We start from the raw sequence: 262038 nt of genomic DNA on the forward strand, positions 1-262038 counted from the left end.
TTCAAAAATAAAAATCCAGCACACTAATTTTTTTGAAGCTGCCTTACCTTTACCCTGCCAAGCTCAGAGCAGGCTGCAGCACTACAGGTGGTCAGCTGCCTTCACCCACGTCCTGTACCAGGAACCAGACCCAGGCAACAGCCCCACCGGGGACACGTACCCCACGCAACCGTGGGGTGGCAGGTGTAGGCAGTTGATCCGCTGATGTTCATTTAACAAACCCTCCCCTGAGCTGGGGAAATCAGCTGCGCTCTGTTGTGCTAGCAACAGAAGGCACATAGGAGAAGTTATTTAAGCATTGCTTTTGGCACCAAAACCTCAAGTCAATTCAATGAGCTGACCTGATGAGGAAGGAGGGGCATTAGAATGATTTTATGTGAGCCTCTTTGACCAAAGTCACCATTCAAATCAAGTAAAGTGGCCTCCCCTCTGGATAGAGTCCTATCTCTGTGTACGTTGCTGTGCCCAGTGGATTTTTGTGGGCTATAGGTTCTTACTGTTATGGTCAAAAATTAAAGCAAGATTTATGATATAATGTCCTGTGTAAACAGATACTCTAGTAGAACCATGAATGTTAGTGTGTACTCAGTATGGGAGAGTTAACTGGAGTAAAAAAAAAAAAACCCATGAAACATACTCTTGTGCCTATTAATTTAACTGACTAAATGGATTTCTGTTAGGATAATATCTGGATGTAGGAAAGTATTTATACAACCTGAAACAACCACAAATTGCAATATATTGGAAGTTCTGATTTTAATTAATCTTCCTTTTGCCCTTCACCTCTCCTTTGCTATTTACTAATCTCCCTTGTAACCCTTATTCCAAGCTGGCTGCGCAGATGGGAAAATGTTGTCTTCTGCAAGTAGAATCATCTTTAGGCTGAGAATAGGATGAGGGGATGTATCTGAAAAGTTAAACCAGCAATCCCTCAGAGACTTTAGTAAAGAAAACGCAAAGCTTTCATCAAGGATACAGCCAACTTCTTGTTTCTCTTTCACCCCCCCCTGCACCCAAGCAACGAGTAAGTCACCTCCATAATGCACCCAGCATACACTAATCAGATCACACAAAATAAATGTCTCAAAAAGCAATCTGTGTTTCCAAGAAATCTCCAAAACCGTTTGAGCTGGCCCTTGCCACTTCTTCTAATTTCTCACCCTAATTTCAGAGAGGTCATCGTGGATAAAGCACACACCCCCAGTAAAAGCTGATGGCTTTTTCACTAGTAAATATTCTTGTTCATTTGAATGTGTTTGCTCTCTAGTCTGAGTGGAGTGCATAGTAGGAAGAATTCAAAGTGGAGAAGAGAGTCTACAGAAGGAGGCCTTTCTGTGGGTTGGATATGCCTGGCCAGAGATGAAGACATCCCAGAGCAGGAGCAAGACGGTTGCCACAGGATATTCCAGCCTGTTACAACAGCAGGGGATGGTGGGCAGGAGTCCAACGAATCCCAGAGGGTCAGGGTACGCCCCGTTCTTAGCAAGACAGGAGCACCACAGTGCAAAGCCCGACAAAGGGAAAGGCAGATTGTGCTGCCAAATGCTCCAACTTCCTGTAGACAAAGGTTGGGCAAAGAAAACAGCAGTACAAAACAGGAAAACTGTTTATCCAAATTACAGAGCAGAGGTTAGGATCAGACCGAGGTATCCCAGCTCCCAACCTGGTGGTCAGCCTTGGCCTGGGAGCTGGGAAGGGCGGTTCTGACCCTCAGCCGCACCAGAGGCACCGGCTGTGGTCACGCAGGTCTCTAAATAGGAGGGTACTTTGTACTTTGTAAAGTGTCTCACTGGGCGGTGTGATTCACCTGGCTGTGATACAACATTCGCCTTTCGGCATGAAGAATTTTAAAATAAACTAGTCGCAGTGGAAGTGCAGGATTCAGTGTATTTCAACATCCTTTAGTCATCTATGATAACTATTGGACTAATTCTCATGACCTATAAATCGACTTTATTAAGCTGGAATATTTTTTACATCCATCATCTACAGAACATTCTTCTACACAAGAGTGAAAAGCTTATTAAATAATGTAGTGCATGGCATTCATCACTCAGAGCTAAAGTAATCTCAGAACATGCAATTAGTTTCGAAATACAGAGTCAACAAAACATGGCTGTTTCAAGTTTACCCTGGACAACGATGTTTCCTCACCACATGAATCCCTTCATGATGCCTCCCGTTCCTGGGAGTGTTTGGTTTACAGACTGACTTTTAATACTCGTGCAGATTCACTCTTCCACAAATTCTGCATGTTGTGACAGATACACCGTGCTGTAAGCACACCGGATAATAACTGGGAGCAGGAAAGAGGAAGAACAGCCTCTTACATCCTACATACTGTCCTTTAATGTAGCTTATATATTTACAAATGAACAGTATTTTAAAAAGTCAGCTTTGTCAATAAAGGTATTGTGCCTATAAAATAACAGCTCTTGAGTTCCAATTCTTCATGGATACACCTGTTGTTAGTGATAAAATTGCCTCATTTATTTCTAATTCATGGTGTTATTTGCCGTAGGAAACAGTACGGAGTATTTCACTGTTCTACCTTTGCAGGTAGCATGGGGAAAACAACAATAGGAACAAGAAATCCATACTTTAAAATTTTAGGGAATTTTTCTTGATGTAATGCTTTAAAAACATAGTGAAGGACTAAATTTTTTTTGCACCTGGCAAAATGTGCCTTTCAGCAGGAAAAGTTAAAAAGCACTTACAGCAAATTGTTTTAACCTTTCACATTTTACTGGAGATTGCCAAAGAAGTAGTTAAAGTAGACCAAAGACCTCCCCCCTAGAATGTCAGTTCTCAGACGTGCATCATCTTTAATGTGCTAAAGTAGATGTGAAAGCTTCATGTGAAAGAAAAGTGAGGCAGAGAGAAGTTAAATGCCTTGGCAGGGTTACTGGCAGAGCTGGGCTCTCCACTGTTGCTGTGCCCCACAGCGTGGTTTACGTGGCTCCATAGGAAGTACAAGGTTATCTTTCTTGAATGGCATTTTGGCCAGGGAACGTCATTCTTCAGAACCGATGCCTAAGTGAAACAGAGCAGATGCGAGCTGCCCCCAAAGGGCTTAAAGTAAATTGTATAAATCTCAATCAATATAATAACACATCTCCAATCCCCTGGATTTAGACCTATCAAGATCTGTTCTGAATTTCCTGTGTCTGGGTACCAGAACCTGACTCACTCAGGTAATAATCAGGAGTTGTGTCACAGATATCAGCACTAATTCTGTGCTATAAATCCACATCAAACCTCCAGATGTCTCAGACATGCAGGGTGGCCTAAATAGGTATTTTCTGTGTCTAATTTACAATGTGTGACCTTTTTATTCTAAAGGTGATTCTACTGTATTGCAGTACCTGCAGTATGGAGAAATAACAAAATCTAACAAGAAATGGGCTGCTAAGACCTGTTTGTTACTATCAGGATTTAAAAATAAAGGAAATAAGCACAAGCTGCTTTTATTGCAGAATGAACTCAGACTGTGAGAGGAGGAAGATACATAAACTGAGATCAACAGTAAAGAGCCAATTGTTCAACTGATCTGCAGGAGAGATATTTACATGGGAAATTCCCACTAGGACTCCACAACTCATACACAAACCTCCATGTGCCTTGATTGGAAAACAGACCTGCAGTATTAGATACTACTGACATACTAGTAGGCAATACGGTTTCAGCTCGCTGGCATTTGCCTGTTTGCATTGGCCTGATAGGAACATCAAAGAAAAAACACTACCACGGAGAAATGTTTTTCTTAATTAGCATCACCAGTGAAAGGTTCTTACTACTGTGTTATGGGGAGTAAAAACTGATGTTTTTGCAAGATTTATATGCTAGCTTTGATCAACCAATCTTCTGCAAGAAAAAAGAAATGGGCAACCCTTCCATGAGCATGTTTTTACTATCCCAATGACATCCACATGAAGTTATCAAGTACTTTAGAAGAATAAAACAAAGGTGTGAAATTTCCTCAGCTGGCTGCTAGTACGTGTCTGAGTTCACAGCCAGAGGCGTACCGTTGTGTGACGTAATTCAGTTTAAAATAGGCTTAATGTTAGCACTAGAAGTCTTCAGGAAAATAAAGCAAAGTTTCAGGGAAATGCAAAATTTCTCTTGACTTGGCCAAGTCTCAGTTTGAATCACACGTTGCATAAGCCTTTTGTCAGGGGTCACATAGTGTGTACTTCTGTGGCGGTCAGTCCTAGGAAAGGTGAGAAGTTCACAGAACATCCCTGCAATATCTTAGTCCTGGATGATGAATTACAGAGTATGTTGAAAGCACAGCCCGTGACACTTGAAGAGTGGTTTCCTTAAATTTGATGACTAATAAAAGAGCTACTCTAATTCCTTAAAAAATTATTTTAGGACTGTGCAACAGCTTCAGGTGTCAGTATTTACAAAACTGGACTGTAATTTCTTTCCACAAATTTAAAATCTTCCCCAAAGTGTTCAACACAACTGACATAGTTAGCCCATATAGCTTCCCCCCCCGCCCCCCCCTTGTCTAAGAGCAGTGTGTGATTTTACTATTTTGGTTGCTATTCCAAGGCACTTGATGAGCCCCAAATGCAAGTTGCAGGCTATATATTATTTGTAGACTGTTTTCTGGAAATATTTCTTTAATACTGAAGAGCTCAAACGCCGCTTGCTACTTCTTTGTCTCCAGTGAGGTCACCTAATTTACAAACTCATTTCCAGAAGACAAAGGCAAAAGTGCCAAGCTAGAGATGTGCTTGCTTTGTCCAAAAAGTATGCTCAGAAGTGAGAATGGACAGCACTCGATGCAGGAATGGCCATGAGCTCAAGGGAGAAAGAGAAAGAAACCCTCCTGAAAACTTGGATCAACGAAACAGTTTTGAAGCCTCACTGGCAAGTGGGCTTCATCATATGAAGTGCTAACTAGCCCAGTCCCAGCCACAGCATGAACATGCTTTGAAATAGTTGCCAGTTAAAAACATCTGGAAACAGGCAATGTGAATAGGACTTATAATGGGTGGGATAGTTACAGCTGATTCACATTGTGACTAATGCTGGTGTTTTCCTTGGAAGCCTGACCAAGCATTGCTTAGAAAAGAGACACAAGAGCAGCAGTGGCCCACTGATAGCTGTCGCCCTTGCCAGGAGCGAGCCCATCGGCAGCCTGGAAGCCGTTTGGCTTCACAAGTTTAGAAGTTACAGCACCTGGAAACCCAGCCCAGTGCTCTGCACGTCAGCAGCACTTCTCTCCATTCGTAAATGATGTTGCCCCAGAAAGCCAACGTGTCAAATATATCATGGTGTACTTGTCTGGGCAAGCCCACAGCCACTGTGGGTGAAGAGATCTCACGTGTTATCCTCTGTGTGCTGTGATCAGGTACAGAACCGCCAAGGGATGTGTGGTGTCAGATAAAGCCTGTAGAGTATTTCTGTGACTAATTAACACATTATTCATATGTTTGCATGCGTGCTGCCCAGAACACCTGCTTCAACCTTCTTTGAGGGGTTTTATAGTAAAGCCTACACAATTCATGGAAGCCAGAATAGCTCTAGTGCATTGCTACCTTGCACGCTCTGCTCAGAACACATACATTTTATAAAAATGAGTATGGCATTTTGCACTGGCTGATCTGAAATGTGAGCCTTCCTGACTTAAATGCAATCAGAAGGACCAGCACCACAGTTGTCAGAACTTTAGTTGGAAATAAGAGCTTTTAATGCTGATTAGAGTTGAGGAAAAAGGCTTTACAGCTGTGGAGCGAAATTCAGATGTTTGGAGAAAGTGGGTAGTGTGCTGAACTAAAGTTGCAAGAAGTACAACTTGAGAGACTAGGGAATAGGTCCTGTTTTCAATAAAAGTCTAAAGAAGGAGGGAAGAGCTGGGGTTCAAGGAATCATCTTTGGATCTGAAGTACACTGGCAGCTGTTCAAACTGGCTGCTTGCCAGATTATATTTCTGTTATTCAGTGGTAAAGAACAGCTTATACACTTGAGAGATGCTTTGCTGGTGTAAACAGGCAGAATTTGACTGAAGTCAAAGGAGCAGGTTTATACCAGCTGAGAATCTGGCCCTTAATTTGCTCTAAAAATGAAATATGGGCTCTGAATAACAACAAACTTTTTTTTTTTTTTTTTTCAAACGTGGCACTGAGCCTGGATGCTGGCAAGGGCTTCCAGTTTTACACACATTGGTTTCTTTCAATGCTGTGAAAAATCTTCTTAGTTTGCAAGCAGGAGGCAACACTTGAGTTATCCCACCTAGAGACAGAAGCTGCATACCTGCGCGGCAGCAACCGTGATCTCCTCTAGCCTCCTTCCACGTAACCTTCATTGATTGTGTCAAAATAAACTTACATTATCATATTTCTACACTGGCACCACCAGCACACATAAGCTCTGAGAATTTAGGCGTTCATTCCCATTCAACTACAAGATTTTTGTAACAACTGCTCCCCAGCCTGAGCAACACTGTCAGGAGAAGATGGGTGCGCAGATTAATCCCGGCCAACTGCAGGTGCTCAGTTAGGAACAGAGTTGTTCTAGAATCTCCCCAGTGCCCATACAGGAGACAGGCAAGGCGTGCTGAGCTAGCCTCCAGCAACCATATAGGAAGCACAGGCCAATGGCTCCCCTAACTGCCTGAACTAAGCAGAGAGAATCCAGACCTTTAAGATTTTGAAAAATGGCACAATTGAGTCATATCTTCCAGATGTAAAACGCTTGTTCGCAGGAGCACTGGCTTGCATACTCTAGATGCTTTCTGCACTATTCATGTCCACGTGCATTTGTCCTCTAACATACACATTGGCACATTCCTTTCTTGAGTTCTCCCACTACTAGATGGAATGATGTGTGTTTGTATATACATGTGCATTTATATTTAAAAACATAAATGCATGGCTACCTAGCTTTTTGGTATAACAATTTTTGTCTTTCCCCAATAAAAGCCAAGGAAAGCTATAAAAATGTAACTGGGGTCCACGTAACCATACTATTTGTCATTACTCATAAATTTGTCATTACAAATAAATACAGAGATTAAGATTTCTTACAGTTTCTAAAAAAGGGAATAGCAAAATTGTTCTTGGTTCACAGTTGTTTAACCAGATATTGACTAAGAAGTATGCACTCTAGAAGTATGAAGTCTGACTTTCAACATCTTGTATTCTTAGCTTATGATGTAATTTTTTATTTAAGCTTTTTGGTTTTTACCTTTGAATGAGAGAGCAATGCCATAAATGAAAGTTTACAAAAGCAAGAAACAGACAATTCTTCTGGAATTAGCTGAGCATAACCCTACTCCTACCATTAAACCAGAAAACAAAACTAACCATACACAACGCCTTGCCAGAGCCAGATTTCTGAAGTTCCCCATATAACTATGGCCTGCTCGGTAGGGTATCCCATGATGCAGGTGACGGGCACAGCCCAAGCAGGAGAAATTGCTCCTTGTCCGCAGAGCAGATCATCCCATGGGTTCCATGGCCTACGGGGACAGAAGGGCCAGGCAGCCAGCCTGGCAAAAGCCTCTGGTTTATGACAAAACCTTGTCAAACATCTAGTAAAATATGACTCACTTCAGGGACACACATTTGAGGGAAGTCACAGAAAAATTGACTAAACACTGCCAGTAAAAATATGGGTGTACTTTGGCTTTGTAATGGTATAAAGTGTGTCAGCATGGTACACAGTGTAATCATCCCTCAACCCTCCCCAGACAAAACCAGCACGCTCTGCTTCTCATGCTACAACACTCGTAATCACAGCATTGATCCAACTTTCTCTGTCAACAACTTGACAATAACCTCATCGTGGATTCCTTCCTTTTTCCATCCTTAATTACCAACATTGCCTCCCCACATCATCAGATTGAGAGCACTGCCAGCTTAGTCTATGTAAAATAAAAATACAGCCTCACCTTCTTCTTTATATAAGTGTTTGTCATCCTGTACCTGCTCCTGTCTCTCTCTGCTGACCATCTACTCCATCTTTGGCACCCTTCATCATCTTGCACTTGCAGTAGTCTGCTTTTTCCGTGCTGCCCTGTGCACCGGAGCGGCCTGACAAGCATGTTTTGTGGCTCTAAGAGAGGGTTTGAAATGCTGTGTCTGAGGACTGGGATCCAAATCCCACCTTTGGGTCTCTTTCACCTTAAAAGAGTGAGGGCAGGTCTGTTTTGTGACCAGAGCCCCAACCGCGCAGGTGCCCCCCGCACGCAGAGATGCTGCACGGAGCTGTTTGTCATCCCAGGGGCCCTCATTGCTCCCCACATGGCGGTTCAGTTAGATGGCAACCTGACTACTGGGCTAAAAATGTGAGCCACTCTCCCTCCCCTTCAAAACCCATGTGCATCTTCTAGCAACAGCAATATTTTGTCAGAAAAGGTTCACAACAGCTCTTTTACCTTACATTCTCCCACTAGGCATACACAGACTGTCCTGGCTGTTCTCTTTCAAATCTACTCCTGAACACCCGCTTCCTCCAAGAAACCATTGCCGAATGCTGCTGTGCACCCCCCTGCTGTCCCCCGGCACCCCCCATGCTGGCAAAACCCTCTTGGGATGGTGCCGAGCCTCGCGCTGCCATTTTGAGCCTGCCTGAGAAGCCGCAGGCCTCACCCGGACCCACAGTGGGGCTGCCCCTCTGCCCACCTGCCCCCCTGCTCCTGCGTGACCTGGGCGGGAAAAGGCAGGAGTTTGCTCCGTTCGTGACAGAGATTTTTGAACTCCTGAGCATGGTTTTTAGCAGTGAAGGAGTTCCTCAGATGGCAGGACTAGCACTTTACCTGTTCTCCTCCTCACAAAGCATCAGCACGGCGGTTTGTCATCTGGTTTAGTGGCCCCTCACCAGAACCTTTTGGATTTCACAGCCCTTCTTCCTGAAGCAAAATCCAGGCAGATTAGCTGCTTAGCTTACACAAAAAGCTTATTTGTCTGAAAAACTCTGTGGATAAAGGGTGTATCACAAGGATAGTCGTACCACAAAGTTAACATCACAAGTCTTGTCAATAATAAGCCTGCTCAGTTTGCTGACGGCTGACACTTGGTAAGCGTGAGCTCCTGGTGACAGGTAACGTCCCACCCCGAACGCTGTGTGCTGGTGCAGGTCACGGCCGCAGCCCTGGAAGCCTGCCAGCCCCGGCTCCTCTCAGGCCGAAGCGTGGCATGAGTTTGCAGCCTCCCATTTCCAGACACTTTCTAACTGCTTCCTTCACGCTATTTTATAGTTTCCTTTCAGTGATTTAAATTTTCTATGACATGTTTTGGCACTCAAAATTTTTGTGAAAACCTAAATACTCCTGCTGCAAATGCCCTGCGTGTATGATCTTCTTAAATCTTCCTGTTTATTCTCCATTCTTAACAGCTAATGTTACTAATCACTTTTAGGATCATGGACTAATAAAAATAGTACATAGAGCAAAGGCTTTCCCTGCATCCCAAGCTCTTAGGCCCCATGGGATATGCCTGCTTGCACTAAAGGACAGACTGAGAACTTTTTGATCCTTTCACCCCATTTACAAAGCAAATGCTTTGAGAACTGGGACCACCACAGTCACTCGGAGAGATTGCACTTTGATTTTAGCAGGCATACCATAAAAAAGTTACATGGCTGACAAAACAGAGTGAGTTTGCTGAGCCACTTAAAGTGCCTTTAAATACCACCAGCTTTCTCTGCTTAACACTAATATTCTGATTTTTAACATACTGATTTAGTTTTTTGTCAGTACAGTATGTTCTTTACTAGAGCTGGCAGTTTACAAGCAGCAGTAACAGCAGAATGAGACTCCACCCAAATATTTTTTAACCAGTTCTTCAGATATACATGCCAAAATAATTGGATGGAAAAAGATTTGTCATTTTAAAAAAGTGCAAGAGTAACAGCTTTTGTGCTGTTTTTCTTGCTCGACTGTCTGCAGACCAGCTCTTCTTTGTACTTTCCCTGAAGACGGCAGAGCAGAGCACGGCGCAGGACGAATGCCAGGCAGGCAAGGCTGGCTGCACAGCAGGCTGGAGCCACCTCGCTGCACATCATCTGCACGTGCTGCCAGGAGTCCCTGAAGGCTTCTAGCAAATGAGACACTATAAAAATGTTATTTAAGCCGTAACCTTCTTTGGGTAGGTGAAGTGATGTAATTTGATCTTTCTTATGCAAAGAATTCAAACAGTGTAAACGCACACAGGTTCACAAGGCCAGCTCAAGGGCCGGAGATCTGGGAATACAGTACAGAAACCAAGCTGCAGACTTCCAGCCTCATAAATATCTGCTTTACAATTACAAAGTGACAGCTGTGAAAACGTATCAAATATTGGCTCCTTTTCCTTTTATATTGTCTAGAAAGGAACATTGTGATAAATTTAATTCTGTTTAAAATAGAAGAGCTCTGGACTCTGTTTTGCCTGAAACTGGCACTTGGTACTTCTTGATTCTCCAAAATGTTTGCTTCACTCATGAATGCCTGGCAGAAACAAACATGCATAGCATTGATGCTTATTCTGTAATATAGTCAGACTATTACTTCTTAATGTCTAAAAATACTCATACAAATATATCACAACTTGTTGGCTAATAATTGCATTTTAAAATTAATTCCTCATGAGAGACTGATCATGCTTTCACAACACGTTTCAGTCAAAATACAAATCTTAAAGGTGACAGTGAAGAACTGCTCTGGTATCTTTATGCTGAGAGTCAGCTCACAGAGCTCATTTCCAAAGGGAAAAAAATTGTCTTAATGGAGAAACTGAAATATGGTTGTTGTGAAGCAGTAAATCTATATTGCACCTCTGTGAGCTGTAAGTCACAGGCAACATGTAAGCTTACGACTGCTTCTAATTAATAGCCTTTTCTGTACTGAAGGAATCTTGATATTTAAAAGTGATCATTAAACATTCTGGATCCCTTTCTTAGGGAACTCTCTTTTGTGAGTTAACCACAACCTTTGAATAACCCAGGGAAATACCGCTGAGGCTGGCTCCCACAGAGTGCCCATAAAGAATATTTTGCACATGAAATACAGGAAACAAAGCAATAAGCAGGATAGTAAACACCCAAATCCTTGCCCTGCTGATACCTGCTTGATGGCCAAGCTATCTGCTCTAGCACAGGAAGAGCCTTCAGTAATGTAAACACATCTCAGCCTTGCTCACGTGCCTCCAGTGTACTTGCAGTCAAGGGTACAACAGCCCAAGGGAGCTTTGCTGCTCCAGCCACAGGACTAGCAGGAGACCGTTAGGCTTGACTGTGCTCAAGCCAGGCTTTGTGCAGGATGGGGCTGAAGCTGCGTCTGGACATGCAACTACTACATGCTCGCAGGATCAGAAATTTGGACTTCAGATTAGAGTGAAGAACAGCAGCAGTTAACTAAATACATCTACTGGTTTCTGCAAGAAGCCATGGTACTGAGAAGCCAACCAAAGCCAATGGCTAAAAGAACACAGAAAGCAGAAAATGGAGGTGGTCACACAAAATTAAATCCTGCCTTAACACACATAATTCCCACTTAAGTTTACCGGACACGAGGACACGGCAGTAAAACAGAACTGGATCTACTGCTGTTAGCTCTGTACAGCTTCAAATAAATGAATCACACATTGATTATTAATAAATTGATATATACTTTATTATGCACAAGAGACTAAGATGACATGACACTGTGGTTATCAAAACTGTACAACTATGCATTTCCACAAGTCTCTGAAATACTGAACGTAATATGAAATACAAATGGGGTGTTCAGACTGGCCACAGGTATTAGCAAGTAAATTTCTCCCATTCTTTGATTCAAAAAAAAGCATCTGGCATTTGGATCTTAAAGAAATGTACTTATTTATTCAAAGGTGAGAATCTTGTGTTTGGAACTGGTAGGTACTTGGCAGCGAAGATCCGATAACGCTGTGAACGTCCCCATGAATGACAAACAACAACAGGGCAGAACAGTCACCCCACATGAAGGGCTGTCAGCACAACCAACAGTACAGTCTTCTTGTGAAGCATGAGGTAGATATATGTAACAGAAAGAACAGTACATACAGGAGATAAATGGTTAGAAAAGGGCAGGGGGGAAAGTTACAATCATGAACATCTACAGACATTTTGCAAAATCCATTTCTATGTGGAAAATGCTACAACAAAAGCCTAACACAGAAAGATCTGACTTCTTGAAACACAAATATAGCAATGTCCAAAACCAAATGTAAAAGGTTAGAGTTAGTGATTAGATGACGCATAACACAAAGAGCAGTCTACTTTGGAGTTTAAGTACGTTACTAATAGCTTTTACAGACAGAAGGTGCCCCTTTTAAGCCCAATCCTCCCATTCTTATATAAGAAGTTCCTTTGCAGTCAATTCCATCACGCCGAAATGCACCCCGAGTTTGTCCCTCCAAAGCCCTGCTTTAAAGCCTTCTGCGGGGACAGGAGGACCCGCTGCCTTCCACATCCCATGGGTATCTTCCACGGGAAGTCCAGCGTGGCGAAACCAGGTCTGGCAGAGGCAGGAACCGCGACTCTGTGGTTACGCGGCCAGGAGCTTGCCACACCACGCACAGAAACTTGCAGTAGAGACAAACAGCTGCTATAAAAGTAGAGCTGATAGGTGTATCAGCACTCTGAACTGCAGGCAGCCTAATGCCTGCCAGAAAGTACTATCGTTTTAGTAATAAAGCTATTAACTGGAAATGCCCAGGTTTGGTTCCCTCTCTCTTTCTCTCTCTCTGTATTAGAACAAAAATGGCTGTTCCATCTGCTAAGTAATTATATGTAGTTTTGGTAACCTCCAATAGACAATTAGTTCAGATTGATTAAAATGTCTTAATTAAATAGCTGAGTACACCAGGTTCAGTTAATTAATTAAAACTGTATTTCAAATACAAGTCAACAAATCGAATATTTGGTCTTTATATATTTTTGGTTTATCCAACGGTAAATATAAATCTGTAAATTATTTTAAAATTAGAGTAGATTTTTGATAAAAAACATTGGTAATGCAGCATGTTTCTCTCAAAAATATACAATTATCTATTTTACATAAAAGTTTTCAACCTGTCCATCCCAATGACCAAATCTAATACTTCTTATAAGAAACGACTTAATAAAATATCTGAGGAAGGAAAGGGTTAAAACAGGGAAAAGAATTTACAAAATACGTAAATTTCACAGTAATTGAAATTAAACATTTCATATAGAGTAACTTACATTTATCTAAAACATTTAAATATATCTTTATACAGAAATTTAATGTAGTAAAATATAGCTATGATTGAACTTAAAGACTCTAGTCTTCTTTGAAGACATCTTTAAAGACTTTACACATAGAATATGCTTATACAATACATTCTGCTGAAGGTTAGGCAAAGCGCTTTCTTTTCAACCACACAGGTAGCACATTCATCCTCCCCACACCTCGTAACAGAGCCAATCCTGCACACCCTTACGCATGGGGATAACTACACTTATGTGATGATCCTGTCAATGTTATCAGGACTACCCATTGGCCTGATAACAGTAAACACTTTTCATATGTGTAACTCTAGACATCCACAGTCTCCATGGACTCTGAGAAGAGCCATAACGTGTACAGTTGAGCATGCGCTTGTACTAGCAAGGACGAGGCGTGTAGTTACTCATATGCATAAATGTTTGCGGGATTAGTAACAGATTTGATTTAAAGTGAGTAATATTCCACCTGATCCTGGGCACTTAAATCTATTGCTTATCTTGCACTTTGACCATCCTGGCATCAGTAAGGCACAAGTGTAAAATCAGCAAAAGAAATCTGCAGCTCAGACTTCAGAGCAGACTATCACTCTAGTGTAATGAATTCCCTTCTCCACTTGCAGAACACAGGTAACCTTCACTAAAATTAATGAAGGTTACTGATCTCATTTTTAGAGGAAAACAATGCTCATTCTTCCTCAAAGGAGAAGGATCAGTAGAACACATTACAATTACAAAGTGGCAACATAACAGTCAAACAATTACACATTAAAAGTGTCTTTTTTCTTTTCATTTGGCATTGATTTGAAGGTCAAGATATGGCAAAGACACTAAAAACATACTGTGACAGTTAGTACCTTTCTGCCATTTCCATATTCTGACACTACTGTGGGACTATCCAATTGCAGTGTTCATACAACAGCCTGACAAACAACTGCATGACTATCTTAAGACCTTCATTTTGATAGGCAGTATTCTGCACAAACAATAGGCTCTACTGTACATTCTTTGTGCCCTCAAAACCGTCTCTTATTTCAAAGGGAATTTGGGCTAGCTAAAGGATTAGAACCAAATCACCTCTTATCTCCTTTACCTATTTTAAACTGAAGAGACAGTTGTTTTTTATTTTGTAATATATATATGCATTATATACTTTACATATGGAAGGAACACTGTTCCCAATTGTTAAAGTGGTAAGTTAGGCTCTGTATACTTAGGTATACAGCTATTTGCATAAAGACATTGCCATTAAAGGTACACACACATCTATGTTAGTGCATAAGAACATTTTTTTGTCTTAATGATTGTGTGTGCCTGTATTTGGTATAGTAGATTAAAAATAATCTCTTCTTAAAGAGCTTTGGCCCAGAGAACAAGAAAGGGAATGTTAGAGTGCACTCTTCTCCAATTAGCAAATCAATGCATATTAAAACAAAAATACCTAGAACAAACCTGAAGCTGCAAACACAACAGGAAAGCAGATGAGATGCTGTAGCTGTAAGCTTAACGAAACAAAGGTTACTCAAAAGTGGCTAAACATAGCTGAAGTAATAAAAAGTTATTAACCAAAGAGATCTGACCTTGAGGGTCTCTTGCTCAGACAAATAGAAATTCTTTGACCTAGGATCATCCTTGTTCTGCTTATCTTGTTGAATTCCCTTAATGAATACCTTGTGTCAATGAGAAGGTTTAGGGAAAGAAAAAGTCATATAGACAAAGCAGCATTTTTCCAAACTGGCATAGACTTCACATTGAGGACCTGTGGACCCCTAGAACAGGTTGCAGTACTGTAAAATTAGTAGCTTTGTCACATGTAGCATAACATGCTGTAGAAGATCCAACAGGCTGTGTTTACCCATGCATTGTGTGCACATATACACACTCACACACACAGTGGCTTCCCCAAAAGAAAATCAGTCTTTTTTTTTTTTTTTAAACCCCCCCCCCCCCCCCCCCGGTAGAAAAATCCCTCCTAATTTTTTTTTCAAAAGCAACCAAACCAATCCTTTTAACTTACAAAAGCTGATGCCCACACACAGTCCTTTGAACCTCCGCGCTCTTGTGTTACTTCTCTGGGGTGTTCCCCCACGGTTAGGTGGCACTGCTGCTGGAGCAGGGGGTGCTCTGCGTGCTGCCAATGCTGTGCGCCGCACTGCTGTTCTCGGAGGCTGGTGGGGATGTGGGGACCTGCTGCCTTCCCGCTGTTTCCCCTGAGGGAAAGGGGAGAGAAGAAGTGGGGTTGGGAGAAGGGAAATCGAAAATGTTAGTTGTCACAGAAAACAATAATCCGTTCCTTCCCAGTCTTCCTCTTCTGATAGTTTGTATTTCCATGTGATGAGTATCTTGGATGACAGACCTCAAACAGTCCTGTTGAAAATGTTACTAGACTTCGGCACCTTGGCATTGCTATGCACATGGGGAAAATAATGCTGCTGGTTTTGTAAACATTTTAAAAGCAGCTGATGGAAACTGCCAAGATGGACACCGTCCATCTTCTGTTGTCAGCTGTCACTCACATGGGTCCCGTTACATGACTCAGATCACTTTATAGCTTTGCTGTTTCATGGAAAAAGGCCAATGAAATGTAGGCTTTAGTTTTAGTGTCAGTTTACAGAGCAGCATATTTACTAAAATTGGAGCTGGAGACAATGTTCTTCAGGCAGCTGGATACCACATATCCTGAGACATGGCCAGTTTTCTTCACGTAGAAAAACAACAGGCTACCCTGCAAGCTTGACTTGATTTACTCTGAATATAACATGCAGGAAGTTCCCCCGTAGCTACCACAGTATGTGTGGCACTTAGAACCTGTAGTAAGAACAAGTCTCACCATTTCTTGTTAATTGTTTACTGATGATAAATTAAAAGCCCTTTGTTATTTGGATTGCCAAATCAAGCACTAGGAGTTAAAGCCAGATTTATGGCTCCTGATAAAACCTAGATTTTTGTCTGCTCTCCTTACACCCCTTCTGCACCTGTGGCTTTGATCCTATGGAATAGATCCAGCTCTCAACTAGCACGGAAATAAAAATTGCACCATTGTGAGAATGCACAAAAGATAACAAGGTCACATAGGAAACTAACTATGGCATTTCTTAAGTTACAGTGCTCAAATCTACAACCTTAGTAATATTACAAAACAGTCTCTTCAAAACAGATGGCAAGACTAAGTTTATATAACATGTGCTGTAGCTGCCCCCCTCCCTTGAGCACATCTCTCAGGATGTGAAGGTGTGATCTCAACACAGTAACCCAGACAGACTGCTGCTGCTTGAGCTGCAGACCAGTTGTGGCAGCCAGCACCAGCACGGCTGCTTTCCCAGCAAAGGAGCAAGATGGAAATGTTTTGCCAGATCATGGGCAGGAACAACTGGGAAAAAACAAAGGCTGGTAGATCTCCTGTCTCATGAGTTTATAGTGATGCAGATCTCCTGCTTCACGTTGCCCTAGGTTATCCGAAACCTGACACCATGGGCCAGGTCTGCAGAGTCCAATTTTTCTTCCCTGCTCAGGATTTGGTAGTGCTCCCATTCCTCTGCAATTGCTTCAGTGACAGGTTGAAGGCAGGAAAGGCACGGCCTGCATCCAGAGGGTTACAGAGCCAGGACGAGCCAGCTTCCTCCCGCAGGAGCTGCTCTGGCACATCCCCATGCCCTGTGTGCTGCTGCCCAGCTGCCAGAGTCCCGAGCTCCTCGGGAATGTGGCCGCAGAGGAAGCGTGCCTTTAACGCTTTGTGTCTCGGGCCAGAAAATGTCCTTCTGCAGGCTGCTCAGTATTCAGAGGTCTGCTACAAACAAGGGAGGTCTGAGGACTTCTCACAGCAGAGGTTGCAAGTGCTCTTTCTAATGGAAACCAGTGGGTTTGCTGCTAGCTCATGCCACAGCTGTAAGTGCACGCAAGGCCCCACAACACACAGCCTTTGCCTTACACCCCACTGGTTTAGGAATGGGGAGAAAAGAAAAGACGGGACAGGACAGAAAAACAACAAACTAAACCAGTAAAACACATTCCCCAGGAGGCCAATGAAATGTTTAAAATGAGGGTCAGGATCTCACTCGAATTCGACGCTAAGTCCAGCATTTACTTTTGTGAGCAGATTTTGACTGTTTTTCCCAGTGTAAGAAATCACTGTGTAACTCATCCATGAGTGGCACATTTCTGCTCACATGCAGCAGGTCAGAATCTACCCCCAGTCATCTGCAAACAAAATGTTTCAGGTCTAACTTGCACTGGAAACAGCTTTGCAACCCATCAGAATAAACTGTATAAAATCTGTGTTTCTGTCAGGGTGCTATAAAAGCTTTCGTAGGTCTTGTTTGGATGTCTTCCCCTCCCGACTTGCTCCCTTCTCCTCTAGTTGTTTGTGTACAAGTCTTCCTTCCTTTTGTACTACAGGATATATTTATAAAGGCGGCGATAAGCAATCTCCCTTTCATTAAAACAAAACAAGCGAAGGCAAACATCAGGAGAGAGCAACCCCTGGCAGCACGGGGAGAAGCAGCCGCGCAGAGGAACGGCGGCCGCTCCGCTCCCCCAGCGGGGCCCCCGGCCCCCACGCCCTCCCGCCCTCCTCGCAGCTCCACTGTCACCCATTTTACAAACCACATGATTGCACACAGCTTTGCGTCAGCCTCGGCATGTCAATACAATCTGCATGCATTTAACCATAAATTCATTTATAAGCTAAACACATCTGTTTTTTATTTTATGGCAAAGTGACAGGCGCAGTGCCGGAGTCCCCGTGCGAGCCCAACAGCTCGCTCTACTCCTCCCGGCTCCTCTGGAAAGCATCTTTCCCTTTGGTTTGGGATGGGAGCCTCCTTCCCTCCCCTGTGATTCAATTGCCTCTGCAGTACCTTGTTTCTAGAGCAGCAGCTCTGATATACCACAACCTCTTGTGGAACAGAGACAAAGTTTCAACGTCCTGAATGAGAGAAATCCAAATCACAGTGACATTATGAACACAGTCTAGCAGACACGTTTGGACTGGCTGATTTTTCCTCCATTCTACTTCCTCAACACCTAGCTAATCTGTAGTAAAGTAATTTTAAAAAATATTAATGAAAAAAAATGTAAGGAAATGTAAATCATCGCTGAAGAGGCATTCCCCATCTGTCTTTTTCATGTAAACAGCTTCATGGATCTCATGTTACTGAACCAGAACTGCTCAAAATGGACACGTCTCATCTATAGACAGTAAACAAGCTTTTACCCATCTGAATGCGACAACATGCACTTTATTATTCACACTTAGGAAAGCTGCCAGTTGTACTCCCTGTCCAGGAAGTCTGAATGTTTGCTTTTCTATCTCCATTTGCCAAATATAATTGGTTGCTATGTCAGTTTATTTTAAATCAGGTCCCATAAAAAAGAGAGAAGTGAGGGAGGAGGGATGCTTTTAACTTCTCGGATTTTGGAACATTTTATCATTAACTTGCAACAGTGCCTGGAAAAGTAGGAAAGGATGCTTTCTAAGAGAATGAAGCAACTGATAGTGTCTGTAACACAACATTCATGTTAGTTCACGAGACTGCTAAACCAAGTAATCAGATTTATACATGTCCCTTCCTAAACACAATTATCCTTATTAAGGCAGATATTACATTGGCAGGTATTTACATGGTTAAATTTTGAAGAGTTTCTGCACCCATGCACACCACTGACACTTAAGTCAGTACGGACTCCTTTTGCAGTAAAGTCGGTTAAAATTCCTCCACCATTGCTATAATCCTAGCTCCCCCCTTCTCTTCCTCTACCACCTGTGTATCTTATGACATTTGTACTCCATTTTGAATTGTTTTGGAGAATCTAGAGTATTTTAAAGCACAATTTTGATGCTTTGGCAGAAATCCCTGATTTTTTATTACTGGAATCAGCAAAGGCTCTACATGAAAAATCCCAACACAACAATCCTTGTTCAATATTTGGAGATGAAATTCTACTTATTTTGTAGTTCTTTTCTGCTATCAATTGTTTGAGGTTTGTAACGTTAACGGCCTATCAAGATGAAGAAAAAAGCCCATTCACATAAAGCTTTCTCCATGCTAGAGTAAGTCTGCCAGTAGAGACATACTGATAAAATTGTATCAGCCAACCTTCTTACTACTGGCAAAAAGGTGGTCTTCTGCTGTACTGCATATGGCACTCCAGCAACAAAAATACCTTACTTCACACATCCCAAGTTATCATTCTTCACCAGCGGTAGCTTTCTTCCATGGTCTGAGTATCACCAAAACACAATTTTAGAACAAACTCGTATTTTCCAACCTTTGGTCTAAATGTGTTAGAAACTCCGTGCTACTTGCAACAAAAGATAAGATTTCAGAGATTCAAGCAATGCATGAATTCTCTAATGGCAAAAGACAGTCACTCTATAGATAAAATTCAGATTATCTTTTTTCCCCTCTCCTTATTCTAGTAAAAGCCTACAGCGAGCTCTAAAATGTTTCCACTGCAGCTGGATTATCTTGTCTGCCACAGCAGTCATCCTCTAAGAGACTGCGCCTGCCAGAGCCCTCACTGCACTCTGCTGCAAGTTCTGCTTTATAGAAACAAGTTACCATGCACAGAAAATTCATGTGCACAGGAACGTAGGTTCACTTTCACAATTCTTTGAAAATCTGAACCAGATAACTTCCTAGATATTTTTTATTATTTCTGTGATTCTCTGATCTGAGGAGTTACAACATCCCCTTCCTTTCTTTTCTTCTCCATTATTACTTTTTGTCTGGCCTTTTTCTCCACTTATTTTCACCTCTCATACATAGAGCCAGAGCAGATGCTCTCTCCACTGCTTGTACATGGTCACTATGACTGATCTTCTCTGTTAATGTAATTCTCTTGATGGGATTGGTCCAAGTTCTATTGTTGCTAAAGGATTCATCATGTTGGCTTCCCGGTGTTCCTTGTCTACTGACACACAACATGTGTCTATAGATAGTTCTGTATATAAACAGAGATTCAACTGCCACAGGGCCAACAATGTTAATTTAACAATTGTTTTAATTTTTTGTTAATAAATGCTACCTTTTTAAAAACTAACAACTTACCTTATACATTTAGTCATTGAAATTGCACTTACTTTTCTTCCACAATGTTTCAGTACTATATAAGGTGGAATTATACTATTTACACATATTATCACAACCTTTACATTTTCCACATCTGCCTCAATTCCAAACAAGCTTCATACACAGCTGATGCATTGAGAAGTATTAAACTGCTTATACAAAGTTGCTGTACTGCCAACTGGAAAAAACCCCACAGGTTTTTTTTCCAAATTAACATAAGCTCCTGGGTCATAATATTTACAGAAGCTCTGACCCGACAGGGCCAGATTCTCACTCCCAAGTAGCTTCCATGAGGTTTTAGATGCTGAAAAAACCCTGCAGTGGGCTGTGGGAGAATTCCAGTGCTCCAGAGCTGGTTTGGAGTAATTGACCTCACATTCTCCCCACCTCCCAGAGATCTTGGCAGGGTCTTGCAAGGTCAAAAGTGGAAGTAGCTGGGAGTCCAGCATGCTGCAGGGATCCTGAGATACCCTTAATCCACAAGCAGCCAAGGTCAGATGCTGCAAATCAAGGCCCCACTGGTGTCCAGTCTTTGTCTGTACCACCTTGCAGATTACATGCAACACAAAGCTGCCCAAACTCCCTTTTTCCAATACAGTACTGTATTTCTGCTAACTCAGTTTAGTATGGAAAAAATTCTGAGGAGGTACTGAAAAATTTTCTATGCATAAAGGCTGCACCAATTCTGGCACATTCCTGGTTATGTGGTTGGACACAATGAAGTGAGATTACACATGAATTCTAACAATTTAATGTAACAGTTGAAGAATGGAGGAATAAATAATTGGGATAAAAATTCGATGTAATCGAGGCCTGAGAAACATTTTCAAGTCTAGTTATATTCAGAATATGTCTATGTAAATAAAGCATTCTCTTATCCATTTGGCCTGCTCCTTGTACTGATCACATCACATTCTCAGTCACATCAGCCTAATTTAGTAACTGCAAAAATTTTTTTAAAAAGGAGTATGGGAACCAAAAGGGATCCGTTAACTGAAATGTTAACTAAATTTGAAATACAGAGGTGCTACTAATGATAATGTACAAGCCAGGAATACTCAGTTTTACTCATGTCCCAGGTGAGTTTTCAAGATTCATGTTTAAAATTATTTTAGCAAATTTTAAATCATGTTCATAACACCTCCCTTTAGGGAAGAGTGGGTATCAATCTGATACACACCAACAGGCTCATGGGAGGAGTGGCTGGAAAACACCCTAGTAAGAACAGAGAGCAAGACAAAAAGTCCAGGATAACCACTGCTGGCCCCCCTCCCCCTTTCCTCCCACCTTGCAAGAGTTCAGACCACGCCACATTTCCTGTGGCATGATCTGCACTGAGGTCTGTAAGAGCCCTCATACTTACCTGTGTGAGAGTAGATAAACCAGAGTGCTCCTGTTAGCAGGGCTCCAATTACAAATGCCGCAAAGGCAATGCCCACGACAGTCAGCGTGTCCAGCCCATAGAACACAGCTACAAAGGTAAACACACATTGTAAGGACTTTTTATTTTCAGTGGCAAATACTGTTTTACAAAAATTCACCCTTACATTTCAATGGACATGTTTTTTAAAAATTCATAGTTAATTAAGCGCCATTTTAAGGAACAGACTAGCAGATTTGCATCAAGGAAATAAAAGTGATGCTTTCAGAGACTGGCTTCATTCCAACCAACTGTTCCACATCACAAAGCAAAACCCCAGCTCAGCACACCCAAATCTGGAAAATGTTGCAAAAATTAGGCATTTTCAGTTGGCTGTTAATAACTTGCTTCCAATTAAATATCCATTTATCTTAAAAATGTGTCTTTAAAAGGTTGAGATTTTTGGCAGAAGATGCTTTTCATTTAAATGCCCTAACATTCAAGCAAACTTTCCCCTACATCTCCTGCAAGTTCAGTCCGAAATCTAGGTGGAGAACGGAACTGCTGTTAAGATGGAAGAGATGCCAGCAAAAAGTCAGCAAAAACATAAATAGAAACAATTGTTTTTCACATTTGGCAATGTTTTCAATAACTGAAATTAATTCCAGAAGACAAAAATAGAACCACACACACACACGCAAATCACTTTCTAGGGGAGAGGCACTTTTGCAGTACCACTTCAAGGGTAACAGCATCTGGTTCCTGGATGTATTGCCCCCCAATGTTAACCATCCAAACAGAGAAACTTTTGGCTTTTGTGTTTTCTTTCTGGTGACTAGAAATACTTAAAAGAATAATCACTCTTTTAGCAATCATTTTGGGAAATTTCTTCATATAAAATTGATTTCTAGTTTCATTACTTTTAATGTCTCCCAGTGCACACAATGGCTTAGGCCAGTGAATAACATTTTACTGACTAAGCTGGCCAGGAAATGAGCTGACTGGATCTTCTCAGTAGTATCCTTCAGTGGAATTTCAGTTCTCAAAACACAACCAACACCCTCACTTTACACATTCCTCCATCCAGCAGACATCCCTACGGACATCCCCCGGCCCAACAGCTCCCGAGATCCTCAGTGCCATTCCCCTTTTGACAAATGTCTTCTCCAGTAGTTCCTGTTGGCAAGGCCCATTTCTGGGTGCGTGCAACCAAGTTTGCATATGCAATACCTGACAGATAGAGGCTTAGAAGTTTTTTCTCTCATTTCTTCTGTGAGACTATTTCTGATTCCTTTGGCCACATCTGGTCATTTTAAATGCAAGGAGAAAAGACTATCCTAAACTCAATTTTTTTTCTTTTCCTTCAAGGCACCAGCCAGTGTTCTCTCCTCTTAGGAGAAAATTTAGTACACAGGAGAAAGTAACATGGAGGCTGAAGTGGCAGAAGGATTTTTTCTGATTCCCCTTGCTATTTTGAGCAAACAGTCCCAAAGACATAGGGACAAGAACAGAGGAAAAAGTCTTCTCTGCACTTCCTCTTCTAATCTTCCCTTTTCTCCATTCGTTCTTGGTTTTTGCTAGAAATCATCTTCACCTTCCTGTTTATTATTGTCTTCTAGTGCTGCTTCTCTCCTTTTCTTCCCTTCCTGGGTCAGTAATTGACCCTCATTAACTCACTACTCCAAGACAACAGAAAAAACAAAGAAATTAATCCGTACAAGTCAGTGATCTCATCTACAGCATGACCTGTGAGTGCTGAGGCCAGAGTAACTAGGGATGTGGCCAGCTGCAGTGCAGGGTAGGAGTGAGGCTTGGAGAAGGACACAGGAGCTCCGTAAGATGGCATTGATGCTGAAACCCTGCTACTGGGAAGCGGTGGCGTCAGCAGAGAAGGGGGAAATAACACACACATCAGCAAATGAACTTGCTAAGGCTGAGACTCACAACGGAGTTTTCCCAAATTTGATTTTCACATACACAAAAGGTCACAGCCCTTCTCTCTAAATGCTGATGGGGATCTCTCAATCAGCAATACAGTCACAATTCTGTTCTGTCCCAGAATTTAAACACACGCACACTCAGAAAACTTGAAGATAATTTTTTTCATTGATCTAATACTTTCTAGACAAAAGTTTAAGGCTTGCAAGAGATTGGTTTACGAGTTACTTACGTGGTTGTCTCACATTTGGCTTTGGAAGGGAAGGATCTAATTTAAACAAAAACAAAACCCACAAAACATTAATCACACAGAGTTCCACATACAGTCTATAAACTATGCAAGCAACCTTCAGGATCTGATCTGACAGAAAGACATTAATTGTATTGAATTGAATTCAATAATCTTGCTCAGCTCAGAAAAATTCTATTCGTATATTGATCATTCCTTGGGTGAACATATCTACAGTATAGTTCATGCATCATATATTTTGCTGGCAAGTACACTGCAACCTTTCTCACCCAGATGTCATCAGGCTGGACCTGCAGTAACTCTGGTTATCCCTACGTGGAGCCCTTAAAGAGCACAGATTGCAAAGGCAGTTCCAAGGTGATTACATTCACCTGACTACTCACTAATCACAAACATGAGATACCAGCATGCTAAATCACACACACAAAATTAAAATCAAACACTGGCTATCACCTCTAAACAAAAGTCTGTATTATGGCATGATACAGACTCCTTTGTCCAAACTGCATGAATATGTGTTGATTCACACATTTTCCTGAGTCGTACTTGGTATTCTGTCTTGGAACTTGGGTTGGTTTTTTGTTTTGTTTTGTTTTTTAATTATATATAGGAAATAAAAGCTCATAGCTATTATATCAAAGCTATTGTTCTTGGCAAGAATATCAAATATCATCATCATTATCAGCATGTAACAGAAAGAGACAAGTAAACATATGTTAAAAAATGAAGAATTTTCCCTTCTTTTGCTTAACTGGCTTCTCTTATCTTTCTCCAAGAATGCCACCTCAAACAGAAGAGCCAGAGATTCTGGCTTCAGACCCGAGGACCTGTTTGGTTAGCTGCAGTTTGCTTCTGCATTGTCCAGTAACCTAGGGATCTCATTTAAATTCTGGCATATCTGAGTGTGTTCACTGCAACAGCTGTAAAAGGATTTGATAAGATGGTGTCCCAATACTTGTTTTTGTATCTTTAGCAAATGAATAAAAAATTTAATTGCTATGTAAACATAGAGGCTCAAAAATACTTAAAATAAATATTTTTCTTTAAAGTTTTCTTAAACCAAGACTATGCTTCTAACTTCTAAAACCCAAATGGCAGCACTAAACTGCCAGCAATATCCTATAAGATGATTAGGCTCTGAGACACATATGCCTACAATATCCAAAAAAGCATTTTATTCTTAAACTGCATTATTGTCGCTTGTTGTAACACACAAGTATCTCTTCCAGATCACTCTTGGCAAGATGGTAGGGAAGAGGTGGAACAGCAGTAGGAAACAGGTGAGAACAGAGGGGTGGTGGGTGTGTGCATGCACAAATAAGCTGGAAAGTCGTCAAGCACACATAACAGCGACAGCATAACCGAATGTAAGATTTGTGAGGAGGGCTGGACTGAAACCAAGGAGCATTGAACAGTACAAACATGGGTAAAGACACTATCAGATTGTCCAAACACTCCACTAGCATGTCCCAAGTGCCAAGAAAATGCCTTCTGAGCTGAAGGGAAAATGAATTTTTCATGCTCATTCTGTCATTGGCCTCTCTACAGAGAATACAGAGTCTGCTAATTAATGATAGGTGTGTGGCCCATTATCAATTCTCCCCAGTCATCCAGTCCTTACATGTATTTTAAAGTGGTTTGCTCAGAGCAACATGGAAGCAGTGGAAATCCTTGAGGACCAGGAAAAGCATCTAATTTAAAAACATCAGCAGCCAGCCTTTAGAAATTATCATGATTTTCTATACCTTTGTAGGATAGAGGCACTTGTTAGCTGCTCACTTGACCTCCTTGCTATGACCTGTCTTCTTTTGCTGTAGAAATAATAATCTAAACTTTCCACACTTAGCAATAATCTGAACACTGGTAGATTATTTCAACAGAACATGTATTTCCTAGCATTTAAATGGACATCCATACGGCTTTCACTGAAGTGGGGGAGAGCGTGTGAAATGCAGGAATGCAAAGGGAAAGAACGTGGCATGGAGTTAGGTTTTAGACACTTCCACTGGGATGTACTGCAATAGTGTAAGCAACTGAGCTTGTAAATAACTAACAAAATTAGGAGGGGAGGAAGAGTTATTCTCCTTTAGATATACAGTTGTGATTTCTATTACAGTCAATGACAGTCATAAGCTTATGTCTGAAGAAAAAAAAAAGACAACACCTTTGCAATGACCAGTTTGTTCTGATTTTTGAAATGTCACGGACGTGACTTCTCCATCTGGCTTGGAGAGCAGATCCAATGGCAGTAACTCACATGATACGGTTTACAACAATGAAAGCTGGCCTGTTCACATGAATGAAAATGAAGAACCACACCTCTGAGATGTAAGTTCTCCTGTTCAGTAATGCAATATAATTTTTTCTCCAAATCTTCGGTTCACATATTGGCCAACAACGGCATTTGGCTTTTGGAAAGGGGTTGTTTGATTCACTGCAGAACAACTGCATACCAACAAAGCTGCGTTGTTAATGTGCCACTTTGTATTATGTCTGAAAGCTGTGATATGCTGAGATTTCCACCAAACATCCCACAATTAGACTAAATCACCCACAATGCCACAAAATACTCTATCGCACTGTTGTCTTGTAACTAATCTTTATAAATTTAGCTCATCTTTGCACACTAAGACCTTGTGCCTCTGACAAAGACAACATTCTGAGCGAATCCTGAGACGGGAGCTGCGCACAATGCTCCACACATCAGAAGGGCAAGAGAGCTCAAAGTACGAGTCTGTTTATTGAAAGCTGAACTTCAGTTGCAGGATTTACTCATTCCCAATAGAATAACCACTAACCAAAAAGAAAAAAAAAGCTTTGCAAAAGAAAGAGTGCAGAATCAGGCCCAAAGCACAATTTTAATTGTGCCACACTGACAGATCAAATACTTGCCTTTAATTCATAGTGGATTTGATCTGTATTAACAAATTTGTAAAAAACCCCCACGAGCTGACTTGCAGAGTTAAACAGAAACAGTTGTTGCTTACATTCCCTAGCAAATTGTTTGAAGACTAAAAAGCATGCACTATACAACGGAGGTTAAAGGACTTCTGATCCCCATCCTTTTGACACTCCCCAAAGAGCATTCCAAAGGTCAGCCAGCCTTTGGACACAATTGGAAGATTTTGATGTGCATGTGAAGCCACTGAATCTTCTGATTAAACTCCCGTGATAATACAAAAAGACAAGATAATGCACATATATTTTCTTCTACGAATGCATCAAAACATGACTGATGCTGTTGTCAGAGGGATTCACTAAGAAAAACTTTCAAATTAAACGAAACTGTGAAAACAGTTCTTATTTCCCAACACTCACAGGGCATATTTTTATGTTATTGTTATTATTCCTAAATATATATTTACAAGCACAATAAAGAAATGATACAGCAGGAAGCAGAGCACTGCCTTTGATCTCTGGGCAACAAGAAGTTGCTGGAAGCGCTACTGCTATATTCATGCTTCTGAACCCCATATTGTGTAGTATGGTATTCCTTTCTCAATGCCTGGCAAAACCACATGTCCAGAGATCAATAAAGACAGTTAAAAACCAGCAATGAACTGCCCTGATGATTGCTGCCAGGCAAATGTCTAAACAAGTAACATCTTACAAACACAGTATCACCACAAGATTATACCATGTCACATACTTGGAGTACTCCCTCATTTCAAGCAGTTATATTGTTACACAATATAACATATATAGCTTTATTAAACAGTTCGAGCTCATATTCATACCTTCTGGTTTTCCTTCATGTGTTATTACAACAAGGGGCTTGGTGAAGGTTTTCTTGTTGTGCATCATGGCCAAGATCATGTCCACATTGAGAGAGGTGCAAGCTTCATCAGGAGGAATGCACTGTAAGTGGAAAAAACAGTGTATGAGGTCAGAATGTCATCTCTCTGCCAGGACAGCTGTGCCAGCTGCACAGTTGCCTCATTATCAGTTTTATCCTATATTATTTACCAAAAAAAAAGAAAGGAACCTCCAAACAACTCCTGGGTAATGTACTATCAAAGGTAATTCTTAGCTGTGCTTCAGGAGGCAACCTTTGCCTTCATTAAGGACCCTCTAACCTTATGAGAGTGTTACTATTGAACTTAAATGGTAGTAATTATTTTATTTTAGGATAAATGTTTTTTTAAAAATCTGGTAGCCAAAACTGTAGCCACCAACATGTGTTCATCAACAATGACAAATCATCTTTAAAATAATACATTGTAAGGAGGATGTGCATATACCCCCAAAGTAAAAATAAATCCCAAATTCATAGAACTCATTAACAACATTTGCAGCCATTTCCATTAGTTACAAAGCAAAATTTGGCAATTCTCTTTTGTAACAATCAGATTGCAATATTATTTGAAATTATGCATGTCTTTGGAAATTAAAGCTAACGTTGTTTGTGCTTTGGGTATAGATGTGATATGGATAGCAAAGATAAATCTGAACCACTTACATAATAAAAAACAATTTCTATTTATCCCATGTAACCACCTAATGAAATTTAGAATCATAGAATAGAATCATAGAATCATTTAGGTTGGAAAAGACCTTTAAGATCGAATCCAACTGTTAACCTAATGCTGCCAAGTCCACCACTAAACCATGTCCCTAAGAGTCACATCAGCTTTTAAACATCTCCAGGGGTGGTGACTCCACCACTTCCCTGGAAAGCCTGTTCCAATGCTTGACAACCCTTTGGTGAAGAAATTTTTCCTAATATCTAATCTAAACTTCCCCTGGCACAACTTGAAGCCATTTCCTCTTGTTCTATCGCTTGTTACTTTGGTGAAGAGACTGAACCCCACCTCACTACAACCTCCTTTCAGGTAGTTGTAGAGAGCGATAAGGTCTCCCCTCAGCCTCCTTTTCTCTAGACTTAAAGGACCCCAGTTCCCTCAGCTGCCCCTCATAAGACTTGTGCTCTAGACCCTTCACCAGCTTCACTGCTCCTCTTTGGACACACTCCAGCACCTCGGGTCTGTCTTGTAGTGAGGGGCCCAAATTTAAATGGAAAATGTAAATTATACAGTCAAAATGCATAGTATCATAACTCTTATCAATTAAAATCATGAGCGTAGAGGTATCATGTTCATTACATCAATTCCATAGAAAACTGTTCATTGACTTCAAAGTTCAGATGAAAAAAATATTAGAAGTTTAGATTTCAGTAAATTACTGACCTTTGGAAGTCCTTGAGTATCTTTGTCTTTATTTGTACACAAAGTCAACTCGCAGTGAAGAAAGAGCAGTGAGATGTTGAACATTGTTTTAAACACAAAGCTGAACCTTTTTTTGTCCTTCTGTGCATGTGGTATCAGAAAGTTCACCTTCTCAATGCTGTAGAATTTAACAGATTCATCTTTAGGACAAATGTTTTCTATAATAGTGTAGTCAGACATTCTATCTGGATTTGAAAACGGGGAAACAAAGCATGTTTGAATGGCAAAGCCCAAGGATCTGTCAGCTTTAGTCACAGACACCTGCATGAAAAAGAAAGAGACGGTAAGATCTCAGAAATGACTTTTTTAGTTCACATTTCATTAACATTTTCAACAACTTTTTAAGCAGTTTTCCAGTGCCACTTCCAATCTGAACTATTTTGAAGGCTAAATGTTAAGGGTAGACTGTCAAACTGAGGGACAGAAAATCTGTGGTTTCAGAATCAGCAGCTGTTTAATAGCATAACCATGCACAAATACAGCAATCCTTTATCTTTCGGAAAGCAAACGAAAAACCCAGCCCGGATCAGACACGCAGATTTTAATGACCAAGACTGCCACCTGAGATGGCGCTGCTTCCCTTAGGCACACAGATTGTAATAGAGCTGCATGGAAGTCAATCACTAATTCCATGTCTTTCTATCTATTTGAAACTTTGGTATCTGTTTGAAACTTTAATGAAAAAGGAAAAAAAATAATAAAAGCAACAGTCACAACAGAGAACCCACCCCCAGCCAAGAGAGGAATGCAGAGGCAGAGAGGAGGTCATGGTCTGATGTGTGGGTGGCATTCCTGGGCTGAGGGGGTAGGGGAGCCTCCTAAAAAGCCATAATTTATTGTGAAACGATCCTTTTAGTTTATTGTAAGTCTGAAATTCATATTCTTTTAGGAAAAATAATTAAGACTGCAAACTTCCAGGGCATTGATGTTGTTCAGCTGGACTGGAATGCAGATAACAAATGCTACAGAATAATTAGGAAAAAAATTTAAATGGAATTTGTAACAAATGAAGCATGCTGCTCTTAATAAACAACAGAAGTGTTGTGCCTAACCATTAACACTGCCCGATGAAAACAGTTCCACAAGAAATAATTTTCTTCTTAGCAGAAATATGCCTTAAATGTGTACTTAATCCATACGTGCTGCATGTATATTTAAGGAAGAGCCTGCCAATTTTCCTGTGGTCTATACAGAAATTTTTGGATGCTATGAGTTGTGCAGTGAATAATGGCATTTCTCATTTTTTTTCTCTCCCCTATCTACACAGCAATCAAATTAGAGATGAAAGAATGTGCTAAATCATCTAAGCAAGAAAGACCATCTTTTAAAAAGAAGAGAAATAAAGAGTGATGAAAGTCAAGCCACAGATACTGACAGGTAAACAAACTGAGGGTGTAAACTAGTTACAAAAGAGATTGTGTCAAGAAGGACAAGCATACTACAGTATTATGAAACACCATCAGGTAAATGAAAGGATGAATGCTATCTCAAAGAAAGATCAGAACTACAGGAGGAAGGTGAGACCAAAATATGATAAGGAAATGACAATACAGAAACAAAGAAAAAAAATGCCAAAAGATTAAAATACAAAAACATTTTTAGCAGAGAAGGAAAAGGCAGATACAGAGTTCTTACAGATTATAACCTAAGTAATTTATTGACCAAAAAACCAAAATATATTTGTTAGTAACAAAAGCAACACAGAAACAAAAATAATAAAAAAAAATTAATCTGTGTCAGCTAAAAATGGAGTCGCAGAAGTTCAAAACTGATACAGATTTTCCACTGTGCAAAGAGAAACAGAAAAAAAAGGCTTCTGCCAGGACAGGTGATAAAGAAATCAGAACATCTGTCTGAATAAACAGCTCCAGAACCAGACAAATCCAGAGAGCCTGAAGCCAGAGGGATTCATCCCAGGTCACTGAAGAAAGCAGCCCGTTTTATCCAAATGAAAGAAAAAAAGTCTGTCTTTCATAAACATATTCTTAACTGAGCGTGACATACTTTCTTTTTGCTTCAACTGTCTTAAGTACTTTTCACTGGATAGTAAGTATTAAGTACTTAAGTACTTTTCACTGGAAGAGCTACAACACAGTGAAACAATGAAGAAAATTGTACCAACGTCAAATGGGCCACTATGCTTATCACATGCAACGTGGGCTCACAAAGAGGAACTAACTTGGGCAAGAGAACCATGGCACAGCACTGCTTCAGTCAATATACTCGCTTCCCTGGTCTTATAAGCCCATAGCTCACCACTCCTTGATTTACTCATCTACGAACTGGTGACACTACTTCATTGTCAATGTTGTATTTATTAATGTGTACTGTTATTTGAAAAATCCAAATTCTGTTCACATGACTATCTTTAGAAATGCTGACTATCGGTTTGAAATTCCCCAGATTTCATAAGCAACTTAGCAACACGTGGTAAAATTACCAGGTCCAAAACACACTTGAAGTCAAGGCTACCTGGCTGGTGACTTTGCTGATCTTATTTATCTAAAGCTGTTAGATCTCTTGTGTGATAGTATTCGGAAGGACAGTGTTTGTAAGCGTAACTGGTGTTTACAAGTGGATTGGAGAGAGATGAGAATCTGTATTAACTTTATAACCGAAGAACACTAGCATAAGGCAGACAGTTGTAACCATTTTTTGCACGTCTACATCTTTCAGATGAGGTTCAGCTATATTACCCAATAAAATGAACCCTGAAGTCTTCATCACAAAATGCCAGTTCAGAGCAAGAGCTCAGAGACCACCTTTAAGTTCTTCACAGAAAAAGCAGATTTGGCAAGAATCACCAATTTACCTTGTAGTTAAATTCATCCATTTTGCAGGAATCATTTGGTTTTGACTCAAAATGTTGTCCTGCTTCTTACCCCATAGTTTCTGTTCTCTGCAACCACCAAAGGACCTACCTGTCTGCCTAAAGCAACTGCACAATGAGACCTTTCAACTCACGAGCACAGATTTGGCTCAGTCGCATGACCTTTCAAAATGTTTCTGTTAGTTTGAAAGCTTTTTTCAGTTTGTTACCTCTACATATATTGGCCCATTCTCAGCAACAGAGAACAGTCCTTGGGAGGGAGCAAGGAACAGATCTGTTTTGTACAGCTCCATGTTGAAGGTCACATTGGCAATGTGTGGTTCAGGAGGCCAGAACATGCCTCTGTCATCCTCTGGCTGGTGCAGCGTGCAGTTAAACTGAAATGAAAAACACAATACAAATACATCCTGAGTCAGGAGCCGTAGCTGGATACGGACAAATTTGGAGTGTACAATACAGGCCCTCCCACAGTCCGTCTACTTAGTACAAATCTTCAACAGGGTCACAAGAAAAAGAAGTGAGAAGAAATGTGTTAAAAGACAAATTAATTCGTATGCAATTAACGTAATTTATGTGAAGTGCCCATTGCAATAGGCATTTCTCTGTTGTCAGGTGCAAACCAGAGAGTAACATACCGCTATTTCAGGCCAGCTTGAGAAAGCAATGTCTCCCTCATCAGCATCCCCTGGAAATCCATTATCACCTGATTCCATGTCATCATCATCCAAGCCACTGCTTTCAGCTGGTGATGACAACTGAATGACAATCTGCACAAAAGATATTGCAAACACATAAAATTAGGTGATAACTGAGCACTCTCTCTTCATTACTATTATTTTCTTTTCTCTTCAGAACAATGGAAAGGCCAAAAGAAGTGCACCAGCTAAGCAGATGATAAAAGCACATCTTAAACAGCCTCGTGCTGAGCATCTAAGATATGCAGGTTATATTTCGGGAATACTCCTTAGTTTTTTTTCCAGAATTCAGAGCCAGAAAAGACAGTCTGGGTGCTGGTGTCTGAATGAGCACCCTAGCATTTACATTCTGTTTCTGGTATTTCTATAACCAACCTTAAAAAAAGAAATGGCTTTCTAAAGTGACTTTTTGCAACTTGCAGTTTTCTTTAATGCACTCACAGAAAAAAATCACTGAAAGTGTTAGGGTCATTAAAGGATTTTCTCTTCCGTCATTTGCATATTTTTTTCAGAGATGTTTGCCCAAATCCATGATGTCCCTTTCTTCATTTTTCCCTGTTTTTTCTCTGAATTTCTACCAAGGCTCCCCTCCCCCTTGCCACACACCCCCCCCCTTTGCACACTTCTCCATTTCTTCATCTGTAAAGTCCCGAGTTTATTTTCCAATGTTCTGCACTTTGCTTCTGTATGCCCTGCAGCTCCTCAGCTAGTCCCCTCCTTTCCAGGACTTCATCTTTGTTTTCTTGGACACAGAGCAACTGCTAAGAAGTGACATACACACTCTTTGAGACTCCACTGCATGCCATTTATTTTTTAGGAGAAAAGCTCCCAAATTCTGAAAGAATACATGATTCAGAGTTTAAGGGAGTAGCCAAGACTATTAAAAGACATGATGGAGAAAGAAGAGGAGGCAAATACCCATTATAGTTTAGGCCATAATAGAATATAGGAACAATGACAGTATTTAGCTCCAGACACGTGCTATTCTGTAGTTTGGAGATGTTTTTATCCACAGTCTTGGTTTAGGACTGTTTCTAAAGTTAGGTGCTACAGACTTGCCAGTGCAGAACAGTTTTAACTAGGCAAGGTCAGATCAGATTGCCTTAGCTATGTTTGGGTTGGACGGCAGGCTTTCCATCATTTGCCAAGGTTGCTTCTATGTACTGGAAAGCTCAGCAAGAGAAACGTGTCATTACTTTCCAACCCAGATTAGCTGCACTGTACTCAAGCTCATAAGCTGAGCCAGTCTGGAAGCAGTCACTTAGAACCTAAGCGGGCTCCTTTGCATCATCATTCATATACAAGAACTAAAAGTCCCTTCATCACGTATATCAACTGATAGCAAACATGAATCCAAATTATAAGAGAGAAGCATGCACAGGTAACATCTTTTCCTCACACTTTGAAAGCCTTTTTCACACACAATTTTGGAAGAAAAAATTTCACTTAAAATAATTCAGCATATGAATTAAATGCTATTGCTTCATGCAATCACAAGACTTCACTCCTATTCCCCCTTACAGTAGTACTGCTTATGTATGGGTACATCAAAGCTGCATAGGGAAAGCCGTTGCAACTTCTGAGACTGGTACAGATGGCCCCCAATGTACAGCCATGCAGTTTGTAAAAGTATTCAACTCCTCCTTTTTCCTTTGGAATACTATCTGACCACAGGAGCACACTGAATGTGCAGCCTTCATACCTCCTTGAATACAGGGACTGTAGCTGCAACTAGGTTTGAGCTAGACAGGAAAAGATCAGGATGCCTCCTTTTTGCTAAGACTAAAGCTAACTACAATGGCTTCCTTGTACCACTATGATGTGCAGTGCAGAAGGCAGCTCCTCTTTGTAAAATACTCACAGAGTTAAAATAAACAATCTTGTTCAAGATATATGCTGTCCGAGTCCCGCACTTGTTCAGCAAAGACTCCAAAATGAAATGGGTGCCATTCATCCTGGCTTTGCAAGAGTGATCCAGCAGCGAGAGTTCTGTCCTCGTGTAGCCGCTAGCCTGAAACAAAGGTGCTTTGTAAGTGGCTGAAACACAATTGTGTTAGGCTCTTGCTTAAAGCGCAGCTCAGAATGCTGTTCATGACTGCTGATAGTAGAAAGTGAAGTTCATTGTACTGCCATCCAGGGAAGGTCACTCTCAAAACACTGTTATACATGACAGACAGGGAATAAATGTAACATGGAACAAAGAAAACAACAGGTTCATTATTAATCTGCTGATTAATAATGCTGACTCTGTTTGGTCTGAAGTGACCTAAAAATGCTGTCTGTATTAGGCTCTTTTCCACAATGCAAATGGACACAAGCAACCTGTCAGCTGGTAGATGGTAAAGACAGATCTATTCAGGCCTCACACAGCTATCAACAGCAGCTTGATTGTACTTCGGAGATTAAAAACTCAGACTGATCGTTGAGTACAGTAATTTTTTGACAGAATCAATCCTGCAAAACTTTAATCGGAAATCCCTCTACACACTACCAGATTGTTCGAAAGAGGAAACATGACCCTGAGTTATGGCAAAGAATATCTACAGTATAGTTTCTTCACCAAACTATTTTTTGGGGGGGTTGGGTGCTGATGGTTGTAGATCTTAGAATTTTTTTACTTTTTCAATCAAAATACAAATAGGAAAAATTTCTTCATCAAAAGGGTCATCAAGCATTGGAACAGGCTGCCCAGGGAAGTGGTGGAGTCACCACCCCTAGAGGTATTTAAAAGACATGTAGATGTGGTGCTTAGGGACATGGTTGTGTGGTGGACTTGGCAGTGCTAGGTTAACAGTTGGACTCGATGACCTTAAAGGTCTATTCCGACCTAAATGATTCTACGAAATAAAATGGTCTGCCCAAAAAAGTCTGCCCAAATTTGAGAATAAGAGATCACACCAACCTGCAGAGAGTCTTTTTCTACAGCTACTGTCATGACTTTGTCATCACACTTTATTGACAAGGCTACATCAGCACTGCCCTGAACCTCTTCCGGTTCTGTATGTTTTGAGAGGGAATGCTCAAAGTCATGATTTATTAATGTATCCACTGAATCCCTGGATGGGAATATTCCTTCTCCCACTGTGTCATGTCTTCCTCTGTTAATGTGAAAAGGAAAAGTCAGGCCATCACTTAATGCAGGATTCTTTGGGGCAGGCAGTGGGTTAGCACCCAGCAATTCTGTCAGCTCCGGAGGAAGGGAATGGTCGTCTTCATCATTCATCTCTTCTAAAAAAAACCAAACCAACAAAAGAACATTAGGTTATTCAGTATTTTTCCTAAAAGTATTCAGAACTAATTATTTTCATACAAAAAAAAGAAATATCCAGAAAGGAAGCTCTTGAAGCACATCCAAAGCAGCATCTTTGTACTTTTCAGGTAACTAGCCACAATTCCTCCACCTAGTTTTTACTGAGGCATCTAATCTTGGTATATTTATTCCCTGCTAGAAATCTGCCTCACTTAGAGCTGAAAATAAGCTTTGAGGAGCGGGCCTATTATATGCAAAAAGCAACCACAGAGGTAAAATAAACATCACATTCAGCAATACACTATTTTAGTGCTGCTGAAATAGCCTAAGTGCAAATCATCGGGTGAAATTCTTCCATTACCTGCCCCATCACAAATTCAGTCACTCCACTTTTGTGGAACTACTTACATAACCAGATTGAAATCAAATGAGAGTTAATTTGATCCTGAGTAAATGAGAACACTATCCCCTGGCTTACGCATGCAACTGCTCAGGACAGATAGTTTGGCCCAACTGCCCAACTGCAACTGCTCTGGCCCAAACAGATAGTTATCTGTAACCCATGAGAGAGCAACTGATAAAATTCATGTGAACATAAGCTTTATCAAAACAGCTAAACAACATTTTTAGTGGTTGAAATTCAGTATTAGTGAAAAAGCAGATGCAACTCCACTAACTTCGATGGACTCTGATATCTTTACATCAGCAATGACTTCAGCCAAATAACTAAATTTTTTTAAACTGCTGTATTTATTCTGTTCACTCAGACTTTTCTGGTAAGGCAGTTTTGTCTTTAAACAATTTAAATGTTCATTTAATTGTCTCAAGAAAACACTATACTCCTACTTTTGGAAAAAAAATAAGATCAAAGCTGGATTAACTAAGAAGATATCCAGTTGCTGAAGTCCCTTCCAGTGAACACTGAGCACGGTCAGCTATAACAGCTTCTGAGTTGGATTAACTATAACCATTTAATTCCGCCAACATATCAGGAAAGAACACAATTTGCCTGGACTTTTCTAATCAAAAAGCCACAGATTATTTTTTTAACTAGCATTCATAGATATTACCAATATTCTTGATGATGAGCAGTCAAAATAGTGCAATGTCCAACAACAAAGCTTCAAAACTGAGAAAGCACCTTTCAAATCATCACATTCCTGGAAATACAAGATTTTTTTTTTTTTTTTAATATGCTAAAAGTCCATCTTCACGTTTACCTGCATCTTCAAGTTGCAGATGAAATCTGTTAGCAACAGGGGCTTTTGTGTAGGAAGTAACTGGACTATAGTTATGCTCATAAGCCCACTTGATCAAACTCTCATGTGATGAGGGAATATTGGGTATTACCGACTTTCTCATAGTCATGGATCGTTCTGTTTCCTTTCCAAAACCAATACTATTTGATGTCTGCAAAGAAAAACAAGGTTCATGATTCACCATTTAAAACGTGGTTCAGGATTTACCATTTAAGGATACTTAAAATGGAACAGTGACTCTGATTGAACATGTTCTTCACTCTTTTACTCTATTAAATAACAGAAAACCAAGGACACCTGGGAAATAAACCAAACTCTGCCACCTTCGACACAGAACTGCTGCACACATGGAGAAAAGCCCCCCCCTTCCTCCCAACCTCTGCCTGCAGAACAATAAATCAAGGTAGTCAGAAACTGTTAATCCCTAAACGAGACAAAGACGTATTTACTGTCATTTGTACAATGCTGTATTTTCTTCACAACTGAGTTGAAATGACTTCTAAGGTGAGGTGAACCCAAGATGACAACTGATTTTTTCAAATGCCCCCTTCATTTCTTTGATTAGAGCATCACTTAAGCTACGTACGGGAAAACCTTTGTTCAAATGAGCATTACTGAAAAAGGCAAACCATAGCATGCTCATGAAGCAGAGCTGATACGAGCTTATGTTTTAAAGTCAGCTGGCACTGAGGACAGTCTGTGCCTCTCAATGAGCTTCGTACTAGAAATGTTGTGTGCCTCCTCTGCAAAATGTTGAGTATGTTAAACAGGACTGAATTAAATGCTTAATAGAGCGATAAGTGAGAGCATGTATGTTTATGTAAGGCCAAACTACTTAAAAGACAACGTATACTTTCTGCACATAAATAGAATTTAATTAACAATGTAAGTTTTATACAAATACATCGATACAGCAAACTCAAATACACTTGCCAATCTCTTAGTTTTATTATTAAATAATTACAAATAATGGCTCAAAGTTGGCCATGGAATACAGATGAGTCACAGTGTCAGTTAGCTTTCGCTTTACCGTAAGCATTTTGCAAAATTTCAACTTTTCTTGTCCAAATGGGCAAGTCAAAGAAATATCACAAGAATCTCTAGCTGTTAGAGGGGCAGTTAGAAAATATTCGGTGGTATTACACTTTAACTTGCTTTTAAGTGCTTGGCATCTTAAACATGTATTCACACAAAGCTAAATACATATATATTTATTTTTACAGTCACAACATTACTATTATCACTATAACAATCACATCGACTACAGAACAAGCTGTACATGCTCATAGCAGGGAAGGCACAATGACCCAATTTTCAACAATTCCTGCAATGTGACTGAATTGCACTTTCTATATGCAGATGATACCATGGAATGTTCTATAACACTTTCATTTCCATGCCTGATTACCTTCTCCATCACATCGGTTGCATTTTTTACCCAGCGTCACAGAGCTCAGCTGCACTTCCGTACCTGACCTCAGAAACAGAGCTTTTGAACCAAGCAGTGAATAAAGCACCAAGAGTCTGGAGGGAATGGCATAGTTTACCTTTAGCTCCCTCCCTCATTTCTTCCTAATAATCCAATTCTGCATTAAACACTCAGAGCTTCACAATTGAAGTCAAAGGGAATTTTCGTTGCAGTGTCTGGTTTGAGGATACTGTTACCAGTACAGTTATCAATAACTAGCAAAGGCCATTGAAGATAAGAAACAAAAAGGAAGCAATAGGAATCCTAATTTTGGTACCTTATTACTGTTTTGGATTAAAGAATCTTTTATTCTTCAACAGATACAAATCTGGCCATGATTTATCACACATTTTTATATAACCACACAGCAGCTTTGGTTGAATTATTACGCTACCCCAACTTTGCTGGATCTCCCTCTCTGCTTTCCTTCTCTTTTTTGCAATGAGGAGACAGCTGAACAAATATTATCTCAGAATTTTACCGTCCTAGCTGGCACCTGACCATTTCCAGGGCTTGTTTATATCTCTTCACTCCACACTGAGCCTGTAAATGTTCAGTCCTGCATTGCCTCAGTGAGACAAACCCGAGCACAATGGCTTGCAAGAACAGACATGCCTTCCTTCACTTGCCTGCCCTGCCAATGCCTTCAGACGCGGTGTATGAAACCAGGCAGAGTCACCTACTCAGAATAGGGAGAGACCATTTCAGAAACCAGTGGGCAGTTGTTCTCATGTAAAGAACAGTTCATCCAAGCTTCTGAAAACTTCATAGGTTTGTTCTACGCATTTCACCTCTCACTCTTCGCCCCTCAATGCACTTATTTTCTTTGAGATAAATGGTAGCTAATAGAATTTATCAAATCTTTCTGCAATTTCACTTCTTTGTCCACTGTGCAACCTACAGCTTTGAAAAAGGACACCAAATCCAAAGGAAGCAATGTGAACACCCAATAACCCACAAGCACAGAAACATGAGTACTGCATGATGTAAGGACAGATTTCAAACAGGAGCTAAACACAACCTGACAGGAAAGCCTGGCATGTATGGGGCTGGAGCACCTCTCCTATGAGGACAGGCTGAGAGAGTTGGGGTTGTTAAGCCTGGAGAAGAAAAGGCTCCAAGGAGACCTTAGAGCAGCATTCCAGTACCTGAAGGGACCTACAGGAAAGCTGGAGAGGGACTGTTTACAAGGGCATGGAGTGATAGGACAAGGGGGAATGGCCTTAAACTGAGGGTAGATTGAGATTAGACATTTGGAAGAAATTCTTTACTGCAAATGTGGCGAGACACTGGAACAGGTTGCCCAGAGAAGCTGTGAATGCCCCCTCCCTGGAAGTGTTCAAGGCCAGGTTGGATGGGGCTTTGGGCAACATGGTCTAGTGGAGGGTGTCCCTGCCCATGGCAGGGGGCTTGGAATTAGGGACCTTCAAGATCACCTTCCAACCCAAAACGTTCTATGATTCTATGATATTAGGTACAACTTCTTTCCTGAAACTATTCTCATTTTACTTGGTTTTGTGTCCATCCTCTTTCAGAGTTTCAGGAAACACAGCAAGCTGGGAGATGAGCTAGATGACCTAAAAAGTCTTTTTCATTTTTTGTCTATGAACTTAGATCTTAATAACTCACAGTCCTGAGTTTGAGGCAGCTTAGCACTAACCTTTCCCTCTCAGTTTGCCAATCCCCTCAAGACAATTCTAATTCGTACTGAGGGCAAGAAGTTAGGAAAATTGAAGTGCATGGAATTCATTCAACTAATAAAAAGAACATTGTGAAACATTACCTAATTGTTTAGTAATGTTTTTATGCATTGTCTAAATTTGGGCTTGAAAAGGCCTTCAGCTTAATAGAGATATGAACAGATCCTAAATACTGAATGTACAGGCTTTTTAATGACATGGGGTGTTTAGTTCCCTCCCCTACTCCCCTCTAAATAGAGGAGGGCAAACAGACATTCAGAAAATGAAGCATCTATATAAATGAAGCAGTATAGCAAACAGTTACTCACAAATCTTAACATAAATATACAAAGTCTTTTATATACTGACATTTCCATATATAGTATTACTTTCTCTTTTTGTTAATCTAAATAAAATGTTACCTTCTGCCACTTGTTACAGAAAAACTTTTCACTTACACTCTTTACTTATACTTTCAGTAATTGTAAAGAAGAACTTTAAAAAGAATAGCAGCCTTCCTTTCTATACTCAAGTGCAGCACTTTAGACATTTTAAAATCCTCTAGAAGTCCTCTCCCTGAAAATTCATCATCCATGAAGAGATAGCTTCATGGATATGAAATATAGTACTTTGGCTATCTCCAAGCATGAAGTGAACTAATGCACAATTCTCTATCCTGTGAAAGTAGACCCATATAGGTCTAAATATACTTTTATGTAATAGCATGTAATATGTAATAGCCCAGAATACTTTATGTAATAGCCCAGAATGAAACTTAAGTCAAACATTGTTTTTTGCCCTTATGCTTACAACTGTGGTAACCCTGGGCAACTAACCTTGACCTCTCTCTTTGAGGGCCTACAGAATGACCAGAACATCCTTTCCTGTCCATAAGGTAAAGATGTGTCAGGGATCAAAAGGGAATTTCATCCTCCACCCTAGATATTTTTTCCATTCAGTTTTCTGAGCAACACCATAATATACTTCCTTTTAAATCCCTCACTCAAAATCTAGCGTGAAATCCTGCCTACCAATCTGTCTCCTTAGAAGATTTAATCAAGCAGCCTTTGGATCCTGTCAGAATTGCCCTTGCACACATTAAAACGAGAAAGATATTAAACAAAGTGAAATTCTTATAAATACAGACAGCTGGAGTTTGAAAATGTATCTGAGTTACTGCAAAACTGTTAATCAGGAGGCCACTGGGTGGTCCTGAGCAAACATTAAACTCAACTGTACAATGTGCTCCTAATGATCACTGAAGACAGAAATAGGCCATGCATTTATAGGCTGCAAGATCAGTACAATTTTATTATTTATTTCAGACCAAGGGAAAACACATTTTCTTAGTAGAAAAGGTGTCGAGCCACAAAGCCTGTACCAAAAGGTCCTGAATCAGAACCTCCAGTTACACATAAGTACAGTTGCAGGAGTTTAGCTTTAGGGATCCTGGTTTTAATTTTTTAAAAACTTATTATTGCAATCCGAGGAGAGGTGAGGTCAATTTGACCAAACCCTTGCTGGGGACAGAAGTACTGGCGGAAAAGAGGGCTAGAGACTACTACGACCACAACTGGAAGGAGTAAAGAAGTTGCCACTTCTAAAGGGATGTGGTGTGTGCCATGTATCTAGGATTATCTGTTCTGCACTCACAGGCATCCTTCCAACTCACGAGATGAACCTGTAGATCCACTCACCAAAGTACCAGCAAAAAGGGAGATGAACATCCAACTCGGTGTTTAGGGTACTTCAACAGAAGTCAAAAAGACACAGACTGTAAATCCTTGCACTAACCACCTGGCTTCTGTGATGTGCTGGTCAGTTTAACAGCCCATATATTAAGAGTAAAGGAGAAAAAAACCATATATAGTTCCTTGAAATGCAGTAATAATTAAAAAAAGAGCAGCTAAGAGAAAACGTTCAGAAATTAATATGGTCTAGCACTATATCACATCTAAATGGATTCTGTACCATTGCAGTATGGTATCTCTCTCTAAAAAAAAAAAGTGTCTTAACTTACAATCACTTCCAGCTTTCCCTGGACATCGTGCGACTTGATAACCCAATTGACAGACTTTTTACACTTGAGGATAAGTACGACATCTCTGACAAGCTTGGCGCCAGGTTGAGATGGTTTAATGTCAACGATTATATCCACCTGGAAAGTACTGTATGTGGAAAATAGAGAGAAAGTTAGACCAGAATGCCAGAAATTTTCAGCTATCAACCTTCTTCCAATCCATCATGTTTCCACTGTCTGGCCAGCTGATTAAAATGCTGGAGATTATCCCAGGCAACACAACATGTGCAAAACAGATTGTTATTCCACATACGCTTAAATGATTTTGCATAACAATAGAAAAAAAAACTTTTTAGACAAATAATATTTTTGTCTCTTATTTACAAGAAGCATGCTACTCATTTCAGCTATTTAGAGCCGGTTAGTTATATGACTAGCAGTTTGCTTTATGAAGTAAATATTGTTTTCTTATTTCACTGCAACAGTGCCTAAATATAGCTGTTTTAGTTTCCTCTGGCTATAACTGTATTAAAGCCAAAAATAATACCTTAAAAAAGCAAAAAGACAAATTAAGCAGGTTAATAAAAAAAATGCACAATACTATATTGGGGAGTGTCTCTGCCTAGGCAGTTAAATTGTGGAAATTACTTTGCTTAGGATCTTGCGTGTGTTGAGGAATTAAGTCGTCGTATTCAGTTTCCAATACTTCTGGATATATACTTACTTTAAAAAGAAAAGAGAAGAAAACAGATGTCCAGCCTACTGCTTGCTGGAAAATAGATGAACACTATCCAGATTTTCAAGACCTCAGTAAAATAAGTAGACCAAATGGGTTTGTACCCATCAATAATATCTCATTGTGTAAAATATTAATTCAGCAGAAAAATCTTTACTTCCAGATCATCTTATGGGCCAATACGTCATAAGAACATGCTGTTACATCCCCAAGTAACAGGTTTCAACTAATATTCTACATTAAGACTTAGCGTATCTTGGCACCTTCATTTCAACTCCTGCAGTTTTACACATGCCCAGCTCAGCTTCTTTATGTTCCTTTATGTATATAAACTTCGTAAAGATAGCTGTGGATAATACTTAAAATTAAGAATGAAGCAAAAGGAATTTAACTTAGTACTTTTTTTACTTTTAATAACAAAACATTTAAACATTTTGCAGTGTTATCATCTGAAAAACAAATTCCTATTGTACTATCAGCCAAAGCCAAAAGCCCAGAGGGCTTGGAGAGAGGGCTGTCATTGCGTAACACGGCAAGGGACTTAGAATGATGTCGATGCTAAAGAACAGCTCTGCTCAGGATGGGGCTGCAGCTCATGCCACACAGAGGTAGATCATTTGGCCTTACCTACTCCACTTCCACTACATCTCAGCACTTTCTTACTCTCCCAAGGTTGCTAGGCAAGAATATTCTCAGGCTCTACATTCACCATCTTGACACGAGATAATCACCCTTCCTGCAAAGACCCCTCCTCCCACCTCTGTCTCTCTCTGTGATTTCCTCATTAGGGATGGGATGTGCTCAAATGTAACTGCATGAGGAGCACAGTTGCACAATACTGGATAACCAGTGTCTGCAGTACACAGACAGGATTTTATTTCTACCTTCTCTCTCATGAAATTGTACTTTTCTTCTTGTAAAAGGGAAAACCATTTAAGCGTCCTAGCAAATTTCTGTTCTAGCAACCACAATCAGCACTTATGAAGAGCTTTTCCAGCTATGACTATCTGAAGCAAACCCCATTCATGTACTCCCACTAAGACCTAGGAGAGACCAGCAAAGGGTGAATGTTTTATATGTCTTACCTCCCAAGTTTACAGTACTTTTCACAATTTAGATAATACTCATAACATGCACAGAGAGTTATTTTCCCTAACCACTAGTTATAAACTTTTTTGGTCAGTGGACCACTGTCAGCCCTTAACATTTCTTGCAATTATCAAACTATGCCTTAAACTCCACTGGAAACTTGACAGAAAATATTGTTATGATTCTGCAGACCAACTGTGGAACAATTACCATGGACTGCAGATGACTTGTGACCTCTGGACCTCTGTTTGGGAGCCACTGCCCTAGGCCTTGTTGTCAGTCATCCCTACCTGTGACAGGTCAAGATTACTTCTACCTTCTCTCTCATATCCTCATACAGCGGCCCCATCTTAAACCCTGCCTGTCAGATATTGCCCTTATTCATATTCCCTTATTCACCCTACTCTTGGAAAAATTTGACTGATTGAGCAAGAAGGGGCACAGGATACAGTCCACAAAAAATTGTGCTTTACAGTCTTGTCCAGAAAAATCCTGGGATAGTGAAGCAGAATCCAAAATCTTTACATACTGAAGAACTAATTTCTATCTAAGGCAAAGTACTAAGGTCCAACCTCTTCGTACAAGGGTGAAATGGCTACTTTTATTTGATTTTTCAATAGACAAGTAAAATCTCTAGCTGTGATTTCAAACAGATTTAGTCTATTTAGATGATACTTTACCTGTGTGGATTGGAATTAGGAGTGATTAGTTCAATGATATGAACTTCTCTTTCTCGGACTAAGTTAGACATAAGGCACCCCTCTGCTGTTTTTGGTTGTAGGTATCCCGCGAGGTAATTTAAAGAGAGAAAATTCTTTTCTATGTTGCATGAGGGAGGAAAAACTTGATCTGGAGGAGAAAAAGAAAAGAAAATACATGCACCTTTATACATAGACGTCAGCTTACATGAATGTATGTACTTCATCTACTTCAGTACGGCACTATATTTTATGACATAGGTCTTTAGGCTAAAAGGTATTATCTATTGTCTATCACAAGCACCTATGACAAATCAACATAATATTGAAAAGGAGATCACTGTTGCAGTAACACAGCACATCTGTGATGTAAAATACGTACTTCTAAACTGAACAGTTTCTATTTACAGACTTAAATATTTAATGAAAGAAAATCCCTACAAAGAGAAATCTGAAAACAATACTAAAGCAAAATATCTGAGCATTTTTCAAATGAATAAAATACATTTAATTTGTTCCCTGCACCTTAAAAAAAAATTTCTTTCTTTTGAAATTAACTCATAGAAAACTTCTGTTATCATTTCCTTCTCCTTTTAGAAAATGTTTTATTCTTGTTATTATAAACTTACCACATTGAAAAGATCACAGCAAGTATTTTCCATTTTCTTACTAAATATATTTTCCTATATATTGTGTAGTCAGAGTCAGTGTTGTCTAGAAATAATGCAGTTCTCTTGTGCACAGAAAATTGAACATAGCAAGAAATGGATGAAATCAGTTGTTGATATTAAGGAAGTCTGACCATAATATCCATAACTGAAATTATGAAATTCTAGAGTAGATATTCAATCTCTCCTTTTGTTTTAACTGCCTAGCTGATCACAAGCATTAACTAGTGTAAAATGCAAAACAAAACCCAGTCATTTCGTATGAAGTTCTCCTGCACAGCCTACATTGCTGTGCCCCAAGAAGCAGTATTTCCACTGAAAAACAGGAATACTTTATTTCTGAGATAGCTTTACATATGAATTGTCATAACACACAGAAGGACTAAGTATCATGATCAAAGACACAAAGTCCTGTAAGAATGTAATTCCAAATGTCTGGCTCTTTGACCTTGGCTTTACAAAGAAGGCTTTCCTGTTAAGATCAGTAGCAAGATAGAAAAAAGAGAAGAAAAAAAAGAAACATAATGCATTATGTGTGCAAAACTGTGGACGAACTCTTAACAGCTGAGACCACAGTTAGCATTTGCTCCCTACGTAAGAGCTGAAATGTCACCCTTGAAGCGCATTTGTGTGTGGTACACAACTTTGCAGGGAGACCAGAGACTCCTGTGACCCTGGCCGCTGCGGAAACAATTAGGGAGTTTCTTCTCCTGATCTTATACAAAGTAGTCTTTGAGTATTAACCTTGCTGCTTTCCCTATAGAATCTATGAAAGCTGTATGAGGCTGTAACTATTCATACTGCCCAGCAAAGCACTCCTCTAACATCTGGTACGTGCCCTGCCAGATTAGCCTTGAATGCAGCTGCAGTTCTGCCAGCTCCTCCCACAACAGCAGAGAATGGAAAACGATCCCAAATAGTCTACACTGAGCTTGATTTTATATATATATATATATACACACACACACAGATGGAGATACTAGTTATTTGCTTCTCAGCTTCCACACAACAGAATTCAAGCCATAAAAGAACAGCCTATGAGTAGCTTGTGGATAATTACCACACATGCGATCATTTGCCATTGCAAAGAACTCAGTTCCTGCTCCTGGCACTTCCATTAAACGTCTCTGGAGCTCTCAAGAACTGTGCTGGTGGCAGTGAGAGCAGCGGAGGTTCCCCAGCCTGGGCCTCCGCTCGATAGCACGCTTTTCCTCTGCAGCAAATTTTAACTCTGTCACTGGCAGCTTGACGTACACATTTACTTCCCCCCTTCACCAAAACCTGTTTACTCTCATCCACACCAGTTACCAAGATCTGGGCTGGAACAGAAAAGAAGAGGGGATCCATTTCATCTTTCCTCACTCACTACACTTCTTTTGTAGTTTCAGGACTGTCTGCTTTGGAAAGGGACTGCAGGTGCCTGCAATCAATTAAAAACCTTACTAAACCAGCCAGCAAACACTCACTTTATGGACCCTGTGCCTCTCTAATCTCCACAGACTTCCAATATGGGATCAGACGTTGAGGTTCACCTGTAATACCCTCAGCACAGGGTCTCCAGCCAGCGCTCCCAGTGTCAGGGGCCCGGCTTGCCAGACAGCACGCAGTGGAGCTTGCACAGCAGCTGGCAGCCGCCTTCCCCTCCGGCATGTGCCAGGCTGCTCGGGTGAAGACGGAGGATTGCACACTGGGATCTGTAGTTTCTGTAGGCAGCATCTCCATTTTACAGATGAGGACAGACATCGTCTGCTCTATTCTGCACAAATTAGGCGTCATCCACAGGTTCCTGGCTAAATTGGTTAAAATCTGAGTATTCCAGCTTAAAGTCATGAGGAGGTTTTTTGGAAAATGAGCACCATTAATTAGGTGTCACTCTCCAAGACAGGCACCCTGGGCAGCAGCAGTTTGATTCAGCAATAAAAATCCCACCCAAGCAGAGCTTGCTTTTCAAAGTCTGAGCTGGGGATAAGTGAGGCCTTTGGGATTTTTTCTCAGCCGCTCTGATGGCAGGGCTTTTTCATGTGTAATTTGCAGTTTTACTAGCCCTGAGCACAATGGAGATCAGAACCTCGACTGACATTTAATGGCAGGGTATAAAGGGCTGCAGGGGTCTCTGGAGGGAGGGGGAAACCCCTGGCAGTGCCCACCCCCCCAGCAGGACACACAGCTAAAGCCTGACACAACACAATCATCTACCAGTATTAAACCAGGCAAGTCTGATGTGCAGGATATGTGCACTAGTGTGTACAGGCTACAAATTCAGAGTCAGGACTGAAGCTTCAGCTTCTGCCAGGACGGGAGCACAGTGTTACCATCTGTAAACAGACTGTACATTTTCCAGCCTAGTTATTGTTATGGTTGACTTTTTTTTTTTCTTCTTACTTAGCTAAGAAATGTGTTGAAATTAGGCTCCCTCCAGGCTAGCACATCTGCCCTGGATTTACACTGGTGGTACTGGAGGCATTAGGTAACATTTAGCTAACTGGTAAGTCTTCCTGACTTGTACAATTGTATCTTATTGAAGCATGAGGAATTCAACTGACTTCCGCTGAAAAACGCATGCTAGGATCACTTTCACCATGAGCAGTCCTGCTTTCTAGAATCTGACAGTGATTATCACGGCAATCACTCTGCCATCTTCACTACACAAATCAAAGCAAGAGCAAGAACCCCACTTCTTGTGCTCCCTTCCTCCCAACCCTCACTCTGGCCCCTTTAAGTTCTCACCGTGCTCACCATCCCTGCACTCTTTGACCAGCCACACTTTGGAATCGACAGGATTCAGATGCACTTGGCCCTGACCCAGTTTGCTAGCTCACTCAGCTGCCTTTCACTTGCAGTTTCAAAAGTGATTTCAGAGACCCATGGCATCAGAACCAGTTTTACTCTATGAAAGATCATCCTTCAGACCTTTTTGTCCCCTGGCTTGCATTTTCTGTTGCTGTATTCAGCTACAGCCTCAACTTCTAAAATATTCTATCTTCCAGTTTCAGGTTTTTCTAACTTGAGTGAAGCTGAAATGTAGACAGTTACACAAATACTGCCATTAAATTCTATATGGGTCATGTAGCAAGAACTACTTCATATGACCAACCTATAGATGATGAGTAATACTGGCTGTGATTCACAGACTGACAGCTGAGTGTACCTGACTAAATCCCTTGAGAAATGTGAGTTTTGTATGAAAAGCCTGAAACGTCCATCAGCACATGCTGTGGTTTGTGGAATCCAGCTATTCCATTGGTCACTCTCCAGAGAAGCAGACCAGGTTCGCGTCCCACGTGGTTTCCATAGAACTCCTCGCATGACTGCTGCAGTTCAAGAACTGACCCTCTCCCCACCCCTGAACACATGCACAACCCCCTCACATACACCCATACTCATTCTTCTGCCAAGAATTTAACTCAAAATCAAATATGGTTACAGCTGAGCTAGTTTGTAGGAGCCTTCTCAGAAACTGTCTGTTTTGGTTGCCTGCCAAGTTCCATTTTGTGTACTTAGTCCTAATTAAATTGTGTTTTAACACATTCTAAAGATGATGCAAAGCTCTCCCATTTAGCTGCTTAGTTTGACTGGAGATATGCAAATCAACAAAATTTTATCTGGGTTTTTTTGACATATCTAATGAAATGTTCATCTTTGCAACGCAGAGACCACTACTCCCATGTATAAGTTCCAAGAGCACTTTAATAAGCTAATAAATATATTTCTGAATGACTTTCTGGCATTAAAATCCAAGACTGGTGCCAAGTAGAACAAAAAATCACGCAGGGGAATCCTGTACAGATTTGGCAGGATTTGGATAAAACCAACACAGGCATGTTCCGATTTTGGGGGGCAAGCCTCATGCTTTAGGAAATCAAATGATCAGATACAGGTGGTTAGCAAAGAATGTTTTCTCCACAGAAGGTTTTGGGGTTTGTTTTTTTTTTTTTTTTTGTGGCCAAGTAGTTCAGCTATGCAGGAGTTTCTCTAGAAATATTGCTGAAGTACTACTAAATTAGGCTGCTAGTGCTAGTAAATGCTGAGCCCACCAGTACTCGTTGGATGTGGTAAAACGTTCTATTGATTTCTACTTTTCCCTATCACTGAACTTCCTGAGACACAACAATTAGTTTCAAAATATCTGGACCACTAGCTGTAATGCAAATCGGTCCAGTTCACTTTTACCAGCCTTTATTCTTGCTGCTTTTGGTTTAGCCTAAACCTTGATGTTTGCTTTAGCCTGAAATTGGATGACACCTTCCAAGAACAAAAAAACAAAAGAGTGAATCGCAAGTCATTAGGTAAAGAACACTACAGCTTAAAACATCCCATACCTGAGAAAAAGGAAGTTTCACTTCCAATCATCCTGCACAATAGAGGAAAATCTGCTCTCCCTGCAAAGTTCCTTTTACTAACTATCTATTTTCCAGAAAATGAACTTGAAGAGATACAAGCAGGGGATAAATCCTACTGAACCGACTGCCATACAGAACATAGTGAAGAGCTGTGGCTCTTGTGTTATCCATGGTTTATGACCAGCTCCAGTGGAACTTCCCTGCAGAAGACATCCAGCCAGCTGAGGGAAAGAATGAGCCAGAAGGTGCTGCAGAGGTTCGTATCGTTAAGTTGTTCCAGCAGTGCTCAGGTACAGAGCTACAGCCCAAATCTGACCCCAATATGGGCCTGTGAAATCCCTGACAAGCTGGAGTCCTCTCCTAACTGCCCCAGGCCACCTGATGAATTTGGTACGTGGCTCACTGGGACAGGAAATCTTGTTCCTTGGGATGAAAATACACAAGGACATCAGACTGAGGCAACTTATCTTGGTGAGGAAAGCAGTAATTCTTTGCCCAAAGTAGTCTGGATCCTTATACAAGCAAATACTGAACAAAAAAATGTAACTCAGGTCTTTCTAGAAGTTACCCCCTACCTCAGGTTCTCTACTTCAGTCCTTAAGATGAAGACACCCAAACAATTGACATGAGTAGTTTATTCCTTTTAAAAGGTGAAGCTTTGACTCTTGTAAGATTCTGACCAATTGCATCCACATTTATAAGCATAAAATTACGGCACCAGAATCCATTAAAAGTTGCTGAAATTCAAGGTCTGGTCATTAAACTGGCTCTTATTTCTCTGTCTTCCCCTTTCATATCACATTGCTTGGAAAATGAGAGGTATGTTTAAAGATTAAAATAAAAAATGTGCAAGAATACTACAGCAAGACTTATTCTCACCATCTAGAAGTGCCTATCAATTATGTTGGTTTTACCTTCTCCTACTTTAATATAGATGTTTCTTGATATTTTGAGTTCAGTGAAAGATGTTACTGCTCCATATTCCTTCTGGGCCCACTGTAGCAGATGTTCATTTTTCTCAGGAAAAAGCTTTTCTTCTGTTTCTGCTGACAAGGAGAAATTTCCCTTCTCAAACTGAACAACGGAACCTAAAGACACCTGATGGGAATAAAAACATGGTTTTAATGTGGTGCATTTATCTGCACAGACAGGTAGCATGTTTAAGCAATGTAATTTGTCACACCCAAATGCATTCACTGAAGGTCATTACGGCTTATTTCCAACAATGCCCAAGCTTCACGTGTTTTAACATCTGCATGATAATTCCTTTTTCAGAGATGTTTTCAAAAAACAAAGCACCCATCAGCCCAGCTGGGGTGCATGTGGCAGCTGACTTAATGGCAGGCTCTGAGTCACTCTCCAAAGTCGTACTGCTGCAGAAGTGCTACAGCAGTGCTGCAAGGGGAGGGCTGGAAGACAAGAAGAAAACTAAGACAGGGGAGAGTAAGAACATGGTCTGAGGAACTGAAGGGAGAGAAGGATGTGAAGCTCAATAAAACTGGGAACTACTGAAGTAACTCCCAAATCACAAAGAACACGAGTCCAAGCTCAGTGACAGATAGACGCCAACAGAGAAAGACAGAGTAAGGAAAGAGAAAGGGAAGATACTTACTGTTGCTTTATTTACAAGAAGCAAGGATATGCTTTAACACATAAAACAGATGAGAAAAAAACCTTATAAATAGGTTACATTAACCCAGGTCTTCACTGGAAAAACAAAAATGTTGTTTAAAATAGTCCAAACAGAAAAACACTAAGTGAAAGTGTAATGGGTTCTGTGGGAAAGCCTAAGATTTTCAAATACAACCTCATTGGGGTGGCAATAGTATCATTCAAGAAAAGGCAGCAGCACAGGGTCAGACTCTCCTTCAGTTTGGGACCTGCTTCAACCTGTGTTGGTCCTGAGAGATAAACAAGTCATGCCAGATCTACTGCAAAGCAAGATCTTCCTGACAGCAACCTTTTGGCTCTCCTGTCCCTGCAGAGGGATGTGGCCAGCACTTCCAGAACCTTTGTCAGCTCTCAAGAGATCCCTATAGCAAGTGAGGAAAGAGGAGGATTCCTTCATCTGCCCAACCTCAGGAGCCACCATCCATCTATTTCTCTGTCTCTTCCTTCAAGGTGCTTGAGGACTGGGACCTGCATGCCCTACCCAGGCTGGTCCTTCCATGCACACTTTCACCAAGATCTAAAGCATGAAGTCAAGAATAACATGTGCTTGAGTGAAAAAGCACAGCAAGATGAATAAGCTTTCAGGTTTGAACTCATCACTGAAGCTTTGTTGAACATGTTCCCTGCAGTAGCGTGTAAGCAGTGCTTGCCCAGATAGAACACACAGTCCCTACCTCCAGACTGCTGTGGTAGAGAAGACTTCAGGAAAGTACCGCCGTTTTCTTGTGCTCTCCCCAGAGCAGCCTCAGAAGAAGTCTGAGTCACTCTGCTGCTCTCCTCCCCCTTCCCTTTCCCTGTCTTTCTGCTAACCCAGATTTCTTTGCTAGAACAAAAGAAGTTGTGTGGAGGGCTTTTTTTGGTTTGTGGTTTGGTTTTTTTTTTACTCCAACTGAAAAATCTAAAACTACTAATGATGATGACCGGGACGGTGAAAAATACATCATAACAATTTCTAACCTATCCTATTATTTGCACACTATAGCAGGTTAATGGTCCTAAGTATCTCTCTAACCTTTTAAACAACAAAATACATCAATAGTAATTATTTAACAGAGATTATCTCAAGTCAGGTTCCGATTACAGAAATTAACTAAGAGCAACTAACCATTACCTTCCCTGAAGCTATTGTTCCCAGCACTATTTCAGGATGTTATATATCGGTTTGTTTAGCACCTACAACTATTTGTCAAAGTAGACACATAAATTATACCCTCTGGCACACAAAGAATTTCCAAGTTCTTCCCCATGCCTCCAGCTATTACGTTAGCATTTATTATGCACATATCACATACTCTCCTCTAAGAGAAGGCCCATGTACTTCAGAGTTCAATTTGACCATACCTGTCACAAAAAACCAGCTTAGAAATCTTTTTGCCAGAATAGTTTTTGAAGTTTAAACTAATAGTTTCAATTCTGAATGATTTTATCTGTTTTCATATGACTACCACAACACATTTCCTTTAAATTAAAAAAGTCTTTATTTAGCGTAACACAGAATACACCATATTCTCCCAATACTCTCATACTTCTCAAATAAGAAAGCAAACTCTAGCATTTGAGAAAATCCACTGCTCCCAAATCCACAATAGTAGGAAGAGAGAGCATCACAGTTATCTTTAAAACATATTTAGCCAGTAGCATTCATTTCGTACTTCTGCCACTTAGATGCAGCTACACCATGGACTGGTTTTATGGGGCATCTCTACAATGCTCCTAACACATTAGATTTTATAGCGTGCACAGTATCGTAGGATGACACTGACATCCTGCAGAGATGTCAGCACAAGACAGGTCATGCAGGTACCGCATACAGAGCGCCTCTTAGCAAAGCTGTCATATCTGAGACATGTGGGACATCTTTGCAGAGCCCTGGCCCAACTAGAAAAATCTCCCATGTCTAAAAATTGCAGGATTTAGGGACTTGGTTAAACAGTTATTATTTTGCAGAGATATTGAATAGATGTTGACATTCCACTTTCAGGAACTCAACTACCACCAAAATACTATAGTTTATCCAGTAAGTACAGCAATTGCTTTTCATTTACACTATTTCACAATGTTTCCAGTATTTTTTATGGTCAGTATGAGAGTAAAGAAGTATCAGTGTAACCTTTTAAGACATTTGAGGAAAGCGTGAGAGAAAGTATTATTCCTTATACTGACCAAAGAAATGCATTAGCTTGCAATAATGCATTTTCACTGTATTTTTCATTTGATATTTGAGATATTTAAATGTCTGCTATCACAACAGCTTTCTTCCTCAGAATACACTTGGTTTTCCATTTATTACTAATTAAAACTTGAAAACCTTCTGCATCATCCTGCGACATAACAAATGTCTTCCTGCACAACAGATCCTATCAATGAACCCCAGAGTTACTGAGTCCTGCTAGGGAGGAACTGACAGACAGAAAGCAGAGCAACTAAAAAGTCTGGCACAAGCATCCTCACTAAATGATCATACAGTAAACATCTTTAAATAAACATGAAGCTTATAAGAATTTATTTTTTTAAATCAGATAAAGTCTATTTCAAATGCTGGTTCCACTACCAGTTTTTAGAAAGGAGTGCAGAGTTTTGTGCCTGCCAATGTTGGGATTTTTACTACACGGACCTAAGGCAAGGTTAAGTGAGCCAAGCACGTTATTTTTTCTGGAAGGAATTCAACAGACTCTTCCAAAAAAGGCAACCATCACTGTTTCAACACCTGCCTTAAACTTTAACTACTTACTCTTCAGAACAAACCAAAAGCAGCTCTAACGTACTTGGGATAAGCCAGAGCATTAAAACCAAAGAATGTTTTAAGTATTTGGGAATATATCAACAATTTTTATCTGAACACTCATTACCCAGCCGACTGCGTGATTAAGAAACTGCTGCCACATACACTTTTATCTCCTCACTTCATCTCCTTCAGTGGTTACTTTCAGAGGTTGCAGAGTGGAAAAAGTGCCCGCACTCTATTTCTTCCTGTTGTTCTGAGGACATTAAAAGTGACTGCACCAGATACATCCTCTGCTGCTGAGTTCACCTACATGCCAAGTCACATTTCTGAGGCTAAATGAGGAAACTTCCAAGCCTGATGTGGAAAATCAGTTTGCAAGACCAAAAGATACTGGCCGCGGCCACTAACCACAGCAAGGACCACAGTTCAAAGGGTCTTCTGCAGGCAGAGGAAACAAGGCTCAAGTACAGCACTTTGAATATTTGCTACCAAAACCCGAGTATTCTATCAAAGATCAAAACATGTTTAGGAACATATTTTGATTACACACACTACTACCCCACTGACCATTGGGGAAATAGGGACTGTAATTTTCCTTGCACTGTACAGAGGCAAGGAAACATATACCCCTCATGCTGGAAAGGAAAAAAAAAAAAAACCCCAAAAACTCTTATATGTCCCTTAAGAAAACCTTCCAGTCTTACAAGAACTGCCCTTGCAAGGCTGCCATGGTAGTTCAGGACATCAGCTACCTGGCAGAAGTGCCAAATGGTGTAAGTTACTATTCCCCAGAAGGAACAACTCTCAGAATCAACCCTGGGTCATCTCAAATATATACGCTGGTGAGCGTGAACACTGCACACACTCAAAACAGTGTCTTCTGTTTCTTATTTTACCTATTTCCTTCTCTCCTTTTAAATGCTTATTGCCTTTTTTTTTTTCTTTGAACCTGATCCAGGGGGGATATTTACTTTGCTTTATGACATTTTAAGTATTTAGCGTAGTTACAATTCAGAACTCCCAAGAAGGAAGCAAGTTCAAAATTTAGCCTTCAGGGAGAGGAAAGCACCTTTGGGAGATGACTCACAATACAAAGTTAAGTGTCCACAGCTACACAGCATGAACTAATTCCTCCCCCAACAGCTACACCACTACCCACCAAGGCCCCTCCACCACAAGTAACCAAAATCACCCATAAAGCCAAGACTGAGACAAATATACTAGCCGAAGAAAAGCAGCATCTTTCATGTTTTCATCTGAGCTATACAGTGTCAGACCTGCGGCAGACTGCGTGGGAGAGGAGTAAACCTGCTCAGAATAAAATCAAAAAACTTCATCCAACTTTCAGAAGAGCGCACATGGGGTTCAGACTCCGCTGGTGTTTTTTGATAATGTACTTTGATGTGCTTTGGTCCCCTTACAGAGGAAAAATAAAACCATGGATGGAGAAATATCAGGTATTTGGAAACTCAAAAAATTATATCCTTTGGTGTTCATAAATCCACATACAACATACCATAATCACCAAGAGAACAATTCTCTTTGGTAAGTGACTAAGAAACACGCTGCTTTTGAAATGACATGCAAAATTTGTGAATCATCTATCAGCTTTGCATAGTCCCTACCAGCCACAGAGGTGAGATGTTTTCAGGCAGTAGTAAAATTTTTCAGTTTAGTGCTCTCAAGACCACTTACAGTCATCACAAAATTCCACTTCCAGTTTTCACATTTTGTGAAAACAAACACATAAAAGAAGCAGCATTATCTTAATTACATTTTAGATTTTAATTCTCCTTCCTAGGAGGTGCTCAGTTCACCAACTACCAGAGATCTTCATAGGAATATTAAGGCTGCTCAACACTTTCTCGGGATGAAAGCAGAACCTCGTGGGATCAGACTCTTGCACATCTTTCTGTATCTAGAAAGAAGATCCTGGGATTTTCCATTAAAGCTGAAACCATGTCAAAGCAAATGTAACTTTCAAAACCCCCACGGAGTAGTTACTAGAATGATAAAAAGGAAACAACAACAAAAAAAATCAGTTTAAAGGGGAAATCTGTTCCCAAAGTTTAGGGCTCAGCAGGGATTTGCTAATTGCAGACAGGTAATTGTCCACTCAATCTACTGGCATCTTAGACTCAACGTAACACTCATTTGATCTGAACAAAATAAGGTAGCAGAGGCTTTTCCAGGGATTCTGTTTCAAGTTGGATTCAATTTAGTGGAAGAAGAGAAGGGGAGAATTAAAGCGTATCTGTGCAACTGCAGCTATAGTTTCCACTGGAATCGATGACTCAGTAACACAACCTGTTGTGATTTATTATCTCTGCGTCACCAACACCAATAGTCTGCCAAAATCCACTGCCTGCTTCTGTAAACTTCCACTAGCTAAACCCCCTGTTTACTGAAGCAAGGAAAGAAGGGAAGGAGTCGTGATCATACAGAAGGGACCATCAAGGTCACCTGTTCCAGGCCCTTCAGCCTCCTGCAAGATGGGTCTGGGAACACACCACAACCACTAACTGCCAGAATGTTACTTCTTTCCTTACTCTTGCAGCCTGGTTTAACTTAAAGCCCAAGTCTTCCTATCAGCCTCCTTTGCTCTGAAAGTGATGGGTCTGGACTCCTAGAGGGACCGTGAGAAGAACGAGTACTTGGGATCAGTCAGTGGCAGCAACAAGAAAGACCAGCATCAGATCCAAGAAGCAGCAGCATCCAGACCTGGCCCATCTGCACTTTCAATGTCAAGTTTTGGTTGGAGCAGTAACCCCTGAAGATAGGATGAAGCTCAAAGAAACAGCAAGCAATAAAGCCTGAGTTTTGAAAGATGGCTTAAATCACTTGGGACAGGAGAAGATCTAGTATGAACTATGCAATACTCTTAGCAAACCAGGCTCCAAAAAAGCGCGGGACTTCAACATCCTAGGAGATGAGAAACTAAGGCACATTGATCCACCTTGCTTCCTCTGAAATTTACTGGCAAGTTAGTATTTTTGAAATATTTCTGCCCAAACCAAAGTGGTTACAGTAAAAGCAGAGGACACCTACGTATCATAAAACTTCCCTATTTTGGGACATCACACTACTGCATATAGACTTTTTTTACTATACACTGCATATTTGCTTCATGCACTACATCTTGCTTCCTAAGCCAAAAATATCGCTTCTCTTCTGTAATGCCTTCATGAAGCAAGCTTTGAATTAAAAAAACCCCAAATCCTAGATATTTAAAGATGTCTTACTAGGGTTACTGTACTCTTAAATTCTCTTTACTAGAGGTGGACAATACATGTTTGAAAGCGATGCACTTACCACCCTGTCATTTTCTGCCATCCATACTTCTGACAAAATCCTTCCACTCTATTGCCAAGAATGCAAGAGCCACCACCATATGTAGCCTGAGGTCTCCCTGATATTTCTGGGAGTAAATCAGTTATGTAGACTTTATAAAAGCAGGATTTTGTAGGGGATGGAATCAGGCCACAGACAACGTCACTAGGGAAATTTACTATTGTGAAAAGTATAATAGGAGTTACTGTTTACTAAACACTGCTTTTAATTAGACACTTAATGTTATTTTCACATTCTTTCAAAAGGCAAGGAAATGGTGTGGGGAGAGGAAGGGGGAATATGAAGTCTGCCAAGTGGAAAAGGGCAACTACAGGATTATTTCCAGCTCCTCAGAAGAAGAATGATGAAGATTTAAAAAAAAAAAAAAAACCAACAAATCTGGGATTCTATAGAAATGTAAACGTCCTTTTAAATTCCTCTTCACACTGTTACACAACACTGAAAATCTACCGCTTTTACTTTGAATAGTGAAAGGTCACTGTTTATACCAAATTTATCACTAGTCATGCATTTCCTATCCTCTCTCACTCTTCTCCTAGCAGAGTACTCTGTTCACATCTGGGTCTGTTTAACCAGTGATTGGAAATTTAGCCTCCTGATTTCCCGTTAAATACTAGGCACAGGAAAACAAATAGCACTTGTTTTTCAGTGAGTTTTGTCAGTCATCCAAAATCTAGTGCAAACCATAGAACAGCCTGTGGTTTGGTGGCAGAGACCCAAAATATGTAAACCATATTTTCATGAAGTGAAAGGCATAAACCAGCTATTGGCTGAAGTAAGAAGAACATGGGTTTTTTTTCTTCTTAGAAATACAGAAATGACTAATAATTAAACTCTTCATTCTATCACTTATTCTTCTTTAGAGCTTTTCTATTTTCTTTTCAAATCTCAAGCCAAGAGCATGTGATCTGGTTTTTTATTTATCATTACTGCTGTTGCTTCCTCCATTTTACTAACTTAACACACACATTCAGTCCTGTTAAAGGGGTTCTTGTGACTAAGGTTATTTGGTTGCATAAGTGCTTTCTCATCAATAACTCCCACTCATTCAACTGCCTGAATAACAACCTCAGAAAGAGCTGAAGCATCACATTTTAAATCAAATATTATATGAAATCACATACGCAGATATTTAAGGGGTTTTTGGATCTATTCTAACAGTGATTTCTGCCAGGAAATCACAAAGGATTGGGTCCATTCTTTCATTGATTTAATTCTCACTACTTTCACTTGCCCAGTAAACAGATTCCTAGGCTATAAAAGCAATTAAGAAAGCTACCAATTCTAAAGAAAAAAAATCACTTCTGAGTAGCACCTATAAAACCCTGTTTCTGGGCAGTTCCATAAAATTTCTGGTTTTCTGCCAAACCACATTCACAATAAACTGCTTTTAGGGAAGGAGAGAAATGACGACTTGATAGAAAGGGAGGAAATTATTTTGTTATAAGAAAACTTAAAAGTAGAATGGTAGGAGAGGTCTGGTAAGGTTTCTTCTGCGAGACTGACCTGTAACAGGATCACAGATAAAAGCATTTTCTACAGGTGTTGCCAAGCTTACGTAAATTGTGATCTGTCATAATCTAACCAGCCTAATCACCAGTGAAGATGTCCTTCACCTTCCTCTCCCACTCTACCTTTCTGATATAATTTTGGCATTTATATCCTGCTGAGGAAAAATAAATACTTAGCGCAGATGCTAAGTATTCTCCTTGCTGAACTGAGCAGAGCTTCCCACCCATGCACTGCTCCTCTGAGTGATGAAGGGGCTGATGGTCCAGCCCAGGAACATTCAGATCAAAAATGCCCATTCCCAAACTGTCGTATTTTTGTGACATGTAACAATATCTAATCAGACTAATATGACTAGCTACATCAGTAATCAAAATGGTGATTTTCATTTACTTAGGCAGAGTTCATGCATTTCAGGTATTTTTGGATTGAAAGGCCATGATACTTAGGTATATTAATTTTTAAGACGATGAGAGTAAACTCAAGACTGACTTTACTAAAATCACAATAATTTTCCCAGCACCACCTACTTAACCCATCAAGATATATATAACCCATGTAGAGTCTGAAAATAATCCTGTCTGTGCCAAATGTGTTGTTAACACCACACTATGTAGTCACCATATATTCACTTTTCTCTAACACGCACAGAAATTTATGTCAGGTTTTTATCAAGATGCTAAAATTTTTTCTTAAGACTATTCACTAGTGTTCTCTCTGGTTTATAGATGGGGGAAGATGTCCCGAGAAGCAAAATGACAATACAATAAGGCAAGACTAGTAAAGAACAACTCCCTCTAGCACCCATGCCCCATCTCAGATGGCTTCCTCCAAAGTACTGGCACTCCATATGCATCACCGTGCTTCCATTCACTGCTATGGGTTTGGAAAAAAAGTCTTCGAAACACGACATTAGAAAAACCCCTTATGTTAACAGAACACCACCTTTGGTTTGGTTGGGGCATGCTATTTAATTTTAATGATAATTTATTCCACTGTGAGGTTTAGCCACCAGTAGACATTTTGCAAAAGTGAAACTATAAGCTGCCTCCATGAAGATAAAGCCACGTGCTGAGTGAAGCTATGTGCATCATGTGATAAAAATAAGTGCAAAATGACATGTATACACCCAATTTGCATTTTTATACTAAAAAAATGTTTATCAAGAAGGTTCCCTCTATAATATAACTATACACCCAAAGGCTAGATTTTCTCCCCCATTCATTTTAAACTTCAGCCCAATGGAGGACCAGGCCCAAGGCAAAAATCCACGCTTGAACTACATGATAGGAACTTAAACTCCAGCCCAACTCAGTAGTACTGTATTTTCCTGGTCTTTTGGGTATGTGCCGACATGAGCTTTCAATCTTTTAATCCTTTCCTTTATTTAAAGGAATCTGGGGCAGCTTAGCTTTAGTGGAAACTTAAACAATGAATTCACAGAGTGAAGGTGGCAAGCCATCTTCCTAATGAAGACACTGAAAACACACAGCCCTGACTCTACCCTCTGCTCCAACACAAACATCATTTAAGCTCAGTTTACATTAGTTTATCCACCTGTAGAGTGGTACTAACAGCACCTTACAGAGTGCTCTGATTCATTATCTGCTCTTATCCTGGATTTACCTTCTTTGTTAGAAATTACCTTGGGTCTTCCAATACAATTAATTTGTATTCATTTACTCAAACACACTTCCCTGTAACAGTTTAAGAACTTTATTATGATGCTTTACATGGAAAAATAATAGCTAGTAAGAAAAAGAAATAAACAGCTAGGACTTCACTAATGGTTACATGATCCTTTAACTACAAACTTTGATCTGGCTCTAGGGATATTGTCTTTATCAGCAGTAAGTCCCAGAAGTTGCCATTTAAACTTCTTTACTTACCTTTCTAGCCAGGGATCAATTAATGAAACAGTGCAATTCATACTTTACATACAGTATAGTAATAAAAGTGTGAATGAATGTGTTGTCTGAAAAATTTGAAGGAGAGGCTGGAAAGCCAATGATTATCCTGCCCAAGGCTTCCATAGAGACAGACACAATAGTTATGACATTCCTATGGTATGTGTGACACAGATTTCTGTTTTGAGCATAGAATTCATGGGCATTAAAAAAGTTTTTTTAAAAGGTGTTTTTTTTTTTAAATTTGAAGTCTTTTATGATTCAAAATACTCCGTTTTCTGGCTTGGCTATACATTTAAGGAAAATTAACAAGACAGAGCAGCAGAAGTACATGGCTAAGTCAAGTATTTTCAAACAAGGGCAAGGAAGCAAGCTCTGCACTTTGCAACTCTAGGAGCTGCTATTTGCACTCCTAGGCTCCAATTCTCTCTGGGCCAGAGGCAGTCCCAGGGATTCCAACCTGGCATGGCCCAACGCAGATAAACAGCTCTGCTGCAAAACTAGAGCCCCTCGACTTCTTTGCAGCGTTTGCACAGGTGCTGCTAGGACTTCTTCAGCATTTCCCATGTTTTCTGTGCTGTGGGATTCTGTGCTCTTTTTTTTCAGAAAGCCTTTGGGGAAATAATGCATTTGTCTTTGTGAGCAGAGTGGAACTGTGGAAACTCAACAGATGATCACCACAGTTTAAGTTGTTCAGCCTGTAACCTCATGGCCTATGATCCCAAGTCACACTAGCTGCTGAGAAACTGGTACATGAAAAGTGGGAAGGCTGATGAGCCCCTGATAAGGGACTGAAGTTAGCTTATGCTTGCTGCAAAAATATTGCCTTAGAGAACAGAGAATGAAGTTCTGGAGCAAGAGAGACTGCAAGGACTAAACTCAGAGAGGTAACGGTGGATCAGTACCCTGGCATTTTTTGTTGTTCTGCAATCTCATTCTTCAAGCTCGTTACAGAAAAGAAAAATATAAACTTTAACACAGTAGAAGGGAGAATATTTAAGTTATATGGCACTTGAAGAGATCCAAAATTGTTAGAGAGCTATTCAGATGTTTAAACATGATTAGGGATGGGTCAACATTGAGAGCCAGTTCACTCCTTGCAATGGAAAGGCAAGCTCTCATATCTGCATGGCTTATTGCCAGCAGTGTTATCCCAGCCCCACAGGTGCACGCTAGGAGGATGGTGTGAGGCACCACAACTTTCAGCCCATACCATGACCAGCAGAGCCTAAGAGGCTGGAGTACAGAGAGGAGGTGTTTGAGTCCCACCAACAGAGAACCAAACCTGTAGCGCCTACCAGGAGCTCCTGCCTCACCTGAGAGACAGCCCACCCCTTCCTGCAGCACTGGTGCCCAAGTTTACTGCGGCAGTGTCTGAGGTCAGACAACTTCTTGTTTGGCACAAATCGTGACTGCTGCTGCTCACATTTTCAGGCCTGTTTTTTGTAACCAGGAGAGCCTGAAACACTTTTCTGAAGCAAACACTTAGCTAATCGTACAGTTTTCGCAGCCAACGCCTTCAGCACATTCCTATTGTTCCTATGCCTTAATGCAGCCTGCTGAAGCCCTGCTGAGCCAAGCCAAGCAAGCCCAGCACGATCACAGTCTGAACACAAGCGCAGTCTGCAGAGCGAAAACGGATGGCTCTCAGCAGAGCACCTCTTTGCTCCCAGAGGCAAGGCGAGGGGAGAGGAAGAGCCTTGAGGAGGAGGAAAAGAAGGGAACAGATAGCTGAACACAAACTAGCTGATATAGAATGAGAGTGATGATGTAACAATTGTAAGAGGAGTTCAAAACTAAAACTCAAAGTAGGTCCAAGACTTGATTAACTGATGAAAGGTGCTGTTTCTTTTGGCCAGGAGAGGAATGAGGAATCTTATCACAGCGTTGTTCATCTTGTTCCTCAGCCGTTTTCTAAGCAGACCTGAACTGTAGTGGTTGCAGTAAGGACATATACCAGGAATGGTCAACAAGAAGATAACAGTTAAGAGTCTCTAACACAGTTATGAGAAAACTTGAGATTGTGAATACCTTAGAATACAAACAAGCCCATGTTCTTTGCACCATTCAGTAACACATTGCACTGGAAACAGGATGGAGTCCTTCAAAGTTCAAAATATAAAGGGTACTCCTACTCTTATACCCTCATGACAGGAAAAAGAAAGACAATCCTAGAAAACTTTTAGTGTCCAGCAAGTGATAGGACTCTCAATGCACTTAATGGTGTCTCCACCATATCAGGTCAACTGAGAGAGCAGTGCCCCTTCCCAGAGCACTAATGCTGCAGCACTGCCCATCTTCTGCTCCTGCTGATGCAGACATAGTGACACCATTAAGTTCCCATCCGGTACTGCAGAAGAGTCTTGCCTACCGATGTCAGCTGTGCTGGAGGAGCAAAATTAAACCCTATAAGGATACAACTAAGAAGAATCAAGTTTAGTTCTGCAATTAGAGTTGAATATAGTAAAAGCTGCAACTTTAATAAAGACGACTCATGATTAGACATGATGTCACGCATTAAAAATTTAATCCAAACAACTTGTCTGTTTCACTACAAATAGCAAACTTGAACGTCCTGGCAAACTGTAAGGACATGATTTACAAATACTAGGTAATATTTGGATCCTACATTATAAGCAGTGCTCCAGTCTTTCTGAGAAATAAAAATGACTTCATTCTGGGCTTAGCTCAGTCATTTCGATAGACCAAGCTTCATTAGAGACATAAACTGTAACTGTACATATTGAGGTTAATACATACAGATTTTTGTTTTGGTCACAGACCACACAACTAGCGTCCACTCCCGTTGCTTTGAGGTTTTTTGCATTGTGGTACTATTAAACGTCTAATCAGGACTGGCAATCTGTTACGCCCTCCCAACTTTTTGAACTGGAATGACTGCTAGTGTTAATAACTACACGTTATGCAGATTCTGAAAAAGCAGTTTTGGTTTCTTTTCCTTGAATTCATATAACAAGTAATTGGGTACTTTTTCCAAACTGCTTTGCCTTGCCACCTAACTGTTCCCCAGAGCCCTACACTGAAACTTGACCTCCTGTTAACTTGGATTTTTTTAATGTATGTTTAAAAACTTACAAATGAATGCCATTAACTCTATGTCTTGTGTGACAAGTAGCTATGATATAGAGCAGGCCAGAGGACTGTGTATACTTACAAAGAAAACTCTTCGGATTCCAGGTGCCAGTCTTTCTGTTTTCAGCTTCCAGACCAGAGGCAAAGGAGAGTTGAGAAGAAACACCAGAGGCTTCTGGTGAATATGCACTGATGAAATTGGATTCAAATGTAACGTGACCTACAGAGAAACACAGAAATACATGAATACTCCCTTATAAGTTGTAAAACAAAAGTGGAATTTGAAACAATGAATCAAAGGTCATTTTTATATATATTATGGCTTCCAGCATTCAGACCTCTTGACCGAAGATTATAGACTAATCCACTTCCAAAAAAATCAGTCAACAGAGCACACACAATATAAAGAATGAAATAGTTAACATTTGTGCTCTATGCTTGCAAAGCACTGCTAAAGTGTTTAAAAAAACCTTGGCAAATGCTGATGAAAAATAGCTTATGCAAAAGGTCAAACCACTAAGCTGAGAGTTGGAGAACAAGCAGATAAAAAGAATTGCAAAGCAAATCCCGATTTCTGGTTTCTAGATGGTAACCTACAAAGCTGGCTTAGAGTACAAACCTCATGTGCTGATGCTATGAGGGCATAAATCTATCCTGCAAAACATAAAACTAAACAAACAAAAACCAGGAGAAACAAATCCAGAAACACAAGCGAGCACTACACTAATTTATGGAAGGAATTCCAACAGAAATTTTAACACACACTGGAGAAAGTCCCTGAAGACGGGCATTTTCTAAAAGGATCCATGGGGGAAATGATCCCAGGAAAGTGAACATCACAGAAGCGAGGCAACCTGTTAGAGGCAATTTTTAAGCAACCAGTTTGTGGTCACTGGAAGCCTGTCCTGCCCAGCTCCTTGTGGCCCAGTGCTGCCCTTCCCAAAAGGGGCCAATGAGGGGCAAAACTCTAACTAAACGCATGACAGAGAACAGCCTGACAGATTTTAGTGTATAACAACTTGCAGTTGAAATCGTAGTGGCTTTGCAGTATCTAAGAAGCTTTTTAAGCAGTCAGCATTTGGCTTGATAGTTCATCCTGCTTTATAGGAAATAAGCTTTAGTATGCAATCGAGGGATGATATATCACACAGACTAAGCAGGCAAGCTGATATCTCATAACAGTGGGTGGCAAGTGGATTCCCTGACGGAGAACCACAACTCTTTCTAGAAAAGGTAGAGAGGGAACAAACATGAACACAACCACCAATTTGAGTGGTGGCAGACAGAAACTAGCATACAGGTAATTCAGAATGAATTTTGTCTCCTGATAGAGAATTTGAAAGGAAATCTGAGACATGGAAGCCACTACATATAGTTTATTGCATTATTCTTATATAGTGGTAAGCATCAGTTAGTTTACCATTAAAGTAAATGCAGATTAATCTGGCAAACTAACTAGATGAAAGCTAGAGACCAAACTGAATATTAAGTACCATTACTGTTGAAAATCTTTCCAAAGAAAAAGTTAGCTTTCTTTTTTTATTATTATTATTTTTTTATTTTCTCTATTCCACACACCCCCTCTCCCAAGTGAAAAGTTCACCACCACTGCAAAGTGAAAGTCAAACCTAGGCCTCAAGTCTGACAGACACCTGAAGGACAGCAGAAAGACCTTTTTCTGCTACTTAAGAACTTGCAAAAAAGTTAGCCAACAACTGGCTGTGTTACCATGCCAATCAGTAAGCAGATGCTTACATGCAGAATTTACTAGATTCTTAAAACCCACTGAATGAACATGTCTCAAGTCCCCACAGGGAAACAGACGTCAAATCCCATAAGCACACTTCTGGGGGCACTGAGGACATCCCTATCTTCATCTTTGTTATGCTTGATTAAAACTTGTTGGAAAACTGATATTAAGAGAATAATTCCATATTTGTGCTAAACCCAAACTGCTTTAAAGAACGAGCATCTCTTCTCTTCAGCAGCCGGGGCAGTGCTGGCTCTGCCTGCAGGGAGGCTGAGGTACCGCCACCATCCTCCACCCAAGGGCAGCCACCGTCCTCACCGCTTGGCCTCTCCTGGCAGGAAGCCTCGTTGTATTTATAGATTTCCAAAAGACGACTTCCAGGGACCACGTTTCTCCCCATTTTCTGCCTCAAAAGAATAAAGTACCATTTTCGGAAACTGCAAGGTGTTAGTGCTCTGAATGCTAACAGAGCATTATGACAGAGATTTCAAATGCCAAACAGTCATAATCTTAGCTATAAAAACTGCTTTACAGTATCAGGCTATAGAGCCAAAATAATTCTGTTAGCCAAAAATAAGGAAGAAGATGAAATTATTTGTTTCACAAGGCTCCTACCTTGTTGTTCTGTCTAGAAATGGAGAGACAAAAGTGGAAGGAAAAGGTGTTTAGAACTGTTATTAAATTCACGGCTATTAAAAAGCTTTCATTAATTCTTATGTTTTTTCAGCTGTAATCACAGCTAATTAGTATAGCTGTTGAAACTATTAAATATAATTACCTTGTTCTGGGGTTATGTTTTCTTACAAAACAATAAAAATACTGTAATCTAAGTTTACCAAAGTAGCCCGGTTATATCTTTTGCGGTCCTGATCTGGCAAATATGAGTTCAAATTTTATTCTGATATCTTTTCAGCTCCAAATGGCATAAAGTGCATTCAATTTTAAACTCCCTGAACTTCAAAGTGTCAAAGAGAAAATCTACTACACTAAATGGAGTAAATATTAAACACGTCCACTCTTATCATATGTATCCATAGCCACATTTTTACCCAGTGATAACTGGTTTCTTCTGATCCTAAAGGAAGTAAAGACTAACGTAGGTATTGATGAAATGAGCTATAATACAGGTTTATGTACTTAAATAACCAAGAACAGAAAACCAGTAACAATCCTCTCACACTGGCCAATGGGGGCACTGAGCTGGGCTTTGCACCCGTTAGAACGTCAAGTCAATGTAAAGAAGAGGTTCCCATTAGAAGTGTTAAAATTTTTTGCTATTTAAAGCCTCTGGTATTTATTAAAACCAGAAATGATAAAAGAAATATAACACAGTCTGAAAACTTAATCTCAGAAACAGCTAGACCTAGTCCTTTGGGTAACAAGGAAACAGAGGAGTATCTCCGTTTCAACTGATCTCAGACAAGTTTGTTCAAAGCCAACTTCTATCACACAAGACAGATGTTTTAGACTTCATGAAGATTTCTGCCTGTTGGTTTGGTCACATGAGAGAGCATATAGAGCAATCACTACCTTAGTGAGAAAATCAGAGACTGCAACTGGATCAACCATCAGATTTCATAGTTGCTATTCCTTTCGGCTTTGGAAATTAAATATGTATATAATATACACATATATGATTATTTCCATACATGCATGGAAATAATCAACAAAGTTTGAGCTGTATTCAGAAGTGGCGATACATCCATCCATGCCTTTGGCAGGAACTGCAGAGTAAGTTATATCATATAATGGAATTTTCCTACTGCAGACTGGTCCTTAAGAAAAGCTGCAGGACTTTAACACAAAATCAATTATTTTTTCCTAAGTAAATTAAATGTTCCTGTGAAAATTTTCAGAATAAATGTATTTTTGCATTACTGCACTCCTCAGTTTGCTCACGAGTAAGACGGTAACAAAACACAGTGTGGAATCCATGTTCCTACTCCTAAATCTGAGAGAGAATACAGTTAACGTGAGCAGGCTTCTGCAGCAGCCTCTGTCACTATATTCCTTGGCATACATATTCCCTGTCACTATACTTCTTGGCATAAGAGAGTCCTCAGCACGAACTTGGTTTTTCCAGACTAAAAAAACAACCCAGAGCTGCTCAAAAACTGCTCAGGACCATCTTGCTCATCGTATTTTTCATAATCCATTTTTGCCTCAGAGCTAGCACTGATAAGGAGCAGCTGGGTAGCCTGGCCTGAATGTGACCATTCCCACTGAGAAGTCCTACAGAATTAACAAGCTCCTTGGAGTGTAACTATTTCCCCCTTTAATGGTTATGATTGCCCCCATCACTGTCTGTACTTGATACACAACAGTGGTATCTATTATGCAAGGCTTTTTCTTGGTCCTTTTTTTCAAGCAAAGATTTTCAAGTGAACTGCTGGGGAGTTACTAGCATTCAAGACCTTTTTGCCAACAACCTAGCTGCCAAGCACATGGGTTTGTGCCTTGCACCACAGCAGTCAGCAGGCTATCACACAGAAATTTCAGCCCAGGTAAGGTAGGCATGGTCAAAACAGCTCACCAGAGAGGAGAGAGGTGTTTCTGTGTGGAATGTAGCAGTTTGAACTGCAGAGTCCAAGTAAGAGCCTGGACTTCGACTATGTACCAGAGGTACCCAAATGCCTCTTCTACTCCGGCTTCAAAGACTGAAAGGCTTAACAGGACTCTAAGGTGTTATGAGCTCATCACATTGACACAAACACAATTTCATTGCTTCAGCTGTACCAGCACCTCCAGTGTGATGCCGTCCCCCTCTCTAGCTCTGCCTTGGTAAGCTTTCTGCTGTCACATCCATGCTCCCACCTTCTAAGCCCCTTTGCTAACTCCTGGCATGGCTGCCTCTATCCACAGCACTGCAGTAGAAGATCCTCCTCCCTACTGTCTACAGCAATACCTCTCATCAAAAAGTACTTTCTGCCTGAGTGCCCCCACTGTGGCTCTAGTTAAACCATGTATTGGCTGAATCCTAAGTGGTGCTCCTCTTCTCCCGGCTACCCTTCTGTCTCATTGTAGCTCATGAGCTCTTCAAGGCACATCCTTTCTCAAATGTCTATAGACAGTTCATAGCACCTTCTAAACACTCCAGAAATTCATAGGAAGGTACTGAATCACTTTAAACCACCAAATAGAATGTTTTTAATTAATAGCAGAAGAGCTAACTAGAGAAGTTCCCTTTTTTGTATTTTCACTGGCAGAATCCGTATTATTAAATATTTATGTGAAAAATTGCCCAGAAATCCCATCAGAAACCAGTCCTACATGTATTTAGCACTGTACAACTAGATATGAAGACATGGTGTGCAATTCTGAACACGTTGAACTCTGTGGTAAAATTCTTTTTTTTTTTTCCAAAACACCCATATAAGTTTGTTTTGGTTTTTTCAAATGAGATATCTAAAAAGAGATACTCTCCATCCACTCTTACAGGTTCAAACAAGCTTATAAAATACACACGTTGTACTTCTCAGCAACATACTAGCCTAAAGTCTTCTGCATCTCAAATGGCTCTATTAGCAGTTTGGTCAAACAATACCAAAATAAAATTAAATGAGAATTATTAAATGGACTAAAGCACTTTTAGGTCATTTAGTCCATTTAACAAGCAGCTGCTACTGCTTCGCCCATGTTATTTTTAAAATATATCGAAGGATAGCACATTAACCAAGCAGACAACAGCATACCAACAGTATAGGAAAAGGAGTTAATGTGGTCCAACACACCCCTCGCTCCCAGTGAAGAGCTCACTTGATCACTGAGCTGCTGCGTAGCCAGCATTTTCGTTGTGCAATCAATAGTTAGGCCAGACCTTCTGGACACACGTGTCAGCAATGGTCCTCTCAGTAAGGCTCAGCTTCAGCAGCTGTTTGTCAGAGCAAGCTGCTTTTCCAGACTCACGTCTGCCCTTTGTGGCCTCCTTTGGCACACACTCCTCCAAATAATACATGACTAACTTGTGAGGAATACGACAACTTGGTCATAGGTGAAAATTAAGGATTAAAGCTATTCCAAAAGTCTTACAATAAAACCTACAAATTCGTTTTTAAAAAACATACAACTGTGACTAGGACATGAACCACAGAGATGTTCTGTCATTTTTGCTAGAATGAATCTTACAATGTATGTTATAAAAACCATAAAGAAATAAAACAAAGACTTTAAAAAGACATCCTGTTTCAAAGGTGCCATGTCTATCAAACTTAGGCTGGCATTACGTGGCTAGCTGTACTTGCATGTGTTCACCCTTGCCACTACTGCCTGCAGACTCTGCAGAGTTCCTTTAAGGTCTCTTGCAGCAGCAAGGTTAAGGCGGCTGCAGAGGCTTCTCTGTCCCCAGAGATCACAGTTTCATGGAAGGCTGAGTATCACCACAGAAACCAACTACAAAAACAGTCTACGGGCTCCTGCCCCATTACTCTGGTAAAGCAATTTGTACTACGTGAAAGGCAAGGGCACAAATGCTGAAAACTGATCAAAGTAAACACTGCTGTTAAAGTACTATTTTGTTTTGCTGACTTCAAGGCATCAAATCACAGACTCTGTGTTTTGTTCTAAAAAGATGAAAGTCAAGTGCCAAGGATTTGTAAGGTTGAATTAACTATTCCAGTGTGAAGGCCTCGAGATAAAGTCATAGCACATTTTCTAAAACAGCCCTTACGAATTTCTGCTAATAAACCAGGACAAAATAGGTTATGTTGTATTGAATTACACTGCCTGGACTAGGACAGCTGTTCTCCAAGAGAGAAGAAAAAAAAAATTTAACTCTCAGATCATATAAACACATTTTCTGACTTACAAATGATGTACTAAAGATGGATTTGTGACATCTTAACTCATTACTCAGCTGCAAAGATTAAGTTAATTAGTACAAAGCAGGAAAAATTTAGAACATAAATTTAAAAATTTATACCTATCACTGCCCTCTAAGTGTTTTCACTCTTTTTGTTAATACATAGGACTTACCTTATTCTGGTATTGCAACAGTCAAAGAAACTAACATGAAGAAACTTGTCTTTACAGTTCATTAGTGTCTATTATCCAACATAAGAAGTTTAGAATTTCTACTGAAATTCACTTGAACAATATAACGCCAATACATTGTCTGTAAAAGAATCCACTCAAGAATTAATCCATGAATTCATCTCAAGTGGTAGGATTTAGTATTGCATCACTTTTCAAAAGTGTTTATGAATTGCCTCGGGAAGGATCTCCAGACCAGTTGTTTTTTTTTTTTTAAATGAAATTAAAGGTGTATTCTTTAGGCAGGGACTGTGAATTCAAAATGGAACACTTCTTTTCCTTTGCATTTTTGCTACGCTCTTTGAATATTGTGTTACAGATTTGATATCAAGCCAGCTATAGTGGATTGCAACGTCCAGCTTTCAGGAGCCAACAGTTTCCAAGAGAGAGTTTGCTAATTTTTCCAAGAAATGCAAAATACGTTCACATCGTATTACCGCTTGAAGGTAATTTTGCTCAAAGGGTTATGTATTTGCACTCTTAAAAGCAAGCGCCTATAAACATGTTGAGACCCCACCCCTTCCCTTCCGGGAAGGTTCTCCAATGCAATGCAGACTCTTATTTGTATACGGCAAGCACCTATTTTGTTGAAAACTCACCCCAGCAATGAGACAGAGGATCTTCAGGACAGCATCAGAGAAATAAATATCCCCAGGAAAATTGCAATGCCATTAAAAACAAGCACTCATACACACACACAGTTACTTTTTCTCCTGCAGAACTCAAAGCTATGCCATCCTGGCAGCCCTTGCCAGAGGCGCACCACACTTTCTTCTCTCTGCCAGCCCAGCGCTGAAGGATGTTGCTGAGGCAGGGCACTGCCTTGTGGAAGAGACCGGGGGGGGCTGCAATGGATGAGGCACATGTGGGGAGGGAAAGCCCTTGTCTTTCTTTCACTCAGTCCTCGGGAAAAGGTCTGAGTGCCTGGTAGCTGTGGTAGCATTTACCAGGTGTACAGAGGACCGATGGTTATTTCCAAGGTTCAGGTAACATGCTAAACTAATTCGAAAATCAACCTTTTGATTATTTCTTCCTAAATACATGGTTGCAAATGGATTGGTATTGCCTGGACCTTCTCACCCACACTCTCCAGAGAGTCAGATTGACTAAACAGCAGTAATAGCTCAACTGTGAAAATCATGGGAAAGATTCACCTCTGGCATAACTCCACTGAAGCTACTGGTATTACGCCAGAGACTGATGTGCTCCCATACATTACTTTATAAAAAAAGAATACTATTGCACAATCTGCTGACCGTTATGATCTACTACTCAGACTGGAAAACTGGGCTCCATTGAAAAGAAGGCAAGAGAACAGAAAGGTTGATAAGGACTACCCAACTATGATCTACAGCCCATTGCACACTCTTCATCAAGAAGCACTGTCAGAAACCTTTGACCAAAAGGTGTTTGAAATCTCCCTTATTTTTTTTTTCTCCTACTTGTCCTGCAACAGGGGCTAAAAGTCAGGGTGTGCTGTGCTAAACACACACAGTTCAGTCCCCAAAGAGCTTACAAATCAAGATGTTCAAGTACTGCAGCACATGTGCTTCCCAACATCCACTAACAAACTATTTTGAAGTATACATGATGTTCCCAGAAGGCCACTTTAACATGAGGATGCATTATTAATGATTCAGGGGAGAAATGGCAGCCGTGATGCATGTGTTCAAGGGGAGAACAAAGCAAGACAGCAAAGCTCCCTTCACCCTCAGCGAGGATGGACCATCGCCCCTGCACTTGGTATCTGTTAGGCTCAGAGCAAAGCAACACACTCAAATAGACATACCATCTTTAACAAAGATCTAAGGTTTACTCTCAGAACCAGCTTGAAAACTGATCTGCCCATCCACTGACGCAGTACTTGCATCTGACAGCCTGATGAAAGAGAGTCCGTTAGAACAAAAGCCTAGGAGCTTGCAGTATATTCAAATATTATCTGTAGTTCTCCCTTCAGTCTCATTTCTGGTACCTTTCTAGCTGTAAATATTAAATGACCAAGCTGAGGATCTGTGTAATAGGATGGAATTACAGCATGTTTAGATCTCCTCATATGGATTCGTAATTCAGCTGCTCCAGACAACAGACTAAAAAAACAAATTATAAGTAAAATTTAAGCACTAAACTATTATCAAATACATCAGTGTGAGATGAGTACAGTATAGTACAGTGGCATGCTGTATGGCACTAAACATACTGCTCAGTACCCAACAGCACTGTCATTTGATTCTGGTTCATAATGTGTTTTACTGCACCGGTGATACTTTCTCCTCAAAAGTGTAAGAGTAGGCAACTGAGTTGTTAAGTTTTTACTGGAAACGCAGTGATTGAAGTGGCTGTTCAGAAGGCACCACAGCATGTTGGAAAGTTGTGACACAAGGAGATGTTACAAAATCGTGCTTCTAACTTCGTGAAAATGTTGGACCATTTCTGCCCACAGCTCAGTCACATAATTCATCTTCAGACAAAAATGTAGCCAGTTAATTTCTAATGTTCTGAAGTTGTTATTTTAAGCTGGAGCTGCCAAATGTGATCACGTAATGTTAGACACTAATCATTTATGCAAATACATAGGTAATAAAAAATTTTGGACCAAAGCTATTCCTGACACAAAATAACTTGGCAAACAGGCAGGCCAGTTATTGAAGTCCTTTTTGCATTAGAAAGCGGTATTACTTTCACAATGCAAGAACAATAAATGCAAAAAAAACTTGAGGCTTTATACAAGGACAGCTATTTCAGAACTCAAAGGGTAATAACTATATTAGTGTAAGTCATACTTACACTGATAGAGCTACTTCTGTGACAATTATCTTAAGAGTATAACCCAGTTTAATGATAAATTTTATGCAGAGATCATCCACACATGTAAACTGCCTACTTCAGCTTCATTTACCTGAACAACACAAGATCCAGCTTTCCCTGTGCATATATATTTAATTTCATTTTTTGTCTTCAGTGTTATCTCATGCATTATATAGTTTGGAGAACCAGAGTTCTCCTGAAAAATAAGACTTTTCAAAAAGTTCACCTCAACTGCAAAACACCATGCAGATGTAACATAGGTGTCATAAGAACATCATGGCAAAACTGGAAGCTGAATACAGAATTTCCACATCTCAGGGTAAATCCTGAACAGATGAACACCCTACTTTCCACTCTTTCAAAAGCTGCATGTGGGGAAGGGGAAGAGGCTGAGACAACGAGGCTTTACAAAGCAAGAAAAATTACAAACAAACATGAAATAAATGATGGAAAGACAAAGGGTTATGCCATTTGAAATCCTCCACATATAAAACAATTTGCTCCTCAAAGGTTTTGCAGCCAGACCACACATAGATCCAGATGACTGGAAAAAAGAGACATCATTCTACAGGTGTCTTTCAGAGCGGCACAGTCATAGGGAAGTGTAAAACGTGGAGTTCACATTTTTATTGGACATGTTGTACTAAATTCTTGCTTTCCAAGCCACGGTAAAGAACAGCGTGTGTGCATGAGTCATAAAAAACTGAAAACCTAAGCAGCAGCACCCGATTTCAGAAACAGCTTTGTTTACGTTATTGTCAGTAATCCACTAGCCTGAGTACGAGCTGGTGCAAGTGTGTGTCACACGCTCACAAACAGTATTAAAAATTAAATACAAAGGAAACTGCTTTCAGAAGATTAAAAGTAACTGTAACCACTACATTGTCTCTCTACTGTCCTGGGTCAGGTCTTAATTCTTCCCAATTTTATTTTTTGATGTTTCAAAATAGGAAAATCAGAACTTTTACTCTCTGTACAAGTAAAACAGTATTTTGGGAATATTTCAAAGAATGAATTTACGATACTGACTACATGGAAAAAACCCAAAACCACCAAACCCCTAAGGAACCAGATTTTCTATTTAATCAGGCCTACCCATATAAGTAAGACTAGTCACATGTGTATACATTTGCAGAATCAAAGCCCTGAAAACTGACAAAACCCTCCAGAAGACATTACTACAGCTGTCATACAAGTATTTTCTCACACAACAATGCCATTCCATGTACTTATCTGCACTGTCTTGCTGATTCTTGCTTGACAACAGATCTACTGAAGAAAACATTGGCTTGCTTTCAAGTTAACAGTGTAAGAACGGACTCCTTGTGTGCAGTATTTTTCCATGTATCTTCAAGTATATTTCAGTGTCCAATTTACCTTATTGCAAGTACTACTTGAAACCCAGTTAGTGGAGGAAAGAAGGCATGTTCCAATGGTCTATTCTGAAATGACACCTACAAAGCAAGTGCCACTGTGCTTCTCTGCAAAACTAATGTCATACAGAGTCACATTTCCCAACAGGCCTCAAAACTTCACTTATGTATTCACATACACTAGTGGATTGCGTCCGTGCAGAAGAAATGAAGACTCTGCTTCCTTGGGTGATGACAGAAGAGCGAGTCAGACTTCAACCAGTCATCAGGGTTAAAGAATGCCTGTTATCTTGGAAAGGTGACAGATTTTAATACTTTTCCCTCACCAATGAGATGTGGGTCATCACCAAATATACTACCTTTCATCTAGAGACACTGACTACTGCCACCATCATGTTTATCACATATGGCATGAGCTCCAATCATAACAACATATTTCTGTATTATAAATTGACAGAGCAATTGCTGAAGAGACACTATCAGCTATAAATTACCTATAATTCCTTCAAATTTTTTCAAGTAGTTTAAGTGTCAGATATTTGTACCTCACGGTGGTGCTATTTTCGCATCTTCTCCTTTAAATAACAAGTTTCACTACTGTAGAAGTATTCTGTTTATGTTTCACAGGGAAAATAAGAGACTCTTTGACATGGTTTAGCTGTCACAAACACACACACGAGTATATGGTAAATGTTATCAAAAGCACGATCTACATAAAAAAGCCCCAAAACAATTAAAATCTTTGTTGCTCTTCTCATATCTTGCCATTGCATTTTTCAGCTGAAACAGGAGCATGGCTGTCAGGCACAGCAAGCTCCACACAATTTATGTTGGAAATTTTCCCTGATGCTGGGAGGTTGGAGGAGAACGATTTCATTAATGCCAGCTTTTGGTTCAAACAGACACTCCAGAGAACAACATAAACATGACCGCTCATGACAAGTGTTGCTCCAACATCTCACATACACACACGAGCCCAAAGCTAGACTGGAACCTGCCCATCAAGTTTGTGATATAAATGGACTCCTGGAAATGTCATCACTTCCTTAATTATCTTTTCTTGGGGAAAGTAACTATAGACAAAGCAGTACTTTATAAATACTCCAAGGCATGTCAGATAGAAGCTCTGAGGAGGGAACTGGAGACCAAGAACATGAATCACAGTATATGATCAAAATCAAAACACAGGCGTCTGCCTGAAAGAACGTGTGAACACATGTGCACAGTGTGCTTACACACACACGAGCAACAGAGGGGGAGGAAGAAGAGTCCGTCTAGTAAAGACCGCAGCAGCCCCATTCTGTCTGCAATCCTGCAACAGCACATCAGTATACCTGCGGGCACTCACAGAAGAAGAAAACAAGAGTCCAATTTTCAACTTCCAACAGGTCATTTTAAATAGCAGTCAGCAAAACTGAAAACTTTGAGCGATCAGAAGAGTCATTCTGACATTTTTCCTTTTGAACCCTTTAGCCTTCTGTGGTGGGCCTTGGCATGGCTTCAGACACTGTTCCACACAGCTCTCTGAAACGGAGAGCAGGTCTCACTTTCTGCATACGGCAAACAGTCCCGTTTCTAAAAACGGAAAATACCAAGGGTTTGCACAGCACTTTCCAAGTCATGAGAAGCCACTGCTGCCTCTTTAAGGTTAGACACACATCAAGCCATGCTATTGCAGGACAGTAGGCTCTGCACAAACAGGCTCTTCTGGCCGACACACGACTTCCTCTGGCAGCTCTGGTGGGCAGAACTTGAAACGATTGCCAAATCCAATGACCAGCAAATCCTGAGCTGGCTGAAAACAACCCACAAAGACTGCAGTCCAGAGCAAACAAGATGAAAAAGCCACATTAAAAAAGGCAGGATTTTATGCAAGCGCAGATGCTTCAAAGTGCTAACAAACAGAAGAGAGGAAAGAGGGTTGTGAGAGCTCTTTAAGGAATGGAGGCTAGGGTGGCTGTTGGTTTGTTTATTTTTTAAAGATATGGCAATGCAGTGTCCATCAATCAAGGCAATTAAGTCATCAGTGTCATTTTAGTGTATTAGCTGCATGGGAGTTGCAGCTTTCAGTAGACACAGCATCATCTGAGAAAGACATTGAATGATTACATTTTCTGTGTAACGCTGTCAGTATCTTTAAGGCTTTATAAGGTCTATTGTATGCTTCACTTCTGATTCAGCCCAGTGCTTCAGCAGCCCAGAGAGGGCTCTTGGGCAGGGCTGTGGGGAAGGGAATAACAGCAGCCTGTGAAACCACCCTGGTGAGCCAGTGAAGCTACCGCAGGCTGCAGGCAAGCTTTGGAAGATACCCAGAATCAAGAGATGCATGTGATGAGGGACTACTGTTTTCTAAGCAATGAACACAGGGAGTTCCTAGAGTACATCTGCCACAGCGTCGCTCACGACTTGACTCTGAGACCTCACTGGTGGAAGCAGTAATTCATCTGGGCTTCTCATTCTAGATCTTCTGATGTGGGCCCCTTCCCTCACTCTTACAAGTGGTACGTAAAACACCGCGAAAGAAGATTGTGATAAAAAGCAAGAGTCAACCTTAAGCCTGACAAGAGGTTTGCAGGTGGCCAAACTCATTTTCCACTGCCACTCTGCAGATTCTAGTTGGACTGATAACTTTGTCTCTGCATGACTTTGTGAGCCACAAATCATCAAGGAACAAGCAGTAACAGGGTAACAGTGATCCTGTTGATCTTGATGGGCTCAGCACAACATGAGAGCTGCCCTGCACATATGAGGTTGAAGCCAAACAAGAGTTGTGGAAAACTTGAGTATTACACAACCACCCAGATCTAGAGACGGTATCTTAAAATGTCCACAGTGGCCCACAAAAACATGCAGTACAAAAGTAAATACCACTACTTGGTAACATAGGACCAGGAAAGATCTACAGCCCCACTGAAACCCAGACAGCCAGGAAGCCTGTGTGAGCAAAGTGTAGTCTGTGTGTCACACCAAAACTGCAAAGTCCAACACCTTCCCAATGGCAAAAGTCCCTTTCCAAACTGCTCTCGTCTGTCAACTCCAATACCAAACGGCTGGCTATGGGACTTAGGGTGTGAGATCCCAAGTGACAAAGAATCTTTACTGAAAGATAAAGATCAACATCGGTTGACTCCTGAAGCTGGATGAGCTCAGCCCAGACTTTCACCAAACCTCTCCCACATTGTAATCTTTAGGGTTTACCTTCTCACATTTGGAACAAGATCCTTTGCCACTAAGTTACCACTCGTGTCATCTGAAATCTTAACTCAGACTTCTTCATCTCCAGAAAGATTAAGCATCTCCAGCAACATAGCCATCTGCACCACTCCTCTCAAGCCATCTCACTACAGTTAGCTCCTTGTTCAAAACCTGTGCGTATATTTGCATTGCCACTTGCAAGTCCGCTGCCATAGTTTAATATCCATTACTGCTGCCAAGCAAAGGTTCAGAAAGTGGAGAGGCAAAACCAGGAAAATACCCTAGCTATGTTTCAAAGGACTTTTTCTAGAGCAGCAACTATTTTTCTTCAAAACAAAGGCCTCTGGCCCACCACAAGTACCAAACATACCCATGTGCAGCAGTGTAGGCTTCCCACTGTACCACAGTAAATGAGCAGAGGGCAGATGCAATGCAGCCTGGCAAACCAAGAACATGTCCTTTATTTCCCAGACTAAATTCTGCACTGCATCTTCTGTTCAGCTCACCAGAAATATCAAATTTGTATGGCCAAGTGATCTGGCAGTGCACAGATCCAATATTAACAGTAGCGAAGACTGCAGTCTTACTCAAAAGTTTAGTCTCACAGAAGTAACAAACCCTTTATTCTTGAGCCTTTTATTTTAGTATGAGTTTAGGACTGCATAGGATAATACTCCAATTACTTTAATTTGGATTATTAAGCTCATGCTGCAGGGTGCTTCAAAAATTCAAACTTATAGAATCACAGAATGGTTTGGGTTTGGGTCATCACAGAATGACCTCAAAGATCATCTAGTTCCAACCCCTCTGCCATGGGCAGTAGACACCCTCCGCTAGACAACATTGCCCAAAGCCTCATCCAACCTGGCCTTGAACACTTCCAGGGATGAGGCCTCCACAACCTCTCTGGGCAACCTGTTCCAGTACCTCACCACCCTCACAGTAAAGGATTTCTTTCCAACACCTAATCTAAATCGACCCTCCTTCAGCTTAAACCCATTACCCCTTGTCCTGTCACCACACTCCCTGATAAACAGTCCCTCACCATCTTTCCTGTAGGCCCCTTCAGATACTGGAAAGCCGCAATTAGATCTCCCTGCAGCCTTCTTTTCTCCAGGCTGAACAACCCCAACTCACTCAGCCTGTCCTCATAGGAGAGGTGCTTCCAGCTTCGTGGACTCCTCTGGAAGGCCTCTCCACTGACTTGCCTGCCTTGTCAGTGTTAGAGCAGCTGGTCAAGCTGACCCTGAGAGCTCAACACTAAAACCCACGGTGGAAAAAGAAGCTGCCCTTATTTTCCACTGCATCTGAGATTCTGAAGTCTCAGAAAACAATCTAAGTCGACATTTGATTTGTACTAAATGGAGACTTATTTTAACAAATGCACTTTTAGAGAAAGAAATAAACAAAATGGAATCAAACAAATGACTAGGTAACAAAAACCTCACTAACTCCAGCCGTCAAATAACAAACCTTGAATTCCCTTCCTGCCAGCTGTCAGCACAAGCTCCCCAGGCCCCTCCGACCATGGCTCTGGCACAGGAGGTCAGCATGTTTAAACCCCGCCCAGAAAATGGCCCCTTTATCACAGCTGAATCTCAAGGCTGTCCCCAAATCTCTGGATGCCAGAGCATGAAACAAAGCATTCTTCCCCGACATAGCCTTGGGTAAGGCTGTTGTGATGTTAAACTTCTGAAAATAGTTAAAATGAACACATGGGGAAACACAGTAAATATAGAAAAATAGGCAAAATTAACCAGGTTTTCATCACCCTCATTGTCTGGATCCTCACAGTCCTAAAATACAAAAACATTGTGACATAGAAAAATTATCCTGAATTCAGGATGCACTGCAAAGACCAGTATATAGAAATACATTATCAGGTGACTGTTTCAGAGTCTTTTCCTGTCCCATTTTTTTTACAACTTAGAGATCTCTTCAGAAAGCCCTTAAATAGTGGACTTCAATAATTTCGCTCATCATTTTATGACTTTTAAGCGGGTTGCTCAGGAACCTGAGATACATCACTAGTAAGTACCTGGCTAGGATACTTACAGGAACTAACAGGCATTTCAGTACCAGGTTTGCTCTCAAAGGAAATTTTTATTATGAAATCGTTGCCAAGTAACATGGATTAAACAGTGGGGGGAAAAGCCTGTCAAATTATTACAGCCTTAGTAGTGTTACTCAAAATTATAAAAATAGAGTCCTTGATTTTCCTGCCTTCATTTTGCATAACACATGTTAAACATCTGTATCAGGCACAACATCTTAAAGCTATTGAGGATGAGGATGTCAACAAAAACAATAGTGAATCCATTGCCAGGAACCCTGATTCCATGTATTCATATGTATTCAATCCTAAGTATTCACATGAGATTAATTTTATATTCCCCTGCTCCCCCCTTTAGCTATTTCAATTGTCGTTGCGTGCCTGAAGCAGCTCAGGGAAATTCAACTCGCAGGTATAATAAAAGAATCCTCCATTAATTTAGGACTTGATAATGTACCTATCTAAAGGAGTGACTTTCATGTTAAAATAATTTTTAAGGTGTTCTATACACATTTTTCTGGTGCAAATCTCTAGAGTTTCCAAGTGCCTCTTCAAACAACAATTCTTTCTCAGAACAAGCAGCTCCATGAGAAAACAACTATCTCCTTTCTAAAAACTGGGAAACTGAAGCAGTGAAGATACCCAAAGCCAAAGAGAAAGTTATTGTAAGAGTTCAGTAGTTCCTGGCTTTCAGCTGAGACCCAGATCACTACAGAAATGCACACATGCACTCACTTCCCCAGGAATATTTGACCAAATAAAACAAACAAAAAGGCCTTGCATTTTTCATGCCAAGTTCAATATAAACACTTGTGGCTATTACATGCACCCGTATTCTATTTCCTATGATAAAGCATGGCCAATACGAATTGTGATAAAAGACATTTCGAAGAAACACTTGAAAAAGATTGGAGCTTTTGGGGTTTTTACTTGAAGAAAGTGTCTTCACAATCTCAACAAAAGAGATGTCACCCCGACAGGGATTAACAAAGTATAACATGAACAACTTAGTTGAAGATCACAGATATGATTACAGCATTTCATGATATGACCTTATATTTACCACATTTCAGTCTTAACTGGAAAGTACTAAATTACTGATTTAGTTTTGCAAAGTTTGTTCAGAATACATAATCCTATACATTTCCAGTCCACCTATATATTTTTTTTTCAGTTTACAGGGAAGAAAAATCACCCAAACCTTACTAAGCTTTACAGAAAAGCCTGCATGTGTTACAGGAGGAACACATGCCCCTGCCATGCCCTCCCCTCCTATGTTTAAATTTGCAAAAGCTTGTTGTCTGTATATTCTACACAAGTGTCAAAGTGAGTTAAATTAGTGCATGCTTGTATGTTTGCATATTTATGAGAACCAGGATAACTGCACAAGTATGTGTAATACATGAGCCCTCCAAGGAATTTGCTGGGGGAAGTTTACACTCCTCCCAGCAAGTAAGGAATGTGTAATTTAGCAGCATCTAGCACAGGGCAGGTTAAAAACAAAACAAAACCCGACCTCCTCCCCCAAAGCAAGCCCTCACTTAAAGATTTTCAGATCTTGCATTCCACATTATCAGAACTTCAGCCAACCTCTGAATGAATGCCCGATTTATTTTAAACATGCTCTTGATGCTGCTGAATCTAATTAGTGTACTGTCAAACAAAAATACTGGTTTTATTCTGGAGCATACTGGAAATGCTGTATGACAAACAGATCTCTACCTTTGCTATCAGCATTTGCAGGCAACAGGAAACACCTCAGCTGGTAAATCAAACTAATGTAACTTGAGGTGATGGGTACATTCTACTTTAAGACAAAAGGCCACTTGGAGTTGGTTTCTACAATAATGGAAAAGATAACATTCGCTCTGCTTTGTTTTCCGAGTCTGATCCTATAAGTAAAATCTGATCTTTCCAAGTTGTTTACACTCTTTTGCTCGGCGCTGTCGCCAGCAAGCCTTGCTCCAGCTTCCTGTGCATTTTTAGAGCAGCCATCTCTGAGGGCTGTGACTGGAAACTGGTTGGGATATGGCAGAAGGAGGCTAGGGGCTACAAATTGTGAATATATTCTGTGCCCTACACTTGGTATACCGCAGAAATACATAGAAAAGACAGCTTGGGGGAAACTGCTTTCTTGCCATAACCATGTTAGGAGGCACAAGCAGCCTCTTTCTGCTAGGCAGCAACTATTTTTATTCAAAACCAAATATTTAAATCTTTTATCATTCTGTCGAGATGATTAGACAGTAGCGGCACAGCACTTCATGCACACCTGACTCCAGCTCTGACTCCGCTGCGTGCGCACACAACTGTACAAACCACAGTTACACAAGTAGTATCAGGAGCATTGAACCAGAGGGAAATTCGGTTTTATGCAAATGTCTGCTTTGCAGCTGATTCATTCTGGTCTCTGGGGAGGTACAAGCTCCAGCTGTAGCCTGCTTCATCCCATCCCCGGGCACCCTTTAGTAACTAAGAAGTAACAAGTTCCCACTATACCACATCCCCACAGCAAGGGCACTCTTCTGCCTGTCTCCAGCAAAATTTGTTATTACCTTGAGATCTACCTGTCACACCAAATTTGTCTGTGACTTGCCAATGGATTTAAAGTTCCTGGGTGATGAGAAAGGCACTGACAAATACATAGCAGAATCACATAAGGCTGTTTAGTTTTCCTAAGAAGCTATGTTACCCCCCCCCAAAAAAAAAAGCTTCTAAATACAATTTGATTTTCATGCCCAGAGAACTGATTGTACCTACATTTTTTTGCAGGCATTTCACAGTGCACTCATCAGACTGAAAACCCAGTGCCTTGCAACCTAAGAAGGGCTTTAAAAAACCAAAAAAACAAACCAAACAAAAATCTCTGTTCATCACTCCTAGCTCCCCCCCCCCAAAAATGTAATTTTTTTTATTAATTTCATGACAGTTGAACTGAAGAAGGCTTGACAATTTTGATTAGCCAATGAGATGGCTACTGAAAAAATAGTAAATAACTTTTTCATCATACACTATACATTTCAGACAGTGTATATACTGAAAATGAACACAACAGCTGAAGTTTCATGGATGCATACAATACACATTGAGCTGAACACACCACAAACCCAATAAGGCTGCTGTTGAAGCCAGTGGAAAGACTTTCACTATGGCCAAGAGTATCTGCCTTTATTTAAATCACTATAAAAGACTCCACTTAAAAGTTCTTTTAGCACAGATTTAGACCCTCTTTTTCTAAACTTCCGCCTGGTGGATCATCATCTTTGTTCTTTCATTACAAATTCTGCTAATTGTGTACATGCACATTGCTCTCCCAGGATGCAGCACTAAGGATTTGTGTGTATAATGCTGTAAGAACACAAACCAAGAAGCTCAGCTGTCACGGCACGCAGTGTTTGTTTTTCACATCGGCACTCTGTTTTGATGTGTTTTGAGAGTAAACAACAGTACTGCACAACAACATCAAAAATTTTCTTCTTGTGCTGTTGCTTTCAGAGCAGCTGAAGTTCTTGTCAGTCCCTCCGAGTGAAATGTACATAAGTAATTGGACTGTACTTAAGTACTACCATAGTCAGCAACACTTGCTTTCTGTACAGCAGTCCCCCCCCAGTGAAGCATTAAGGATGTATTACAGGGGTAAAAGAATCTGAACTTAAATATTTGTTTATAGTGGTCATGGCAGGGCTCCAAAGGTATTCATGTTAATTTACAACACATTTAGGTAAACGATCTGCCTCTGAAGACAGCCAATTTTGTAAAGGCCTCTTGTAGATCTAAATCTGTTTCTTATTTCCTTTGCCCACCCCGCCATCTTTTTTAAGTATACTTTGTGGTTGTGAAAGGTGATGGAGTGGCTGGGTACGGAAGCAGTTTACTTGCGTGACATGCAAAGCATAGGTGGACAGTATCCACGCAAATTGCACGTGCTTCTTTGTAGTCTTTCTGGTCACAATTCAGAAATTACTTTATTTAGCAAATTAATGTAGAACAATCCTATTTGCAAGCACACTTGTAACCAGGGATCTGGATGAAAAGTAATTTCTCCTTTACCTCTCTCTCATGGTGGCCAAGACCCTCCTCGGGATTTCTGAGATTGAGGACGTGCACCTCTTGTGGCAGGCCTGTCGTGCCTCGGCTTGCGCAGCCTGATAAGACTGTAAAACTCTCCAGTAAGGCATGGACTGGGTGTGAATTGTTAACGGGTGATAAGACACATTCACTCTTAGGCACAGGACCTGCAGAGGAAGACACAGATGCACATCATTTGGAGAAAAAAAGCCATACATAATTACACCTGCCAAATAATGATCATCCTCTTCATCACAAAACCCATGGGAACACAAGCAGAGGCTGCATGTTCATTATCCACAAAATGAAGACATTTATTGCTACTGCCCTTTTAAGTTCTCCTGAATATGCTAACTCATTGGTTCAAGTTCTCTCTGAAAGTTTAAATTTAAAGTATGGATTCCAAAATTGAAGGTAGTCTTGTCTTTACCAGGGAGGAAACCAACAATAAAAGAGAAAAAAGCCAAAAAAAAAAGCCAAAAGAGACAAAACAAAGCAGTGATAGTGGTAGGAGGAATTGGTTCATCTTAGATGTGAATTATTTGTTTATGTCAAACATTGTTATCTCCAAACATTGAAAAATGCAATCATGTATATATAACAATGAAAAGTTAATCTCTAGTATAAAGCAATTACATCAGGAAGGATTTGGGCGAGTTGGATTTGTTGCTTTTGAAGCAGCACTGATTTATAGTGAACGTTATTCAAATACATTGTACAAAACAGCAGGCATCTGTCACATGATAAAATGAAATGTTTGTTTACTGAGTCTATTTTGTGTCTGACAGCAATTATCTACACTGATAACAGATATCTAGTCCAAAACAGAGTGTACGCCCTTTCAAATAATCACCACAGCATGATGTAGTGCCATAGTCTTATATAGTACGTGAGACAGTGTGATGGGATATAGCAAGATAGCACAAAAGCTGAAACATACGGAGTAGTTTACATTTAAACTATATCTCAGGAAACTAAAGCAAGACAAATATTTATGAAAAGCAGCTCTGCTTTTCCAAAATGGCTCAAACCCACCCCTGACAGTAACAGATACAGTATGTTTTTGATTCAGAAGGTCACAGGAGAACGTCAATTCACTTAACCCCTAATTTGCACCAAAGTCACTCAGATAAGAATTAGACTCACATGAACCAGTCAGTTCAGAGGCTGTAAGACATAAGAGAGAAATATAAGCTAGAAGCATGATTTTTTTTTTCCAGATAGTGTACATCTGCAATGGAAGTAAAATGCTTCTTTCAAAAAAAGTTCAAAATTAAAGAAAATCCCCAACTGATCAAATGGCAGAGCTCTGGTTTTGTGAAGTCTACATCCAGCTATTGTAGCACTAGAGATCATTTGACTTGGGTGTACACATATGTTTAATTACATTAGCACTGACTGACACTTTGCTAGTTAAAAAGACAGTTCACTCAAGATACAGTTAGTAGCTGGCCATTTAGAAGTCAGAGAGTCCATCTTAAAACAGACTTTATCTGGAAAAAGCAAAGCCCCTGAGCCCAGGGAGATTTCCGCAGTGCCTTGGGCTGTGCGTGCCTTGTCCTGCCAAAGAGGCCGTTCCTGAAACCCACCAGTGCATAGTACATATCCTGCCAGCTCCCACAGAACAGGAATATTTGTTAAAGTCAATGCTCAAGGCATAAATTACGCATGCCTGTGCTCAGGGTACAGAGGATAAACAAACTTTCTGCTTTCTATATGAGGAACTTGGTGGTAGCACTGACCACCAGCTTGGGGGATTTGAGGTTTATTTGTTTTTTTAATTCCTTTTTAAGAATATCAATACAAAATAGGACCAGTCCAAGCAATGATACCCAGTTTAAAAAATAAATTAATAAAAATTTTAAAAGTTCCCCTTTGTAATGGTTGAAGATATGTATTTAGAATTTGTAACAATAATATACACTAGCAGAGAGGTCTCATTTTCCTGATGTACAAGTACAGACCAGAGAACCTACTAATCAATTAGCCCAGCCACCGATGTGTAAGTCCAGCAGCATACCATGTTACACAACCTGCACAAAAGACATTTCTAAACTCCACATGCATTTCTTAGGCTGAGAACAGAGAGCCAAAGAGTGCTTGTTCATTGAATTTTCTCTTGCAGATGAGAATGGAGTTGACATTTGTTAAGATGCCTCTATCATAACACATACACATGAAGGAAAAGGTGCAAGGCTCGGCACAAAATGGAAATGGAGTTGGAGACAAAAATGTGTATTTTTCCTTAGCAAAGGTTCAGGAGAAAGAGCCAGTACCTCTCTCTCGGCAACAGATTCCCTCGTGACTGTCTATTTCCATGCAGTACATCTACCAGTCCTCCCCTCCAGTCTTCAGCTGGTCCTTATTCTGTACAAACTTGTCATATTAGAGGAGAAGACATCTGGATTTTCCCCTCACTTCCTACATGGATTCAATCCACACGAAGACGGCAACTGACACATTCGGGCTGCCTGTAACTGCCTCCCTGGCCGGCACCCCAATTGGGCATTAAGGAAGCCCGTCTTTCTGCAAGGCCGCCTGTTCTGCTCAACGTGCGAGATTGCAATACTCCTGGAGGGAGCAGAAGTTCACATCCTGTATAACCGTGCACAGCTGAGCTTATCTGCACAGCGAAGGGCAGACGGAGGCATGCCCACTCCGCCTGCGCTCTGTCCCGGCTGGATGTGGGCCAGATCTCCTGCAGAAACCCCGTCACCCCGCTGGCAGTGAGCCCACACAGCTGTACCAGTCTTAAGCAGGGCTTACTGGTGTAGGCCTGCTCTTAGACCAGTACAGCCGCGTGGCGCCTGGATGCACGCTGGCTCGTGCCCCACCAGCCTGGGGCACGCTGCTTCTGTCAGCTCTGTTTTGAAGGAAGGGGTGCACAGAGTTGCTCTGAGTCACTCAGTATAAAAAAAACCAAACCCCACAAACCATGTTTTTGGGGAATTACTGCATCTGGTAGAATTGCTTTCACACCAGCCTCAGGAGTGAGATACCCTTGAAATTTGAACTGAAGATCAGAGTATCTACTGGGGGCTGGCTCCACTGCATTCAGACTATGTATGCTGTAAGACTGCCCACATGCAAGGAATAACGGTGGGTAAGTAACAGAGGGGTTACTCCAGAAGTTGCATCTTGTTGTTGCCGAGTTTTGCACAGGTGCCTGTGTAGCTACGGTCCAGGCCCATACCACCCTTCTAGGAACTCAAGGCTCTTATGAGCATTATTTCTCTTAAATGTGCTGGCAGTACCAAGCAGCAATTTTCATGCACTGAAATTTGCCTATTTGACCAACCACTAAACTGGGTGTAATGCCATGTCCAGCATACACTTGCATGCCTGGAGCTAGTGCCAAGCAAAAGGAAAACTTCTTTCTAGATCACAAAGTCCACTGATGCCCAGCCTGTATGTGGCACAGGACAGTTCTTTCTGCCACCTTCTCTCCATTTATGCTGTACTTTAGACTATTCTTATGCCACACAAACCCCAGCACTGCCTGAGCTATTCGCTAAACATTCATTAACAACATTTCTTTCCAGCGCTTCCTACTGGACCTGCAATCTGTTCCAGTGAAGACATGTAGGTGTCACTCCGAGGCACTGGCACTCCAGTGGGAGCAGCAGAAGCTCCCCTTTTCCCAAATAAGCTGCTCTCACTCTTCCCGGCTCCCTCACAGACCCCTCCTGCCACCTTCCTCTGACTAGAAAGCTAGTTACTTCCCCTAGGTAGTTTAAAGCCTACAAAGTGCATATTTAGCACTCTGAAAAAACAAACAGAAAGGCCTTTCTGTGACACTACTAATCTGATTGTTTATCACCTCTGCACCACCTGCCTGTATTTGAAACCCAACACGAAACCACAGGCTCATCTTGCCTGGGCTTTACTGTTCTGCTGCTCTGCCCTGCACAGACACCAGGATTGGGCTCTGCCAGCTTCCCACTCCAGCCTCACACCCCGTTCCTGCCCCTCACCTGCATCGGTGACACCAACAGCCTAGCAAAATTTACTATCGTCACTGCTTAAGGGCCAGTTCATCCCATTAATGCATCAAGATTGCCTCATCGGCTCCAAACATAGACATACTCTCTTGCATCACATTCCCATCAAACTGGCACTTAAAGAGTCAGAAGTATCTTCCCGTTTATACACCCTAGTGCAGCTACAAGCCTTTAGTCCCTTCTCTGCTGAGAAGGTAAGTGTGCACGCACAGCCATCTTCAGGCTTTTGTTTAACTTTGGACCATGTATCCATTCAACCTTGTTAGCAAATCCTGGCTCTTACGACAGTCAAATTTTAGTTGCTTAATGCCTGCAAAGCCTTTGAAAATGGAAAGCTGGTTAGGCAGTTTTATAAGAACTGCTTATTACGTATGTGTTTTACGATGGCAAATGTTTAGTGAATTTAGAATTCTAGAGAATTGTTTAGTACTGAATTATTTTCCACTTCCAATTAATAAGAATATTTTAAAGGAAATCGTAACACAGACCCAACCTTTTTTGATACTAACATGTGGAACATATTCAATACAATTTCAACATTCTTGTTTCCCATATCATCCATGCTACTAATGAGTAACACGTGTTCTTGCTGTAAGAAAGTAGCAGAAATAGGAGTACAACGCTAAGGGGGATAATACAACAACCCAAGACCAAGTCGTAACTGTGATGGATTTTATTCAAATAGTAAAGACTAATATACTTTCTGTTGCATTTCCATGGAGATTTCTACAGTGTTGTCAGCTGAAAAGTGTGACCAGCTCCTGCAAATTGCGTGAATCTGTGCTGGGGGCTCCACGGCACATTATCATGGCTCCCATATGCCACGCCAGAGGATACAAGCCACACCAATGGGATATAACAGTCCTTAGAAGGAAGACAGATTTATTCTAATTGATTTTTGAATGAGGGAATGGCACAAATCTATGCATTATACATAAAGACAAAAATTCAAAATCCAGACTTGAGGAACACCAGGGATCTCTGTGCTGTCAGGTACAAAGTAATATAAATTACTGCAGATCCTGCTAGAATTCATCACTTTATATACTGAAAAGCAAGTCTTAGAGGATGCTAACTATCCAAGCAGAGATTTCAGTATGCCCAAATGACAGACTTTCACAAAAGTTCTTTTGGAAAAGGTTAATTTAAAGGCTTTTTTTTTTTTTACATCAGCTAGTGGCAATGACAACTGGAACAAGACGTAAGAAAAGAGAGAGGATCCTGAAACCTACTTTTGAATGACAACAGGGTTCTGTAAAAACAAGAGGGGGGAAAGCCATTTTCTCTTGAACTGAAAAGCTTAAGATTCACTGCGGACTATTTGACCAGACTTCATAACAGCTTCTTCCTATAACCTGCACCACTCATTTCTAAAGATACAAGTGCATGGGCGAAGGGCCACTGTTCCACCTGGAGCAATTGTTGCCACCCAACCTTCTTCCTATAAAGGGTTTCTCACTGAGGGAAGCATTTATACCAAAAAAATATACTCAAGGATTGAGGCAAATAAGAATGTACAGAGGGAAGTGATGCCTGTCACTCAAAAGGGAAAATATAAGTCATTACTACTTATTTAGCATGAGTGGCTCTGTAACAACAACTACTAAATTTCTTCCTGCGCACTCCTTCACAGAAGTCCCCCTGGGAAGCCAAATTCCTGGTGATTCAAATGGTGTAGAGGATAATGGGCAGCCTCCACCATTAATACAAAGAACAGCTTTTCTACAGATGGCGGATATCAATGAATTTTAGAGCAGCTTCTACTTTAGCAGAAGGAACAGCAAACCCCTTGTGAACTGCAACCGAAGCAGGGCTGAAATTGAGTAAATGTTCATGAAAGCCCTTGAATACATTTTAAACCTTCGGCAGAAATAGACAGAAAGAGCAAAAAAGTTCATGAGAGTGTGCACAGAAAATCAAGTGGGGGCAGATGAAAAACAGGAGACAGAAGCATTGTACTGAAAACACAAACACAGCATAGCTGTTGTACACAGGGCTGGGTAAGCTTCTCTTCATATCCTTAATTTTCAGGGAGTTCTTTTACCACTACATCCAGCACAGGCTGGATGATGTCAGCAAGAAAAGAATATTTTTCATGGTGGAACTACTTTTGACTAAATTACCATAGGAGGAAGGGGGAGCAGTTTAAAATTACAGGGGAAATATTCACAGACATGGACTGATTTTGGGCTATTTTGAAAAAACAAAACAAACCAAACACCCAAACTCTCAGACCCCACATATATCTATTTGAAATGAGGGAGCTATAAAACTTAAACTGAGAAGACGAAAAATATATCCCCAAGAAATATTCAGTACAGATGGCAAGATTCGGTTGTAGAAGGAGTTAAAACATAGAAGCTGTGCTAACTCAAAACATGTGCTTATGCAAAAACACAGCAGAAGTTCTCCATTCCAGTGCTCAAAGCCCACTAATCTTCAGCAACTCCACAACACCATCCCTGCTCCTTCCCCCTTTCTCCAAGGAAAAAAAAACCTATCCTCTGGAACTATGCATTAACCTACATACTTCACCTTTACACTAGTTTCTACTGTTAATGCTATGTGCAATCAGACCCTTGCTTTATGTATTCTCAATTCCCAACTATCAACCCCCAATTAATTCCCATTCCACTATCACGAACTCTGCCCAGACCTGTTCCATGCATGGGCCAAAGTATTCAGATGTTTCAATATATTAGATTACACTTAATCTGCAATGCATTTTGATAATTTATTTTCTGCAGTCTTTCTAGATGTTTCTGTTAATGCATCGTAAAGTCTAGCTAGCATCTTCTGCCTGCCCACTGGGAATCATTCAGGCCTACAATGACGTGCCCCATACCTTTTTTGGGTTGTTGTTATGTTTGGTACAAACTCCTGATGCTGGTTTCTCTTTCTAAGCCAAATAATCTTTTATGCCTCTCTGGAGGATATGTTGCAAAATATCCATTCCCACTGCTCCTGGCCACTGGTACAAGCACGATGTTTATCTCATCTGTTTAGCAGAGATGATCTAACCTCAAGTGTTGCCTGCACAGATCTCACTTTTTTTTTTCCATGTGGGAAAAAATTCAAATTACATTTTGAAAGCAGAAATGCTTTCTTCCACTTTCTTAAAAATAAGCTCCTATTAATGTTTTGTCCTCACCAGGATGTAAAATTGATGCAAGTTCAATTGGAAGCGTTAACCACCAAATAAAACTTTACTTCTGTAGCAATGTACTGCTACTTAGAAATGATGAATTATACCTAAACTATCCATTTTATGAAAAAAAATGTAAATGACAAAGTCAAATTGATTTGTTATACAGCAAAACTCATTTCAATACCTGAGCAAGCAAGGCAAAGCGAGGCAAATGTCAATCAGTCACTATCTTGCTTAACAAAAGGAACTCCAGCTGTCTTGTTTATACACCTATTAAGCTAATTAAACAGAAAAGGCAATGAATGAAAAACTTGTTTGGTTGAACATCTGCTGGGCACAATTTTAAGACATTGCTACACATGAGGCATAAACTTAGAAAACAAACATCTGTACCTGGAAAACAAAGAAGTCTTTCAAAGCAGATGTGCTGTATCACAGACCTACATTTTACGTAACCTCTGCTGTACTTCTTTCAGACCAGAAGTACTGTCAAAGCTCTACCTTCTCTCGAGGTTTGCAGCAAAACACTGCTTACAGGAACTCTTCTCTAGTGTTTTTCCATGCCTTAAACGTGCACGCTCATCCACACATGCGCGCTCTCTCTCTACCCCCATCCCTTCTCCCAAGCAAGTACTTGGAGAACACTCCACTCACATAAGAGCATCTTTTTAATCTGTATAAACAGAACAGCACAAATGTGTTGACTTTCATTTAAATAAACCCAATAAGCACAACTTCTGTTTTCCATGCCGAAAAACTGAAAACAAAGTAGTCCACCAATGTTTCAGAAAGGGTTGCTGAGTTTTTCCAGTTGTTATCCTCAAGTAGTAGAAAACAGACATGTTTCCAGCAATTGGTCTAAAATTCAAGTGGAGATGATCCTCTTGCATAAATCTCAGGTCCTATGGAGCACCTATCCTTTTTCAAACAGCAGTCAACATTACTCAGACCGAAGGCTTCACCCCCAGACATAGCGGTATTTCAGAAATGCCTGACTTCCATCACGAATCTGTATCATGACTTAAAAGATACAGAATTATTTCAGAAAACAAGCTGTACCTAAAATGCACGTAATCATTGTGCCTTAACAGCCTTAATGGAAGAACCAAATGTAGCATTCTGTTTTCATCACTGTTAATGGATGACATTGTCTTCAGCACTGTGATTGTACAAAGAGGAAGAAATGAACAAACACAAACTATTTCTAACATTCCTTGTTCATTATTCCAAACGACATTCAAACTTTTTGTTGTGAAAGTCTCTTTTCCCCAGAGATAGCCCATAAATTGTCTCAGATTTACCCCTCTCTACCATCGAAAGGATAGGAAGTTACATGGAAACAATGAATGGAAGTGCACTTTTTATCAGACAACGACAGGAAGCATTCTGCTTGGTTTACACCAGAGCTCTGTATTGGGGCCAAAAGGGGGGGAAAAAAACCCCTATAAAAATTAAATGCCTGCTTAGAGCAAAAATAACTAAAACAGGTTTCAAAACGATTGTATTTTTAATAAATCAGTATTGAAACTCCTCAAACTATCCTACCCACAACTACTGCTGTTACTGTATTCCTGAAAATGAGTAAATTAAAGATGACAGAGAAGGAAATTCCAGACTTCATAAAATCAGTTTCAGGAGACAAAGAGGAAGAACCATACTTACTTTCACGATCAGCCACACAGGAATTCATGCATCATCAAAGAGCATGCACAAAAACACATGTGTAAACATAGATCAGACCTCAGCAGTCCATGCTTATCTAAGAACACAAGTCTTCTGAGTCTGTCTCTCTCAGAAAAATGTTACCTATTTAAATTGCAAATGTATATTTCAGTTTTCTGTATACTCACGGGTGCTCTTGAAAGTGCTGCTACAAGTTCTAATGATTTTCAAACCAACACAAGAAGTGTTGGTATCCCATCTCAGGCAGCATCAATAGGCACAGAGAAAGGTACCAAAATATCCAGTAATGGTATGGTTATGGAACATATTCACTAGATGGGGAGCAGGGGGAGGATTTTTTGGTTTAGGTGGATTTTGTAGTTGTTTGTTTTTCCCTTCTTGAAGTTTAGTTCAGAATGATTTAAAAATAAATAAAAAAAAAATCCCATGACAGTTTTTCTGAAACACAAGTAGCTGTCACATGCTTGATCCCCACTGACTTCCATTTGGAGCTACATATGCAGCCATCTTTGCCTGAAACTATTAGATACTCAACAAACATTTCTAAGCAATTATGGTATTACAGACTTCTACAAACCATTAACAGATTTTCCTTTGATTCATAACTTTAGCATCATTTTTGATAGGTCATCCAAGCTCCAAAATAAAAGCATAGCCAAAGTTCTCCTTTTTACTTAATTTCTTTTATTTGGGCCCAAATTGCTTTTCTTTACACATGCATAGACACATTGAACTTGCAGGGGCTCTGTCTGTGTCTATTTTCTCTATGCACTCCTTTCCACAACTCTCCTAAACTTCCCTGTAATTTGTTTTCTTTTCTATCCAACCCTTATTATTCCATTAAACAGTTCCTACACAGTCCGCTCAGCTTCACCAGCACTTGTCATTCACTGCGCCTACGTATGAAGGGCTGCTCTTTCAGTATGTCCTGCTTTTATCTGTCAACTGGATTATTGGCAGGTTACTTTTTGGTCTTCAGAGAGGAAATAATGAATTCTGGATGTTGGTGCATAAGGACACATGCACATCTGGAGAAAGAGAGAGGCACTTTCCTTTCAAAGATATTTTATTTTTGACAGTCAGCGATGCGGAGTACCAGACGGCACAGCTTTCAGCTCAACAGCAACTTGCATGCAATCATCATCTGCTTGAACTTCACCACTACCCCTGGGGCGCATGGGAGACTCTCCATTCGTGCCTAACCCATCTGAAGAACAGACTAGCAGTCAGCGCCTCTAATCTTTGGCAAGTAGTGAAGCACATGGACCCCGCTTGCAACACCAAGTATTCAGTGAAAAGCAGGAGGAGAGGGCTTTTTGGTTTGGAGTCTGCATTTTTTTCCCCCATGGGTTTTGCCTGTCAGAAGCCCTTCTGTGCTGACATATAGGTGCTTCACTCAAGCATGAAACTTCATAAGCCTTCCCCTCCCTAATCTCAGCTAGCACAGCAGGAACATCACTTTATACTAAAAAAGGGAACATCATCTGCTCAGTGCCGAATGTCAGGAAGATCTGATAAACATGCCGCTAGCCGCAGAGTCGGAACGAGAGCAGTGGCTTTGAAACGCATGATTTGCATGCTGCCAGCCAGACCGGGAAATGCTGGGGCTGCCTCTCCCACCTCCTCAGCTGCAAATGGGCTGAAAATGCTCATCAGTGGACAGGCCCCTTCATAAAAGGAAGAAATGTTGCGCTGTTACTCGGGCTTCCAGTTGCAGCAGTTGGCAACTGCTTGCCCCAGTCCCATCAAATGCAGTGGACCTCAGAAGCAGCAAAAGCCAAAGGGAAGGGAATAGTCTTGGGGGAAGATGGCTCTATAACTGAAAGAGTACCAGCCCTCTCCTAATTAAAAACAACAAGATTAAAAGTTCAATTGAAGGCTGAATTCCTGTAACTGACCTTTTAAGAATGAGTTCACTATCACTAACGTCTCACTGCACAAACCTTGAAAACTGATCTGTGTCAAGTGCTTAAGCAAAATAAATCTTCCCTCCTCAAAACAGTTAAAGTTGCAGTCTTGTCTTGAAAAGTGTAAAAGAAGTTATACCAATAAAAAAAAAAAGAAGAAAAAAGCAAAACCTACTGTACTCTTCCCCAGCCCCCACTCAGTTAACCAACTCTGCTCAGCCTCTGTGGTAGGATCAGCAAGGAAATCAAGTCTGGAATATGCCTTGCTACAGGCTTTCTCTTCAGACTTGTGAATTTTATTATCTGGTTTGCTTTTAACTAGGAAGGACCCTGTGCCCACAACTGTTCAATGTTCTGTGCCTAAAGGAGAGGAGGAAACGCTAGGTCGGCCCCAGTGCTGAGGAATGCTTATGAAGTACTTCCTCTGTTCTGAACTCAAGCATGGCATCCTCCTGGACAGGGGCACAATGTCCACACTCCCCTATTTGAAAGCCGTAAAGCTAAGTGCTGGCAAATGTTTTCCCAAGTTCATCAAGGTACCTCGGACAAGTTGGCTGGACCAGGCTGGTGCTAGAGACAGCTCAAGCCACAGCTGAATCTCCAACGAGGGCTATAAACATGACAGAGGTCCTAGAACTGTGGTCCACAGGTCACTGGTGGCTCAGCTGCTCATAAGTGGTCTGTGTAACCACATTTTCTGTACACCAAACTCAGTTAAAAAGTCTGATGGATAAGGTGCATGGTTGTTCTTGCAAAATTCTGAGGGTTGACTATGCACCCGGATATTGCTGCAGAAGACACAAAGATCCCACACTTCTGAGTCATTATGAACAGAAATCAATCAGAACAGCTCTCAGCCAGCGGCCACAATTTAAAAATAAGTTTCACCAAGTAAAAAATAGTTGGAAAGCTCTAGGCACATTTGGTGTTAAGCAACGGGACAGAAATTAGCACAATGTCTACCAGGCCACAGGCAGCCCAAATACAGTGCATCCCACCTGCCACCAAGTTTTTCAATAATGTCACTTCAAATTTTATTACTTGAGTATCTTTCCCCCTGCTTGTTATTTAAACACAAAATGATCACCCAAAGTCACTCTTTATTCTGGCTCAAAATTTCCACTTGCTTTCATTTAAAGTAATAGTACACCAAAAAATCAAAAAATACAGGAAAAACTTGGGGAGCAAAGAAAATACATGCAGACACATTCCAGAGTAACTGGAGCAGCTGACCTAACTTAGGCTTTTGGAAGCATGTATCTTCACTATTTCTGTATATGCCAAATATTCCTCAAAAATCTCTCCCATGGTGACTTTTTTTAAAATAATAAAAAAACCTTTATCATGTTAGTTTTCAAGCTCCTTGGTAAAGATATAATTATATTATAGTTCTCATATAGACCTGATTATCTTAAGCTAAATAATATGCTTATATAATATGTTAATACATGCATCTGCCTATGTTTTATAAAGTGTCAAATGATATTGTAGAAGACAACAAAAAAAAAAGTCTTCTAAAGTCCACATGCTAGGATCTTTAAAACATTATTTAAAATATTTATTACCAAATAGTCAATTCCCTGCTGTGTGACAAGATGAGCTACAAAATGACTTCAACCCTCAAGGCAAGCAAATGATTGCAAACATGAAAAAGCAAGGCCTACTGGAACTTTCAGCTGTGTTTTCTGTTTAAAACAGAAGCACCATTACAGCACAGATACAAACTGTCTTTAAGTTATCATGGTAGTAGGCATTACCCATGCAGTTCACCATTGTGAGCTAATCCCCATAGGCATCATTTTTAAGCCATCTAAGCACAATTATCGGTGGCTGACTGTAGCCCTGATGGCTCATGTCGTTCAGCAAAACCATGAATATTCCTAAAGCCAGCAAGCAGCAAGGACTTGGCTCAGCGTATTCAAAAGCACACCAAAAAATCCTCTCAAAGGATGCCCCTCACACAATTTTAGTGGTGAAAAAAATCAAGAAATTTAGTTTTTGCACTAACTGTACAATTACTCCCTCCTTTGTATCTACTCTCAATTTGTACTTGAGATTCAAAAAAATTCAGTGTAATAGAGTAGACCCCTAAGGTGAAAAAAATCAGAGGGCAGCCACTAGAATAAATTAAACTGTTTGCAGATATTGCAACACTGCTTCATACCAGGGAGATGGGAGCCCTTACGCCAGGGGATGGCAGGGACAGATGAGTGGGGGCACACAGCAGTTTGGCCATGCACTGGGGTGAAGCCCCCCACCAAGGCAGCAGCTGGGCGCTGTGACTTGGCGCCCCAACGTTACTCATAGCTTGCTGGGCAGCACCAGTCCAGATGCAGGACAGCCGGCTGGTGGGTGACAAACGCTGTGCCCGGCATCTAGGGCACGTACGTGGGGTGCTATGCCATCCACATGGGACTGCGGGGATGGACTCAAATGAGCAAGTCTCTCATGGGCTGGCAGGTTTGATGGACCTTATACATAGACAGCTAATTCTACAGGCAGAGGATTGAAAAGCCACTGAAACCTAACGCTGCAGGTTTTTACGAGACGGGATGAATCATCCAACATCTTAGCACAGCCAAAACCAGGGTGTCTCATTCCCTCCACCTCTCTTCTTCCCACCAACCCTTCCCAGCTACCTTATGCCTATTTTGATGCTCATCAAACCTGCCTTCCCCAGGAGCTGATTCAACTCACTAATGTGACAGGAAACTAACGCAGCAATAAAGAGACTAAGCAGGTTTCCGTTGGTCTTTGGTGCACTGATTGGCAGGGAGGAAGGCTTGAGGAGCACCTAGGCTGGCTCCCACCAAGGGCAGTGGGGTAACCTGCACCCCTGTCCCCACTGTGGGCAGCAGGGAGCCATCAGATTTGACTGTGCTCATGAAACCACAGGCTGCATGTGAAAAGACCTTCCTAGAAAGAGACGCTGCTGATTTTAGAAAATGTCTTTTAGACAAAGTCTTTTAGAAAAGACATTTTCCTTCTAGTCCATGATCAGCACAACAGTGACACAAACTACCACTTTCAAAAGCTCCTCATGCATTTTCACTTTGACTAAATTTTTCCACAGTGCAGAACGCAAATAATCACAACTTGGCAGCTGCTCTGAACCAAAAAGGCTTCATACAATACCTCACTAAGTTCCATGTACATATGTGTGTAAATAAATATATATACACACACATTCTCCAAAGCCATTTGACCTTTATGTTGACAAAAAATGCAGTGGAAATGAGAACAATCAATCACACTGAAGTCATGTAAAGATACCTGTTCCACTTTTGAAGAGCATGCAGAAGACTGCTGTTTTTGAACAAAAAAAGCTTTTCCTGAAGCAATTTCATTTACTTTCCTCAGCATTACTAAAGTCACCATTTACAATGACAGGACATTGCAGTCATGACACAAGGTCTCTTAAAATTGCTTCCCGACCCAGCGTTCCCAGAAGCCCACTATTAATACCTCAGATGGAAGGCAAGACTAGGGCTGCCTCCTTTTTAAGTGATAACCAAATCACATTTCAGCACACCCCTCTCCTCTTCATCGTCACTTTCTGCATTAAGCTCCTGGATCAGTGTGAAATGCTGTCTTGCCCTGCGCTCACTGAACTTTTTCCAATATAAAGAGGAGCAACCATTTGTCAGCTAGTAACACCAAAAAACCAAACCACTGCAACACCCTGAAAGTTATGATTTGCAATGTCCAATCTTTTCCTTCAAAAGCAGAAGGATTTTCATTGCAATTCAGGGTTCCCAATGGGAGACCCTGGGTGGCTATACAGCTATATAGCACCAGCATCCGGTATGTCCATGCGCTGCAGCCATTTGGCCAGGACTTCCAAAGAGCTGGAAGCAGTTCCAGACCAGTAACAGTAGCTTTAACCAAACTCCAAGATCCCAGAAAGTCCTGAACAACCAACCACACTCTTGTTATTCTGTCCAGAAGCAGCTTCCAGTCAGAAAAAAAAGATATGGTGAAAAAGGGCAGAATAGACTACTTTCTAATAGTCTTGGGTAGCCTGCTGCAGCTGGGCAACATCTAACTCAAGAGGCCAGCTACACTTAGAGATTGAAACAAATACAGATGAAGGCCCAAGTAGTCAAAAGTAGCTCAGAGTAAGATTAAAATCTGTTGTTTCTGGGAATTGCCTGTATTTCAATGTCTGCATCCATTCTGCCCAACTGGCTACTGGGGTTATGCCAAAATGACCGCCTGCTGCCAGGCACCTGTATTAAAGACACCGGCCTCTCCAGCACAGAGAGGCAATCAGTCATACCCACCATACACAGAGCTGGGAACCAGAAAGTCTGAATCATCAACACAGAATTTGAATGACAAAATTCAAATCTCCTTCCATTATTGGTTTTTATCATGCAGGATGACTTGATACACAGTTTGTTGCTCAAAGGAAGAGAAAGCTTTCTATAGGAGGAAAAGCACCTCTGATTCAGACCAGCTCTGAAACCGTCTAATCATAAACAGCTGTATCTACGGTCTTTAACCATAAAAAGGGTTTTTAAAAAAAAATAAAATAAACATCATCTCATCAATAACATCCAGAGGTTTGTTTGCTGGGCACAATATCTGTCCAGATCAAGTGCATGTTTTTTCTCATCTTCTGCTGCTACTTCTATAAAACTGTCAATATTCAGGCAATTAAATAAGTAGATCTGCTCTTCAAGCCAACTGCTTTTGGATAATAGCTATGAAAAGCAGAAACCGTCTTTGTTTTTTCCTCCCAAAACTGGAAGAAACTGAACTTTGTCCTCTTAATAAGGCTGACTCATCAGGATGAGTGGAATACAAGTGCAGAGGTCAAGTGGCCTAAGAAATCCCTGTTTTGAACCTCCACACAAAAAGGCCGACCAGAAGCAACAGAAACAATACCTGAACATTAACAAGCTCAGCACTTACACCACACTCTGAAAACAGCTCTGTTTAAAGTGGGATGTTACATATTAAACTCAGCTGTTAAGCTAATACTTAAGTGTGAAAAACAACCAGCCAACCCTCCACTAGTACACTGACCGTTCCACCACAGCTCAATGTTACCATCATCACAGTAAAATTATCTCAAAGCAAGATGACCTAACCCAGAAATGCCAGGTGTATCTATAAGCCTAGACAAATATTTTTCAGAGTATTTTCAAGAAGTCGAGGATCTGAGACTTTTGAATTGCTTGGACTCAGCAAAACAGATGTAGGTTTCCTAACTACGTAATATCATTTAAAGGGCAGCTTAGCACTTAAGATAAATTGTGTACACTAATGTGACTCCATGGCTGTATTTTCCCCTTTTATAACCTGTTAACATTACTACCACTAAGTTATAGGGCAAAAGAAATTCAGCAGTTGAAAAAAATGAACTTGTCCTTAGGCAAATAACTTGGTGGCTTTTAAATGAGACTTCAAATTATTATTTACCTAACACAGCATGTTCAAAAAAAAAAAAGCATATTGTTAAACACACTCAGTGGAAGAGAAAGCAACAGTGGCAGCATGTAATCACATGGCATGTGGGCAGAGTGCGCCCGTACAGTGTATGCCCCATGCCCTGCCTGATCCTCCACTCCCCTGAACATACTAGTCCAGCCATGAAACACAATACCAGCCTAAATAGGAAATTACTGACAAAATCTACTGAAATAAAAATCTTATAATTATTTAAGGAAAATTGGGACCGGAAAGATTATTTTGTATCAGTGGCCAGGAGAAGCAGGTCACAAAAGCACGTGCTCCTGCCTCTTCCAGGCACTGCACCCTACCAGCTCCTTTCGGCTCTGGCCTGGGGGACACAGAGGACTTCCCCAGCTGAACCCAGCCAAAGGCATTTACAGGTGAGGGCGAAGCCCTTACGCCTCCTTCTTCCTGCTCTCCCCCACGTATCAGTGATATCCATGAACTGTACAAAACCAATTTGATAACAGAAATTATGCTTTATTTCCTCCAATTCTTTTCTTCACAGTCTTTGCCTTCTAGTCTTATTTATAGTTTCTCATTTGTCACTCAAGCCTCACATTTACTTTCTTAAGCCTCTACAACAAAAGTTAAATGACCACAAATTTATTGGTTGATATCATCATCTTGTACACCCAGCTACAGATTCAAGAACACCTTTGCCAGTGTTTGTTTCATACCTTTTTTTCATGATAATCTCTTTGGGCAGGCATCAATTGGGCCTTCGCAAAAGGATATCCATTCTGCTTAAGTTACAAGCATCCAAGCTTAGCTACTCCTATCTGTATAAACACTACGTGTCACTAGGTCATCACCACAGAAGTCCATGTTGCAGGAAGATAACAACTGCGATGTGTTTTAACACACAAGTGTTATCTTGTTTGACCAGATACTACCACATGTCCAATCACAGTGTAAGCCAGTCCCATGAACCTTGTATGAAGCCAGCTGGGGGGGGAGAAGAGAGGGGGGAAAGAAGATGGAGACGATATGCAACAAAAAATGTTTTTATAAAAATGGCAGAAATGCCAGTCTTGAAAGACTCAAAGAGCTTTACCACCAAAAAGCTACCTAGTTCTTTAGGTGACAAATATATCTATGTTTTCAACAAATGTTGCTTTAATTAAATACTGCCTATGTTTGTTGTTTGCTTTCCAATACCAAGTGATTTTCTTGGTAGGCATCCTATAGCCATACTGTAGCCTTCAGCTCAAGAAACTTTTGTCTTTTAAGGGCTATCCCTTCAACCTAAAATTGAATTTCAGGCTCTCCTTCTCATGCCTAGGCACAGCACCATTCAGACAGAAACCTATAAATAATGCTACAACATTAAAGAAATTTTTTTTTCTTATGTCAGAAATTATTTGCAAGTTAAACTGCATTATACACTTACCGGTTTTTTAAATTAAAAGCTAATTTGGGGATTGTGTAAGAATTTCAATATTTTTCCCCCTTCTAAACTGTGAGATTCTGTAGTTCTGTTTTTTAAACAAGAAGCCTTGGTCTGCTCTGTTAAAATAAAGTCTAAAGGGCATTATCCACACAAACAGCTGAAGGTCACTACCCAACTGTGCTCATTATCTCATTCTATACCCTAATTCTGTAATGTGTTTTCTTCCAGGATGTGATAATTAGCTTTGTGTTTCTTTGTTTTTAATAAAAACTTGGAGATACCGGAATCTTTTAAGGAAACGGTGAATCATTTTGGAACGCTGTGTGCAATAAGAGTCAAAGTTACAACCCTTCCTAGATCTTACAGTTTCATGGCCTCCACTTCCCAAAGGAGCTGCTCTTGGATCGCTGCTTTTAGAAAAACAGCTCCAAAAGAATACGAGTACCAATAAACTGGAATTTTCTGGTGAGGAACAACTCAATATACACATTCAGAAAATGAAAATTCATTCTAAATAAGCCACAAAATCCACTGAGAGATCACGTGTTTTCCTTTCCATAGAGGATTCAAATCACGGTAATATACTTGCAGCTTAATCAAGTTAAGGCCAGCAAGTATGTATACTGTAACACAGCCAAGTCCTGAAATCATTACCTAAAGCCCTGCATACATGCTGAACACTTTAGCAGCACATACCACCTTCAACTCCCATTCAAATCTGTAGATTCTGTTGGGTTTTTTATTATCTCACAGTGTCAAGCTCTTAGTCCTTCATCAGGCAAGAATCCAGATGAGGTCCATGGGAGATTTGCCAGAGAAAGTACTAAATGGACAGTAAGAAAGGATGACTCTAAACAACTTGGGAGCAGATCTTTATACGGACCAGAGAGCATGCATATTGTATGCCTGATTCATAGGGAGTAATTTAGCTCACGCAGATGGGAGCCACATGTAAAAAGATTTGACTGTATATATCCTATACTTGCGCCTCTTCTTCACTGAAGAAAGGCTCATCACTGGACAGGCATGATTTCCATTATTAAAAATGTAAATTTTGACAGAATGAGTCCAGTAATGAGATTTTCAAAACTGTTAAAGTAACCAGAAAAGCATATAGATTCAGTTGTACAATAAAATACTAACTAGTGCTCTTGGGTTTCTTCTCTGCCCTCCAGACCTCCACCAGAAATTAAACAAATCCCACACCAAAACAAAATCATTCTCAATGAACAAGTAAAATTGCTCACTTAAGAAATATCTCTCAGAAGGCTATCTGCAATATCAGCCAGAGCTCTTAAATGAATTACAACTAATGTCTCTCTCTCCATTTCCCTTGAGGTAAAGTTTTGTTTAAGAGGTTTCTTACTAAATGCTACCACTCACCCATCTTCTTTCATCTAGGAACCAACTAATGTCTTGCTCGTTGCACCCCTTCTTCCCTTCCAAAATACAAAAAGATTTTCTCCTCCCTGACTTCCTTCTGCTCATTCCTTCCCTTATTAAGGACGTGCCCTTTGTTTTATCCTACCGGATTTCTCCCCATGTAGTTCTGACAAGGGCATTTGAAGAAACGCAGAGATGTGGTTCCACAAGAGTTAACCAAGTCCACATTTTGTTAATGTACTGACCAGCTGCTTGTTAGCTGTAACCAAAAAAGAGCAAGCACATTGCAGTTAACTGTTAAACGCATTTTCAAAACTATTAATAAGTTGAAAGCAATTCAAGCCCAGGACATGAGTACAGTGTATGCTCCCAGGCGAGCATCAGATATAAAAGGAGAACTGAGATGGCCTCCATATGAAATCACAATGGCTCTTCTCCTCAAGTAATCTTTTATTGACTTTTTTTTTTTAAAGGGAAGTTGGGGAAAGGAATTTTAACTCAGGAAATAAGTCATTTGTGCCCAATGCTAACATGGCCTTTATAAGGCATGTATCTTAGTATCACTGCTGCTCGGAAAAGTCTTCGAGAACCTCAAAACCGATTCAGGTTTCACAAAAATACAAAATGTTCACAAGCACATCTACAGTACTTCCCTTGCAAAGACCCCACAGGTGCTGAAATCCATCTCCCTGTATGGCAAGGGCTCAACTCCCATTTAAAGGCTTGCCTGAAGACACCACAGATGGCAGGGACTCACACATGGAACCTGACTGCCAGCGATGGAGTACAATTCATTCTTTTCTGGTACACAAAAGCTCTAGATGCTCCCTGAAGAATCCCACAAACAAGACTTCAGGTAAAAAAAAAAAAGCAGGTAGATTCTGTAAAAACTAACCACAAAATATGAACTAAATGTAAAAGCCTGAGGACGTTCATGCTGCAAGATCACAGAAGGTTTCTTGCCCCATGACATAACTGGAAGCAGATACCTCAGAGAGCACAGCGGCTTTTCCCTTCCAACAAAAAGACACACCAACGGCCCAGCCCTACATACGGGGTGAGCAGTGAGAAACCTTACAGTGAGACTTTCAAAGTGACTTGGCAACACTTAGAACAGCACAACTTTGTTTTCAAGAACAATCAGTAAAGGATAGCGTTATTTAGAAAACAGTCACAATATCCTGGAACTTACTAGATGTAAAATAACTCTAGTGTAGTCAGCAGTCTGTGGAGCCTCATACACGCTTTGCAAGCTTTGAAACAGTCCCCCAGAAAGGGCATTAAATAAAATGAGTAATATCTCTTCCTGCTAAACATTAGAGGTACACGTAAAAGCTATCATTGAGTCAGCACTTGTTGGTGGCAGTTCGTACAGTAAAATCTGTTTTGCTGGAATTTATAACAATTTGAAGGTGGCTGCTGCTATGCGTCTCACATACCTAGATATATTTTATTATTATTGCTGTTATTTTTGTAGGAAAAAATACCATTTAAACAACTCATTTCAACATATCCATAATTAGGAGGTAACATCAGGTTTTGATTTCGGGGGAAAAAACCCAAAATCTAGGGACTGTCTTTCCCTGCTGACAGAAGTTGGATATTAAATAAATAGCATTTTAATACAATCAAAAAAACAAGCAAAGAACCTAATACAGGGCTTGGTTAAGTCCTTGTAAGTTGTTTGGGTTTTTTTTTCATACTGTTTGGTAGGGTTTAGATAAGCTCAGATGTTTCAGGCTTTCATTTGCTAGCACTGTAGCATAATGCACTGAGCATGAAGGGTTCCAGCTCGGAGTCCTGACAAGGACTGCTGCCTCTCATTTATTTAACAATTGTAATAGGAAAAGCATGCAAGTTTCAACATTGCTGTGTACAATGCTACGTTTCCTTGCCATAATGTATTGCATATCACTGTTGGAAACTCTACTAAGTTGGCAAACCATTCTTATGGGTACAGTTACATCAGTTACATGAACAAAACAGCGTTTCTGTCAGCTTTTCATGTACTTTTGGGTAAGGAGGTGCAACTATGCCAGTAAAGCAAATCGTTTTGTTGCCATATGCTCCAATTCTGACAGGACATGTTTTACGTGGTGGTTGATGTCTGACTGTGGCACCAGGTGAACCACAGATCAAGTTACTCAAAATACTTGAGCAATACTTCGATACTCTACTTCTGTAAGAGGAAATTCAGTTTTGCCCTAGTACAAACATGAGCTGCTGCTGCAAAAGAGGAGGCTCCACTACCCTGCCACCCACCTTCAAGGGTCCCTGTGTTTGCTCTAGCAATCATGAAGGTGCAGGGAAAACCAACTGCTCTTCAAGGACTCTCAAGTAAGCACACAGGAGCAAGGCTGAAACTTGTTCTTCCTATCAGCGGACCAGAGGTTAAACTTCCCTTCAATGAAGTTAACATCCATTATTTTACTAACATCTCACAAGATTTGTGGTAATATACTGGCTGTAATGCAGAGGCAGTCTTAATGTTACACTGCAAGGGAAGTTACTTGGTTAAGCATAACCCTGACTGTATCTCTGCTTTAAAAAAGCCACCCCCTACTGATCAACTGAAGAGTGGTATCAACATTTTCTAATAGGATACAAACAACTGAATAAGCACACACACACCCTCCGTGGTCAACACAGACCTGCTCGTAAAAACAGAGAGAAACAAGGTAGAGCAGTTGAGCAGTCCCACTACTCTCAGCCTTATTACTAGTGCCACAAGCATGGCTGGAAAAGAACAAAAAAAATTCTTGTTGAACACAAATGCCCTTTTCTCTGGATAACAAGGCTATAGTAACAAATCAAATATATTCAGAAATAAAGCATGGAAGCATACTCTCATTCACCAATTCCTTAACTGTCCTCAATATAATAATTAGCAGTTTAGTTAACCACCTAGAACAGTCAACTGCAGTTTTTGTTCACCGTAAATGCAGAGAGACCCCATATATAACCCACAATATATTGTTAAGCCACTGTATGGAAACAATATGTTTATATTAAAAACTTCCAATGTAACTGCACTGTTGTATTTAAATGTTCTTTGAGATTATCCAGGAGATTACGAGGATGGTTGTTTAAAAAGCCTGTGCCAGCTGCTCTGTGTGTATATTAGGAGCATTACAAAGGCATCAAATACTCATTAGTGATGAGATCACCCTAACTAAGACAACAGACTAATACACATCTTGGATACAGACAGTTAGAGTGAGGTATTAGACACAGAGGAAGAACATAGCCCCAAGGAAAGAGGGGAGCAGAGAGCATCACACTCATGGCAGGGTCCCACTGAAAGTGAGTAATAGCGTGAGTCCCTTATTGGCACGACAGCCCTCGCACAGCAGGTCCCCACTAAGTCTCTCTCTAGCTGTACCAGTCATGGCCTATTTAACAAAACAGCATGGAGGACCTAACAAGAAGTGGGTAGGCAGAAAAAGCAAACAAACCCATGTATCCCAAACGGAGGAGGAATATCAGAAGACTTCAGAGCAGGACAACTGTATTGTCACCACCTCAGGACATGAAGCCTATGATTAATTCGATTACAGAAGAAGGAGCTGTGCTACACTACTCTAAAATTCCTGCCATTAAATTGTCCTAGAGCTGTAATGTTATATGATCATGTCAGGATCAGACACCTACTGACTGGTTCAGAATGGGGTTAAAGGGCAAAAGTTGTAGAGACGCTGCAAAGAGTTACAGTCTCAACATGAACCTTTTCCAGTTGCGAGGGCTTGTAGCCCATGAAGCAGCAAACTGAATCCCCAGAGAAGCATTCCAGTCAGGGACCCCACCAGGAAGCACTGGGACACCAGCAAACAGGCTGGCACTGAGGGGCACTAGAAAAAAATCATATGCCTTCTACTGGAACAGAGCATTGCCCCTTTCAAAAATTTAATGAAAGCAACTGAACAAGGAGACACCACAGGTATCAGAACTGAATCAACTTAATTAGTTTAGTCAACTAAAACAAAAATGTTGATTGCTCTCATTAAATTAATCTAGTCCACTAGGCCAAAAAAAGCATCGATTCATTACTCAGAATTCCTCCCTAATTAAATCCTGATTTCACTCTACTTTTTCTTTGAGCAATCTTGTCAAATCACAGATACATGAACGCTTGACCTATAAAACCATCTTAAGTGCATTATCTCTTCTCTGGAGAAAGAGGGAAGCTACGTTCTAGGACTCCCCAAGGCGGGGGGGGGGGGGGGGGGGGGGAGGAACGAGTTCTTTGTTAGCAATCTTTACTTGAAATGTCTTAGACTTTTTTTTGCTGAATACTTTTGTGTAGTGCTTGTATGATGTTAAAACAAACAGAAGAATTAGCCAGTTAGGTTTTCTCTGCATACAGGAAGATTTTAACAACACCATTAAGCAGCTCAATACTCAGAACTGTTTCATTAGAATTCTTTTCTCCTGAATCATATCAATAAAGTTGAAGTTCAGTCTGGTATTCATAAGACCTGAGTTATAGGCTTCTTGGTGCAAATGTACTTTTGAGATCCAGTAAATGTAACAGACCTAGAATTAAGTAACTTTAGCTTTTAAAATTATTTTATTCAAAAATCAAACATCACAGAATCTTAGGCATCATTTTACTTTGGGTATGAAATTGCTTAAAAAACTACCTTTGCTAATTTAAAAAAAAAAAAAGAATAGAGATTTCAAGAGAATTCACAAGCAACAGAGCAGGGTCTTTTTCAGGACTGCTTTATTTTTCTGCTATTGGCATGAAGCATTCCTTATTCTGAGCATTTTAGTTACAAGATTTTTTTTTCCTTGTTGTAGAAACTATTCCTAAAGTCAGTGAGCCGCCCTTTCAACAAGAGAGACTGGAGAAGCATTTGCCTAGGTGTTACAGTTTAGACAATTGTAATCTTTCAAAAAGAACCTCCGAGTCCTTCCTATGATGCATATTTTAGCTCCCTTGCTTCCATCTGTGACAATACATGTTATCACAGAGATCAAACACTAGTGCTGGGAGAAGGAAAGTGAATACAGTGAACGATATGGCCACAAGCACTATTTCAGCTAGAAAAACAACTACTGCTGGCCTAATTCCAAAAAGCAACTGAGACAAGTAATATCCAAGGTAATCTCTGAACAGTTTTCTTGCCAATTTTCTCAAATACCCATTACTTTTTCAGCTCGAAGGTGAAAATATCCCATAGAACAATTAATTACTGCTTTGAATTCATTAGTGCTATAAAACAAAATTTTGCTAGACTAACCTAACATTTCAAAGCAAAAAATAGAGAAAACTGGAAACTTTTACAAATTATATAGTTTAACAAATCATCTCCAAAGATGAAGTCTGCCCTAATGCAAGAAACTGAAGCCAGATATTATACTAACATGTTGCTCAACCTATGCATGGGATGTAACGCAGTCCTACCTGCTGTTCTAAGTTTTCTTCTAGTGATGCGAGAGTCACATTTCACCTCAAAATCCTGTTGCCTACAGCAAAGTAAGGATGGTCTCATAGTTCCCACCCCCTTGCTTTGAGTATGACTGGTTCTATTTCCTGTAAAAATAGTGATTTTTTGGTTTTTTATAAAATAAGGGTTAGCATGGGAGGAGAAGAGGAGAAGAAGAAAAGAGAGAAGAAGAAGAAGCTCCATCACTTCAGACACTCCTCAGGACATCATAACTAATTTATGACTTGCCAAAACTTCAACCAGCTTGTTCCTTATCCAAGATCACAAAAAACTTCTGCGGTTCAGCAGCCATTAGTCTAAACACAAGCAAGGCAGGCAAAAAATCTGACAGACCTTTAAATAAAACCTTTGCCATTTTCATGCCTCCAAAAAAAGGGCAGTGGGGGAGGTTTTGAAGAATTAACAAGATAAGAGTGGTTAGCTCTGAGGTGATCCAAGTACTTTAAAGCTATTATGTTTGCCCTTCAAACAGTGCTGCATGGAAGACGATTGGGCAGAATGCATCTGTTTTACATATCAAGAGACCCAGATTGAGAGATGAAATAACTCGTGGGGAGATCACAAAGTCACTAATCCAGATACAAGCCTTTCATCTTTCCCTCAAAAGCCGAGGCCCATAGGTTAGTCCTGTGCATCTAACACACTTGTGGCCATCAGGCCACCGGGACTCCACAAGAAGAGCTGATCCAGCCAGAGGCCCAGCCATGGCTCCGCTCTTCTCCAGGAGTCCCTGCTCATGGCCAAGGACAGGCCGCAGCTGGGAAGAATCACTTTGATGGCCTGTAGCTCACTCCACCCTCTCCCAAGGGTCCTTCAAACACAGGGCTTTACATTTAGTCACCGCACAGGATGAACATGCACATGTCGGGTCACCCAGGGCAGCTATGTGTTGGCTGTATGAAAAGTGCATGGCAGTCAGCGGGCAGAAGACTCCACGGTGGAGCAGGCAGCACACCGGCCCAGCACTGCCCCAAGCACCATGGAGGTTTTGTGCTTCAGAGCTGATGTTTCCCAAGAGTAACCAGGAATCCCCCATTTGGGCTAAGCACACACACACAAATACATACAATGTGTGGCCATTGCTGTAAGAGTTTCTCATCTTCTACAGATTTCCTTAAAGCAAGCCCAGATCTGCAAAATGAACTATGTTAAGCTATTTCAGCAATAGCTACATTTTCAAACAACCTTTTCGCCTTTAATCACTTTCATGCCATTGCTGAAGCCCACAGAACCGCTTGACGTTGCGATGCTAAGTGGCCATTTACCCCCACTCATTTTTACACATTAATGAAAGATGCACAATCTGGTGAAGGAAAAAAATGTCAGCTTGACTTAGCTTGAATCAAAATAGCTTGAGGAGAATCTCTAGTAGCACATATGTTTTACTGCTCCATTTAAATGGAAATTAATAATATAAAGGAAAATCATATTTATTCCAAAATAAATTGCAACCACCATCCTTTCCAGACACAAGGCAACTTGGTGATCCAGGAAGTGAAGACAACAAGGATGAGAAGTGGAAATAACCACCAAATCAATACTCCACCCACTCTTGGCCCGAAGCATTAAGTAAATTAATTAAAAATTCAAAAACAAAACAACAAAACACCAACACCAAAACACCAAACTTGTTCCAGAGGGAAGTAAACTTTTTGCTGAAGAGGTAAAACAGCAACAAACCTTACAAATGTTTCCATCACCTAACCCTGAATTCCTTTATTTGTTATTTCTTCTATGCACTGCATTGGATAATGAGAGTAATGACATTTTCAGTTTAATTTTTTCCATCCCTGACAGGTGAAAATCCCTTTTTTGTTAACTGCTTATTAGTAAGTCTCGCAGCGTAGTAGCTGCCAAATAAGGGAACAATAGCTCCACCTTTTATAAAGTACACTTAAAAATATGAAGCAAAGCACACTGTGCTTGAAGCAGCCGCACTTAATGGAAATTATTAAAAACCTTTGCTTTTGTCACTTGGGGTCAAAATTTCTCTTTGGTGAAATTTCATTGACTTGAAACAAGTTTACACCAAAGAGGAATCCAACTCAATGCCTTCAGGTAATGAAACACGGCACAGAGTCTTTGTGCTAAATATATTTTTTTGGCACTCCAAATTCATCCCTCCTATGACTTACAGCCTGAGGGACTTCAGTTCCTTTTATTGTCATTAGCTACAGAGGATGAAATTATTTCTCCTCTTTGAAAAGGAATTTATCTGGTCCCTATATTGTCTCTACACTATAACATTGCCAGTAGTAAAACAACAGCGTTGATTCATGCAAATATATTTCAGTGGAAGAAGCTTATAAAAGAAAAAGACTTGCAGAAACTCAATACATTTTTCATGTGAAAGCAACAACCATTTTTCTAACAGCAGATAGAATCATACGTAGAATCATTCTGGTTGGAAGAAACATTTAAGATCATCAAGTCCAACTATTAATGCTCCATTTCTTGTTGGGACATCCTGAGAACACATTGGGCAATGCTGGGTTTGGGGTGCTACAGCCCTTGGAGCCCAATTCTTCCTGTGGCAGCACACAAAACTGTGCTGTTTGATGCTTGCACATGCCCTGCTTAGTCCAAATGACAGCATTTATATTCTTTTGCAGCAAAAGAAAGCACGCAAGCATAAAATAAAGTTATCATTCTGTGGAGGCAAGGTAAGCAGGTTCAACGTATCAACAGCTAAGGTAATTTTGATGAGAGAATAATTTTAAAACAGAAAAAAAATAAGGGCAAATATATATTAGAAGACAATTTTTTTAGGTACATCCCAGAGTATCTACCACTTTATTCTGTAGACCTTTGAGTTCAGAAAACTTCTGTACCTCTCCTTGACTTTACACAAGACAAAAATACCATCTTTAGTTAACTAAATATGCCCTTTTCACTTTTTTATTAAGGAGATCAAGGGTTTGTGTTATTATTTTTTTTAACATAAATGACAAATGGAAATGCTAAGAAAGAGTTAATAAGTGCCTACAGTACAGAAAGGATATTAAAAGATCTACAAGCAAAATCCCAAATCCCAATTCCCTTCAGAAAACAAAAGAATTATTTTTAGCATAGTATTTATAAAACAATTACGCGATGCTTAGAACTTGTTAAAGACAAGTTTCTTTTAAAAAACGTTCAGTTTCCTTAGAAAGACAAGGATTAATGCCATTCACCATTCCATGCCATGAAATGTTCCGCAAAACTATTTTTCATCAGTTGAGTACTTCCCTCCAGAGACAGTCAGTAATGCTGCAATTTGCCTGCATCTATACAATTCAAGTACTGCATTACAGGCTTGATATTTCTTAGAATTCCTTTGGCATCGTCCAGAGTCAGTCTTAATCAAAAAACCAGACTTTCATGTTTACTGATAAATGCTCTGGTTCAGCAAAGCACTTAGATATCCGCTCAGTTGTCTTGCTGAATCAGGACCCACAACCCCACATCCTACTGCTCCACGTGGGTGCAGAAGTCTGCTGAAGTTCAGCTGTTTTTTAGCTTCAGAGCCTTGCTGATACAGGAAAAATGCAGTCTGCTGAGTTCAAGCCATTCCAACTCTGTGATACAATTACCTCTTCTAAAATACATAACCTTTCGCTGCATCCTGACACTCAAAGTTCTTCAGAATTTTTGTGCGGTTTTGGAAGATAAAAATACTATTTATGCATAAACCACACAGAAATGGCACAGAATCTAACTCAACTGAGATAGTTGAGACAGACAGAAGACCAGATTAAAAACCTAATTTACACAGGCATAGATCACCAAACAGCAGTGCTGAAGAAACATTAATTTAGAGGACCTACAGATTTAGTCTAGCTTCCCAGTTTTGATCAGTCTTTGTATTTAAATTGCTCACTTAAAAACATAATTTACTGCATGAAAGGTGCAGTAAATTCACACACTTCTTTGTGTGTGAAATTAACTATCAATTTTTTATGTATATTTTGGCTTCTCAGAGTTATCTCACCAAGCTCACTGACATGAAGTTGGGGAACCAAATGATGAATTCTTATCAAATGAGTATCTGACATTAAGATGTTTCAAATCACCATCAGGGTGCTGAAAGGTTAAAATAAAATTAGAACAATTTGCGCCCTTAAAAGCTAGTCAGTGGTCCCTAATTAGTATTTCTGAGAACTGAAGCGTGCTTGGCTCTCCTGAAAAGAGCAGAGCCCTTCCCTCACAGCTCAGGAGGGCTCCCAGCCTTTCTGTCCCGGCGCGTGGCAGCAGCACAGATACAAGAGAAGCCCGACGGAGCACGCGAGCCAGCCCTCCGCTCCTCTCACCCTGAGCTTGCAGCTCTTCAAAGGCTCCAAGTACTGGTTCATCTCATCCTCTTAAAGACTGACTATCCAGACCATAAAGCGATAGGATTGGGTGATTCTTCAAGGGAGGCAGAAGTTGGCTGACTATGAGAAAGAACTGAAGGAAAAGGGAGATGGAAAATGAAGTATCTATCCATTCAAAAGTTGCGACTAGTCTGTGCTTTACTTCAGTCCTAGTAATTCAAGAGCCAACCTCTGTCCCTTGGTTCTCATCCTCTAACCACAATTTAAACAAACAACCCCTCTGGCAACAGATATTTTGAGGAAAAATAAAACTTACAATTTAATTACATCTGGGAAATACCCAGCAAACACTGTTTAAAATGAAAGGAAGTGTTTTAGTGACTCCCAGCAGTTGTTTGGTTTTGGTTTTTTTTTTTAGATCACATCCTTCACCTTCAAGCGGAAGGACTTTCTATTATACTTTGAGGGATCCTATATTGCTTTTGGAAACACAGTGTTCAAGGTCAGGGGAAGTTCCTCTTTAAAAATAAAAATAAAAAAGGAAAAAAAGAAAAAAGATGTCATGACAAGGCCTGTTTCTTCCTGTTGTTACACTTATTAACATGGCACCCATCACCACCATATCTGGGGGGCACAGATCCAAAAGATACATTAGCTTACAAGCAAACAGCCTTACTGAAAATGAAGCACACATGCACTGAACAATGTAAGATTACTTTTAAGAACAAGTATGTAGAAAGAAAGAAAAAAAAAACCCCTCGGATAACAATACACTAGACAACCAGGGAATAAAGAGCTGTTGAAAGAAAACCATAGAGACAGACCTCATGTAAGCAGATAAACCAGTTCGCTCAGTATTACAGAAAATGGGCAAATTCTTCAATATATCCAATTCTTACAGTCTCTCTATCAGCCTGACCACAACCATGAAACTGTCACAAGGAAAGAGGTGTCTATAACACAAGCACAGGCAACGCCAAACGTCAGGAGGGTTGAGGGAAAGAGAACATAGCTGCACGGGCAGATTCTGGTTGGTATCAGATGCCACGGCTGCGCTGCTCTGTTGGCAGCAGGAATGGATTTGCACCACAAGAGGATCTACCCCAGAAGTCTGCAATGAGACCCTTGGCCAGTGCAGATCCACAGGCTGTATCACCCTTCTGTCTTCTTTCCAGCTAAACAGTAAGGCAGGAAAGAAAAAGCAAAAAACTTAGAAAAAAATTTCCTCCATGGAAGAACCTATCTTATTGAAGGTTTGGCCCTCAGGGTCTAGAGCAGGTATGCGTTTCAGCTGTCCTCTAAGACATTTTAAGAGGACATACATCACGCACCCAACTGCACAAATTTGCCAGCAAGTAAAATAAATATGTTTCAGCCTTTGATTTAAGCCACATTAGGACAGAATATTTTTGCTCCCAAGACTACAAAGCCAGACTTGCTTATCCAAGGCTGTAGCGTGTGCAGTTCTGAGTGTTTGTGTGGAGTTCCTACTGCAGGTTGCCAGACCTTAGTTTAAGCCCACTTCAAAAACGTAATTCCTTCAGACGGGCAGGTAGTTTGCCAGCAGTTCTCCTCTCCATCCTGCCTTGGACTTTCCGTGAGAAGAAAAATCTCACAGTAATCAAGGTTTTCTTTGCGGACTTTTTCTGTACAATTGAAGCTGTATAAATATGAGCTTACAAGAAATCTGTGTACAAGCTCAAAGTAAATTAGATTCAGATAAGCATTTAGCTACATAGACCCGGGCAGTAAGAGGAGGTAGAGAAATCAACAAATATTCTTTGACTATTTATACAGACTATATTCCATGCAAAATTAGTGAGGTGCATTCTTCAAGCTATTAGCATGAAAAACATGCAGCATTGTGGCTCAAGTTTGAATATGCATCTCTGTGCACAATGCCATCTAACTCAGGGTTTTTTTGAGATATATTTAACACATTAGTACCTTAAAAAGCAAGAATGGAAAGAAAAAACAAACACCACAGATTCTGTCTATAAGGTCACCTATACCTGAAAAGATAACAACACTGAAGATATTGGCAAGTCAGCAACAAAACCTGGACTAATAATAGCAGTGTCAGTGCAGGACTGGCAAACAAAAGAAAGGTGTGCTCTCCTGCAGCAGCCTCACTAGTTCAGAGACAAAGAGTAAGCTGGAAAAAGGCTCGATGTATAAAAATCAACACCCTAGGGAGGTGGCATGCTGCCCCCTGCCTCCCCCAGGCTTCACCACAGGCACGTAGGGATTTTATTTATACTTCTTAGTTTTATTTATACTTCTTAGTTTTATTTACACCAGTATGTTCATGGTTCAAGCCTGAAAAAGTGTGGGTTCTGTACACTGGCAATTAAGAGCCAAGCCCGTGGTACCCTGGCCATCACACTGATAATAGCTCACGGGCATTGGCCACAGCTTTTTCTGCAGACAACTAGAATGCCTTGCTTGCTCCCACCCGTATTTCACCTATAGCCACAAGCTCTCTGCATTTAAAAGTATAATTGTTTGGGTTAACAGGACTTAGTGGCTACTAACAGAAAAACGTTTCAAAAGCTCCATCTAAATAACCTTGAGATCAGTCCTTCCTCAGCTGTAATTATATCTGCCCGAGATCTGTCTTCTTCATCAGAGTCCATCAGTTCCTTATTGCTCTTATCTTCGTGTACTCATGAGACTCTGTAAAGGACATCAACCAGTTATTCTCGTTAAGAATTTATTGCAAAAATAAAAAGCATGGAAGAAAACCAAAACCCACAGGACAGGCACAGCTAGAAACCACAATGATAGTGCTTCCTCACCTCCCCATAATGAACTGCGACCCTTTCTACTCCCTTCAGCTATCTTCTTCCTATGTAGACACTAGATAGAATCAGTCTCCAAGAAAGAAATAACTTTGAAGCTAGCCCTGCTCTGAGCAGGGGGCTGGACTAGACTTCCAGACATCCCTTCCAGCCAAAATCATTCTATGACTCTACTTATGAATAAGTATCTGATGAAAACCAAGGGCACAGTGCTTTTTAAGAGTTTGTTTCAAGAATAGCTGCCAGTGGAAAACACAGAATTGGGGAGTAAAACAAAAAAAAAAAAACACACCAAACACACCACAATAAGCTTCAGGACAGACATGCTAAGGCTTCTGAACACTGAGTAACTTTCTAGTAGTGGTACTATGTTTAAAACCCATTCATTTAAAAGTGTTATCAATTAAAGCTGGCATTAAGAGGTAAGTTGACTTCCTAGGCAAGCAATCTCCTCAGCAGCAAAATGGAATTGTGGTTTTGATCAATTAAAACAGTTTGTTTTCTACACTGGCACTTTCTTTTAAAGTAGATTTTTATGCATCTATAATGCTTCAGATTCACTCCAAGTAATCACTCCTCTCAGCCAAGACCAGCATTCATAGTCTCAGCAGACACACTCAGACACACCCTGTATTGCTGAAAGTTCATCTGTAATGAAGCTATTGCAAAATGTTAGCATCACGTACTATTAAACAATTGAAGTTACTAATGTTGGATGGATGCCTTCAGGAGGTCAACCCCAGAGAAAGTCCCACAAGGCTTGAGGGCTTGAAACAACAATTTTCCATGCTGATGATGAAAGGAAGCCAAATTGTAACACATTTAATTGCTCAGCCCTGTCTCTTCCAAAGCTGGTCATCTTTTCCACAGTGAGGACATCTCAGATTTAAGCAAGCTGTCCACTTTTCCCACTACCTCATTTTGACTGTACATCCACTTACTAGCTCTTCTCCAACGACCCACGCTGTACGCAAGCTGGACACATAAGAGGAGGCTTCCCCTTGCAACCACAGGAAGAACTTTGACAAACAAACATACTGAAGAATCACTTCAGCACTTGAAGAAACTACCATATAAGCTAGGTATTCGAAGTCTACAGATCTTTCCTTTCTCTGTCACAAGTTATTGCAACACACTGTTTTAAAAATCCCTATCTAGGACAAAACGCGGGTGCAATCCCCATAAATGGCAATGCATCTTCCTAACCCATGAGACCTCCACTAACACTGACAACTGTTATTAAAAGGTCCTTCTCATCACCATTGACAGTTAACTTTAAAATAGACTTTAAAACTTAGACAGCTGTCAGGAATGACCAAGGTGAGGTTTATCCAAGAGGGCAGGAAGGACAGAGGGACTCAGTGACCTATATGAACTTTTCTGGGACTTTGTCAGAAATTTCTTTTTTATGACCTAAAATAATGGGGACATAATTCCAGCTTATAGACCTTGAAGGCAGCAAGGAGCTGAGTTGGTACACTCTTTCAGCCCAGCTCCGTGGAAAGACCCTAGCTCCACTTCACCAGCACAACCCTGCACCCAGGGTAATAAATCCAGCCTCCTGACAGAGCCAATAGTTCGACCTTAGCATCATGCTGGCAGAGTAATCCTGCTTCCACTCCCAAAGGCTTCCAGAGCAACCTTCCCCTTTATAATATGTGCATCATGCAATCCCCTTTTTTAAAATAAATTAAAAAAATTACCAAATTAATTTACATTACTACTGCAGTTCTTTAACAATTTTAAGGGGCAACATAGGTGCAAGAAAACACATAGGAACAGCATTGTTTCTCACATCACCGTACCTGCAGTTAGGATCACAGTAGTTTTATATAAAACCTCGACGTAAATACAAACTTTAGCTGACCTACATTTTTCCAGCATGAAAAAGGCATTTTGATCAATAATTCTGAATGTATACAATTAGTTACACTGAATGCATGATTTATATAATGCCACCTACCTGCAGCTGCAAAGCACAAAATCATCAAAGCAAACACTGAAGTCACACAACTTGAAGACATTTTTGCAATCACTGTATCTTCTCAAATCACCTCTCTTTGTTGCTCTTCATGTAGGTTTACTTCCCTTGAAATTTGTGGTATGTTTTGAAATCAAATCTTCCAGACTTAATTGCCTACAAAAAGAAGTAAAAATAAATTTTAATACAAATATAACTTACAGAAATGTTACTAGAAATTTAAAGTTATCTCTCTTGTAACAAGAGAAAATTCTTTCTTAAAGAACTACTAGAATAGTGCATTTTATACTGCCAGATACCCTAGGTCCTGATAGCTTAGTACTCTCCCCCTGCCCATATTTCAGCACTTCTTTGCAGCTGTTGCTCTTTCGTATCATACACTGTGCAAGTTGTGATCTACTTGGAAGTGAAATCCCAGAGTCCTTTCCGTCAACTAATACTGAAGTCCGCCAACAGTACTCATAGCCTCAGACATGTTTATTTTAAGTATTCAGACTTTCTCGGGGACATATAAACATTTGTTTGTTTATCTGCTGCTACCTTTATTATACCATGGAGAAATGTTTCATGTGCTCTATCTGGTTTACATGTAACATGATAAATTTAACTCATCATTTCCCAGTGTCACAAATTCCGAAAACTTTTTAAGGCCACTTGATGCTAACCATAAAACTGTTCAGAATCTTTAAAGAGATTTCAAGACATGATATACCGGGTCAGTAAAACAATTTAAGTGTGCTGTACAAATAAATGATGATACAGCTGATGCCTACAGGCATTAAAAACATTGAAAATTCTGACCCCAGAATACACACTGCAGATTTGAGGGGAAACACTTACTAGATGCACAATACTCTCTTCCACTTTTTTTTTTTTTTTTTAAATCTATTCTCAATATGTAGCTGTCTAGAATGAGACTACAGACCAAGTAGGTAAGGAACTAGAACATTAGTATTGTATTCAAGCAAATAAAAATCTTACATACTTCACTACCAGCCTTCAGGAGCAGCAGATGACAGATGGTGCCTCAGCAACCACTGACACTCACCACAAAGCAATGCAAGCAAGTACAACCAACTATCATGGGGCTAAGAGATAGCAAGAAGCTGAGTCAGGACCAAAATCTGAAGCATGACAACATGAATACCGTTTAAAAGGTTCTTGCTGACATTAAAATGGAATTAAGTACAAAGCCAGACAAAGGGCTAGGCTCTGTTATACACATTGTGTGCCATGCCGTGCAGGATCAAAAGTCTGCACGAGGAAAACCTGCACCTGGACCAGCACTTCAAGATACCTGCTGATAGCACTCTGACTGCTACAAGGAAAACACCAGAAACTCCTTTGCAGAATTTTTCCATGGGTTATTGGGCAGAGATAGCACTGCCCTGTGCGGAGGGAGCTGCAGCTACCCACCAAGAAAGGACTGCCGGTGCCCAAGGCCAGAACTACGGCCTCCAACAGGTCCTCCACTCTGCACCCAGCTCCTAGCACCTCTGACTAGTCTCAGTGATGCCCCACATCCCACCTGTGTAGCAGGAGAGCCCAGGAGCAGCTCTGCAGGCTGCTGGGAGCACCCAGACACCGTGCTTCTGCGGGACAGAAATGTATGGGGCAAGGGAGGAGCTGCATGTCTACCACAACATGGTGTTTCATGCAGTTCATTTCAAGCTCAGTGCCCCTATAAGAAGCACATTTGCTTTTGACAATAATTTAGGTAGCAATTCTGTAACTGGTTCTCTCTCCTGTGTACCTCCTCACCACTTCCCTTCCAACGGCTTAGAAACGTTGTCAGACAACGGCAGCGAATCAAATAAAACCCTAGAGAAATGGTAACTAGCAATGCTACGTGGTAGTCTTTATTTTCCACCTACTGGCGCTCAATCTGGGGAAAAGGACTTTACTCTTGACTCTGAAGAGGTACGCTTATCACTTTGCAAAATGTAAACAAGATCTGAGTATCAAAGTTATCTATGATTAATATATGATTAGATATCCCAAACTGGAGATTCTTTTCCATCAGAATTAAGTTATATGAGACTGTCACTATCTGTGAAAATGCTTAGTGATACTAACCTAAAACCTTGACCTCAAAAAGTAAGCATCATGCTTAAAATAGCCTTAACTGCATAAAAACCCCAAACTGCATCTTTGTTGTCTTCCATGCACTGCCCTTTTTAAAACTGACTGTGAATTTAGGAATAGATATTAATCTAAGAGAAAAAAATGTTTTGAGAAATAAGCAAATACCTACTTATACATCATTCATGTAACACCACCAGTTCTGTGCAATTTTGCTTATTTCATCTTAAAACATATCGCTGTTACCGAGGTTGAACATTTCATCATTTACAGGTTCTCTGGCACAAACTATTCTTTCCACCATTTGCTGGGATCAATACATTAAAAAAAAAAATTACGTGAGACTACAACACTATTACACAACGAATTTGTATCATCATAGCAAGACAAACAACACCTTCATAAAGCAGCAACAGTCCACCCTAAAATCCCAAACAAGCATGATTTACCTGAAGATTTTTTCCACAACAGTTTGTAGAAGATGGGTTCATCTTCAAGAAAAAAAAGAGTTCTGGAGAAGGATGAACACACACACACACAAAGTGAATGCTAGAGATAGCTCAAAACAGGAAACCTCAAAAAATGATGGCTTCCTTGGGCAATTTATAAGGCTTGTAAAAATGAGCTTTCAATGAGTTCCTAGATATCTCTCATATCTCCCCCTAGAGTGTAACGTTATATAGCTAAACCCTCAAATCCATGAGGGATACTGAACTTTGTGGTAAATTAAGGCCAAACTTGATTCAACAGAAGTTAAGAAGCTGGCAAGAGTGTTGGACAATCCTTTAACACAGGAGTTTTTGAACATGAAATTCCAAATCAAACAGGTTTAATGCCAAAATGGCAAGCCATAAGGAATTTATGACAGATAGTGAACATCATTTGGGAAGTCAAAGCTGGAATCATTTGTTACTATTTCTCTAGATGAAAAGACACCTAAATCTACTCAGTGAGAATATCTGGTTGCTAACTCAATTTTTAAACGCTGCCATAAGGAAAATGATCAAATACAGCAAATAATGAGGTTTCTGGCAAGTGTTAGCTATAAGAGACCATCATAATGTCCTGCAAGATGTCATATGTGCAAACAGGCAATATTCTGCTTTCAGAATTAGCATTCTGAAACTCAAGTTATTGATGTATAACCATTTTATCAATAACAAAAAACAAAAGAGAAACCAGAAAAAGAGCTACTACAGGACATACACTCACTCATATACTAAATAGAAAAAACACAAGATATTACTTAGATCAGTCTTCCATCAGCATAAGTCTCTCATTCTTCAGTGACATTTTTACAAGACACACAGTTGTGTGGACATAGGAAGCACAGGGAAAGAACTGGAGATAAAGTGATGCTGCTGAAAGTAGCTGAGCATCCCATTCTGTGTCTACCACCTAAGTATGTTAAAAGGCCAAGTTTCAATTTGACTTTGATTTGGGAAGGATGATTTAAAAGGGACAGAGAATACATACACATTTCTAGCTGTACGTAAAAACGAAAGAGCACATTGATTCCTATGGCAACCCACTGACCAATAACATTTACAAAGTTTAACTCAGAGCAGGTTTAACTACAATCAGAAAGCCTGAGACTTCTACTCTGATTCTGCCAGGTCGTGAAGGGTGAATAACAGAGACTTCAACGAAAATTAGGAAGAGGTTTCTAAAGAAAGGAGTCACTTGCTTGAAGATACACATTCACAAACTTAAACAGGAGGGCAAATTTCAAACCTTGAAAGACTGTGAAAAGGTGACAAACTAAGAGCAAGTTTCATCAATTTAGGATGGATGATATCCAGTCTGCCAGCTACACAGCAGCAATTCAAGTCAAAAAGCACAGATGAAAATGCTACTAGTAATTCTTTTAAGAATAAACCTACTAAGCAGGCAATTTGTCAGTATTTTGGAAAACTTGATCATCCTCGTCTGTGACGGAAATCAGCTATGAAGCTGCTATTATCTGACCATCTGACCGTACCAAAGAGAAACGAATAAGAAAATAGGTGAGAAAAATTCAGCTGTGGTGCAAAACATGCCACGTTTTGCTTCAGTGTGAAACTTGCTGTCACTAGAAGAATACGTGAAACCTGCAAACTAGGAAAAGCTGAGACTCTCCACAGAATAGGGAAACATTTCCTTTGAAATAAGAGAAGAAAGCTATGCAAAGGGATCAGGAACCTAAACTACTTATCCAAGAAGTAAACACAACTGCTAGTCAATTTGAGATTCAAAAGAAATTTCCGAGAGAATAATCTTTTCCTTTGGGGTATATCTGAGTAGCTATTTTTGTATAACTGAGGCCACAAAAGGGCACATTAAAAGCGTAACCAAAAAATCCCAACAAGGAAGAGAAGATGACATGAGAGCTTCAGGTTTACTAATCATACTGTTCTCATGCCAAGGCGTTATACTACTACAAGCTGCAAGAAAGGCTGGCAGAAGAGGGCATCTGCAGCCAGAGCCACTGAAGACTGAGACACACAGTTTGCTGGGGTCATTTTCACTGGAGCTTGCAGTCATCGAGGCCACTGGTCCTGATAAAAGTGAGGGCCCAAAAAGCACAAAAGAGCCCGTTTTGTTGAGAAGTATAATTTCACAGGTGCCATCAGGAATGAGTGCTACTGGGAACATCAGGAAGAATCTTAGTACTGCTATGTTTTATTAGGTTTGAAAGAAGACTGGAGGAGTGGAAGGGGGGGAAACATATTTTGAAGTACATGAGGATGAGAGAAAGAAGTATGAAGTTTTAATTTAGTCTAAAGTAGGAGCCTCTAATGTCCATGAGAATTTTAATGCATAAAGCTTGACTAGAAACCAGTGAAAAATATGATGCTTTTGGAGGACACTGGGACCCACTGATTGGCCTGTGAGCATGGCTGGCCACAGAAGGACAGATCTCATTGCTACTCTAAGCTAGAGGATAACAAACGCTCCTTAACTCAATGGTATATAAAAGAATCTGACTTTGTTAGAGCCAGCAGCAGTAAGCACAAAACACAAATCACTTCAGTACACTGCTGTTATCTCTCTACCTTTCATTAACCAAAATATTTTTTCTTTGTAAAAATCTGCTACTCATCTTCCTCAGAATTCCAGTCTTTTGTTGATTTTTTTAAAGCTATCCTTTGAACTAAAAAAGTCACCTTTTGTACTTCAATATGACTAAAAAATTCAGAAGTTAGCAGCATGCTGCTTACTCTTAAAAAAATACCTTTCCACTAAGGATTTTCCAGCCCTCGCTGACAGGAGCTGCCAGGACATAAGTATCTGTGGTCTATGGATGGCTTGTTACTAAGAAATCACATTCTGCGCTGTTCTGCCACCAGCAGTAAGGTATCCATCCCCATGCCTGCTTACTGCTCTCCAAAAAGGGAACAGGGCTCTGCTCTAAAGTGTTTGAAGAACTACAAACGAAAATGACCAAATAAACCCTGGGATTAAGATCTGTCTTCAGAACATTTGAGCACCTTTCTACTCAACCTCTTTCTGTACTTCCACCACAATGCCTATTACATATTACTCTTCTTGAGATTAGTGCTCTCCTTAGCTTCAATTTTTACCCACTGTTCTTCTGGTAAAGTTATTTTTGCCTATTTTTCCAAAGCTTCTCTGCGGAGTCCAACCTAGCAATATATATGCCTGCAGGTGGCCACAGCCACAGATTTGGGGGTGTTTCTGTTTCCTATTAAAGGCTTCTACAGCACAGGAATTTGTCACATTTATTGCTGAATTGGGTTCTTATTGCTTTATTTTCTCCTTTTATTTCTGTTCCCTTAAGCCTTTTCCCCAATAGTCACCATCTGTTTCTTTAATCACCACCTACCTTTCCTATACAAGTTCTTCCCTTGCCTTAACTCTATCCTCCTCGTTGTCTAATCTTTTCCTTTACTGCCTGAAGAATAACTTCCACTTCCTCTCCTCCTTATCGACATGGACTCTGGTAATTCCCTCTTCTTTCCGTGCATGGTGCCAGAGGTTGCACAGCTCTCTACAACACTGCTAACAAACACCCCTCTACTAAAATGAGCCAAAAATCCTCCTCCTCTAAGTCACATCACAAGCCCCATGGAAGTGAATGGGGATACTTGAGCAAAGCCAGCAGGATCTGTCCCTTTGTGTTGTTTTGCTATAGCAACATGAACCCAAGTTTCTAGGCCATCCAATGCAGCCTTCACAGCCAAAGCATTTTCACTTTTTGTTTGTTTGCTTTATGCATGGCAACCATTTAACTTATTTAACCAGTTTTTCTCCCATTTGTCCATGTTGGTTCCCTATGTGAATGCAATGGATACATGCATTCCACGCATAAGTAAAAAAGGCAATCATTTGTAATCAAGTACACCCAAGCTCAATAAAATAATTAAAAACAAAATCAAAAATGATTAACTACACAAGCAGTTCTATAAACTTAGAACAGTTTTTGAAAGGGTTTATTTATAACCCTACTCCTATTAAATACACATTTTAGCAGATTTCTTTTTTATTAGATGACATTTATCCTCTGTCAATTCTGCACGACTTGCATGTGTACAGGTCAGAAAGCTGACTAATAGGGTTAGCAAATATTAATGTGGGATTGAAAATTTGTATGTTTTTTTTTAATGCCTATGTCCAAGGCGCATACATGAAGTTCCACCATTCGGAACTCAAACCAGTAACTTATTCATAAACTATTAAGGGGACAGATTCTGTTTTAGAAACAACAAAGCGGTTTCATTTTCAGGCAATATAGGAATAGTAATAAAACTAAAAATCCTGTCATATCAAAAGCCTAGGGAAAAAGTAACTCTGATGTCCTGCAGTTCACATGCTGCTGTGCTTGTAATGGGACATTTCAACAAGTCACAGTTAAAGGCTATGGGAACTGGACAAGTGCCAAGGGAAGATGTTTTATGCCATTTAGCAATTGTGCCCCTCTATTCCATGTGACTTTTGTTTTAACACTTTGGGGTTATTTTTTTTTTTTTATTAATGTATTACAATGTGGCCTGCCAAACTACCGGAAGCCACAAAATATACACAAGAGAGTCCATAAAAGATGTGAAACCATTCCACCTTTTTAGTAACGGTTTACTGATGTTGGTTTTGTTACCTGGTATGTATTTTGCCCACAGCTGGCATGAAGCTCTGGCTTGAATGTAGGTGTCTATTCTCAGTATCATTTCATAACCAAATTTCCCTTCAGCTTCCCAACTTTTTTATTTTCATCACCTAACTTGAATTGCTGAGTTTAGATCAGAAAAATAAAGTCGTAACACCAGACATTGTGGAAGTTTCAGCTGAATAATCATTGCACAATATAGCATGAAAGTAAGAGACAGTTTACACAGGATAAAAATCATTCTGTTGTGTGTTCCCAGGACTTCACTTCCCCCAAATGCAGGGAGAATGCAGCCTGCATCTTTATAGGTGCAGGCTATAAAGATGCAGCTGAATCTTTATAGGCTGAGGGGCAAGGTTTTGCTTACCAAGTGTAAACAAGAGAATAGCCTCTTACAGGATCAGGATGTAGGAGGGTTTCAATAGGTGGAAGGGAAGGAAGTGCCTTCGGGAGTCTTTGAGTGGAAGGAGTACACAAGACGCTTCCATGAGGAGACTGGAACAGATTCCTTTTCAACAACAGCAGGAATTCCTAGAGGTTTCCGAATCTCTACAGAAGGGAGCGCACATGGCACTGAAGACAGAGTTTAACAAAACCAAGACCCTACGCGTAACTTGAGTACCAAATCAGAACTTTTCTAGTTTAACGTAGAGCCCTTGAGAACATACTACATCAGAGCATCCTGAAAGCAGGTGGAGAAAACCAGATGCTGGGATTCTGTACAGTTCTTATACTGTAACGGCTTGAGCAATCTGCAATGTAGTACCAGCTTCAGATGTATTTTCTGTGCAATTCGCAGTTAGCCTATTCTTTCACAAGCAAAAAAGTCATAACAGGACCTTGACGTGGCCACCGCAGTCCCCCCATAAACACCTACCTAGAAAGACAACACTACTTCAGGCAGTTCTGCTTCCATCTTCTACTCAGAAGATGGATGAAAAATCTCACTGCTCTTATCAGGGGATACCAGTGGCACAACTATACGCCATCTTCCTGATGATCATTTAGGTAGCAGGAGGAGGAAAAAAAAGCAGAGGCTTCTAGAAACATACATACATAAAGATTGGGTTAAAGTTTTCATGGCAGCCTAAGAAATCTATGAGTCTCAAATCTACATTTAAAAAAAACTCAGGTTCCAAATGAACTCAACCAGTAATACCTCACCACAACTAACAGGAATCAGACTCATGTTTTTTAAATGGGACTTGCTGCTTCTGAAAAGTTTACCCTGAAACAAAAACATTTCTAGTGCATAGGAATCTTAAGGCTGAACAAGATCCTAAGTTGCATGAAGCAAATTTCTACAACCTTTCCTCCTCATAGTTAAATTTCTTTGGCCTAATTATTTTTTTTTTTAAATGGTTTCTAATTGGAAACAGAATACATTTCCTGGCACTGGACTATCTTACTCTTCACAAACACAACAGCAGCCAACAACCTCACACAACTTTCATTTATCTGAAGTTTTACTTGGCTCCGTTTCTAATTGCACACCTAAACTAAACAGATAACAGCTCTAATGTACCTATCAAGACAGATATAACCCTCGGGAAGGCACCTCCTTGTGGACAAGGAGCCACAGCAGGATGGAAAGTTACCAACAATGCAGCAAGGCTTCTTCTACTTTTCAGCAAATTATTCTGTCAATGAATGCTTGATGCTGTTATTTTTTCAAGACTAACCTGCAAAACCTTAGAACCGCATCTAGAAATATTCTAGGTGGAACCTTCCTACCAGGAAAAAAGGTAAACCAATCTCTGTTGGATTTAAAATCTTAAAACTACCTCTATACATCTAGAAAACTGGTTTTGAAACTATGGCCTTCTGGGTTAGTTGTGAGAAACTCACAAGGGGTAATAATGAAAAGCAAGACTATGGCATTAAGCATAAATTTGTTATATAAGGATGCAATCCTCTTTGGGGAGGAAAAAAAAATGGTCAGCAAATTTAACAGGACTGAAAAACAGTGTTTCCCATTACAGGGAAACTGGACAAGGCAATACAAATCAGCCCTCCCCACTGCCACTGGCCATAAGATACTACAAGATGTAAACTAACAGGTTAAAATGTTAATTACTGGGTACTTTAAAGTTAGCCGCATGCATTATCAAAACCACATTTTGGGGAAAAAAGCAGCAGGTACTGAATTTTGCTGTCTAGAATAAGGCATACTCTAGAAAGCAGGTAGATTAATAGATTATTTCTTCAGGTTGCTAAACAAGAATACAAGGTAAACACATTTATCAAAAGCTAGCTGTTAAGCCACTAAATTTTCAGATGCACATCTGTAAGACAGGAAACTTCTCCCACACAAATAGGGAAGATCTTAAAGTGCCACACAGTTAATAGCATGAGTCAGAAGGAGCTTCCCTTTGTGTAGGAGTAATCTACTCTCTCCCCAGTTGTCTGCCAAATAACCAGTGTCATTTAATTTGTGGGGCAGAGAAGCATGTTCAGGTAAGCACTGAGATAGATGAGGATTTGTTTCAATCAAGGTATGCATTGCTGGCATGTTCCACTCAGAATGTAGATATACTCCCATATAATTTTTGCCATATAGAATTTCCTGCCTTTCATTATTTTATATTAAATGTATATGTGAAGACTGTAAAAAGCTTTGAACACAAGTTTAGGGAGATGGAAGGCCACAATGAATTCCTATATTCATATAAATAATTTGTGCATCTTGTGTGCCAGACAGAAATCACTGCACCTCACCACTGGAGTGAACCAAATCACTGGATCTGCAAGTATTCAGAAACACTGGTCATTTTAAACCCTGGAGGGAGGAACTAATCTGTCACAGAACACAAGCTGAACACACTGGAGGAGTGACTTGGTCCATTAATGTAATGGCCTTTATATATTAAAAGGCCCATCTTTTCAAATACCACAAGAGCTGTTTTGTAAAACAAGCCAGAATTTTGTTTCACTCAAATCATTGTCCAAAACGAAGCACTGCATTGGTGATAAAATACTACTGCAGTTCTCAATCCCATTGCGTCAAATGCAGCTATAGTCTAATAAATTACTTCTCTAAATCTAAGACAAAAGAGGACATATCAGTCTTCAATCCACCCCCAGCTTCTGGGCAAAGACATACAGGTATTCAGCAAATCTATACTATACAGTAAGCTCACTGGATACGTCGGGATTTTTTCATTGCCCCTGACTCACACAATGAACCTACACTGATTTCTAACAGAAAATGCCTATGCTTACAAAGGAAATCAGAGTGTAAGTGAATTGCCATTCTTTTTTGGAGTCATTAATGATACCTTATGTATCACAGCCCCTATTGCCTTCTGGGCAGAAAAACAACCTATACATGTTAGCTCTATAATTAACCTGTTTCAGATCCATGACCTCTAGATAAGCTATTCTCCTGCAATCTAAACAGGCCTCTTGCAAGGTCAAAACTAAACTTTTTTAAAAGAGGGGCCCTTTTCAGCTGACTTCAAAATCTTACAACACATTGTAACAGGAAAAAAAAAAATCTGAACTTGGCCAACTAGCATATTGAAATTAGACACACTATTAAAGAGAAGTGCTAAATATAATGGAATTAAATTTCACAATAAACAGATATAGCTCATTTTAAAGTACTATTTATAGAATGAATATGAAATAATGGCTTTCACATTTTCCTCAATAAATTCATTTATTTCTTTATAAATACATGAAAAACATGCTAGTTTTCCCAGACACAATTATTTGTAGGCAGCACAATTCAACAACATCACACTTACAATGCAATATATAAAATATTCTCTGCAGAATTTGACAAGTCTGACTATTTAGATACTCAAGGTCATAAAGGATGTTCTTTTTTTTAAAAAAAAATACCTATTTTGCCAGAGTGGAAATAAAAAATATGGGATATATACTAAGTAGCAGGTCCGAAGTCCCTCTTTCAGTGGTTTCCAGAGATGTGTAAATCTGTTTCATTTTGGCTACCATAGGGTTAATTGTTGCTGTAATAGCACAAGAAACACTGCTCCACTGGATGACTGCCAGCACAAAAATGTGAATCCACAGTTACGGATAAAGCTATTCCAACTGCACTACTTCTTTTCTAGTACGTTTTTATGGCAAAACATGCTTCTATTCATGAAGTGGCTAGAAACCAGCATACCGCTCTTAATCACCACAAATATTACTGCTATAGAAGTAATGCCTATTTATAATACACCAATATTTTGTGGAATTAGATCAAAAGTAATGTGATTGCAAACATATCTGCAGTTTGTATCCCACAGAGTATTTTCTGAGATCTACATAAATTGCCCAAGACTTGGTAATTCATCTCTTATATGTTAACAGAATATTATTGGAGATATCAAACAAAATAATTGTAAGACAAGTTAGGTAAAGTTTTAGTGCTATTTTCAAATAACATTAAAACAGAAATCTCACTTTGACTTTACAAACTACATACTTCAGCATCTCAGAGAACCATATGGGGAGAAAGTATTGTGATTCCACAAAAGTGATGGAAGAGGAAGATCGTCAATCTTCTTAACGTGCATCTTTTTGTACCTTCGGTATCTGGCAATGTCAGATAATGCTCTTAGAGAAGAGCATGTGGCCACTGGAATATGTGTATACCTGGTCACTGAAACAACGGGAAGAAAATTCATATTCATTTAATACCTCAGTATGCAGTCAGTGCCATTCCACAACCAGAGTTTACATCTCTTCCTTTAAACCTGACCTGAGACTGTTAATTTTAATTGAACTATATTTTGCCTCCACTTGCTGTAAGACCTAAGCCAGCAGGATATACAATTCTTATCACTCACAAGTAGCAAATTGGCTACCACATGGCCACTGCTCCCAGGCACATTTTTACCCCACCATCACTGAAAGACAGCTTAACCCCAAGTATAAGCAGCACGGTATCTCACATCTGCTGCAGGGTAAGAGTCCGTTCCCTGGCTCTTACTGGGGAATAGCTGACATGCTGCAAATTCCCATTCTTCACTTCGCATTCAGCAATCTGTTCGTATACCCATACCGTAAGTGTTTGCCATTCGGCTGCATCAGACGTCACAGACTAGAAAGTAATATGGATCAACACAAGTCATCCAGATAACCTCCTTTGGCAAGAGCTTTACACTCAGTATTCCTGGCACAAAAGATGTAATCAATTGTTACACCAATACAAACCAAAAAGAAAAATCGTTATTGATCTGTGCTGGGAGTGTCGGTTGACCTTTACAAAAATAAGCTCTAATGACTTCTTAAAACCTAAGAGAATATCTAAAAATATTCTCTCTTATGGAAACCCTAAATACTAGGAATAGTTTCTTGTGAGAATACAACTTTTTTGCAACTCAACTTTAGCTCTCAAGATTTCTATATACAATCATAAGTGTGACACAGTACTAGTTTTACTGTCAAAATATTTTGTCGAGCTCATTATCTAAAACTTTACAGGATTACTCAAAATATCATATCTTGGGTTTAATTAAGTTACCTCAAATGTCCTCAAAGAGAAGTTTCACTTAAATAAACCTCTAATGTTTTTTCAAGTTCCGTTCTAGCTAATATGACAAAAATTCCATTCAGAAGAGTGACACACATGCCTGCTAGAACAAACTAATAAACAACCATTCAAAAATAACATGTTTATTCCCATGTATGGTTGTAGGGTTTTTTCAAAGTAAACTGACAATCATCTTCTAAAGAAATACTATCAAAAGTATAGTCCCAAAGTCTTAACAAATTGCAACCATGGTAGGAAAAGAGACTTCATAGACAGAAAGTTTTGTGTTCCCCCTGCTGGTTTAGCAATTAAACTTCAAACGACTGTTCCTAGAGGTAGGCATCAAGATGCTGGGGTATTAAAAGATGTTTTGCATGCCAGAGAACAAAGACTGGAACTTACTTTTTAAAAGAAATCGCATCCATGGTAGACATCATTTACATACTCTGACTAGGTGAGGCTCTGGACACACAAAACATGCATCAGAACCAACGATGCAAACAAACAAGACCTCCCCAGAGAGAGAAAGTGTGGTCAAAGAGAAAAATTTGAAGTGTCACTTTAAACTTCACGAGATTGGACTACAGCAAACAATTGGGGGAAGCAAGTTTCAGAGTAAAGGACTCTTCACTGAAGGAAGCCAACAACCTGCTCCCCCTCCAACACCCGTCCCTCCCTTCCTCCCCCAGCTAGCTGGGAACGCCAAGCACCAGCTGCAGCGGTTGGTGTCGGCCCAGGTCTGCGTCCTACTAAGAGCGGCTCCTCCTCAGCTAGAATTCAAGCCCTGTTATTCGCATGGGTTAAACTGGAGCTCTTCAAATGAACAAGCATCTTTCATTAACTTTTTGCTAACACTCTTGTTGGAAATACTTTGACAGGACACCTGTGCAGTGCTAAGTAAAACCCAGCCACTTAAGTTGTCCCTGGCATTCATGGTAAAAGTGTGGACTGTAAGGGAAAGAAAGTATTCCTAGCAAGAAGTGATAAACAGATTTTGTCTTTGGAAGAAGTTGTATTTACATATGTAGTGTTAAAGCGTTCTGTGTGTGAGAACTTGATAGCAACAGTGCTCCAGGTCGCTGTAAGCCGAACCTAATCGGTCCCACAATTAGAAAGCAGGTGACTCCCCTACTTTGGGTTTTCTCCCCAGAGGAGGGTCTAATATATCAGCCTATTTGGCCTCACTTAAAAATAAAAGTAAATAAATAGTTAGTTTGGTATAAATACAGACCCAACCAGGAAAATTTCTTTCTTAGAACAAAATGATGGCACTTGCTCATCCAAGTCTCTCTCTAATAGGTTACAAACCCTATCAAGGGGCTTCTGTTAAAACTGATCTGTAATGATGATCACATGTTTGAGAACAAAAAAATAAATGATGGCAATTAAATTATAACAGCTACAGCTTAATAGAACTGAGATAAGTAGATTTACAACTGGTTACATCCACAGTAAGCGGAAAAGGTGTAACCACACACACAGCTATACCTGAACTCCTTTCTTTTGCAAAGGACAAGAAGTATCATCTCCCATACTGTTTGACTTCAATGACAATAACTTTGGAATTACAGGTGCATCTGAAACTGAGGAGAGTTGAAAGAGTTACTTAATTTACATCTAACTTTAATGGCATATTACTGTTATTGCTAGGAGAAGCGTACTCAGAAGGCCGCAGCGAATTGACTCCAGTACATCCCCTGCAAAACACGCAACGGTAAATCCCACAGGTCAACAACTCCTCAGTGAAACTGTAATAAAGGGACACGGTACTGGCCTTTGTATTATTCTCGCACACGCTGAATTTACACTCTGTTAGTACTCTACTAAGTTCCCAGCTGGCCTCATTAGGGTACCATGACCCCAATACACACAGCGGCCTTCGCATCTGCCACGGATTTCACTTGGTGCCCGTGAGTAACTCGCCCGGCGCGTACCAACCAGCCCCGCACAAGTGATTTGCTGTGGTACACCTGTAGCTTTTACTCACCAGAAGCCCCCTCACGGCTCTCCATTTAATTCTCACACAGCCCGCACGCTTGCCGGCCCGGACCGGCGCTCCTCACCGCCCACGCGTGGACACTGCCCGTCCCACCTCCCGCAGGTCCCGCACCCCTGAGCTTGGCAGCTCCGCGGAGACCCCCTCCGGGGACCCTCCCGCCGCGCCCGCCGCCGCCGCCGCCCGCCGCCGCCGCCCCCGCTCACGGTGACATGCAGCGGAGCTCACATCCCGCGCCCGCCCCGACGGCCGCCGCATCCCCGCGGAGCGCCCGGCATCTTCGCCCGGCCCGGGCCGCCCGCGATAGGGCGGGGGTCGGGGCCGCCGCACCTACCTAGCAGCAGGTCTGTCCACGGCGCGTCCCCCGGGGGCAGGCGCGCAGCAGCGCGGCTACGCCATGGGCACCGCGTCGCCGGCCGGCCGGGGCAGGAAGGCACGGGACGGGAGGGCAGACCTCACCGAGGCCGCCCAGCGCCGGCCACTACAGCCCGGCGCGCGGGAGGAGGCGGCAGCGGCGCGGGAGGAGGAGGAGGAGGAGGCGCGCAGCCGCCCGCCCGGCCCCCAGCCCGCGAGTAACCCCATGGCGGGGCGGGGCAGCGCCGCGCGCGGGGCGGGGCGGGGCGGGCGGTGCCGCGCCGCCATTGGGCGCGGGGCGGGGACGACGCCGTGACGGCCGCCCGCGCCCACCTCCGGTCCTCGCGCCCGCCGCCAGGCAGACGCGCGGCACGGGTGCCGCGCGCGCCCCCATCCCGCACCTGGTCCGGCAGCCGCCCCGCGGGGGGGGGAGCGGGAACACCGGCCCGTAAGGAACCGGACAGGCCGCCCCGAAACACCGCGGCTGGGAATAGGGGCGAGGGGGCACGACGGCGACAGACGCCGCACGCGGCAACTCCGGACAGCGGCACTCTTCCCCCGGCCTTAATTAAAAACGGCCTTAAAGTATCGGCGTGAAAAAATACGTTAAGGCTTGGCATACGGTGTCAGTCGTGTTGGTTTGGGCTTGTACGTAATACCGGATGCTAAATACGAGATGCGGTATGAACTATAACCTCAGCACCTACGTAACACGAAGGCAGAGTCCCCTGAGCGGACGTTAAAGGCCTCCCGAGCCCGGCTCTGCTCCCGCGGCGGCCGGTGCGGGGACAGGGCGAGGCCGGGGCCGTCCCCGCGGCCCGGGCCCCCCGGCGTGCCTCCTTAGGAAGCGCGCTAATGCCATCCAACAGCCTACGTCAAAATGAGGTGCAGTCACCACCACCCAGGTGACATCGTACGATCGTTCAGGGTTTATTACTTTATGATTGAGAATAACAGAAAACGTCATTCAGCACACAATACACTTTTAAGTTTGTCAAACTCCAATTTCAACAGTGTCCGGACTGCTGAATTTTGGAGTGAGCTATCACTAAGGGAGCTGCATCACGGGTGAGGCCTTTCCACCCAGATCGACAATAAGGATGAGTGGAGAAGTAGTTTCTAACACTGTCTCTTAAGGCTACAAGGACAGGTTTGTGCTGCTATACTGTTCCCATTACTTATATATCCTTTAAAAGTTACAGTAATGCTTAGCACTACTGGCACCTTGCAAACGTTAATACAGCAAAATTCCCATCACAAAATTGAGCCCTAATCCTATTATCAACATAAGCAAATATTCCTGTATAGGCATGGAGAGATACAGAGGAACGCAGAGGAGTTTCAGAATGTTTCAACAACATTTTACTAGTTTAACGTGCTTTCTTACTGGAGGGGGGAGTGTGTGTCAGTTTTTGTTAATAGCACTGTTTGACTTCATTAACAATCAGGCTGTGTGTCCCTGAATCGTCAGTGCCAAGTTCCAACCTCTGCCCAAGAGGCGTGTCAAGAGACTTGGCACACAATTTAGCCACTCTTGAAATGCCAATTTGCACCCTAGAATAATCCATTGCCACTTACGCTTAATTTCGATCTCTACCTATTGGAGGAGTCCCACTCATACAGTTCACCTGCACGTACCATACATCGCTACGTGGCTGGGCCTTGGGACGTGCTGAGCATCCCCAAAGACAAGGCCTCAAAACTTCTACATTATCTGTATCTATGAGACCTCCAGCAAGTAAATCAAAGGTTGCTATAATAAGCCTTTAGTCTATGTTAAATGTTTCAGTGAACAGGCTTATAAAACCTGCAGAAACAAGTAAAATACAAGTTCAGACTGCTTGTTGGCAGCTGAAGCCACTTACACAATTTTTTATTTATTTTTACTGTTTGAAAAGTTGGGCATGTTGGAACATGACATACTCCTCTCATATCACTCACTCTATATGTAGGATGCAAAATCTTTGCAAGAGAGATGTGGAGGTGGGGGAAGTCCCTTCAACAAAGAAGAAAATTAATATTCTACAGCACTAAATGCAACCTATGTATTTCAATGCATATTGTGTGTCTACTGTATTTCCGCTAGCTGAAATTCCAGAGTGCTGATTAAAAATGGGATTGAAACTTAAGCAAAGCAATTATTTTATTGCAAATACTCATTTAGGTCCCAATCCCACAAAGATTAAACAGATTAGGTTCACCCAAATGAGCAGCCATGAGTGCTGTTCAAGTGTGTGAAGTCAAAAGTGTGCACAAGTCTTGGCAAAATCACATTCTTTTATACAGAGGTCTGACCCCAGCCAAATTACTATCACTGTTTTCACTGATACTGGTTAAGAACCGGTTCTTGTCCTTGGAGCTCTGTTAGGTACAGGGCATCCTTCACCATAGTTCAGACTTCATACTGCTTCCCCTGGTGTCTGAAAAAGTTCCAGACTTTCCAAGATGTGCTCAATGCTGATTTTTAGTTATAAACTAATAATGTAACTCAGATGAGATATGATGTATATGAAGTTCAAGGAGTAAAGATGTGAAAAACTGCCACATCAAACTACAATTAGGTGCATGGGTTGGCTTACTCAAGAACATAATGATATATAGTTGGCTTTGGCAATTTTTTTAAATTTTTTTTATTATTTTTACATTTCATGGGAGAATAAACAGAAAGCACCTGATTTCCTATTAAAACTAAGGAAAATTCCTGTAATCTTAGCTGTAGTGTCCAATGTTTGCAGCTGTGGAACATAATTATATACACAATTTACATTTTTACTTACTTTTTAAGTATTTGCTGATCTAGTGATTAACTTCTTGTCCAGGGCAGGATTATTTCACTTAGCAGGCATTGGCCCAATCCAGCAATGTAATGTATTATCCTCACTGAGATTTATGAAAGCTGTGACAGTTCACTTTTGCAAGAGGTTTAGAGGTTTTTGGAGTACTACAGAATTAAGCTTAGTAAATTAAATTCTTAAGAACTATGCACCAAGTTGAAACTATTAACATCAGTTGGCAGTTTTAATTTTTTTTCTCCTTTCCTTTTTTTTCTTTTAAGACAGCATAAATTCTGAGTCATTAGCACCAATACTTTTCTTTACACGGGACCATAAAATTCAGTAGAGGTACTTCTGTGGATAACAGCTACTCATTTACTACTCACACAAAATTAATGGCCAGCTTCAATTAGTAACTTCACATTATGTTGATAAAGCTCTAACCTGCACTGAAGAGTCAGGTGAGTTCACATCACCCAAGCTAGAAGCAGTATCAATCCATTAAAATGGCATCCAACCTGAACCAACTAATCCTTCCCAGGGACAGGGCTTATGACTTTTGATACCATTCTGTGTTCATAGAATAGTTTGGGTTGGAAGGGACCTTTAAAGGTCATCTAGTCGAGCCCTCCCTGCAATGAGCAGGGACATCTTCCACTAGATCAGGTTGCTCAGAGCCCCATCCAACCTGGCCTTGAACACTTCCAGGGAGGGGGCATCTACCACCTCTCTGGGCAACAGGTTTCAGTGTTTCATATCTAGTCTGCATCTACTCTCTTTTAGTTTAAACCCATTACCCCTTGTCCTATCACAACAGGCCCTGCTAAAAAGTTTGTCTCCACCATTCTTATAAGCCCCCTTCAGGTACCGGAAGGCTGCTATAAGGTCTCCCCAGAGCCTTCTCTTCTCCAGGCGGAACAACCCCAGCTCTCTCAGCCTCTCTTCATATTGGTTTAGATCTTTAGAGTAATAAGCGGCATACATATACCAGCCTCCATCAGCCCTAAGCCAAAGGTCTTCACTTCTGTTGTGAGGTACAGACACATCACGTTACCCCGGGTTTACATGAGCCCAACAGCCTTGGCATCAGCCAGGTTCTTGAGTGCCCAACATACCGGATATCCAGCAAGGAGCTCAGCTGAGCACATTTACTGCTGATTGAACAAATAACTTCAAGCACATAATTTTAAGCAGACACTACTGAAGATCATACAGTGTTATTTATAGTTAATCAATGCTGAGTTATTGAACCAACTTCTTGTGAAATCAAATTTCACAAACTAACGTTTTTTTAATATGTTGGAGTTTAACAACAGAATTAGAGTTCATTGTTCTCAAAACCTTACCATACTACAAACATCATCGCCTGAGTAATTTCCACAATTCTAAGAAACAGAATCCTCTCCACCTTCTGTAATGACACTAGATTGGGGCCTTGGGACTAAACATGGAGCTAGGGACTACGTGCTGTAGTTGGTATGGTGTTGAATATACTTCCCACTAATGAATGTATTCTTATGATGAATCCACTGCTACAAGTACAGGTGGGCTTTAAATAGTTGCTGCAGGATGTAGGCATCTGATGATCACTTGCCTATTTATGGCACTATTTAAAAGTACTTCACCCACCAAACAAAATGGAGGGTACAATAGCTCTACAAAATGTTTATTCTCAAATTGACTTGGAGAGTCTAATCCTGAAAGCACAGACTTCCATAAATGAGCAACTTAGTAGGAAAATGGTTTGCCATAATATATTTCAAGATCACAGAAATTATTCTCAGACATTAGTAAGGACTGATTCTCACAAAACTGTCTTACTTCTTACAGTGTCTAGAGTCTTTTCAAGGCTAAAAGATTGTTCCAGCCAGTATAGCATTAAAAAAAAAAATTAAAAAACAATAAAAAAAAAATCAAAGATAGGAAGGACCACACAGTTCTAAGAACTGTTCGATTGTTTGCTGTTAAATTTATAGATCATGTTCTATGTTAAGTCAACACAGGTTCTGTAACCCTGGATCCAGAAAACAGGCCAGCAGCCATGCTTTTGAAATGCTAAAGAAGTATTGGTGGTTTTAAAAATCCAGAAAAAAGTAAATATCCTAGTTCACTAAATTTCAAAAAAGGAAGGTATGAATAGGCATCCTGCAAGGATATCTTGTATGTAAGACTGGTTTGGAATTGGGACCAAGCACAAGGAGTATGTTCAGATGAATGCAGTTATTGCCCAGGTTACCCATTCTGTCCCTCTCTGAGGTAAAATGCCATTATTTCAAATTAACTTTGTGATTTAAGCTGAAGTGTTTTATTGTGCAGCTGGAGGCAGGGAAAGGAAAGGTCTAAAAGCCTTAACTGTAAGTGGCTATGGGTTGTTATGCTGCAGTAACTCTATCATTACAGTTAAATGACTCTACCCATACAACTTTTAATATGAAGGTTCAGTTAATAAAATTAAGCCATTAAAAGCTTCTTAGGAAATAACTCATTAATACAAACTAATGAGGTAAAATTCTACATTCCTTACTGAATGATTCTGCATTCCTTGAACACCTAAAACTTTTGCCAAAGGTAACTAAGTGTTAGTGTTGAACTGTTAGGCTTGTCTACACTTGAAAGTTACTTTGGATTAAGGCAGGGAATGAATTTCAAGTGCAGCAGCAAATCTGGAAGAATTCCAAACACAGACAAATCACACATGACCCAATCCTGGAAGGTACCATGGGTTTTCAGCTCAAAACTGATGCTACATACCAATTCAAATAACACATTCTTAAAGATTTCAGATTAAAAAGAGGAAGGAAAAAGACCAATACCCTCCAGCATAACTAACCATCCCCTTTGTGCCTCCCATTCTTACCTGCATTGCACAGGTTACCCTATACCCAGCACTCCTCTTTTACTGACTCTGATATGCCCCTTACCCTCCTTCCAACATTTTTCTGATGTTTATAAGCCCTCAACCTAACAAGTGCAAACACCACAGACTAGAAGAGGGAGGAAAGAAAGAGAGATTGTATGAGAGAAGGGAAAAATCAACAAAAGATCAAACAAGAAAATGTGAAACTAGCATACCTTCACTGCTCAATCACTTCGTTCTGTCTGGATCCCATTCCTCATATTGCATGTTGTCTAGAGCCCAATCCAAAATCTAATCAAATACGCAGAAGTCAATAGGTGACTTTAAACTCTTCTATTCTGGACAGTTCTCTTTACAGTTGATCATAACACACCTACAACTCAGTCACATAAAAAATCATTTAATAAGTAATATTTACACATACTTTCAGATTCAAGCCCACATATTAAATAACTCACATTCACCCCTGTTGATACTTAAAATATGGAATTATACATATGACTAAAATTGCACACATGGTTTGCAGGATCAGGTCCCAAACTGCTGGATTCTGTTTTGAACTTCATACTGCATGCTTGTGGTTTAAAGGCCATATTACAGGTGAAATTCTTTGCAGCCAAGATGTAAATATCACAGGCTAAAATCTTCTCATGTATACAATGGCCTAATTACTTTATTATTTTTTATTTATATAATATCCACAGGGTGCCAAATGTTTTACTGAAAAACATCCAGACAAAGCTTCTGCAGCTTCAACTAGCAAAGGTAAGTGAAAGGAAGGAATGCAAGACAAAGTAATTGAGCACTGAAGTTTGACACACTGTATTAGTTATGTGGCTTGGATATTTTCTTTTAGCGCTTTTGAAATTTTGTTGATTTTATTTTCTCTTTTTCTTCCCTTCCCAATCTGATTTGATTGCAAGGACACAATCCACCGAGTCATGACATAGAAATGGAAGGAGATTTGAGTACAGCTTGCCTCACTGATGAGCAGCTAGATACACAGTCGTCATCTTTCATAAAGTAAATTTCATCCAGCACAGTAAAAATGCCTGAAATAAGACTGCTTAAGCTATATTTTTGTCCCAAAATAAATTGGCTAGATGTTCAGAATCTAGCTATAAATTCCAGTGAAATCAGAAAATTTCATGTGAAGTAAAAAGAACAAACCACCCAAACAAACAAGCAAACAAACCCCCAACCACTAACCCCTCCTCCCCAAACCAACCAACTAAAAATCCAGAAGTTGCAAGTCCTTATTAAATGAAACTACTGTTTTGTTATCAGTCTGTTTGCAAAGGGGCTTGAGGATGAGGAGGTCATGAGATGTTTATAAGGTGATAAAGTATGATATTTTTGGAGCCCAATTTTAAAGCAGAACCATAAAATTGGTCTCATTTGGTAAACAGTTTGTTTCCAAAATTGCTCCTCCACAAGGAAAAGTCACCCATTTAAACCTACTAGCTTATGAACTTAAATACCGACTTGTAGCAAAAATTTCTGGATTTGGGAATCACTGAGTAACCTATTGCCCAGGCTTCAATTTGTTTCTTGTTTGAACTCCAAAAGTTCAAGGAAGGAATTCTGCACTGCTGCTCTGTGCTCGGTTTAGAACTGCACCTGGAGAACATACCTTTATTTTTCTTTTGCAATGGAAATTACCAATACTACTACAAAAGAAATGGTAGAAGTGCTTAATTTTATACTTTCCTATGTGACTTGCCATTTAATTAATAATTCCAGCTAGATCTAATGTAAAAGTTTTTCCTTCACATGTACTGTGCAGTGCTAACTATTTCAGAGGATATATTCTTTTGTCTTTGTGTATAATAGAGTCTTTTTGCAAGTGTTGGATCTCGATTTCATCCCTCTGAGTGATCTGTAATATGTTACATTCCTTATTTTGCTCTAGACTGCTACCAATTAATGCCTTATGTTGGATATTTGTTTTTCCCACATGTTAATTCATCATCCTTGGAATTACAATAACACATGTGCCAGGGAATGTGACCTATCAATCTTAACTATCCTTTATTGAGTCTGAGTGGAGATGTAAGACAAGTGCATACATATAATATTTGAAGGGTTTACACTTAATTTTGACACATAATTTGCTGCTGGAAGACTTTCATGTCATACATGGATTCATAAAGTATCAATTATTTAGTGCAGATATGTGTGAATTGCTATCAAAATCCATTCTTTGTTGCCATTCACACATTACAAAAGGCAAATGCAAGTTTTTTTCCTTCACATACACACAAAAGATCAAGAGAGGTCTTGAGAAAAGAGAGAGGGGAGGAAAAACAACCCAACCTCGTATTTGCTCCTTTACCAGCCCTTGAGAGAAAAGATTGGTCTTTCCAATGCTTGGGTCTCTTGATTGCACCAGTGAGAATGGGGCTCGTGGAGAAAGGCAATCTTTCAACATAGAAGTCCATGCAGATAATTTGAAAGTAGCTGAAAGCTCCATGAAACAAACTGACCCACACCACCAACTGTAGTGCAGATCTAAAGACAAAAAATATGTGAAATACCAGTTCACAACCAGTCCAGAGTATATTCAGCTAGCTGTATTTTCATTAATATTCCTCACTTAAGGGCCAAACACAAGCCTTGGTAATTCTCACAGCTGCTGCTTGTAACCCACCAACATTCCCTGCCTTGCACAATTTAACAAGAATTTTATGTATTTCTGAATTATTTGTTCCACAGAACTGGCAACATCAAAATTGAAGGTGATAATGAGCTGAAGGACATCAGCAAGCTAAGTACATCAGAGCCAGTGCCTCCAGTGTTATCGCATGGAAATTGCTTAAAAGCAGGGACAATCCAGGCCCCGCTATATCACGGGGCCAAGAACCTTTTGTACAAAATGGGTTGCTCACAATCACCACGCGTGAGATGTGCATCTGTTGAACCATCTGAAGTTTATCAGACAGACAACAAAATTCCATGCTCAGTGCTGTTGAAAACCATGGACAAAAAGAAATAATCAAAGGTAAGTTATACTTTTAGCAGAGATCATAAATTTATGTATCCAGTAAATTTGCTACTCGGGTCTTTCAATTTTGCTGTTGCCTTAAGGATTAATCTTGAGGACTGAGAGTTCCATCTGCACCAAAATTTTTTTCTGAGGTATTTACAGGCCAGCATGGTAGGCGTCCACCACAGCAATATAGATCTGTGGAAGTTACGAAGCTCATACTGAAAAATTAATGCTTTTCTGAACTAGCCAAAATGTACCTAAAAATTTCAGCTTGCATAGGGTGTAAGAGACCAAAATTACTAAGAAACAAACATTATGTGCTTACATTTTCTTTGATACTTGTTTCATTCAGTTGCTCTTTGGGGGGTGGAACCCCACAAAAATCCCACACAAGCTATTTCTATACAACATGCTCTATGAAACATGGAAGGGTAATATTTACCTACTCTAGAAAATATACTGATACATCCAAGTATACACAGACAGGAAAATCTATAAGCCAGAGAGCTCTTTGTTATCTCACAGATGAAAAGAACACATTTTTTCATGTTACTTACATAGCTATATATATATTTAGATGTCAAGATATTTTGATGTCGAGAGGCAGTGGAAGAAGAATGGTTAACTACATTGAAAATTGTTCCTAATGTGTGAGCCACAAAACTATGAGGGTGAGAAAGGCCTCATGCTGAAGAACCTTGGCCAGCCTCCATCTGTCTCATCCTGTTTCTCCCATGAGATAGACCAACCACTTTGTTAATGAACAGTAACTAATTCCAGAAGAAATAAGAGATAGAAGAACAGATTCCCATCATCCTCATTTTAAAAAAAGACTAAGACGTGTTAATGACGAGACTGTGGGTATCTCTCTATTAACAGCTAGCACAGTACAACAGGAAGGGGTCTACAGAACAAAACCGTATGTGCTGAGGGTGTGATGTCTACACTGCTTACAGCTTCTGGGGAGTTATTTCCAACCAATTCCAGTGTAGACTGCACATCCATTAGTTGTTAGGTCGTGGGTGAGAGTTTAATTTCACCCGGGAGGTATCCCAATTGCGTACCCCCAGACTGCAAACCATCTTGCAAACCAAAACCCCACATGTGGGGAATGACCAGGAGGTTAATTTCCAAAGCCCGCTCCCGATCCAACCTAAAATGCCAAAGCAGGTATATCCCAAATACCTCGCAGGACACAGCTTTAGTCTAACTGTTTTATAGGAACCCACATGGGCCAGAGAAATTTACAGACAAGATACTGCAGGGCACTGACAGCACTAACATTTGCTGCCTACCAGATAAATGCATCTGGTACTATTCTAAGGTGTTCACACTCAAAGTGAATTCAAATCACAAAACATTCTTAGATCTCTGCTTCTAAGGGTAGAAATCTACGCCAATGCAGAGAAACAGCTTTCATGTACAGTCCTGCCCTTCTCTATTCCTATTTTGACTCCATGTGATGTCCAGGCTTTGTACTGGGCCTCTGCTAGGGAGAACTTCACTGACTGTGCATGAAGGGCTGTAGAATCCTTCTCCCCAGTCCTTTCTCCTCTCAAACAAAACACAAACGACTCTTCCATTACACTTGGAACCTTACATATCCATATGTGTACGCATGAGGCAGATATACCAGAGGAGATACTGTCTTGTGCTTACCTTTATTTCTTAAATGCTTTTACTTCAAGGTAAAAATATTCAACTTACAGGCCTATTTCATTGTATGGAATGGAAATCGGATCCCTGAAGAGAAAGCAACTGAATTCTTTGGGGCCAAAGTTTCAGTGTTAGAAATATAAAAGGTAGCAAATTCTCTTTAATGCAGAAGGGATTACAAAGGTAATTTCTTAACAGCTGCATAACAAATCCCACATACATTCAGGATAAACCAGACTTATCTAGCATAGGTATAAGAACACTTTTTTAAAAAAAAAAAACCAAAACCAAGAGAGACTTTGCTGATACAACATACTTTCTTTTACCTTTTTTTGTAAAAAAGGTGCGATGGCAACAAATGAAACCATCCATCCAGCAGAAAGGCTAAGTTAGCATCTGTTAGGTGAAGTTAGCAAAAGACAGGCAAAACATACAACTGGGCTGCTGCTCTCTTATCTAATTACAAGAAATCCAGTTAATGTTTGAGAGTAATTCCTATCCTAAGTAGTAAAACTAAAGCCCATGAGTTTTGTGTATTTGTTGAACTTCTGTGGGTAAAAACCCAAAAAGTCCAAACCTACACATTCAGCAGTTCAGTTGAATTTTCTTGGTCTACATGTAGTTTTTGAAATACAGGTTTGTTGTACTACTCAAAACTTAGTCCTTGGTAACTATTAGCATTTTATTAACAACGCCTATATGTACATTTTTTACTGTAACCACATATATCTCTCACAGGGGCATAAGCTGGGGAGCATTCTTAGCTCATACTTGTTTTCCCCATGCAGCCACACATGTGGTGAACAGCTGTAGAAGTTGTAAAATTGTCTTTACACACTGCACATGCTGTTGAATATAATATGCATACGCGTTATGTATGAAGCAAGTCCTGAAGCAAAATAATGCACTGAATATTTCTTTTTACTTATTTTTATTTAAAGAAAACCAAATATTTACAAAGACAAATGTTTGCTGCTTAAATTCTTTCAACAAAATAATAGCCCTTAATTAGCCAGAATTGCAGGTTTACCGGTTCTTCCCATGAGCAAGCATTTTAACCACCTCCACTATGGCAAATTATCAAATGCTGTCAAAAGTGAATCTGCAAAGCAACTGTTACTATGGTATTGTGACCAGCTCCATGCAATAAAATATAGAAATGAAAATGTAAATTGTTACTTAGATATACATTTTTCTCCAGGGTGCTATAAGCAAAAATTGAAAACAGCTGACACTGAGTCACCCTTCTAGATAATAAATATTGCTAATATGAATCTGATGTGTTAAAGGGTGGGGGGAAACTCCAGGGACTAACACTCCCCTCGTTAATATTGTACCACCAAATTGAAAGAAAGGTGGGGTGATTTCCCCATCTCTGGTGAGAGCTTAGTTTTCTGAACACAGCTAAATCAATCCCCACAGAGATATCTTATCTGCAAGGCTCATGAAAAATATCTGAAGAGTAAATGGTTAGCATTTGGAATGGACCACACTGCGTGAAGTAACAGTTATTTCATAAGAGATTTCCCATGGTAGATATTCCCAAACCCAACTACGAGGCCTTCACTCCCACACCCACTACAAATGATATTATTTGAATGTTGTGCTATCCTATTAATACGCTCAAGGTAATTTTAAGCAACAAAGTACGTATAGTCAAGCACAGTAAAATGATATGTTATTTCTTGGTTATTTAAAAAAAAAAAAGAAAGCAGATCCATTTAAATGAGAAACACTCCCTCTGCTCCCATCTTCCATCTGCCAACAGATACTGCACATGGGGCTTATCACACACTAGCAAAGAAAGCGTTATACAAGCCCGCTGTTAATTTAGCTGTGTAAATGTGAGCAATCTTTTTTTAGTTTGCGCCTTTTTCTGCATTCCTACAGTCCTTGTAACATGTTCAAAAGAATAAGCATTATTTTGAAAACTTTTAAAATTATTTGTAATTTTTAAAGTTACATTTTGACCATCTATATACTGTAGAAATATGCTATCACTTTGATTTTAAAGTTAACATGTATGAAAAGAGAAGCAATCAATTTCACATACCATTTGTCTGCAGGTCTTTCCCACTTACCTACCACACGTTTTCTGCATACACTAAAACCAGTCAGATTAAACTTAAATATTTTTCCTTTCAATGTAAAAAAAAAAAAAAAGGCAAAAATAAATTTAATCTGATGTATGGATCTGACAAAAGAGCTTAAAAATTTTGTCAGGTCATTTGAGAAATTTCACAAAACATTTTCATTATAATACCTAAATGCATTGCATTCTCCCTTTTCTGTATAATACATTTAAAAAACCCCAACCAACCAAATAAAAACCCTAAACTTTTACAAAGTTGTTTTGCTTTACTACTTTTAGTATTAACGTATGCTTGTTCTGCATGCCAGAACAGTGCATAGACTATTCTGGTATTCTGATTACTTTAGGTATCATCTTACCCATCTTTGTCAGTGAAGTTTTTAGGGAACTTCATCCATAATGCATATCTTCCTCAAGCCACAGTTCAACCAATTACCAGTAAGTTAATAAGTTGTTCCCCTCAGAGTTAGTGAAATTGCTTGACTAAGTTGCGTTGACTAAAGCCGTAATGAAATCAGCTGCCCAGAGAGATGCAAGTTGGAACCCCTCACTATTTCAGGTTACATGAGTTCAGAAATCCTGGTGGTACTAGCCAGAGACCAAGACTCAAAGAAAGATGAGACTCGGGCCAAAATAAGCAAAGAAAAAAGTACATACTATTTTGTAGGATGCTGCATTTTGTTCCTTGTAGAACACTGCATTACTCAGCTGAGGTCCCAAGTCCTGCTAGCTCTGCTCATTGGGAGAATTCACACATTATTTGACACAAGAGTGACTGAATCAGGCCACTTCAGATTAAAGAGCCTGTGAACTTTAGCATTTAGACATATGTTCACCAGACAATTTGCTCTCCCAAAAGTTAGGGTTTTTTCTCTTATTGCAGCAATTGTCAAGTAGTTAAGCCATTGTTGATACATAGCAGAGAGATCGGACTTGTACCGTAAGGATTATCTGCATAGCTACTATACGAGATATCAGAACCAGTTTCTTCAAACATACAAGGGCTGGCTTTTTTTCCAGCAGGGATCTGGGAGAAGAGGAGGAGGGGAGAGTTGGAGAGATCCTTAGACCAGGAATGTAACTTTCAGTAACGACTTACAGATGTCAGAGTAACATTCTAGGATCTTCCTATTAGTCCAAAGTTATTATGTATAATGTATGTGGAATAAAAGCCCCTTGCATAAAACTGTAAACAAATTTCTCGACTAAACTAGTTGTGGCTCAACCAACTTCAGCCCTGGGGGCAGAGAGGAGCAAAGGAGGTAAAAGGGGCCTAATTTTGTGGTATCACACTCAGATTTCTTATGATTTTATCAATTCTTTAGAGATGGGATCACTCTACTATTTAGGTTCCAAATCATCACCACAAAACTACTGGAAATGCCAATGATAAAGTAAAACCACACCCAGCATTATAAGAGAGAGATCTGAATTTAGATATGCAACTGTAATGAGAAGATTGGAGTTTTCACTTAGAATATATGAAAACCACTGCCAAAAAGACAATGAAAAAGCATCCAAGTTGGCCAGCTCATATGTATCTAGGAGACTTTAAGTGCATCCAGCTTTCACAGTAAATAGCATAATATATAATTAATCATATTTCAGCAGTAAATACCAAGATGCTGAATGCCTCATGTGATATAAAAGGCTTCAATTTCAGAGTCTCATTTGTAGTAGCTGTTTAATAGAAATTATTCATATAAATTAAAATCAACATTGGATCTTCATGCTGGTTCTTAATTATCAGATAAAACCCTTAACAGTGTATCTTTGATGTAAAGCAAGGACACACTGAAGGTGACATATTTCCTTTACACATGAAAATAAACTGTTTACAGCGTGTGTCACCACAGAAGAGATTTGTCACCACATGTACTTCAGGATCAACAAGAGACAATTTGACTGCATCAATTAGATTTTCATTAGGATGCCAATCAGCATTTTTACCAGCAAAAAGACACTAAAGTGTGCCTGGAAGCATCAACTATGTCTGTCACCAAAATTTGCTGAGGGGGAGCAGATAAGGAAAGAAAAGGCACACCTGGAGCCTCAGAGCCCCATGGGGAAGGTTAGCAGAAGGTGGCCCAATACTCCCTTTCCCCAGTCCTACACAGATTGTGCCAAGAGGTACCTGGCCCCAGCAGCACAGACCTTCTGGCAGCAAGAACGGAAGCTCCTGCTCCTCACCAGCTACATGGGAGTCAGCAGAGCCTGCGAACCTGAGGTACCTGAAGTTCCTAAAACTGCAGTAGTAGTTTTAAACACTTGGTGCTTCTACAAGCTAGGAGGTTGAGCTGGACTTCTCTTACCTGGTATGACCTAAGAAACTGCCCTCTTTGCACATACAGGTAAAGGTAAAGGTTCTTCTAGACCCCAATAGTCAGAAGCATAAGAATTTATCTCTTTCTAAAATGCTTTATTCTTTACTTAAGGTATGTCAAATCAGAGTAAGCTTGGGATTTGGTTTTGTTGGGGTGTTTTTCATTGCCAACTCCTTTTCTAGATCCCATTAAATTCTAGATATCAAACAGTATTCTGAAATAATGAATTCTGCAAGGAAAATACACATTGTATGAAAAAAGCTTCCTTTCAATTTTGAAGGCAAAACATTTGAGTGTCATGAATATCTTATTCACTGTGTTTTGTAAGATAAAGTGAATAGCCATTCCTGCTCCAGCTCTTACTTTGCAAAAGACTGGATGCATCATGGCACAGCTTATTAATCTAAGCCATATAATTATCTTAATTGGAGGTTTTTCACCTCTCTGTTTGAAAGCTTTTCTGTGGTTTTATCACTTTTTTTGACCAAACTAATCTTGCTGTGGCCTACTGTAATTTTGGGCGAGAAAGATTTTGCGGCAGCAGGAGTCTTATCAACATATGCAACATACTCTGTCTTCTCTGCTCCTGTTACAGTCACAGCACACAACGATGTGCTGCAGGGAAAGCCACTTGCACGAGTGGACACATAGGGAATTGAGGATGCCTTGCAAGCGGCAGCTCTGGGCTTTCTGTGTTTGTAGGTGTCAAATATACAAGGAACAGTATCTTCGTAATTTTACTTAGGGGCAAGGCATTTTGCCCAACAGTTACAGAGGATTGTTCCCTTCTGTAGTAAAAAGCAGCAGCAATGCAGAAAAGTGAAATGTTTCCAGCACTGAGGTTAATCATTTTAGGACAAGTCCAATAGCCCTTTTTGGGAACTTTGCACAACTGAGGACTGCCATTTGACAAAGTTTTTAATCATAAGGAAATGCTGAAAGAATTGACAACTATTTCAACTTAATGGAAAGGTACATGGCATGTTAAAAATTTTAAAGAATATCTCTTCAACAGAGCTTCAGCAACACCATTCAATTTAGGTTTCCCATGAGCCTCAAAAACCGAAGTATCAAATAGACCTTTATTCATATTTAATGAAATATTAGAATTATTTATGTTCCTACATAACTTTGCTGAAAACTACAGCTAACGGAGCACCACCTGTGAAATGTACATATTCTGTGTAAAATCATACAGACAAGACTTCATGTTGTAAAATCTGCTTAAGTCCTCAGATCCTCACTACCAGACAATAATGCCTGAACATTAGGAGATTTCGCACAGAAAAAAAAAAAACCAGTCTGAGATTTCTCTCAGTGTTTCATTTTTCTTGGTAGCATAGCTGATGAGCAGGTGCTTATTCTGCAAGAATTACTTGGTTTCAGCTTCTCTAAGCTGTCACATCCCTCATATTCGCAAACTGCTGCAGCTGTAATGAAACTCATTCCCAGCTCTGTTCACCGCATCCATCAACACTTAACACTTCTCAAAATTTACCATTAATGCATGTAGTACAAAGTGCTCACAGAATATCTTAAGTATCCTGTAAGACTCCACTTCAGCTCCTCAATCTATTCAACTGCCTATAAATAAATTTGTTCAGATTACTGTAGAGTTTACAATTATGCAGCTTTAAAATTAATGAGATGCAATATGAAATACTAAATCAGATTTTCACTTGTTCATATTTTCCTAGATGATAGTTTCTAATAAATAGAAATAGAGAAACCTCAATTACAGTTAACAATACAAATACTTGTATTAAAAAAAATCAAAAATTGCATAAATATTATACATATGGATCTATACACATATAGTATTTTTTCTTCATTCTAAGCAGTGCAATGTCTCAGTTATGTTAGGATTACGCAAACAGAAAGGAAGAATACTCACCATACTACAGAAATAACTGCTGTCTCTGTTCTGTGACAGCAAAGAAAAATCTCCATGAAAATGAAAAAAAAAAAATCTATCTCCTTTCTAGCAATTTGTAAATTATGTTGCAACTACAATTAAAAAATGTTTTTAAAAGGGCAGTAAATTATTTATTATTCTACTATAAATCTATTTGCACTGTCAGCCTGAGATTTTAGATTGATAAAGATTGAAATCTTCATCTCTGATTAACTTCTTTTCATTTTAGATACAATTCTAAAATAGTTTTATATTCCTAAACAGACCTTTGTCTCTGTTTCAGTAGTTCTCCTGTAAGAAGAAACAGTATAGAAGGACCTGAAATAATGTAATGTAAGGTATTTGGTTACTTTAAAAAGGTTTAATAAAGCAAGTTTTACCATGTTAAATCTACCCAGGAGTTGTTATTTCTTTAGTGAATAGAAAGATATAGTTCATAATTATTCAGTTTTAATTCTTGATTAGTGAAGTCAAGAGCTGTAGTACCTCATGAGAGCTCTAAGAATCCTATGTTTGATCCAGCTCTTATTAACTTTAACAGCAACTGAAGTGGGCTCCATTTTTCCCTTGATATCTCCACTGTACTACAGGCAAACCATCCTTTTTCATTTGTGCTCTTTTACCTTTCATAGATAATATATTTGTTTATAATGAAGTAAAAAAAAGTATTTCCTGCTTAATATAGGGATATATTTTCACTTTTTGAAATTATTTATTCTTTTTAATAATTTTTAAGTTGATTAATAGGATTAATCAAATACTTGAAGAAATACAGAGCACTTACACCTTCCACTGAATCAGATGAGTTTACATCTGTATTAGGACTAAACCCTCAACACGTAACATTCTTTTACAATACGGCTATAATTTTATCTGCCACTCACACAGCACAAGAACCTACACAAATAACTGAAAATATATGAAGTACCTGAACATATTTTTTTCCTCCATTATGGACATTGTACACATTGTATTCACAATGGTAAGTACACAAATTACAGTGGGATTTGTCCTCTGCATGCACCAATTTTTACAAATAGAGATTGCTGAAAGGTTGTACTGTTAATGAGTCACATCATTTCTCCACATTTAGAATATTCCAGTGCTAGATGGATACTGCAGTGGATTCACGTTTGCAGGAATCACCTGGAAAAGGTATAGGAAGAAATGAAAATAAGTTGCACAGTTTTTGTTACTCAGAGGCAGAAAAGCTGTCCAGAACAATTTGCTCTTAATGGCTGTTTTAGCTCAAAAGAGGCCCCGAAGTGAAGAATAAACAAACTGTCACAGGAACAGAGACTAAGTCTCTTAAGATCAGGGTTAAGGTTCATTGGTACAATTGCTCTAAGGCAAAACATTACCGCATCTTGGATTAATCTTGGCATGTAGATAAATATAAAGGTACAGCAGTAATGCACATATGGTGCCTTTTTTGTAACTCTTGCACATGCAATACAGCCGAATGCATAACACAAAATGTAGTGTCTTGTGCAAATGAAATAGGAATTCTAAATATGTTGAAACAGAGGTTTAGAAATTCAGAAAACTGGATAATAATAATAAATAAAAGTTAGATAAATATGCTCCGCTGTCACAGTCTTACACAAATCGTATTACCCTTGTTTAAGCTAAAACACAGACTCCAGCCAGCCTTCTAGCTCAAAAAAAAAAAAAAAAAAAAAAGACAGTTTTCCCATCTACAACTTGCCTTCGGCTTCTTTCTCCCCCACAAAGCCTCAACATTGTATTTTTTGTTTTAAAAGACTATTTTAACATATTTTGACCCTCCCATAAAGAAAACTAGATATGCAATTCTGTGCTGGAGGACCAAGTGCAGGATTCAGAGAGTCAGATATGGAAGCTTCTGCACACACCCTGTGGAGAGGTTAGACCTCCACATTTATTCAAATTATATCATGTTACTGAACAAACATTCAGTTTAGCATCAGTTAAAAGAAAGGTTGTACCAAAACTCTCTTCCCTTCTCTCTGCTCATTATTCATTGCCCATGAGTACCGGAGTCCAGAATTTAGCCACATCCCACCCCTAGAAACGTGCCTACACTCCCCTGCCCATTCCAGCTCTCGGAGCTGGGTCAGAAGTATCAGCACACAGGCTGCAGCTTCAACCTGAGAAGTCTGTTCTCCTTTGCCACCATCAAAGCTGCCCCTGTATCAATTGCTCAGCTTCAGGCAGCAGCCAAGGACATGCAGAAGTCGGGACAGTCCTAGCTGCAAGAGTGGGACTCCGTGAGGACCTCTCATCACCTCCTGTGTGAGGTTCCTCATTCTCTTACTATGGACTGTAGTTTTAGTTAACACACCTCACCCCGTGCAAAAGTCACATATTGCCACACTGATACGGTGATAAACATTTCTGACTAGTGAAGGAGTGTTACTATTGCAAGAACAGAGCTGTATAAAGCTGTACATCCACGCTGCTTATCCTTCCTCATTTATTTGCAGAGCATAGCTGAGGTTAAAGGGCAATGGGGGAGAAGCCATTCTTCCGATAGCAAGCATCTGCATCCTAGTGCAGCATTGTATTATCATTTCTCCTCCCTAATGCATAATGCTGGCCAGCATTATTTTATCAGAGCAAGAGCAGTAACAGTCTGTCAGATTTCTGGACAGGGCAAACTCCCAAGGACTGCGCTGGTCACTTACTAAGCCTCTCCACTTGCTGATACACTGCTCTCTTCACAGCCTCCTTGGCACAGAGGGGTGGAATATTCCCACTGGCCTCAAATATTAGTTCTTTTTTCCATTGTGGTATTTTAAAAACTATTATGCTCTCCAGGACTTCTCTGGCCTGAAACTAAGTTAGAACCAGCACTGGTAACAGATGCTGTTCTAGGCCAAATTCTAACATTATTAAACTGTTCTTAACGTGCCTGTGGACACTAATAGCAAGAGCTGCTGTTGACACGCACAGAGGGAGGAGTGTTTAATGATGGAGGAGACGCATGCAGGCCTTGGATGAGTTTTCTACAGAAGTGGATGCAGAATGTAGTGCTGTGCAGGCAGAAATGACAGGGCAGGTTCCTTGCAGAAGGACAGAGGCTTAGGAGCAGGATGTCATGCTCATGAAATTACTCATGAGTCTGGGGCCTAGAGCTTGCATACGTGGGTTTGTAGCAGCTTCTCTACCAGCTCCAATATTAGTGCCACTGTTCTGAAGCACCAGCATCCATATGCTCAGCTTCAAGCCGCTTCATACAAGCGGTTATAGGAGCTGCTAAAGTCTGGGGATGGCCAAGAAGTGGAAGAGTTCTTCAGATAGCCATTACTAATGAGACTGACCTTTAATAATCTTATTTGTGACTTTCATAATTTCGCTACAACTATTTTAGATGTTTTGAGCACATAAACATACAGGTAATTCAAATTCACACTGGACATTACTTATTTTCCCTGTATATGAACAAGGAGCTAGTAGGCTTAAAATGGTTTGGCTTTAATTGAATAGTTAATAATTTGGTTTGTTTTTAAGACACATTGTTACATGGGTTCTGCACATGCAAAAGAACCAAGGGACAGATTACTAAGCTTTAAAAAAGTTGCAAAATGTCACAATCACCTAAAAGCCTGTAAAACACGTAAACTAAACATGTAATCGCATAAAGCCTGTGACAAATTAACTGATGGTGGTATAGTAAAACCTAATCACAAATTAATTAGAATTGTTCAAACCATTATAGCCCCCCTCAGAAACTCCCATCCTATGTCACTTGGATGTAGGTACCCAGGATGTGTCTTAATTCCCCACCTGCCTTGATCCAAGCCAGGGAACAAAGGGTGTCTCTCTGGTTGCCTGTATCAGCTCTGTAAACAAGCAGGCTCCTGGAAACACCCCATATGAAAATACCTTTGTGTCCAGAGGCACAGGGTTTGTTAGCTCAATCTAATTGATGGCCCTGACCACACTGGTATCCACATGGATTTTTGTCACCAGCATCAACCTTCACTCAGCTCAACAAAGTCACCCTCTTGCCATTGTCAAACATTTACAGCCAGTTCTACTGTGCCTGGCCCTCTGAGGTTAAAGAAGTGCCGTTTGTTGAGCAATAGTGATAGTGAGGAAGACTCCCCCAAAAAAAGTAATGACACACAATAAACAGCAATGTCATTAGAGTCAAGTTTTTAAGCAAACAGGCAGTTAATCTCCTAAAGACATTGCAACTGTGCAACTTGACTTTCCTGCATTTAATATATTGGTATTCACAATTGTGCCTCGAGCTAGGCCACGGTCTGCAAAAATACGGAATAATAGTTCCTTTGGAACTGATGTATTCATTTTCTCTTTTTAGAGGACCAAGTGGGAGCAGGTATGCCACCTATAGGACACTTACCAGTTCGAAAGGCCTAATCTCTGAAAATCATCTATTATTTCTTATCTTCATGAATTTTGAGGAGACACATCATTAATCACTTTGCAGACTCCATGGTACTAGTACAGAGAGCTGAACTGCCAACACAAGTTAAAATTGAACCTATATGTGCATTTATAAATTATAATTTGTAACATAACACAAATCAGCCCGTGATACCTACCCATTGGCAGTAGCAGGTTAGCATCAGGGAGCAGCAGGAAGATGGCTGCTCCACCAGGGAAGGTGAGCACAGAGCCAATGGTGACAGTGTCTTCACCAGCAAGGTCCCCCATCCCACAGCCCCCAAGCAAGGCAAGCAGAGCAAGTCTGACAACAGTAACCAGGGTCAGCCAATAGTCTAGTGATCGTAGGACCAGTTTGTGGTGACGAGGCAGGTCCTAGGCTGAGCCAGGAAGCCAGCTGGAGGTCAGGACTAGCAGGGATATGGCCAGGCATGGGCACAAGTACCACATGGCTCAGGCAAAAGGGGAAGATCCCAAAGAGGCCCCTCACAGCTACTTCTCACACTGCTCTTTTCATAGCAGTCTTGTCCAACGCTCCACAGTTGCACTGTCAGGGTTGGCCTCGAACGCGGGCAGCCAAACCCACTCCCAGGAGAGGAGAAGGAGCTGCATGGCCTGTTGGTGCACTCAAGGTTCTGACAGCTGGGAGGAAGCTCCTTATTCAGCCCCATGGTCTAGTTCCTCGATGCCGCAGTGTTGGTTTTCCCAGATGCGTACAGCAGTGTGGCTTCAGCCCATCCCAAAGCCCCAGTCCCTTCACAGAAATGCACAGTAACTGCAGCATCCACACACCTGCGAGCCAGCGTCCTCATCTCCATGCACCATGCCTTCAGCATTTTAAGGGGAAAAAACATTTCTGAATGCCACTGATTTCACCAAACGTACTTCACAGCGTAAAAACAACTCACCTGCAAGTGGGAGCAATCAATCCACTTCTAAAATGTGGATTTGAGCAGGCAAGGCTCAGGAACACACAGAACAGGAAGAGCCTCAGTTAAACATGACACTGGGCTCAAGTCAGTGCCCCACAGGGCACAGCAAGCTCTCCCAGTGTACCACAGACCAGCTCAGCATAGCTCCATGGCTGACACACTAAGATCTCTGGGGTAGGTAGGCCTCCAGAAGTGCTCAGGAGAAATAGCTACAGCAGTATGGAAAATGTGGCAATATACTAATAGCATGCTTCTATCCCCAAAGCAGGAATTTGAGCATAAGACTGACTGTCCCGTACATCCTTGATCACAAACCACAGGAACACACTGAAGCAAGAACATGTCCCAAGAGCATGGCACTGTGTCTTTTTGTCTGCCCGGAGAGCAGATGCCATAGATCAAGCAGAGACAGCGCTATGGCACCCATCTCCACAGCACATAGAGAAACATGCTTCTTCCTGTTCCAGCTTGTGGTTCTACCTACAGTGCCACGCTACTTGATAGTCAGATTTTTGCCTCTTGGATTATGTTCCAGCAACATTTACAAGCTGCAAACAGCCCTATAATTTTAAGAAAAGAAAAAAGAAAAAAAATCCCAACAGAGCAGCACAGACCAAGCATATCCCCCACCCAGATTGTCTCACAGGGGTAACCAGTTCACTGGAGCAGAGACTCCTCCGAATGCTCCAGTAATTCTGTTCCTGGCAGCATAGAGGGGGTCACAAATTACTACCTTCCTCTGCGCCACAGCGGTTCCTTTGCCCTGGCTTATTAGCTTAATCTAGAAGTATGTCAACTTGGAACTGGATTCTGATCTTGAAAACATTTTTCTTAAAGTTTAATAATGAACAGAATAACTGGCTTTTTTCGATCACACAGTCAGTCTGAATTCTCTCTGTCTTTACAAATGTGCAAATGACTCACTGGTTATACGTTGAATGTCTGAATAGTGACATCATGCTTTCTGATGTTCTGAACAAGCAATCTGATATCAAAAGTCAAGGCCAAAACCACAGAACCACTAATTTTAATTACCTTGAAACAAACAGAATAAGCTTTCCCCAGTTCCGAGCTGACATCTACTGGTAAAAGATTGCAACAGTGTGGGACACGACACAATCAGGAAACACATAGCAAGATACTTCCTTAAGGATCTCCAAGTGGTACCTTTGGAATGATTAGGGATTGGAAAGGATGAGAGCTCATAACAGTATAAATTTCAGGCAATTCTGCTGCAAGAGCAGTAATCTCTTGCAGAGGGATCAGGCACATAGCTGGGGGACATAACTCTTCAATCATCACCTCAAGTTTTGCATTTCAAGCATAACTTTGAGACAATTTTATTAATGCAAACGATTGTGCTGAAATTCATTTTCATCAGATCTGCTTTGTGTTAGATTAGATCATGAAGAGTATGAACACATAATAGCTTGCAACTGTGTTAGAGCAGTTCAAGAAGTTCTTAGGTCTCAGCTGAGGCACAGTAATTAATAACATGCACAAACTCCTAGCCAGCTGCAATGTAGAGTCAATCCAGCTTGCATAAAGCCACCATTGAAGAGGGTTTAAAAATTCAAATTATGCTGAAACAAACCATTACTAAATCAGAAAAAGATTTTCTCAGGGACTTGAACTAGTGTAAGAACGCTACTTTAACAAAATCAGTTCAGTATGCAGGTAAGGCTGCGGATGCATCTTTTCCACCCTCAGTTTCTCACGTAGCCTTGTGAAGAGATTGGCAGCATTGGGAGTATCCAAAATCTTCAATATACATGAAAGTGGCACTCAAATTCTCGTATGATGGCAGCACTGCCACACCATAGCTGCACTTGAAAATTGCTGCCATAGATTCTGTCCAAACAACTATAAATTATGTGATTTAACATATTTTTCATAACAGAAATTAGATCCCTAAACACATAGAATTTTATCATGTACTGTTGTTTTAGGCAAACATTAGAGGACCTCCTAGAAAAGAACAGGTCCCTTCCTAACATATTCAAAGAGGGCATCCCATGAAGGAAAAGGATCAGTCTTTTAGTAACTGAAGGCTTCTTTTCATGAGGAATGGGCACTTACACAAGATACCCCGCCTTTCAAAGCAGAGCAGCCCCCACATCCGCATTCAGGTTGTGGTCTCTGGAAGCACAGAAGCAAGTTGGCCATCACAAGTGAAGGCCTAACCAGACAGAAACTGTTTTGAGGAGGTAATTAGTGAAAGGAACATGGGTAAAGAACAAACTTAGAAGATCCAAGGAGTAAGCAGACATCCCTTACTGACCCAATGAATGATAAGGCCAGGCAGGAGCAAAGTGGCTGGAGGGAAACTTTTGTCTTGGGTGAGAAGATGAAGTGCCAGAAGGGCGAGCAAGGCAGAGGAGATTGCTCAACCACAGGCTGGTGGACACCAGGAGAGCAGCAGGAGGGGTACAGGGAACATCTCACTGGCTGAATGTCAGAAATAATTCACTCAATTGTAATGAGAGAGTTTAGAAATTAATTTAATTTTCAAGGAGAGAAATAGGTAGTTGCCAGCTCCATCAGCTGACTATGTAACATGGCCCCAATCAGGGCTCATTCTGCAATAGTCCCTTGGTTAGACCCTAGTTGAAGGCTGAGTGAATGAAGTGTGAGATTTCTGTACCAAGTGAGACGGCTCTAATGGGTGAGAAAGGCAGTAGCAAGGAGGAACAGGGCTGCTTTCTGGCATGGATTAATTTTTTCCACAGTCATTTCCTGTACATGCCAAAGACGTGCCTGTACAGCTTCCATGGGTACTCTGCCATAGAATCTCAGGTGAACATAACTTTATAAATAACTGAGAAAATGATACAATGCGTTAAATGAATAGCATAGGGCAATGACACTTTGTTATCATTTACCCTGAAGGAAATGGAAGGCAAGTCTGTTGAAATTAGTAGAGTTATTCCAAATTTACAGTGGTATCTGAGAGCCAAATTTGGCCTATAAATTAAAGCAGTAGTCATCAATTTCTGTGTCTTGCTGTGATGCAGAGCTGACTTTTGTAATCACATTTTGTTTGTGGGGAGCTTCCCGTTACCCTGTTTCCCATGGTTTTTTTGAACTATTTGTTACTTGCATAGTTATGTGTGCTGTCACACAACATTCACAGCGTGAAGCAGTGCTTTAAATGCTCACCAGGAGAACAAAATTAACATGCTGTAAGTGAATACTTTTGGGAAATACCATTCAACTGTAATAAATTAAAACAAATCAAAGGCTTCATTCACAAGGTTTCAATTTTGTTTGCATTTCACGTGTTACGAGGTTGATTCAGCAGTCTCAGAGCAACAGCCAAAACCACAAAGTAAGCATGTATCAATGTGAATTATTAACATACACATCAAATTAACGCTACTATCTAGGATAGTGCTCTCCATACATGATTAAACTTAGAAAGTGCTAAAAGGAAAGGGGGAGGGGGAAAGTTAAAAAAAAAAAAGTGTCAGAAATCTGATTTATACATTATCTTGTCTCACTTATCTGCATTTCTCCCTAAGATCTTCTTTGCAAAACATAGCCCGTACAATTCCGCAAAGCATTTGCCTGTGTTCAATGTTCTGTTCCAAACAGAGACAATATTGCTGAAATGCAGTAATAAGTGCAGCAACACCTCGAGGGTTGTGTTTAAACTAATAAGAGTGAGTAACGTTACAGTAGCTCAGACACCATGTCACGAAATCCTATTCAGAACAGATCTAGGTGGGCACAATTCAGAGAACTGCTACGGGAATGACTACACCAGCACTCTCGCCAGTGCACTGTCTCCAGGGAAGTACCTGAGCATTTTAGAAAAAGTACAATAGATAGGAAGACTATAGACAGCTGCTGGTATCTTAACCACTTACTTATCCTTACGTTAAAGCAAGGGATAACAGAGGGTTCTTTTAGTAGAGACATCTATGAAAATACAGCTTCCTGTTTCCTTTTTCTCTTTCCATTTAGTATTTTAATGTTACTAGAAAGAATGTTGATTTTTAAGAACTTAAGTCTGACCTAAGCATATTACCTTCCTTATCACAAAGGCTACAGCTTTATAAATTGTTGTTTCATGTTTCCAAAGCATGATAACCTCCCATGCTTCTAAATCAAACTAACTCTTTATATGAAAATTTTATCAAGATATGACTATAATCACTAGCCTTTGTCCACAAAGACTGATTTCTTGTCCCTGGTTGCAGGAGAAAGGAACAGGAAGAAGGTGTCCTTTTCTTCCCAGTTTCACGCTGGCTGCACCATTCAGTATTAAAGCTGCATCACATATATAACACATTTATAGTTTTGCTTAGCCTCTTGCTACTGGTCTAGGAATAACAAGAAGGAAATGTGGCCATTTCCAAAGACAAGATTGCATTTATCACTTCAAAGTGATATATGGTAAAGGCATATCAGTGGCAGGCAAAGGTTTTCATAAAGGAGAATTTCTACCAGATGACACATACTATGGCAACTCTAGAAACTATATTTGGAATATGATCTCATATGAAAGATAAAAGGGTTAGTCAATGTAACAATTATAGGGTTCCAAATGTGAAGGAATAGGGGCTGAAAATCCAGCTATACTTAAGACATAGCTTAAACATTTTATAAGGGATATAGGAAATGGTTGCTAGTGACAAGAAGAGATTAAAATCAGTAAGCCAAGAGGTCCTTCCAGTCACAGTTTAAAAAAAAAAAACAAAACACCACCACAAACAAAAACAACCAACCAAAAAAACCATCCTCCTTGTTAGCTCGAACTGGGTGCCCAAATTTCTTTTTGATATTACCGGTTTTTAATTTCTGGACCTCAGTTGTCAATATATAATGACCCAGTGTGCAATTGGCATTGTTTATCACCCTTGCACAATTTTTACATTGATGTTCATAATCAGGAATGCCTCATCATGATTCTCAGGGATAAATGGCTATCTGTAACAGAAATTTTCACCACAACGTATAAAACTTACAAACCTCACCTAACATGATCTATAGCAACTGAAAAACATACCCTGTAGTAAGAAACATTTTTTATTTAAAGATGACAAGAAATATAGTTCACTATTTCACATGTCCTTAGCAAGCATTTAAAAATTCACCTTCTACCCACAGGACCTTCAAATGTCTTTTTTCAGTAGGTCAGCTCCCACTTATAACAGATTTTCTACCTTTGTAGACATTGCAGAATGATCAGTGATACTTGCTTGAACATTCTAAACAGATGAATCATTTCAAATATAATACCCAACGCAGAGTCATCAATCTATTTCCATGATACTCATCACATTTATGGAGTCTCAGGCCACTAGCTTGGACATTGTCTTACAGTCTCCCAGAAAGAAGTGATTGAAAGTCTTTGTTGAATAAGATATCTTCAGAAAGATGCAATCTAACCCACTGCAGGAAGAGAAAACTGCCAAGAAGTCTGCCACTGAAATACCACTCTATTTCAGCCATTCTATCAGACTTATAAAAAAATGATTTTCTGGAGCATATTAGGAATGTTATTTTAATCTCTCACATAAGAGGATGGCACTAGGATGGTTTTGGAAATAGCAAATACTGGGTGAGGACAAAAGCTAGAGGTGACCACCTCTTTCCACTCTTTTGTTGTCCCCCTCTCCTCTCTACCTAGTTACCACCTTTGGGAGAACTGCCAAAAGCATTGTTAGCGACTACCTGCCTACAGGTCACATACGGCCAGAGTCAGAACTTGTAGCAAGCGCTGAGACTGTAGAGCCAGCAAGGAATACTACAATATTTTTCAAGTCTTTTTTTCAAAACAATGTTTAGATTAAACAAAAATTATTGTAATACACTCTCTTTCAGCTTAACATCAGATACACAAAGGCAGTGATTTAAAACTCAGTTTTCTAAGTGATTACAAACCAAACCAGTATAGTTTTCAAACACAGCATTTCCCTGTTCACAACATAGCCTAACATACCCAGCTAACTTAAATTTTTACAAGACAGAAACAGATTCAAAGGAGGATTAAGCAGTCACAAGCCAGAAGTTAAAGGCATCAAGCAGAGTAAGACAGCAAGCAAGTACACTGAATCGACAACAGCTACTCTTTTCTTTTACCAGTACCCTTCCCATCTCCCAACCCCATCAATAGTAGCAAACCCCCACACTCCCCAATAACAGTCTTCTAGCAAGAAGATCACTCAGTTCAACAAACCTTGAGACCTACCTGCAGAGGATTCCCCTCCTTTTCCTTGCTTCACTTCATTGCGTACAGTTTCTATTACTTGCTCTGCTTCAAATACAGGAATCGTTTCCATTTCAGTAAAAATATTCCCTTCCTATCACCTGTAAAGAATAAACTTTGTATTACCTAGTCCCAGCTCAGTAAAGGTGACAGAGGAAGCAGCTGTTTGCTGTTTCCCCCAACAACTTCATCCACACGCTCCTAACAGATTGGTCTGTTTAAGTCAGAATACATGCTGGATCTACCTAGATATTTTAGATCCTATACCAGTGCTTCATGCTTTTGCCAGGAAAACAAAGAAGTCCAGGTAAAATTGGCCCAGTAATCATCTTGCTGGGGAAAAAAAAGGGGGAGAGGGGGTGAAGACAAAAAAAAAAAAAAAAAAAAGCATGCAGATTAATCACTTGCATGATAAGAATCCAAGCAAGTTTTGGTCCCAAATTGACACACACACCTGAATAAAACAACATATTAAATACAAATCTGATGTTTGTACTACAGCACGCCAAGGATTAAATTTTTAGGTGTACTGAGAGAAACAAAAGCTTAGTCAATAGCCAAAATTCAAAATAAGAGAGCTAAATTTTAAGTCTCTGTAGCTTTAAAACAACCTATCAAATTTATTAGGAAACAACTTGGTCCTCACTTTAATGTTACAGTCACATTTACTAAATATGTTTGGGTTTTAATTTAAGTAATGAGTCTGGAGAGCACAGGAAGGTGTGAACCCTGTAAAACCCTTAACCAGATACACTATTTATGCACCCCTTTTATACCATAACACAGTATGACTCAGGATAATTGATAAAACATAAGTATTTCAATTATCTTTAAGCTTAAGACTTTAAAGCTAAGATAAGAAAATCAAACCAAAATTGATTTAAGTAGAATCACTCATCTTTTTACATCCCTCTACCTTGTTTTATTGACTAACTAGTGAGTAGGTCTGGCATAAATAACCAACCCGTGTGTCCTGCCCTCAGCAGCTGTTCCTACTTTATACTGATAACTTCCAATGAGAACTGTTGTTAGGGCAGGTTTTAGTTAGGGTCGCAGGTGTGTGCTAGAGAGCAAAACAAGGGAGTGAGTAGATTATAAAGACTTTTCTGGCTTTCTTCTAAAGCTCTGTTCTTCCTTTGCTACTTGGGTGGGGAGGAAATGAGTTGTGGTTCTCCCTAAAACTAAGGTAAAAAGATGTCTGGTCTGCTCTGAGGATGGTAGTTAAGTTTTGAATTGCCTAAGGCTAGTAAGGCTGGCTGGTTATGGTAGTAGCTGTAAGTCAGTGGTTTCTCAGGATCTAGTATTTATATGCCTTGTCTCTACAATTAATGTTTGATTGATGTATCCTAGGAAAGGTCCTAAAAATGATGAAATGCTGTTTCATGGGTATTTGTAAAGGGATAGTTGTCCTTCTGAAAGAAGAGATTGTGCTACTTGAAGTAAGAAAGCTGTGCTCTGTTCTGGGTGGTCTTAATATATCAACTTGGGGGTGTTAAATATTGTTTATAAAATTTCTATGTGATAATTAACTATCAGCTACACAAAACTGCTAAAAAGACCTTGAGGGATGAGCTGTTTGTAGTGTGTAGAGTCTAGTAGACAGTATGCTTCTGTTCTGTATGTGGTATCTAATGCGTCTCTGAGTTTCTGTTCCCAACTAGGAGGATGATATATGTAGGTTCTATGTTGCTAGCTGTAGTGCTGAGCTAAAACAAGGGGAAACAGTCATTTTTTCAGTAGGCTAGCTAATGCCTACTTGTAGAGAGCTATCAGAGATTGCAAGTACTCTTTTCTTAAAAAAAAAAAAAAACTGATTCTCACAAGATGTGATATCTTGCCAAAAGTCTTGACTCTTGTAGTGATGTAATTCATGTGAGCTATTTACTTTTTACTTTTAAACTGAAAAACATATTTCTATCAGGTCAGCTAAAAACTTCAAACTGGACCTTAAGGAAACATTGAAGCCTTCTCTTTTGAGACTACTTGACCTTTGGGTCCTGCCTCAGCAGCTCAAGGACATGTGGGGCTGGGAAGGGGTGCTTTGAAAAACATCAAACAATCTAGTTGGCTGGAATCTGATTGCATTTTTGCTTCAGTATATAAACTTGGGTTTTATTTTAAGCTAGAGAAGAATGTTATGTGGCTAGGGAAAAAGGGAGGAAAGGGTAGTAAAGGAAGGATTGACCAAAACATAAACCCTTGTCTGTCCTTTAGAAGATGCAGTCTTAGCTGTTTTGCTGGTATGGAAGTTATTTTCAACAGCATAAATTAAGGTTTTAAAAGCTAGGCATCTAGGCCCAAGACACTGTGTTATGTACATAAAACTTCATCCTCCTGGTTTCCTTGGGCACTCTTGATGCCAAGTTTCAGCTTTCTTCAAGACTCTACTGTGCTAATTTATAAAACATTTGAGAAATTAGATGTTATTTTATGATGTTCTTTCAATATTAAATATTATTTATTTATGATGGGATCTTTTTAAGTTCAATCTGTAGACTTTCCCTTTCTGTCTTCAATTTCTCGGCTCTGTGCTTCAGATGGGGAAGGTGAACTAATTGCACTTTTATATCACAAAATGTGTTTTGTGGCAGAAGGAATCAGGGAAAAATGATAGCATGGCCTAACAGATAAAAACAGTGGGTGATGGACTTGGCTGGATTGTGAGGTTCTCAAAATGGCCTCTAATACAGAGTAGTTATAAGATAGGCAGATTCTGTGTTTGTCTGGATTTTTCCATTCTGTGATATATACATTGGTGAAAAGGTTAGCATTTAGCATGATGTGTGATGGTACTAACTCTATGCACTCTTCTTATCTAAGGTGTAATAGATATGGAGTCCAGTTTAAGTTTTTCAGCTTTTTTGGCTTGTTTTAACTTCTATTGTAAGCTCTTGCTGGTGCAAGAAATGGCATATAGCAGTATAAATAACTTCTACTCAAAGCAGCTGCTCTCGGGACTGGATGTAGCTGTATGTTGTTTGGGGATGAGAGTGTATATTTCGTTAAATATGAAACATATGTTGGGGTAGAGAGAATGAAGGATACCGTTTAGTTGTTTGTGCATGTTACTATAAAGTCTTCGTATGTCTGTAGTGCTGGAAAGGATGAGACAATTGCAGCTTCTGCAGCTATTATTCCCTTCATCTTTGTGTTCTTCCTTTCCTCCATCTCTTGCTAGAGTACATGAGATATTCCAAATATTGAGTTTTACTTGGCCTTCCAGACTTCAAGATCAGCATAAAACTTTCTATTAAGTTCTGGTCTTTTCTCATTGTGGATACTGCTACCTGCTTGTGTATCTGCATCTGAATAAAAGACGTACAAAGCCTGAGATTGTGTACTTGGTAATAAAAACTATATTTGCATTCACTTTTCATGTTGCGCAGGTGTTGCTGTTTTCCAAGGCATGCAAATTCTAAATGTGTGCAGCAAACTCTAGAAAACAACTGGATGTTTCTCGCACAGCGGGAGAACAATATGGGTGCCTTAACTGTGGCACTGCATCAACAGAAGGTGTCTGGTGAGCTTGCCACTAGCTTGTGCCAGGAGGTAGGCAGGGCTCTGTACTGACTGGAAGGATGATGCCAGTCAGGTTGTTCTCACTGCCCCACCTGCCTGGGTTCCCTCTGGGTAGCTACGGGCATCTCCAACTGAAAGTACGCACTGAGTGGTCAAAAAGAGCAGGTTAGTCTCATACCAGCCTCTCCTAGGAGAAAATAAGTTGCCTCAAGACTGACAACCGCAAAAAAATGCAACACATCTTGTGCTATATTGTTAGCACCTCAGCACCTGGGATGAAAATGATATATAGCTGTTTAAAGCTGTTGATTTTTCTGTAAGGAGATAGCTGAGACTTCAGTATTTTAAGAGGAGGTATTGTGAGTTATGGTGTTTCTAAGTCCCTCTGGAAGAAAAGTGGGATGGGGGGGGTGGGGTGTGTGGAATAGATTGTGAAGTCACTTCGGAATTAAAAAAAGAACCCAAGTTCCTTATTGCAGCACACTCCAGTACCTACCGCTGTACCAGCTAGCTTTGCAAAAGCAGGCAGGAGAGAATGCTTAACTTCATAGTTAGCACACTGTTAAGCACAAGGTAAACTCTATCTTCCCTGTAGAGTGCAAGCTGTTTTGCAGATGCTGTACCCTGGAAGTTGAACATCGTACTCAAGGAGAACTAGTACCCTTTGGGTTTTTTAAATTTACTACATTTCTTCTCATCAGAAGACACAGGTGATAGAAGATGATTATTCTCCAATTTAAAATTAACACAGCTTGTTATTCATATGACTTGAAACTAAAACTTCAAGCTATTAAAATTGTCCTCTCAAGTAAAATTAGTATTATGAAAAATAACAGTAGTTTTGATACCTGCTTTACTGTGGACCTCAAAACAATCTGGTCTTGTACTAAATTTATTACTGATGTAGTATCTATGTAAGTATGCTGGCTCACAGCCTAGAACTGTTCCTGGTATTAACAACTCAGGTTTGATGTGTTTTCCTCTTTTAAGAAAAAAGAAAACTTTTACCTTGATGGCAGTAGTGGTTAATGAAAGACATCTGCAGTCTGTAAATAACTAGACTGAACACATGGGGGAGAAATCAGAACAGCTCTTTAGCTTCACAAGCTGCTTGAGAAGAGGTCTGGTTTTGAATGCTGAAATAAAGAACAAAGATGAAAATGTAAGATGTGTGACATGTAGTGTCTGATGGGATGTTACAATTGTTCTAAGAGTGGGGCATAAATACTACTTTAGTAATGTGCTGGTAATAGTAGCTATCTAGCTTATTATGACCTTTTCTGAAACTCATTAAATACTTTATACCATGATGAAAAGCAGGCTATCAGATTTTTTTAGCAGAAAGCAGGATAAATTGAGAATGGAATAAGTAATGCTTGATCAAATGAATGCACACACACCCCCACACCCTGTTACATTGTTAAACTAAGGAACTAATATTAGAATGAGGCAATATGATGCTTTTTTTGTCTTAATAGAGAGAAGAAAGTGAGACTTTGACTTGAGTGTTTGTAACTCCATGATGAGCTAAGAAGGTGGGCAAGGACTGGAATTTCTGTAATTGTGCTTGGCAAAGGTCTTGCTTAGCTTAGTGCTGGTCTTAGGCACCCCAAAACACTGCCTCCGCCATTCTTAAGTACCTGCATGTTCTGCTCCAGCACAGCAACACCGCGCTGGCTAAAGACAAATTACGATGGCTGTTCCTTGCAGTGTTCTTCAAACGATCCAAAACTGGTGAGGGGAATTAACCTTTTGTAATCCTCTGGTACATAACAAAGCTGATGCACAGTGGCAGAAAATGCTGTTGTGAATATACACAAAAGCACTCTTTCAAATTCACTTATGCCAAAACATTTTATTGGCAGTTGTAGGACTTGTGTGGTGACTTGGCTGAGATGCATGAGGAAGGTAGTGCGTAGCTGTCGCTGTGTGCTAAGTGAGGCTTGCAGTTTGTGCTGTGAAGCTGCTTCTTAGCTTATACCTCTTCTACAGGAAGAGGGGGTGAGGCAGAGAACGTATTCCTAGACTTTGACAGAGGAACTTTAGTGAGGAAGCTTATTTCTAGGGAAAGCTTACAGATCTCAACATGCGTCCTCTGTAAGCCTTACAAATATAGCTGTTTATAACCTGAAGAACTGACCTCTAATGGTCCAGCACATTCAATTATACACTTCAAAACAAATCTGTCTTGGATAAACTATGAAGGTATACCTGTGACTACTGTATTGACACTCTACAAAAAGAAGTGAACATGTAAACAGCATTAAATCTAGATATTTTCACTGAATGCTGTTTATTTTTCTTTTTTTTTTTCCCCAGGTTAGATGTATAATGAAGATCTCTGAACAAGCATATATACAAACTTGCTAAAGATGTCTGTTCCAAGCCAACGCTGTTCTATTATTAACCCTCCTCCACCAGAATATATAAATAACAAAAATAGTGGTTGTCAAACAAACCAGCTTCAGTACTTACAGAGGGTGGTCATGAAAGCCATGTGGAGACACAACTTTTCCTGGCCGTTTCATCTGCCTGTAGATGCAGCAGCACTGAATCTTCCTGTAAGAACCATTTTGGAATTGAAGTATTAGTATGTAAAGTATTATAGGACTTGTGAATTAATGTTAGTTTAAAATGTTGGGGTTTTTTCCTGATGCAACAGATTAGGGAAGACTACTTTTGTATATGAACTGCTTTCATTAATCCAAGTCTGCACAAAAACTTTGTTTTCCCGCTGGTTCATACTAAATGCTGCATCTTTGTTCATTTGTTTTCTGATCTGAGACTGTAGTAAATCAATATTTCTAAGGGATAATAAGAATGCTTAGACAGGACTCTGGAAGTTTCTGGATGCTGGTATTCTGTCTTGTCTTCTTTCTACCTCCCTGCTGGTTTAGCCGTATTTTCTTATACTGCATATGATGAGTGTTTTCTTTTGCCTTTGAGTTTTTTATTTTTAATAGGAGATGCTCAGCTTCTTTCAATATCAACTACTTTATGATGGAAAAGCAGATCTGATTGACCTTAAAGTAAATACGCAAATCTGGATCCACTTTGATGCACAGAAGTAATTACACTTGTAGTACTTCTTAATTTCAAATAAACTTTGGCATCTTGCTCTGAAGTTTCTAGAGGAATTAAATGTCCCTGCAAAAATAGGGAAGAAAGAGATATGATGTTCCCATCGTACCACAGTGGTAGAACATTCCTTTAGGGAATAGAAGATCTGATACTTAAATTCTTGTTCTGTATTGCCTTGTGGGTTTTATTTATGTTAGAATTTAATTGCAATGAAGTGAATGAATATAATGTCTTGTGACAAATTGTCTCAATTCAGGTATCTTTAGACTCCAGTTTTGGATCACCCCAGCTTTTTCAGTCAAATGAAAACATTAATTATTAGCACAATGGTATTTCAAATGACCTGGAAGACACTGCTTTGGGTAAATAAGTAGAAAGGTGTTAAATAAAATCATGGTACATTTCCTTTGAGTCTTTTTTTCTCCCCCAGCTTAAGCAATCATGTCTAGTTCTCTCAAATTTCCAAGACTAATGCTACAAAATTATTGGCTCTGTTTAGAGCAGACAAAATCCTTTATCTGTATCTGTTTCTCGTGACAAATTTACTTGGTCTGTTTGTCCAAAAGCACAGTCAAAGTGACTATCTTTCTGTGTCTTTTCTTACCCTTTTCCCTTCTCGGAAGGAACTGTCACTTAAGGTTAATATTAAGGGTCATTCAATCAGAGTTGTAGCAACACTTGCAGCTGGCCTCAGGCCAGTTCTGCCTCTCTGGATTTCTAAGGCAGCCACTTGACTTCTAAAAGTATGTGGTAGTTCAACCATTGCACAATAACAAGTAAACCTCTGGCTCTATGACAAGGACAATGAAGGTATTTGCCTCCTTTGCCTTTCTCCTCCAGGTGTTAGAAGATCCAGAATGGACAGTACTTATTAGCTGCATTATTTAAAAGCTTTCTTGGTTTTGTTTTGACAAATTCAATGGGTGGGACTATGATGTATTTAGCCTTTTTTATTTCACTAAAACAGATTTTTAGGAGAGCGTTAGAAGACTCTTGAAGTAGTAGTAACTTCACACAATTACAATGTGTATGTGAACTTAGCAGGGATAGTCCTGTTCTGATTTCTTAAATGTACCAGTAGGGAATTACCCTTGTGCTCTTAATCACAAGCTTTTACCCATGCTACTAAAATAATCACAATAGTTCACATTCCAGCTGCCTTTCAGACATATTGCCACATCCTCTCTAGACTAACCCTGAGAGGAGAGGCAATATAACCCAGGGGATGAAGTATTTGATCAGCAACTGTGGAAACTTGGCAGCTTCTTTTTGTCAGTGACTGAGTCTTTGTCTTTGTCAGAGTCTGTCTTTGTCTTTTTCCCCCTGTTCTGTAAACTGGTGTGTTACTTCAGGTAAATGACTCTGAGATAACAAATGAGAAGTACATATATTTTTCCTAAGTACTACTACCAGTATAGCTCTGGATCGTATTGAAATAAATATTCTTTGGGGCTTTGAACAGTGGAGATCTTGTATGAAAGAGCAAGGAGAAAACATGAGGTGAAGTGTTCCTGAACACTTACTTCTGTGGTACCTATGACTTTCCCTATAGGGGAAAGTTTTCATTTAAAGAAAATATTCTTTCCAACATAATACAATTCTCTCTTGCCATTTAACTTTCACAACTGTGTAAGAATCTTCACATCCTAATATTAAAGATATCTGTTGTGACTAACTCTTTCAAAACCACAGGACTATTACAGTATTATAAAGAAACCTATGGACTTGAGCACCATTAAAAAGCGTCTGGAACACAATTACTACACAAAAGCTGCAGAATGCATTGAAGACTTTAAAACTATGTTCTTGAACTGCTACATATATAACAAGGTATGCAAAACAACTTCTTACCAGTAACCAATTCTATTGAACAATAAACAAGTCTAAAACAAGCAAATTATTATTAGAGCCTGCAGTAAGTCAGTCAGTATCTTCACGACTTTTTTTGAAACTATTTTCTCTGAAAGGGGGGTGTGGGGAGGCTCTGTTTGGATTGACTGAGAGCACATAAGTAAAGTCTAGCCTGCTGTTGCAACAACTGAGTGCATGCTCTTTTCTGCACAAGGATTCTGCCTGCAAAATCTCTGGAGTTTAGTCGTAGAGCTTAGAACAGCAAGTACTGTGTAACTGCTATCCAGGTTTAACACTTGCAACCCTGAGCCATGTTCCACTCCTCCAAGTTTAACCTAACTTGAAGTGTGAGCATCTCCCTATGCTTGGATGTTTGTTGGCTGTGTCTTAGTATCTTTAATCTTCAACAGCTTTCTTCAGAACATGGGAATGAATTAGCAAGTTACAGATCTGCCCCTTTTCCCTTTGCTGTGGGAAGTGTGTGGATATAAAGCAAGTAGGACTGTGCAATGGGACAGTGAGAGAAAGTATTTCAATAATGAAGCAACTTGTATTAAAGTGAGTAGAGGATGGCAAGGACTGATAGACCTCTCTAGTACTGGTGGCTTCTTTCAATCTGTTGGAGCAGGATTCTGTAGACTGTTTATTTAACAAAGTAGCCTTCCATTACTGCAGCCTCTCCTTTACTCTGAATGTTACTGACTCTATTTTGCAGCCAGGTGATGACATTGTGTTTATGGCCCAAGAACTAGAAAAAGTGTTTATGCAGAAAATAGCCCAAATGCCACCAGAAGAAAGACTAGTGATTCTCAACAAAGGAAAGAGAAAAGGCAAGAAGCCAGAAGGTAAGGCCTGTATCATATGTTGATTTGTTAACATATTAAACAAGCAAAAGCTGGAAACATGGAATCCTCTGCAGTTTGTCACAACTCAACCCTGGTGCAGTTGAGGTGTTCTCTGCTCTTCCCAGAACATATCAGACAAATAATGCTTCTGTAAGGCTTTAGCAGATTCAGTGCAGCCATAGTATTTTTATAGGTACTGGCTACATTTCCTGTTTTCTACTAATGAAGCGTGTTTAAGAAGGGGTGAAAAAAATCAGAATTAACATCTTCATCAGTAGTGTAACAGCATAGCATTGCAAACTTCTGGTGATATGCAGTGCTCTTGCCCACAGAAAGGATAGTTAGGTCAAGACATCTCAAACTTATGAGGAAATTATACAGTAAGTGCTTGAAGCAACATTGGGAAGCCTAATTGCAAGGCACCAGGTGATCAGCTGCAACTTATTATTCATCACTGACTTCCTATGTCTTTTTAATTGCTTTTATGACCTGTTTCACTTTTAAAGTGCTTATTTCTACATCTAAGCTCTCAACATTACCGAAGAAAAAATATTTATATTGATTGATAGAAGGAAGACTATGCAGTGTCCGGAATCATATGTGCATCTCAGTGGGTTAATTAGGAGACCTTCAAGGTAGTCCTACACATTAGCCTGGAGATACTGCTGTCAGTTGTTGGGGAAATGTTAGTTACGTCTTGAAAGAGCTGCAACAATTCACCCTGATACCTCTTAATTGCCTTCTGACAGCCATGCAGCAGTGATCTTGGCTAGCTCAGTTCTTATAAGGTCACTTAGCTAAATAATAAGAGTATCTGTTATGTGACTATACAGCTCTTCAGGGTCTCTTGACTACTTCATTTGCTTCCTCTTACTGCTGTTTGTGGTGTGGTGGCCCTTGTTCTGGTAGTGTCTGAGACAAATGTTTCTTCAAAATAGTATTACAGTTTGATAGATCTCTATAGCTTTCTCCTCAAAGTATATTTGAGGAGCAATACTACCTTTCAGTAATCTGGTAGATGGATATGGAAAAGCAGTGGATTTCTTGATCCTTCCACAAGAATTTTTAGAGGGTTAGGAGGAAGAGAAGGATACTTAGCTGGCTTCCTGCTCTTACTAAAATCTCAAGCAATTCGTTGCCTCGGCAGAATATGTTGAACAGGTAGAAGCAACTCGCAGAAGAAATTTCTGTTGAGAAAAGTGTTGGAAGCTGAGCTAGCTTTTTGGTTCTCAAATGATTATAACAATTTGTTGAGATGTTGTTGTAACACTGTCTTGCTGGTATTAATGCTGTTTAAGTCCCCTCATTCCCTTTAGAGCTTGTACAAATTTTGAAATCTTCTAAGCACTTCTTTTTGAGTTGGAGAGTAGATCATGTTGCTATGATCAAGGAAATATTTCTGTCCTGTCTCTTGCAGACTTTGGCTTTAGAGGCAGGTTGATACATGCAGCTTATTTCCCTTTAAAATAAAAAAAGTAACTGAGGTCGTTTTCAGAGAATGTCATGGTGTTGCTCAGCATTGTGCTATATAAACTAATAGGTGTGAACATCCATGGGAACTAAACAGAATCACAGAGCTGGAAAAGACATTAGTAATCTAACCAGCCAAATTAAATATAGAAAAACATTGATTTAAAGTGTCATCAAATCAGTGAGGGATATTTGTAATATTGCTAAGCAATATATGCAGGTCTTAACTATGCTTAGGAAACTTGAACCTTCATGATGCAGTTTGATGTAAGCTTTGCTGCTGGTCATTATGTGTATGTAGAAAACAACTTGATTCTCTTCTTGGCAAGAACATTTTTACAACGTACAGGTTTTAGTGTGTCTCTAATCTTCCCTCTGAGGATAATCCACAGCTTCCTTGAAGCCAAATACACATAACTTGGTACGGTATTTTAGCTGAGGTACTAACAGTGGTGAGTAGAGGAGGATACCAATGTTGCTATATGTATCAATGCTCTTGTTTGTATTTATTTGTATAGTTTAGGTGTGGAAGAGTGGTTCTGTTGACAACTGTTCAGTTTGATCATGAAGGAAATGAACTGTAACATTTAGGACCTAATTTAAAACTTTCTGTTTTAAAATAATCAGAAACACAGCAGCCCAACCCTGGGACTTCAAATGAACACCGCATGACGCAGAAACAAGCTGAAAGCAGTGAGCAGCCTCCAGGGATGACTCAAGAGCTACAGCAGGTTACACTACCTCCATTGTCTGCAGCTCAGCTGACTGCTCTAATGCCAGCTGCAGTCCCTATAACAAAAGTAAGTTTCCTCGAGTAACTTTCAGAAAGAAAGGTATTGAAATTGCTCCTTTAGGCACTAACAGCAAAACCATAGGAGCCATGCTTATTGCAATATCTTTTCAAAACTTCTATTGTGATAGAAGATACTGAGAGATCTCTATTAAATCTTCTAGGTCTCTGCTAAATAACTGGGCCCATACTAACTCTAGAAACTAAGCAGAAATTGGGGTGACTGCTTGGCACGTCTCTTCTTATAAATGTGGTTATAAGTGTTGTTCTCAAAGAAACAAAGTGAACTTCAAGATGATCATTCGTGAAGTGTACTACTATACTTCTGCAGGCTTCACCTTGATGTAGAAACGGTTGTATTTTTCAGGTGTAGATAATGGTTTGTGAATCAAATGCTTGATTCTCCAAAAATAGCACATTTGCTTAAACAGTGTAACTTGCCTGGAAGATGTTTGTAGCTCACAAAAGCAAATTCTTGTTAATTGCAATCTGAATTGTATATGAACAAATGACATTTTCATCAGATAAACACTCTTGTATTGACTTAGTTTTGGTTTTCCTCTTCCAATGAGGAACAGGCACATGTGCCAGGCTCTCCTACAGTGTATATTTACACTTTACCGAAGAATCTGAACACTGATGACAAAGCACACATTGTATTGCTTCCAAACCAAATACCGCCCAGGTTAAATTAAAATAGAGATAAATCTTGTACATAAAGCCTTCAACCAGGCTTAAAATGAATTGCAGTAATTTTTCCCCTTCCCATGGCAGTCATCTTGTGGTAACTTCATAACCTACCAGCTTCTTGGAGTCTTCTCAAATGGCTAAAAACTGACCACAACCTGACCTGCATTACCCCCTGTTCTTTCCTTTCCATCAAGATTGAGCTTGGTGTGCTGATCTTGTAATGCCCTGTAGGTTTTCAGTCTAAACTTGTGGAAGTGCCACACTCTGCTCTGACTTCAATAGCTGTAAAACTTCTGACACTTTTTAGATTTGTGTAGTCTGAAACCTGACCATTCTCTTGCTGTTTTAGACACTTGTATTTGAGACTGTAAAATTTTCTTTTCCTAGGCAAAAAAAGGTGTGAAAAGGAAGGCTGACACTACAACTCCTACTACTTCAATATTCACAGCAAGTGGTGAATCTTCTGCAACATTTAATGAAAGAAAAGCTGTTAAAGCATGCAGAGGTGAAAATGAATGTATGATACCAAATAAGCTTCTGAAGAGATACTTGCCAGATTCTCAACAGTCACCTGAAATTCTTAAAAAGATTCAGGTGTCAGAACAACTAAAACATTGTAATGAAATACTTCAAGAAATGTTTTCAAAGAAACATGCAGCATATGCATGGCCTTTCTTAAAACCTGTAGATGTTGCATCTTTCTCACTTGGTAAGAACCAAGGGATCACCAAATGTCCTACAGACCTGGGAACCATTAAAGTAAGTACATTTCACAGGGAATTGGACTATTTGTGTGCTTGCTTGAATAACTTGTGTAATGACTGGATTTTAATAGTGTAAGCTGAAAAGAAGTCATGAAAGCTGCTTCTCCTTTTGAAAGAAATAATGGGCATAGAAACCATATACACTTATATCTCTCAAACTAAGCCACAGCTCACCGAAGAAAGTCTTCTAAGTCTCATCATGACTATATGGATGGTGGCTAATCTACTTGCCTGTTGAACAAGCTAATATTGAATTATCTTGAAAAAAATGGCTTGCACAATACAAAGGTTATTTCCCAATTTCTAGCCCATAACTTTCACTCAAACAATTGTGGAATAGGCTTTGTATAAATATCATGCTTAAAAACAAGTGCTGAGTACATGACTAAATAAAATCACCTGAATGTTGTTGTCTTGACCTAGTGCTGAACCTAGTACTACAAAGTCCTTACAGCAATTACAGTTGGCAAATCTCTTTAACAAAGTAAGAGAATAATCTCTTTTAAAGTGACATGTTGAAATGAGAAGCAGACCTTTCCATAACGGTTCTTACAATATTTACTTTCTTGACACAAGCTGAACCTGATACTGGATGCTGAAGTTCTTGTTCTTCCTCTTTTTCTGCCAGTTCATGGTGACACTCTCTACTTTTAAGCCCTAAATGTGCATTAATTTTCTTTTCCTCTAGAAGAAAATGGATAATTTTGAATATAGTGATATACAAGAATTTGCTACAGATGTTAGATTAATGTTCATGAGCTGCTACAAACATAATTCTCCAGACCATGAAATAGTTGTTATGGCAAGAAAACTTCAGGTGAGTTATTGCTTAAGTCAAACTCTAAAAAGAGCAGAACTATAAGATTCCTTTGTGGTCATCTCATGCCCTGATGTAGCACTTACTACCTACCAACTACTATGTTGCTGTGTAGTTCTAGAAAACAAGCGGTGACTTCATAACGCTTTCAGAAATCCAACCTCTCTGCTGTTCCCGAACCTAACTCTTTAGGATGTTTTTGAGACGCGTTTTGCCAAGATTCCCGATGAACCTGTTGCAAGTGTTCCTCTGCCACAGCCTACAAGAGACATGACAGAAGCTTATTCTAGTGAGAGCAATAATGATGACTCTTCAGAAGAAAAATCATCTGAAGACTCTGAACAGGAGAGAACAGTGCATGTTGCAAAGCTTCAGGAGCAAGTAAGCATTAGTAGTCAATCTGCATGACTTATCTCATTGCTAGTGCCACTTGCAATTGTCCACACTAAGGCTTAGCACTGAGAATCAGTATGTAAAAGATTCTATAGTAATTTGGTTTTTTAATACAGAATTTTATTCCTGTTTGGAAGCACTTCCAAATGTTAAGTGAATAGTGCCTCAGTAAATGGTGAGTGAATGGTTCTAGTGAACCATTGCTCTATTACTCTTGCCTACCATTTCTTCAGATGACTCTCAAACTTTTAAAAAAACCCAAAACTCTGTTGTTTGTGGTATGATGAGAGATCCAGATACTCCATGCATAATTTAGTGGCATATTCTTCTAACAATGGCATTGAAGAGCTCTGTTCTTAAGCTCAGTCTCTCTTGAGCCACACAAGCAAGTCATTAACTTCTACTTCAGAAAGCTCAGCATGGTGTAAAATGGAAGGAGTCTCATGCTCGTGCTAATGTGAAGCATGGCTTTGCCTCACTGGCTGAGTGGAAGGAGTCTTGCTCGAACATAATACTTCAACCTGCTGCTGTTGTATCTATAAACTGTGGGGAAAATTAACATTTGTTCTGCTAGTCAAATGAGTGACAGTTTAGCTTTCAGTATTTGTCAGAAGTGATACATCATCAATTTATGAATATAGGCATGAGGACAACCAAAAGTCTACAAGACTGCAATAGTGAAGTACTTCAGTGTGTCTGAATTCTAATTCTCACCATATGCCCATCTTCATTCTAATTGCTATGAGTTAAAACAAACTTCTGTTAGGTTTTTCTCTGAAGCTGTTAGTATGCCCTAGCTAGCCATTTTATATCGCAAAATATTTGGGGTTTATGGGTTGAAGATGCACAAGCCCAGTCCCACTACCCTAATTCAGTAACACTGTAGAGGTCTAACCTAACAAGGCACTTGAATTTCAAGCATTTGGGAGGCACTTAAGAGATGCTGCTGGATACTCCTACAGTGATTTTTTTTTTTTTTTTTGCTAGAAGACATGTGCTGTTAGAAATGTCTGCGTAAAATATGTAGCCTTACATCTTCTATATCTATAACCTGTGACTAATCTATAATATAGTAAGATGCTTGGAAAATAAACCTCATTTGGAAAGCAAACATCCTATTAATATCTACTCAGCTGCCACAAATCTCCTGTGATATTTAGGACTAGCTTATTGTTCCTCCTACAATGCCTAATCTTATCAGCATTATTTTTTTTGCTTTGATAGCTTAAAGCTGTTCACCAGCAGTTGCGGGCTTTGACCAGAGCATACTTACCTAGACTGAAAAAGAAAAAAGGGAAGGCTAAAAGGGAGAAAAGTAAGAACAAGGAAAAAGCTAAAATTAAAAGCCCAATTCAAAAGAAGAAAAATCTGAAACACGAGAAGAAATCTAAGACAAAGCTGTCTTTAAACATGTAAGTGTGGGGGGACTTGAGTGGGTGTCAAATTATTTTAAACTGCTGTTACTGCAGTATACTTTTTCTTGCAGTCAATCAAAGAAAACCATACAGCAGATCTTGTTGGCACATAAGTCAGAAGATGAAGATCGTGCTAAGCCTATGAATTATGATGAAAAACGACAGTTGAGTTTGGACATAAATAAACTCCCTGGAGATAAGCTTGGGAAAGTAGTCCATATAATACAGTCAAGAGAACCTTCGTTGAAGAACTCTAACCCTGATGAGATAGAAATAGATTTTGAAACTTTAAAGACTTCAACGCTCAGAGAACTAGAGAAATATGTGGCAACCTGTTTGAGGAACAGACCAAGAAAGCAGCGGGGTATGTATCATAAATGATGCTTAAAAAAACCCTCAAAACCACAACCTAGATTTGTCTTCTGTTCTGTTCCAGTGTTAACTTCTGTTTCACATGCAGCTAAAAAAACAACGAAGTCAAAACAGCAACTTAATTCTGAGAGGAAACAAGAGCTAGAGAAGAGACTACTGGGTGTCAATGGTCAACTAAACCCAAAGAAGGAGAACTTCAAGTGTAATGTGACTCTTATTCATTTGCGACAGAAATAGCTTAGTAGGATTCTCTCTTTGGGCTTATGTACTGTTATGCAGCTGGGGACTTTCTCCTTAAAACAGTAGAGGTCTTAAGCTTCCCATTGCTAGTCTTAAGACTCTTCCTATGTTGAGTTAGCTGGAGTCACAGCATCAGATTTGGTCAGTTCCTTGTCCTGTCTAAAACACATTCCTTATTCTTGCACCTAATCCTTTATTACAGGTAAAGGTAACAGCTTAAGGGACACTGAACACCTTCCTTATACTGACATATGAAAATATGGGGGAGGGGGACACAGGAGTGTCCCACAGTCTATGTATTTGTTTGCAATTCAATTTCTGTAATTTAGATTCAAGAATAACAAAATCTAGTCATACTTATTAGATTGCAGCCTCACAAATGCTGTCATGCTAGCACAAAACTTCTGCATTAGCGACAGGTATGCTGTGTTGCCTTAGTCTTAAGGAAGTGCCCTAGGAGAGTCAATTCAGTTTCTTGGGTAATAATGCATTTCAATAACAAAGCCAGAAATTAAGTATGTGCTTGAGCATATCTAGGCTTACTAGTGGTTCTTGTCAGGGACTGAGAACAGGTCAATGCAGCTATTGAAGGTGGTAGTATTATTATAAGTCAAGTTGTTCCTCACACTAGTGAGTGCTATTACTGTCCTCTACTGGATACCACATAAGTTCCTATGTAAAGCCAGCTAGCTGAAATAATAGAAGCAGTCCTACAAGACACAGGTTTGCACCCAGCACTAGCTCAGGCAACAGTCTTCCTGTCTGGTATACACGATGGCTTGAAAACATCCTAGAAAGAAAAGCTTAAAGAAGCAGCTGAAATCATTGCAAAGGATATGTTGTGGGGAGAAGCAGGAGGTAGGCCAGGGAATCTTTACAACTGGCATCTGACTTGTTGACAAGGAAGAGCTTAAGCTGACACTTCACAAAAAAACTTGTGTCCAAGGACAATGGGTATACATGTAGCTTCTCATTTCTCAAAGCTTCCATCAGAGAAACACACTTTGAAAAAGCTTTTTTACTGCAAAATCACTATAAACTGAGTTAAAGCAACCCAACAGATGCAAAATAGTCAGCTGGTGGGGAGGTGGCAAAAGATGACAATTCTGAAGTACATATGGCTTGGGAAAGATGAGTTGGCTAGAGATAAAGACCTCAGCATGCAAGTCTGGCAGCAGCAACAAGCACAGAAACAGGTTCTTAGCAGGAAAACTTATGGGGTAAAATTGCTTGAATTGTGTCTTAAGACAGCACAGTTTTACAACCTACTTTAGGATTGTAAGTTGTGTGATTACAGCTCTTCCTTGGCTATTTCATTCAACTAGCTTGCTGCTGGTAAATCTCCCTCCTCTATAAAGATCTCAAAGCTACTGCTAAACAGACAGTGGACAAGGAACTGGCAGAAGATGAACTTTTATATGGGAGAATAGACCTAACAAGGCTGATCCTAAATTCTAAATGCTTTCTTTTTTTTTCCTGCAGTTGAAAACACTACTGAGTCTGATATTGGACCAAGTAGACTGAGCGACAGCAGCAACAGCAGCAGCTCCTCAGACTCTGGCAGCAGCACTAGCAGTGGCTCTAGCTCCTCAGATAGCAGTGACTCTGAATCGGGTCAGAAACCTTCCTTTTTTGTTTGTATAGGCAAAACTTTTGCCTTCTCAGTTAACATCCTACTGTTCCGCATGCTTACCAAGGATTTCAGTTACCCTTGTAGGTTTGTTCCATGTTGAAGGCTCAATTCCAGTGCTATTAAATGAGTGTCTTAATACTGAGTTTGTAGGCTAAAAAAAAATACACATACCACAACATCCACTTAACTTATCAGTGAAAAACTTCAGGGACCAAAATCAGCTAGCAAGACATCTGTGTATCTAACCTGGAGATTTGACTATTAAGCTATAGCTTGCCTTTGCAGTTTTAACTCCTTTGTGACAGTGTGATTTACTTTATCTTCTGGTCTGCAGCATGAAGGGCACCTTACCTTGCGGGTGAGGCTTTGTCCTTAAGCTGTGGGACAAAAATGCCAATAGCATTGACTATAGAGCCAAAGTCTATCCTGGTGCTTCAGCTGTCTCCAGCTTGTTCAAGGGACATCACAGTGCTGCAGCATCAGGACATCAGAATGATGTTTCTTTCTGTACACACAAGTCTCTTTAGTTTTCCAGGACAGAATAGATGTGCCAAACTGGATGTCTACAATGTGTAGACATACACATACATACATCTGTATGTGGTAATGGTGTAAGGTGAAATGAATGTTCAACCCTTTGCAGTGTGGGGAAGCAAACACACTGAAGTCATTGATGGCAGCAAAGACCTTGATCCTGCAGGAATCCTTGTGGTCTGTTTTTATATCTGGGAGAAGCTCTCTAAACACATTAAGCTGAAGTCAAAGTATTCAACATAAGAATGTTCCTTTCACTATGAGGTTTTGCTCTCTAGGTACAACTGCAACTCACATCTTGTATGTGTGAATAATGAAACATGTGAATGACTGACTTTTCTTTTTTTCTATCTCCCCTCTTTCTGCCCACCTTGCTGTATTTACAGTTACAGAAACTTGCTCAAAACAGACTGGAAGCAGGCAGAACTGTCCAACTTCTACAGAAAAGCCTAAGGTAAACTGATTGGAATAGGTATAATATTTTTGCCCCAAAGTTATTTGTTACATACAATGGTACTGGAAATGATACAACTATATCAAAAAATAATTAATATGGCTGAATGCTACTTGTTCTGTAGCACTGATTTACACGGAGATGTAAAATCTGCTGTTTGTTAAAAGTAGCTTATGTATCTGTATAGAAACTAATGTACTCCTGAGAACAGGAGAGAACTCCTGAGGCTTTACCTCTTACAATCATTGTGGTAATTCTGTGTCGGGTGAAGAAGGGAAAAGAGGGGGAGCATGCTCCACACACCTACCCCATCCACCCCCAAAAAAAGAAAACTCCTCTTCAACTTGATCTCTTGAGTATAGAATTGACCTAATAAACAGTGCAAACCCCACTTAAATTTTTTTCTTTATCTATGAATAGCCTTGCTTCTACACCTGAAATAAATTGTACAATATGCTAGTCATTTTCAGGATACTTTATATTACTTATTACTATGGTAGCACTTATTACTATGAGCAACAACAGTTTTATCTAGAAATAATTTTTAATGCCTCTAAGGTTGAATTGCTCTAATATTGTATATACAGTGGGTGTTAATTCTTGTCAGGGTTAGCTGCCTTTCACAATTTCCCTTGAAGCTACAGAGATAGGGACATCAGATTTCAAAGCAAGATCACAGCAAAGACTTCATTCTTCTTACAATAGACTTGCTTTCACTTAAAGTGCTTAGCCGGATACAGAAACCTAGGCTGCAAATTTATTATTCAGCTATTCCTTCTGAATTTTCATAAGCAAAGACTGAGAGAAGGAATTAAAATTTGTTAAAAATTACAGCCTCTGCAGTGACAGAATGACAGCAATAAACTTGAGAAAACAGAATACAGGAATTAAGCTTCAGCTTGGTCAGTTATGGGAGCCCTTAACTGACTTTCTGAGTAACAACACTCTTCCAAGCCTCATGATTTTCTGCATCTGTCAGACCAAGGCAGTGCACTTTGCCTCATGGGTTTTTGTCATCTAAACTCTTAGAGAATGCCAGATTAGTATCACAATACAAGGACTACTGAATCCTATAAACTGTGGAAATGAGGCAGTGGTGGGGAAAGGGGATCAAATGCTATAGAAGTTAAGATTTGACTGTATTAACCTACTGCAATCTCTTTCTAGAGAATACCGCTGTGTTTACAAAGGACATCCCGCAACGCTGTTCTGCAAGTGCAGCCCTCATCTCTTACTAGTAGCTTGCAAAATCGTGGATCATCTGAACAGCAGCAGCCACCTCCCAATGTGCTGCAGAGGCTTCAGCCTTTACAGAATAGATCCCTTAAACCATCAGAACAAAATGCCCAGTCTCCCTCAGGTAATGTCTTTGTGGCAAGAATCATGGCTATATTTGACTGCTGAGCAAAGAAAGGATGGCAGAACTAATGTTTGTACTGACCAATTAGCTTATCTTGGGGTTTCGGAGGTTATCAAGTGGGTAATAGGAAAAGTTCTTGCAGGGTATAGATTATAAAAGAGCATGATGTGAGTAAAAGTATGGCAGCACTGAGGACTGGCTAGGGTTTCAAATTACTTGGGGGTCTTGTGGTAGAGCAGAATAGTATTAGAACAGGGGGACATTGTTCATGCCTTCCTCTCAGATAGAAAATGACACCTTAATGAACCTAGGGTTACAGGAAGTGCTGAACATCTTAAGGCAGGAATTAGATGCTTAAATCCATCACCACCACTCAGTTCATGTCCAAAATCCCTGTTATCTGAATCTAAGGCTTGGTGCCATAGGTCCTCTGAATTGATTGCTGTTGTCTAGACATATCAGATGTTAAGTTGCTTAGAAACTTGATCCACAGAGCTATTTTCCCTCGCTTCAAAAGGACTAACAACTTGAGACACTTCTGAAGTTTTTAGTAAAAGACAGCTTGAGTTAGTAGTGGATTAACTCAGAAATCAATTAAAAACTAATTAAATAACTATGCAGCTGGGATACATATCTTCATATCCAGTAAATCCACAGTTCTAAACAGTGACCTAATTTTGAGATGTAGGACGGCCCTTTGCATGTTAGGGGAAATCATACACTACTTATTTCTCAGGTATCATCTCAGCTGTATCTGCTCTGCATGATGCTCCAGACCAGCAAACTCCTCGGAGTACTCCAAGGACAAATCAGTCTTCTGTCATCCAGTGCACACATGCTCTTCCAGAGGTGAATACATGCTTCTCTCCAATGCATTCATTTCAAATAAATTCTTTAAAGCATGTTCTTATTCCTTTAAGTAAGATCCAATGTAATATTCTAGAATTGAATTTGATGCAATGAAGACCACTTAAGGTTTGTAACAAAACAGTTATCTAAAACCCCACTAACAAAAGGATTCTTATCCTTTTAATAGGGCATTAATTCATTGCTTGTTAGCTGCAACACAAAAGAAAAGAGTTTGGTTGATCAATATCTCAAGTTTATAGTATACTATAAACCTTACTTTTATTTCTTTTCAGTGCTATAGCTTAAACTTCAGCAACCCTTGCACACTTACAGGTTAAAAGCCTGCCCTGTAAACCTACAATTTCACAAACGAGATGGGCAGCTAATAATGTATGTTCCTGTTTTCTGGAAATATCAATTTCATAAGCTCAGTAATGCTCTGAAGACTCTAGAGGCTATCCTGGAAAAGTGTGTTGCTTTTCCTGTTCCTAAAGCCATAGAAACTAAGGCTTTCAGGGTCATAGATGAGGTTCTGAAATACATAGTCACTGTTAATTTCTGTCTTAATATATTCTTGGAGAGTATCCTGGTTAGAAGGGTCTCTGCATTACAAAGGAAGTTATTGATGTTATCACAGCAGCATGTCCTCTTCCATCATAGGATGTTTAACACTCTTTCTCAACACTGTTTCAAACATAGTTGCTTTAGCCAGGTTTTAATAGCTTTTATTTTCTGACATGGATAGAAACTACTGCTTGAGTCTATCAGCACAAGAATGTGTCCTGCAAGAAAGAAAGAAAACCTTTTGCCATTTCCCAGTTGTGTCCACTATCAAAGGCAGCAAATAGTATTAGTAGGCCCCCTTTCCTGAAGGGGCCTACAGGAAAGATGGTGAGGGACTGTTTATGAGGGAGTGTAGTGACAGGACAAGGGGTAATGGGTTTAAGCTGAAGGAGGGTCAATTTAGATTAGATGTTGGAAAGAAATTCTTTACTGTTAAGGTGGTGAGGTACTGGAACAGGTTGCCCAGAGAGGTTGTGGATGCCTCCTCCCTGGAAGTGTTCAAGGCCAGGTTGGATGGGGCTTTGGGCAACCTGGTCTAGTGGAGGGTGTCCACTGCCCGCAGCAGGGGGGTTGGAACTAGGTGATCTTTGAGGTCCCTTCCAACCCAAACCGTTCTGTGATTGATTCTGTGATTCGTGCAACACCTTCCCCAGTTCAAGGGGATTACTACACAATTGTGCAGAGAACTACCACTGAACTGAAGTAATACAGCTACCCTTCACCCTGATCCATAAGCTAGAGTGAAACAACTGGCTTTACAACAGTAAAAGCCAACTTCTATTATGTTGTACCATGTTAAGGGTTAAAGAGCTTGTATCTGTGTCTCATATTCTACCCACTCCATCACTCGGGATCTCTGAGCAGTTCATGTTCTAAATCTAAATTGTTAATGTAAACTTGTTTTGACTACCATAATATGACTGAAATCTAATTCTTCCCTGGTCTTTACAGAAGCAATAGCTGCAACAATTTATGGCTCTAAGCCTCTAAATCTTTAATCCTGCTGCTGTATAATCCATGTGTTTAGCACTTCAGAACATATTTTGAAGTTTAACTTCTCTTCTAGGTATCCTACACAACTTCCCAGGTTGACAGTGCTGATTGGAGTAAACAAGTTGAGAAAACAATACATCTAGACAAATCAAATAAACTTCAAAACAAGGCCAGTGAGAGAACTGCTGATTCAGTATCCATAAGTCAAGAACAAAGTATGTATTGTCATAATAAAAACTGTAACTGATATCAGGGGTGCAAAGTTAAATGTATATAAACCTGGTTTAAAGAAATAAAATGCTGAACACTTGTACATTAATCAGTTTGCAGAATAATGGAGGGAGTGCAATTCTCCCTTGTTTGTTTTTCTTTTTGATTTGCTGCTGGTGTTTTTTTTCCTAAAAAAAAAAAAGTTAAGTGGATGCTTGGTTCTTGTTCTGTGTTAAAATATAAAGTAAATAACTCTTTGATTTAAGATCTTAGCCTTCTGAATTTAGTACTAGGGATAAGTAACACAGTCTTCCAGGAAGTCTGAGACAACCGATGCTTCAATCTGTCAAACTTTGCTGGCCTTTAAGCTGTCTTCTGCCAAAGCTTCATGGAGCTCTTTGTCAGGCCACTTTGTGTGTATTTTGAGTTACCATCTCCAGCTCTTGGTGACAAGGATCTGACAGTAAAGCTGTGTCAAACAGGCTTTCACCATGGAACAAACTTGCAATTATTACAACAACATAGATTCCCTGAAAGCTGCATTCCATATAGAGATGTATCAGACTTCATACATGTTTCAAACTAAAGAATTCTGAGCTGAACATCCATGCTGAGACCCTGGTGTTACCAGACATGATTGTTTTGGTTCCTCCTTTATTCTTTCCTCCCTAGACTACCTCTATAGGCTTGAACAGAGGAGGGAACAAGCTTCTGAAAACTTGATGAAATTAAAAGGTACAGCCTTCTCACTGAACTCTTCAATTGTTGCCAAAGACTAATGCTGGGTACTTGAATTGTATTAAAGCAACTCTAAAAATGGAGATTCAATTTTCCAAGTTGTTCTATTCAGTATTTTCATGGTATTAACACACCTATCCATAAACATACTCAACCCCCTTTGTTTAGTCTTGTAGCAGCTGGAGCTGGTACATGGATTCAGCTGATGATCTTCACTTACAAAGTTTTGAGGTTGCCTAAAACTTAATTCCTGTTCTGTATACTGCATTACTGTAATTATCAAGATGTTAATATGTTAAATGGCTGGGAAAACAAGTAGGAATAAATCAAGCTCACTGTTATATTTGTAGAAAAAAAGCATAGCCAAAACATTGGGAAAGGTTGCTCCCATATTTAATTGTTTACTGCTTAGTCTTTATTCCTCTTAACTTTCTATTCCTAATCCTATTTAATTTGTACTGTTTCTTCTCTCTTTTTCAAGGAACAGTTGTAGAGGACCTCCTGTGTTTAATACGGGAACTACCCAGTAATGAGGCTCTGCCTTTGAGTACACTTGAACTTCAGCATTATGTCACATAGAACTTTTAACACTGTTATGGAGCATAGTTATCTGCCCCCTTCCATAATAGTGGTGTTCCTGCAATGACACATGCCCCAACTGTGCTCAGTGTTATTTTAGCCTTTCCACTATTAACTCCTGTAGAAAACTGGGAGGCATGACACACAGGATTTGGGCTTTTGGGTTTTGTTTTTTTTTTTAAACGACAAGAACTTTATTAATCTGGAACTGTTGTAGGGTCTATAATTTATTGATAGAAGGTGTGGAGAGTGCTTAGTACTATATGCATCTACTTAGATCAAACCAGAGAAATATATTTTAGAACTGGATACTTAAAGCAACTTGTTGAATTCTGTAGAGAATCCCACTGTCTCAGGCATTTCTGTGAGGTTACCTTCATCTTTGAAACAAGAGTTCTTGATTTTGGACTTGTGACGCCTCTGATGGTACGGGTGCAGGCTTGGTGTATTGCTGAATTTGGTGGTGGCTTGTTAAGAAGCTTACCTTATGAAACCAGTAAGAAAAAGCTTCCCTTCAGATTAAAAAGCAACCTCTTTCAATGAGACCTTCTGTGAAGGCTGGCATTGCTGTAAGTAGCTCTAAAATGCATGTTTTGAAGCCCATGGCTGCAAATACTTCCGAGACAGCTCATATTCCTGTGTTACATCTGGAGCTTTAAGACAGATATGACTATAAATTTAAATTCATCTTAAGCTTGCTTCAGTTAGATCTTCTTGGTGGGTATTACAAGTTGATCAAATTGATCTTAACAATAGGGTTAGATGTTTTTGGGGTCTGTGAAGCTCTTGTCTTATTTTGGAGTATTCTGTGCTCACGACTGTCAAGTTTCTTATATGAAGATTCAAGCTGCCTGTATGAGGATAAATGATGAAAGAAAGATGCCTATTGTATTGAAAGACAGCTTAATACACTGGTTCTCTACTCTGGAGGAGAACAAGTCTCTGATAACAGCATTTGATCAAGGTAGACTTTGCTTAACTAGACCTGAAATCCATGAGAATGGTGATATCACGATTTGGAACCGTCTACAATAGGATGTGAGAGACTTCACTGGTCTTTGATCTATTTTATTCCTCTGCTCACTTGCAATTATACTATCTCGGAGGCAATGGACGGGGCAGAGGGGAAAGGCCAGGAACTCTTCTTGTCTTGACTTTTGGAGGCTATGAGGTCTTTCTGAAAACCCATTTTATGACAAACTGCTTGAGGGTTTGATACTCTTCCTTCAGCATTCTAGATGCAAACATCCAAAAACTATCCTTTCCATAAAATAAAAGTTAAGTTTCTTATTAAACATTTACTTAAAAATACATACCGAAACATCTCAAAGTGAAGTGGAGGATTATTGCTGAATGACATAAAATATCTGTGGTGTTTATATCTGGTTCTAAAATAGTGGCTTTTTCAGAGTACGCCTAGATTTTCATCCTAGAAGCTCTTTAGAAAGAGAATATAACAAAGTAATACATAAGATTAAAAAAAACCCCTATCCTACAATAGGTGGCTTTTGTTAACTGTGTGGTATTCTGGCCGGTGCCTAGTATTACAAAAGTCTATTTTCAGTCTTACCATAATCGCTGTAGGAAATTGTCTGTTCTTGCATTTTAAAAGTTTTTTTAAGTCCTAAAATGTTTGGGGAAAGTGTATTTCACACAAAATAGTATGGATCTTCTACAGTAATGCAGCATATCAGAACTGTTAATCTGAAATTAGTTTTGTCAAAACAGCACTTCCACTTTGCCTGTGTAAGTGTTGGGTTTTTTCCCTCACAAGTAACAAAGAGGTAACAGCATGGAGTATTCGTACAACCTGGCTACTGGAAATGTGATGATTAGCTCTTACTAGCTGACTTGCTGGCTTTTTCTTTTTCTTTTTTTTTTAAAGGAAATAGGCTGGAGAACTTTAGGCAAAATGAGTTTATATGATGAATAAGGTATTCTTAAATAATGCAGGTATCAAAATGGAAGAGGGCTGGGTAGGGAGGGGACAGGAGGTGAGCAACTGGCAAGGTGCTGTGTCAAAACTTTCTGACCAAACCTTTTGGGTATTCTGCTAGGACCTCTCCTAGAACTAATCAGGAGTTAATTTCTCATCTGTAGTTGAGCTTAACTATTCCTTTCCCTGTCCCAAACTGGAGACCAGTGGCCCAGTTCAACTTAAGCTTAGGAGATGTTTGGGAGCATTTCTGTCATTCTGAACCAAATAATAATAAGAAGAAAAAACTGCAGTGTAAATTATTAAGTCAATTTCTAGAATGACTAAATTTTTATCACTTAAATTTGAAGAAACATAGTCCATAAAATCAACATAAAAATGTTTTTTATTCTTCCATCAGGTCACTATACACCTAACGATAAACCTAATGGCAAGAACATGCTAGAGCCAAAATCCAAAATTCTTCCAAGAAAGGTAAGTGTGGCTTACGGGTATTTAGAACAAACAAGACCCACAAACCTAATACAAAACTATTGTTATGTAAGGATTATATATAGAATGAGACGGATGTTCTCTGTATTAAAATGTCATCAATGGGTCTTCCATAAGCTCAGTCTTGTGAATTCATGTTTTCTGGAATTAAAAAATGGAGAGGTGGACATAAAGGATTGGGTAAGAATAGATACAAATGCTGAGATTCTTTAGCAATATGCTAAAAATCGTTAAAGTTGATGAGAAAACATTTGAAGTCTGCTTAGATTGCTGCACTTGCGCTAATGTTCTGCCAAAGTAAGGATACTTTGTTGTAGATATTCCCAAATAGGTCCAGTCAAAGCAACATTCTGCTAATATAAGAACTAAGCACATAAGGGATGATTCATAGTTCTATTTTTGCCTCTTCCATGTTTTCCTTTTTCTATTAACTTCAGGATACAGGATTTAAGAATATAGATTCCTGGATAAACTTATGTAAAACGATGATGCTTCCAGCTCCGATAAAAACATCTGCTGAGAGCTTCAAACAGTTCAGGAAAGCAGCATTAAAGAGGAGGAATGGGCAAGCACAGGGGTTAAAAAGGCCTCTGGTGCAAGCCAAGAGGGAACAGCAAAACCTTCCTCAAGAAAAAGAGAGGTTTGTAACCACATATATTTAAATATTATTGGTTTGGAGTTTTTTTTCACTTGTATGCTTCATTTATGTGCAGGGCCTACAATCTGGATAGTTAAATAAGAAAAAAATTTTGTTTTTAAGAAAAAAATTTCAGCCTCAGGCTGCTTAATTGATGTGATACATGCCTCCCATCATGGGTAAAGATACAAAAGTGTTGAAGAGCAATAGTATTGTCAGCTTTATAAAGCTGACTTCTAAAATTGAATAATAAATATGGTTGGAATGGTGCTGTTACAGTTGAAGAAACATATCTGGCTAGTGATGGTAACTCTACTGGAGTTTTGGCATGATGCTCCATGTTTGTGCTCAGGATATCCTATAAGAAAATAAATTTACCAATGCAGATCTGCAATTCAGTAATGATTGGCTAGAAACTTTGTGGAATCTGCTGTATACCTGAGTACTATTTGATTAGTCAAAGAGAAAGGAAAATCAGGGGCTTTTGATTTAGTAAAGACCTTAAGCATTCATTGCCTATGCTCCAAAAATGTGGTTCTGGGTGGTTTAGTTAATCAGGGACAAGTGGTTTGGATTAGGTAATTGCCTTGTGTCACATGAAGGGGCTGCACTGTGCATCCAAAGTGCACAAAGTGGCTTTTTCCCTTGCAGAGCAGTATCTTTCAGCAGTCAACAAAACTTCTCAGGTACTCTTTTGTCCCCTGGGGCACTCAATTCCTCTGGTCATGACCGGAATTCACACCTGTCCTTGGCATCTTTACTGTATCTATAGCCAGGAAAATCCTCACCTTATTTTATTGCTATCCTAAGGGGAAGCAGGATAATCTAGTCTTCAAGAACTTGGTGTTAACACAACTACCAGAGTTCCAGCGTGCACCACTTCAGACAGCAGAATTCTTTGCATTGCTGTGGAGAAACATATTCAATAAGCTACTGCTGCAGTATTCTTCTCTAGTTGTTTGCAGCCACTGTTTTAGTGAGTGCCCACATATGCATCCCAGTTTGAGGTCTGTTATTATGCTGAGTGGGATAAGTGACTGCTTACTAATTACTGCATTGCAGTAATTTCTTAGATTGCTGTTTGCCACCTTTTTGAAACTGTTTTCTGTAATATTTCCCTCTTCAGTATTCTTGGTGGGTTTTTTCTTGTATCTTTGACCCTGTGAAAGATAAGTCTGAGCTAGTTTCTAAATTCTCCTGCTCGTTGCTGGCTGTATTAGAATAGGTCACTTATTTGGAGTGTATTATTTTAATAAACAGAGCATTTGAGAGACTTAAGAGTACACTCCTTGTTCAGAACTTATAGCGAACAGTCCAGGCACCTTCTGCTCCTCCAGGTTTCCCTGAGGAGGAAACCAGGCATGTAGGTCTATGGAGTAAGACATTACAGATGCTTGCCTGAAGTTAGTGAAATCTACCTCAAACAACTGGTTGAAGAGGAAGAAGATAGAAGCAAAACATCACAAGCCAAGAAAGTAACAGAAAATTAAGTGTGTATGTCTTTCAAAGAAAGCACATGTAAGTTTTGTGTAGCATTTACATAAATCCTGTGTGCATAAAGATTGGAGATGGAACACAGGAAACCTTAACCTACTACAGCCCAACAATTGCATGCACGTTATCCCTTGTGAAGGGAAATTACTATGAATCAACACATAAACAGAACAACAGTTTGAGTGCCATGCGCTGATTTAAATTATTTGCAGAACTCTGTTCAGGTGCAAAGGCTTGTTATGAGGAAAAAGAAGAAATTACTTTTATCCTGTACTGATCTATTCTCCTGTCTTTAAAGGGGCCATGAAGGCCATGAAGGATTGGATGCCATGGCAGAGACAGACTGTGAGCCCCAAAAAGAAGAACGTAAGAGCAAACAACTCCCTGAAGCTCAACAACATACTCTTGTTCAAGACCGTAACTTGGCTAGAAAAATGGAACAAGAACGCAGGAGGAGAGAAGCAGTGAGTTGCTGACTCTTGCCAGCTCATTTTGTTTCAACTTTAGTAGAGAATAAAAAATGTTAGCTCAGGGCCTTATTTTAAAGGACTTGAATGACTGAAAACACAGAGCTATGCTACCTGAAGAGTTAGTGCGGAAAATGAAATAGGAAACTCAAAGTAGGTCTTCAAGTGACATAATATGAAAAGTTATCTGCTTGATCCTATTATTTCCATAAGCTTGGAATAATTGCATGGTAAAATCAAATTTTATAGAGGAGTCCCTGCCCTCTGAATAATTTCAAGCCTCAAGTCTTGCAAGCTGTCTATCCCCTCTAATGTATTCCATGCCAACTAAAGTGCTAGTCATACTGTTCTGGTCTGAAATATCAAAACTGAGCTTTTTTAAAACTAACTTACTCGTTTTTATTGGTGTAGGTAATTAATGTTTTTTAACTGCTACCTTTTTTTTAGATTAAATGTTTTTTAAAAATTCATAATATTGTACAATGGAATGTAAGAACTGCAGTGTGAGATCATGATAGGTTCAGATAAGGTCTACTGAAGTTTTTGTCCTGTTCAGCTCTTTTCAGAGAGGGCTTAAACAAAATGCATGCTCAAACTTCTAATAATAGAGAAAACATACACTTTTTTTGGAAGAAGCTTTGTAGGAGGTTTTTTTCTTAAATCTTTATTAAATATTTGACCTGCATAGTATTTGTTAATGTCCGACTGTTCTGAAAATACACTAATTTGCTTTCTTGCAGATGGCTTGTACAATTGATATGAATCTGCAGAGTGATATTATGGCAACTTTTGAAGAATACCTTGAGTGAAAGCTGTAGTTAATATAGAACTTAACTTCAACACTACTACAAACTGTACAACTTTGAAAATGTGCTAGTTACAAGCTTAAGTGTTAAGACTACTTTAAAGAGCATGTAAACTCCTCTAAAATGCTTGATATTAAAAACTTGTTCATTGACACCTGAAGCATCACAAAATCTTTTTGCTGCTTGTTTATAATATATGTAATTCAGTCTGCTGCACAGTGGAACATAGCTGTTCTTTTTTTTTATTACAGTTTTGTATGTTGTGTATATATATGAGAAAATATCAGCTTCTTGATTTTTTTCTCTTTTTTAATTTTTTTTTTTCAGAAACACTTGAGAATGTTATACTGAGCATTGCCAAATTCTTGTTTGACTGTATTAAGTCATAGTATACTATGTGCCTATAGAAACTGCTATAGAAAATCCTGACAAGGTTTTGTCAATTATGTGCCTTTACTATGACACATTTGCACAGTATCTGGACTGTGACAAAAGGCCTCTATAATAGTGATAATTTCTAAAAGGTGCGTAACATTGTTTGTAATCATAAAAAAAAAATAGTAGTGTTTCCTGAATTCTGTAATTTCAGCAGCAAATCCTGTATATTTGCATGTCTTTCAAGGCCCAGACATGTTGATCTTCTGTTTAATGTATTTTATGTTAACATAACATTTGGAAAAGGGTGCAAGCATGTTTGCCAGATAGTTCTGGTTCTTCACAGAAAGAAATTATCTAAAACATCCCACTTCCGGCTCCAGTTTAAAAGGCTTTCTGATTAATGCAAGATTTTATGAATGTTGGGATACTTGTCTGAAGTAGAAACTAGAGTGTAAAAATCCTACATTCGTGTTGATTACATATAGTTATCTCAAATTAAGTACAGGACTAATAAAACACTGTTTTATAGAATTAATACCAAAACACAATGTGTATTACAGAAATGTTGGGTGGAAGGGGGCCCCTTGAGATAATCTAGTTCAGTGGTCTCCAAACCTTTTTCATCATGCACCCCATCATTAAAAAATTTTAAGCACCCCAACACATGTATATTAATTTATAAGTTATATACAGGTTCTACTGTACTATTATGTACATTATAAAAAAATACAAAAAGGGAAATTAAAAATATTTTAAATAGCATTTATTTAATTTTGCTTAGTTATTTTTATTTTGTTTTACTTTGTAATTTTAAAGAAATATTTTGTACTGAATATTTTCTTCCCACACTCCCCTTTGGAGACCACTGATCTAGGTGAACCTTTCCCTCAAAACCCTCTCTCCCTATGGAGACCTTTGCTCTGTCGACTTCCTGGATCCAAGTTGGAAGCGAAGGTAATGCTGCCAGTGTTGAGGTGAGGGTCTGCCACAGACCGCCCGACTAAGTCAACTAAGTGGACAAGACTTTTTACAAATAACTGAATTTTCAGATAAAGGAATGGAATGGTAATATTTCATTCAATAGCAGAAAGGTCATACATTGGCAAATGCTCAGACTGCGGTATCACCCCCTGAAATACCTAGGTAAGTACATTACGTGAGCCTTGCCTGGGTGCGTGCTCAAGTGTGCACCATTTGGGAGATTTGAGTACTTGGCTAGGAAGGGGATTTGGGGTGAAAGATGGGTTGTAATGTAAAGTAGTGCTGTTAGGATGTCTTGTTTCACATCCACATTAAAAGTGATTTAGGCATGCCTTAATTTGTAGTTTATACATTAATAATAGCTATTTGTCCTGCAATAAAATAGTAGTTTGCATTCAGGACTACCTTGCCATCATCTGGACGTACTTTCTGCCTGTGTTAATGTAAGCTGAAGATCTCTTGCTTTAGAAATAGGTGGTGACAGAGGGAAGGGCAAGAATTTATTCTCTGCATTTCATCCATTCTATGTAACCATATGTGCATTACTAACAGTATGAACTGGTACTCTTGCCCCTTCAAAAACTAATTCCACGTTCCGTCACACTCTATTGTCACTATGACTTAAAGTCACAATGTCAATGCTGCTAACGCTAATCTGATAAACCCTTTATTTGCAACCTACAAGCCAGCTAAAGAGGATAATCAGTTCCTACCTCCAGACAGAAGGCTGAGTTCGGAGGAAAGGGAGATGACCTCCACACATAAGTCAGTAGCAAGACTGTAACGATTGTGCTTGCCCAAAGCTGTCACCATGCTCAAGCAAGCAGGAATGCCACTTGTGCAGATATGGCCTGCAAACAAAAAGCTGCTTAACCAGACTAAGTATTGTTAGTTACCTAACAGTTAAAATGTGTATTAAGTTCTCTTATGCTGTTAAGTTACCTTGATGATTTGTGAAAACAGCTGCGCTAATGTGCCATTTTTATACTTGTGTCTACACTAGTAGATTGTATCTACACATAAATGAAGAGTAAGATAGTTAAAAGCTTTAAAAAGTTCCTCTGACTAATAAATGGAATATGTTAATTTTTTTACTATCAACTATGAGTTGGTCAGGCTGGCGGCAGAGTCAGTGAGATGCAAAGTTGTCCTCTTTTGTCTGATAAAAGACAAGCAAGCAGATGGCACATCATGGAGGGCAAAGCACACTGTCAAAGCACGTAAGACAATCTGCCCTCGGGATGGTTTGGCTTGGCACCCATTAAAACAGTAATTTAGAGCAGAAGATAAGAAAATCAAAATATAAGGATGGAAGAAAAATAATTGTTGGGGTTCTCAATTTTTCTTACTTATATTTGCTACTAGTTGGTATGAGATATATAGAAGATTCTAAGCTTTCTTCTGTGAAATTCTGGAAAATGCGTAGAAGGTATTTGCCCTGTACAGACAGATTTGCCACGCATACATAGAGAGCATGGTCCTGGAGTAGAAAGAAAGCACTCCTTAATAAAAGAGGGATTCTACTGCTTCCTTGGCAAACAGGACAGCTAAGGTAGCGCAGCTGGAGGCGCCCAGTAACACTGAGCCAAGGCGCGCAGCAAATTCATTCTGCAAAAGCCAGAACTGCTAGGTCCCCAGCACTGTCGTCTTCGCAGCTCTGATACTGGGTCTGTATCTAACATCAGAAGATGGCATAGCTAAACTGGCTATTTCAAGACGGCTATTGCAAAAGGTTTGTATGATTTAGACATTTGACTTAACACTACCTAGGTGTAGTCACCACTACAAATAGACTTAGGTCTATTCTTGTGGAAAAAATTAAGCTCTACAGTTTCTACAAGAAATAATAGCATAGCTTGGCCAAATACCTGCTTTACATAAGGCACATCGCTGTTCCATCCTTAATCTTTATTATATTCTAGATGGCTACTATCATTTTGCGAATGCTGTGCCTAACCTATCGCTGGGTTCCATCATCCTTTCTTTAGAGGTAAGTGGAAGCTTGTGGTCAGCTCCAGGATTTTCAACCTTGGTTTTCCAATTTTTCTTAGGGGATATTTTCTACCAGTTCATTCTTATTACTGGTTTATTAAGGAATTTGATGACTACTGTGATATAAACAACAACGTTGGTTGCATTGCTCCTGCCAAACTTTCTGATTTCTTTATTTAAGTGGGTCACTGGTTTACTGAGGTGCACTTCAGGGAAAATCCTGCTGCAGCTAGTCTGATAGTGAGAAGCTGTGAAGGTTTCTTCCCTACAAAAAAGGTTATTAGCACACAGTTCAATGCATAAAAAATTAGCTATATGCTAATCCTGGGGTTGGCAGTATGAGTAATCTGAGTATGAACAGAAGGCTCAGGCTTGGTAGGCATGATTCATATAATCCTACTGGAGTCTGCAGAGGTTAGTGTCTTAACTGAATCATCAGCTTCTGATGTTCCTTTTTTCCTTGCCCAAGAGAAGGAGCCTTAAAGAGCCCAGCACCTTCTTCGCCAGCAGCCTGATAAAGCTCCTGACCTTAAGTTTGTAGGGCTCACATTGAGACAATGAGCAGGGACCATGAACAGCATGATTCAGTGCCATCAGCTGATGTGGGTTGCTGATACTTTGTGTTATTGGTAAGAGGAAGCTAGGCAGCTTTTTACAGCTACTTGAAGATGTTATCTTTAGTAGTAAGAAACAAATTCAGGTAATGGTTTTGTGTCTTATTTAAACTTTAAAATGCATGAAAATGCAGTAACGGGCAATTCTTTATAACATTTCTTTCTGATGTTTAAATATTTTATCTGAATTTTAAAAAAAAGAAAAATTTTGAACTGGTTGAAACCAGCATTAATTCTGTCACTGCCTTTAACAGGACTAGGATTCAATATCAGTGTCTATATTTGTAAATCTGAATTTAGAACAAGTAGGAGAAAGCATTTGGTATGTTACAGACAAAAATTGTCTGCAAGCTGTGTTCCATGCATAGTGAAAAATGATATATATTCTGTCTGTATACATGCTTATCCAATTTGTTGTTTGTTTTTTTTTTTTAAGTAGCTCATTAAATTACATATCTCAGAGTTAACAGATGCATGGTGTCTTTATACCAGCTTCTACTTGCACTGCTGGACAGAGCAAAAAAAAATTCTTGGAAGTTAAGTTCCCATCCTCCAAACTCACCTGGACCAAGAAGAAATTTTGGTCTGCATCAAATTTAAGCAAAATTTGGCAAAAACCTCCCCCTCAAAAAAAAAAAAAAAAAAAAAAAAAGGCAGGCAGTTACATACAGGCCTTTGCTGTTAGCTGTGACTCTCATGCACCCTCTACAAGTCTCGAATCTGCCTATGCCCTCTAGTCTGAGAAGGATGGGGCTTAGATCAAGGAGTAAAGGTGAGCAGCTCTGCAGTGAGTTGGATTAGGACTGGTCAGGATTTGACATGCAAGCTCAGTTCTACTTTTCTTGTAGTCAGCAACTACTCTGTCCACGTTTTATTTCTTAGAACTAATAAACTGTAATTTTTCATAACTTGCATTTTTATAACGTAAAATCAATTGCTTAATATAGTTATGCTTTTTCTTACAGTTTTGGATTATATGAGCCATTTTGATTCTAAATTACCCTTTACCCTGCCTATAAGTAGGTTAATACCAGATAGGTGCTGACTGGAACCTTTCTTATCCCAGCATCTGTGGCCTCAGATGTGACTCTGACTCCTTGGCTTGTGCACGTAGTAATTTACAACTAGTGGACAGGCATAAGATTGTTCAGCTACTAAAGTCAGACTTGGGTGGCTGAGATCTCAGTACTAAGTTAACTCAGTTGGAACACAGTAATGATGATCCAACTTCCTCTTCCAGCTAGTTTCTCTATAAGTTACATTTTAAAAGTTATAAATTTTGGTGCTGGAGTTCAAAACTTCTACCTTTTTACTACGTAATAACTAAAATTGTAATACATTCACAGAATCACCTTTAAATAGGTAACAGTGAAGCAACAGTGAATGAACGTACAGTCCTGAAGAATCCTAACTTGCACCCACACAGGCACATACCTACACGCTTCCTTCCACACGTACATGAGGTAAGTGCCATCGAGTACGTGACCAGAGTGGGCAAAGCAAGGGCCTGCAAGGACCCCTGGCAGGCACCAGTGGGGAGGCTGTCCCGCGTACCCCAGACGCGCTTTTCGCAATGACATTTCGCGTGAGTTTTGGTGCGTTCGGCATTTTGTCAGAGAGCGCAGCTGACAGCCCCGCGGCGTTCCTCCGGGGACGGTTTCTCCTTACTTCACTGGGAGATATTTGGGGGGAAGAGCCCTCCGCGGCCCCGCTGCTGGGGCACCCCCGGCCACAGCGCCGCCGCCCCCAGGCGCTGCCCGGGCCCTAGCGAGCCAGGGCCCCGCCGCCCGGGCACACCCGCAGCCGGGGCCGCGGCAGCCGGGCGGGGCGGGCGGCGCGGCGCTGTACCCGGCGGCGGCGAGGGCCGCGGGGGGCCGCGGGGCGGGCGCGCCGCCGCTGCTCCCGGTGCCTCCGCTCGGGCGGCTCCTGGCGGCGGCGGCGCTCCGAGCCCCTCCCGGCCGGCGGGGACGGCGGCGGCGGCGGGGCCCGATGGCGAGACCCGGCGCTGCGTGCCCGCCGCCCGCCCGCCGGGTGATGGTGGCCGCCCGGGCGCTGCTCTTCTGGGCGCTGGTGTACAGCTACTGCGGGGTGTGCGCCTGTATCGCCGGGCTGCGCCTGCTCTGGAGCATCGGCCGGCGGCCGGGCGAGACCTTCCGCTGGGTGGTGCGGGAGAACCCCCCTGCCTGCCTCAACGACCCCTCCCTGGGCACCCACTGCTACGTCCGGATCAAGGTGAGGGTGAGGGGGGGGGGAGCGGGCCCCGCTGTGCGCACACGCACCCTGCGCCCGTCCCTCCCGTGCGCGGCCCTCCTGGGCACGCGTGTGCACGGGCACCCGTGAATGCTCTCCTGTGCACGCTCGCACACCTGCGCGCGTATCTGCGCCTGCATGCGCCTGCCTCTGCCGCCCCGGGAAGCGGTGCCGTGCCCGGCCGGGCTCGCTGGGGGGCCGTCGGGAGGGGCCGCAGGCCCGGCTCGACCCGGCTGCCGTGCGGGGGAGCGGTGCCCGGGCGGCTGCGGTGCAGGGCCCTCGGCGGGGGGGGGGGGGGGGGGGGGCTCGGTGGGCGGGAGAGGCGCTCGGCGGCCCCGGGTCTCTCGCAATCCGTGTGCGGGTACGTGCCCCGTCTCTCCCTTGGCCGTGCCCTCCCTGTTACACGCGGTTTGCCCAGTTGGACCTGAGAACCCGTTTCGTGCATCAGGGTCACAGGGAAAACGGCGAGTAAAAAGATAATCCCTGTCTCTAAGGTTGTACAATTGAAGCCACCAGTCAATTTTCATACTTGTCTTGGATCTCTACCTGGGATTTGCTCTTCCGCCAAATGCTCTAAATGAAGTTGCATTGGCTTGTTTTCTTTTGTTGTTCTAGGTGAGCAAATAAAGCGCTGCATTTTTTGTCGTGTTATTTTTAATAAAATGAGCAGAACGTTCTTAATTCTGAGGGATCTGTGCAGATGGGTTTGTGCCAAGCAGCACTAATATAAATTACTGAGCCTTCCTATTTATCATGATTTGCTTGGGGGTTTTTTGCTATCATTGGGAGGCACGTGCATGCTTTTTTACTTAAATGCCCCATTCTTTTTTCTTATAGCACCAAGCAGTAAACGAATAGATTGCTGGGGAAGTGAGGGGCGTGACAGTAATAAAAGAGCATTTGGGGGCAAATCGAATTGCTGTCAATAGGATAATCTATTGCACATTTCAGGAAATATGAAGCCCTCTTGCTGCTGGGTAACAGCAGGCTAACGTGTTACTTTCCAAACATATGTATCCTACAGATCTGTACAGATTTCAACATAACAAAGAAAAAAGTGTGTTTCAGAAAAGATGGCAATGGCCTATGTCTGGTTTGGGGGACAGAAAGGAGCAACTGGAAAGGCAGAGGATGGGGCTTAGTTTGGGGCATGTGATATTTAAACTGCTGCCGTACTACTGCTGTGGTGATTGAATTTGTATGAGTAAAGGGCATGTCCTTAAAAGCAATAAATAGATTAAAATAAAAACATTGAAGGTAAATCCCTAGAGGACACTAACTGAAAGAAGCAGGATAGAGGAGGGCTTACCCACTACTCACTAAATTGAGAAGAGAAACTGTGGAAGGAAACTATAAAAAGATCAAAGGCAGGGTGATACAGACAATGGTAAAAATGATGTCGCAGCCCTAAAATTTACTAAGAGGAGATCACTAAGTACTTAGAAATGTATAGATACTTTTATCTCTAGGGACTTAATTGGCATCCCAGAGAAGAAATACTAGTAAGTATAAAACCCCCAGATGTTCCCTTTTCAGGGCCCTTTCAAGAATCAAGATGTAAGTTAATGGTTTTGTAGTTGGTTAGTGACTTAGCAATGCCAAGGTAGCTCAGAGAATTTGAAGCATCTCTGGCAAGAAAAACTTTTTCTATGTATTTGTGATCCTTGGCATGGTATAAACTCTCGATGTACAGCACAGGTGTGGGGGGTTCTTACCTTTTTAAAATAGCAGAGAGTGCAGGCTTTGAGATTTGTTTGGGAGCTGTACAAGCTTTCTTCCTGCAGTTTCCTTCACATGACTTCTAAACAGCACATTGTATTTTGTGAGCTAACTCTTTCCCAACTTCTGTATCTACTTCTGTGCCAGAATTCAGTAAATGCTCTAGGTTGTAATTTCAGCTTATTTAAGTTATACTGGATTTGACCTTGAGGTAGTGTAAGCTTGTGTACGTCCGTTCATTGCAATGGCATTTCAGTGTTCAGCCTCTGCGCTGCTAACAGTAACTAACTTGCCTACTGGTAATTCTCATTTTCTTCAAAGTTGCATCAGAAATAGTGACTATAATTAGAGTAGAAAGAAGGTGATTACACGAAGACTTCGTTTTCTGAAGTAAGTCTGAAACCTTGAACAATAAAACCAAGGAAAACCCACTTGCTTTCTAGTTACTTAATTTTGATTGTTTTTGGTTTTTAAGAATCCATGGAGTCCTTTATTGTGCCAGAATGCAATGTCATGGTTTAAAATAGTTGCATAATCTTACAAACTAACTGAAAGATTGAAAGTACATTTAAAGCATATTATGTCTTACAGTCTTTCTGAAAAGCACATGACTGGCATGTGAAAGCAAGGTGTTAGCTCCAACAATGATCTGCATTTCCTAGTCACCGTGCCAGGCAGTGCTCTTTTTCAGAAAGGTTAGCATGCTCATGGATGAACTGGCACGTAGTCAATGTAGCGTGATGTGTGTTAAAGATGGTCCTCCCTGGAAGAAGCTGTGGGAGCCGGAGTGTGGGATATTCTGCACTGCCAGGGTGCAGCAGATACCTGATCTCAGAATCACAGATGACTTCAGCTTCAAGAACTGACAAGCTGATTTTTCTTTTCAGGGGCAATACGTTGCTTCTTAGAATACTGTCTGAAACCATATTCATTCTGAAATCCCAGTATAGCAGTTCTATGCAGCAATAAAAACACACTTCTTTTTCTCTCGTTTTAGGATTCAGGGTTAAGATTCCACTATGTGGCTGCCGGAGAAAGGGGCAAACCACTCATGCTGCTGCTTCATGGCTTTCCAGAATTCTGGTAAAACTCCCCGCACACTTTTCTTGTATAAAAGAGGCTGCTTAAGATACCCGAGAGTGATCATCTCAGCTTAAGTATACCCAATAAGATCCATTTTATGTATCTATGAGTACTAACTAAGGGCATGAAGTTTTAGTAGGGAACAAACTGAAACTTTAACTGCAGCATCCACAAAAAATTTCTGCAGGCCGACACAAGCCAGCCATCTTTTTTGCCTTGTCAACCCATTTTTCCCCAAGTATGTACGCTGTTCTTCAAACTTTGGGGAGGAACTGTTCATTTTTAATGAATTTCCTGTTTGGATGACATTTTTATTAATACAGCTAAACTTATGACTTCTAGCAGAAGGTGTTAAAATGAGGATCCGTTACGTGTTAAGTGCAATATGGATTGCTGCATTTGTTAAAAATACTATACATTAATTTTTAACTGGGGGAGGGGAAGAAGAACTATGAGTTCTACAGGCTATTGTGCAGCCTAATTTCAGAATGCTACTCAGGGAAAAAGGTTCTATTATTAGTTCATCATAAGATGAACGATGAATCAAACTCAATCCTAAATGTTTGTTTATAACAATGAGAAGCAGTCATGTGTCTAATGATTTAACCAAATTGCTCAGGCTGTCATTGCCAGGTTTACTAGTGAAGCATGACTTACAGAACTTGCACCAAAAAAAATAATAAGGGAATAGGGGAAGTGGAGATGCCAGTAATTCAGCTAGTTAAACAGTCCTTTTTGTTTCTAAACTCAGATATGGAGCTAGGCTCCACTGTTGGAACTGTGATCTTTCAAGCTGGACTCAGGTCATACTGTGATAAATTGACCCAGGTTAACCGGAGGTCAGTTCTTTTCCCTTAGCAATTTCCTATAGATACTAAATGGCCTTGAGGATGATGGTAGAAAGTCATATTTATTTTATAATAACTTTTCAAAGATGTAGATTGTTCTAATAATAAATTGCTATCCAAAAGGATTAAAACTGTAAACTTTGATTAAAAATACGGTTAGATTAGGGGGGTTGCATATTCTATGCGAACGTTATGCATACCTTGCATAATGCATGTTCCTACACAATAAGACAGCTAATGCTACAGCTAGTTTCACCTACAGTGATGATAATACTGCAAAATTTAGCATTTTATATACATATTTTACTGATACCTGGTATATTATTTTCGAAAAGCAGAAAACCATTCTTACGGTTTAGAATAATGAGTCGTGCTTTAAGTGACAGTTAATATATTATCTGACCATTCAAAAGCAGTTAGTAAGAAACTGTTATATAGGTCACTAGGACTACTAATAGCATAGTTTACATAACTGTTTTTAAAAAGAAGAATAGATCCCAATATTCTATAAAGTAGTCACACTACCAATACTGATGTTCATTTGTTAATTCAATCAGTGAGGAATTTTTTATGCAAGAATATTGTTCTGAGAGCATGAGATAAAGTAATCACATTTTAAGAGATATTTAAAGCCACATCGAATTTGTATCATTTGGCTAGCAAAAAAACCACCCCAGACAGGTGGTTCACAGTTAGAAATCTTAATTGTAACAAATCCTCTGCCTTCAAATGTCTCCAGGTTCTAAGTAGGACAACTATAGCCAGACAATACTAACCTTAGTGAGTGATTGAGAATGTCTGAAGATGAAAGATCACTTAAGAATATAACTCACCAGAGCCATTAAGTGTTTTAGATGCATAAGAACTTGAAAGTCAATAGTCAATGTTGTACAAAGACAATAATAAAATATTTTAAATTGGGCAGAATGTACTGAGACAGCTGCGTATCTGTAAGACACGCGTGAACTGCTCAATTTTGTACAAGCTGCCTTTCAGAAGTAATGTGATCAGAAAGTCACAAAATATTTTTCATTAGTCAAGCTTATGAACATGAAAGCATTCACCAACATTTCCAAATTCTGCTTACAAAGCAGTTGCCCAATAGTTTCATTTCGTATGTGGTAAAAGGATTTCTTTGAATATAAAACATACCCATTTCGTAGGTCAGACATTTGGTGTTTGATGGACTGTTTGGAAAACAGAAGATGAGGATAGCAAGTAGACATTTTCTGAAAACAAAAATTGTTTGTTTGTTTATTTATTTACGGGCCTCATTGTTTCTTTTTACTGAAGAATATAGGGTAGCTACAACAGTTACCATGGCAAATTCAGCTTCCAAGTCATTGTATAATGCCTTTAAAAATGTCATTCTTGGCGATCTCAGCTAAATCTTGTATTTGCATTATATGGCACTGAAATGAAAAGGTTCTGACTGTTCTGTTTATACGAATACAAATTTCTATAATTAATGAGTGTTACTGTAACATTACTTATGTTCAAAATCCTTAATAGGCTGGAGGCAAAGCTAAAGTGGAAGAGCCAATGGTCTGATATAGACACTATTTGCATTAAGGTAGAATTCTGCACATCACTCTTACAATTGCTGATGATCCAAATGTTATATATAATTTAGCTGAGATTGTTGAAACGAGCAGAAGTAAAAGCTAGATCCTAGCACAGAGGGATGCAGCCATTATTATATATGCCTAGAAGGATCATGTTTTTCATACATCTTTCTATTATAGTGTAAGATAAGGCCATGTCTGTCATGGTACTGGCTATTCTGAAATTTATTTGGTTCAGTAGTAGTTGAAGGACAGGTAGATCTTGCAGAATGAGGCCCACCATTTTCTTGTTATTTTTGCTTCATAACACACATATGGTCACTACATACTATTACAGCATGAGGAATAGCCCAGGCTTTGCATGAGTTCTTAATTTTGTATGTCTCTTAAGGTGTGTAATGTGTCACTCTCTTCCACAGAAACACAAGCAATGAAATACTTTGTGTAGTACCAATACATAGAGAGACTGTTCTGGAACAATTCTGGTAGTATAGACAGAGATGAAAGTGTACATAATAGAAATCATATAAACTTCACCAAGTTCATTTGTTATTCATTGTATTTCTTTCTTTGGTTTATTTAGTGTGTGAATTATCTGACATTCCTCTTCTGAAAAGAAAAAACCCCCATGCCTCGAGGCGTGTTCCACTGCTCCATCAAAACGTGTGTGAGCAAGCCAGAGAGAAGAGAAAGCTTTTCAGACCTTACTTTTTTGATCATCTTACGGCTCCAAGGATAAAACAGAATAGTCCTCTGTGTGCTCTGGTTTATGCCTGTTTCCTTTGCAGCAAAGGGACCATGCCAGACTCCAGGAACTGTTGAAACTCCCAGGCTCTGGCCATGCCCCTTTCTGGCAGCTGCACTGCCTTACTGGGGAATTCAAGAAGGGAGCACAAAACTACTGTAGCCACAAAGGACTGTCAGTGTGCCACAGAAACAAAAAAGAATCTCGTTGTAAACAAACACATCAACTATTTGGGAGAAAAAGCATTGAGTTCGTTTTGGTATCACACTGCTTAGCCTTATAACTCCAACTTTTTTTTCCCCTTTGTTAGGTATTCTTGGCGCCATCAATTGCGGGAATTTAAAAGTGAATATCGAGTGGTGGCTCTGGATTTGAGAGGTTACGGAGAAACAGATGCTCCTTCTCACAAAGAAAATTACAAGTTAGATTGCCTGATAACAGATATAAAGGATATTTTGGAATCTCTAGGTGCGTTAGAAGACAAACTACTCGGCTCATAGATGACTTGATTTTCTTGGCAAAAAACCCCATAAAGATCTAGCACTGCTGTTTTTTAAAAGCCTGCATTCTCTAATATATACACATTACAGATATGTGTAGATATAAAGCTAAGGATACTCATATTTTATGGACTATTATCAATATTAATGAAAAAGCTTTGTTTTCTAATTGTGATGTGTATGTCAGTATGAACAATATGTAAAGATGACTTTCCATCATGTGTTTAAGAAAAAATTATGTGCTGTGAGATCCAGCAGTACAAACCTGTGGTCTTTTTCCTTAAGAAGGTCTTCGCTTACTCCTAATCATTGCACTTAATGGATAATGTTATGAATTAGAGTCTAATAGCACTTGCACACCAAAGAATTTAAATTGGGTGACATTTTTCTTGCACAAACAAGACAGAATAAATATTGTGGGCTTTATAAAGATGATGACAGTACATCTGCTGCATTTTTAAAAAAAATCCTAAAATATTACTCCTGCACAGTAGTCAGTTCTCAAGAGCTGAATCACTGTCTTACACAACAGTGAGAAGGGAGAACAAGGGACACATTGCTCCCTGTGGGAAATACACGGTGTAACAGTCTAGAGCTGAAGCGAGTCTGCAAAATTTGCCCCTCCAGTTCAGCCTGAAGTGTAGCTGTTTTGGCAATAAATTGTAACACCTAGTGAAGGGTTATTTCCCTTCCTTACCAATAGCAAGACAAGGGATTAGACTGTCATTCTCTGAATCATTTTAATTCCCTGGATACTCCAGAGGTAGTGAAAGAACTTACTGCATTTCGCATGAAGAAATGGTAAAGCAGTGATTCCAATTCTAAGGTTTGAATTTAGGATTTGCTTTGCTTGTTATGTTTGAATACTGTCAGAAGATTGGAGAGGCAGTCCCCACACTGTGTTTACATTTTCTAACCTTTGCTGGTTGTGTTAATCTCCATGGTAATGCCATGGTTTTACTTGTGAAGTGCTCTCATCATAATTCAATTTCATAGGGATTTAAAATTTTCTGGAAAGAGTATTTCTGAGGCTTGTTATCTTTGTTCTAACCCTAAGTTAAATACTTTTGGAGAATGTGATTATATCAAAAGTGCTCCAACAGATTTCTGTTCAAGAGGGGTTATAAGGTGCTTTGCCAGTGTGTCCAAATTTATGTCAGAATTCTAAACAGTTTGGCTTTTATACATTTCATATGTAGTGCATGTGCTCAGTATTACAATCCTCAGTGAGGAGTGTGATGGTATCTGACACTACAATATGTATGTCAGCAGTGGTTGAAGGAGGAAGGTTAGGCTTTCAAAACAGTCATGATTTTTCTCCTGCCTTTTATTGCTGTTAAATTACCATTTCTATTGATGGAAGAATAAGTACATCAATGCTGAGAACTTCAAAAATTGCCATCAAAACAGCCTATGGAGACAGGCCTACTAAATATATAAATGCATGTATTTATGTGTGTGTATATATGCTATATATGTATGGCTATTAAGTAGAACACCCACTTTTTGCATAATGATGGTCAGTGCTTAGATAGCCTCCCATATTCAGAGAAATTCATAAAGATTAGTTTTGTTCAGGAAGGGCTCAGGAGATTGCTCAGTCTGTCTGCACTTTGAAACTCCAAACTCCCTAAACGTGACAAATGTGTGTGCATTATAACGACTGCAAGTTGAATTGTATATCTGACCCAACATTGGCCAAGATGTGAACAGAGTGGCCATTTGGATACCCAGTGACTTTAGTCTGACATTGAGGTAGTATAGTTAAAGTGTAATTGAAGTCCAATTAAATAATTTTAATTATTTTTTTTAACTATAATAGTGCATTATTTTCTTGCCATTAATGGAAGCAGCGCAGTGTGTTAATAAGTGTGCTGGATCACCTATTTTGCCCAATAATTATTTTATTGTATGTGATAATTTGTATGGATACAAATTCCACTGAAATAAAAGCACAAATCTGTGTTTATGTGGCAGGGTACAACAAGTGTGTCCTGATTGGCCATGACTGGGGAGGAATGATCGCTTGGTTAGTGGCTATATGTTACCCTGAAATGGTGACCAAGCTGATCGTGGTTAACTTCCCTCATCCTTCTGTGTTTACAGGTGAGTTTTATAGTAGTCGTCATTAACCCAGAGTATCTGCATTTTCATTAATACTGTGTTTGCTTTGAGATTGGTAAAGAAGAACCAGCTACTTGCCCCTTTAGATGTTCGGTAAATAAGTTGCCAGTACTCAGTGACTCTCACAATCTAGACAGTATTTTATGAAGCAGTAAGCTATCAAGTATTTGACTTCTGGAAATAATTTACTGCAGCAAGTGGGAGTGCTTGCAGCCAAACTTACTGATGTTTTTCTTAATCCTTGAAGGTCCACAAACATAATTTTCATATACATGAATCTGTTTTGTACCCCTTTGGCTGGATAAAATTCCCTGAGCTGGGGTGTATATTGCATTAAACATAGGTTAAGGCCTCACTGCATTATGAAATCTGCATAAAACAGCCTTTGTATAAATGAGAAACAGACATTAGAATTTAATCTTGATCTAGGTGACAAGTGACAATTTATGATCTTGTACAATATTCAGTGGAACAAGACAGCCTTTCCAGGCTACTTAGTAGAGGCTCAGGAATGTACTAGTAGTGAGCTGAAACAAGGATTTAGGTGCACTAGCGAAATTTGTTGTGTGACAGGCTTTGAGTCAGTCTACTACCAAGAATTACAAAACATTTCGTAGGGATTAGATCAACATTCAGTAATTAAAATGAAAGTAGTATCTCACTAATCTTAATTTCTTCAACTGCTGACCTTACCCTATTTCCATTTAAAAAGTCACCTCATTTCTCTAGAAATAGTTAAGAATATTCAGTGCAGCTTTAATTTTCATTTCAGTTGAATGTAAATCTGACTCTACACCACTGTGGAATCAGAAGCATTTCACATGTTGTTCTCACAGTCATCTTGGGCACCTTTCTAAGATGTTAAAGAACATTTTGCCAGGTTAAACCTCACTTACCCAAGGAGAGGTCTGTTCACCGCCACCTGAGCAAGCAGGAGCTTTTTGCAGTATTTTCACTGAGAGCAGGAGTTTTTTTGCAGTATTTTCACTGAGCACTGAGAGCAGGAGCCAGGCTGTATAGAAGACAAATACATTTTATTATAGTATTTGCATATTTGTTAAAGTACAAAATCTGTTCTGTAGCTTGATGAAGTCTCCCTGGATCAAATTTGTTCTGTTGTGGATTAAATGAAACTATCCAGTTTATAAATTGTGCAGAACTGTAAAGTGGGCAGTGTTGATAATGGTCCATCAAGGAAAAATACAATGGGTGATGCAACGTAAGATTGTATAAGATATGAAAGCTTAGAAGATAGCTGACACTTCAATTTACTTTGTTTTATAACCTCTTTTTATTCATTGTCAGAATTAATATTTCAGAGATATCTCCTATGTTGGGAGTGCAATTTTGCCTTCCTGAACTTGCATCTGTAAAGGATAGGTTCTAGGCTTCCTAGTACCTATACACATTCTGTGGTTGCTTCGAGGAACTTAAGACATTTGCGTGTCAGTGTTGGCTCTTGCAACTCATTGGAGACACAAAATTACATTAAAAACAAACAAAAAAAAAGACAATACAAATTTGGCTATGTAATTTTCTTGTTATATACGCTCCAATGTCTTTAAAAAGTGACACTATGTAGTCTTGATTATGGTTCTTGAAATTGCCAAGATGACAACTGTTAGAAACATTCTGTACTTTTGTGAAGAGGATTGATGCTGTCTTTAGAATGTAAGTGGATTATCATCTACAAATTTCTGTGCATCACATCTTCGATGAGAGAAATACTTAAAGATTTGTATTTGTGCCTCTTATTCCATAGCTGAAAAAAATGCTTTGGACTAGCTACACAAATAGATCTCTAAGTGAAAACCTCCCATGCGATTAAACTCTCCAGTGTCACTGCCCTCACCTAACTTTGGCAGGCTTCCAGTTTGCTGTTTCTATTAACACATATAAAAGAAGTATGTTTTAATGGCTACATCATATACTTACTCCTGAAACGATAATCATCTTTTGTCACAGAGCATGTGCTAATGTAATATTTTTAAAACATAATCCTTTAAGTTTAAAAAAAAAATAGTATTAACAGTAATTTTGAGTCATCAGTTTTCATTTTTAATTCATGGGCATTTTTGTTTCAGAATACATTCTACGACATCCATCACAATTGATTAAATCTGGTTACTACTTCTTTTTCCAAATGCCATGGTTTCCTGAATTCATGTTTACAGTAAATGATTTCAAGGTGAGCAAAATGAGTGCTCGTGTTTATATATTTAAACTGTGAGTGATGGAAGAATTGCCACCTACGTTGATCCCTCCTGATGTAGTTGTAATTACTAGGAAAAATACAGAACTTTCTGATTTTTCTTCTTCAACGTTATATATTTATATAAAGTAAGATATAAGGACATAGAGCCTCTGAGGTGCACTCTTGCTTTTGCGTTTCTGGGAGGCATTTAGGTACATACTTTTAACCTCTGGCACTACAGTGCATTATTCCCCCTAGGTAGTCAGCTGGTTTTACTTGTGCCTGTGCCAGCGGGACACATTTGGTGCCTGGGAAACTCCTGCTGACTTATCTGAAGCTCCTGTATACAGTGGGAGATCCTCTTATCCATCAGAGCCTGCTACAGGCAGCCTGGGAGTCTGGGCATCACGTTCAGCCAGGTGATTAATTCTGCCTGAGGAACCAACAAGGCCACATCTTGTCTTACCTTACAAAATAAGTATAAGCATATGGAAAGGGGAAAAGCACCTGCAGGCATGCATCCTCCTACACGTATACAGCCCAGTGCAGAGCCCCCAGTGCTGCATGCACATAGGGGACAGCAAGCTGGGGAGGTCCTGAATAATTCTCTCTCCGGCCCTCTCAGCTGCTGGGTCCATCCCAAAGAAGAGCATGTGCCTGCGCTTGCCTTTGCCTGTCACAGGTGGCAGGTCAGGGTGCAGAACTGAGTAACTTGGTAGTACTGCTATTTGCCTGTACTTGATTATTCTGAAGTAAGTTATACCAGAAATAAGTTTACTGTGTGCTTTACACACAGCTCTCTAAAAAAACCCCACATTTAAACCATTCATTATACTCTAAATAATGTATAAATATATTTTAGAAAGATGTGTCCTGTTGAAAGAGAGAAATCACACTTTCAAGCTATCTTATGTGGTGGCTTTTTATTTTTCCTTCTGTAGGTTCTGAAAAGTTTATTTACCAGCCAGGCTACTGGAATTGGAAGGAAAGGCTGCAGATTAACAACAGAGGACATTGAAGCTTATCTCTATTTCTTTTCACAACCTGGAGCACTAACTGGACCCATTAACCATTACAGAAATATTTTCAGGTCAGTAGAACATTCTGAAACAAGGTAAAATATTCTAGAGACACCTGGAGGCCAAAAATGTTATTGTGTCTTCTGCCGCTAAAGGAAAATCTAAAAACCCAAATCTGCTTCTGGTCTTAACAAGTAACAAATGCACTCACTGTCAAGCAGCGTGATGCAAAGCAAATTGTATGAGATACCCACACAAAACAGTGACACAATCAGAGTGGAGATAAGGAAAATCTTTGTTTCGAGATTTAATAAAGCAAAGACCTTTCCTCATTCACAGAACCCATGGCAATCACAAAAATCCATCTCTAATACTTTATAAAACTAACATCAATTAATTGTTTGTATTACAGTTCATATTATCTAATAATAAGCTTTTCATAGAGCTAGAGCTCTCTACCTATTATTATTAGGTAATCCTTCTACATAATACAGCATCCAAGTAACTCTCACTTTTCCTTGTAACTTTACAAACCTAATTTTATTGTCTTTGGGCTTTTTTTTATAAAAAGGTGGGGTAGGTTTTTTTGTTACTAAGCCTAAAAACTAACCCTAACTCCTTTTTTTTTTTTTTTTTTTTATTCCTGCATTGGTCTCATCAGACTCAGTGGCAGCAATAAGCACATATAGTAGGGAGCATGCATAGACTAAAACTGATAGTATCACAACAGGAGATATTTTTGCAAGCTTAATATTTATTTTATTTTCTCAAGCAGTTTTCTAATGATTTTATCTTTCCTGGAAGGAGTTGGCTTGGCCTTAGAGACTGATGCCCCTTTTTTATCTACCAAAAACTTACCAGGGCCAGGTGATGTTTAACTCTGCATATACTCTGCTTATGACTTGAGCCCTAACTTGAAGGACTATACCAAGAAGAGTGGGATCGAACTCATTTTCCCCTTACTGCCTCCAGTCTTCAACAGTGCTAAATCTCCTGAATGCTTCTCTAACACAGGACCAGCTTCCCAATATTCTTTAAAAATGACAATTCTCTTCCTTCCTTAAAATCAGACAGTAGATGTTTGAAGTAGAGTAACTTTTCATTTTCCCTGGTCCAAATTTAGCACTGCCTTTGCTGCTCTTTCTGTGCCTTCCATGCTGTCACTGTGAGGAAAGCAGACAGCAGGGACATACTGGGAGGAAAACAGTGATCTGAGCTAGATGCTGCCTGGTACAGGCTAAGAGACAAAACTTGAATGAGAAAGTAGAGAGGTGGTATATCTTCTTCTAAACAAGATAACACCAAGCGCAGACACTGATGGGGAAAAAATTAGATGGCTGTGCTGGTAACAGTATCCTTATTTAATGCTATGCAGAGAGTGGTTGATGACATCAGCTGGGGTGTCCCAGGGCGATGGGGAGCTGTGTGGCTGCACAGTGGCTCCCGGGCCCTGCAACTGCACTGCAGGAGCCCCCAGGGTAGGGCTAATGAGGAGCTGGAGCCTTGTTCATTACGTTTGCCACAGCACCTTGCATCAGTGAGTGTATGCATTAACCAGATGCTTCTCTGACAGTAACAGTGAAATATCTGTGATAGCTAATAGCTGAATTGCTCTGGGATCCAGATGAGACAAATGTAGGAGTTGTGTATGTTTAAACTATTGTTTCAGGCCTTTTCAGGCTCAAAGAGAGCCTAGTATCAGTTATTAATCAGAAAGTAGCTTCACAGCTATTATTTCCTCTGTGTCTGTGTATCTTTGTGCATTGTTTGCTTTATTTTTCTAATGCAAGTATACCTGTACTGAATCTAGAGAATATTCTTTTCGGTGATACCAGCCACAACATAGCAGGCTTTGGACTGGAAGGAAAAGATTGGTCTTCAACTCATTCAGTTCTTGCCAATTCTGATGGTCACACGTTATGGCATGTGAATCATTAAATATTAAAACTGGATTTAAATTTTCACCACTTCTCATATAAGCCATTGAGCAGCACTTGATGCTAACGACTTGTATTCACCATAACTCCCAGTGGGCTGGCACTGGTGACCTACATGTTAAAGGTTTCTAACTCATTACTATCCACCAGGAGTTTCGCTCTTCAGAGCTTAATTTTTCTGGAAAGTTATATCCAAAGAGATGATTGAAAACACTTACTTCCATCCATCACCAACACATCCTTGTATAAATAGCACAGCAGTCATTCCCTTCACTATACTTTAAATACTAACACTTTTGGAATAAAAATCATAAACCTTTTCTATCATGCTTGGTTAAGAGAAATAGGTAAGCAGTTGAAACTTGAATTTCTTCTGATATGTCTTTTCTTAGAAATTGATTACTTCTCTGATAGCACTTAAGAAGTACTTCAGTATTTGTTTACAGAAAAACTGTACAACAGTGCTCTATGAAGGTTTGAGTCTTTTTCAAAGACTTAAACCTCATGAGTGGAACTTCTCTTTCTAAATGTGAAATCTGCCTGTTAATCATTGTTAAAGGAGATTTCTAGAAACTTCAGGCATGATATAATGTCCCATATTCCAAACTGAAAAGAAATAGTGTAGCTCATAGGCAATGAAAAATGACAGGTTGTTTATCTATGCAGTGTGTGTAAAAAGCCCAGCAGAGTTTTCCTAAGTGAGGCTACAAATCTTGCAAAGCACTTAGACACAAAATAGTAATACACATAAAAAAATACACATATGAATAGTGAAGAGATCCAGGATACTGGATTTAACAGGTAAAGAGATTAGTCTAAATGCATTGAATCAGATTATCAATTTTTAAAACTGATACTATGAATAAGCTATGGTTCAGTGGGTACGGTCAGTTTGTTTTAAAAATGAGATTTTTAAATCCACTGCTACAAAAGCCATTTTAAGAATTTTCCTAATTCATCAGTCAAAATGAAACTAAATTATTTCAAGTGACCTTTTATTAATATTTCTTGACGTATAAGTAGAAAGGAAGAATGTCTTCAAAGTCTCCATTTCTTTCTCTTATTTTAAACTAATGCATGCCATCATCTTTGTCTTTCCCCTTTTACATAGTCTTAATTAACTCCTAAGTTTCAGCCTAGCACTTGTTTGTCATAAAAGTTTATTCAGAAAATCTTTTTTATACATTACTGGTTTTAAAAAATTCATGTTTCAGCATTAAGATGATAAAAATTTGTATCTGATAGATGGAATCTGTTTTGAATTGTCACAGGTAGTCTCTTACAATATGTGGCTAAGATTAAGCAATTCAAGCATAAATTAGACAAATTTTTCAGCATCTCTGAAATAGATGAGCTGGAATAAATTCTGGTGGGTTAATATTGTCTATATTGAAATAGTCTTTCATTTCTAGCTACTTGTATCTTTCCTAATGTCTGCCATTAATGTCAGGAAATATTTATCAAATATACCATTTCAAATAATTGTATTATGGAAAAATAAATTTTTACTGAAAGGTTAAATAGGTCATTGTGGTATAATTTTTATTAAAATTTTACTTTTTATGGGCTTTTCTTGAAAGTATCGATAAAATGTCTTATAATGTATTTATCTTTAAATGCTTTCTAGTCTGCTAAATCTCTGGGTTGTGATGTTGCAGTTTTAAAGAGATTATGACTCCATGAAAGGCAAATTTTTAAGGAACAATTTTCTTTCACTGCATACAGCTGTAGGTATGTAAATCCAAGGCCTTCAAAAACATACTGTAGTTCTTTGTAAAGGGAACTCTGATGCACTTTGATTGTTGGCACGAATTTCACAGATGAGTGAAGGTACCTGACTTCTGTTCAGTATTTCAGACATCAGTGTTCTATAGAATATCTTTTTTACAGATATTTTTATTTTTAGCTGTATTACATGATACTTAATTTTGAGTAGATCTGAAACACTCTAGCTGGTATTTTCTATATTGTCCAGAAGTGGCAGCCTGCCATTTTCTCGACAGACATTTTTTGATAAAGCAGTTTGGCTACTCAGGTAGCTGGATGCCTTGAACTATAGTCTAAATGTGATTCAGAGCATCATATTTCATTAAAACCTATTTGCAGTAAATAATGCAGATTCAGAAATTTGTCATAGCATTCATCAACCAAGGGAAAGCCACTGACATACAAAATTCTGACATTTTTGTTCTACAGAGATGATCGGGCTCCTGAGCTGTGCAACATGCTGAAGCATCATTCATGTTCAAAAAATAAGACCTCTGTTGCAATCAACTACTGATTACAGACATGTAACAGTAAATGTATCTTCTAACAATTTTACCATCCTTAAAAACAATGACTTTGAGTCAAGGGAGTATTTTCTTGGCATTGTAGAAGATATCTTGGAACCTAGAAAGCTTGCAGTGAGATTCACTGTGTTGATTTCAAAAGCTAAGCTGACTGAAATTTGTCTTGGTGATTTTTGTAAAAAAAAAAAAAAAAGACCTAACTAAGTGTGTTTTATTTTTAAAGCTGCCTACCTCTGCAGCACCATGAAGTCATCATGCCAACCCTGCTGTTATGGGGAGAAAGAGATGCATTTATGGAAGTTGAGATGGCAGAAACGACGCGGATTTATGTTAAAAATCATTTCAGATTAACTATTTTGTCTGAAGCCAGTCATTGGCTTCAGCAGGATCAACCTGACATAGTGAACAAGTTGATATGGACCTTTCTAAAGGAAGAGACAACAAGAAAAAGAGAATGACTGTTTGTACATGTTTAAAGGGGTCTACATAAAAGCTCTTCAGATTTAAAACCTAATTGTTATCAGGGCCATATTTCCAGCCTGCCTTCTATTTTGAGCTCTGTTAGAGAAAAGTGTTTTCAATGTACTGTACATTTGGACACCAATGTTACTGCTAAAAGAAGTGAGTATGAGAATATATACCAACATTGGTTTTACCTGTATACTTGTATTTTGCACATAAAAACACCTGCCTTAAGATGTATATGTATTTGTACAGAAAGAATATCATGGAAAGTTGCTTGGTTTTGTTTTCTCCCTTGCTTTACAGTTTTAATGTGTGGTGCCTTTTACAAATTTATAATGAAACAATAGAGTGGTGCCATACTGAAGGAAGTCATGAGTTTTCATTCTAGATTTGCCCAAATTTTTTTAATGTATTTTACCATTAAACAGTAACTAACTCTTTTTATTATCTATATTTTAGCATACTGAATGATTGAAAAATTTCTGGGCACATTTCTAGTCTTCAAGTGAATAATGATACAGATCTTGTATTGTTGAATGCAGCTGCTTTGTGCAATGTGTTTTTCTTTGTTGACTAAAAAATGGGAAGCCTGTACACTCAACATGTTTGAACAAGAAGAATGGAAAATTAAGATATAACATGTATCAAATCCACCTCTGTCTAATAAAATGCAACTTAAACTACTCCCTTTATCTGATTTCCTATGGACAGATTTCTTACTGAAGCTAAGAATTGGGTTTGAATAGCTGAAATGTCTGTCTGCTGCGCAGCGTTCCTCATGCTATGATTGTTGTAGTTTCTTGGAAATAATGCCTCATTGTTGGCATTATCCTTCCTATGTTAGCAACTACTGTTCTCGTCTCCAAGAACTGCTGCCACGGTCCTGTATTTACAGGAGGAAGAGACACAGTGATTATGGAAACAGAGGGTAGAATTAACTTGCATATGATGGCAGGGGAGAAGAAAACTGGATACTAACTACAAAGAAAAAAGAAGCACGAAGCATGAGTTTCCAGAAGGGGTGAGTTACCTGCCTCCAGGGTTCCCAAAGGCTCCCTCTCCACCTGCAGAGCAAGTGCAGTGCCTGGGAACAGGCAAGGATGAACAGGGATCCATCAGGGGAGACACGAGCCAGCCGAGCCTGAACCAACTGTCCACACCAAAGCAGAAGAGAGCTGACAGTTCCTGGGGAGCCCGAACAAGTCCCACACTGCTGCATGTGTTCTCTTGAGCCACAGTCTCCTCCACAGGTACTTGGCGCAGCCCTTGCTGTAACCCTCATAAGAGAGGGGCCTGACGGGTGCTGTCACCCAAGTACTAGCTCCTGGCTGGCAGGTGGCTTCCTTTCATGCAGTTCGCAATATCTGAGGAAGAGTCCCTTCAGCATTGTGATAATGATATCAATTTCACTTTTTCCATCTGTGGCTGGTACCTGCCTTTCAAGGGTATTTTTCCCCTGAATATTTTCAGCATTTATTGCCTGAAATGGTTATATGCTGCTTTTACTTAAAGTTGGAAAGGCTGTTCCTTGTCTCAGAAGGGTGCTGTAGAGCAACTTTTATCGCCTACACAGCAGTTTAATTTCTCGGCAAGAAAGGCAGTTGCTGGGGAGTAGGGTTTTCCCTGAGGAGCAGGGGCTTGCTGGGTGCCAACTCTGCTGCGAAGCGCTGCTCACCGGAGCTCCGGCCTGCGGGCTGGTGCTCCTGTTCTCTGTGGAAGTGCAGCAGGTGGACGTGTAACGGGCAGTAATCAAAAGCCAGGCTCTGCTTGTAAAACAACCGGCGATTACCTACGATCCCGTTACTCTTCTGTTGGCAAAGAGCGGCAGGGACGGACGGGCCTTTACCAGGGCCGGGGCAACGGCCGGCAGAGGGCGCCCTCACTGCGGCAGGCGGGGCTCGCCGGGGCCGGAAGGCCCCTCCTGCCGGCCCCGCCTCGCCCCCTGCAGTGAGGCCCCGCCCCGGCCGCAGGGGAGGGAGGCGGGGAGGGCCGGCCCCTCCCACCCCCCGACAGGGGGCCCGCGGGAAAGGACGGAGCCCGGCGGAGCGCCGCTAGCCCTCATTGGCGGAGGCCACTGTTGGCTACGCCCCCCTGCGAGGGAGCGGGTTAGGCGCCGCAGCCGGGACCGCGGGGCTCTCGCGTCTCGATGTGAGCCGGTCCCTCGGCTGCTGGTGGGAAGGAAAGCGCCACCCGCGGTGACGAGCGCAGTCCCGGTTGTTTTCGTGAATACGGCGGGCCGCCCCTTCGGCGGCGTCACTAAGGGACCGTCTGTTAATCCTCGCCCCGCGTCCCTGCCGCCGCACCGGCCGCGGAGCGGCTGCTGGCACATGGCGCGCTGCGGCGGTGGCGGTGCGCCGAAGGGCCGCGGCCCGGCGGCGGTGGAGCGGCAGCGGCTGAAAGAGATGCTAGCCGGGCAGCTCCGGCAGGACTTCGGCAGGTAAGCGGCGGCCGGGCCGGGGGGGGGCGGCTGCAGCGGGGCGGCGGGCCGAGACGGGCGGGGAGACGGCGGTAACGGTGCGCTCCCGCAGGCTGCTGGCGGAGGGGACGCTCTCCGACGTGACCATCCGCGTGGGTGACGCGGCTCTGCGGGCTCACCGGGCGGTGCTGCTGGCGCGGGCGCCGCGGCTCTTCGCCGGGCTGGGCGGGGGGCGGCCGCCCCGCGACGTGCTGCGGCTGGACGGCGTGGGGCCCGCGGAGCTCCGGCGCTTCCTGCGGTGAGTGCGCGGCCGCGGCGGGCGGGGGCACCGGAGCAGCGGGCACCGGCCGCGGCCCTGGGGCTGATGGGCTGGCCGCGGCGCTGCCCCTCCCGCGTCCTTCCTCTTCCTTTTTGCCGGTATTAACACCTGTTTTAAAACCTTCCCATTCAAAGCAGCATCTTCGCAGCCTGCCGGCAACGTTTGCAGAGGACTTTCCTCTAACTTACTTATTTCCCTCTGCCTTCATCCTACTGCTGACAACGCATGGGTAAAATCTTCACTATAGCATGTTTTTTATGGTATGTAAAGGCTTTGTAATAGAACAAGAGAAAAAGCAGCAAAAGTCTTGAATGTGTCCTTTAAAATTGTCTCTGCCTACAAATACCCCTGTTAGCAAGATTACCTAATGAAAAACAATGAAGAAAAACCATTTTAGTGTCATGTTAAAAAAAAAAAGTTACGGATTTGGAAACCTAGGAGGATTTCATCAAGTGAGAGACTGTGTGGTCATTGCTGAAGTCCTAGTGATCCGCGGGATAGGCCAAACAGCACAGAAGGGGCGTGCCACACCGTGGGTGCAGCGGGTGGGCTGGGACTGGTGCAAGGGCCAGTGTGGTTTCCCATTGCCAACTATTAGCATGTATCTGACATCTCGCTCCTTTTGCTCCAAACCTTCAGTGAGTACATCAAGGGGTGTTGGCTGGTGCCACCACCAGACCCTGCAATCTTCCTTGCTTGAAAGTGCTTCTAATCCTTCTTTCAAAGGACTGGGCAGCGCTTGCTTTTCTCTAGAAAGCTGTGGTGGTGCCACCTACCTTCTATAAAACAGGGTTGATGTTAGAGCTGATCTGGGCTTTGGGGCATGCACGGGAGCAGAGTGGTAGGCATTCTGGCTTTTCAGATGAATTCAGGATGTGCCTAGAAAACGCATGCGCTTGCAGGCTCTTGAGATCATCGGCAAGAGAAAGGGGAAGGTGGTGTAGTTTTAAAGTTTAGTGCCTACAATACAACCTAGCCTGACCTCTCACTACTGGTTTCACTCATTCTCTCCTTAAATTTGTAAATAAGGCAGCAGATGACTAAAAATATGTATTCAGGGTACTAAATTTATAGTAAGTATGAAATAAACTTTTTGAACTGAGAGTAGTATCAAAACCAGAATCATTGTAGTGGAACAGGCTGATAAACTGGCATTTGTTAGATTACTGTCAAAGTCTGGCAGGTGCATTAGCAAAGCAAGTGGTAAGAAAACAGCATGGGGTTTGTCTCCAATTCTTCTTAACTCCATTATTACTGCAATTTCATTAATTTGCTTCACATTTGTGGTACAGAAGACTTTCATGCAGAAGCATGACAATGCAAATTTTTAAAACTTCAAATTATTTTAATTTGGAAATTGGGCAATAATTATTTGGTATAATTATCTTATTTATATGCTGTTATATTGTTCCTTTGTTTCCCTAATGTAAGCACTTACAATGCCTACAGTTCATTGATACTTGCTTTCAATGTTGTTTGTTTGCTGGAAGGCAAGTAATGATCCCTAGAGTCCTGCATATTCTCTAAAAAGCATGGTACTGAAAAACACCTTTACAGTCAAACCAGCTTATCTAATTACAAATCTTTTATCTTTTCAGTGAGAGTTTAGATTCTTCAAATGAACCTCCCCATATATTCCAAGCTATGCATGAAGTGCATTTTGCAAGATGGTTGGTTTTTCTTAACTTAGTCTTCAGTGCTGTTTAATACTCCAGCTTTTGAATCCTCTAAGCCAGCGTATCTTGTGAAAATGTTTGACCATAGTGAACTGCTTTGGACCAAGGAAGGGAAGCAACTTTGGTTGAAAGGAGCCTAATTTCATTGTTAGACTGATGATTTCTGCTGTTACCAGTGGCTGTTGAATCTCCGTGGTTTCTTACTGTTAAGATGCAAATTAATTACATATTTGCAAATCCAAAACAGTGCCTAAAATTACAGCTTGACATTGCCCGAAAGCTAGCCTAGTACTTGGAGCACATGAATTGCCCTGATGAGTTGTAACAAAGACCTGTAGCTGCAGTTGAGCTCCTGAGAGAAGTTGTAGTCTTCTACAGAAGTTCTAAGTTTTCTGCTTATAACTACTGTTTCTCTGTAGAAGTGGAATACTGGTGTAGTATTGAAGAGTTCATCAAAGCTCTAACAAAATCTCATTCCTTTTCCTGTTTGTGTTCAGCTTTTATTTTAGTTTCCCAAGTAAAAATGATCTCTCCTTGGGGATTTAGGGATTTATTTTTTTTTCTCACAAACTGTATCTGGCGTGCATCTCAGTGAGACATACTTCCTTTGGGCCTCTGTCTCTCTCAATCAGGAGAGACACAGGCTACATGTCACTTGTATGCTGAAGGCTGCGTAGCTCCTCTTGCCAAGCTTCTGAGCATTTTTGAGCAGGATGGAGGATATGATGAACTTCATGCTGATCTTTCTGCATAGCCTCTGCATGAAATAGCTGAGCAACTGAGCACTGCTTTGTTTCCCTCCCTATGCTTGCACTGTCCAAGGACACCAGCAAGAAATTGCGGGTCACCAGGAAGCGCAGCATCCATATTGTAGGAACTATTCACCCTATGTTTTTGTCCAATTAAGCTAATGTAATAGTCTTCTGTCACTCTTCATAACACAACTAGAAAAGGGTCAACAATTTGCAAGTATGTCAATGGCAGGAGATGACTGCTCAAGCCGGGTTGTGCAGTCTGCCTTGAGAAGCGAGCAACTTAGCATCCCTGAAGGACAATAGGCTGTCACAGATCATTAGATCATTAATATCTTGCCTTTTGAGAGGCAAACTGCTTTTACCCTTTCAGTAGGAAAAATATAGTTTTAGAAATAAAAATCTAGTTGTTACTCTCATTGTCCTCTAACACTCGTATTAAAGGGATCTGATGTAGGGAAGGGCACAGAAGGACCTAATGACAGATCTGGTTAAAAAGCAATAAATACAGATCAAATACAAAGGAATACAATTGTCATTGTTATGTTTACTGCCACGGGGGGTTAATTTGCAGCATCAGCAGTTGATTCAAAGTAGACTAGCCAAGGCTTCGACCGTGTTATGTTTGCATTGTTCTCTATCAGGCGGTACAAGGATGCTACATCTAGCTTAAGTGCAGACAAAAACATTCTTGAAGGTAAACTCCTAGACAGCATGATGACAGTAACTTCTTTCTGTACACTCAATGCACACCTTTCCTTTGTAGAATAAATTTTAGACTGTAACAACTGCTATTAATACAACAGACACCCGATACCATTGTTCCAGTTTCATCTGTCACTTAGTCACACCTCTTGCAATCTCATTGTTGCTCATGTCTGTCAGAATCTTCCCTGTGTGCAGGGGGGGAAAAAAGAACAAGTCAGAAGGAGGGGTACCTGTTAAAATTATGTGACATCAGCCTCACACTACAGATGATGGCTTAGCCCTATTTTCAGCTTGACCTTCTCTTGCATGGGAGATTTTCATAAAGTAGTTGCACAAACAACTTGTTTGTGAATATTTGTTCTTTAAATACAATTCCTATTTATAGCTCCATAACATTAGATTACAAAGCAGTGAAAAAGGGAAACAATTTGTGAATAAGATTATTCTTAGGCTAGATTATCATAGTCCCCATTAGATACTGGCTATTTTGGCAGAAACAAATGTGACTTCTGTTCACATACACTGAATTCCTTTATGCTTATGCCTCAGCAATCATACTTTTGATATCTAGGCTTCTGTATTCCACCTCTAGTGGGTTATGATTGCAGACCACTCTATTTCAGAAGAATAGCATGCCTGCCATGTTCTTGAAATTTTGTGGGTTATCCAGTTTACTCTGATACGATCCTTCCCTTTTATCCTCTTACTGCTCATGCCTGTTGACGTGGTGGTGTACCCTGCCATGCAAGGAGTATCTTCTCTGACTGATTTGTGTAACTTGAAAACAAGTTAGCTGCAAAAAGGGTTTTCTGTGGCACTTGCAGGTGCGTTTTATGGCTCGACAACTATTCTTTCCTTTGCATTAAGATGTGAGGGAGTCAGCAACACAGCTGAAAAAAATCATCCCTCCCAAAACAAATGGAATTAACAGGCCCTGTCCTATCTATAAATATGGGCAACATAGGAAGTTCAATGTGACTGTCTTAAACTTTGTGAAATGATAAATCCTGAATTGTGGAAGTTAAAATGCTTTGTAAAGGCTTATCTCCAGTGAACGGTGAAAACTGAGAAAGTTGCAAACAAATTATTAAGAACAAAAGTGTTTATTTCCCAAGTTAAAGGATTAAGGAATTTGCTCCTCTGAGTAGCTAAGCTGTTCTAACTTAATGGCTTTTGTTCACACAACCATATTCTCTGGTCTGAGTTTGTTACTACACCACCAAGTTAGTTTGTTGTGGTTAAAAATATGAGCTAAGCTAGTCATTGAAAATAGTTACACTTTGCTAAGCAAGGAAGGTGCAAGGGAGGGAAATAAGTTAGATACTACATGCAGCTTGTAGCTTACATTTTATGCTATATCCAGTTGGGGGAAGAAAGCCTTCACCATGATGACTTGTTTCTTTTGATGAAAACAGGCTTTAAACACATGCCAAACAAATGCAACCTTATCTTCTTTCCACATATATACAAAAAATGAGTTTGTCTTTTTTCTAATTGGATTTTTTTGATGCATGTTTATCCCAATTTCTCTAAGCAAGCTGAGAAACTAAACTTTTAAGTCACAGTATATTTGCTACATGTGTGATATTAACATCTTCCTTTTGAAAACATAGTATCTTAACGCCATGGATTTATGCCTCAATAAAATAAAATTATGTGAGAAATGGGTAGAAACCTTTCACTGGGACCATGATTGCTTAAGGGCCAGATTCTTTTTCTGCTGAAATGCTTAGCTTTAACAAGAAATCAGAAAATTTAACCAGCATCTGTGTGAGGAAGTGAAGCAGTTGATACTGCATCTCAGGAGAAGAAATTTACTGAAATACTTGTCTCAAGAAATCAATTAAGCTAAAATAACCATCTTGGCTGCAAAAATCAACCTGACTTCTCTTAGCTAATGTAAAGGGAAATGAAAGACTTTTAAGTGATGAAGGTAGGTTGAAGTTGTGTGTATGACATGCCTAACTTGCACTAACAAAGATTCACTGCTGTAAGTGCATTGTGGAAATATTTCTTGCAAGTCCACCAAGATTAAATGCAGTGTGTGAGAATATCTGCTGCAGTTGGGTTTGTTAAGGACGTCAATACATTAAAACGGTGAGCAGGGAGTAGTTCAGTGTTACACATTCTCAGTGTTATTAACAAAAGTTAATAGATCTTGTTTTTATTTTGGCATTTAATTGTGATAATGCATAGCTCTAAGTAAAACTGTATAATACGGTATTTTACGCGTGTACAGCAGATATTTCAGTGCTAATTAGTTACTATGTGGAATTCTGGTATGTGCGATACCAAGTTCCTATTGAAAACAACGCACAGCATCTGTACAACTTGCAAATAAAAGAAAAACATCGTTTGTTTTGTCTGTTTTCATTAATTGTGTTATTCATTACACTACCAAGTGAGTATCCTGATTTGGGCATCTGTACTTGTCCCTCTATTCTAAAGCTACCATAGTATCTTTTTTTCAGGACAAATAAACTGGTGCACTGTCAAACAGCAGAATTTCCCCTTTTCATGTGTTAGACTTTTGTGCTGACAGCTGCATGCTGTCCCATAGTATTTATGATGGAGAAGTTTCTGATATTCTGATAGACTTTAGCATTAACAATCAGTCTGTGTTGCTAGCTGACAGAAAAAAAAATCAAGATAGGAAAAAAAAAATCCTCTCCCCTGGCATTAATAGCTTTTGTTCAGGCCTGCTTTGTAAGCTCTTTACTAATGCTCTGCAAATCTGGGCATATACACAACATCCATTACAACATGGACAAGATCCTGTCTTTTTAAACAGCGGGCATCTAAGAACTCAAAAGCATTTCTCTAGTGACATCAATGACGTGTACATGTATGTATAGCTTTAGGGAGAATGTGGGTAAGAAGAAGATGGCAGGTAAATGTCTTCTCCAGATGGGCTTTCAGAGAACAACTCTCACTCAGTGCAAGTGGAAGCTGCTGTAGGGAGCATTTGAAAAGTGGGTGCCTAATTGGTTGAGAAATTTTATTTATTTATTTGGCTAACAACTACTTAGGGATAATAGGAGAGGCTGTCCTAACAGCTTTCAGTAAAGTTTGGTGATGATGGTGTTAATTCCAGTGACTTTCAGTGTTCTCAGAAATAACAAAAGAGGGTTCCTCATGCTTTTAAATATGGTATTTCATTAAAATAAAACCTGCCCCCTTTCTCACTTGCCTTCTTGTGTTGTCTCCATGGTCATTAGTAGAATCCAACATTTCTGTTTGGGATTTTGTCAGTCTTGCAGACAGCCCACAGGAAGGAAATGTACCTCTTGGCTCCTAGGATCAAAGAAGTGGATCATAACTCAAAATTCTTTTTTGACCCACATATTATCTTAGGATTTTTTGTGATCATGTTTTTTTTATTTTTAGTGACATCAAAATGTCTTACTGATTCTAGTCAGTATTGGCTTTGTGGCTGTTCTGAGAACAGAATTGCATGATTGTTTTAATGAGACTGTATGGTTTTAAAGACTGTGGAGTCATGATCTACAATTGATAGGAATAGGTGGGCCTTAAAGAGAGCTCTAAGGCTGGGAAACTTCCCAAAGAATGTAGTAGCCTAAGTGATTTGGAATGAGAGGAGATAAACCTTCAGGACGCTTTTAAAAACAAAACTGAATAAAATCTTTAGATGCACAAAAGTAAATTTGGTTGGGCTACTTAGCATTTTCTTAGTACTTGCAAACTACCCACAAGGTACCTGCTTTTTTTCAGTGTGCATTTTGAGATGTCTATGTAGGCTATGTGTTGTTATAAGCAGAATGGAGTTACTTTGTTTTGTATGTTCTAGGAAGCTGGTCATAGTCAGTACAATCTAGTACTTTCCTGATCATCATTAGGGATGTTGGAAGAACTGGAACATTTTTATAGCTTCTTAGACTGTTCAGATAATGATGAAAACTACTTGCTTGCAAATACTTAACTCAGTTCAAAATTGGTCAAGCTGTAAGACCTCTTGATGATACCTCTATCTGATTTAGAGATCTATGACTTCATAGAGTTGTAATCTGCACTTTAACTTACTGAAGTATCATGTTGATGCCTACTCAAGAGGTTTGGAACAGTAAAACTATTCATATCATAATTCTGCAGTAAGGATTCTGGTTTCTTACAGCAACTGTGTTTTAAAGAGATGGTTTTCCATTATCACCAAAACATCTGAGCTCCAAGGTCTGAGCTATGCATTTTGCTATTTCCCTAGCTTTTATTTATGCAGGAACGCACCATTTGATACTCTGTAGAAGACAGCATAGAAAACTTCACTTTGCCTTTCAAAATGAGGCTATAAAATAAAGGGTGCTGCCAAGCAAAGTTTTCTATAACAGGTTTTAAAAAACTGCAGAATCTTCCATTCTGGAAAGAACATATAATGGGATTTAAGTGAGATAAAGGAAAATTTCTAAAAGATGTGCTAAAAACATTATTGCTGTGAAGCAGAATAATGGATGTCTCCGTGAGTCTTTCAAAGTAGTGAATTTACAGTCTGTATTAAGCAGACTAATATACAGATAATTCTGCTGAGTTTATGGAAATAATGAATCCAGGACTGTGGCTGGATTTTAAATATTAACTGAAATTATTGAGGTTCCTTGACTTTTTTGAGGAAAAAACTTATCTCAAATAGAATAACTTTTTCAGATCTAGAAACCAGTTACTTAGTTCTGGTTTAACAGCATGCCACTTGTTTTATTTTCAGAGTTCCTAGTTGTGGTAAGGATGCCATTTTTATTGACTTAAGCCCTAGTAATAATAAAATTGCATTCCTAAGGTTTATTATGTAAATTATCTGAAAATACCTTGAGGATTCCCAGGAGATTGTTGCTTCATCGCCTAGCTTATCAGATTCCCTGTGGATATGTTTTTCAGTTGCTGGCAGAAAGTAAGCAAGAATCTTAAAATACTGAATTTACAGTAAAGCAGTATCTTTGCTATCTATTGCCACTAATTTTCTTTCTCCCTCAAAGTCAGTTTGTACTATCATTGTATGTTGAATATGCAATAGCTACACAGCAACAGAAAGGTAAGTAAAGTTCCAGTGCAAATTTCACCTAACATGATATGAATCTTACTCTTTCACTGTGAAATTTTATTACTCCTGTCACACGTTTTCCTGGCCCTTGCTTTCAAAACCTAATAAAATATTAAAATTCCCATTTCCTACGTTCTCTTTTTTTGTCATTCTCTCCTTGTGAGAACCTGTATTACACAGACACAAAAATTCTACCTAACTCAATACTTTAAATATAGGCCTTAAGAAGGAAGATGATTTCTTTGTACGTTTTCTCTGCCACTTTAGAGGACTGTTCAAATAGCGTACTCAAATTACTATGTTCCCAGTATTAACAATAAAGCCTCTTTGCCATGGAATGAGTGACTAAATGCAGATCTGTAAGTACATGTCTGCTAAATCCAAAGTAACTGTAGCTGTTCTGTTAAACTTTGCTAACTTCATCTTTATGGTATGAAACCACTGATAAAGCGTGTTATCTGTTCACATTGACTTTTTAAGGCTCCATTAAGTTGCTGGCGTGCAGTATCTTTCTATAAATACAAGATCTTTGCAGTCACAGATGGCAGGCTTCATTAGCCTTTCCAGATCATGAGCAAAAAATAAGCTGGTGAAACAGATGGGAAAGTGGGAAGCTGGAATTACTATATGGGCAAAGTAAAAGCTCTTGGGTAATCTCAACTGCAAATTTTCATGCTTTCAAGCATGTTCTTTGAAATTAAATTCTCTGTCTCTAATTCCATTCATTTATATCCCTATATCATTCTTACGGTTTTGTACTTGTAACCTTGATGTTTTGGGTTTGTAAATTTGATGATATTAAAGGACAATCAAGTGCCTTTTCTTGGTCATACTAAGATCCAGAAGTCCTTCATCTTGCTTCTGCTTTTGCCACTAGATGATTATCGCACATGATTTAGGAAGAGCAGACAAAAGTTTCTTTAATTAAAAAAGCAAAGTGAGGAAGAGAAACCTTTGTTCCTTTTAACCTGATAGTACATTTTGCTTGTAATGCTTGTTTATGCTTTTTCAAGCATTGCAGAAAAGTTTTCCAGAAACACAGTTTAAAAAGGCTTTTTTTATTAAGCACTGTAGAGTCCAGCTTTTTTTTTCTGGTCATGAACTTTGATAGACAAAAAGAAGTAATTTTATATTTGTTTTGATCAATTAAAAAATTACAGGAGTAAACTTAGTGTCATCTTCTAGGCTTGTATATTCATCTGATAAAAATCTCGAAGCTGAGGAGCTGGCTATGATGAAAAAAGTATTAGAACCCAAATTAATAAAAGAAAACAACATTGCTACTCTTCACAACACTCAAACAAATGTAAATTATGTTGGAGCTGGCAAAAGAATACCTGTTGATCAGAATACTCCAAGTGGTGCTGTGCAGAAAGAAGTTGCTTGTTCATCTTGTATTGAAGAGGAGGTTCCAGAAGTAGTCATTGATGCAGAAAGCAGCAAAGCCACTGCAGGTAGGTTTGGAGTTATACTTTTGTTTGTTTTGTTTATTTTTTTCTTTTAAATAATTATCCAAAGACTTACATAGCGATAAAAATGCAGGCAAAGATTAAAGCTATTGTTTTACCATAGCTTACATGGATATTCTTTGCTATGGTCTATCTCATTCTCTCACACCTGAAAAAAAATTGCTACAGATGTTTGGCAGGAGCAGTTCCCAGCCAACATGTAGCATAATAAATCTGGCAGGACTTGCCAGGCATCGGCATTGTGTCCCATCTTTTCTCTATAATACAGCAAACTTGAGTCCTCATGATATGGGGCTTCCACAGAGCAGAATCTCTCCATTCCTTTCCTTTTCTAGCAAATTGCACTAGTTCCACTGCTGGTTTATGAGGATTTTGGAATCTTTTAGAATCTTCCCTACTATAACTGTGAATGAAGTAAGTCACACGAGGAAATGTGTAACTGCATCTACACCAAAGGTGTTGGCTGCTACAGCTGTATCAGTAAGATAGGATCCAGCAACAAATCTGTTCAGGCAGAAGCCTGTAGCACTACATGACCCTGAACTTCTTCAGAGTCTACTTTTCTTTCATGCAGAGGTACCAGATCTCTGTAGAAAAAATGAACTGGCTACATAATCCTGTGAAAGAGTAACTGTAGTACATCTATAGCTATCAAATATGAAGCATTGGTTAAATTTCCAATATTTCAAGTCGAATCAAGAAGTAGAATGCAAGGTCTGGAAAACCTTCAAGGCAAATTCGAGCTTGAGTATGGAATATTAAAAATTTCATTATGTCAGATTCTTCTTTTCAAATATTTTAAGTTGTCTGTGTGCTGTCAGTAGTCTAGTCTACACCGGCCAATGTGAAAAAGAGCTATTTCTCCCTGTCTGCAGGTAATTCCAAACTAGAAACTGCATCTGTGTTAGGAGAAGACTTAATGATGCTCTACAAGAAGTGCTGTTGTCCAGATATTAATATTTGCATAGAAGGCAAAGATTTTCAAGCTCACAGGTATTTACAGCATTACTGTAGTTTTTCAACCAAAATCCTTCTAGTATAAAATGCTGCTCGTACCGTATATCTATAATAAGTTATTGCTGGTGCTGTTATACCTAACTGTGAGCCATTATAGTTTTTAGGTCTTGTGTGACAAGTGGCCATACTTTGATACTAATGACAGTTATTTATCTCATTAATGGCAACTATTGTGAAAACAATTGTGGTTTTAGCACTTCTGAGATTGCCACTGTAAACTCATATTATGAGTACATACTTATGTATAAATACTGTGTAGGTTTTCTTTGCTAATCTTTTTTTAAGTAATCTACACTCTCTGAAGAAAAAGAAAAATCTATTAATAAACTTTTAGGCTATTAATGCTGAATATAATTACCATACAAGTAGAAAATTTCTGGAGTAGTAAGTTGTTTTTTTTCTGCTCTTCAGAATCTGTGCATATAGGATCTGATTTTACTTTCATTACTTCAGTCAGGTAGACATAAAGATTATCAGCAGCCTTTATTAGATCTGAAGTCCAAGGCTGTGTAAAGAACTTTGGCTTATTTGACTTCTGTAGCTTGGGAAAGCAAACTAAAGCATCAGTACTGTTCCTTGTACCTTTCATGTAAGTCTGCACAAGCAAACTAGACAGCCTGTATTTTGTTCTCTTGGAGTATATAAATAACTGTCAGAGATTATAAAAAAAACCTCCACTCCTTTTAGTATTTTCTCAAAACTGGGGGGGGGGGGGGTGTTATATTACTGACATGACAAACATCTTTATAAAAGATATGTCATAATAGTGTGTGTGTGTCTTATTTTATTTTTTTAAATAGTAGAATTAGGATACATACTAAATTTCCAGAATGTAGTGTAGGTAGGCATGTTTTTTCTTCTGGTCTACCCTATAAGATGACATGTTCTCAGGTTTATAACTTTGAGAAATAAATACTTCAATGCAAGAAGAAAGTCATCAAAAATATTCCATCAGCAGAGTTTCTTTAATTTAGGCCACTTACTGCCTGGAGCAATGTATCTAGTCTAACCAGCATCAAAAAATGTGGCAGTAACTCATAGAGGAAACAAGGATGTTCTGAAACAGGCACAAGACTTGCTTGTTCTAGTACTGCATTATGTGAACAGCAGGAAGGAATAAGGGAAATCTAACTTTGTATATAATTGTGGTGAAATCACCGGTATGATTTATTTTAAGGGCTTTTAAGTTCTCAAACAGGAGACAGTTTAAGCCCCCACCCTCTCCCATCCACTTATCTCAGTATTGCTTACTTTCTCATGAAGTCCTATGAACTTCCAATAGACCTCACAATGTGAGCAGCAGTGCTCTGAGAGTTGCCAACTTATGTCTTCCTAGTGCTGTGTTTGTATTCTTACAGAGCTCTGAGTGGAGCATGTCAATTTGTTCAGTAAGAAACCTGTGGCACAAACCATGACAGTAGGAAAGCACAGAAAAACTTACTTCAAATTCATTTGGTATCTCAATGTATTTCGTAAGTTAAAGTTTTATCAATGTCTATTTAGGTAATACATACTTGCACATATTCTACTGAGTAGCTGTCTTATTTAAAATGAGTCCTTGAAATATCCATTTCCACTATGCCCTTGCAGTTGATCTAGTCCTGTTCATTACTAAAATTTATTTGGAAGAGGATGACAAAATCGGAGATACGGTATTTCATATCTCCATGATACTGTGTTATTACATCTTATAAAAACAAAATCGTGTGGGTATTCAGAACTTCACATGCTCAAAGATGTGATGTAATACGCATTTACAGGTGGATGTATTTCACTGAGGTATGAAACATTCTGTAAAAGTTTCATCATTATTATTGCTGGATGAATCACAGGAGGAATGTGTGAGAAGGTCCTAATTTAAAGTACTGAGACTTCTCAAGCAGGAGGAGGAGAGAGATGAGAAATTCCAGAATATGTAATGACTAGAAAAGAGACCATAAATAGCATTCTTCTTACTTCTCCCTACGCAAAATGAGTGCTCTGAAACATTTTTAGAGCCAACAAATACATGTAAAAGAAAGGATTTTCATGCCTAATATAACATTTTGCTTTTTTCTGCCACAGGAAATACATGACATAAATTAATTCTATAAATAATAGGAAGCTTCGTAAGTTCAGGGAAAAAAAAGTATGTATGAGAATATTATCTGCAGTAGCCCAGATAGATGAATAAAGGCTAACAGTAACACTATAACTGGTGTAAATCTGGAAGGCTGAAATCATAAAGCAGTTTTCATCCACTGTCTTCTCTTCCTTTTTGCCCTTCTACTTCCACCTTAAAAAGTTCCTGTTGCAAAGGTCTTGTCATTTGAAGACTGTGACACTGGTGGAGATACTGAGCTACACAGACTACTGGTCTGGGCTTTCTTTATTGTCTTTGGAAGCAGTAGTAAATCAAATTAGGTCCTTTATGGCCAGTTACGCCTTTTAAATATACAAGAGTAATAAGTCTAAGCAGAAGTAATTGATAGCTCTTCTTAAATAGTGCTGGAAACACACATCATATTGTTGTATCATATGTTAGTATCAAGTTTGACTTTTAGTTCGCTGGCCACCTACCAGCACGTCCTTTGAGTAAGAAAAGTTTCATACTTCGTTTTAATAATTACACATTTTGTAGTGTAAAAACAATGTAAGAGATTCAGGATACAATTATTTGGCTAAAATGGGGCTGTATAAGCAAGGTTATTTACTGTTAATGGAGAAGGCTGAGGTACTCAACGACTTTTTTTGCCTCAATCTTCACCATTGAGTGCTCTAGCCACACCACCCAAGTCACAGAAGGCAAAGGCAGGGACTGGGAGAAAGAAGAACTGCCCACTGTAGGAGATCATCAGGTTTGAGACTAAGGAACCTGAAGGTGCACAAGTGCATGGGATCTGATGAGATGCATCTGCGAGACCTGAGGGAACTGGCAGATAAACTTAGTAAACCACTATCCATCATATTTGAGAAGTTGTGGCAGTCTAGTGAAGTCCCCACTGACTGGAAAAGGGGAAACATAACTCCCATTTTTAAAAAGGTAAAAAAAAAGGAAGACCTGGGGAAGTACAGTCTCACCTCAGTGCCCGGCAAGATCACAGCGCAGATCCTCCTAGAAACTATGCTCAGGCACATGGAAGGTAAGGAGGTGATTGGTGACAGCCAACACGGCTTCACTAAGGGCAAATTATGCCTGACAAATTTGGTGGCCTTTTATGACAGGGTTACAGTGTTGGTGGATAAGGGAAGAGCGAGTGATGTCATCTACCTGCACTTGTACAAAGCATTTGACGCTGTCCTGCAAAACCTTCTCTGTCTCTAAATTGGAGAGACATAGATTTGACAGATGGACCACTCATGGATAAGGAATTGGCTGGATGGTCACACTCAGGGTTGCAGTCGATGGCTCAGTTGTCCAAGTGGAGATCAGTGACGAGTGCATTCTTCAGGGGTCAGTATTGGGACTGGCACTGTAACATCTTTGGCAACATGGACAGTGAGATCAAGTGCACCCTCAGCAAGTTTGCTGACAACACCAAGCTGTGTGGTGCAGGTGACACGCTGAAGGGAATGTATGGTATCCAGAGGGACCTTGACAGGCTGGAGAGGTGGGCCTGTGCGATGCATGAAGTTAAACAAGACCAAGTGCAAGGTCCTGCACGTGGGTCGGCGCAATCGCAAGCACAACTACAGGCTGGGTGGGGAATGGATTGAAAGCAGCCCTGAGGAGAAGGACTTGGGGGTGTTGGTTGATGAGAAGCTCAACATAACTTGGCGATGTGCACTTGCAGCCCAGACAGCCAACTGTGTCCTGGGCTGCATCAAAAGCAGTGTGACCAGCAGGTCAAGGGAGGGGATTCTCCCCCTCTACTCTGCTCTCGTGAGACCCCACCTGGAGTACTGCATCCAGCTCTGGGGGCCCCAGTACAGGACAGACATGGAGCTGTTGGAGCGAGTCCAGAGGAGGGCCACAAAGATGATCAGGGGGATGGAGCACCTCTCCCATGAAGACAGGCTGGGAGAGTTGGGGTTGTTCAGCCTGAAGAACCTTAAGGGTCCAGGAAGACCTTAGAGCAGCCTTCCAGTACCTAAAGGGGCCTACAAGAAAGCTGGAGAGGGACTGTTTACAATGGCATGGAGTGATAGGACGAGGGATAATGACCTTAAGTTGAAAAAGGGTAGATTTAGATTAGATATTAGGAAGAAATTCTTTACTGTGAGGGTGCTGAGGCACTGGAACAGGTTGCCCAGAGAAGCTGTGGATGCCCCCTCCCTGGAAGTGTTCAAGGCCAGGCTGGATGGAGCTTTGAGCAACCTGGTCTAGTGGAGGGTGTCCCTGCCCATGGCAGGGGCTTGGAACTAGATGATCTTTAAGGTCCCTTCCAAGCCAAACCATTTGATGACTCTATGACTCTATGAAATAAAACGGAGGAAATAAAATTTGCAGTTTTCTATTATGTTAAAGTAAAATGCTTGTGGTAATAATTTCCTCTGTGCGAATGTCAAAGTCATACTAGAAACAAGCTTTAACTGAGAAATTTAGAATAGTGTTCGGTTTTTTTCTTTAACATATTTTGAAATTCCAAACATATTGGAAAAAAAGGCATGCACTATACAGATGACACCTTAATGCATAAAGGACAAAGATTTAAGTCAATGTTATCAAAGAGTTTTGTAATAAATATTTGTATCTAGTGGAATAATGTTTACTTTTTCTCTCTCAGGGCCATTTTATGTGCCAGATCTAGTTACTTTGCTGCTATGCTGAGTGGAAGTTGGGCTGAAAGCTCCCAAGAGCACATCACTCTTCAAGGGTAAGTGTTGTCTTTGCAAGTCACGTGGGAGCAAAGGTAGGCAATTTAAAATCATTGCAAATACGTAACAACTGTGCTGTGTATAGAGCACTGAAGATTAATCTGCCTTGACACTTTTCTTCAACCTGATACATTTCCTGAGTACTGTTTTGACTTCAATATGAAACAGCATGTGTAGTGTATTTGTTAATATTGTCATATGGTTTAGGGAAGAAGTCTTTTTCCTCAGCAGAAGAGTACTAATCCTTTTTTGCAGAGTATGTTTTAGTATTCTCAGTGTATTTTACAATTCTTTTCTCTCACTTCATGTTGTACATGTCATGAAAAGTATTATGGATGTCTGAACAGCGTAATTTATTTTCATACCTATTTGTACAATAAGAGTATATTTACAATGTCTTTGTAAAGACAAACAATTGTGTTCCTTAAATACTGTTTAATAATAATATTTTAGCATTATATACTAAACCAATTTTGACTAGTGTACTTATTTGTAATGGCTTTCTGTGCAAGCTGAAAATAACGGAGCTGTCAGTGTAGGATGAATAAATACTTAAGCCTTTGTAGATAAACTGGGGACTGCCAGGTTTAGTTCTTTTCAGTATCAGAAAAATCAATTGAAATACAGTAAATTTTCTTTAAAAGCAAACTAATACTGATACTTGTACACATTAGCTTTTTTTTTAGTTCAGGCATGATGTTGGCTGACACAGCTTCCTTCAGAAAGAACTGTGTACCTTAGCGTTGCAAAGTATAATTGCTTTGTGTTAATGTAAAATTGCTTGGCCAAGTCATACTTTCTCATATTTTCATAATTTTAGTTTTCTGTCAGTGTAATAACACTGCTGCAAAATCAGGAAGGTTATCTGTTGATTTGTTTATAACTTCCTAATCCTTATAAAACATTAGACTTTTCATTCCTTAGCATTTATGCTATACATAGTATGTTTAAGAGGCTGATAGTCAACAGTTACTCTGGTATTTACACTTATCTCCCTGTAAATGATTTCTATATGGCTAAGAAATTTTCATCCCTATTTTTCAGTAGAGGCTTTTTCCTGAGAAGTACTTAATCTTTACATGGGTATATCCTCATGCCAGTGTCTCATAATTTCTGTTATTAACAATCGGGTCCATTTATTTTACCTTTTCTAGTTCAGTTTTCTGCTTGGTGCAGACTTCCATGCTGTCTTTTTAAAAACTTATAAATAAAGTACATATGGCTTATTCTGAAATAATGAAAATTCTGCCTAAGATAACAGCTGTCAAGACTGTGGGGAGACTGTTTCTTGCTGATTTTATGGCTATCATGTGTACTAATAGATAGAAAGATAACTGTGTTGATTTTGCTTCTTAGTGTGTTGCAACCTTTTTTTTCTCCTTTTGTTTTTAGTCATAAATGTCTGTTGCTTAAACATGTCTAATGTTTTAAAGGGTCTTAGCTCAATCTGCAGACTATATTCCATTTATACTAACGTACACAGCACTTGTGAGTTCTGAAGATTGCACACTGAGGTGTACGTATGTACATACATACAATAACATATTGTTCAGGAGGTTGTGTCCACCATTTAAAATAGACATTCTGTGCCTTTCCCTGTTACAGTGCTGGGACGATGCAAGGATGCAAACGCAACTCTGTGTAGAAATTCCACATTTCATATCTGAATCTAGACATAAACACTTGTTCTAAATATTTTGAGATACAACATTCCTACTTAGCATTGTAATGAAACTATTAAATGTATTTTTATTGTGGGAAAGCTTAAATACATTCCTAAAATCAATAATTGAAATTATTATAAAGCAATTTTTCAATATATAGTTGCTTAATAATTGACTTATTACTAGTAATAAGAGCTTAAAGATTATGAAAACAATCCTTTCTGCATATTATCAGGGTGAATAATCTAGATTAGTATTAGTCTGCTTATGACTTAATTTCAAAGTTTCAGCAAGACTACTGAGTAGCAAAATTCTCCCAAAATATAGTCCATTTAGTTCTTTTTATATTGCAGTAATTTTGAAAATACCTTTAATTTTATCAGACCGTTTACCTTCCATTCACAGAGTGGCTGAATGACATATCAGCCTTTTGACCAACTTCCTTTGGCTAAGAAATGTGGTGGGTTTTATTCTGGACATGTCTTTATTTGTTGTTTTTTTTTTTTCTTTTTTGCAGCATAAGCCATGTAGAAATGAGTGTCATCTTGCATTTTATATATGGAGGTATTCTGGACTTTCCAGACAAAGTTGATGTTGGGTATATGTCAACTTTATTATTTTTAATTGTAGTTTGTGCTTGTTCTGTATTTTCTCAGTTGAAAGTCAAAAGGAAAAGTAGTAAGTCTTAGATCCATAAAAGATGATATATAGCAACCAATGTAAATGTTGGTATTTTCTTCTGGGGTAGTTTTTAATCAGTTTTATACATAATCCTGAATTAGTGAAGTAAGTGCTGAAATGTGTGAATTACTCCCTGAAACCATTTATATATTAGCTGTTGAACTCTGCCACTAAATATTAAAACACTACAATTTCTTAGTGTTAGAAATTGTTGTTCAAAGTTTACCTAAAATAAAAATATGGAATTGTTTATAATATGTCCCAATGTCAATGTTTAGATAATTAATTGATACAGAAAATAAAACTATGGGATTATTTATATAAAATAATTCATAGTTTGCTCACCGTGCTTTTCAGTATTTGGAAGGGACATAATTCTCAGATATGATGTCATCAATGACATTTTATGTAATCCTTGGAAAAAACGTACAAAATGCCAAACCCGTGCTGCCACAAATATCTTTTTCACTTGCTACCCTTAAAATAGAGAAACTGAGAGTCTTCTAAACAGTTTTTCAGCCAGTGGCTGAAGCTTCTTTTTATATAGACTGGACTCAGTGGTTGGGAGATTATTATTAGGTCAATACATGTTCCTGTTTGAAGATTATTCTCTGGCAAGTTTCATATTTGGTTATCAGTCTCTTTCTGCAGCAAATTCTGACTGAACAAAGAGGTGAAATTAGCATGTAAATTGTCTTGTAAGCAAAATGCATATATGAACATGATTTTTGATTCCTGTTGCTACTGCTCTCTCTTTAGTCGCATGTTGGGCATTGCAGATATGTATGGGCTAGATGGGCTGAAAGAAGTAGCTATCTACATTTTGAAAAGAGATTACTGCAATTTTTTCCAAAAGGTATGTCAGTTCTTATGCTACTTTGTGAACCATAAAGCCTAAGAAGAATTTTTATTCTATTACTTGCACATCATAGTGACAAGATACTTAACAACTGTGTGGTCAAGGTGTTAGCTTAAGTCAACAGACCCTATTATGATGTGTAAATCTGCTAAATTAACTGGGATTAATGATGGGAGTAAGGCTTCTGGTATCATCCACCTATTTACAGAAGCTTGTAAACCACAACTGATGAAAAGCAGTATTCCACATGATCAATTCAATATGTACATGGAGTATAACTTAATACATTCCACTGTACATGTAATTACTCTTAATAGGAATATGGAAATACTATATATTTGCATATCAGATTCCACAGGCGTGTATTGGAAAATATTTCTGTTCAATTCAAATTAGTTTAAAAACAAACACCTGCTTAGAGTCAAGCATTTTCATGCATTAGGCTCACTAGGCTGAATACTACTTTATTGACATGTGTGGAAGCAGATGACTTCCCTATGCTGCATAAAGGCAAACAAACGTAAATACCACAGTAGCTAACAGCACTTCTGTTTGAACTGAAGATTTTGTAAATCTATACAGTTTCTGTAAGTCTGAATGTACAATAATTGTGATAATTTGCTAACAAATCTAGCCTGTTCCCGGAAAACAGCAACCTGTACTAGAATGCATGGCTATTGCTCATTCATTGGGAGTGGAAAACCTATATGCTGCCTGCATGAAGTAAGTATCATAAAGTAAACTATGGTTTATGTTTTTCATTTCTCTGCTTTCTGTTAAAATTATTTTACTTCGCAAGATTAGGTTTATTTTGGCATATAACATGTTCAGATTTTAAACTTTTTTTTCTTCACAATACTTTAGAAGTATCACTGATGCTAACAAGTGAAGATAGAACGTTTTTCATCTTCCTTACCTAAGAAAGTCTCGTTTTTCAACAGATGGGTAGGAAAACATTTTGCAAAATGTTTGTCAGAGAGAAGCTTTGCCAGTTTACCTACTGAACTTCAGAACAACTGTCTTGTTATGTTGATTAACTCTTTGGTAAGTAGTAGATAGTGTGCGTTATATAAAAATAGAGCAATGTAATTTTTTTATTTAGCTGTGCAATGCAATTTAAGAGATAATAAATATAGTATTTTAAATCTGTAGTAGACTTACACTATGTAAAAGTTCCCATTAAAATAACAATTTAAAAACAGATTTTGATGTGCAGATGTCATTGTTATGCTTCATGGCGCACAGCCTAGTGATAATAACATCCAAGTCGAGCAAAATAATACAAAATAAATTTATGAAACAAAGCTGTGACATCATAGTGCAGCATTATGTACTCAGACAGTGAGGAACAGCAAACTGCTCTATCAATTTCTGTTAGGTGGTGGCATACATTGTTTGTGATGACCTTTTCCTTTTTACCTATATTCTAATTTGGAAAAAATGTACTACTGTGTGGTTTTTTTTTCAGACTTCAGGTGATCACTGGCTATGAGTGATCACAAGCCAGTTTTTTTACAGGCAAGCTGACTTTGCAAAAATAAAGTAACAGTATAGTATACACATCTTCTATTTCTCAGATAACAGTACTGAATTGGTCCCCTCAAAGCTCAGCATTCATTTTTTGTGGGATATGTTTACACTGTTCCAATTTAGATCTGCTTAAACTTAAATACTTTCCAATTGTGTTTCTGTATAAAACTACCCTCAGAGCCAACTTAAAAGTAGCTGATTTGAACTAGACCTGTTAACAGGAATTTGGTCCAGTAATTAGCCTGTAAATACACAGAATTGTAAGACAGATATGAAAAGTAGGTAGAGGAGCCAAAGGTACATCTGTACAGCAGCTGCCAGTCATGACTGTGTATGTATGTGACTGTAATGAGGACTGGCATATACCAAGTTTCATCTTCTCAGGTAACATTCTCAGGGTGATTTTGGTTCTAGCACACACCAGACAGCTATGCATGTGATGTCTCTTGTATCTCATGCTGAAGTCCGTGTCCCCCATGTCTCTGTTACTGTCATTATCCAATCTAAATAGCTCAGGTACGGCTACTCACACTGCCAAACATACTCCTAGTTCAAGAGATGTACTCTTAAATGGTTCTGGCCAAGAACTGCCGCTCACTGAAAGGGCTGTGAAGGTTTCTTGGGGCTGTTTTTTTCTCAGGACATCTTTGAAGTACTTACCCCATCAAGTGCTGTGGCCAGCAGGTCAGCTGTGTGGCGGCTGTTGCTGCATATTCTGGTGAAAGCCTGAAAAACAAGAGATTTCTGAGCGATGTGGCTGTTCCCAGAGAAGCTTGAGAGTATCCACAGTTAAAACACCCAATCATTCCTTCTACCAGAATGCATAATTTCTAACAGAATACAGATAGTAGCTATAGCTCTTAAAATAAGAGGTGTTCTGCCATTATATTAGATCAGTATACTTGGTTGTTCCTAGAATATATACATAGCTTTGTATGTCATTTATTGTATAAATATCTGAGAAATTTTAAGTAAGGTTTTCAGGATTATAGATCAGTTCATTCTGATCTACAGGTGTTAATAGTTAAACCACCACCCCTCTCCAGACTATCTCAGGTGTGTAATGTAGACACAGTTCTAGGCTCCCCTCCAGGCACCCCTGTTCGACATTATCAGGACAGCTTAAAGGTAAACCTGAGCCACTTCAGGCCTGCCTTCCCCTCTGTGTCTATTATATCAAGATGCTGTGGTTACTTTGTGTTGAAATACGTATTTAAGCTACCAGCATTTGCAGAACAGTCATGGCACTGTGGTACAACTGCAGACCCAGCTTCTCTGGAAGATTATTGCAGTCTGGACTAAAGTGTGTTTTGGTTCCCATTTTACTGATTTAAAATTTTTGTTGGTGGATCTTTGCAAGATTCACTGGTATTTTATGGACTGAAGCCTAGAGAGCTTTTAGAATTGCAAAATTAAAAATAAAGCATAAGCCTCTTCTGCCCACAGAACAGTTCTGATGCGTGATCACTTAACTCAGTTCTTAAGACACCCAGTCCAAAAACTTTTGGAATTCCCAGTGGAGTTTTTCACAATCTGCAAAAATGCTTAAGGCTGCTCAAGGGAGAAAGAAGAAAAGCTCTATCATTTTGCAGGGGCTACTGTGTTTTATGATCCTTTTTTCTCTGCTACAGTTCTCTGCTGTAAAACTTTTTAACAGTTACACACAGTTAAACAGTGTGACTCTACTGATCCTTTCATTTACCAATCTTGGAAATGTAAAACCTAGTTAGGTTTTCTTCCTTTTAGAGGAAGAAAAGGTGCAAAGAAAAGGAGATTGCTGATTGGAAAATCTCTGGGAAGCCACAATGATGAACACAGAAACATTAAAATGGGAGTGCAGTTTAAAACACCATTCAGGTACTTATCCCTGCTGTCTCAACTACATGCAAGAAAATCACTGGTTTTTTAGATAAGTGGACTCCACTTTAGAATGGTTAGGAAAAAATATAACAAGAGAAGTAAAATTCAGTTAGAGCCACTCCTAAAAAGTGCTGATTTAATTAGAAGTCAGTGAAGGCATTTTCTTTTTCACTGGAAGTATCTAATGGGAGTAAACGCTTACTGCCTTGTGAGCAGGGGCTGAATTCTGGACAATTCAAAAAGCTTGTATATACTTAATCCTTCATTCACCTTATATGCATAGAAGCAAACTGGTTACAGATGAGTAAAATAATAAAAAAATATAGTTGAACAATGGCTGGCCAGATTTTATGTTTTAACAATATGCATGAAGAAAGTTCTCCCTGCTTTCTACTTTGCATGGGACAAACATGATTATAATCTGAATTCACAGTAGAGTTTTTTGTGTCAAATATTTATCTGAATTGTTGCTTTCTGCAGTGTTACTGATCTTACTGCATAATTTATCAGTGACCTGCTAGGTCATGTTGAATAGAGCTTTCAATCCATTCTAATGTGAGTAACAATAAATTGCAAGTTCTAAGTGATGTGTTAGCCAGTAGAAGTTGCCCTCAGGTACTGCGCTGATGAGGCAATGTGAATACTTAGACAAATATGAAAGAACCAAAGGCACAGACCAGGGGAGTAAACATTAGGAAATCTATTTTCTTGTTTTAAATGTAACTATAAACAGAACAGTTATGTCTCTTAGAGAAACATTAAACAAAGAGGGTAAGTTCAGCTAAAACTCCATCTGGGAAGACAAATATTTGATGTCTGACTCCTTTAAATAAAACAAAAGGATTCATAACTATGAAAATGTCTGGGTATTTATGTATCCCAAATGCTAGGCCATCCACGTTCACCTAAAACTTTCACTTACCCATTTTCTTTGAGAATTTATAACATCTTTCAGTGACCTATAAAGCTTTATCTCTATTCAATTTCTCCAGTTAACATTTGCCTTATTTTGTTGAGGACTGCAGTTTGTAATGATACACAGTTGAAAAAATACAATAAAAACTACTGAAAATTTTACTGCCTAACTTCAGCAGGCAAAACAGAAGCAGTAGATGTTTCTTTTTCTGCTTTAGTTTCAAAGGTAGGTATAATGTTCAGAATTATCAAAATCCAAATTTATTTAAAGAATGGAAATGAATACGATTGGATCCTTGTGTAAGCGTTCAGTAACTGAACAGAAGCTATTTTATGAGCATCAATTCTTTAGGTGATTACTTGGCAACAGGCTAATTTCTGTTTCTGTTTTAAGAACCACAAGAATGCTGCTTTCCTTCTGATGGAGAGTGACCGGCTGATCAGTAGTCTTCCCCGAGTGAAATGGACAGAGGCAGCTCTGGCCTTGGCATCTAGCCTACAAGAAGAATGTGTAACATTTATTGTGGCAAACTTCCTACACATAGTACAAAGTGAAGGCTTCTCTGTTTTGTTGCAGGTAAAGTTGTACAGTTTTATGGAAAACTGAAAAAAAAAATTAAGCAGTGCTAAGGGTTTTTTTGGGATGGGGTTAGGTTTTTTTAGTGTTGTTTTAAAGCACATTAATACTTTGATATGCAGGGTTGATAGTGCGTTCAGGTTTTGTGCTTCCATTAAGCAGAAGTTCCAATGAATTCAGTGGGACAGTTTCTGTGTTGGGAAGAGGTAACTATATACGTAATCTCGAAAAAGCTTTCGGACCCCTAGAACAAGAGCACGTACGTATAAGAATAATACGACTATTAGTAGTATACTCAAACTTCTACTGATTTTTGTTGCAAATTGCAAGAATGTGGTGATGCTGCAGGTCCTGGTGAGAACATATCTAGTCATCTAGCTGGTTCATTTCTCCCATGAAAGGTTTGGTTTTTTTTTTTTAGTATGTATAGAGGATTAAAAATAAATAAATATGGAGATGTTAAAACATTTTGTCTTTGAATCTCGAGTTCCATCTGGCTGTAAATTCATCACAGTGTGTTTGTTTCCAAAATTTGGGTTAGTGAGAGGCCTCAGGATGAGGCCTGGAGAGGGGTGGGGTTATGGAATGGATACAAAGGAAGATGCTCTGCTTTGGAATACCTCCTGCACAGCATGACAGCAGATTCTCTCTGCTCAGTAATGCTTTTGCATATGAAGTACACTCTTTTATTTTAAATGGCTGCCTTTTATTGTTTCCTCAGGCACAGGCAATGAGCAGCAAACCTGACCTTCTAGAGCTAATTTTTAATGCAATTGAAAAAAGTATTAATAATGAAAATAGCTGCTTTCTTCTTGTAGCTGTGGATACGTTGTTGGACTCCACAAATGTGAAGGAGATGGTAGGTTTTTCAATGTGCATTGTTTGTAGGAAAAACTATTCTGGTATTGTTTCATGTAATGGTTCAAATCAGATGATGTGGTTTGAGCTCAGGTGGCTCAGTCCTGCAATTGGGGTCACACAGCAAAGCGTCTGCATAAATCCAAGGTCCTGTTGGAAGTGCTGAAAATGTTGGCATTTGTTTACTGGAAGTTAAAACTTTTTGCTTTTAAAGAGAAACCCTATCTACGGCAATAAAAAAAGTCATTGTGTATTACTGAGAATGTAAGTTCCTTGCGCACTGCTTCTCTGTTGTTCTTTGCTATCACTTTAAATTTGTGATAGGAAAAACTTACCAAAATGTTGCCTGATCTTAAACTTACAGGTGAAGAGAGCTTATTCTTTTCTATCTCTATGTATCTTCCCCCCCTTTTTGTAAAAGTCACAGTTACGTTGGCTTTTGTTTAAGACTGTCCTCTGAAGCAAGGACTGCCTCTTAATCTGGTGTTTGTTTTTTGGATTGGGGGGAGGTGTCAGTCTCCGTGTGGCAATGTACATGGCTTATTACATGCAATCTAAATAATGATATTTAAGCTGTGATTGACTGCAATGCTGGGGATAATTCATGAATAAAATGCCATACTGATTAAAACCCAGAATGATGCTACAAGCAAAGAATGATAAATAAATGCAAAATGAATTACAGCAATCTGGTGCTATTGTAGATCTTCTTGGTAAAAGCAATGAAAATTTAATCAGATACATTATTTTTTCCCTAGAGTATTTGACCTTGTTGTGACACGGCTGACAGTAAAGAGCTATTACGGGGTTCATTTAAAAAAAAAAAAAAGGAAGGAGAAAAAGAGCAATATGGTGTTTTCTAGTGCTGTAGTGTGCCTTGGACTGACTTGGTTTTAAAGTATTGTAAAAATTACTGTGGTGGGCAATAATCCTTCAAAAACAGCATCTCCATCTACCAGGCCATTATAAAATATAAGTGATGACATCATTGATCTAGCTTAGGGAGTAAGTAGATTCTGAAAGGAATAATGACTGGTTGCTATGACAATATGCCCCTCGCCAGCTGCTGATTTGTTACTTGAACACAGGGTTTTACGTGCAAGATCCAGGCTCTGCGTGATAAGCTCTGGGTCTTCCTGGTTCAGTCTTTTTATGCTGTTCGTCACACAGAAAGCTGGAAGCTGATGAGGCCAGACCATCAACAGAAAATACAAGCAGGTATGTCTGGCATCAAATGGCATTTGAATTTTTTAGCAGTCTGTTTCGTAGATAAAATGTAGGTGGTATTCTAGAGCCAGATACAAATTACAGTAAAATTTGTGATGCTGTAGGTTTTTTGAAGTGGTATTTTAGACTAGAAGCATGACAGCATGCTTAGCTAGTTTCAAACATGGAAATCAGTAAGTCCTTTTCTGTGAAAAGTCTCCCCTGTTTTTCTTTTTAGGAGTGTATATAATAGGAACCAAAACCATGTAGATTGATTTTGTTCTTATTTACAGCTACTCTAAATTATTGAAAATACTGCAGTAGGATTAGAAACCTTATCTGTCTCATTTTTAAGGAGATAAGCACTGTGGATGAATTAAATTTGCACAAAGCAGATTATCCATTCTGTGAATCCAGTTTCTATCCTTTATCGTTTTTTTACATATTGTATAAATATTGCTTGTCTCTTGCATAATGCCTGTCTCGTGCGCTGTGAGTAAATGCAGAGAGCTTGACTTCACAGTTGATTGGTATTGTGATATTGTGTGTGCTACTGCAGAGAGCCCCTAAGGAGCTGCATAGTGTTTTCTCAAAATTTTAACAGGCAGCACTTCCAACAAAAAGGAGTTTTTGTTCTGAACGTTTCTTTGTTTTGAAGTACACAAGTCTTCTGAGGGTGCGGAACTGCTGATGGAGTTCAGGTTATAGATGAATATTAGCTTTGACAGTATAGTGTTATAAAAGGAAAGAATGTGTTGAAGACTTCTCTAAAATCACGTTTGATTCAAAGGAGAAATAAACATTTTGGTGTCCTTTTTGTTAAAGACATTAGTAGTATGATCATTATAAAACTGTTCATGCCTATAGATAGATCAAAATTTTATTCTACAATTACTTGCTGAGAGAAAGATGCAGTGAGTCTTTCTAAGCATGATTTAGGGATATAGTCAAATAACATCTCACTGCTACTGTACAAAACAGGTTTATGATTCCTTTCTGGATAATGAAATCCTTCAGAAGCTGAGCAGCTGGCTTTAGAGACAAGGGTGATTTTTTTTGGTTTGGGGTGTTTTATTTGTAGGATGATCGTGTCCTTATTGTAAATACGATTTAGGCTGCTTTGCACTAGTGCTTTCAGTACAAAAAAATATTTAAGACCAAGGTGTACCTTAGTTGTCCAAACTCCAGAAATTGTTTTGTTTTCTTTTAGATTAAATTATTACTCAGAGCTAGCATACATTTTATAAGTAAACAGGCTGAAATGTTTGCATAAATTATCTGTTTTTAATTAGAGGCAAAGCAATCACACAATACTGGTAGATAAATTTTAATCTTCAGGTCAAATATGTCTAGGATAACTTAAATCAACTTTCATCTTAAAGATGTATGGTGTTGGCTTATCTTCTAGAGATTTAACCTATATAGAATTAGAAGGGTACAAAAGGGGAGGAAAAATGCCAAAAGACGACAGATGATATTGTGGGGTTTTTCATTCATTCATGTCTTGTGTTTTCTTAGGCACAAGTTTATATGGATTTTGTCTTAATATATTGGTATGTATTAATGTGCAGAGTCATTGCTAGAAAAAGGATTAGATCCCTGGGGTGCCATTTTCAGCATACCTTTTGTGTGATTTTTACAGACCTATATAAAAATTGTTTTTTGTATCTTCAGTAAGAATTCAGCAGATTTTTTGTTTGTGTTATACATGAATATGTTTTTTATATGTATAAATAGTATGTCGGAACATGAGGCACTGAATGCTTAAATTTTTTAATACATTTGTTACAAAATTTTTTTCAGCTGAAACATTAATACAAACAAAAATGAAATCTTATTGATTCTGGGTCTGTACAGTATCTATAAATATCCTTTTTGTATTCTATGAATGCAATTGATTTAAAGGCTTTATTGAAAAATGCTTCCCTCCCAGAGTAGACCAGTCAAAAAAAAAAAAAAAAAGCAAGGCATTCACTGCCTGAAAATTCCACATGGCAATCACAGGGATAACTCTCATGACATTATGCTGCATGCTATCTAAAGAGGCACTACGATCTTACTGTGTACATTTAGATATTTTGGCTTTACCACTTTTGAAAACTTATATAATTTACTTCAATGTAATTAATCTCTTCTTTAAATAAATATTCTGTAAGTTCCAGTACATCACTTAAAAGTGATTAGTACTTTGAATTTGAAGGTCTTTTTTTGGTAAATTGTGTACACTTTCAAAGGTCTCAGTGCACTGCAAGCTCCAAGTGAGCTAAGCTTGGATAAACAAAAGTGTGTCTTACTATGGAAATGGGGAAACAGAAGAGTTAAATGACTTGCTTATGGCCATGTGACCTCATTACAGATACAACATTTTTTGTTCTGAACATAAAGCCATGTACTTCCACTTAACATTTGCCATGTCACCAAAATTAGCCTTCCTAGAATAATTACAGGATTCAAAGAATTGCTTTCTGATTTCAGATGATGTTAATTGAGTAGGCTGGATTGTTTTCTGTCTCCCTTCTTTCCTGCTTAAATAGTAAAGAAACTGTTTGTTCCTTTTACAGCTGCATTTGACAAGGGTGATGACCGAAGACTTGGCAAAAAACCTGTATTCACTAGTTCTCAGGTAAACATTTATATCCAAACATTAAAAATACTCAGAAGATTGCAAACAAAACTATTGTCATCATGTGTTTTAAAGTCAATATTAATTTGTCATATTATTTAATGGAACTTGCTTTTGAAAAATTTGTAATTTTTTGGTGAACTGTTACTTCTGCAGAATCAGTAATGTCCATTACTGGAAACATCTTAGGACTCAGCCTATGCTCTGCTACATTTTCAAACAGACAAGCTCAAATAAAAGACAGGAATTTGTGTTCAGAATCTCACATTCCCCTGTTGCTACGTAATGAAACTGATCTGTTTCCCAAACCAAATGGTTTGCTACTGAGCTAATGAAGCTCTGCTATTATCACCAGCCACCACGGCACTGAGTCTGTTACGCTCCATGCCCTGAAAAAATATTTTTTAGTGCCCTCGACAACGCTTCTATTGAAACTCACATTCAAAACTGCATTACTGTTCGGTAGAAAAAAGGTAGGGGTTTACATGATTTGATGGTCTTGGATACATTGCAATGACACTGGTATCACAAAGATTCCATTTCATGCACTTAATTCTCCATGTTTCAGTATATATCTTTACCTGAGAGAGAGAATGAATATTGTTACTTACCTGGTTGATACACTGTTGGTAATGGTTAAAAACATCACATGTACTGTGTTACATGTTAATTTGTGGTTTATGTTTGCAATAATTCATAGTCCTCTTTGGAAACTATGCACATCTAAGTCAAAAAAAGTATTCTTATTTCAGCAGACACTAGTAAATATTAGAGTAATTTGTCCAAAATAAAAGTGAAACTCTACTTAGGTGTTTCTATATCCTCTATATACAGCAGTATTTCACATGAGATTTACTAAGCACTCTAGTTATTACTTGTACTTTTATATCTTTGAAAGCCAGCAATCCAAGATAAAATACAATTTTAAAAAAATATTTCTATGCTGAATCTTGTTGCTTTAGATTCATGTACTACTTAAAAAGTAGCTGCGTTTCAGAAATGAAAGACTGGATAGTTTGGTGTTATAAATGTCTTCTGTTTGTTTTTTTAAATTTTTTTTTTCCCCCTGATGCTTTTTTTTCCTAGCTAAACAAACCTATTACTGAACCTGTTGGCATAAGGAATACTTCTTGGACAGAACACAGCCAGAAAGATTGCTGGGGAGATTCTTCCACTAATCAGGATAAAATGAAATCTGATGGATTAGGAGCATCTGGACATACATCAAGCACCAACAGAAACACTGTTAATAAGGCTTCAAAGCATGAAGATGTAAAAGGGAAAGATGGCAAAAAAACAGTTTCCAAAATTACTAAGGATTCAAAACCTGGGGAAAAAGCTGCTTCACCAAAGGCTAGAGCTGTTATAAAGACAAAAAATGAAAATAATGGAAATGTGAAGGCTGAAAGCATGCTTACCAAGCAAGATACAGAAAAGACATCTGCAAGTGGACAAAAAAATTCAGGAAGTGGCAAAGGACTAAAGAGCCATGAAGGAAAAATTGCAGGTGCCAGACCTAAAGTGCTGACAGTAACCTCAAGTGTGCAGATCAAAACAAAACTATTGAAAAAAACCACAGGGAAGGAATCTCCCTCCTTAGTGACTATGGCAGGAACTTCCAGCAAGTCACCAAATTCAAACATAGATATCCAGACTGCCAGTGAACAGACAGCAGAACTCAAAGAGGATAAATTGGTAGAGGAAGGAAAAAACCAGACTGGTAATTTTTTTATATTTTTTTTTTTTTCTTAAAGTCCCCTTCTGATTTGTCCCGGGCTGGTCATACACTGAAAACCAGCCTGGGAAGGTTTAAAAAAACAACAACTGCTATAGATTCATATGGGTCACCACCTTCCCCTGTAAATGAATAGTAACTTGAGATAAGAATATTAAATTCCTCCTCTATTAATTGACTTTATGATCAACTGATAGCCATATAAATGGTAAGTTTTACAAGTTTAGCATCTATGCTGTTTTCAATAGCTGATCTTCACATATTAGATTTTTTTCAGTACTTATATGCAATGCATTTCCCCCATAATTAACTTCGAATTTACTTTACAATAGTGAAAACAAAGTCATGTGTGAAGACATCAAATGGAGTCACCAACAAAAAAAAAAAGACTGAGCTTGAGGCTAATGCCACAACAAGCAGGTATGTTACAAATTAATATGCTGCTTTACATGTCTATATGTGTGTGTATATGTTTGTGAAAAAAGTTTCAGGTGAACTATTAAACTTACTTTTATGTCAACATGTTATTTTTAAAGAGAATGGTTGTCTATTGCATGTAATTAGCAAAACAATTTGAGTTAGCTATTTGAAATGTTGTAAAGATAAAATTGGTTTGGCTTTTGTGTTGGATTGTTTCATGCTAATCATTTTTAAAATTGTTATAGGTCACTCAGAATTCTGCATACTGGAACAGCTAATGACTACACAAGGTGTTGTAAACATAGCGTTTCTGGGATAGCTTAGATTAAACTGGGCAGGAAGACAGCTGAAACTGAAATTGTGAAATGGGTCATTTATATGTATGTGTGTGTATACATATGAAAAGAATATGAATACACACATACAGGTTTTAGTTTCAAAAAGTACACCTTTTAGGTTGCACTTTCAATGTTTGTATGTGTGTGCATATTAGAACACATATATTGCTTGTTTAAATATAATTAAACATTGCTAGATTTTAAGCTTGGAAATAATGGACATAATAATTCCTTTGCAGCCTGACTAAAAAATCAACTGGAAAAGGGTGTAATGAACAAAATGTACAAGCTGTTTTAAAGAAAAAAGGGAATGTGAGTAGCAACTCTGCAACACAGCAAAGGGCTCAAAACACACCTACGAATTCTCCCAAGAACCAAGGTAAAGTTTCATACAGCAATGAAATGGTCTGCCGTTGTTATGCAAAGCTTTGTCCTTTTTTTTTTTGCACAAGCATTTGGCAAAATCTTCTGAACAATTCTGTTTATTTTCTCTATTTCACTTTTGGTGACAATCCCAAACTCTAAAATGCAAATGAATGTTTGTCAACTTCAAAATATTTAAAATATGATCTTCGCTGCTATTTGGTGTTTTCTTCTGCTTGTTTAATCTGCTTTACAGAGTCTTTTATTTGCTGATCTCCTGCACTTCTGCACTTAGAACAATGACTGAGTTGAACAGAAATTCTGTAGGTCAAGCATTTACAACATGCATCAAAGATTTGCACTACAAACTTTCTTATGAACTTAGTTTATGCCTCCCTCTTTTGGTGATCCCTATTAGGGGCAGCACTACTGATAATGACCTACCACACAAAGAAATACTTGATTTCGACAGCTATTTATATCAAGTATGGGAAACGACATCATAGACCACAGAGAGGAAGTCCTGCTTTATAAAGATACAAAGCGTTAAGGATGGAGTTAATCCCATTTGGACTTGGCACTTACTGGCGGGGGGGGGGAAGAACATTCAACTTACTTATATTATCTTAAATGCATTATGATATAGAAAACACAGGTCCTGTCAATTTGTGGTCATTAAAGACCTTGCAGTATTTTCTGACTAAGCAGGGACACTAATTCTGGTATTCTAATCACATTATAAATAATGTAATTATTTTCTGCCTACTTTAATTTCCTCTACAATATAAATTGAATACACTACTCATCACTTCCTGTGCAAAGCTGCTGTGCAGTGTTTCTATGCACTATTAGATAGCTGCTACTTCGGTTATAGGTTGAAGTAATTTCTTTATGTAGAGTCTGAAGTGCTTTAGTTTTAAAGATGGCATGTAAATGCAAGATGGTATTTTTGTCTACTATTTAAAATCTCAATTTGTAATTCTTTAACAAGCCTTAAATCCTTTAGTTACACAAAAAGTTGAGTAACTTGCTTCTCAACACAAACACTAACATAAATTTGGTGAATATACTTTGACGTATACTATCTTTACAGTCTTTTTTTACTGTTTGCTAGGACCTCAGGGTGAATCACCAAATTCACTGAAATCAGGAATGTCTCCAAAACATAATGAAGAAAAAAATGTATTACAACATCTGGTTCAGACAGCACTGCCAGAAAAACATCCTTCAGCCAAGAAGAAGAGTGTTAAGCAGTTGCAAACATCTGTAGCAAAAGCCACTGTAAAAATAACACCTAAAACTCAGGTTCCATCAAAGCATACTGAGATTATGAATAATAAAGACCCAAAACCGAAAACAACTGGGCAATCTGTATTAAAATCTCAGTCCTCCGCCCAAAAACATTCAAGGTGTGAATCTCCTGTTGTCCAGAAGAATGGTCACACCTCTGAGCACAGAAGCTCAGGACAGAAACTTGAAAAAACCATAGCTGACGCTGTGGCAGGTCAGCTTCATGACAATAATGAATGCTATTCTGCAAAGCAAAGTGAATCTTCAAAATCTGTGATGGAAAGTGGCAGCAAAGATAAACTGCTGGCATCCTGTCAACCCAATAAACAAAAATTATCAGATCCTTCTGAAAATGGGGAATACAAAACACAATCTGAATCTTCTTCTCCTCTCATTGCAGAACAAACTGTTTCTAAACTGCACATTTCACTGCAAAATGAAACAGAAGCAAAACAAGTCTGTGGAGAACAGACTGGAATTAAACAGATTAAAGATACAGAGAAAGATGATAATAAAGCTGAAATTCACTGTCATGCAGAGTCTTCCAGTGATGGATGCTCAGACTTTTCCAAGGAAACCAATCAAAAGACTACTGTTTCAGGAGAACTGGTGAAATATTCAAAAGCAACAGAAGTCTGTACTGAACAAAGTGACAAACTGAACGCTGACACAGGTCTTAACTATGGTGAAAATGCTTTACCAACCTTTTCCAGAACGATAACCAATAAAGAACATGGAACATCATCTCCTCAGATTCATACGGAGGGATTTCTTACAGCTGATGAGCTGTGTGATACATCAGCCTTGACTGAATACAAATCAGTTACAGCGGATTTAGATGATCTTTCTGAATGTTCCACAGAACAAATAACAGAAAAATGTTCACCTAGTTACACAGAGCCTATAGATCCTACAGAAATGCCAGAAAACCATGAAAATGCAGAAATTCCCTTTGTCGACCACTGGAGTACTAGTGCACTAGATCCAAAAGAGAGTCCTGAATCAGATACTGGCAGTGCAACCACATCCTCTGATGATATAAAACCGAGATCAGAGGATTATGATGCTGGAGGCTCTCAGGATGATGAAGGATCCAATGAAAGAGGGATTTCTAAATGCAGCACTATGTTATGCCATGATTTTCTTGGAAGAAGCAGCAGTGACACAAGTACACCTGAGGAATTAAAAATTTATGACAGCAGCCTAAGAATAGAAGTGAAAATGAAAAAAGAGGGTTCTGATCTCTTCCGTGTTAATTCAACGAGTGATGACGAAATACCAAGAAAAAGACCTGAAATTTGGTCCCATCAAGAAAGTGCAAGGACCAATACTAGAGAAAGCAAAAGTTCTACTTTTGGCAATGCACAGTTTACTCAGGAAGCAGACCAAGTTTCTTCTTCTGCAGATGAAACAGAAGATGATAGATCTGAAGCAGAGAATGTTGCAGAAAACTTTCCTCCATCAAATGTTCCTACTCAACAATTCCAAGGGATCGATAATTTAGCTTTTGAAGATGCAACAGAAAATGATACTGCAAGTCAAGAGTTTTCTAAAACTAAAAATTTCAAACGATCTGTTTTACTTTCAGTAGATGAATGTGAAGAATTGGGATCTGATGATAGAGTGGAAACTCATACTTCATGTCAGCATTCAATAGATTCTCTTACTCCTTCAGAAGTATTTGACAGTGTTTCTCAAGAGCACCATGGAAAGACTTTTTATTCAAGATACTCACTGGAAATTGAAGGTGGAATCCTGGATTGCGAGCAGCGTAAGTGTAGAGACAACAGACCGGATAAAAGTGAAAGTTCTCTTCTACATCTTCATGGTACTGAAATCCTACAGACGGAGAGTCAAGACGCTTCAATGACTGAACAAAATTGCCCGGAGAAAGTACATTCAGCAGCTAGTCCATGTCCAGGAGAAAACCAAAAAGTAAACATGAAGAATGAGGTGGCTAGTGAATTTCACCAGTGCAATAAATACTTAGACAATGATGCAAAATCTCAAGAAAGACCATGTCATTTGAATCTTCATCAGAGAGAAACTAATTCTGATGTGCAAAAGAGCACCTCTGCAAAACCTGTAGAAGCCAGTAAGAATCAGATACTGACTCAGGAAGGTCAAGCGAGAGACAGTCAACCAGCAACTACTGAATACGCTAATACTGATTTACTTCCAGGTAATGTACAGAAATAGAAACATTCAGTCATTCAAAAACAAATTAATAGGGAAAGCTTTGGCAATTTGTCCAGGATTGAATCCTGAACTGAAAGTAATTTTGACTGAAACTATATTAAATTTAAGTATTTTTAAGTATTTCATTTGGGTAGAGAATGCGTGTCTGTTTGAAATATCTGCCAATACCCTGCTGTTCAATGAGAAACTTGACTAAAGGAAAAAAAGATTTTATGTAATGCTAAAGGAAAGATTGGATGCAGTGTCTGTACTTCAGTTATTTTTTAATCCAATCTAACATTGACAGCATCAGCTTTTGATGGAATCTTAGTAATTGTTTTGTCTGCTCGACAACATATAGTATGTCTGAATGGGATGTGCAATAACTACAGTAATAACCTTAACTAAAGCGCACTGAATTGTTTACCTTAACAGCTATATGCATTATTGTTGTAATTTATTTATTTATATACTATACACAAATTTGGATACTTCTCCCACTGAATATAACTGAATATTTGCCATATACATCAGTGGGAGCAGGTTTGAACTCTGATTTAGAGTTTGAGATGTCTAAAATTCTAAATTTTACCAGTAAAAGCTTATTTCCTGAAAGAGAGATTATACTTAGAACTGATGCTTATATACAGAGACGTTCTAACTTGTTTCACGTAGCTAGATGAATACTTGTCTAGTTGTTTGGTGTTTTGTCTTCTTTATACCAATAATTCAGTCTGTTTATACCATCAAAAATATACAATATGTTGATTACAACTATTGTGTATTCAAGAGTGATGAAATGCTGATGATGATCTGTGTTCAGCCAGACCACAGAACAAGAAGACATTAAAAGTTGTACTTTTTTTTTTTAAGTTCGCTTGCCCTTGCCTGCAGCTGCCCTTGCATGTGCAGTGTAGAAAAAAGCCTGTGGAAATACTATTTTGTTTTTAATTCTCTTCTAAGCTGACATAGCTTAAGTCACCATTCAGTAATCATTCTCTATTAATTCCCTCCATGCACGTCCTGGTCTAAATTTAATTTATGTAGTAAATGAGAAATTTCATGTGCATTAAGTGTATATTTACATTGTCATTTTCTGTATCAGAAACTTAATTATGGAGGTTACTGTTAATTACCAGTGGTGATTGCTGCTTTAACTTAATTTATAAATCATACTTTGTTTTTTATATAGGAAATAAATGCCTCAAATTTTGTCAATTTTGTATAACCCTCCATCCCCCCTTTTTTAACCTGTTTGGATTGTCCTTCTTGAATGAGTTAAATTTTGCTCTACACAGCCCTGAGGGGAGGATCATCTGCAATTTTTACATTGTACAGTATTGTGAATTATTTCAGGAGACATAGATGATTATGACACAATGGGACAAACCTGCATGTATGAGCACCGGCCTTCAAAAACCCTTTCTCCAATATATGAGATGGATGTTGGAGAAGCAATGGAGCAGAGGATGGATTCAGAAACAACAGTTCTAGATATGGATTTTGAAGATCAGCAGTTTGCAGAACAGGACTGGACTCTTCTCAGGCAATTGTTATCTGAGCAGGACTCAAACATAGGTTTCAAAAACTCTGTTCCTGAAGACCTTAACTTAGCACAATGTCTTATCAATCAGACACTGTTTCTGGCACGAGATGGTTCGAATCCTCAGGGTACATCACAAGTTGACACATTCAGTAGGTGGACTGAACTAATGTCTCCACTTGATGATTCTTCAGCAAGCATTACAGTGGCAAGCTTTTCATCTGAAGACTGTTCATCCCCTCAAGGGGAATGGACAATTCTTGAACTGGAAACCCATCATTAAGGTGATCAAATGTTTGCAACTGAACTCCAACCCATTCCCCAAATCTATTTTTGATGAGTTGTTTCCATACAATAATGAAATACTGCATCAGTCAAGAACAAGCAATTCTTGATACTTGAGGCAATCTTTCTGATATAATGAGGTAAATATGTTAATTTATAATCTAGATTTAATCGCAAGTACAATAATTTTTCAAGACTTAAATGTATGTCTTTTCTAAAAATGAACTTTGAGCATGTATTTTCTAGAACTGTTAGAAAAATTAGATGATATGAAAGAAAACTCTTGGTTTCCACCCTCCCTTTTATCTTCCTTTCTGTCATTTATTATTCTCATTGAGCAAGAATTTAAAGATGATTGCACAATTGGTAGAGCTATTTCCCTCCTTTTTTTCCCCTCTCTATATGGTGACTTCATTTTACAATAAAGATTCAGAATGGTTGTGTCAAAAGGTGATGTGTGCCAGCACTGCTTTAAATAATGGAAACATATACTTATGTTCAAAGAAAACATTTCAATATGAATCTGCCTTGGGCCTTACAATATGAGCAGCTTGTTTCATCTGTTTCTTCCAGGTATGATTTTTGTATCTTTGGTTTGTTTTGTTTAGAAGTTTCCAATAAATTTTTTAAATTGTCTTTCCTTTAAATATAAGACTTGAGAGGGTCTGTGCTATAGGAAGAGCACTGTTTCTTTCTTGGAAATGCACATATTTAAGTAACTGTTTTTAATGGCGTAGTGCATGAATTCAGAGGAGTTCATAGAATGCTGCTCCTGTTCTAAAAACAGTATGTCTGTTCTAAGAAAGAGTATGTCTGCTGTCTCCAAAAGTGTATCTCAGTCTGCAGTCCTGGTCAGTGTTACGTCAGAAGTCTGACGTCTACTAGAATTATCTTCAGGCTTCAGTTCATTACATTTGCACCCTTCTGATGCTGTCTGAGGCGTAGGAAGATTCTCAGGAATTTGGTTTTGTTCTCATAGATGCTACATTTTTGGAGGGGTAATGGAATCCTTGCATCTTCGTTTATACCTCTGGTGTAGCTTTTACATTGTGACTAAATGTCAATAATAACCATTCTTCTGACTAAGAGTGAAATAGGATATACTTCTCCATACTGCTCATTCTACTGCTTTTGGCTATTAATTTGGGTATGGATAGGACTGTTTATTGTCTCTTCTGATTTGATGGGGGAGGAAGGGAGAAACTACTCATTCTTACCAAGCCAGAACTCCTCCTGAAACATACAGGGTTTTTTCCCTGCAAACGTTAGGCCCTCTAAGATACCTGCATTACAGAAATAGTTGGGCTTGTCTTTCACACAGCTTAAAGTCTAATCAGGAAGTATTCTACCTCCTCTTAGTCATTAACAAAAGTGCCTTCAGAAGTGAGTGCCATATGGCAGTAAAAGGCTACTAACATTTTTTTGTTAAAACTATTTAAGGTAAGTGCACAACTTAATCTAGCTGTAACCACTGATAATATGATCAGTTTTGCAAGCTTTTGCACAATTCCAACAGTGCACTTGAATTATCTTTAGAAACTTAATTCCTTTGGTTTTAGTCAGAAACTCTCAGTTTTGTGGAAATACAAAGTTGCCCCAGCATATGACTAAAGAAGTTATGAGTTGTCTTATCTTTGGACTTGATATAATAAAGAGCTCTGAGGCAAAATAGTGTATCTAGAAAGGCACTTTGTTGAAATTCTGATACAGAAGTAAAAGTGATGTTTTATTTTCCCAAAAATATATGGAGGAAAAATTTTATCTCATTCTTTAACATCAAGGCAGTAAAAAAAAAAAAAAAAAAGCCTTCCTTTTTCTTTATGTCAATGAAGGACTTGAAACTCATGGAAGGAAGATGTTCAGTCTCGTAATAAAAATCGTCCCCCTGCTCTTTTAGCTTTTAGCAGCATAATTAGTCTGGAATATTTTAATTCAAAATATTTTAAATGTAATATGCTGTGTTTACCTCAGTCTTCATATTGAGGGAGTTAGAAGAACCTTTAGAAGTGCAAATCATCAAGAAAACTTATTTTTTACCTTCAAGTTTACAAGGTTATCAATAGTGGATAATCTTTTGGATAAATGAAAGAACTATAGTATTAGCCATAGTAAAAGATGAAACTCTGGAGAACAGAAGTCTGAGGAATGGTGTATTCTCAATTGCTGTGTAAAAGACTAAAAGTTGTTTAAAATAAAGTTTAATCAACTTTAAAATACTGATGACATTCTGGTAGTGGGCATTCACATGTTAAAGCTAAATGATAGAAAGGAGAAGAAAGATTAGGACAAGTGACAGTGTAAGAAGGGTCCCTTTTGTCTATTTTTTTGCTTTATTTTTAACTTCTTACTGTATTGAAAAACTAACACTGAAAAGTGGCACTCAAGTTCCATGTTTGTCATATGAAATACAATCGTGTACAGGGGGTTTTATTATTTGCTTCTTTTTTCTTTGCATTTACTTTTCCAGTTGTATGAAAATTAAATTAGCTTCTCTCTTCAAGTCCCCAGTAATAATGTTGCAATTCCTTTAATAGTTTTGCAGTAGACCAGTGATTTAGGATTTGGTGTATTTTTCAGTTGGTACATATACAGCCATAGAATTCAGCTTCCCACAGCCAAATGGTCTCTGTTGAAGTAGCAGGAATAGAAAGCAGTATCGCTTTTAATTCGCATTACCAGAGTGCCTGTGAGGCTTAATCAGGTCAGCATCCCACTGGCTAGACATTGTACAAAGAAAGAGCAAAAACAAGGACTTCTCACAGAGTGGTTATAATCCAAGTTAAGACAAAAGAAAGAAAAAAAAAAAAAACATGGATGGAAAAGTACAATGAGAGTGTCAAAATTTGTCTAGCTGATTAGCAATGGTTTCAGCATGCTATCAGTTTAAATAGTCATTTTTTTTCTTTTGTATGCATTCTGAGAAGGGGAAATCGGAGGGTGAGATTTGGAGGCTCAATAATGAGGGAGCTGTAAGGATCTACAGATGGCACGCAGGGCTGGTCAAGAATAAACTCTGTTCCTGTTTGACCTTGTTTAGTAGCCCCTCCTTATTCAGGAGGATGTTCAAGCTTTAAGCAGGTATAGGTAGCTAGCTATCTGTTTAATAGTATCGGTCACTTGAGTTCTCCAGAGTCCTGCTCGTGCCTCCTGACAGTGATTTTTTCCACTGTATTGTCCTTTTCTCCAAAACATGAGAGAATGGTTGGAGGTTTGTTTGAAAACTTCACATACAAAGCTAGTGTCATGGGCTCCAAGTGAATAGCGATTAGGAGGTCCTGAATGACCTCTGAAGTAAAGACAAGGTATGTACATCTGATGAAACGGTGAAAGGGCATCAGTGAAGAAAGTAAAGAAAGAGATATCATAGTCAAAATAATGTTTAAGAATTTACCTTTGCATTAGTATTTTAAATAAGTAAGAGCAGTGAAATCGCTTTGTCACAAAGCCTGAGAACAGTGTTGCAGTCAACAGGTGATGCTGACAGCCTATGTGAGATTGTTATGTGAATGGATAAAGGCATACTACCTGTATCCTACAGGTAGTAGCAAGAAATTTAGTGAAATGTCAGTGAAATTTAGAGGAGAGGACTTGGAAATCAGAGTTTAAGATAATGACCCTGGTTTCACCTACATTGAATGACTGTTATGAAAGTAAAAAATAAGGAAGAATGTTTTACATGTATGGATATATTAAATTTAAAATAGGGTAGACCTCCAAAAGATGATGTCAATAGGCATAATTACTGGTTTTGCTTGGAAAATTAGTCTAGTCTGACCTGGAGAAGCAGCTCTGCAGGTTTTTCACACATAGACACTAGCTAAAATAGTATTTGTGGAATAAATGACCAACAGACATATTGCAGAAGGACATGGAGGCCCAAACACTTAGAACTCTGCAGAAAACTGAGGAAAGTGGAGGTTCTTCCAAATGATCTGCTCAAAAAAAACAATTATGGAAGCAAAGGAAATAAACAAAGATGGTGACAGGAGTCAAATAAGGATGACAGGATATACGGAAAAATGCACGTTGGCTTTACTGAAGATGTCCCACAAGACAGATGAGTATAAAATAGCAGTTTTGAGGCTGGTTAAGAACACGTTCTTAGGGACTGTGATCAAGATGAGATACTGGCTTCCTCAGAATGAAAGGCAGGCAGATGCCAGTTTGGTACAGTATGGCAGAATTGCAGGAAGGAAACTGAGCTTAACCATTAAGAGAAAGGCAACAGTTAGAAAAGAACATCAGTTAATAGTATACTATAGTATATTTTATTTTTTAAAGGTATGAGATTATACCATATTTATACAGCATAGCAAAAGAAATGAGACTGGGACCTAAAGTGAGTATCAGGAGTGGTAAGTATGCATGCAAGGAGATCAGCAGGCAGTCTGGGCTGCTACCACAAATGATCAGATAACGTCTGCTTTTGTGGTAGGGGTAGTGGAAAGGACATTCCGTATAGTCATCATTTTTTCTCTTAGAAAAACTTGCTGTAGAATCATAGAATTACAGAAAAATTGCAGAAAAATCATAGAACTACAAAAACCCACAGGCTTGAAGGGACCTCCAAAGGTCTCTAGTCCAACCTCCTGCTCAAAGCAGGGGTAACTTCGAAGTTAGATCAGGTTGCTAGGGCCATATCAAGGTTCACAGCATGTAAAATGGTAGTAAAGTCAGCAGACAGGAACATGGTGCTCACAGGAAATAGTTATTTGAGATAAAAATACTCTCATTATATTAGAACTACTTTGGGTATTGTTGGAAAAGATTAGTAATGAAGTACAAGAAATACAACTTGCTTGCAATATATTTAAGTTCTGGATGATACGTGACTGAACTGTACACATTTAATAACCTTATTCCACATTTGACTTTTTAAGGCTTTAAATTATTTCAAAATTATACTGAATTTTTGAGTCTGCAAATTTTATTATTATTTTGGAGGAACTAGTGGGCAAGAGAACTTCCCATGTTTCTCACACAAAGACTATCCATAGGACCTGTTCCCCTAGTATTGTCTATCTCAGTTTCCTTCAGCGAATATGTAAAAAAAAAAAAAAAAAAAAAAATTAATGTGCCTGTTCTAGGTACAGATTGTAGGAGACTATTTTAAAACTTTGAATATATATTATTGCCATCTGGAAGAGAGTTAGTAGCATGCTCATTCTACTTTGCTCCAGAAAATCTAAACTTTTGCATGAAGGAATTAAGAACTGCTATTACGTTGTTGATCTGTTGCTCAGAACCAAGACATTTAAGAAGTCATTATTTTGCTTCCACTAACGTCAAAGGAAAAACTCCTGTTGACCTCAGCTGAAGCAGGTTCAGGGCTTACCTGTATTAAATGCATGTACTAGAAATGCTATTTTTCCAATATATCTATTTCATAGTTTTCTAGTTTTACTCTACTAATAACATTGTACAATTGTATATGTGACAAATTGCAGCTAGAAAGACTTCAATTTAGGAGTCATAATTGTATGCATTCTGTTAATATTTCATGACTAGGGTGATTTAACATTTGTACATTGATAGATGACATTCTTGCCGGGACTAGACAGGAACTCAGGACAAAAGATAGAATGAGAAGTAGCAGCTTTGTTACAACTGATGATTCCATGGAAATGGGCTTTTAGATTTGAAATGTAATATAATTGGAAGCTTTCATCTCGTGCAGAAAATACCTACTGGTTTAAAGCTCTCTCTCTTGAACATAGGTTATGTATGCTATTTTTGAAAATGAAGCTCTAATGCATTCAATTTTGGACAAATTGCAGCTCCAATCTATTCTTTGGCTAATTTAAAACCAAGCTTTCTATTGACAACTACTACATAGATTTAAGGAAACTAAACCTGTAACAAAATAATTTATATAAAAAGTGGATATCAATTGGTGAAAAATACTGGGTTTGATTTTTTGGTGGGTTTTTTTTTCCTTCACCTTTGGTAACTAATAACTGCAGAAGCTCTACAGTGCATGCATGCAGACACACCTGTTTATTTCTTGCATTTGACCTTCCTTTTATACTTTGCTTTGCAATCTATACTGTTTAGTCAATTAGGGCACAGTTCTGCAAACAAGGGAGCGAATCCACTTAAACATTTGCAGATTGGCTTTCAGGTTAACATTCACTTTTCAGAAAGGGTAATGGGCAGGCGCTGTGCATACTTGTGTTTTTATATGGTACTCATCTTAATGAGGTTCTAATCCTGATGAACCATCTGGATGCAGTTAAAGTATGAAATAATTAATAATGGAATTCCATTAAGTTGCTTCCCTGCTCTCCTTGATTTATTGCTGAAGTTCCCAGCTCAGAAGACTGTTCCATTAGAGAAATCAAAGTCCTAAGAAATACAAATTTTTGCATTACATGCAACAAAAGATCTTTTGCTATTGCACTGTAAAATATGAATACTGATCAGCTCTTCAATAACTGAAGCCTCAGTATAGGGGGGGGTGTGTGATGATATCTCAGTAGCCAGATATATTTAACAAGGACATTGATGGTCAAAATAGTTTTTGTACGTTAACGGAAGATGACTGTTAATTGGATTAGAGTGAGTGCATATTCTGGTGAACCTGAACAGATGCTCACATGTACAAATTTGGGGACTGACCCCAATTACCCAGCTAGTCTATCAGGTTTTATATTTATGCATGCAACTGACTCTGACTTTTTCTCAGCTCCCACTGAAATTAGCATGAGTGGTATCAGATCCACATTTATAAAAAGCAGGATTTTTTTAAGTGTCTGAACAGAAAGATTGTAACCCAAGTAAAAATTTTGGCTCATGTAACTTTCTAACTGTATAAGCCAGTTTTGAGACTGATCTCCCCAAATGACTTAAATCTACAGCATCCTCATTGATGCAATCGTTGTTTAGTCATTTGTGTGATTTTCTTACACTTGTGTTTAATTAAATCATTTTACTTCACTTTTTTTATAACCCTCTTTTAGTGTGGCACGGCATCCTGCCTCTCAGTAGGATTATATCAACGTGCTTAAGATCAGTATAAATAGGACAAACCATATGTACCTGCCAGATTGTGTAGTGTAAAAACTTGTTACCTTCATAAAATGAGGTAATTTTCATGTCCATGAACATGAGACCCACCTGTAAGTCAAACTTCCTACCTGTAACAAAATGTCCTCCTGTATCTTTGTGGCAGAGAAGGAAAAGTCAGTCCTTATTTTCTAGATTATCATGTTCTAATAATCAAGATTAATCCTATATATGTATAATGGGATGCATTTGGAGAAAAGTTTGAGTCACTACCTGTAGTTCATGGCTTTATGGTCCTAGAATATTTTGACACTGAGTCTTTGGGAGGGTGAAGGGGTGTGTTAAGCCCTCAAACTGAATGCTTGCATGTTTTCCACCTGCTTGCTTTTCAAACCTAGATAACTAGCTGGGGCTTAAGTAACCGTATTTCCAAAAGACTCCTTGTGAACATGGTCTTCTGTTTCCAGAATCTCTGTATGGTTGCATAGTCCCACAAGCTTTCTTCCCCATGCTACATATTCAAGATTCTTAGTTGATTTCTGTATGACAGAAAATAATAAATCCTATGTGTACCTTAAATGCTGAGTCATTGTAATTCATTGAACTTGTGCACTGCTGCAATCTATTTTTATTTGTGATCTGTACATTGGAAAAAATGTGTTACTTTCCTCTTCTGTTTAGTGGACCTTCACTCCCTTTTCTCCTCTAATAGGAAGAACTACTTTTTCTAGGATTATGTCATCAGAGAACAAGACAGTTCTCATATGAAAGATATTCCTTCTCTATAGAGAAGGAAGATGAGTATCTGTGCAACTGCTCTATAAAAGCAAAAAATGGTGCCGATTTAGAACATGAAGGATATGGCCCAGGACACCACAGAGAAACGCTAACTTGATGAAAGATGCTGCCTTGTCATAAATTAGTTACTCATCCAAACACGTAAGTCATTATCTTCTGCATATGGGAGCTCTAATCCCAAGATCCTTCTATTCCTGCCTAAATGTGGTTCTCGGTTCTGCTCCCAGGAGTTATATGATATGCTGCCAGACACAGCCCTATTCTTTCTCTTGCAGCTTCACCTGCATGTGAAATGCACCATGTAGGTATGTGGAAAACGAATGCTTTTGAGATTGAAAGCTGACTAGCAAAATGTCAGAAACTGTCACAGCAGAGATAACTGCTTACTATTTAAGTAAAATAAATTTAGCTCATAATATCAGGTAGCACAGGAAGTCACTTTTTGGAAGGGAAACTACTGGGGAGAAGAATGCCCTGAAGAATATGCAATCTAGAAAAACTATTTTCAAGTCCAAGCTCTATTTAATTAGCCTTCTGACATCAGGCTCATAAAAAAGAGAAAGCCAAGTCATGTAGTGAGATTCAGACTCAACTGGTGTTGCAAAACAATCTACTACCAGAACTTGAGCAGCTCCTAGCCCAGGGGCTCTGCATGTCCCATTGCATAAGACTTGGACCAGACGAGTCTTAGGCTGGGATGGCTCTCACACAGGAGGCAGTGGGGCCCATTCCCCTCAGAACTTTCTAACTCAGAAAGAGTCTTATTTTTATTTTAAATGTGAACTATTGTCAAATGTAATGACAGGCAGAAATATATTCTGTTAAGTTTCCAGTATAACTTTTTACCAACTGAAATTAAGATGCACAGATTTTACACAAGTTAAAATACAACAACTGGAGTCAAAATACTGACAGGAAGCGGTTTCTGTTAAGGTTTTGGGGTTTCTCATTGTCCCGCACTTATCCATCATTGTACTCTGATGCCTCTCGAGTGGCTATTTTGAGGTGGGGATGTCCAATTTCATGTATGAAAAATGGCTATAGGGGAAAAAGGCATTTGCTGGTATCCCAGCAGCCTAAATCCAGTGTTTAAATTTCTCCGTAATTTTTTTTATGTAATAATTTATCCTTTTATGTACCTTATGTTTCTTACAGTATTACACTGAAGGTAACAAAAATCTACTCACCCGTTAAAGATATTTATACTGAATTGTTTTTTTATTTCATTCTATTCTATTACTTTTTCTCCATCTGAATTGTTTTAATTCAATTAATGCATATACATATTAGACATATTCCAAAATATTAATTCAGAGATACTATAGTGTTATAAATCAAGTATAACCACTACAACAAACTTCTTGTATCTTCATGCCTGGGATTTCTCTAGTACTGAAAAACAAATTCATTCATAGTGTGCATGAATTCAAACTTCAT

General features: G+C 39.4%; 4 protein-coding genes across 8 annotated transcripts; 3 read left to right on the forward strand and 1 right to left on the reverse strand.

The window, feature by feature from the left end:
* Positions 1-15150: 15150 nt before the first annotated feature.
* On the reverse strand, positions 15151-133053 carry TGFBR3 (transforming growth factor beta receptor 3). 2 transcript variants are annotated; one of them, XM_075759911.1, is made up of 17 exons: positions 132807-133053; positions 117785-117958; positions 84286-84470; positions 64114-64251; positions 50690-50873; positions 44750-44918; positions 42245-42392; positions 37039-37228; positions 35471-35796; positions 34430-34579; positions 32509-32640; positions 32083-32250; positions 29005-29304; positions 27556-27676; positions 23801-23836; positions 21634-21741; positions 15151-15410 (listed from the first exon to the last, which is right to left on the reverse strand). In XM_075759911.1, exons 2-17 carry the CDS (start codon positions 117843-117845, stop codon positions 15292-15294), a joined length of 2535 nt encoding a protein of 844 aa, XP_075616026.1. In that variant the 5' UTR covers positions 117846-117958; positions 132807-133053; the 3' UTR covers positions 15151-15291. The 2 variants fall into 2 exon arrangements, with proteins under 2 accessions (XP_075616026.1, XP_075616027.1); XM_075759912.1 differs by lacking the exon at positions 132807-133053 and adding an exon at positions 131965-132048.
* A 33812-nt stretch (positions 133054-166865) lies between these two features.
* Positions 166866-190970, forward strand: BRDT (bromodomain testis associated). The gene is made up of 19 exons (XM_075759067.1): positions 166866-167054; positions 169267-169404; positions 170141-170270; positions 172368-172540; positions 173608-173979; positions 174673-174801; positions 174994-175182; positions 176419-176606; positions 176681-176973; positions 177070-177183; positions 178704-178835; positions 179781-179842; positions 181010-181202; positions 181939-182051; positions 183682-183823; positions 187472-187545; positions 188001-188203; positions 189993-190158; positions 190902-190970. Exons 1-19 carry the CDS (start codon positions 166866-166868, stop codon positions 190968-190970), a joined length of 3069 nt encoding a protein of 1022 aa, XP_075615182.1.
* A 5641-nt stretch (positions 190971-196611) lies between these two features.
* Positions 196612-214355, forward strand: EPHX4 (epoxide hydrolase 4). Of its 2 annotated transcripts, none has more exons than XM_075759920.1 (7): positions 196612-197164; positions 199899-199984; positions 203453-203610; positions 205620-205748; positions 207851-207954; positions 208902-209050; positions 213431-214355. In XM_075759920.1, the coding sequence occupies exons 1-7, from the start codon at positions 196922-196924 to the stop codon at positions 213663-213665; spliced, it is 1104 nt and encodes a 367-aa protein (XP_075616035.1). In that variant the 5' UTR covers positions 196612-196921; the 3' UTR covers positions 213666-214355. The 2 variants fall into 2 exon arrangements, with proteins under 2 accessions (XP_075616035.1, XP_075616034.1); XM_075759919.1 differs by lacking the exon at positions 213431-214355 and adding an exon at positions 213113-213323 and having other exon boundaries at positions 196790-197164.
* A 1345-nt stretch (positions 214356-215700) lies between these two features.
* Positions 215701-255607, forward strand: BTBD8 (BTB domain containing 8). Of its 3 annotated transcripts, XM_075759908.1 has the most exons (19): positions 215701-216109; positions 216201-216386; positions 225776-226044; positions 226935-227052; positions 231783-231872; positions 234055-234135; positions 234978-235074; positions 235712-235800; positions 236019-236121; positions 239777-239959; positions 240681-240818; positions 241906-242035; positions 244585-244646; positions 245733-246366; positions 246714-246801; positions 247047-247091; positions 247379-247518; positions 248617-250974; positions 252327-255607. In XM_075759908.1, exons 1-19 carry the CDS (start codon positions 216000-216002, stop codon positions 252794-252796), a joined length of 5391 nt encoding a protein of 1796 aa, XP_075616023.1. In that variant the 5' UTR covers positions 215701-215999; the 3' UTR covers positions 252797-255607. The 3 variants fall into 3 exon arrangements, with proteins under 3 accessions (XP_075616023.1, XP_075616022.1, XP_075616024.1); XM_075759907.1 differs by lacking the exon at positions 247047-247091 and having other exon boundaries at positions 215808-216109; XM_075759909.1 differs by lacking the exon at positions 226935-227052 and having other exon boundaries at positions 215960-216109.
* Positions 255608-262038: the final 6431 nt, after the last annotated feature.

The sequence above is a fragment of the Balearica regulorum genome, chromosome 8, assembly GCF_011004875.1.
Source record: "Balearica regulorum gibbericeps isolate bBalReg1 chromosome 8, bBalReg1.pri, whole genome shotgun sequence".
In the NCBI taxonomy this organism is placed as follows: Eukaryota; Metazoa; Chordata; class Aves; order Gruiformes; family Gruidae; genus Balearica; species Balearica regulorum.

Coding starts and splice junctions, on each gene's coding strand:
- BRDT (XM_075759067.1), top strand. CDS start 166,866: ATGTCTGTTCCAAGCCAACGCTGTTCTATTATTAACCCTCCTCCACCA. Junction 175,183..176,418: donor TTGCAAAGCTTCAGGAGCAA/GTAAGCATTAGT, acceptor TTGCTTTGATAG/CTTAAAGCTGTTCACCAGCA. Junction 187,546..188,000: donor CCAAAATTCTTCCAAGAAAG/GTAAGTGTGGCT, acceptor TATTAACTTCAG/GATACAGGATTTAAGAATAT.
- EPHX4 (XM_075759920.1), top strand. CDS start 196,922: ATGGCGAGACCCGGCGCTGCGTGCCCGCCGCCCGCCCGCCGGGTGATG. Junction 197,165..199,898: donor ACTGCTACGTCCGGATCAAG/GTGAGGGTGAGG, acceptor CTCTCGTTTTAG/GATTCAGGGTTAAGATTCCA. Junction 203,611..205,619: donor GGATATTTTGGAATCTCTAG/GTGCGTTAGAAG, acceptor TTTATGTGGCAG/GGTACAACAAGTGTGTCCTG.
- BTBD8 (XM_075759908.1), top strand. CDS start 216,000: ATGGCGCGCTGCGGCGGTGGCGGTGCGCCGAAGGGCCGCGGCCCGGCG. Junction 236,122..239,776: donor TTATGTTGATTAACTCTTTG/GTAAGTAGTAGA, acceptor TTCTGTTTTAAG/AACCACAAGAATGCTGCTTT. Junction 239,960..240,680: donor GCTTCTCTGTTTTGTTGCAG/GTAAAGTTGTAC, acceptor TTGTTTCCTCAG/GCACAGGCAATGAGCAGCAA.
- TGFBR3 (XM_075759911.1), bottom strand. CDS start 117,845: ATGTCTTCAAGTTGTGTGACTTCAGTGTTTGCTTTGATGATTTTGTGC. Junction 42,393..44,749: donor CCTAATTCCAATCCACACAG/GTAAAGTATCAT, acceptor TTCCACATACAG/TACTTTCCAGGTGGATATAA. Junction 34,580..35,470: donor TAGAAAAAGACTCTCTGCAG/GTTGGTGTGATC, acceptor CCTTTGTTTCAG/GCTAGCGGCTACACGAGGAC.